The 288,358-nt window shown below is 42.3% G+C and overlaps 5 protein-coding genes across 6 annotated transcripts in view; 2 read left to right on the top strand and 3 right to left on the bottom strand.

Annotated features, from left to right (window-relative positions):
- Nucleotides 1-20,017: 20,017 nt before the first annotated feature.
- On the bottom strand, nucleotides 20,018-36,609 carry axin2 (axin 2 (conductin, axil)). The gene is made up of 11 exons (XM_085784302.1): nucleotides 36,296-36,609; nucleotides 33,880-34,823; nucleotides 31,765-31,896; nucleotides 29,301-29,403; nucleotides 27,217-27,357; nucleotides 26,584-27,116; nucleotides 26,306-26,482; nucleotides 25,957-26,172; nucleotides 25,721-25,855; nucleotides 24,716-24,883; nucleotides 20,018-21,750 (listed from the first exon to the last, which is right to left on the bottom strand). Exons 2-11 carry the CDS (start codon nucleotides 34,686-34,688, stop codon nucleotides 21,624-21,626), a joined length of 2,541 nt encoding a protein of 846 aa, XP_085640428.1. The 5' UTR covers nucleotides 34,689-34,823; nucleotides 36,296-36,609; the 3' UTR covers nucleotides 20,018-21,623.
- Nucleotides 36,610-47,161: 10,552 nt separating this feature from the next.
- cep112 (centrosomal protein 112) lies at nucleotides 47,162-150,425 on the bottom strand. The gene is given in 28 exon segments (XM_085784300.1): nucleotides 47,162-47,256; nucleotides 48,417-48,481; nucleotides 50,118-50,219; nucleotides 58,427-58,516; nucleotides 72,227-72,376; nucleotides 78,265-78,327; nucleotides 90,745-90,975; nucleotides 98,706-98,888; nucleotides 104,057-104,164; nucleotides 106,831-106,966; nucleotides 117,232-117,311; nucleotides 118,474-118,533; nucleotides 118,740-118,832; nucleotides 118,952-119,081; nucleotides 119,293-119,393; nucleotides 119,395-119,448; nucleotides 123,737-123,880; nucleotides 124,336-124,454; nucleotides 124,904-125,003; nucleotides 130,143-130,229; nucleotides 136,455-136,529; nucleotides 136,651-136,698; nucleotides 139,692-139,769; nucleotides 142,174-142,258; nucleotides 149,064-149,224; nucleotides 149,438-149,628; nucleotides 149,743-149,848; nucleotides 150,315-150,425. Coding segments are annotated over 27 exon segments (2,838 nt in total). The 5' UTR covers nucleotides 149,843-149,848; nucleotides 150,315-150,425; the 3' UTR covers nucleotides 47,162-47,252.
- Nucleotides 150,426-152,443: 2,018 nt separating this feature from the next.
- On the top strand, nucleotides 152,444-281,286 carry prkcab (protein kinase C, alpha, b). Of its 2 annotated transcripts, XM_085784297.1 has the most exons (18): nucleotides 152,444-152,799; nucleotides 153,075-153,106; nucleotides 190,351-190,433; nucleotides 243,496-243,607; nucleotides 246,427-246,555; nucleotides 256,672-256,828; nucleotides 257,000-257,134; nucleotides 258,520-258,613; nucleotides 262,189-262,218; nucleotides 265,670-265,810; nucleotides 265,935-266,108; nucleotides 266,775-266,866; nucleotides 267,065-267,127; nucleotides 268,443-268,581; nucleotides 272,721-272,801; nucleotides 274,290-274,397; nucleotides 275,578-275,718; nucleotides 278,839-281,286. In XM_085784297.1, the coding sequence occupies exons 1-18, from the start codon at nucleotides 152,633-152,635 to the stop codon at nucleotides 279,001-279,003; spliced, it is 2,043 nt and encodes a 680-aa protein (XP_085640423.1). In that variant the 5' UTR covers nucleotides 152,444-152,632; the 3' UTR covers nucleotides 279,004-281,286. The 2 variants fall into 2 exon arrangements, with proteins under 2 accessions (XP_085640423.1, XP_085640424.1); XM_085784298.1 differs by lacking the exon at nucleotides 262,189-262,218 and having other exon boundaries at nucleotides 152,453-152,799.
- Nucleotides 153,572-155,426, bottom strand: LOC146982987 (uncharacterized). Its single transcript, XM_085784299.1, has 4 exons — nucleotides 155,286-155,426; nucleotides 155,131-155,189; nucleotides 154,166-154,539; nucleotides 153,572-154,129 (listed from the first exon to the last, which is right to left on the bottom strand). Exons 1-4 carry the CDS (start codon nucleotides 155,306-155,308, stop codon nucleotides 153,572-153,574), a joined length of 1,014 nt encoding a protein of 337 aa, XP_085640425.1. The 5' UTR covers nucleotides 155,309-155,426.
- A 4,913-nt stretch (nucleotides 281,287-286,199) lies between the features above and the next one.
- The window catches only part of cacng5b (calcium channel, voltage-dependent, gamma subunit 5b), a 5,862-nt gene continuing 3,703 nt past the window's right edge, over nucleotides 286,200-288,358 (top strand). The window contains exons 1-2 of the mRNA XM_085785415.1: nucleotides 286,200-286,404; nucleotides 288,289-288,358. The exon at nucleotides 288,289-288,358 is cut by the window's right edge and continues 17 nt beyond it. Of these exons, the coding sequence (XP_085641541.1) occupies nucleotides 286,209-286,404; nucleotides 288,289-288,358 (266 nt within the window). The 5' untranslated portion in view covers nucleotides 286,200-286,208. The remainder of the gene's footprint in view (nucleotides 286,405-288,288) is intronic.

The raw sequence follows: 288,358 nt of genomic DNA, 5'->3' as shown, positions 1-288,358 counted from the left end.
GTTTCAGCCACCAGGAATGGGCAAAGGTGAGACAAGAGGTAGATTCACTACAAAGAAAGACAGAGAGAAAGGGTGTGTGTGTGTGGATGCTCACAAGCATTTGTGTGTGTGTTCAGTTTGTAATCCAACCCTGCCAGATAGCTCCAGGGAGAAGGACATTCTCTGTTGTTTCCCCTTTCCTGCATTCCTGCCTCCCCTTGACGTGTGGCACCAGAAAAGGTAGAGGTGGAGGTGGAGGAGGAGGAGGAGGAGGAGGAGGAGGAGGAGGAGGAGGAGGAGGAGGAGGAGGAGGAGGAGGAGGAGGAGGAAGAGGAGGAGGTGGAGGAGGAGGAAGAGGAGGGGGGAGGAAGGGATGTAACAGGTTGTTTAATGCCAAACTGATCGCCTCCGTGCTCCCTCCCAGAAACTAATCACATTCTTTCCAGCAGGCACCTGCTCTCATCAAGGTTGAACACACACACACACACACACACACACACACACACACACACACACACACACACACACACACACACACACACACACACACACACACACAGTCTCCTTTGAGCCACCTTCCAACCACACTGCTCTGCTGTCAGGACTCAGAGCAAACAAGAGTCTGCCCTGCTCTGAGGTGAGAGCAACACTCTATTTTTGAGTACAGTGGATGATGATGAGGCCACACAGAAGCTTTGTGCCAAGCGCTCAGGGCTGGGGAAGCCAAGAATATACAAAATAAAAGCAGAGCGTGACAGCAGGAAAAGAAGGTATGCTCAGGTATTGTTTGGAGTCGAGCCTGCTGTGTGTGTGCGGCGGATTCAGAAGTTTGTTCCAAAGAGCAAAGTAACTCTGCTCCTGGGGGAGGCTCGACATCAGCCTGCCTGCACTGTCTCATATCAGCCACTTAAAGTATGTAAATACACTACAATAAAACTGTGGAAATAATATTCTAACTATGTGCTGTACACAGATGTGCAGATATCATATAACTGATGTGAGCTGACATGCGAATTTGTGTTCACAGTATCTCCACATACAGCTAGAAGCAACAGACTTTAGAGAATTTAAAGTCTATTTTATGGTTGGATTTGGATTGATTGTGTCACTGTTTCAATGTATCTGCCGCTTGATCCAAAGAGAGATTTGAATTCATTTTCATACTTTTTCCAAGGCTGAATCTGTTGCAAAAAACGCAGAAGATGACCTGCAAATACAGAAACGTGCTACAAAACCTCACAACATTAGAAAATACACAAATGCGCAGCAAAAATTGACAACAGAAGTGTTTGTGGGGGACACAAAAATGATACAGACCTGGCTAAAGAGTAGCTAATGCTAAGCTAACAGTATGTTAACAAAAATATCTGAATCATGTCATATTGATGTTATAATATTGTTTTCAACACTAACACACCACCCAAACTTCTCAAGTCAAGAGGCATTTAACAAAAGTACACTCTTTTTTGTGTCCTGAGAGACAGTTCTGTTTTTAAGTTGCAGTGTCTTCATAGTGACACAATTAGCAATTAACACACAAAAAAAAAACATGGAAAAGACGTAGCCTAAGTCTTAAATGTAATATTATATTGCAAAAGCCTGTAACACAAATGTTTTTTCTTCTGTCTTATCATCTTAATCATCACGTGACCTCTTACGTTTGTATTGCGATGTCTTGTTCGCTTTAACAAGACAGAAACTGTGGGTGTGAAGGTCAAAGAGGTGAACAGGCACACATCCAATCTTAACATAGTGGACTCAGTCCAACAGTGTCTCTCTTTGTTCCATCCCTAATGTCACAACTGTTTCTTAATCACAACAATTAAAGAAAAGAGGCAGATTTAAAAAAAAAACTAAAAAAAACTGGCAGAGGACATTTAAAATCATTGTGCAACATTTTCTCCATCTGTCTGCAGATTTACACAAGACGTGTTTCCAGGGGACAGTAACAAGTGATGAACCTGGCTGTCCAAGAGAGAGAGAGAGGGGGAAGTCAGGGAGGGGGAAGATAGGAGCACAGGTTGGACTCAAACCTGAGGGGCTGCACACACACACACACACACACACACACACACACACACACACACACACACACACACACACACACACACACGCAGCCTGTGTATGTCTTTTGTGTTTTAACGTAAATTCACTAGTGCGTTGTTTATTTGCTTGTGTTGTAATCTTTTGCAGCACATGTGTTGCCAAATGTGTTTGCAGTGCATTGAGCTCTCAGGCCCACTGTAATATGTCCCACACACACACACACACACACACACACACACACACACACACACACACCATTGCAGCTCTTGCCCAGCCTTCCATCTAGGGATTAGGCAAGCTTTGTTAACATGATGTAAAGCGAACTTCAAAACAACCCCCATCTCAGTCCTCTGGTCTTGTCCACCCCCCTCCACACACACACACACACACACACACACACACACACACACACACACACACACACAAACACACTCCTTCTTGCTCTCTTTTCATCTGTCTTGCTCTCTCTCTCTTGCTTTTAAGCACCACTGCTTTTCTGTCAGGATAAAAAAAAAGTGAGAAAGACTTTTTGCTCTCTCACATATGCACACACACACATCTATCTATCTGAATATTAACAGACACACTAATCATTTAGGTGACAGTACATGTAATTAAGTCACACAGATTAGACAGCTTGAGAGATCCACAGCCCGATGACCATCTGAAGCTAATCAAGTAGAGGTGGATGTGATATGTGAACCTTTATAGATGTGTGTATGTGCGTGGGAGATGAATACATCTCCTACATAAGCTAATTAAGGCAGAGCATGTTGCAGGGGGTCAGCAGACCTGTGTGACGCGTCCATGACATGATTGATTGTGACTGTCAGGGCTCTCAGCTGGGTGTCTCCCTGCGTCGGGCCCCGAATAAAGGATTACACAGGCCCTTGGTAACCTTGGCTGGCTTTGTGCGCCTGGGTCTCTCATCAAAGACCCGGCAGGAGACATTAGCATTTTTAATCAGCGGGCCGGGCCCCGTGCTGGCAGAGGATGCCTGATCACTTTCATCAGAACGACACAGCGAGGGGAGATGGGAGGGCTCCGCGACGGAGGCCAGCAAAAGGAAGTACATACATGCAGGCAGCCAAAAACACGGACACATAAATTTAAGCATAAACTACGTGTCACACTGCACACTTGTTTAAAAAATTGTGCACCAGCGGTGTATTATTTCCTTCTCATCTCCACTGCACAATCTCCCTCTCCCCTTTTCTCTTCTGAAAGAGATGAGTAAAGACAAAGCTTCACATCTCTCTGTGACTCAGTCCTCTCCACCCCCCCCTTCTCCTCCTTGGAGCCGTGCTATTAAAGCCTCTTCCAGCAGACGTAAAGACAGGATGAGGCCCATTTTGTTTAAGAAAGTGCTCCACGTTCCAATTAAACTGAGACCTCTGAGTGGCCTTCAAAAAAGTTCTGATAAAAAGACCTGATCTGTGTGCACTTAATTCTTTGACCCACTGTTTTGAAGTAGCGGAGCCGCCTAAAACAAATACATGCCTCTCCATTCTCTGGGCACAATAAGCTCGAAACAGGCTGGACTTCTAGAAAAAAGCCCAACAGCAAAGAAAAAAGTGAGACAGCTCTGCAGCGGAGAAGAAAAACACCATGAGGGAGAAGCGTTGCCATATTGCCTTGAGTGGAGGATATATGTTAAAAAAAAAACTGAGCAGCAGACACAAAAACAACCCTGAAAACTTGGTGCCTAACCATATTTGTACATTTGCTGATGACACCAGCACTGGAACCTCTAGGAAATAATGAATAAATGTATGCCTCCTACCTTCTCTCTGGCTCAATGCTGGGAGAACAGCAACAGGGGCAAACATATGTCATTTTGCACCATGTGACAAGCACATTAAATCTTCATCACAGGAATAAAAGGAAAAAAAGCCTCTTCACTGGCAGCTGTAGCTTTAACACGATGCCAACATGTGCCAAAAGACAAAACAATGGAGGAGAAATAGCGAGAAATAAAACATCATCTACAAAAGCGGCGACACTGATAACGCTGGCAGCTACAAGGAAACAGGAAGTAGAATATGAATGAGAGGAAGAGTAGATCAAATTCAAATCCAGCCAGGTAACATCATCTGTCTTTCGGTCTTTGATGTTTCCCTTTTTGCTCTCTGTGGTGCGCTATCATCATAGACTCCTCGCGAGCACACGACGGCTCAGAATAAACCCTGAACCACAGACCAGTTGCTCCAGTGTCTGAGATGCAAATTCATCACAATAGTGAGGATAGTTGCTAAATCTCTTCCCGTGAATAGCCTGGCAAGAGACTTCCAAGACTTAATATCCCTTCAGAAGTCTATTATCTCTCCCTGGCAACTTGCATCTCGACAAAACACACAATCCCGGGCACACAGAGCTTTAAAGTAAACTGCAATCCCTGCATCTGGCACTTTCAAATGACTAAACCTTATCAACAGCTTGGTGGAATAAGACAAAGACGACTGTTTATGTGTGTCTTTATGGGCAGGGCATTTTATTTTATTTTATTGGTGTATCTTCCACGCGCACATACACACACACCTCCCTCAGCTTTTCCTTTGAGGATGACGTTTAGATATGGACATCGTTTGATGTGACTCATCAAAGCGGGGATCGGGGTGTGACAGGAGCGTCTCCCGATGTTTCCCTCGCTCTCCCGCTGTCAGCAGAGCAGACACACAGTCAGGAGCCGGGGAGGAGACCACCGGAAACTTTTTATTTGATCAACTGATAAGCACATACAGGCCCCTTCACCAGCTTAGTTCAAAACAGGAATCAAGGATATGGACATGGCAGGATGCATATGCAGAGAAAGGTTCCCTGATGTGCTCCACTCTCTATGTGGAGTATAAAGGTGCAAGGACATGAAGGTGTGTCAAAGCTAGGGTCTATGTAGTGGTCCTTTCAGCACATCTGCACTGGTCGGAGCTATCTCCTGAGAGAAGGTGGAGAGAGATGAAATGAGAACAAACAAGTGCAGGAGAAGAGAGGCAGCTCTCAGCAGTATCCTGCCTGTTGGACTTTAAAGAGCAGGAAAGAGACTGCTCGGCCTTTCTCGCCTCAGAGCTCTAAGAGATAAGGAGAGTCGCACCAAAAGAAACATGAGGCAGAAAGCGGGAGAAAAATAAACTGACAAGCCTGTGCAAGATGATAACAGCTTAAAAAAACTAAAAGAAAAAAAACTGATCCATTAATCTGTCAAGAATCCATGATGGTAATTACCAGCAATGTTTATGCTCAATCTGAGCAACAAATCAAAGATGCTGCTTTGAGATTTCCTTTACTTTTTATCTTCTTTTTAAGACTTATTTAAGTGTTACTTTCCATATCCTCGAGTACACAAAGGTCAATGCATCTGATTGCATAACCTCCAATTTAGTCACCACACTACAAATACCTGCACCCTGCCAGTTCACACTCATAGAGCAAGGTTCAGTTCATACGGATGAAAATTAACTAGGTCATGTTCATTTTTTCAAAATTTGAATCTGTTCACATTCCAACATCAACTTTAGTTTAATTTCATTTTAGGTCTATAGGATGCAACTCTTTTTTAATAGAAACCTCCACCATCCATCACCAGCCCCAAATGCATACTGCAACTCCCAAACTAAATGAATTATTGTGCTACTAAAGGATCACAGACGCATTCACATCCGAGTGTTAGGAGGAACATTTTTTCCAAAATGTATTTTACCATTTAAACAATGTGTTATATTCTACAGGCGACATGCAAGCTGAGAAGTCACCACTGTTATTTATTATGGGGTGGGTATGAATATCTGAACCAAGCTTCATGTTAAGCCATCCAATAGCTGCTACTGATCATTGAAAAAAACACTAGTGTCAGCTTACAGTTTTTCTCGATTGCTAAGACACATTTCTCGAAAGCTTCTCTCATTTTCTCTAAACTGTGAACACAAACCCCAGTTTTCAAGCTACATTCACAAACCCTCAGACTCTTCTTGCAAAACCAAACTTTCACCTCAAAACAGTTCAATCTGTATGTGCCCAAAACTGAACTATGTTGTCAAATCGTGGCCCGAGTCAATCAAAATTAAAAACATTACTGAGCAGTCACTAAACACTACATAGAAAAATAGAAAACACAATGCTCAGGACATGAAGCTGTAGAAATAAATGTTTATCATTCACTGTAGCTAAATGCATGTTGCAAAACAAAAAACCTGTGCATTTACTGTAGCACTTCTCTCCTTCCCTTTCTTTCACCCTCCTCCCTCCCTCCCCACATCCATTTCATCCCCTTTTACTTCCTTCTTCTTTTTTCTTCCCAGTTCATCCCTCCCTCCCTCATCCTCTCTTCCTTCACCCTGTCGTCTCTCATCTTCTCCTCTTGCAAAACAAAAATCCTGTGCATTTTACACGTAGCAGTTGTACAGTACAAAAACAAACAGAAATCTTGTGCATTTAGTACTTGTATGCAGTAAGCCTACGTAAAAATAAAGTACACAAATATACAAATGAGAAGTGCATACAGTAACTCAGCCACAGCATCATTTCTCTGTACTGGGCCAGGCCACAGGACTTCATCCTCAACTGGTTTATACATGTTCCCTCACATCATTAGCCACAAGTGTTAACAATTTTGAGTTGCTGTGTTCAACCGGTGAAACTTGTGCTTTAGTTGTGTTTGACTTTTGCCACCTGTGCTCAGCATTATGCAACACAGGTGCATCACAATGAAAATGTGTTGGTAAGTTGTGTCTAAACAGGTGAAAAGTGCTGATGGTTTTGCCAAAAGAAGTGACGGATTCAATCAGTGGGTTCAGGCAACTGAGAATTTGGTTCAGACAACAGGGTTTAGTGTTTTAGCAATTGAGAAAAACTGTAATAGTGTGACTAGTTGAATACGAGTCATTGATTCAACAACTGCTAAGATGGGGGAAGAAAAAGGATGCAAAAACAAACATCGGACACAGGAGGGCGAATAAACAAAAAAACTACTTTAATAACTTACAACAAAAGCAACACAAAACAACTGAAAACAGCTGGAGTCCAAAGTACAACGAGTATAGACGAAGCAGGAAGAAACACAGCTAACCACACAAATGAGCGACAAAAAGACAAAGGGTAGGAAACACAGTGGCTAAATACAGCAGGGAGAAACACAGGTGACACAGGTGAGGAAATCACACACAGGTGAGACGCATCAGGTCATCACAGGAGGAAACAACAGGAAACCATTGGGCATTTCAAAATAAAACAGGAAGCAATGAACACAAACATGGGGAACTCAAACACAGGGAAAAAAAGAAAGAAAACTGTGACACTAAGGGGCCGTTTACACGAAGACGCTTGCGAGTAAAGACGATAAAATATTTTATCGGAAGTGCCTTTCGTTTATATGGTGACAGCGTTTTTGGGGCTTGAAGACGCAAAAATCTCAAACCACCCCTGAAAGTGGAAAAGTTGAATACGCTCCAGCGCAGCGTCTCCGCCTAAACAGGCCAAGACGCAAAACTGGCTCAGATCTGCTGTTCTGCTCACGTCAAGTCGGCGTGTTGACGTCAAGTCGGCGTGTTGACGTCAAGTCGGCGTGTTGTTGTTGTTAGCTGTAGCCATGTTTTCCTTTTCTGATTTCCCGGCACAGTGACGAAAAGAAGGAAGGTTCTACGCATGCGCGTACGCATCGCGGCGTTTGTGACAGCACCACCTAGTGGTCTGGCGTGCATTAGCAATGGATTTGTACACACTTTTGCGTCTCCGTATGCACACAGATTTCCTCCCGAGAACGCTCGTGTAGACGTGAAATAAAAAGTGAAGACGCGACGCCACTTTTGCGTCTTCTGTTCACACCGTCTTCGTGTAAACCTAGTCTAAAACGTTTCACTGCGATACCATCAGATTGCAACATCTGGGGAATATGAATGTCCAATCCATGTCAGTCTGGAGCAACGTTTTAGGATGACTGACTGACAGATGAGCAGTGCAGGTTTAAATGAATATACCTTTCTGTCATTTAATCTGGTGGTTGTTTAGTACTTGGCAGACATTAGATCAACTGTCTGTCTCTCTGAGGGGAAAAAAGTTGAACAGAGCGACATCATGTTCAGACCAGTTGTGTATTTTGCCACATCAAAGGCAAATCCCTGACTTTCTAAACGGTGCCGCGCGCCTTCACCCGCTGCTATGCAGTTAATGTGGCAGCGGTGATGGTTTGTAATGGCAGCAGTGATAGTACGGCAGGCAGGCAGCGCAAGGGCAATTTTAGCTAGTTGAGCTAAAGTGGTGAAATGACTGCAGAGTCTACAGCTGCAGTACAAAGCCTATCAGCGTTTGAATCTTAACAAGAAGGAAAAAAAGACCCCTGTGCATAGCGAGAGAGGGCAGAGCCTGGCTTAGATCTTCAACCTCTGTGCACACACACACACACGCACATGCACGCACATCCAAAAGTCACAGCTCAGGCAAACACATACACTGACATCAAAACACAAACATTAAAGGGCACACAGACAATCACATCAAGACACACAGCAAGAGCCACAAGAGTGCTGACACACAAACATACAAAAAGAAAACAAGCGCACACGCACACATCAAGAAATCACACACACATGCACACGCATGCACACACACACACGGCATGAGTCCTATGTCCCTGGTTGGCCAGCTGTGGGAGGTCACACAGACATGACAGTTCTGCTATCAGGCCAGCATTAAGGCCTGCCGCTTTAAACACAGCCTTTTGAAGTCACACCAAAGTCAGACACTAGGATCTCTCATCTCCCATCTCCCTTTTAACACTGCAGTGCCGACATTTCATTCTGCCTCCCCTTTTCATGCTCCCAGCTTTGAATCCTGCCTTTTAAAAGGCTAATTTTAACTTCTTCAAGGCTGGAAAAACAGGCAAAGGCGTGTCGTTAAGATTCTTCCGCCTGACGTGCTTCTTTTTCAGCCAAGTAACGAGTGTTCAAAGGTAGCCAGGGTCCACCAAAGTAACGCCGCCATCTCTGATGTTCAATGTCAGCTGGGCTGATAAACGGAGCATTGTGCCTTTGACAGATTTCGCACATCAGCTATTATCTTGAGGGTATCACATGTTTAAATTATTTTCAGAATCACTGTGGTGCCAAAGCATCATGAGAAATTGTCCACACAGAACATTCAATTAAAGCAGATATCAGTGGAATGTTTTTGTTAATATAAGTCCTAAATAGTCCTATTTTCCGTCAGCAATCACTTACATGAAGTATTTCAGCCTAAACACGAGTCTCTCCGTCACTCTGCTCTGCTGTAACCCGAGGAGAAAATTTTCCTTGTGGGATACAAGTGTTATCCAATGAGGGGAGAGAACGGCATGAAGGGCTGTGTGTGCAGCCAAGGGATGCGCGTGAATGTGGTGACGTAGCACGAGGACCAATTGATGCCTGACAAGGGCGGGGGCTGCTAACTCATGGTGCGTTCAAGGAAACTCGTACTTTGTGTTTTTCCTTCCTGTGAAGTCATACCAGTTCGATCTGGTACGAGTTCACGGGTCGGAAGTTACGAGTGGCCGTTATAGGGAACTTTCACAGACAACAGGACGGTAAAAACACGAGCTACGGGTTACCTGGAACGCTACCAAGTCGTAGTTGTGACTTGAAGCTGTAACTTACGGTTTCAAAAGCCTGCCTTGAACACAGCATTAGCCGAAACGGCCGTGCCGCTGTTATCTGCTTTAATGTAAAAAATGTTTACTCCATTGAGAGATCATTTCGTTTCACCCTTTGCTTCATCATTATGACATGAGGTTACACTCATAAAAACCTTCTTCAAGAAAACCACACTGGTTAAATTCAACCTGGTGACTCCAGGTTGAAAAAAAGGCCCAGCATCACCTGCACGCTCATGAGCAACTAGGAAATACAAATGGTTAGTGACTGAGTTAATTCACACCTCATGTTGTTGCCATGTCACCCAGATCGGTAATGCTTAAAACCTTAATGAAACAACAAACGTCATGTTCATGATGCTTAACAAACAACGTTGCCAGTTGGAAATGAGACTGTGTCAATAGATGAGATGCCAATGTGTCAAAATGCTGGGCAATGCAGGCTAGTTGGGAAAAAGTATTGATGTCCTTTTTCAGATGAGATTGCAGTCCAGTAAAAAATGAGCCCATAGATCATTTGTTCAGCAGCTTATTATGATAGTATGTGTTAATGATTAGATATATGTTTTGTTAATTGCCATAGTAATTATGACAGGAGCAGAGAAAGAAGTGTGAAAGTCCATGTCGGGAGATCAGACCCAGGACTGACCGACCTAAACCCTTAACCCTGACTAACGTTAACCCGAACCCAACATTAAAGGAGACATATTATGCCCCCTTTCCACAAATTAAAATAGTTCCCAGGTGTCTTAAAGACATGTCTGTGACATGCTTTGGTCAAAATACCCCAAGGATCAAACATCACAGCTCCTTTCACACTCTCAAAACAGCCCTGTTCAGAACGGCTGGTTCCAGTGCCTGTCCCTTTAAAAGCCAATGAAACACTGCTTGCCCCGCCCCTTCTACCGGTCCCAGGTAGGGGTGGTATTACGCAAATTCGAATCCTAGTTACATCATTGGCAGACAACTGAGGGAACAGCTCGTAAAACCATGTGGATTTCCATCTAGGGAGCCTGCACATTACAGATTTCTTAGTCAATTCTCACATTTTGGAGGGCGGAAGTAAAGACAAACACCCAAATATATGTTAATGAGCCTTCAAAAAGTGATATTTCCATAATATGTCCCCTTTAACCCAACTCTAACCCTGTTACCTGAGAACATGACCTCCACACACCTTGTTAGTTGCTGCAACACGTGGGCCAGTTTTGGAAATGTATCAAATCCGTTGCACGCAGGATCTCTAGTTCACAACTGGAAAATTAGCCTTTCATCTACAGCGTAACCTCTGTTGATGTAGAAATATACGCTTGGACAGTCACAGGGTAGAAGAAGCCTATATCATTTATTTACAGGAACCAGCTTGAGTCATTCCCCCTGGTAGAATAACATCCTTCTTTAATTCAAAAGCCCACTTTGCTGGAAGGCGCCATGTTTCGTCGAAACTCAAAATAAGTGATGACAGGCTCAGTTCGGGGTGCTGAAAAGTGGTCATCACAGACGATGCTGAGAACCCCCTTCTGTTTGCTTTCTGGTTGGAATGGCTAACTCATTTTGGTGTGTATCTACCCACCCCATGCACAGCACACACACACACACACATACAGCCTTCCTCTGTAGCTGACCCAGGCTAATTTTTCTGTTTACCCCACTCAGTGTTTCGCAGTTGAACAGATCAAACGCGCTGCTAAGCTGTGGGTTTGTTTACTCCGGCTCTGACCCACGCCCAGCCAGGGACGAGCAAGCACCGCAGCTCTTTTTCCACATTTGGCATTTTTTGCTTTTCATCTGGATCACAGCCTTCTCCTCCCTCCCTCCCCCTGCCTCATTCCAACTTCTGATGACTCCCCCCTGCCCTCTTTGCCCCTGAAAACTTTTGTGCACCAGACACCCAAGGTTTTTTTTTGTTTTTTTTTGCCCGTCTCAGTTTTCTGTACACATCCTAATTTAATCGATTACCCGCTTTTTTTGCTTCTCCTATTCTGCACCTGGAGCCTTCATCCTCAATCACAACTCCTCATGACTTCTTTCATCACAAAATTTTTTTCTGACTCACAGCCTCTCCTTGATTTTTTCCCCCCTGCCTTCTCACACGTTCCCTGTTATCCTTTCTAATTCTCTGCTTTGAAACGATTTCTCCTCTCTTTGTGCACTCTCCCAGTCACGCACAAGAGTACTCGCTCCCTCGCAAGCAAATGCACTCACATGCGTGCTCACACGTATGCTGATGCAGGATGTGTGTGATGTGAAGCCAGGTCCGCTCCTTTCCCAGGCAGACCAGCAGGAGCGAGGACCCCGACTCGCACTTCGCCTCCCTCTCCCTTCTCTCTCCTTCCTCCTTTTCTTCTTTCCTAATCTGACAAGGTGAAGGTTGAGGACGGAGAGATGACCTCATCAGTAGGAGCCCGGGAGGACACTTGACTAACACCATGAAAGCCAAATAACCTGCAATGGTAATTGCGTAAGGCCATATGGTAATCAAAGTAATGATTTTAACCACAGTGTTTATTCTCCTCTGTCTTTTTAAGGTTTATACCGTCTGCTGTAGTCTAATCCTTGGGTTGGAGGATTAAGACAAGTTTGTTCTTCTGGTTTCTACAGATCAAGACGTTCGTCAAGGTTCATGAGGAAACTGGAGTTGTACCTCTGCAGTCTTACTCTTAGTCAGGTTCACTGTGTACTTTTGTGGGAATTTTTGGGGGATTTGTTGACCTATACATTTTTGGAATCTGCAGACCCTGGGGAATCCAAAAACCAATGTTGCCACTTGCACGGACCCTTTTATGGTGGCCATTTTGGAATTTCAAAACGGGCGCCATAAAATACAGTATACAATACATAAAATTTCAGCTACCTTGGCCTCTAAACAACCCAAAAACTCAATTAAACATGCCAGTCCTATGTTTTCTTGGTCAAGGAATCCAATGGTGACCTCAGAATTGTGCTCAGAATCGTGGTGAAAATGTATAGGTCAACAAATCCCAAAAAACTTCCCACTAAAGTACTTTTTTGTACACAGTGAACCTGACTATCTGTGTTTCATATCAGGAATACAGATTCTTTAACACCTCTCCTTGAATTAAAGCCAGACTATTTCACTTTAAAATGAGAGATCCAAAGTCATGTTTCATCGACTTGTAACAGGAGTGCACTGTCACACGACTTTGTTGTTGTAGAAATCTTATCTAAAGGTCCTCTTACTCATTTTTTCCTGACGACAGCAGGTGGTGGGACAACTGAGCAGAGTGTACCGCTACGAACGATTACAGACTGTGATGTGTGGTTAAAAGCTGTGGAAATACATAATTCTTCCTCCTTCACGTCACCACCATCACCTCCTTGAATCTCTCTTGAGTCATTGCCTGGGAAGTTACCGTAATAGTAATAAAAGAGTGAAAAAAAACACATCAATAAACATCCTAAATGTGGAGCAAAAACACATCCTAATAATTTCAGCTGCTGTCAAAGACGATCTATTTGATGAAAAATGTAGCAGAGAGGAACAGGGTCACAGTGGATATCACTGTAACCCATAGCAACAGCCGGTAAATGCTTTGTTTTACGTGTCTGTAATTCCCGCATAATTTCCCAACAAGGTTTGTGGAAGGAATAATCTGCTTCTAATTATGGGATGAACTTTTCAGTAACTACTGGAAATGTCACATTTCTGCATTTTCTGTGAAGTTGACCTGCCAAGAAAACATTCCCTATACTCCCACCCTAGGTATTGATTAGTAAATGGAGAAGGTGTAGTAGTAAATTTCCCTATAATCGGAATGATGAAATTCTTTCCAGCTAACTTCCTGGGAAATTATTGAGAAATGATGAACCCATAAAATAGAATTAGTACTAACTGGCAAATTCCTGTCCTGATAAAATGGTTTCGGGTTTTTTTTTTTTTGTTCTATTACATCAAATCGTTTCCCTCACATTGTGGCCTCTTAGACTTTTGGGGGGGGGTGTGCACTTGTAAAACAGCTCATTACCCAGAGGGCTTTGGAGTTATGTGGGTGTTGCTTGTATCTAACAGACTGAAGGCGGGCTGTGGTTTTTTGGTGCTCACGTGGTTCACAGTCTAACTTTACTACATAGTGTAGAGAATTCACAGAGCCCAAAGGCATCACACTAATGTGCTCCCACACAGTTATAACCAACAAGAAACCCGATCTCGGACATCTGAGAGACAGGGGATTACAAAGAAAAGTTATTTGACAGGTTTGTCTGATGAGGATGTGTGTCCCCGAGTTCTGTCCTGATGGGAAAACGCTCGACTTTTCGTTCTGATTTGAAAAAAAGAAGAGAAATGTGCGTCTGATTTGTTGTGATCCTGCTGTGTTTATCTGTTTCTGGTTCACATTGAGGGGGCATGAGAGCATCCATATTGTTTAATAATCAGTGGGATGTTTAGATTGTAGATGCAGGTTGGAGCAAAGAGAAGCCAGACCCCACCATCTCTGCATGCAGCACCCCAAACAAGAACCACATGTCCGAGTCCTGGTTCTTTAATTCTCTCCTTCGACTTCCCTCTCTCCGCCCCATCTCTCCCCCATGCTCCAGATTCTCCCCAGCCCCTCACCCTGGGAAAAAACGTGGAAGCTCAAAGATTCAAGAACACATGTGGTTAGCCATAAAACTTCACATGCACTCTGTGTACCCTAACCCTCCTCCAACCCCACGCTCCCATCCCCTCCAACCACCACGGAGCACTAACCAACACACACACATACATACAGCGACCTACAAGGAGGAGAAAAGTCATACATGAGAGGAGACTAGAAACAATGGGACGAGAGGAAGCAACATCGGGCAACAATCTGAGCTGTCTGTGGTGGAGAGCAAAAACAAAGAGGTTCGGGGGGTTGGTGGCGGGACAATAGCGACAGTCAGAGAGAAGGTGACTGCAGGCTACCATTCCTGCACGGGCCCAGAACAATGCCTATCCTGTGGCTCGGTCGGGGCTGTGCCGTGCACTAGGTGAAATTTAAGACAAACATAAACACCAAAGGAGGACAATGGCGCTTACTCTCTTTACAAAAGATGCTTTTCCTTCAGCTGCAGGGAGGATGCACACTGAATCCCCCCGGCGCGGTGCGGCCAGCTATCATACCTCACGTCCTCAGTGCCCTTTTAGCAGCTCAGCATCTGATACGGCCGCGCTGCACCGGTGGCAGATTGGGTTTCTGGCCCTCAACGTCAAAACTCCTGTCTTCTTCATTTCCCAAAGCATTTGTGAGATATATAATCTCTTCAGATTCTTGCCATGTGATTAGGGAGGGAAATATAATGCCTTTTTTTCTGTCAGTACTGTTGGAAAAAAGCTTACTTTGGAAGATTTGTTTCAGCCTTCAAATGTTTTGGTTACACATGTTGGTCATTACGATACCAGGCGCTCGTCTCTGAAGAACAGGAGTGATCTTTTGTATTGTTCCAGGGTAATCTTTTCTAATGGTATTCTGTATTACCTCACTCAGCTATGATGCAAATCTATGATGCCCATATTCCACTCTTTCATTAAAAGTGAACAGTCTATAAGCTACAATAAGAGCCCTGTTAATTTCTTTTTGATGGCTAGTTTCTGACTCTCCTTGGCCAAGCAGCTGTCGTCTAAACATGTCAGCAAATTTGACATTGGTAGAGACGAAAGGCGTGGGAGCTCGTCATTGGTTAGCGTGGAGCATCAGGCAGCATAAAGTCACATGATTGGTCACATGGTAAGGGGATCAGCTACCGCAGTGGCGCCTGGCCAGCATCCAGACGAGGCCCCCTGGTTGACCACAGTCCCATGGCTGTCTGGGTCGATGCCTGCGTGGAACAACTCGCATGGCTGATCCAGGTTCCAAATGAAGGGGTTCAGGACCCAAAATTGGGGGTCTCACCCTCTCGTATCCGTCTATGGTGGAATGATTTGAGTGTATTTAAATGAGGCTGAGGTTCGTGGTCACGATAACTGTGAGCAGAGGTTTTTCTCCCAGGGCCTCCACACTCAGACATGCTTTGGTTTGATGTTTTAGTCTCTACATTCACCTTTATTGTGTTTTAATCCAGTGGTTCTCAACTGGTGGGTCGGGATCCAAAAGTGGGTCGCGGACCCGTTCTGGATGGGTCGCGGACAGCTGGTCAAAAAAGTAAATAATATTTAATGCACATCTGATGTTGGACATGTCTTTTATTTTGAAAAATAACTTATATTGAAAGGCACACGAGACACGTGAACACATGCAGTTGTACTGCTCCTCCTCAGTTTCTTCTTATTTGCTCCATTTGCTCTGAATGCAAAGATATCAGTTTCTTATTAATGTGGTCTGAATGCAGTGAAAATACCTTGTTTTGTTTTGTGGGTCTTTATTTTGTGCAATTTGATATTTATTCACTTTTGTGAACATGCTCTGAATGCAGAGATGCATTAGAAGTCAAATATATTGTTATGTTGGTCTCCATTTTGTGCAGTTTGATATTTTTTAATTCACTTCCGTATATGCAGTTGTCATGGTAACTCCTCAGTTTCATTCATGCTCTGAAATGCACTTTGCTCAATAAAGAGCTAAATGAGTTTTTAAAGGCTTAAAAAAAAAAATCTTGGTTTGAATTCTATAAAAGTGGGTCGCGACTTAATGACCATGGGATGTGTGTGGGTCCCAGAGTGAGACTAGTTGAGAACCCCTGTTTTAATCCATGTCTTCTATGTATGTTTGTGATAGGATCCTTATCAATATTTCAGACTGTTTGAACCTACCAGAATAAAAAAAAAAAAGGCATCGGCATTGCTTTGTAATTTTCTTTGAAGCGGGTCAAGGTCGGTGTCTTTTGTACCATAACAACCCATTTTGGAAAATGACTGCACATGGACGTCAAAGCTAAACCTCCACCAATCAGAGCACATCTGTGTGATCCTGGTTCCACTTCCTGTTTGGGTTCCTGTGTGCCGTTGTTCACAGTCGGAGCCTTTGATCTCACCTCATGTGGGCGGGACAGGTAGCAGGGCTTTGGATATCACCGCGGGAAACAATAGCAGGCAGAGATGTGGACTCGGGGGAGGGTGAGGTAGCAGATTGGCACAAAGTTGTGTAATGGATTGGCACGACCCGGTGCCAAGCCATTACACAACTTTGTCAAACTTTGTCAAAAAAAAAACACAATCTAAAGACGTTGTACCTCCCAGAATATACAGATGTGACATAAAGCTACAGTACAAACGCTGTGTGCTGACTCAGCCTGAAAACCAAGCTGTCAATTTTTGTCTGTGGCAAATTTTTTTGGGGAGGTTTTCGATGATTTTGGTTGTGTTTTGATGTTGTGTCTTTTTTATCAGCAAATGGAGCTCAAGTTTCATCCCATCTGCCATAAACTCCCTACAACCACAGCAGAAGGTAGCAACCAGTGTGAATGTTAGTGTTGTGCTTTAATATGTCAATAGTATAGTATGTTGTATATTCCACATGTATGTTAAAGGGATAGTATCATTTTTTTTTTAAAGTGGGGTTGTATGATCTCCAAATAGCCCCTAAGTACTTTAATTGCAGTAGAAGACTCTCTGCACTCCTCCCGTTAGCAACGCCAGCCCATAATAGCCCTGCCCAGAGATTTACAATATACAGTGTTGTGAATGGACCCAAAGAAACAGCCTATTTTCGTGGCCTAAAAGAGGTTTTTACCTGAAAAACACTGTTCCATTGTTCGCTATAATATAATTTTTTCCAGCCCCTCAAAGTGCAGGAAAAACACTGTTTTTATTTGGAGCTAACCAACTGCTGATCGGCGGGCGCTAACCCTGGGCGGAGGGATACGTTGGTTACAGTAGGTTGGTTAGGTCCAAAATGATACTATCCCTTTAAAATGCCTGTTTTAATGTTGTACAGACGGACTGTGAAAACAAATTTCCCTGCAGGACAATAAAGAATGAATCCGACTCAATTCCAGTGAGCGATGTGAGAAACTGCTGCATGGCCCCAGACCTCCATCAGCCTCAAACGCCCCCAGGTTTACTGTGTGTGTGTCGATCAGTAATTTGATTACATGCAGATTTGTTGAGAATTAGCACCTCCACAATACCACATGATGCATTTTGTTTTTCAGCGTAACAGTGCTGGTTGGTTTGAGGATCTCTGTGCAAGATACTGGGGCTAAATATCTTTTTTTTTTACTCCATGGCCCCCAAAACAGCTTAATCTGCCCACGCATCATGTGATGGACTAAGCGCTTAACATCAGTCATATGATAACAGGTGGCTGAGAGAACTGATAAAGATGGAGAGATGTCGTCAAAGCTCTGGAAAAGACTTGCATGTTGATCTTGAGCTAAGCAGCTTTTTTTGTTCGACTAATTTTTGCCGACAACAATATTTTGGGTGATGATTCAGAGGTCTGGAAGCAGGCCAGCACTGACTGGATGTTTCTCCCAAACATATACTGCTCCTCCTGCTCAGTGTTAGCAGAGTCAGTGATGATCTCACAGTAAACACTGAGGCTTAAAAACATGAATACAGAAGCAGCTAATTTCTGTAATCTTATCAAGAAAATCATACAAAATATTCAGGTACACTCCTCTTTGTCAAAGCACCTTCGAGCAACCTTCAAATGCCTCTAATTCTTCACACCCAGCAATGTTTAGAAAAGCGCCTACATGTTTGAATAGCGGTCCAGAGTCCACCGAAACCCAGAGCACTCTTCAAAAAGATGACCCCATCTAAAATAGCCCTCTATACAAAGATGGGTTCACAAGGCTTTCTGACAGTGGAGCGCCGCTGAGTGGGAGCCTCTTAGTTCTAAAGAGTCCAAAGGATGGCCTTCAAGTGTATGCACTGACCTTTGCTGATGAAAGGCCTGAAAATGGTATTTTAACAATATCATGATGCCCTTTCAATATGAAAGGCAGCATTAGAAACACTCTTAGCCAATGAAACTTAAAAGGAGAGCAGGTGGCAGAGGTGCTCGGCTGTGCAAAAATGTGTGTACAGATATCAGCAGTCATGTGTGTGAAGCTATAAGCTATTACATATTTAAATTAAATTATGTAGGGTGACTATGATCCCAGGTAGCTCGCTTTACATCTTTACGCAACCCCAGGTCTCAGATGATACAGCGCTGAGGAAAAACTCCACCAGAACTCATTTTTTACAAGTGTTGTCTGTCTCTGTAGCCAAACGTGATAGCTAGAGCTTATTCTTCTGTGCTATTGTTAAAAACGTCAAATGCGTGCTGATCCGCAGCTGAAAATAGTCCGCACCCAATGCACTGTTTGCTCCTGATAGTGTAACATCTGCTTCAATCTACACTGTCCAGATGTTATGAAATGTTACTGAGCATTTTGTAACAAATAAACAATGTATCCGCGACCTATTTTAAGAGATTTTACACTCTCAGTTTGGGGCTGAGAGTTGGAAAGTATCGTGAGATAGATGAAAGCACTGCTGATTTTAGCTTTCTTGTGGATTTTGTTGTAAATAAAAAGTCTAGAAAGGCCAGACCCCTGTCTTTGAGAGGGGAGCTGGTTGATTCTCTGTCCCAGACAGCCCCTCATCTAGAAATGACTGCATGTTTTGGTAGCTCGTTGCCTCGGGTCTGTAACTCTGGAAGATGCCCATTTGATTCCTCCAACTTGAACTTGAAGCCTTTAATTAACTTTAACTCTTGTGTGTGCAGAGACAGGGGGGCTGTGGATCGTCTCCCCCATCACTGACACTGAAAGCACATCACGACCGTTTTTTTTTATTTGACCAGTGTCAACAGGGGAAATATGATCACAGCAACATCTACCTTCCCCATACTCTACTTCCAGGGACACAGGACTCTTGGTTTCAGAAGCTCTTGATAAATCGTGAATCCGCCCTTTAAAGAATTGAAGTGAATCTTCAAGCATTTTACTCCTTGTGGCTCCCTGATGGTTTATACCTGTAACTTTCATTCACGCAGTAGTCTGTTATTATCCATTCAGTGGTACTATAATTGGATCTGAGCAGAAGACAACATAACACTCACACACAGATCATAAATTGCCACAGGAGGCCAAACGGTTTAGCATGTAAATAGCTGGGTGAAATGTACTTATGGCACGTTATTTGCCAAATGTCTCATTAACACATGCTTGGATACTCTCCCTCTCTCCTCCTTACACTAAAACACAGAGGCTCCGGTGGCCAAATTAATGCTGCATGTTTTAATTTACTCCCTGTTGGAAATTAAGAGCTGATAATGGATGCAAATCTGGCAGAGATTTCTCACTGGATCCACTGAGTTGCACTCTCCACAGCGGGGGTGTGTAGTAGTGAAGTTTGTTACACGCACACACGCACGCACGCAACCACTACAACATTGGCAATTAGGGCTCAGGAAAACCCATAGAACAACCAATCACAAACCACACATAAGAAAACAAGGGAAACCATTTGCTAATTTGAAAAATAGAACATTTTAATAAAGGCTACATCTCTTCATAATTACAATAATTAAAGTACCGAGGCATCTTTTTCAACTGAGCTCTATAGAACGCATAATTTACAGTTTACAAGTGGAGCCAAGGAAGCCATGAAAAATATTATAAAACATAAACATGATGAAACGGATACTAAAAGGCATAAAAATATCTTTTCAACATAAGGCCCCTTGAAAAACCAAGGGAGTAATACGACCCTGAAAACTGGGTAAAACACGGCAAGAATCCATGTAGGCACAGCTTCTGTACTCAATTAAAACACTATGGACATAGTGTAAATCACCACCATCGTTATCACCTGCAGCTCATAGTGCAGGCTTTAAATACACACCAAGTAATCCAAATCAAAAGCATCTCAGTCACACATACACATTAAGTAAGCACGTTGGGGAGCACATCATAGAGCTTTTTGTTGGTAAATATTACTATTGGTGTAAACACATTTTGGGGACTGGAGGACCTGTCGAGGGCAGTTTTCCTCTTAGTAAATACGTAGGCTATTTGTGCGATGCCTGCGCCACTGAAACAAAGGCACTAAGACGTGACAGATCAAGGCTAGCTGGGCACACGCCCAGAGTTGGGAATTAAAACATTAATAGCATTTTCATAGTACTCTCAGGGCCCTTCAGAGTGGACAGCGAGGGAGGGGAGGGGACACAGCCACAAATAGCACTGTAGTAGTATATATATATATATATATTATCAAACTTTAAGTGACAGAGAACCATTCTCAAAGCTTCAGCAGTAAGCTCTCCAGCCAAGAGATCAGAGATGTCCCACTCAATCTCCAGGAACAGGAGTGGGGTTTTTGAAGAGGTATTTTTGAAGTTTACAGTTCAATATAAGGGGCCGAAAATGAATAAAACCCATTTCCTTTGCTTGAGAACTAAAGCTCGAAAGGGAAGGAGGAAGAACAAAATAAAAATAAAATCACGGTTGTGGAAATCGAAGAAGTTTCTCCAACTCCAAGCAGCTTGTCCATGGAAGAAATAATAAAAAAAAATAGGTGGGGCAGGGATATCTCCAATAAATAGCAATAGAAATCTTTACACAACAATACGAGCATCACAATACAATGCAATGTACATGTATATCTGTGTATACATATGAGCGATGTGCTAGCCCGTGGGCGGAGGCTGGCACAGGCGAGGGGTCAGGTAGGTTGTCAGTCTCAATTCATACCCACTGCCCCGTTTCTTTGACAAGTGGTCATTCACCTAGAGTCTCTAGAGCTTTTCTCTTCTGGAAACATGGAGATTTTTCAGTCCAGCGACACAGTCCATTTGTTTTCTTCACTTCAAGAGGTTCAACGTGATAGTCCTGCATCGGCGTTACTTGTCCTCCTTCCTTTTTTCTTCCTCTCCATATTTCACCCAGTTCCTTTTTTTGCCCAGACCTCGACGAGCATCCCATCAGCAACATCTCCAAGTCCTGCAGTCTTAGCTTAAAGGACACACACACTCTTGGTGTGTTTGTGTGTGAGCACATGAAGGAGGAGGAGTACATCCACAGAGGTGAGAAGTGTTCAGAGAGAGAGTTTTAATTCCACACCGCGGTCTCACTCCATCCGCTCCACCTTGCCCAGGATCTTTCCCTCGTACGTGGGCAGCAGGGAGCCGTCGTCCGACACTTCTTCGAACACCGCGCCGCACTCAAATTCATCGCTGGCTTTCTTGAAATAGTACCTGGAACAGGAGAGACGAGACAGAGTTAATTAACGCTGGCAGCCTGAGGTTTTCATACACAAGCGTGATCCTGGTGACCTTTTAACATCAAGCTCAGTAGAAAATCAACCAGGCCTCTCAGGGCAGAGGGAACCTGCAGCTCCTAAAATCTGAGGTTCGCTCTCTTCATCCCTTCCTCTGCTCTTCTTCTCTTTTACTTCACCCTTTTTTCCCCTTTTGCCCTCCATCCTGTTGTTGTTGAGTTTTGCTCTGGCTAACCCTGGGGGCCAATTAGGGCCTGCGGCGCAAATGAAGGGGTCCTTTGACAAAGACTGAAATTTTGGGTGCCTGCAAGTCTGCCTATCATTACCCCCCCCCCCCCAAAAAAAAAAACTCCTACACACCCGCACATGTGTAGAAGACACATATACACACGCTTTCACTCGCCCCTCATCTCTGTTTCCTTATTACAGGGACAAAGGAAAGAACAGAGGCAACGTAAAGGAGGAGGAGGAGAGAACATTATGTCCTTCCTCACCCTGTTGATAGCACGGGGGTCTTGCTGAGAGCTATAGGAAGGGCAGCAGCCCACTGACAACTTTCTGTGTGTGTACGTGTGTGTGTGTGTTGAAGAAGAAACAGAAAAGAATCTAAAGGAGGGGCTTCTCGTCAGCCATGACTTCACTGGGCCATTAATGATGCAACCCCACCTCCCCTCAACCCCCCCATCCTCATTTTAAAGGAAGAGAAACCAGCAGGGGTGGGTTTGTTAGGGGGGTCTCAGAATCCACTCATTAACTATGTAATGGAAAAATGCCTCGATTTGCTCCATGTGTGGGGTGACTGGAATGTTTGTGTGTGTTTGTGTGTGTGAGCATTTTAGTTTACTTTTAACGAGACGGGTAGCTGACAAAGCCGAACATGCAATACTTATAAAACCAGAGCTGTAGTCTTAAAAACATCATCGCAAAAAGGTGCCTGTGACTGCGTGTGCTCCAGTCAGCACGGGGGTGGTCACTAATAAAAAGCAGCTCCATTTGAAATACAGGAAGGCTTCAACTAGAACGAAATACAAGAGGTCTCTCTCTGTGGAAAATAAATAGAGTAAATAAGACTAAGTAGATAAATAAGACGACATGAAAGAGCACAAGACACGCCTGATAATTGTATCCTCCTTTCCAATCTGGAGGAGGAAGAGAAAAAAAAATGTTGAGCCGTCCTACTCTTAAAAAAAATAAAAAAAAATCTTCAAAGAGCCATGATCTTTTTTTGCTGAGAGAGACAGACAGAGACAGAGAGAGCCTGAATTTCCACTGGAACATGTTTTATGTGGCTAGATCTGTTTTTCCCCCCTTTCTCCCCTTCTCTCTCTCCGTTTGCACTGACATCTGGCACCAATATCGTCTGGCAGGACCCAGCAGTACTGTTCTTTGTTGAACCGCTGCCATGTTGAAATGACCCAACTCCACACATTCTCTGGCTGCTATTAAAGCGCCGCACAGCTCTCTTTCCAAAAAATGTGGATGGTATGACACAGGAACTGAGACAGCGAGCCAGAGAGAAAAGAAGAGGGGTGGAGGGGTGTAAAGAGGTGGAGGGGGGGCCCAAACAGACAGATGTGAGGAGCTCGCAGAGCTAAGTACTCGTCACATTTGTTGATCCAAAAGTACTGCACACATCTGGACAGGAAGAAGTTTCTACGGGTTCCTTTGCCTTTTTTTTCACCTAGAAATCATAGTTTGATACCTGTAATTATTAACACAATACTCAACCCGTGCTTATCCTGGAGACCGTGGCAGTCTAAACAATAACTGTTTGATCTGTTCCCTTTAATGCCCACTGGAAAGGAGCAATCAAAAGTAAAATCTCTCTCTGCAAACACACACACACACACACACACACACACACACACACTGAAGCGGTGCGGCCTCAGTCAAGGCCCTGTAGTACGGCAAACAAGCGGATCTGGCATTTAACAATCTGCCTTTCAAAAATATCCATAAAATGATTACAACATGTGTAAACACTGTGCGCGTACGACGCTAGCACATTCATGCGTGCACATGTGTATACACACACACGCGTGCGCACACACGGAGCAGAAAAAAGAGCCCCTGATAGCATCAGTGAAGAATTTGCACGCTGGCCATTTGTGTGAGTCTTTGTTGGTTGAAATGAAAGGGGCCGGGGCTTCAAAGCCATGTGTATTAAGTGTGCCTTAGCATGGAAATCAATACCAGATGGGACCCAAATCGCTGCAGTTCAAACTCTCCCACTAACCCCCTGCACCACCCACCCTCCCCTCCCCTCCCCTCCCTCTTGTCCTTTCCTTTTCGTTGCACCCCCCTCAACACAGACACACACCAAAAAAAAAACCCATAGAGGCCTGAAACTGTCTGCACACACACACACATACACACTGAAACAAACACTGATAACGGCACTCTGCACAGACATGTATGAAGCACAATCAAAGAGAAGATAAAATATAATATTTAAGGTCTTCAAGGTCACGCTCAGCAGAATTCAAAGATCTAAACTTATCACTTAGACGCTGCAGCCTGACGCCTTCAGCAAACCAGGTAGCAAACATCAGACACTGTTGCTTCAGGCTGTACTTTTCTTCGGTCTTTTGCGATTGCTCCGAGTGTTTTAAAAAATGTCACCACGTTACGCTGAGGTGACGCTAATGATCACAGATTGCAGTCAGCCACTCCGCTGAAGATACTGGGAATTCACTCCTCTACCAGTTTCCCCTCAACTTCCTTCCTTGTGTTATCTGCCATTGTGGGAAAACAAAAGCGCATTATAAAGCTAGGCCCTTTCTAATCCTTCGGCTTCAGACTGTCACATGTACCCAGGCTCTAAGTCAAACCTCAACACATTCGTTCTTCAAGGCCAATGAGCTGGTATCACTTCATCTGAAATCGCTTGTGTATAAAACTTCCAATCAAAGAGATTTAGATTCAAATGTCCCTCCACACACCTGTAGTTGCCCTTCTTGCGGAGCTGCTCCTTGAAGTGGCCCAGGGTGAGGCTGTGGCTCTTCATCGTCCTCCGGTAGGGGATCTCCTCGCCGCAGAAGAAATACGTCACCACCGTTTCTCCGCTGCACGCGCCGTGGCTCCCTGAACCCTTCTTACACTCCTTCATGCTGAAAAGTAGAAAAGACAAAGGGCAGGTTAGAGAAGGAGTGTACTGTACACCCTCATGACACTTAACAAGATAGCGATAGAATGAGAAATGAGAAACAAGAGCGAAGCCTCTAAAGAAAAGGGACGGCTCGCAGCTACGCGGTGTACGAGACGGTACTCGACTAGAAGCACAGTAACAGCAGCCTGAATGAAGAATAACACTGGTGAGTGAGCGAGTGAGTGACCCAGTGCCATCAGCAAGTGTGTGCTTGTGTGCGCGTTGGAGAAGGGGGCACAGTATTAACAATTCCCCTTCAGCTATGTCCAAGGCTTTGTAGGCCCACTTCAGAGGAGATCTCTCTCTCTGCTAGGCTCTGCTCGCCCCAGCTGACTGCCAGCTCACTGAAGGACAGCCAATAAAAATGATACATATATATGAAAGGGATGTCTCAGTCAGGTGGTGCAGTTGACTACACACCCCCCCCACACACAGCACAAATACACAAGAAGATTCATGCAAACACAGAGGCAGAGCCGGGGCCTGTGTGTACAAAGCTTAAAATAAGCTTTTGCAAAGACAGAGGGAAACAGAGAAGGAGGAGGGAGGAGGGAGGAGGGAGGGGAGGAGGGGGTCACCTTCTCTTTGACTATGACTATGTGGGCGTGTGCACGTGTTACGCGTGGGTTTGCGCACGACTTTTTGGTCTGTCTCCCTACGTGAGCGGTGAGCGGCGCAGGTGACAAGAAGGAAGAGTTAAAAGAGTAGAAGTACACTGCAAGGTGGAGGCTATGGCTGAGAGGAGGAGGAGGAGGAGGAGGAGGAGCGGAGAGGAGGGGAGGAGAGGGAGGCATCGTACTCTTCTGATTGGAGACCGGGGCTGGCGGTGAGGAGGCCGGCGGGGCTGGGGTTGGCTAGAGAAAGGGGGACGGACCCTCCGCCCTGGACAGGCACTAGGTGGCTCTTCTCCCGCTGGAGACCGGACGTCGGATGCCTGGGAAGAGACATGACAGAAGCGTTAACGCCACGGGAACATGATGGGATAGATAGTTAGAAATCACGAGCAAACGAGAGAGCAGGCTTCTCCTTCTGTACCTCTGCTTGGTGGTCTTGGTGGAGACCTCCTCCAGCCGACGGCAGGCCTCCTCCAGCTGGGCCAGAGTGTTGGGAGGGGGCAGGGGGGGCATGGCGGGGTCTTGGATGAAGGGCTGGGCCGGCTGGTGGCTGCGCAGGTGGCCGCAGCTTCCTCCGCCGCCCCATGTGTGCGTCTGTGTGGAGGAGCCTCCGAAGGATTTCTTGGTGCTCTGGGTGCTGAGGGTTCGAGAGGACATAATAAATAACATTATTATTATTATGTGTATTAACAAGGTGTAAAATTGGGACATAAGGTAAAAATAAAACTCATGCAAACACCGAAGCTCTTTGGGGTCTGGCCACTACTCACCTGTGAGACTTGTGCCTGCCCCGCTGTTTACTCTCCAGGATCCACTGCAGCACATTCTGGGTGGGGTCTGTTGTGTCGCTGGGCAGCTGCATCGACCCACACTCCTCCATACACCTGTCTGCTACGCCATCCTCCGCCCCGGAGCGACACACACGCCTGGACAGAGAGCTGGAACGCCTGGGCGGAAGGAAGGAAGGGGAAACATTTAGCATCGTTTACATCCTGTTTATTTTGCACGTTTCCTCACGTCGACTGTATAAGAAGTGCTCGGTACTGACCCCAAGCTGTTGTCTGTTGAAATCGCGCCGCACGTCTCTCGACCCAGGCTGCGGCTGCGCTGGTAAGGCTGGCAGGGCGGGCAGTCGGCGCCGCTGGAGCACAGGCTGTGCACCCTGAGGGCCGCCTCCCTTTCGATCTGCTCTTTAGTCTTAGGACTGGCGTGGTGGTGGATGTAGTGGTGGTGGATGTGTTTGGTGCTCTGCCTGCTGACGAGGGTCCTGCTGGGGCCCAGGGCCAAAGCGAACGCCCCCTGGTCAGGACTAGAGACGGAGGAGGTGGAAGGCCCGGGCCGCACCAGGCTCTTGATTCCAAAACCTGCGCGGGCGAAGGGCCGGTGCTCCGGGGAGCTGGAGCGAGGCGAGTGCCGGACGACGGCGGGGGACTGACAGCCGGGCGTCTTCAGGACACGAGAGAGGTGTTCGTCCAGGATGGCCTGAGGGTCCTCGTCGGAGGAGCCAGAGAGGAGGGTCAAAGGGTGGGGGGAGAGCTGGGGAGCACTTCCCATGATCTCTGTGTCTTCTCTTTCCTCCTCCTGGTAAAAACAAATAAAAAGGTAGACAAAGTTAACATCTGAAAAACAAACAAATAAACAAAAACCCCCACAACCGGTAAAAATCAAATCTCCAACAAACCTCCTGAATCTGCTGCAGCCTCTCCTCCAGAGAGTTGATGGTGTCCTGCTCTCTCTTCAGGCTCTCCAGCCGGGAGATGAGCTGGGCTGCAAATTTTGCCGGCTCCATTGGGACCATCTCCTTGGGTGGACAACGAGTTCGCTTTGGGGAGAAAAAAAAACATACATTAGCTGTTGTGTGTTCCCCGTCATCCTCCGTGTCAAAGCCCCAGCCCTCCCAAGCTTCTACAAAGACTCCTCTTGCCTCGTCTATCTACAATTTACACATTGTTTTCCGCCAGCGGCTGCCCCGCCAGTGGTGGTAGCGATCAGGCCGGTATCAGAGGCACCCAGGGCTGTGGGGTTGTTTAAAGGGGCGGCGGGCCCGGTGTACGGTCACGCTGGGCCAGGCCTCGGCTGGTTCCCTCTGTCATCGTCAGCAGGCCTCTTTAAAGTCAGCTCACTTCAAAGACTTCCTCGTCAAATATCAAACACTCAGTGGGGGGAGAATAGGGTGGCGGAGGGAGGGATGGAGGGATAGATAGATGGGAAGCAGTGGCTTTACATCTAGGAATAAAAGCCACATATCGACAGGGGGTGGAAGAGAACTACAGGGAGGAGAGGATGAGGGATTAAAAAAAATGGGAGAAGTTGAGATGCAGAGATGTGTGCTCACAGGAGGGGAGAGAAAGAGAAAATGAAGAGAGGGAAGGATTGGAGGAGAGAGATAAAGGTGCCAAAAGGATGTGAGATCAGAAAGGTTGAGGTAATTTATTCCCCCCTTTGTCGCACACTGGGCACCTTTGAGGTACAGTATAGTGACAGTATGAGAATGTGTGTATGTGTGTGTGCTCACATCTTAAATTATTTGCATTTTTTGCACCAGGGCTTTCTTGATTTTTCTTCCTCTTTTTTTTTTGTTTCTCTCGTCCCTTTGTAGTGGGGATGAAGGGGGAGAAAAGACTGAGAAAAAGAGGAGCCGTCTGATGGAGCCTGAGGCTGGTGCACCATGGGAATGGCAGCCATCGCCAAAAATCAGACGGGAAACAAAAACAAGAATAAAAGCGAAAATAAAGCAAAAAGGGGACAGCGGGGGGAAAAAAGTGTCGAAAACCAATCTGTGAATCTTTTCCTAAAACAAGTTAGACTTGCTGCATGTCTTATAATGTTTGGGGAAAAAAAGGGGGGTTACATCAAGTTTATTTTGACAAGCTACTTCTGCTACTAATACTTAATAGTTAGTAACATGTCTCTGTTCTAGACCTTTTACCATCCGTCTCTCAACCTGAACTTACATCTTAAAGCGTCTGTTAAGCCTTAAGCTACCAACTCCCCTCCGACCCACTGAGACCTCACATGACACGCTCAACTCTTCCCTCAGATCCCTCACTTTTTGGGGAGGGGGCTGCCTCACTGTGTGTGTGTGTCTGTGTGCGTGTGTTTGCGCCTGTGATTGTGTGTGTGCATGTATATGTAGAGGAGAAAGAGGGGGGGGGGGTGTGTGCTGTGGAAATAAAAAGGGGGCCAGCTCTGTTGGAAGTTGTCACTTCCCTGTGCGTTTGCTCCATTCATCCTCGGATCAAAGCGCTGCGTGTGCGCATATGTGCGTGTGAATGTGTCTGAGTATCTTTGTGTTTTTGTTGGGGGAACTTGGCTGATTTCAGAGCCCTCGGGATAAAGCGGCAGAGATCTTCCTCATCTCTCCCCTATTCTCCATATTTACAGCATCAGTAGGGGAGAAAAAACCCTGGTGTGTTCCGAGCGCTGTGGCGATAAACAGCTTAGAGACCTCCCCGTTTCCCGCAGACTTCAAGGAACCCTAATGGGGTTGTAGGTGACACCAAAGGTAGCGAGGGGGCTCGCGTTTGGATGTGTGTGTGTGTGTGTGTGTGTGTGCATGTGGGAGGCTGGGTCTTTGACGTTACTCTTCAGATCTTTGCTGGTGTTGTTGAATTGAGAATGCCGAATACAGTTTGTGCGGGAACTATTCATAGAACCAAGAGAGACCCGGAACAGAGGGTGGTATGGAAATTAGACTGTGGGACCCAGGTTCAAAAAGACTTGTGAGCGTTGTGTGGCGATGTGTGCGCGTGTTTGTGTACTTACAGGGAAAGCAGGCAGAGACACTTGGCTGTTCATCCTCATGTTGCGTTGCATCTCTCTCTGTAGCTGCTTCTTGGAGCCCAGTTTGTACGGAGGGATGCCATCTCTGGGGGTGTACAGACAGATCACAAAAGGTCAATTACCTAATCAAATGCATCATTAAAGACCAAACAGTCATTCAGGAAGAAGCTTGTTAGCCAACTGGGTAGATCAAACACAGTTCAAGCAAGAAGAAATCTAATTTATTAATTCTCTTATCCATTTTGTTTTTCATCTCTCAGGCTTAATCTGAGAACAAAGCAGATACTCAGAGGTAAATCATGCCAGCATTTCCGGCCCTCGTATGTGTGTCAGAGCAGATCGGGTTACATGGTTCTGAGTGAGGTGGTAGGAGGTTGTGTTTGCCCTAGAAATGACACTCATTTTCAGCTCTGGCTCCAGCACAGCACTGGGCACCCTGCTGGCCAGTTCCTACACACACACACACACACACACACACACACACACACACACACTGAAATCACAGTGCGCTCTGCTCTACCGGCCACAAGTAGTGTCAGCATTAGCATTCCCCTACCGACTGAGGACACTGTTAGCATTAGCTACTCATTATACTTATTCAAAGAGTTAGTGCAGGACAGGACCCAGGGGTGCAGCTAACCTGGTTAAATCTATCTGAGGGGGCTGAATGGCTGACTGGCTGAAAAAATGAAAATGAAAAACAAGAAACGGCCGAGCTTCAGCTTCAAACTGAAGCACTTGACAGTGTAAAACAGTGTCTTTTCTCCCGTGCTAAACAGCAGTTTCCTGGTGACCTAGCCTAACTGAGGAGCACTTTTCCACTTTTGCTTTGAAATGCCACAGTCATGCGCATAAGCAACACCCCCCCCCTCCCCTCCTCCTCCCACCCCGCCCCTCCACCCCCTCCAATCTTCATTTGGCAAGCGCTGCCGCAGCCAGCCTCTGATCTCCGCACATCAAAAGGCTGGTTTGTAAGATAAGGTAATGTTTGAAGTCTGCGCAGCTGCATTCCCCAGCGTCCAAGCAAATCCATAAATAAGATATAAGCAAAAAAAATCCCCCCTCCACCACTGTCTTTCTCTTCCCACCCAACTGCCTCCTCCCCCGTTGCTTTTTTTTCTTCTTCTTTCCCTTTTCTATTCTTTTCTTTATCTGAGTGTTGTGTGTGTGTGTGTGTGTGTGTGTGTGTGTGTGTGCATCTGTAAATGAGATTCAAATGTTTATGGGTCCGTTTAACTGACCTAAAGAGAGGCAGATATTGTGATCAAGGCCGGAGCAGGCAGGAAATGAGGTGTGGGGGTCGCGGCGGCGGTGGGTTGTGTCTCTGCGGCCAGGGCTTTGTCATTGCACAGGGTCAAAGTACAGCAGAATAGGACTATATTGGCCTCGGCTACTTTGAAGCCGGGCTTTCCAGACAGAGATATGCCAGAGTAGAGGGCTGCATGTTGTAAAATAAAAATAAATCTTTATAGCTGCCATATTCAGGTGTAGCCCGGCCCACTGGTTGCATTAAACATCAGTATCTCCGTCTTTAAGTGTCTCCGGCTGCTCATCTTTAGCTTGCCCTGCCAATGACATCATCTATACGGGCCTTGACACCTCCCATGTGAGATGAGGTAAAGAAGAACTTGTACCAAGATTTATCTGTTTTTGTCAAAAGCAGCTGAGCTGAGCGCTCCTGGCCTTGAACTGTGCACCGCGCGATGACTTCATACAACCTTGTCACTCCAGAGACACGCGATTAGCCAAGTTGTCCTTTAGAGGAACGAGGACCCAGGCATGTACACACATATGTGCAAACTACAGATGGAAAGTGGCTTTCAGCACTTTAAGGTTTGTGTTGAAGCAGTTTGTCAACACATAGGCATTTAATTGACAATAGTTTGTATAACTACTCAATCAATAGATAGATGAATAGATGCGTTATAACCACAACAAAATGAATAAAGACAGACCCTCATCATTTAGCAAACAAAACACTCAGCATTTGCACTTCTGCATTTCTCTGCTCTGCTGTAAACTGAATATCTTTGAGTTTTAGATTGTTGCATGGCAAAAAGTACTTTTTGAATCGTCTTTTCTGTTCATTGTTATGAATCGGGTACTCAAACAAAGTAACAAGCAGGGCACTGAAGAGAGCACAGACCTCTGACAAGGCCAGTGTCAAAACACATACACCCAACTTCAGAGAAAAAAACCCTCAAAGTCATGGTAAACCACCTTGGCCTGTCCCAAAATGACACAGGCTCTTCCCTGACCCACTCCCCACCCCTCCACCAAGTTCACTACAAACTACTTTTTGATTAACCTTGATGATAAATAAGACCGGATTGAAAGCAGAACCTCCTTGGTGGAGGTGGTAATGTGGCAAACACTACATACTTAATCAGGAAACCTTCATTAGCATGAATCAACTCATAAAGTCTCTCTCTCAATATCCACTTACACACTGCTGTCAGTCACGGACATGGCGTCGTCAGTCAAAGCATCACTAGACACCTCGCTGTCATTGGTGCTGCTGACGGGGGCAAAGGAGCCCATATGGCAGGGGTTGAGCGAGTCTCCTCTCTTGTATGATCTGGGGGAGGCAACACAAGCACAGATTAGATTAATACTAATGCAGCACCATGAAACAGCCACCAACAGGTGGGTGACAGTCAGTTATTAATTTGTAATTCCTGAGGAGTGAGTAGAGTGTGTTTCAGTCAGGTTGAGCTTTGTACAGTGACAGTGTGCATGAATGTACGAGACCAGCAACATCTACGCCCTGAATGTATACGACTGGCCAACCCGGGGTCGGGAAACTTCCTCCACACTGGGAAAACTTTGTTTTTCTCCTTATGCCCCATTTATGTCCTCTTAAATAGCCCACAATTTCTCTCTTTCCATTTCTCTCATTCACACTCACTCTTTCCTCAGCATACATCTCCCGCTGTGTATGCATTCTTGCCATGGTACAGGAGGGGGAGAAAAGGGGGGAGTGAGCAAAAGAGAGAGAAAAAAGTAGAGAGCGGAAGCATGAGAGTGTGTCAGAGAAGGAAGAAAAGAGAGGAAAAGAAGGGGGGGGGTCTTCATCAGGAGGGAGAGACCCAGCATGACTAAAGCAGTAGGCCCCCAGCTCTAGGCTGACCTTCAGAGGGGCTTGCAAAGAGTCAGGTATTTAACACAGCTGGCCTTGCATTCTTCCCTCCCTGCCTCTCTCTCACCCCTCATTTATACTTTCTCCTCCCTCCCTTTCTTTCATGAGATGACCCCCCCTCCCTACCACCACCATCACCACCCCACCATCCTTCCTTTCCGCTCTCTTTCCCCTCACTTTCGCTCCAAAAGCATGCCTCGTAGTCCCCATCCCTGAGTTTTCAAAAGGAAGAAAGATAAAAGTGGAGAAGGCGGGGGAAAGCAGCAAAGGAGGGAATCAGAGGAGAATTGACGCAAACAAGAAAAGAGGGAAGAAGAGAGTGAGAGGGTTGGGGTGGGGAGGAGGTTTGGGGGGGGGGGTGTTGATTTTGTACTGTAGCTGCTGCCATTCAGGGTTTTTTTTTTTCTTTCTTAAGAGAACCTGAGATGAGAAGAAGTGAGGAGAGGGAAGCGGAAAGGGGAGAAATGAGTTCCACATGTTTTAAATCTGTAGGGTGACAATGGGAGGGGAGAGAGGGAGAGAGGGAGGGAGAGAGAGAGAGAGAGAGATCCATGTCAAAAGCAGCCTCTTCTACCACTTTGGCCAACGGGCATCACACCACTATCCCTACCAACACACACACACACACACTGAATCCATGATGTTGTACAAAGAAGGCAGCTGTCAGTTGTCTTGGCCTGCCATGCCCATTATAAAAGTTCAGATCTTAGTGCAGCTTGTGCTTTAGTGCTGCATTAGCAACAGTACATAACCTGTGAAATGCCACCTCCATCATAATTTAACTGTATATTCATGACTACTTCTGTTGTATAGCTGTATACCCTCCAAGACAACTTGTTTGAGATGCATTTTCAATCTGAACTTTGATTTTCTTTGAGTGAACATGCATGGATGGAAAGCTATAGAAACATCTCTAGTCCAACCCCCCCCCCCCCTCCTATAGATGCAGCCTACATCTCTGCCAAAGGCTTGAGGACAGTGCGGTGGTACAGGAGGAGGCATAACATAGCAATGTCATCATCTATTATTTGCTGGCGGGGGCCAGAGCCAGCAGTGCTCTGTGAACTTTTCCCGTGGAAGACGATCCCTCATTCTGCGGAACTATTTCAAAGCCCCGGAAATCCAGGCCAGCGCCAGCAGAGGGCTAGAGCTGCTGCTGCTGCTGCTGCTGCTGCTGCTGCTGCTGCTGCTGCTGCTGCTGCTGGAGGAGGAGATGCTGACAGGAGCCAGGGACAGCGAAGGAGCGAAACACAGAGAGAGTTTTCTCCAAACTTAATAGAAACCTTGGACTTAAGTGAATGAAATGTGTTTTTTTTTCCCGCTTTTACGCATGGGTGGTTTTATGGTGTAGATTGTGCACAGTTTGAATCGTGGTTGTAAAGACAATAAAAGCGACTTAAAGGGCGCCGCATCCATCCATACCTGTATCGACTCTCTATCACCTCCACCGCCCTCATGGACACGGGGGCCCTGTTCGCCTTCGCCGCCAGTCCAACCAGCGCTTTGGCTTTGAAATCACAACTCCACTCCTCCTCTTCGTTGAGGGTGGGCAGGTATCCACATACAACTTTGAGGTCGCCCAGCCCGTTCGCGTTGACGTGGTTGGGGTTTTCTCCCCCAGTCCTCACGTACTCCAGGTAAATGTCAGAGGTCAGAAACATCTGGTACGCGTTCTCCTCCATGTTGGTTTGGATCTCGGTCTGCGCCTGGTCGAACATCGCAGAGTCTATGTGTTGCTTCTTGATATTATCCCGTATGAAGGTTTTAGTCGCGGGCTTGAGCTGTTTGGCGACAATGCTGTTGTTCTCAATGTAGCGCTTGTAAATTGCTTTGGCGACTCTCTGCGTTTTGGTATCCTTGAGGTCCATCTGCCTGAAGCCATTACAGGCGAACCAGAAGTCTAAAGTGTCCACACATTTCTCTCGCTCCAGGAATGTCCTAAAAAGAAGAGCACCGTCCTGGTCCCCGAGGAGAGAGTGCAAAGACTTTGTCCACCGGGAGAGCGGTGAATCCGGGGAGGCACTCCCCTCTGGCTCCCCAAGACCATCCTCGTTCCTCCTCGCCGAGGAGCCCGCAGAGCCGAGCAGAACCGATCTGGGGGGTTCCGAGGGTTTCATCATTGCGAGTTTGCCGGGGTAGCAGGGCGCCTCGCCCTCCTCCCCGGGCACCGGGGGTCGAGGAGCATCTTCTCGGAAACTACTGGCGATGTGGTCCATAAGCGCCCGGCTCATGGCTCTGAAGGCAGCAGGAGAGGAGAGGAGAGGAGAGGAGAGCCGTGTGTTGTTCGCCTCCTCTGAGCTTCTACTGTAATCTCCTCACTCTCTTCTGTCAGCGGGGGAGCTTCTCTCTGGCTGCCCGTCTTCTCTCTGAAACACAAAGTATTGATCTAATCAAAACCAGATCCGCCCCAACTTCAAAGAGGCTGAGACGCAGTGAGAGTCTTTCAGTCCCTCTCTGACTTTTACAGAAAAACACAGGCTAGTTCAACAGGAGAAAAAAAAGAAGAAGAATGTGAGAAAACGCTGCAGCAGCATTACATAAACAGCAGTCCTTCACATCTCAACCTGGAATGTGATTTCTATACCGTGGCGCTATTGGCTGGGACGCAAATTAACAAGAATTTAACAGTGATTTCGCACATGCACAAGCCGAGCAGAGAAGCACCTGAACGATGCCTTCAGCTGGGATTGGACACAGTCTCCTTTATTCGCGATAACACGAGAAGTAGTAATCACATGTACGGCCGAGCGGGTTAGTGAACTCAACACCATTAATAAGTCATTTCTCCTTCAGAATGCCGGAGCATTACGCACGGACACGGCTTTATTAACGCTTCCGGATCCATCACGGCTGATGTCAGGGTTAGAGAGCCTGGCTCGCCTGCTGCAGAATGCAAACACATGTCTTTCCCCCTCTTTTTTTTCACTCCCTCCCCTCCTCATGTCCGAGCACTCACTTCTAGGTCTCTACATCTCATCACAAGCCAACTACAAACCCCAAACCTGTACCTGTAGGACACCGATGTGGGACAAACTCAAAGAGATCGAAAAACGTGACCAAAATAGTTAATGGAGTGAAGTGCCTGCTGCTGCTGCTGCTGCTGGGTTAGGTGTATATATACTACACAAGAGGGGGCTCAAATGTTTCAAACATCCAGTTTATCCGCTGCTCCATTATCGCAGAGATTACGAGCAGTTTGTTTGTTGCAGATGCAAAGAAGCAGCAACGTTATAATGTATCAGCGGCAAGATGTCACTTCGTATCAATGACACTCGGTTACACTGCAACACAGTTAGGCTAAACTAAAAACACAGCAACAGCTTTCAAATCTGCCTTAAACTACCCACTTATGAGGAAAAGTAACTATTCTGAATTACATTTCACGACAGCGTGTAGCCTACAATAAATTATGTCATTTATGTTAATACCGTCACAGTCTGTGAAAGTTTCTTAAACGTTACATTTACGGCGAAAAACAAAAAAAACACACGCACACACACACAACAACCCATCTTTAACGTCCAATCCCATGTACACACCAAAGTCTTAGATCTTGTGGGGGAGGAATTCCTCAAAAAAAAAAAAAAAGAAAAAAGAGAGAAAAAAAGAAACCAACACTTCTTCAAAAACTTCTCATTTTAAGTATAAAATCAAGCGACGTGGAAAAGGATAGTGAAGTGAAGGAGACAGAAAAGATTCGACGCGTTTTTCGGGTCTTTAAACGCAACAAAAACGTTTCATTTCCCCCAGAACATTACTTCAAAGGCGAGTCAACAGCACATCAAAGGGAACTCCAATGGGGGCCAGTTTGAGGAGGCAACACACTCTTGTAACTTACCATCGATCCACGAGTTCTTCTCTCCTCAAATTAAAACTCCTGTTGTTGCGTTTTCTCTCTCTTTTTTTGGTTTTATCCACAAAGAAAAACGCGTATAATCCACAGTAAACTCGTCTCCACACGGCGCGTCCACATACAGTACAGTCCCGTTCAGGTTTGAGTCGGTTTACGGAGAGAAAAATGCACTCGAGAGAGGAAAAAAAAAAATAGCGCTTTTCTCTCCCTCCTCCCTTTCTCCTCCCTATGGTTTCAGGCTGCCATGCCGCACGGTACGGTAGGTCTCTCCTGTAGGCGACTCCAACACCAACTGAACTGAGAGGCTGGAGCAGCGCACTTCAAAGTGAGGAACCGACTGCCGGGTCCCGACAGCTGCATAAAAAACAATTGCAGCCTGGCGCCTCCGATAAAAAAAGAAAAAAAAACAAGAAAAGAAAAAACAAGTGACGGAGATTCCCGGATAGTCTGCAGTCACTCCGGATGACACATATTTCTAAACGGTTGTTCTCTTTATTTCTTGACGGTGCCACGTATTAACCAAATATTTTCCCAGCTCGCGAAGTTGCAGCCACATCGTGCAGGACCTTATCAAAGACAAGCAATCTTGAGCCAACTCCCCGAGGCTTTGGAGCGTCAGAAGTAACTGATCTGCCGCCCTAATAGCATTATCGCTACAATCCCTCTGTTGCTACATAAACTTTAAAGACGCAGGGATCTTTTCTTTTTCAAGACCCGCATAGTTTTTCAGATTAACCCACCGGAGTCCCCGGGATGCACAATGCATGCACCGGCGTGTATCAAATAGCATGTTTATATATACTCTATATGCCCCCCCCCCCCACAAAAACAACACAATAAAACGAAACAATGATTTTAATCTCATAAGTGCACTATGTGGTAAGGATAAATCCACATAAGTGTCCCTACTGCAGGCCAGCTGCTCAAGGATAAGAAAAAAAAGTTTTCTACATCTGACTAAAAACATATGTTTCTTTGTAAATTAATATTCTGTAATCCATCATCAGTTCTCATTTATACTATATACACCATGTTGCAATAACAAACCAAGTGGTGTTATCACTCCACAGCTCCTACCAGTGGCAAAAAGGGCACATGCATACACCAGATTAAAATGCTCGCTCAGGATAAATACCATGAAGGATGTGATCATATCATTCAAGGGACAGAAGAATCACTCCCCTAGTACAGCTCTGTGCTCTTTGAATAGTCCTTAACTGCAGCTTGAGATAACACGAAAAGGAGTGAAAAGCCCCATAGACAGCTCCGATGCTCAATATTCATCCATTCACTGGTCTGGACTGAGAGGAGCTGTTTGGACACAGACACCAGTGGATGCTTTAGACACTGCATTTGACTTCATGCTGGACCGGCTACAGTCAGAGATGCTACTATAGTGTTTATAGAACAGAGTTGATAGTGTTTTGGATGGGTCTTTAGTGTTCAAATGAGCCACCACAGGGGACTCTTTGTACAAGATGACTGGCTATATTCTTGAAAGAGAGACAGTGGGTGTCTGTGTGTCCTTGTTGTCTCAGTGGACATCAATTCAAAAAGTACAGTACAAAGACGGCAAACACTTTGATCAGCCTGTTTGCTAAAGGTGCTGTGAAACTTTCTCCCTTGATGTCTCTCTTCCCATCAATGTTAATAAAAGAGGAAATTGCACTTGAGGAGGCCATGATGACTAAGGGATTACACATCACTCAAAGGGCCACTTTATCGCCTTCATATCCTGCCCAAAAAACAGCCCTGATGTGTCCTCATCTAATTTGTCTGTCCCAGCAAAAGATGAGCTGCGCTGATTCCCAGTCAGGGTCAGCCGGAGCCCACGAGAGACTGTGAAGTAGCGCAACTAAACTAGAAACACAGAAACTAGGATTTGAATAACAAATAAATATCCTCTTAGTGAACTGACTGCAAATATAGTAAATTTATGAAAACAAGAAAGTAAAGTTAAAGCAGAAGTAAGCGATCCGGTCGTTTTGGCTAATGCTGCGTTCCAGGCAGGCTTTTGAAACCGTAAATTACAGCTTCAAGTCAGAACTTACGACTTTGTAGTGTTCCAGGCAACCCACTCGTGTTTTTCCGACCTGTTTTACCGGTGAAAGTCACTATAACGGCCACTCGTAACTTCTGACCCGTGAACTCGTACCAGATCGAACTGGTACGACTTCACAGGTCGGAAAAACACGAGTTACGGGTTGCCCTGAACGCACCATAACGTCTTGTCAGCCGATGGAGTTCGCAGCCCCCGCCCTCGTCATGGATCTATTGGTCCTCGTCCCTACGTCACCACATTCAGGCGCATCCCTTGGCTGCACACACAGAGAGGACCACCCCTTTATGCCGTTCTCTCTCCTCATTGGATAAAAATTGTAGGATACAAGAAAAGTTTTCTCCTCGGCTCAGAGCAGAGCAGAGTGACTGAGAGACCCGTGTTTCGGTCCAAACACTCTATGTAAGTGATTGCTGTGGGAAGATATAACTATTTAAGACTTATATTAACACAAAAATATCGCTTACTTCTGCTTTAAGGCAGTCAGCTAAAAGTAATAGAGAACTGAAACAATCAGTGTCAGTGAAGGAGACCTACGTACACTGGGCTGTGTGGGCATGTCTGACCAAAAAAAAGGCATTGGGAGGCATTGATGTACAGTGTATCTGACATCTGGAGCCATGCCAGATGTGAGACACTAATGACTCAGAAGTTAAAACAAGTCTGCGTGAACCCAATTTCTTATCTCATAAAAGCTCATCTACACAGTCTGGGTCTGTCAGTAGGCACACAGGTCATCTGGATAATATACTGAGAAGCTGCCCAGACAATGTCCGCCTTTGTTAACTCTGGAGGGCCCGGCCTGAACTCTGACAGTAAACACACCAGGGTGGAAGCCATCACCATGGCGATGGTGCGGACCCCCTGCCAGTACCGGAGGCCAGTTGGGTCGTCACGTCCTGCCTTGTCAACCCCCCCCCACCCCGACTCTCTACGGGCTCATGGGAGGTCCACATAAGTCGGGGTCTTCCCTGCTGACCCCAGGTCTGTGACTGGCCTGAGACTGGGGATGTCCTTGGCTCCTGCAGGCCCTATAAAAAGACGCTTGAAAGGGGGCTTCAGGGGGAGGGGGGGGGTTATGGGATGTAACTATCTCTCTGTTTGGGAAGATATTATTACAGGGACAGGTCAAATTCAGTCTGACTACAAAGAGCGCTATAAATAGTGAAGGAACGACACACATAAATCACCTGTGGATCAATCACTTCTCTAATGTTGACTTTCACTTATTGTGGATGTGCAACAAACTATTTATTTGGATCATATCTAAAGTCAGATTTGATATTTGATGGAAACACCTCAGATTTAAAATGGTAAGAGGACTGGAGTTTTTTTTGTTGTTTTTTTAACAACTTGGTTATATGGTCTCCTGAGCAACCTTGGCCTGTCGTAAAGGCAGCTGGCCACCTCAGTTGCGGTCATAAACACTCACAGTGTGTGTGTGTGTGTGTGTGTGTGTGTGTGTGTGTGTGTGTGTGTGTGTGTGTCTACCGGTGCTGTCCTCTCCATGCTGCAGCTCTGTGATCACTAACTGCTCTCAATTACAGTATTGTGTGCTGTTCCTTTCGGCTTGGGGTTAAACTCTTTGCAGACCCCTTTGAAGTGCTCATCCCTTTATCTCAAGCCAGAGCCAAGAATTTGGGGGAGGACAATGGAAAATGAAACCAAGAGGGAAGCTTATGGCAATTATCAACCAGGGCCATGAGGAGGAAGTCAGCTCACACAGACACACACAGACAGACAGAGAGAGAGAGGGTGCAGATAAAGAGCACAGGAGACAGCCGATGTAGGACAGGGGGTTACTGTTTCAAGTTTGTTTGGTGTGTACACACCCCGGGCAACAAGCCACTGCCAAGAGAGGAAATGGAGGCTACCTCTTCAAAGTAGGTGACAACAGGGGGACAATGGCCTCTGAAGGGAGCAAGGAGCTGATGAGAGGAGCTGTGTACGCTGGTTGGTGGTGTGTGGGGGCGCAACACAACACAACACAACACAACACAACACAAGCGAAGGACCAAAGAGTGGAAGAAGAAGGGGATGGAAGAGGAGGAGGAGGAGGATGGAGGATGGAGGAGAAGTGCTGTTGTCAGCAGAATCAAATGGCACGCAGAGAGCTGGGGAAGATACAATTAAAGTGTGGAGTTAAGACAGGCTTTGAAGTTGGACATGGTGCATAATACCCTTAAAAGTTAAGGAAGGGCAACAATTTGCCAGTTTGTTATGGGGCTGTTTTGAAAAAGGAAGGGGAGAGAGAGAGAGAGAGAAAAAAGAGTGCGAGTGGTGGGGGGTTTGTTTTTGAAAGGGTTCAGTTTGAGGGGAATGAAGTTGGATTTCAAGCGCCAATTGGCCCCAGAAGGATGGATCGTTTTTTTCCCCCCTCTCTCTCTCTCTCACTCTTTTTTTTTGCAAAACAGAGAATGTAAAGTGCGAGTGGGAGTCGGCGCCTACCTGTGCATTTTGATGATGGGGATGAGTGTGTGAAAGATGGAAGGAGGGAAAGAGAGATGCGTCAGAGAACAGCGGAACAGGGGGCGAGACAGGTGAACGAGAAGAGAGCGCGAAGAAAGAATAAGACATGAAATAGAAAGGGAATTGGTAGCGAAGGAAGGAAGGCAGGGAAGAAATAAAAGAGAGGCAAAAAGAGAGAGGGAAGGGAGGTTGTTGAAGGTTATTTATTGGGGTTTTTTTTCCCTCGTTTTAATCCCATTTTGCGCTTGACTTTTAAGTCTACCAATGTATAGAAACAATGTCGGATGCACTGTCTAATCCCGTTTGGGCCATGAAGCTCACTCCACACTGACAGTAATGACTTTCATTTCCTCTGCCGCTCGCACCGAAGCACCATGCAGACACTTCACAGGCCGGACGGACGCCACTGTTGTGCCATGCTTGACAGGACAGCTATCCCTCTCTGAGTCAGTGTTAACCTGAACCCTATAGTAGCCCCGCTCACTCATCCTTAATCCATCCCTTTAACCCCATTTTCCTCCTTCCTGACTCAGGAGCGCAGGGTTCCCAGCAAAGTGATTAACTTACTGGTCCCTTCAACAGTTGACAGATTTTTATCTCTCTCCCAGTTTCCTGTTCCTCCATCAGAGGGGGTGTGACGTAGCACTGAGCCGAGCAGCCTGGCAGCAGGAGGCATGCAGCAGCTCAGACTCTGTCTCGCTTGAGGAGAAGATTTCACCACATCCACACATGGCACTCCACTTTTAAAATATCAAGGTTGGATCATGTGCCAGTTTCAGCCAACAGCTTTACACCATCTGTAGTGTTGTTTGTTTTTACTGACAAACAAATAAAGATGCTCCTGACCATTAGGATCATGTGACAGGAGACACATGGTTCAGGTAAATGTGGGGGTTTAGTGACCTGTGGAGTTTACACTCAACAGACACGAATTACACATGTTAGGATTTGAGGTTGATTCTAATATTATTTCAGGGTGTGGGTCTTAACATTTTTACAATCTAAGGCAGAAAAAAGTATTAAGATGCTTTAATGTTTACCACCACATTGTGCATGGAACAATGTGGAGGAGGTTATGAAATAGCATTTACATGATTATATTAAATATGTAAAAAAAAAAAAAATAATTGAAAGAGAAAAAAGCTGTTTCCAAAGTGAATTTTAGAATTTAAATAAACTTAATAAATAGCCAAACCAAAGCAGTGAGGGGACGTCAATAGATGCAAATTTGCTCTGTGTGGTGCAAGATCAACATAGTATACAGTAGTTCAATAATAAAGCGAGGAAAGGTGCACAATCAAAAACACTTCAATTCATGAATCCGAAGAGAGAAAGCTGCGCAAAAAGCACACGGAAAATTAGCTTCAGGTTAAAATTAATCGCATCAGAACTCTTTCCGAAGAAATACATTTTCTGACTGAAATCTACTGATCGGAGGCCACTGAGGATTTTCAACCATGCATTAGTACAGATGTGGCCATTCTCTGCTCACCCATTACCACTTTAGGTGCAAGGATATGTGTAAAATAAGGAAAAGGCTGGGAGAGATAAAAAGAAAGTGCGAGACAGCGATACCAGATACCCAGACAGAGACATAGGGCAACCTCCCACACTGTCTTGACTGCATGGTGTTCTGTCCCTCTTCTCAACCCACACTATCAGCCCAGACGGCAGATTCATGCCACGATCACACAAACACAACCTGCTGTGCCTTCTTCACTCAGGCTGTATAGCCTCTAACCTACTTGCTCTCAAATCACACAGCTGCATATCCTTTTTCATAGCTCTTGTTGCGTTTGAGTGACAGGTCCGGGGGAAAAAAAAAAAGGAGAAATCATTGCCATAAATATCGTATCAACAAAGAGAGAATGATACAAGCGCAGAGAGAGAGACAAAGACAGAGGAGGCAGAAAACATGATGGAAGACAGAATAAATAGCCTAAGTGAAATGCGTTGAGTGTGTTGTGCGTCTGTGTGTGTGAGAAGTGTTGGCGATAAACAGGTTTATTTATGCAAGCAGCGTACAGCAGCCAAACACAGGCCTCCTAGGGTCTGACTCAGAATACAGCTCTATAAAAAGAACCTGTGACACGCGGCTCCCGCACAAGCAAACACACATGTACAATGACTGTGTCAATCACATGCTGATGTACAGTCAATCCCAGAGGCCTATCATGAAAGTGCTCAGACTGAGGCGCATGCACACACACAGACACTAGGCGTGAATCTCGTAAAAGGCGAAGAAGAGAGGCAGCGAAGGACCTCGAGTCCCCCCATTGTGCAGTTCATGACTCCCGGTGTTTGAATTCATGTCCTCAAAGTCTGTCGCTGAGGCTCCACGGGAATAAAACACTCAAACTGAAACACTGGTTCTGCAGTGATTTGAAAAGAAAAAGAAAAACCCAGTTTCCAGCTGCTGCACAATTCAGATTCAGAGTCATCAGGCAGCAGTTTTTACGTTTTGTGCACTGGACTTTACATGGACTTAAAGCAGAAGTAAGCGATCCGGTGGTTTTGGCTAACTCCTTGTCAGCCGATGGAGTTAGCAGTCCCCGCCCTCGTCCCTACGTCACCACATCCACGTGCATCCCTTGGCTGCACACACAGAGAGGACCGCCCCTTTATGCGGTTCTCTCTCCTCATTGGATAAAGGTTGTAGGATACAAGGAAAGTTTTCTCCTCGGCTTACAGCAGAGCAGAGTGACTGACAGACCCGTGTTTCAGACCAAACACTCTATAGAAGTGATTGCTGTCGGTAGATAGAACTATTTAAGACTTATATTTACACAAATATTCCGGCTTTAAGTTATAAAAACTACCCATAGAGCAATGAAACAACAAAAATTCAGAAGCAAAGATATGAAAATCACTCCAGTTTCACATGGACAACTGTCACACACACACACACACACACACACAGCCTGAAGCACACAAGTGCTAAGTAAGAATATGGTGGATGAGTGGAAACCTTGGGAGCTGCCCTTTACTGTTGTCACACAAGAGTCCACTGTCTGATGTGGAGATAACTGAGAGGAAGCGAAGGCTTTGATCCTTAATGGGGCCATGTCGGCCGTGTGGAAATGACATTCATGGCTTGTATTTACACAAGCACAATTATGGAGGTTATTTTGGTAGCAGACAATCAATTAGAGTGAAACTATGTCAGAGTAAAAACACAGATTAAAGGAAAAGTTATGGCTGGAGCCTGCTTTGAATAAGTAAGACGCAGACCAGAACAAAGTGTCGGATTATCTAACGGTGTCTGAAACCTCATTCCTGGCAGTGGGTGGGGGGGGGGGGAGGGGGGGGCATCCCACAACCTCTGTGAAGGTGGTATGTGTGAAACCGGCTACTTTATAAGATGTGTCGAGAGACCCTGAAGGTTTATGCGTTCCTAGCTTGGCCGTCGAGGGCGGGATGCCAAGCAGAGCGTATTAAGAGGACTGTCTTTGGAGGTATCACAGTGTTGCACTGGTTTGTTACATACGACATCTGTCGGCAGTAATTATGTGAAGAATGAGAGAACTGAGAAAGAAGGGTTAAGTGCGTAATCTTTCAGAAAGTTACAAAAATTGTCAGATGTAGCCGACGTGGCCTCATTTTCGTGAGTAGGTGGCAAGTGCTTAATGGATCATCAACCATCATCATCTGAACCCTTTTCAAAATAAGACAATCTAACTACACTGCAAAAACTGAAAATCTTTCCAAGAATATTTGTCTTATTTCTAGTCAAAATGTAATTTCTAGTCAAAACAAATCTCATTCTACTTAAAATAAGACTCATCACATACAAACTTAACTTGTTTTTAGACACTTTTTACTTCTTTCAAGCAGATTTTCACTTGAAATAAGTAGAAAAATCTGATAGTGGATCAAGTTTTTCTTTCTTATTACAAGCACAAAAAACTTGCTTTCACTGGCAGATTTTTCTACTTATTTCAAGTGAAAATTAGTTTGAAACAAGTGAAAATTATCTAAAAACAAGTTCAATTTTAGGTGATGAGTCTTATAGAGTTTAGTTTTGACTAGAAATTAGACATTTTTACAAGAAATAAGACAAATATTCTTGGAAAGATTTTGAGTTTTTGCAGTGTAACCTTATGCAGCGACTGTCCGGTGTGGAGGTGGGCAAGGTATAAACTACTTAACCTACTTTAAGCTCTGCCTTTTCATACTGAACACACATACTTCAGTTTGTGTGTAAACAGCCGAGTGCAACACAATGGAAACCCTCAAGGACAGAAGAGAAGCATCAACATTAAGCTAAAGGTCCTGTAGCTTCTCAAGAGCAGGTAGAGGAGTCAGGAAACAAGAGCTGATCAATGCTCACAACTCTAAGATACAATATCAACAAATATCATGATCCAAAGTTTGGCAATTAAACACAGCTTACCTCCAGACATAACGTTGTGTTGTTTCCTGACATGTCTACCTGCTCCTGTTTGTTGATTTAAATAGAACCGAATGCTTGAAAGAGTAAAAATACCAGTTTTTTTTCAAACACTACTCTTAACTTCATTTGTACAATTCAGTGGTTGAAGTCAAAGACACAGCTGTTGGAGACCAATCAGGGAGGTGGTGGGACGCAGTTAGGAGGAAGCTATGATGGCTTTTTTTGCCCCACTTTTGAGTGTGAGCACACTGAGGCCATTGATGACACATGAATCCAATCACATATACAGTACATGCAAAAAAAAAAAAAAAAGCAGGCATGATGCTATGTTGCAAGTGTTATGAATCTCCTGTGCACTTCTGCCAGAAACAACAGACTTTACAAAGGCTTTGTGCTGAAAGACTAAATTCCTGTTTCTCAGATGTCGGTCTGACAGTCCTCTCTCCTTTCGTCTCTCTCTTTTTTTTTCTCTTCTCTCTCTCTCTCTCTCTCTCTCTCTCTCTCTCTCTATGCCTGTGCAGCAGAATCAGCACATCAAATAAATACAGAGAGGGGTATAGTGTTTCGTTTGGAGACAGCAAAACAGGTCACGGACAATGGGAACACATGGAAGTGCATGAACTGTGGGTGTAAAAAAGCAATTCCAGTGCAAATAAGTGTGGGGACGTCTTTGAAATCAAATCTGATTTTGGAATTTAATAACAGCCCCAAACTGTTTTCTAGGAAGAAAAAAAAACTGGAGTCTTTTGAAATGATCAGTATTCAAGCCCATGCATTCCTCACCTACCAGAGACACACAAATACCAGTGGATGGGGGCTCATTATGAAGCCCATTCTTGGTCCACCAAATGTTATTATCATCATAAAAACCTCCACAGACTGGAGACATTGGGGGAACCTCAGCGATACGCTTCGGTTTATTAATGGTACCTTGTTTAAACTTATGTAGTCTTATAAATCAGCAGTGCAGCACATTGTCATTCAGGAGTATTTTCCAGTGTTTCAGTTTTCGTTTAAACATCGTTGATTCAACTGTATCATCATTTCAGAGGCTGCAGTGTGTGGTGAAGTGTGTCTTCTGTTTAACCCTACCCTCACTGGTTTGAATGGGGGTGGACAAAATATTAGGAACACCTGGAAACATTAACACATTTAACATTTAACACAAGTTAAAAATAAAACAACACAGAACATTATTTCCCTCATGAATGGAGAATTAACTCTTGTATTAGGCTTTCCTAAGGTGTTCCTAATAAAGTGACACCTGAGGGTGCAGTGGCCATTTCATGAACTCCAGCGTCTGATTGATTCAGTTTGGGTTTGAGTGGAGCCGTTGGTAAAACACAAAGTGGTGGCAGAGGCAGAAACAGCAGGCCCAAGGACTGTAGCGTTTGGCCGGAGGTTCAAACAAACGACTCGCAGCGCTCTTTATCTGAACCAACCACAAACCCCCAACTACTATTTACAGTTCAAATAGGGGCTTGAGCAGAAAGGCGATGCTAAATAGTGATGGGGGAGAGGGGAATTCAAGGTCTTTGACTTTAGTGTTGCGTTACACAGCTAATCTTGGTTAACATACATGTTGTGGTCATATCAAAACAAAGGCAACAGCATGACTTCTGCTAATTAAGGGATTAATTAAGATGAAAACATGCTCAAAATGATGGGGGGAAAAAAATAGCATGACAACAGAAAATGATGCAAAGTGTTTTATTAAAATGAGGCATTTAGTGTGTGTATGGCAACTGTTATTAAATGTCTATCAAATATCGATAAGAACATCAAGTAATGATATCATAAAGTATAAAACTGACCGACATAAGCAGCTCAGAACATTCAAATATTACATTTTTCAAGAAGACATGGCAAAACAAAAAAATTGACAATGAATAAATAGTTCATATGTTAGGCAACAGGCACATACATGCCTACATACATGTAACAGTCAATAATGCTCACATCTGATTGGACGTCTTCTCCCTCATGTCCCGGCCGCGGGTCCAGCCGAGGTGTTCCCATGGTTACCTGTGTGGACAAAGTTCAGGTTCATCCAGCGTCAAACCATTAAACCGACATAATAATAACTGTGCAGTAGAGTACACTCATCTCACCAGACGAGACGAGACACGAGATTGGGTTCACGAGATCGAGACGAGACGAGATTTTAAGAAAACTACAATGACAAAATATATGACTGGACCAACAGACTTTTATTTAACCGAGTTGCACATGCATTTTGAAATCTTTTATTGTAACTATTTCCATGCATGATGTAAGCATGAGCTTTTAATACATTTCTTCTTCCACAAATTGAAACTAAAACTTAAAATTATTATTTTAAAAGTTAAAATAAATTAAATAAAATTAAATATTTATTGATTTTTTTCAAGTGCAAACAATATTATGTGTGCTTCCTCTAGGATTTTTTTAAGAAGTGCCAAGTCGAGTAGAGTTATAACTGTGTGTAAAGGGGTGCAAAGTAATGGTAACTAGTAGTGGAAACCCTGCTTTACATTTTTTAACATTAAAAAAATAAAATAAAATCTCGCGAGACAGATTTTTAACGCAACGAGAAATATCGTCGAGTTTAATCTCGCGAGATCTCGCGGGACGAGATCTCGTCACACCCCTACTGTGCAGCGATTCTGGAGGAAATCGTGATGAAACCACGACTTAAATTTAAAGCAACTCTCTCTGACTGACTGGCCCCTTTGAGATCATCGGCATCTCTGTCACTTTCAGTTGTGAGGCAGAGTAACAGTGGAGTAACTGGTTATTTACTGTGATGCGTGTGACTGGCAGTCCTGAGAGATGTTTGCAGAGATGTGAGCGGCAGCGTCGTTTGAATGAGCCTCTCATCACTGCGTTATGTATGGATGCTTCTCATGAAGACATAAATGGCTCTTACAGCGTGATGGATGGGAGGCAAATCAAAGGCGTCAGGACTGGAAGCTGTCACAGTCAGACTTCATCGATGCATCTGCACCAGAAAAAGTGCTTAACACACAGAGCACACTGTAAGCTGTTAGTAATGCTGGCTGTTCAGACTCATGCCTTTGCACTGTCAGAGTTACGCTGACATGACATTGAGGCTTTCACATACACGCAATGTACAGAAGTACATGCTTCCACATGGATTATATACACACACATGTTTTTTATACAATCTAAACAATCATTCTAACCTCCTGCTGCGACAGGCATCCAGGTCTTCCTGCAGCAAAGACGCTCTCTTCTGAAGGAAGTTAACCTGCAACGGAGGCACACAATGAACATTTCAGCACAGAATACTTGTATGATCAATTTAAGGGATCTAAGAAACTAGTGAATCAGAACCAGGAGTTGGAGAAGGAACGGATGGCTTTAGGTCGATTGTGCTTTTGGGTAGAGAGGTTAGCTAAGTAGAGGAAAGTGGAAGAAAGGCTCGGTTGTTGGGTCCAGGGGTCGGGACAACAAGGGTCGGGGGTCAGGAGATTAGGGCAGAGGGGTTAAGGCGCATAAGGGACAGAGGGGAGATTATGAGCCAGGTTAGTTGAGGTTAGGACGCAGCGAGAGGAGGGCGCACCATTCTTTTGTTTGGCTACAAAGCGCCAGTTTATTTATGAAGTGTCTTTGGCCGAAGTGAAAATAAACCCCATCTACATTTACACGGCATCTAGAGCCTGGCAGAATAATCACGGCTCCGAAAGAATCCGTATTGTTCTGGGACTACCGTACTGGAGCCGAGGGTACATTCCTTTCTGTGGGGGAGACCTCAGGAAAGGTCTAGCATTTCATTTGGCACTTCACAGTGGTGAAGTATATGCAGAACCCCACCGAAATGTGGTCGGGTGCCTCCAGAGACACAAAAAAACTCTCCCACCTTTTTTGCCCTGTGTAAAAATAATGCATTTCAATGTGCAAAAAACCCGAGACATTGTCAATGAGAGGAGAGATCGCTCTGGTCACGAATCATGTCTTATAAACATATTCAATCACAGAGCTGTGGTCTCGGCGCTGAAACGGGATCTCGGTAGACCTATTTGAACAAGGCAGGGGTTTGAGATGAGCCTGTTTTGCAAAATCTTGAATTTCTAGATCTTATTGTCGGTCAGATTCGCTCTGTTGTTGGATATGAAAAACCTTGAGAAAATAAAAAACCCTTCATTTCGATTCAGTGTCAAATGAAGTCAGACCCGCGCGTCTCCTGGGAACTAAATTCAACGCGGAAATGTTTCTTCTTTATTCCGTATCGTCACCTGTTCTGTATAAGAGGTGCAAATGTGAAATGAATCACATCGCTGACTCTTGAATGCCAGTGTGCCATCTAAAAAATCACACACGATGACAGAAATATGTCGTGCTCATTGGGTGAAGTGTAAAATGAGTAAAGGCAGCAGAATGTTGGGTCTTATTTATGGCTGTATAGCAGCATGTCTTAAAATGGGCTAAGGAGAGATTAAGGTTTGAAAAGAGGATTGGCAGGGAAAGTGAACACAATGTCTGTGATCAAGTGCTTCGCCAAAAACAATAACCAAGATGTCTTCAGTTTCATCCAGTGAAAGACAGTGAAAGACCGTTTTAACAGGGAGTGAAGATATCAGAATAACAACACTGGAACTAATCCTCATGCTTGACATAGCCACAAACTCCAACTCTGACAATCTGTTTGATCTACACTATCCAGAGCTATGGGCTCTGATGATTACGTGTTTGTTTTAGATCCATGTTCAGTCTTTGGGTCAGAGTCCAGGGCTTGTTACAAAGCGGCCGTTGAAAAGTCAGGACAGAGGTTCAGTGTCTGGCTCATCAGCACTTCTGTGGAACAGGTGCAACGCGTCACAGCGCTCGAACCCGCTCGTCTGTGTGTGATGTTTGTACGGCAAGCACGGAGGGTCAGTCCTCACCTGAGCCTTCAGAGAGGTGATGGTGTCCTCCAGTTCCTGTCGCAGCTCGGCCGGCATCAAACCTTTGATCTTCCCCTCGTACTCCTGACGCACCACGGTCACCTGAGGACACAGAGGGAGGACAGTTCAGATTATAATACAAATGTATACACTATTATAATATACGACCAGGGCCGTTGTATAGGGGAGAAAGGTGATGATAATTCTAGGGGCCCAGCGCCCAGTGGGGCCCATAAAAAACCCCAGTAGTCTAATCTTTGTATGACTGATTTATTCTGCGTAAGACCCTGACTAATACTCATAGTACACTGTAAAAACTCAACATCTTTCCAAGAATATTTGTCTTATTTCTTGTCCAAATGTCTCATTTCTAGTCAAAACTAATCTCTTTCCACTTAAAATAAGACTCATTACCTAAAAATTAACTTGTTTTTAGATCATTTTCACTTAAATTCACTAAAAATCTGCCAGTGAAAGTAAGTTTTTTGTGCTTGTAATAAGGAAGAAAAACTTGCTCCACTATCAGAGTTTTTCTACTTATTCCAAGTGAAAATATGCTTGAAAGAAGTAAAAAGTGTCTAAAAACAAGCTACTTTTAATATGATGTGTCTTATTTTAAGTATAATTAGATTTGTTTTGACTAGAAATGACATTTTGACTAGAAATAAGACAAATATTCTTGCTCAGATACTTGAGTTTTTGCAGTGTAATGCTGCATTAGCATCAAAACAAAGAAGGCTAAATAAAAAACGATAATACATACGTAGTCTAAGAAAAAAAAAGGAAAAGTTAGGGGGAGGGGCCCACTTTAGTATTCTTTAAGGGGGCCCAGAATTCCTAGCAACGGCCCTGTATACGACGTGTGCAAACGCAGGCACAGACAGTGAAGTCTCATCAACTCATCATTGTTGTTATAATATAAATCTGTTTAAATCATTGCAAAGTACATGTTTCTGCTGTTCAAATGCACACTTGCATGTATACACTTCCAGACATGATGACAAAATGAACAGCTGCGTTGGAGGAGGCACACACACACTCACACACACACACACACACACACACGGACTGTGGGTATCCCCTCTTTATTCATGGCTCGGAGTATTCCCTCGCTCTTCACAGCTCCTTCACATCTCCACAGGGGGTCCACAGTCCAAGTGCGACTCGCTCCGCACAACACCCCCTACTGGCTGCAAACGACTACAGCCAGATCTGACACAATGCATTTTACGCGCTGGTCACAGCTGGGTTTAGAAGAGGACAGGGCCGTGGTGGTGGTGTAAGGGCAGCACACATCAAACAGCAGCGGCGGCTCAATAGCGAGCTAACTTGCTAGCTCCACTGGGGAGGACTGGAGGAAGTCTGTCTGGAGCTAAATTACACTTCACTAAACCAGAGTCTGATTATAGAAGTTGAAAAGGGTTTGGTTAGCGCAGTCGTCCCCCCTCCCCCCTCCCCTTCACCCACAAACACACATAAATGGATGCACACACATATACAGAAAGGGGACACACACACACATGCACAAACACAGAGCTTTTACAGTATTGTAAAAGCATTTACAGCATTTTGAAAAGAGTTGCTGAATCAATTAATTCGGGGCTTGATGAATAGTTTAACAGACCTTGAGGAATCAACGGGGGCTGTGAAAAGCAACAGTTATTCACCCACATATTTCAAGGTGTAACCAGGGGAGAGTCTGGGCATTTGGACCGACCATAATGTCTTTGACAGAGCCAAAGTCCGACTAACATTAAAGACCGTCCCCACGCTCCCCCACCTCTCATCAGTCCGGTCTTTCAAGTGAAGGGACCGTGAATGGAGCGAGGAGGGGGGGTGGAGGGAAAAAGATAGGTTTTCCTAAAATAATTTTCCTGTTGTGGATTTAACTGATTGTTCTGGCTTTGGCTAATTAATCTTCCCGGGCACAATGAAAGGGATTGGGAAGCACTTCAAAGCAACCCCCAGTATAAATGATCCCAACATGAAGCAGCTCACTTTGTCTCGGCACAGTGTGCAGTAGATTAGTCTGCCACAACTTTGCCAATTTTTCAGGCTCCTTCTGCCCCACTCGTTTTAAAGTGTCAGGCCAATAACAACTGGGCCGAGAGTCCATCAGTTTACAGAAATATGTATTTTCTCGCAGACTGAGAATGAAGTCGAGGAAAATTTGAGGGCGACTTTTTCAAACAAGTGGCAAAAAAAAAGGAAAAAAAAAAAAAGCGTTTTCAGAAGCTTTAATTTGAATGTCCAGGAGTTTAAAAAATGAGCTGAAGCTATGGGCCTGCAGATTTTCGAAATGTCTATCTCTATCTATAGCCGTTTCTGTAGTCATAACAAAATGGCTAGCCAAGACAAAACACACTCCACTACCTCAGACCAAAGCAATAAACAATGGTTGAATAAACACATCCCTTACCAACCACTCTGAATATAAGTCTTAGATTCTTCAAAAGCCAAGCTCCTTAGTTTTGCATTCTTGGTTCATGTATGGTGCAGTCACCGCAGCAATGAGAGATCCGCTCTGTCTAAATTACAAGCTCCTTTGTGGCGATGCTGTCTCCATTTTCCTTCCCATACATTAGAATGGGCAAGGCTACGTCGGCGAACTCACCGGGGCTCAAGGAGAGAAACAGGGACGAGTGGATACTGCACACGCTATCGTAAAACTGACCAAACTGGACAAGCCGTGCCAGTTTACTTCAATAACAATGGCTGAGGAAAGCCTGAACTAGAAACAATGATATGTAATAGAATAAACTGGTGTATCGGTATCTTACATCTGTCAAAACACCTTTATCGACAACTGCCCTGAATGACCCGTCTGACTGCTGCTCTAAGACTGACTAGACAGGGAAGTATAGAAATTGTTCTCAACATAAAATCAGCATTGTTTTTGTATTATTGTATCATTTACACACATGCTGCATGCACATAAAGCATAAAAATACACAGAATTGTTGCGTTAACTCGGTGCAGATTGTGCTCCTGCTGCACAGTAGAAGACCAAAGCGTTTGCAATCACATCTTTCCACAGCATGTCTAACTAAAGCTTAGCCGTAGTTTACTATGCACTGTGTGTGGGTGGAAGCAGCAGCCTTTCTTTGTAACAACACCTCTGTTGTGGAGACGCATCCTAGCCTAACAGATGCAGAAAAAAAAGCAGACAAGGACAGGTAAAGTACCAATTCAAATTTCTGACTTCACTCTTTCTCTCAGTGGTGTTAAAATTCAAAACAGGAGCAACTCTCAAACTCCCAGAAGATGTCTGACTCGTTCCCTGAGAGACATTGTTCCTTCAGCTTTGCATCCTCTCGCCGCTTCCAAGGTCCCTCCTCTCACATCTCTATTTTTCTCCATGCAAATACACATTTTTCTTTACTTTCAACATCTTTTTACAGCAAAGGCATGTTTGTTTTTCTGACAGGTGGCAGGAGGCATGTGATGGAAACTGAGAGAAAAAGAAAAGAAAAAGAAAAGCCTGCTCACTATTAGCACAGATGTTTGGTGCCTTTGAACATACCATTGATCAAACCTTGCATGAGGTTTTGGTCATTGACGGACTCCAGATGAGAATGAGCAGGAAAAAGAAAAGAGAGAGGAGGGGAAACACAGGGAAGAAAAGTGTGCCACTATTTCCCAAAGCAATGAAAAGGGACTTTGACTTTCTGGAGAAAAATCAGGCTTCATCTCTACAGCTCTTTTTAAAATGAGATTTTGTTTGTTCCTGATGAAGCGTGATTCTCTAGTTTTGAAGACTGCGAGCAGCGGCAGTCGTTTTCCCCTCCCAGTCATCTTAAAATGACAACATTTCATCTATATATAGTCTTTAGATTGTGGTTTTGACTTTCCCTTGCGTTTGGTACTGTCACATGGCGTGGTTTTTGACAGCTGCCAGCAGAAAGGAACAAGCCCTCAACACTTTCAACGTTCAAATGAAGTTTGTCACATCGTTGGGAAGCTTGATGTATGCTAATGAAGTTGGGGTGTGTGTGTGTACAGGCTTGCGTGGGACGGGTTGTGGGGTTGGGGGATGAGTTAGCTGCTGGAAAGACATTTTTGATATACCCCCTTGTTCCAAAGTGACAAAAACCTTGTCAGGAACAAGGGGGTACATCAAAAATGACGCCACTCACAAAGTTTGCACCTCCACATCCACTGACTTGGCACTCAGAGAGTTCACCAAGGAGCAATTTGAATTCAAAAATGCTTTGCTGCGAGAGGGAAAAAAGAAACCGCTTCAAAAAAAGGAAAGAAAAAAAGGGCAGGAGGAGATTAGAAGTGGCTACAGATCTTAGTGGAGTTGTTAGAACTATGGGATGGATTGGAAGCTGCTGATGTAATGTGCCTCAACAAAAACAGCGCATAGGAAAAATGACTGAGCCTACAGAACTGAAGTTCAGCTCCTCTGCATTTCTATGTCTGCACCGATACTGAAAACGGCAACAGAGATGATTTATTTTTTATTTTACCAAACTCTCGTGTTACAGGAGGATACAGCTTTGAAACGTGTACAGTTCACCCTGCCCTACTGTATCATTATGTATTTATACAAAGAAATGCTGCACTCTTCAACATTCGGCTCCTCTCTTCAAGGAGAGCTGAACCACACACACACGCACCGAGCTGCTGATCCGCCATTTTAGAGTGGGGGAGCCTGCGAGGGCCCTGCAAGTGTGAGGCCAGCAACATCTGTGAAGTCTGGGCAGAAAGACTGTTTTAGCATGTGAGGGATCGGATTACAAAGACACGTCTTGGCAGATAGACTTGGGCAGTATCAGTGTGAGGAGACTGAGGGTGGAGGCCCCAGAAGTTTATTATCATAAACAAGAAACAATGCACACATGCTGTGTGTGTGTGTGTGTGCAATGCAGATGTACAGAACATGTGATGTAGGCCGACAGTAATGCAAAGAGTCACACACACAATCTAATCAGAAACAGACAGAAAGAGGAGGCTGACTTGACTTCCCATGGATACCACCGCGCTCATGACCTTGTCCAGGTGTGCGTTTGTTGAGTGTGCAGGCTACAAAGCAGCCAGAGTGTATATATATATATATATATGTATATATATATGATTCAGACGCTGTGTATCCTCACAGGGAGAAGAACTGAAAACCATTCACACACAGATTCAGCTCTGAGGAGAACACTGTTAATCATCTGGTCTCATTTAAGGAGCAGTGACAATATGAAGGGGAGCAATAACAGGAGGACGACTATGTTGGGGAAACTGAAACTGTCCAACAGCTTAAAGGTGTAACAGAAACGGCCGTTTTCCTGTTTGTCGCGCCGAGTTGTCACGAGCTGAAACACTAGTTTACCCAAGTAAGGAAAACAAATTTGATTGGTCGTTATCGAGCAGGCGGGATATTCAGTGTTTGGGGCGAGACCGAGCTCAGTGTGTGTGTGTGTGCGTGTCTCAGACGTTTGAATGATGGATTACGGATCCAATATCAGTGGCTGGTGAATCGTGTACAGGCTGACGTAGAATCCGTGCGCCTGCATTATCCAATGCGAAAAAAAAAAACACACTTTCATCCCGGATTTACTCAAAAATAGAAATTTGCACAAAGTTTGGCCTACATCGTCTGAAAGATGAGTTATTACACTAATTTTATGACCCAGAGTGGGCTTAAATTCTATTTTCTTTTCTGTACACCTTTAAAAACATTGAAAGATTAAAAAAAAAAAAAAAGATTATGTTGAGATACTACAGAGACAACATGCAAATATCACTAATGGCAGCCTTTCTGGTAGCCAATAAGAAGAGCATCAATGGGACCTCATTACACTGAGCTCTTATGCACCACTGAGCAAAGGTGCTGATGGTTTATGTTGACTCAAGAGGATAAGGAAGTATATTTCCTGTTTTCTAGCTATCTTGTCTCTGTTTTTGTTATTTTCTAGTAAGTTTGATTGTAACCATTATGTTTTTTTATACTTATTTGTATAGAAATGAGTAAAGGCAAAGTAACCAGGCCTCTTCTCACTCTGATGGAGTTGTGCTCTATGTTGAAACGCTGCTGCACCGAATTAAAAAGCTCTTACTTTAACCATATGTTCAGAGCCCGTCACTCCTGATCCCGTCTTGGTTGTCGTGTCTGTCGAGGCTCTGGTTTGAGCTTCGAGTTGGCTGATAATTCTTATTCCACTATGGCTCACTTCCTGCCCGTGTCTTCACTGCCAGCTTTGTCACAGCAAAAACAATCTGTGATAAATTAGCGAAATGTGTTTGTGTCAGAGAATCCAGAACTACCTAAAATTGGCACCAAATGTTTTCTCGGATTCTTCAGTCTTATTTACTCATTCTTTGCTTCGACATATTGCCTGGTTTAAATCATGATGTTGCTGATTTTTTTTTTTTTTTTTAAACCACAAAGCTGTCTCTGGCATCTGTACATAAATTAATGTTTCATATAAAAGTGGGAAAAAAACGAACTTCTACACACCACGAGTCCTGGTGGGTTCTGAGCTGCTGTTATGTGCTTAATAAAAGCATCAAAAATAAATGGAAATACCAAACACTTGAACTTCAACATCATCTCTTGGCAAGTATACCTCATGGCTTCATCGTCTTACTTTGTGTCGCCGCCGTATGAGGTAATAACATATGAAAACAATCTGCCATAGTAGTTGTTAAGGAACTTTGACTTTTAGACAAGTGGGGACAAATAGATTTCCTCATCACCTTGAGGATGAAATACTAGCGAGCAGACACATTTCTCTCAACACCCCTTGCGTTTCCAGCTCCCCACGCTGTTCTGCAGAAGTGTTTATCAAATCAACAGATTTGCCAATCTTTGGAAAACCGTTTCAGCAGTAAATCAATTCATTATGCCTTCAACAGAGTGAACAGCTGAAATAAATGCAAAGCTTAGAAATACTTGATTTGGATCCCCGTCCAGACGAAATGCTCTGACGTTATAGCAGTCAGGGTTCAGGGGTCAGCTCTTCCCAAGTCACAGGAAACAGTATGCAGTGCCTCTGGGACTGGGTCAGCAACCGACAGCTCCTAAAAAACCACTGACCCCCCCCCCTCTACAGATTTATGACGGCCAGACACCGAGGTGTGTGACGAGTGTGTGAAGTGTGTACAAGGGTCAGTGGGCGGATCAGAGGGGGACACAAGAGAATGAATGCCTTTGGTGTACATACCAGTGTACAAAGAAGAGCCTCCTGTGTGAGTGTAGTCATTAGTGCTTTCTTCTCTGTGTGTGTCAAGGTCAAAACAGAGGCTGATTACAGGGCATTCTGGAGAGCCACGGGGAGTGTGTGTGTGTGTGTGCATACAGAGGCTTCCCTCTGAACACAGGCGGTGGTGGCATTCCTGGCCCTAGGCGCTGGCTCTTGAAGCCAAATCTCAAGGAATTTGGGAAATGTGCAAGGGGGCATATCTCTGGCTCTGAACAGGAGAATGAGAGATGGAAGAGTGATGAGGGGAGGGCCGTCAAAGGAGAGGAAGAATCTATTTTGTTTGTCGTCTGTGGCCCCCTGCAGGGTCTGGTAAGGATGGCAACGGAGGGGTGAGGGGTTGGTGACACCAGGTCATGGGGGAGTGGAGGTGGGGTGGCGTAATTACATATGCTATAATCATATAAAGCTGGTATTCTTGGTCTTCATATCGAGGCAGGCAGATATGTCGGCACAGCAGAAGATGAATGAATTTGTAACTTATGTGACATCCAAGAGGTGGAGAATGAAATGCATTTTGTGTTCTACTGTCCTTTCTATGACTCTATAAGACAAAAATTGTTTAGTAAAGTAGATCCAAATAACGAATTTGTGTGGTTGGACGATGCTGAGAAGCTAAAACTTCTTTTTTATTTGAATATTTTTGCATTTTCTTTATTTCTTGAAAAGGCCTGGGCAATGAGACGAAGAGCGATATATAGTTGAGTACTGAAAGTCATCTGAAATTGTTTATTTATGTCACACCTGTGTGGCAGCAGGTAACACCAACAGGAAGGACTGTCTAGTTTTTGTTTTTTGTATTTGTTATTGTGTCTTGTAATCCCATATGGGATGGGCCACAGTGGTGGCATGACACGAAAATAAAACATTCATTCATTCATTCATTCATATAAATGTTAGGTGCTGGCAAGAAGGGAAAAGAAATGTGATGAAAAGACTGAGGGCAGTGGGTTGAAAAAAATTTCATGTTGGGCCGCGCGCGTGATGTAATGCTAATGGTGAGGAGCAAATGAGTTTGAGTGAGAGACAGCCTGCCTCTCTTGTACATGCCTGACGAGCATGAAAAAGAGATAGCGAGAGAAGGAGGGGGAAAATAAGAGAGCGACATATTACCTTCTCCTCGGTCTGGAGCTCTTTGCTAAGCAGCTTCTTCTCTGAGCAGTGCAGCTGCCTCTGTAGACTTTCCACCTTTTCCTGCAGGGCCTGGGGGGGAGGGAGGGAGGGAGGGAGGGAGGGAGGGAGAGACAGTGAGTGTTGTCAGCTGACTGACGGGGAAAAAAAAAAAGAAAAAGCATCAAGATCTGTGCGGTGTAATGTGTAACTGACGCAAAGTGTTATACGGTAATCTATAGTTTCATTTGTGCCGGGTTGGCACGGGCTGACTCTGAATGAGAGACTGAGAGACAAAGAGAAAACAAAGATGAGAAAATATTCAAGACAAAGACGGGAGAGGACAGAGGGAAAGTGAGAAGAGATGCAGCATGAGATTTGTTTTCACAAGTTAAAAGGCAAATAATAAAGTCACGACAGTAATTACTGGAAAGCCTCTTTCATTAAACCCCGGCTCATTTTTGGACAAGGACACAAAAAAAAGAGTTGTGACTTCAGGGAATTGGCAAAATTTATATCCTTTTGTAAAGCTGCATTCCTTTAAAGGCTCATTATTTCTTTGATGGCAATAGTGGAGATATACCATATCACTTAGTGGATAAGGACCCCTCTCATGTGGCGCACTACCTGAGTTGATCAAATTTCCCCCCTAGGGTGCCAATAAAGAATTTAATCTGTTTTGCTTTCTTAGATTTAGGCGAGAAAAAAGGCAAGAAAAGATTGTAAGAAGAAGAGGGAAAGAAAGGAAATATACTGTACGTGTGTGTAGGGAAGTTTCTCCCCTCAGTCTGCAAGTGATAGCAGTGGAAAGAAAGGCGCAGATCCTGCATGTGACACAGAACCAGATGTTTTGCGTGCACATGTGGACGCTTCGTTTTTGATTAGTCTGCATGAAAAGCAGAGTGATATGTGCACACGTGCTTGCACGCACACACACAACTTATCATAAAAGCACAGACAGGCTTTTACACTTCCACACACACACACACACACACACACACACACACACACACACACACACACACACACACACACACACACACACACACACACACACACACACACACACACACACACACACACACACACACACACACACACACACACACACACACAGAGCCTCTAATAACAAGTGTGAGGGGCACTGGTTAACATCAATCTCCTCAGTGTCTCTCCCCGGTGGAGTTGACTGAGCAGGCCAGGTGTTGCCTTGTCAATTGTCAGAGCTGAGGGAAACTCAGTCAAGGCGATAGGCATGGCCACCTGATCTATCCCACTCCACTGACAACACACACACACACACACACACACACACACACACAGACTGTGTTAGGCTTCAGGGCCAGGATGAACTTCAGGGGAGCAACTCAGAGAGTTTCAGACTAAAAAGGAAGGAAAAGGCAGCACACAGAAGAAAAAAAAAAACAGTTGAAATCTTTGTTGTCGGTGAGATTGTTAGAAACAGCAGATACAGTAGATCTCACAGCGGCTGGAATGAATGGGAAACTCACATCACGTTTTTTCTCTGTTCTCTTTTGACATGTAGTCGTTTTCTTTAAATAATTTCAAACATCTTAGATTGCATCACGGTTATGAACCTCCACACACAGACACACACACACACACACACACACAGCGTGCTCCAGGTAAACTCACTTTTCCGTTGCAGCGGATCATTCAGTTGCTTCTCACTGATGGATTTCTCAATCAACTCACATTACTGGACTCATGATTTTGAAGCATGGTGAGGTCAGAGCCGGCTCTGCTGCATGAAAGGAAGCCGGTCTCCAGTGTGCTGATCCTATTAATCAGGCTATTTCTTAGGCAGTCACGATCCCATTACGGTCCACATCTCAATCCAGTGAAACCTCTTGCCTTCGATTTCATCATTTCATTTTGTTTATTGGTGAATCAAAGGCTCAACGACACTAGAAAAGCACTTTTAGGAGAGCTGACACCATTTTCAGATTGTATTGGTCAAGGCGCGCCCTATGAATAAAAACAACTTGGTGGTGGATTTTAGAAATCACAAACATTATAGTACTAAACAACAAAGTGTATTTCCTGTTGTACACCAGTGGATTATCTAGTAGGTATTTCTATACTCACTGCACTGCAAAAACTCAAAATCTTTCCAACAATATTTGTCTTATTTCTTGTCAAAATGTCTCATTTCTTGTCAAAACTAATCTCTTTTCACTTAAAATAAGACTCATCACCTAAAAATGAACTTGTTTTGAAAAAAATTACATTTATTTCAAACAAATTTTCACTTGAAATAAGTAGAAAAATCTGCCAATGAAAGCAGGTTTTTTGTGCTTGTAATAAGGAAGAAAAACTTGCTCCACTGTCAGATTTTTCTACTTATTTCAAGTGAAAATATGCTTGAAAGAAGTAAAAAGTGTCTAAAAACAAGCTGCTTTTTATGTGATAAGTCTTATTTTAGTTATAATGAGATTTGTTTTGACTACAAATTACATTTTGACTAGAAATAAGACTAATATTCTTGGTAAGATTTTGAGTTTTTGCAGTGTGCTAGCCTATCCTCACCTACATCCATCCTTTTAGGCAGCAGCACAGCTAATGAAAAAAGATGTGAGACCCTGACAAACCAAGTCTGACTTGCCAAAGCCACTTCTGATTCACTGCACCGTGACACAGCATTTCTGGACCAGGTCTTCTGGGAAGTTAGGCTGACTAGCAGGCCTCACTGGTGACGTGTTCCCTCTCTTTCATGTGGTTTCAGTATCTGATGTGCTCAAAACAACTCTGAGGGCAAAAGTTCAACACTTGTCACTTCATTAATAGAAATCTATGGGATGATTCTGCAGATGAATAAAAAGCTCTTTGTGAGTCAGAAAGAACCACGGAAATATTTAGTCATTATCTCTGTCCGACATGGTGGTCATATTATACGGTATTCAGGGCCTCAGCACACAGCAGTTGATATAGCGCAAACTCTAATGGACACTGATATGAATAAGAAGAATATAAAAAAAGAAGCTTTAAATAAATAATTTAGTGGAAAATGCAGACACCTGTTTACACCTGCGCAGCCCTGATGCAATAGGAATACCAGTATCAGACTTTGACTTTAATCCAGTGCTAGCCTGAGGGCAAACATCTCAAATGTTGATGCCTAGTTTGCACATTCAAATGGCTAATAATAACAGTCCTTTTTTAATTTATCGGTACATATAAGTGAGGACAATTGCACAAGCAAGTCAACAAAAAACTATGAAGAGGACTTGTCACTTCCAAGTGTTGCAGCTGTGATCCTTCATTTTCCAAGTCAAGAACACAAAATGCTGGTTGTTTCTATAGTTCTGAGTGTGTGAAGGTGTGTGAATGCCTGTGTATAGAGGATCCAGCTAAAGTGTCTCCAGATGCTCGGGGCGATATGGTCTTTATCAGCCATGCAGACTGGGATCATTGTGAACGAGCCAGGAAGAAGGGGAAATCGGGTTTCCTTAGGGACAGATGGAGGGAGGGGATGTGGAAGGAGGGAGAGGGTGGAGGATGAAAGAGAAAGGTGCAAAAAAAAAAAAAAAAAAAGTAAATAAAATGCAAAGCCCAAGGCCTGGGAAGATAAGACAGAAATGTGACAATATCAGGAACAGAGAAATGAAGAAGAGGAAAGCTCAGAGAGGTGAGAATAAGTAACGGTGAGATACTGAGGAGGAGGAGGAGGAGAGGGACATTAAGAAGAAAACATGTGGCCGGAGTGGAGAGATAGTCAGAGCAGCGCTGCACCTCTGCTGCCTGCACCAATACCACATTTGGGAGCTTCGACGCCTCTCTCACCTCTCCATCAGCGACGTGCCCCTGCCTTTCATTCCAAAGTTTGGCTCAAAGGATTAGCGAGGCACACGCGCACGCAAGCACCAACAAACACAGCGCTCAGAGCAATCCATGCAGGTATAGGCATGCATTAATATTAACAGCAAAACTTCTAAAAAAAATGTGAGCGCTACACTCGGTGAAACGAGTGCGCGATTCCAGCATTGTATGCAGACAAACATATACACACACACACACACACACACACACACACACACACACACACACACACACACACACACAGAGGCACACACAGACACACCGATGCCTGAGTCATCTTTCCTGGGTGGTCCTCCTGTTCAGATAAGGCAAGCATGTTTCCCTAGGGTGAAGTAAAAGCAACAGAGGGCAGGAAAAAAAGCAAAGAAGAAAGAAGGGAGGGAATAGTGGGAGGAGGAAAAAAGGCCAGGGGCCTCTTTAAACTTGGTGTTTTGTTAGGAGCCGAGCTGCTCTTCATGTGCGGCGGGGCCTTCTATTTGCAGCGTGCTGTCAGAAGTTTCTCCCAAAGTTTGGATTAAAGAGATCCTCTAATGACACTGAGGCTGGACGACTTCAGACAGCAGCAAAAACCTCACACTGCACCGCCTCCAGCCAAGGACACACACACACACACACACACACACAGACAGACACACACATACACACAGACAGACACACACATACACGCACACTGACAAGAAAAAGGGTAAGAACAGATACATACACAAGGGGCACGAAGCACACAGACATACATAAGCAAAGACACAGTATGCGGACTGCGCCCACACACACACACACACCAGCTTTAGTAGAACAAGGCGTTGTGTGTATGTACGTCTACTGATCTAATAGTAAATAATAAAGGAGGTGCTAACCTCAAGGAGAGATGGATGGCCACAGAGATGAGCACAGACTCTCTTTTATCTGCACTTTTATCAAAAGATTGTGGGAAAGGTAAAGAAGTGAGTGCAAGAGAAGCTGGAGGAGGAGGAGGTGGAGGAGGGGGATGAGGAGGGGGAGGAGAGGGAGGAGGAGAGGTCTCCCTCCTGAGGTGTTAGAGAAGAGAAACTTTTGCTTTTGCTTTGCTGTCTGTCTGTCTGTCTGTGTGTAGGAATAAAGAGACATGCTTTAGCAAGTCGACCAGGACAGCCCCTCTGAAAGATATCACTGATATTGGTATGAACTGACTTGCTTTCGGTGCTTTGATGCTTTTCAGCGCTTTTCCCAGAGTTTATTCTGAACTGAAATGGGGAAGATGCTGTGATGGCAGCAGCAGTGTACCTCTTCTGAATGGCAAACAGAGCGGTTATCTCGTCTATTGCAACGCGCGCACATACTATGACGGCGGAGTTATGGAGGCAACCTTTCCTAGCACTGATGAAAATAGTAAGACAATTGCCGCGGTAATGAAGACATGTTGCAACCGAGCTATGCCCACAGGGGGAACACACTGTTCTCTATCTTTCCGTCTCTGTCTCTTTCAGCTGCTGTGAGCTACAGTAGAAAGAGAATAGGAAACAACTCCGTAATATGCACCATATGCCTAGCGCGTGTGTTTGTGTGGGGGGGGCTTACATACATATATTCTGTTTATCAAATACTATATCGTTTAATTGATGTTAAGTTTAGCAAAAGTTACAAACACATTTTGCGGTGTCAAAAAAGTCTTGACAAAGTGTTCTGAAACACAGATCACTCTTCTCGCTCAGGATCGAATGTTCAGAACGAGAGAGAAGCTACCAACAATGTGTCTATCTATACACATTTAACTCAGATTATTTTACAGAATTAGCTGAAGTCAGTTGTCCATCCTGTTGACATCTGACCAGGGCCGTTGTATAGGGGAGAAAGGTGATGATAATTCTAGGGGCCCAGCGCCCAGTAGGGCCCACAAAAACCCCAGTAGTCTAATCTTTGTATGACTGAATTATTCTGCATAAGACCCTGACTAATACTCATAGTAATGCTGCATTAGCATCAAAACAAAGTAGGCTAAATAAAAAATGATAATACATATGTAGTCTAAGAAAAAAAGTGGAAAAGTCAGGGGCCCACTTTAGTTTTCTTTCAGGGGCCCCAGAATTCCTAGCAACGGCCCTGCATATGACCACTGCATTACAATGTAATCTAACAAACAGAATATTGACATTGACACTTATCACTGTGTGACTGTGGAAGAGCAGCAGCTACACATGAACTACACGGTTGAGTCACTGCTCTTGTTAATTCCCAGTATAACAAAACATAGGGAAAAAGGGTTGAGGTTGTTTGTGTGGCACTCGTTACAAGACATTATGATTTCTTTAGAAGTTGGTATTGGAGATGTGGTTTAATGAGTAATTTCCGCTTGTTGTCCTTCAGTAGAGTCTGTCCTCTATGAGCTGTTCTACTTCCCACGTTCCCTCGTAGCATCCTGGAATGTTATCTCTCTCCTACTTCCACCTCCTCTGATATGTGGATCAAACACTGCTGGGAATCTGCCCACAGCCGGAAAAGTCATCAATCAGCCAACACAATGCGCGCACACACACACACACACACACACACACACGCAGACACACACACACGCAGATGCACACGCACTCAAACATTTACGTGGACATGAAGGCATATGGGTGCTTATGCAGATACATAAAGAGCATGAGAGAGTGAAAGTGAGGGAGTTGGATCCATGCCTTCACACATACCTTCTAAAGATCTAAAAAGTCACATTTCCAGTTGGCACCATTGCTAATATACAGCAGAAAACATGTCTGAACTTGAAGTTATGGTGAAGCCTCACTGACAGAACTATCTCCTCCTCAGTTCTTTTAAGATTCAACAGCACAGTTGCCAAACAAGGGACAGGACAAGGAATGTACAAATATGAATCATGACCTATTAAAGTGCATTATTCAGTCAATCTCTGAGTTAAAAACTGCATATTAACTATCTTTGACTTGTGATAGATCTGTTCGATGTCTTCACTGGTTAGTTTTTACTTTGCGTCATTGCCACTTCATACTAGAGAGAATAAAATGCAGTCCTAACAATACTTCTGACTGAATAGTGGGCCCATAACAGTGCCTTTGCATTATAACATATGCAAAGACACTGGTTTAGTTTACTGGGCAGGTAAACCAATGATTTGTCTAAAGGCATTAAAAGGTCTGCATAGAGCTACAGACTGAGTGAGACTGGCAGTAACACACATATGGAGCTGTTTAATTCAGTGTTAATAGTGGAAAACAAAAATCCTAATACTCCTTTTGAGGAAAAAACGAAAATTGTGCTTCGCAAACTTCAGTAAACAATGTGTTCTTCAAGGTTGACATGAAGAACATAGGCATGTGGTTGAAGGATGTGGACGGACACACAAACAAGAAGACAAACACACACACACACACACACACACACACAAGCGATTGAAGCAGCTCTGCAACACAGAGTATCCAGCACACCTGTTCTTGATCCAGTGCTGCCATTCCTTCCCACAGGCAAAGTCATCCTTTCAACCCCCTCAGAAACTAATGCATATATAACTACAGAACTACAGACAAACTGCAGCTGCTACAACTAGCCTCAACCAATGTGTGTGTGTGTGTGTGTGTGTTTGTGTGGCTGTGGCCGTGCGTGTGCGAGCGAGCAGGAAACTTGTCCCTCGTTACTGGTATGCATGCATAAAAAGCAAAGCTCCGGGATCACATGGACTCCATTTAAATTTGACAAAGAATCATACAACCCCACATTGTCTGGTGCACAAAGAAGAGTGCACCTCATGTATTCACTCTCATCCTCAAACAGAAGTGAGACAATGGTCACTGTTGCATTATGTAATGTGTCTGCTGTCACTTCACCCGCAGGGCACCACAACAGACCTACTGCTCTTATGGATAGGACCGGAGGTTACTGCAGGATGGACCTGGATCAAAGGTGTTACACCTCTGCCTGTGTCTGTGTCTGTGTGCATGTGTATATGAAAACACAGGATATATGTGGGTGTGTGTCAGAGAAAGGAACACTATTATAAGATGCAGAAACAAGGGCAACTAACTCAAAGCTGTGTGTTGTGTTTGTGAGTTTGAGGGACAGAAAGACACAGATAAATACTTAGTGAGGAGAAAATAAGCGTGAGAGATAGTGTAGGCCCATGTGTAAGAATGTGACATGAACAATATGTTAAAGGTGCGCGTATGTGTGTGTGTGTGTGCGCGTGTGCGTTGCGTGCGCACGTGTGTACGCGCGTGGCAACATTCGGCAGGCAGAAAGACAGGAAGCACTGCTGTGGGGAGCAGGAACAGCGGTGCTGATCAAAGCCCAGGCGGGTGACACTATGGGCGGAGTGCCATTGTTTATTCACCAGCCACCTCTCCCTTTTGGCAGGGCGAGGTGAGCATGTGTGTGTGTGTGTGTGTGTGTGTGTGTGTGGAGACAGAGTTTGAGACAGAAAGAGTTCGAAGATACAGAGTTGGAGAGAGAGGGTGTGAGAGACGGAGAAGACACAGTGTGTGTGTGTGTGTGTGTGTCTTTGTACCTTTCTCTTGGCAGACTAATGTGGGCTTGAGGTCTGTCAGATTTGGCAGCTGCACATTGCAGGCAAGTGCACACTCACACTCACTCATGTGGCCCCGCACACACACACACAAACGGGACACACTGTGCACATGGCCACATAAACACATCCTGCACTCAACTAATCCCAACACCCTCACTATTAAACTTCACATTCACCTCAAACCCCCTGTGTCTCATCATCATAAGATAAAAAAATAAAAAAAATCCATCCACAAACACGGACACTTCTCTTGGATACCACACGTAGGGAAACAGATGACATCAGGAAGTAGATACTCCTCTAACCCAAACACTGGCCATGTCCCAATGTGCTAGGCTGGCTTCCTCTTCATTGCCCCCCCCCCCCCCCAGTACCTGATATGAATAGACTGGACAGATGAAAGCAAATGTGACACTTTCATCTTGCTTTCACCTTCCACAGTCCTTTGACACTGGGCCGGTTCCAGTGCATTAAAACTGCCCACTCCTGCCTTGCCTACTGTTATGAGATAATTAGTAACCTAAATATAACTGGATCGGAAATAGTGGCCCACGAACTACTCTGACCGCAGCGCCATATGAGAGATCGATCACGGGAAACAGCGGCAGGAGGTCAGGTGAAGGGTTTTACCAAACCTCAGCTTCTTTTACATTTATTCTCCGATATAGCAAAGCAACGAGCCAAAAGTGGCTAAAAAGCTAAAAGAAGAGTTGAATTTCAGCAGTATTAGCAGCACACTCATATTACATGCAGTAATTTGTTTCAGTGCGAATATGAAAAAAATCCCTGATGGAGCTTTAAGTTCATATCAAAAGGTCAAAACAACAAGGCTGCTTGGTTTCCCACTACTGCTCATTAATCTGTATCAGCGTTTTGCTGTAACCAGCCTGTGCACTTTTCTGCAACAGTTTGCAGCAAACGCTTTCATATTCAGTCTATTTGCTATAATACAAACTGAGCAGAGCAGTGCCAATGCAAAGCCAGTGTCCCTGTCTATGGCAACACATGCCAAGCACACACTCAGACACTCATGCCTCCACACACACACACACACACACACACACACACACACACACACACACACACACACACACACCATGCTCCCACGCACACACCACAAAAAATACTCCTCCACCTAAACGTCACTTATACCAAAAACCCCAGATAATGAGCATACTTAACTGTACTGCCGTTGTTCTAAAAAAAGGGGTTTACGAGATACAAAGGCCTCTGCAGTTAACACCGACATTTAAGAAGTCACAAGTACAGTAGAGCCACAGAGGGAGCTAAATTCAGGCTAGAAACGGCAGAACAAGGCTGGCAAGGAAAAAAAAGGGACATCTGATCTGGTGCAGCATGCATTCAGAACAACTGTTTTGGGATTATCCCAATTCAAATGCGCGGCTAACTTTGATGTTATTTTCTTCCCCTCCCATTGTCTGAAGCCCCTCGCTCTCTTCATAATCCGAGCCCTTTGAAGTGAGCAGCATGGAAACAATGTCAGCAGGCGACACACTCCCTCTGATGGCCCACTGACAGCTCTCCGCCATTTCTTTCGGCCTTTTTTTTTCTCTCTCTCTCCCGCTTTCTTCCCTTGTCCGTCTGTTTGCTGTCTCAATCCTCACACTTCCTCCAACCTTTCTTTGCCTCTCCCTTTCTTCCCCTCCATTGTTTACCATCTCACCCGCCTCCCTATCCCCTTTTCTTTCAAGTTTACACCAACTCCATTTTTATTCATTTATTTTTTATGTCTCTTTATTTGCCGTTTGACCAATCTTACCTTCTTCTCCCCCACTGATTCTCCTCTTCCCATCATGTCTGTCCTTTAATAAGCAATTCAACCATTAATTGGAGTCTCATTAGCGGGTGGGTAATACAGCGGGGATCATAATAATGAGGACACATGATAATGGAAACAGAAAGCTTTTGTCCGCTCGCAACACATATGCCAAGGCCTGTGTCTTAACACAGTCTACAACAGGGGAGACCGTGTGTGTGTGTGTGCGTGTCTGTCATGATACAGCTGCATTACAAGAAACAAAGCTATATGCACAAATGTAGCCAGCAACAGTGTCACAGAATCTCCCTTAAAGTGACAATCAAGAACTACACTAAGCACGATGACACAGTGACAGACATTTAACTCTTTGACTGCCAGCCATTCTCACAGCAGCTTCCTCCAGCTTGCCAGGCATTTTCCAGCTTTTTGACTGATTTCCGTAGACCCACCATATATTATGTACTGTTACTACATACACATTCAACCCATCAAAGGAAAGATGAGGGTCTCTAGTTTCCAGAAAAAAAAACTGTTTGTTTCTATCTTGTTCCAGTCTTGTGAAATTGGCGGTTGAATATAGGTTAGTTTAGCCCAAAATGCCATTTTGGCACCAAAATCTTGAGAAAAAGAGGTTTTTGTGTCGACTGTCATTTTCAGGTGAACCAGTACAATTGGCTCCTTTATATTTTGCTTTAGTGATGCCTCAACATCTGTACAGTTGTTCTCTTGTAAACAACAACTAAATCAACACTGACAAATGACTTTTGATGACAAAAGACAAAATATTTAGCTACTGACACACACTACTGCAGCCTTTTTTCCTTCTTTTCTTTGAGTTACAACTTTTTATTTTCTTTTTTTTAGTGTGTGTGCGTACGTGACATGTGCGTGTGTGTGTGCGTGCGTGTGTGTGTCTGTGTGTGTGTGTGTGTGTGTGTGTGTGTGTGTGTGTGTGTGTGTGTGTGTGTGTGTGTGTGTGTGTGCGCGCGCGCGCGCGCGCGCGCGCGGATCAGTTCGACAGGTTTTTGTAGCCGAAACACGGCGCTTTAGATCAGATCCAGCTTCCTCTGGTCAGCAGGCAGCGGTCTCACTCACTCTCTCTGTCTCACACACATCTACACACACACAGCCTACAGCTCTGGCTGACGTCACGTGCCCCCTGTTATATCTATCGCTCTGCTCACAGCCACAGACATGTACCTACGCTCACAACAGACAGACACCATAGCTCTCCTCGTCATGTTCGCCGGCGCCGTCCGTTCCTCATCCACACTAGATCGGGGATTTTCAAGCTGCAATCTGAGTGATTTCTCGCAAAATCTGGCGACTTTCCAAACGCTCTTGACGACTAACGACGAGCGATCAACGGGGTTGTTGTTACTGACGTTTGTGCTTTGTATCACGGAGCTGCACGGAGCTTCGACGAGCTGCCGAGCCGCCATGAGCCCCGCCGCCGCCCCCTAAGCTCTCACCGGCGGCCAGAGTGTCACGGAGCGGCGCCGCTGCAGTCAGACACCCGCACCGCTCCGTAAGGGGGGAAAAACACGCTATAGTTTTTATATCTCTCAATCCAAATGTGTTTTTCTGCACTTTATTTTGATGATACAAGTCTGATCTTCACAGAGGAGTAGGGCAAGACATTCAACATGGCGTTGCCATTAAAAAAACGCTAAGACGAGTTATCTCGTCTTTGGCAGACTACGCTTGGATTCGCTAAGACGAGATAACTCGTCTTTGGCAGTCAAAGAGTTAATGGAATTTTTAATAAAGGAAGAATTATAGTGTAATTTGTACAGTAGTGTGTAAAACTGCATCATCATCAATGATGTTAAAGTTGTTTTTGTCCCACATTTACGTCAAAGGACTGAATGTGAACAGGTAGCTACTCTCTTTAATGAAACAGGAATAAAATATAATTTGAATAAATCCCTCATGACTGAATATCAGTTATTTCTTGTTGACCATTGTGTCACATAAGCATAAAAAGTCAGCTCCTCCTCTGTGATGCTTTTTGTATGTGGTTTTGTGAGTTTATGAATTGCTAAGACAGCGATTCTGAAGAGATCTGTAGTTCTCTATAAACTCTGCTGTGAAGGGTCCGGGCAGATTTGGACCACAGAGCCATCTGCCCTTTACTTCCCATCATGTATTGGTAGCAGTAGCAGTAGAGGGTAGGGTATTTCAGACATTATGTGTGTGTGGAAGGGCTCTGAATAGCCATTTCAGAGCAAACTGCACACTTTTAGGAAAAAACTCCGGTCTGAGTGAAGGGGGTGGGGGGCTACTGGGCCTGGAAGGAGAGGAGATCTAAAGTGAGGCTGAAAGACCTGCCTCCTTACTATATGAGGCAGCTGCAACCACAACCATACAAGGTTGAGTTTGGAAACATGTGCTGATCCCAGACACAACAACTCTTTATTTAGTGAGCCACGCCCAATCAACTGCCATTGTGTCCCAGTGTGGTTGCTAGGGCAGGAGGCAGATTAAAAGATCCTGTTATTCCAAAAGGAGAAATGTGCATAAAGGAGGATGAAGATCACGATAGAGACTGGGGAATAGACGATTGACCACTTTTTTCGAGCGTCTCAATGATGAAACAATGGCACAAGTCAAGTGTGGAAATCTTTCACCACAAGAGAGATTTTTCACATCTAATCTTCAAACTACATTAACTTAAGTAAAACCACTCTATAGATGTTAAAAGAAACAAACAGAAGTGAAAATTAAAGTTTGAAAAGCTAAAAGCTAAAAAAAGGAGCCCAATTGTAAATTCTATCTGTAAAGGGGAATGACAGTAATGATATAGAGAGGCTATGGAGTGGGGTGCAGCAGACAGATTTATAAGGTTCAGCCAGACAAAGAGCACACAAGACACTTAAAGACACTATAGAGTTTGCAACTGGCCATTAAATGACAGAGCGCATGCTCAATATAAACTGTGTCCACGAGTTGACAAAAGAAAAGCGACCCGTGTCTTCTCTATAAAAGCCGGTTCCAGACAAGGCTTTCTGAGGACATAGTTAACTGACCCCCCTCGCCTCCCCAATGAACACCACAGAGACCAATGATAAAAGACAGGAAGTATATAAGACTGCTAGGAGATAAGGAGGACAGGAAGATAAGAAAAGCCGATAAAAAAAAAGTTGCCACCTTGAAGACTGACCAAAGAGCAGCACAGATGCTGCTACAGGTTCAGGTTTTAATCCTCTGTCGGTATATTTACATGCACTACTAGTAAGTCAAAACAGAAACTAAGAAAGTTTATTTATTGTGAAAAATGTCTTTATCAAACAACTGAATAGACCAAGCCACAGTATTACAAGATGTCATTTGTTGTATTTTGTGTAGTTGTTTGTAGGAACAACAACTTTCTTTCTTCCAGATGGTTAATATCTAATTTTAATGCAACTTCGACTAGGTACAGACCGAACTGGGTCACACACTTCTCCAACATTTGATCTAATATGAAAAAAAAGAAACACGTTCTTTCTCACAAGATTGAGCCATTTGGATTTAAAGCTTTTCCCAAACAAACACTGACAATGCAGTAGTAATATTGCTCTTGAACAAAATGGAAAGAGCACAGCAAAGTCATTTAGTTTCTATGTTACTTGATGCATTGTGTGCAGTTGTGATGAAGTGACTGATGTCTTAAGTGTCTGACACTGACCTGAGCGGCCTGATTGGCATGGTGAGTCATTGTCCTCCTCTCCTCATCCCATCGAGTGTTGGCCTCCTCCAGCTGCCTCTTCATCGCCTGCTGCAGACGCACAGCCTCCTCCTTTGAGTCACACGCAGACGTCTGAAGCTCCGCGATTAGCTACGGGTGAGAAGAAAGTGAATGGTTGATTTTAATTTCTAATTTTACCTAATGTACCTACTAGGCCTCATGTGGGCAAAGGAGTGACAGATAATCAGCACAAGTGGCTGATGGACAATTGACCTCTCAGTGTTATATCAACTGAGTTAATCAGCTCTGCTCTGAAGAACTCTTTTCCCCACTGCATGTGTAACCTTTATGTACTCCTTCTTCTGAGCTTATGTATGAAACAAATGATGCGGTAAAACAATCAAAGTGGAGAGAAAACCTGCTGCCAGACGCAAAATGCTAAACAAGTTCGCTAAACAAAGCTCATTTGCTTCATTTCACTGGTCTCACTTGCAAGTGCATTTCATATTTGTCATGGATTTGGGTGGCAGTAACAACCTCTTTAAAACACTGCTTTTCCCAGAGTCTCATGTCTTTTTTGAGACGAGACAGAAAACAGAGAAAGAGAAGAGAGAGGGGTAAAAAAAAAAAATAGACAGGAAGGAAAAAACAACTTCCTTTTTGAAGAGCAGAGTGACTTTGTGTTGGTGAACTTGCGGTGCACACCAAGATGAAAAGGAGCTGCCTCAGCTTTGAAATCCTCCAGTCAAAATTAACATTCTATTTAAGCCACTGTCAGGGAAAGGCTGAGGAAAGATGAGAGACAGTGAAAGAGAGAGGGAGAGGAAGGGAGAGATGGGGAAATAGAAAGAGACAGAGGGGAGGAGGGGGGGGGGGATAATGCTGCTGCTATAGCTTTGGGCTAGACAGATAATTGTTTACCGTGTTCGAACTCTGGAGGACTAGCCCTGCTGGAATCCACAGCACATTGTGTGGGAGTATGGGAGTTAGGGTGGTGCGGGTCGACCACAGAGAGAGAGAGAGGGAGAGAGAGAGAGAGGGAGGGAGAGACAGAGAGGGAGGGAGAGAGAGTGAGATGAGAGGGAGATTAGGCTTATTTTGTCAGTGGGAAAGCCACATGAAAGCAACAAATGGCACGGTATTATGGGAACATCATATCTGGGTGTAATAATTATTTTGCAATATGGATTCCCTGCATCTGCTGGTCCTCAGCCACGGGGCGGTGGCAGCACTCTAAACTACTCAACTCAGCTGTCTGTCTTGTTATTCCTCTACATATACACACACACCACAGCACCTTTTTCTCTGATAGCCAGCCATGCCTTTTTAAGTCTGTAATTGGTCTGGTGAGACTTGTCTATTTTTCCCAGCCTGCGAGCATCTCTGTTCGGGCTAAAGGCAGGCTTACCTCTCCATGAACCTGAGGTAAAAGAAGGGGGAGAAATGAGCAGGTCTGCTGTGTTTATTCCCCCGTTTGTAAACCAAAAAGGTGAATAACTATGGACACAAAAGTAAACAAGTTTTCACACTTGTGGGTGTGAAAACTTGTCAAAACAGTGAGTCCTGGTTCAAGACACTGAACGATTTACTCACACTTTTATGCACACTTTTTTCCAGTGAGGGGAAAATAACATGCATACCATGTACAAGAGCCACAGATTAACTGATGAATTAATAACTAGTATCAGCTTTACCAAAGAAAAATCACTAAATAAAGTACTATGTGATTTTCTGATAGTGATGAGCAACTTCATACAGTAGCTGATGTAAATATGCGTTTACTCGCACAAACTTTGATTGAATGCACTGATGAATTTTTGGCCACTTGGAGGCAGCACAGCAAGATGTTAACATGCTGACGTATTATCACCTTATTAAGTTGTTAAGTGTTGGCAAACAGTTGCCTGTTTACACATGTTTTGCAGCTAAATGGTGAGCTATGTTCACCAGCTAGTTGCTAACTTTGTTTCTGGGGCTGTGAAGGTACTGTGGTGAGCAGTGGATTTATAGACCTGTATTGCTTAACCCTCCTGTTGTCCTTCTGGGTCAAATTGACCCAATCTACTGTATTTCCTTCCTCCATCCTTCCTTCTTTCCACAATCCTTTTTCCCTTCCTTCCTTCCTTCCTTCCTTCCTTCCATCCTTCCTCTTTACTTCTTCTTCCTCTCCTCCAATTGACCTGATCTGTTCCCTATGTACCTCCATCTTTATTTCCTTCCCTTTTCCCTTCCTTCTTACCTCCCTTCTTCTTCCTTCCTTGAATGAATCTGTTCCCTCCCTCCATCTTTCTTTCCTTCCTTTTTCCCTTTCTTCTTTCCACAATCCTTTTTCCCTCCCTTCCTTCCTTCCCTTCGTCCTTACTTCTTCTTCTTGACTCAATTGACCCAATCTATTCCTTCCCTCCTTCTATTTTTCCTTCATTTTTCCCTTCCTTCTGTCCTCTCATCTTTCCCTTTGTCCTTCCTTCCTTCTTTCCCTTCGTCCTTCCTTCCTTGACCCAGGAGGACAACAGGAGGGTTAAGCAGTTCAAAATGATTTGTCTGGAAACACCGGTGAAATTGCTGAGACCCGACAGTGAATTAAAAAAATAAAAATGCTTTAAAAATATATATATTAAAATGAGACTACGGAGTCAAATGATCATCTGTGACTTTATCACCATTTGACCCCGTTCCATATTTATGGATATCATATATATGTGGTCATATATGTGACCTTTCATTCGCTGTCAATATAAATATATAGATTATAGCTGTTTTAACAGTAAATTAAATAGCCTGAAGTATAAACAGTAAGTGGGATACACTAATATTTTCAAGTATTTTTTAACACAGGACTTTATCAAAAGGAACAAATATTGTAACAGATCGTATTGGTTAATACAGGTCTAAAGGGTCACATGGAAGCCGTGTTTGTGGAAGTTAACAACCAGTATTGCGCTGAAATAAATGAGATATATTTGCATATGGAGTGAACTTTAACCTTTTTTTTTTAAAAGAACATGGTACTTCTCATGCACTGTGCCTCCCATGGTAAATTCCCTCCACCTCCTACCCACTCCCACGGTGGACGGTCAGGGATAAAGTAATGATCTCCCACCAGTACCACAGCTACCACCCACTGTAGCCTGATCATTAAGTGGGGGAAGAGAGCAGCCCCGTTCAGTTCACAGGTCACCCAGGAGGACCACTCGCAGCTAGACGCTTAACACACAGGATTATATTGGAGAGACACTAATTAGGAGAGCCTCTGTATGTGTGTGTGGCAGTGAAAGAGAGACAAAAGCATAGAGGTAATGTGAAAAACTGAGGGGATGCGTGTGCATAAACATATACCCTTATGTGGTGCGTCTCCAGTCCCGCAGGATAATGTATGGCGTGGTATGTTTTTAATTGGGCTATTAGCCATGCAGCTGAGCTCAAGAGCGATGCCCCCTGTCAGACACTGAGGGGTTAACAACTGGGGTTAGCCTTTGAGGTTCAAAGGCCTCTTGTTTACATTTGCCTGAGTTGCCCCAAGGGGTAGGTAACATAAACCCCTCCGTTCCACCTTTACCTTTTAAAACAAAGCTGCCCAAGCCCACGACAAATAGCCTGCATTAATCATCACGCATATTAATATATTTGCAAAGATGCCCACACCATCAGCATAATCTTCTATACACTTCAACAAAAGGTGTTGAATTTGGCGCACAGAGATAGATGTGTCTTTAATGTCAGAGAGTGTTGTTTGTTGAACCCGTGCCAGCTCTGTGTCCCTAAAAACAGGATGAGAAGGATTAATCACTTGTTGCTGTATGTGTATGTGGTGGCGTACCGCACTGCCAAAGCGGGCAAACATAGCTGAACTTTCGCACAGCATCCGACTTCTTTTGAAGTTGAGCATTGTGTAACCTAATAAGCTACCGTTTTCTCACAACATCTGCTTGTCAACCCCGCTTTCAACTCTGTGCCTCTGCCAGCCGGCCCAAAATGGGGGGATTTAAAGAGGAGAAGAAAGAAAGAAAAACAACAAAAACCCCTTCTTTGAATCTCCTCTTTGGGTAACGAGGTGCAATTACGGCCAAATGAGTGTGATATTTTAGCCTGCTACATAATCAAGAAGACAACTCTTTTCTCTATAATGTAAACACTACTTAGGGTGTTTTGGGTCTTTTAAACTGACGAGGTAAAAGACATTTTTGCTGGATGACAGTGTGTCCTAAAAAGTTATATTCCTGGTTAGAGAGTGGATATATATTTTAAAAGAGCTAGGTCTGAGACAAGCAGTAATGTTAAACATATGGCCATCAATTAGAAAGATTTTAAGAGTGTGGCCAAATAACACTATGACAGGAAGTAGTATTAAAGGAGAACTATGCAAAGTCTGGTCACTTTTCTGCTGTTTTGCTAACCCTCCTCCTGGCCATGTGCATTTGTTTACAACGAAGCCGGCCAGAAATAACTCAATAGAGCCGTATATAACATTATATATCATATGCAATGTTACGTGTATATTTGTGTAGTCTTATCTGTCATAAACAAGAGATTACAAGTTACAGGGTGCGTTTGTGTCGTGGTGCCGCAGAGACGAGAGCTGGGACACCGGGGCGGCGGCGCTGATCGTGCAAGGTTGTTTTTTGGCCAAGAGATGCTAAGTGGAAGGCAGAGAGCCTCCGTTCTCCCTGTAACAAGTTACAAGTCATTTATTAAACCATCACAATTACTCCAAAGTTATTTAATTAAGGTAAAAATGTAGCATAGGTAAGCTAAAAATCCTGCTTAGTTCCTCTTTAAAAACGGGTGAGGCAAGAGAGTGTGACGGAGAGGAGAATACTCCTGACAAAAATGTGACGTAAAAAGTGTGAGAAATATAATTAGATTTATTTTAAGGTCAATTTACACTTCAAGATGCTACAGAGGCTACTTGAGCAGGCTCAGTAGCTCCCATCAAAGAACTACAGAGCACATCAGGGCAATGGGGACTACAGCGATCACACAGAGAGCTGGGCTGCTCGCGGTCTCTACATGTTCTCTATGATGCATGGAGTGGGCTAACGCAGAGCTCCGTTAACTCTTCCTTTTGAGAAACTGGGCAAATTTTCATTTTGTAGTGTATCTTATCTTTTTCCCCTTGCACACCTCCACATCACAGTTTTGTGTCACTGATATTAGTTGCAGGGTTACAACATATTAGTACTAGTTTGCAATGATGCTATGACATTTTAGTGGTCTTAATTCTGTAAGTGAATGATAAATCACCTCCAACAAAGAGGATATTGATGTAAATAATGGAACAACTCAGTGCAAGAATGCAGCATTAATCTGGGTGCATCCTCTTTAATATACAGCACAAAGCATTCCAAGTGCAAGCTATTGCAGTACAAGTTGGCACTACAGAGTACCTCAAGCAGTGAGTGGATTTTAAAGCAGCAATAATTGATTTTTGGCCACTTGGGGGCAGCTGAACAAGCTGTAAACACAACACTGATATAATAACTTAACGCTAGCAAATTGTTGCCTATCAACACATTTAGAGACACTTTACATAATCTGTAGTCATGTCTTTAGCCACCTTATGAATGTAAGTAAGTGTAATATTATCTTCCTTCCAGCTCACTATGGGCAATCTCTTCAAGGGCAAATAGCTAATAAACTGTCCCGACTTCACACGATTCTGTTCAAGCTGAACGGTAAAGTTTTTGAAGCAGTCATCTATGGACAGAGATAATAAGAAACGTACAAGAGTAAAGCCAGACAAGATGTGCTTACTGTAATACAAGCTCCTCTGTTTTATGTGTGGATTTATGTGTCTGAACTTTGCGCAAACCTCATGCCAGATATGGGATGTGTACGTGCACCTTGTTGTGCGCTTCTGCATATCTGCTTAAGGGGTAAAGGGCAGGGAGGCTTGCTAGGCGTTCAAGAGTGTGTGAGTGAGTGTGTGTGTGTGTATTTTCATGCGTTTCCTCACCTCTCCCAGTACATTTGTCCAAGTGTTTGGTGGAATATGAAATGAAAGAGAGGGAAAAAAAGAGGTAGAAGAGAAAACTGATTACCTGGGCAGACTTGGTGAGCTTCTGACTGTACTCCTTCTCAATCTGCTTCAACCTGCTGCTGGTCTGCAACGAGAAAGGAGAGGAGAGTGTGGGAGAGAGATATGCGGACGGACGGATAGAGACACGCCACGAGAGAGTTGTGAAGTTCTCTGTTAGGGAAATGCACAGGGACACACCACCCACCCAACTTCACTATGCTTACACACACACAGACAGACACACACACGTTGACCTCTTGCCTCTTGGCAGTGTGTCCCCGCGGTGCAGGCCTGTGGCCCCTTGGCACAGCGCCAGTCCCCGCGCTCATGTGTGCCAGCAGGTAGTGACGGGCATGGTGCACAGTGGGCACCGCTTCTCTTTGATCCCCTGCCAACAATTCATCACTTAACAAGAAGGGGGGCAGGGGGGGGGAATTAAAACTTTGCTGCCAATTAGCTATTGAAGAGAGAGAGAAAAAAAGAGAGGTGATCGGGAGAAGCTGCAGAGACACAACACGGCGGAGACAGAATGGGAGTGAATGGAGATTGTTGTTTAGAGTTTATTGAGCGCCGCTTGTCTCTTTGTTTTCCGTTGTTTCTCTATGGGAAGCTAGCCAGCTGGAAGCAAAGACCGCCAGTGTCTAACACAAGATCCGTCTCCTTTCAGCGAGCTCTGTTGTGATGCCAGAGTTACAATGAGAGGCTGAACGGTGGAGTGAGATAATTAGGTGTGAAGTGCTGGAATTCGATGGGGATGTCAATGACTGCCTGTACGCATAGTGGCGAGGTCTATACGAGGGCTGTAGAAAGACTGGGGCTCAAATTAATAGGGGATATACGGCAGGTCATTATCTGAAAGGCAGTCAAGTCTTTTCGGTGGATGTGCATCAAGTTCAGTTCTACGTTTGGAGTACACTGTGAAGCTGATTATTATTCAGATTTAAATGATAACCTAATCAATTTCCCCACAGGTGTTACAAAAGTTGTATCTCATCCTATCTCTGTAAAACTCTGAAAACTGAAGTGATAAGCAATTAAGTGTTGCATGGGAAATGATGCAAATATTAAAGCAGAAGTAAGCGATATTTTTGTGTTAATATAAGTCTTAAATAGTTATATCTTCCGACAGCAATCACTTACATAGAGTGTTTGGACCGAAACACGGGTCTGTCAGTCACTCTGCTCTGCTCTGAGCCGAGGAGAAAACTTTTCTTGTATCCTACAAGTTTTATCCAATGAGGAGAGAGAACGGCATGCAGGGCTGTGTGTGCAGCCAAGGGATGCGCCTGAATGTGGTGACGTAGGGACGAGGACCAATAGATCCATGACGAGGGCGGGGGCTGCTAACACAAGACGTTATGGTGCGTTCAAGGCAGCCCGTAACTCGTGTTTTTCCGACCTGTGAAGTCGTACCAGTTCGATCTGGTACGAGTTCACGGGTCGGAAGTTACGAGTGGCCGTTATAGTGACTTTCACAGGTAAAACAGGTCGGAAAAACACGAGTGGGTTGCCTGGAACGCTACAAAGTCGTAAGTTGTGACTTGAAGCTGTAATTTACGGTTTCAAAAGCCTGCCTGGAACGCAGCATTAGCCAAAACGACCGGATCGCTTACTTCTGCTTTAATATAAACCACCAGTTATAAAGAAATGAAGATGCAGTAAATGTGACTCATACATAAAAGCCCACATACATAGACACATGAGACACACACACACACACACACACACACACACAGACACACACACACAGACACGTCTCTCTGGTCATGACAGCTACTGACAGACTGACAACTCATGAACAAACACTGTTTCAATGGATGTACCCCTCGCAGCCATCAACACCTGAGCTTCGTTTGGACTCTGCGCCCCGTCCAAACACTTCCTGACAAACACCGCCGTCCGCTCTGAGCGGACACACCTGTCACCACGGAAACACAGAGCCATCACCAAGGATACGGGCCTTCCTGCAGCCAGGACTCTTTTGAGTGGCGGCCCGCTTGTCCCTAGGGGCTCTATAGCAGCTGATGAGAGAGGGGGAGACAAAGAAGGGTGTAGAAAAGGCAAGAGAAAGAACTGTGTGTGGGAGAGGGGCACAAACGGAGGCCTTCCATGTTTTTTCTGTACAGCTGACACATTTGTTGTCTCCCCTTACTGCTGCAGGAGCGCTCCATCTTGGCTACAGCTTAAGTGATACAGAGATAATTGAAGTTTGGCTGTCTTCTTTTTCTTTCTTTTTTTCAGATATATCTCTGCCTCTTATCTATTGATAATTTGTCAGCAGGCTAATTTTCTTAAAAAAACATGTTGCTTTCAAAAGCACCGCACGTCTTTGATTTGATGTCATTATCTCTGCAATGCATGTTTCAATATAAAAGGGATGTGGCTCTCTGTTGAAAATGAAAAATGAAATATCAGCATCATCTCTGCTATTGACTACGGGTAATGAAATGTGTTTGACTGTACATGATGCTGAGTTCACAATCACATGTGAGTGTATTCATGGCAACATATGGTCGTATTGACATGCAAACATGCTCAGATGTTTCATAAAAACATAAAGAGCTTGCTACTAGCCTATTCCTTTTTACCAACAGTCACTCAGGGGAATTTAGCGGGAAACATTATACAACATCATACATTATAGAGCCCAACCATCTAAACACACATTAAATATGGCTGGAAATAGATGAAGATGTGGATAGTACATGCGGAAAAAAAACAGCCCAACAGGACTGACAAATACAAAGGGAAAATTAGAGATAAATTAAAAGCCCAGCCATACGTGTGTGTCTGTGTGTATGTGTGTCTAAGCACTTTCAAAGAGACTACCTGTACTCTGCCAAAGGCATTTTCGTGCTGAAGGCACTTTGAGGCTGTATCAGGCTCTTCAATCGCCTCTTAATCCTAGCGGTGTGGAGTGCAGCTGCTTTGAAGTGTGTGTGTGTGTGTGTGTGTGTGTGTGTACGGGTATGTGTACGTGTGTATGTATGTGTGTGTGCGTGTTAAAGAGAGTGGAAGTGGATCTGAAGGCAAGGCATGCACCGCTTACCAGAACTTAATTAATAATCTGCAGTGGGAATCAGGCCAAGCACGCACGCACACACACACACGCACGCACGCATACACACAAACACGCGCACACACACACAAGCTGCCAGGAGTAAAGATATGCACACAAGTCACACTTACTCAAACACAGATAATGGACAAACAGGGCACACGAAGGCCAACACACATCCAAGCGTTTGATCTATAGCTGTTTGGAAGTGAGATTTGCTCAAGGTGTGCAGTCCCATTGTTTTGAATGAACCATTGTATTGCTGCCAAAGGAGGAAGAAACCAAAATAACCATTTCTCAGTCGAGAAATGCTGATAACGGATGATATCTTCTCTGTTTGTTATAGTTTGTGTGTCTGTTTCCAGAAGTATTTAAAAAAAAAAAGTATTTTCAAACCTGTTCAGAGAAGTATACAATCCTGGCCATGATATTGCCTCCATATGGCATTTCTCCTGTACTGTATGTTTCCAATCCATCTCACATTGCTAAAGAGCAGTTATCTCAGCATTACGCACAAAGGATGTCACTAAGGGCATAATTTGACCACCAGTTGACAGGTAATTAGATATAGGGCAGGAATATATTGACACTTAACTGCATGGATGAATTTCCATCTGTCTGTATTTTGATTTTCTTCGTAACTCTACTCATTTCACCAACTTGAAACTGAAGTTGTTCGGGTGAGCGGTTCTAAATGAAGCTTCAATCTTTGCTTTTCCACACCTTACGTGATGTGGGGGTGGGACTACGCTACGAGGGCAGCGTTGACAATTTCCTCCGCAAAATCAATTTACCAGGGTGTTAACTTAGTAGTAAGAGGCCATCACCCAGAACTATTGGGGCCGAGCAAACAACTCCAGCGGTAACAACCGAGACCGACTTGACCACACACGCTGCAGAGTTTATTGCTTAGGACCCAAGGAAGCGCAATGTTGAGTGTGGAGTTGTTTGGATGATGCTCTCGAGATGGTTAAAAGATGGATTAACACAGGCCAAGCAATCAGCCCTGAACAACAGGCACATTTTGAACGGGCACTACAATATATATATATTTTTTTTAATGGTGTTTGGTACTTTCACCCTGCACACAACATGTTGTATATTGCACTCAGGGGAGCTGATTTGTGGGGTTCATTTCTCAAAAACAAAACCAAAAAAAAAAAAAAACTGATTTCAAAGAGAAGCTTTTCCCCATTGCTGCACCAAAGCCTTCAGTTTTAGTGGCAGCAGTATTTGTAAGCATTCAAAATGATTCTCTGTTCACCACGCATGTCTCTCATAACAATTTGAGTTCAATCTGCCAGCAAGGGAGAGCGGGGAGATGTTATTTGCTCGTTTGTCTGTAATCATTGCTGTCTTGCTGCGCTCGCCTGTGTATCTGTGTGCGCAAGAGCGAGTTGGTTGCTGTAATGACAAGAGGCTTTATTTCCATTTCACAGTTTGCCATCACTGCCTGTCAGTAGTGATTCTCTTCATCCGCACTGCTCACTGTCAGTGCTGCATCACACATAGTACAGAAATAATGTATCATGGGCACACGCAGACAGGCATACACAGATAAACATACATCAAACACGCAGACACACGCGCACACACACACAACATACCAAATGCTCAGAGATTACACACTCAAGCAGCCAGTTCTTGGTATCAGAAAACCAATTACATCCATTACCATCAGTGTGAGTAGGTTTAACATTTAACCCACATCATAAAATCTAGGAAAAAAGTTTCTTTGAGGCTCTGAATGCTCAACGGACGGATTTCTTGTAGAATCACAGCGTTAACAATTACATTAATATTATCCAGGTGGACCGACTTTAAAAACCCGCAGAAAAAGAGTCTCAGTCATGCTTTGTGTGCCCAGATTTCTATGAACTGGTTTACAGGCAGAGGTCTTAACTGAAGATGACTGTGACGGCAGTAATTTCAGTAAGAGAGATGTAACTTTTTTTCTCTCCAATTGGTCATTGGATTAATCTGGAACAAAAATCTGTCTTTCTAGTTTTCAGTCTAGGCATCACTCCACTTCCTGTCTATTTATGCCTCCATCCCTCCTTTGATCAATAAGTCTGCCTGATGTTCAGATGTGGGATGTTTTCAAGTTGAATTAGGACCTTAACCCCAAAAACAGAGCTCAGTATCGCGGTGTCCCACTTAAAACTCAGAACCAAAGTGTAATCTATAGCGTGCAACAAGATGGGAGCTGCCTGACGCCATGTTCTAATGCGATTGAGAAAGTGTGTCGCTTCCCTCCCTCCTCTTGGATGACTTCAAAAAGTGAGCAAGGGAGCCGTGTGATGTTTTTTTGGGACGGCAGATCTTTTACTTTGACTCTTTCATGTGCTGGGTGACTCACTCTCTCTCTCTCTCTCTCTCTCTCTGCCGCCGGGCCCGATGGTGCACTGAGGAAACGGGGAGCTCACATAGGTCTGGGCATGCGCACACGCACGCAAACACAAACAGCCAACATATGTTCATACACAAACACAAAAACACAATCCCTATCACTTAAAAAAAAAAATGCTTTAATGTGTGTTTGTGCTGCTGCAGTGACGTAAACGTTCAGTAACACAACTCAAATCAGACTCGATTCCAAATTCAGACACAACAGAGATCCAATAATCTACATGCCCTGCTTTGAATATCCTAAACTTTACCTCTTTCTCCCCTTAAATCAGATTCTTTGCTCTGCCTCCCCCATCTCTTTGTCTCCCAGTTAGTCTGTCAGTGTGAGGTGAATGCGGGCCCTCTTTGATCATCCCTCAGCTTGTGTTTTTCTCCTCCTCGTCTAATCCATGACCGACTGAATAATGTGATTTGGTGTATCTCCAAATGGCAGAGGACCAACCTAATAAGTCAGCAGTGACAGGGGGCAAGGGAGAAGAACAAGATGTGGCTATGACAACAACAATGACAACAACCTCGTACCACCATCTTCTGGCTGAGAGAGAGAACAGTATGCTCACTGAGGCTGAAAGTATATGCCTCAGCAAGTCAGATTTAAAGCTAATGGGAATAGATAGACATGGAATTTAATTATTGAATAAAGCAGTGAATCAACGCACTAGGAGAAAAAAAAAAAATATCTACAGCCAGATTTCTCTAGTTTAGCCTTCTCTAGTCCAAATTTCCAGTATTCTAATATTAAGGTTTTGCTGTGGTTTTTTACTCTTTATCTAATTTATTAACAGTTGTATTGACTTTTTTACATGCCTCAACATTTTTCACTAAAACAAGGTAAAACAAGTGGACATGGGTAAAGAGATCCACACAAACTTCAGAACAAGTTAGAGGCACAAACAGTTAACATTGGTACTGTGTCGGAGTTGTAACTTCTGTGAAAATGTTAACATTTTTTGCACTTGAACACCTTGGGTGGTCTCTGTTCACAAGTGTGCAACCCTAAATATGGATGTGAATAAAACAAGAATTCATTGAACCAAATTCAGATCCAATCAGTCAAACCACATTTAAGCATGGCCACACATAGGTAATAGAGTCAAAAAAGACGCCTCTCCAGCCACATAAAAAGACTGCACTGTCAGCTTCGTGTATGGCACTACAAATAAAACTTATACACAGAGGATTTTCTTGTGCCAAACAACTTAGATGCGTTTTTTTATTGTATTTTTAAGTATATTTTTGGGGGCTTTTTGCCTTTAATAGACAGGACGGTTGAGAGAGACAGGAAATGGGGAGGCAGAGAGAGGGGGAATGACATGCAGCAAAGGGCCACCCAGATTCGGGATTCGAACTGGGGCCGGCTGCAGCGAGGACTGTAGCCTCTGCATATGGGGAGTCTGCTCAACCTACTGAGCTATATGGTGCCCCACAACTTAGATGAGTTTTAAAGTCTGTATCCAAGCTGAAGGACCAGACAGCAGCTGACATCATCCTCCCCTGCTGCATTGATGAGCACTGTTTCTTTTCTCTTTTTTAAAAAATCTTTAAGCGCCTTGTGATGGTTGCTTTAAAAGAAAATAACTGTTTGTTTTTTTTACAGATAAAAATCAAGACAAAATCCTATGAATGAACTTCAAATCAGCTTGACTGAATCAAGATGCAAAGGGGAATATCTGGATTCAAAATGTTAGATTTTCAAAAGGCCCCAATAAGCTAATCTTATCCATACACACATTTGATCAGATGCAATGACAGGGAACTAGTCAATTTGAAGTCATGACCAACTCCATTAGATGTTGCTTTTAATTTGCTAAGTGCTTGGACACTTTGCACTTTATGCTTCATGCTGTTTATTTATTGATACATTACTTTTTAATCATATTTGTTCACTACTATAAGGTTCTTGTAATCTATGACGTGCTATCTGCTGTTGTCCATCTGTGTATTCTACAGTGGGTTTGAATGTCTCTGCGTGTGCATCTTCCTGGCTGTAAACCCATTTCCCTGCTTTCCCCTTTCTTTAAAAGAAACAGTTTTCAAGCAAGGAGGCAAAAAAAAAACATCACCACCTACAGACCTATGTCGGTCATTGTTATCTAAAGGCCCCTCACAGCTACAGTGTCATGTCATAACGAGTGGAGACACACAAAAGAAGGCTCCAGCTCCAGCTAGGGGACATAATCTTATACACTGTGTGTGCCGACCTAACGTTTGGAAGAAAACCTCTCAGTTATACGGACTACCTTGAAGCAAAAAAAGAAATACCTGTAGAAAAAAAAGAGGAAAAGTACAAGACAGAGGCCTTCAGACCTCAGCTCTCCAACACTCTGCAAGTGTGTGCGAGCGTGTCAGAGAAAGAGTGAGCACTGTCGTGGCTTTCATGTCTAGGTAGTCATATGGGGCATGGCTGGGGGGACACTGGGGCTGTGGCACAGGGAGCAGTCATTGGTTACTGCGTGCCAAAATACTGATTTCTTATTGGCTGATGTTTGCCTCCAGGTGGTCGTGTCACACTTGGTTAGTGTTTGATGAAATGTCCTGTCCCTTTGATCAGAAGTAAAGCTCTACACACACACACACACATACACACACACACATACCAAGCAGGCACACACGCATGTGCGCGCACATACACTCACCAGTAAGTGTAAGCCTAACCCTGTCCTCTGTCACTTTGTGCTTTTTGTGAATATGCACTTTTTCTGCACAAACATGGTGCTGTTTACACCAGCAACCATAAGAATGAGGCTACTTAGAATTATTAGTGGATGCAGTGCATGTCCTATGCAAACATACCAAGTAAGCACACATGCACTCTCTCGCTCTCTCGTGCACAAACACCCAGGACCACACCAACATATCAGACTAAATTTGCACATCTAATCACCTCCAACAGTTCAAAGAGCCTTGCTCTCCAGACTAAGAGTAAATATGAGTTCAAGGTTCCAGACGCTATTCAGACCTCCTGATCTTTTGTTGCACATGAGCTCAGATCTCCAGTATTGACCGGCAGGGAGGGAGTAAGATACATCGGTGTGAGGTGAAGAGGTCCAACACAAAGGCCTTTTCTCCACTAACCAAACTTTAAGTTCATATAACTGGAGCCCATGACCTGTGCTCAGTATGCTAGTGAGCATACATACACAAGTATGTGTGTGTGTATGTGTGTGAATAAACAGTGTTCCTACACTTGCTCAAAGTCTAGCCCTGATTTCTGGCGAGGCCAACTCTTTATAGAAAGCCCCAACGTTCTGGGCTTTGCCACGACTTGAAGGTAGAGGGGGAAAGACAGATGGACGGTGGGGGGAGTGGAGGAGAATAAGAAAGTCCGATAAGGAGGTGGTGTGGGTGAGAGGCAAGCTGTACTGTGGCCCAGAGATGAGGTGTCTTTATCAGACACAGAGGCAGCTTCACAGGCCCCTCAGTGGAGCACAGAGATTGGGAGGTCTGGGGTTGTGTGTGTCCATTCTTACCTATGAACACACCCACACGCGTGCACACACACACACACACATGCACGCACTTACAAAGACAAACTTCAATTGCAACTAGACTAACCCCCCCTCCCCACACACACACACCTTCTCAGCCTACCTCCATCACTTCTCCTTCTCTCCTCCCTCCTTTTTGGTGAAGCTCAAATGTATGGAACTATCTTAACGTCTGATCTTATCTCCTCTGATATTCTGTTTCTCATTATTTCATTCCAACAGCTCTGACTGTCTACTCCCAAAAACATCCTCCCATCCCCCTGTATCCCTCTCTGTCTCTCCCTTAAACGCATGCGTCTTTGATGAGAATCCATTCATGGATTTAATGGATTTCTCTGGCCTTTTTTCCAGGATCTGGGAGATGTGTTCAAAAAAAAAAAGAAAAGGAAAAGCTGGCTTGCCCGGGCTCTGCTTCCAAGAGTATGGTGGACTGCAGAGGACAGCATTTCTGTCTGCATCAAAAGAATGAGAATTTTTCAGCTTACAAAACAGGGCGAATGAGTCAATATGGATCTGAGGCCTGGCTGACTTCAATCCCATGTGGAAAAAAAAAGAAAAAAACTGAGCGCAATGAAGTAGTGAAACTTTTCCCTACCCACTACGAAGTCAAACTTGGAGTCAGATTTGAAAGTAGAAAAAAGGAGAAAAGTAAGACGTCCAACCTTTGGTGAGTTTTTTTTTAGAAGCATGCACTTTCAGCTGACTAAAAAGGACGGAGAAATCATTTATCTCTTTCATGAAAAAGTGAAACTAGCACATTGCTGATAGTCTTATCAGTCTAAGTTCAACATTCAGCCTCACTGCTTTGAATCCACTCCAGATTCCCTGACAACTGTGGGTCATTTTTTTTTACTATGTACAAAAAAGAGAGAAGAGAGAGAGAGAGAGAGGAACTAAAGTGTGCCAAAAAGATAAAATAACTTTTAGCTGCAAAATAGCCTTCACATCCAAAAAGGGACAGATAGGAAATGGCGTGATTTCTTCAAATGAGGATTACCCTGTAATAAGCGCACTCTTTTCCTCGGATCTCGCTCCCCTCAGTACCCCTGGTTCTGTCTGCCATATGGAGCCAAAATGGCCGCCTGGGTGCTTTGGAGGTCCCCGCATTCCGGGGCTAATGCTGCGCAGCTGGCGCGGGATGGTGTCTAATGAAAAATGCTCTCTTTGATGGGCCCTGCCGAGGGATTAGGTTCTGATCAACACCACCTTAGGTCAGCTTCCTGCTAGACCAGCACAAGATTATGGGTGATTTCCCAGCTGTGGGTCCAGTTTCCGTAGTGGCAAGGGGAGCAAATATGACACAAAAAGAGAGGAAGAAGGAAAGATAGAAAGAAAAAGCAAAGCAGGGACCTCAGAAGTTCTAATTGAAGTACTTCCTGGTTCACCAAGATAGCAAAAAGAAAAGGTGGATAAAGGCTCTACTGAAATTTTGTCGGTTCTACTCCATGACTGAGCCTAAAGGCCAGTCCCCTAACTAGTATGTATTTCAAAACAATAAAAGCGATGATGCTTCACCTTATTCAACTTTCTTTCAACTTTTCTGTTGTGTTGAAATATGCTTTAAAAGCAACATACAAGGTTCTGTTTGATGAGTAGTACATATCATTAGGGATTATTACGGCTTTCTGATCTGTACTGGCACGACATAGCAGCACACATGTACTACACCGGTGAACCGAGGCGGGCCTTCCTCCCCTGGGGGCAGCTGTGGCTCAGTAGGTAGAGCAGGTCATCCTCTAATCGCAGGTGGCGGTTTGATCCTGGGCTCCTCCCGTCCACATGTCTGAGTATCCTTTAGTATGACACTAAACTCCATTTGCTCCTGATGATCTGGCCGGTGCCTTGCGAGGAAGCTAGCTGCCATCGGTGTGGGAGCGTATGTGTCCGTGTGTGTGTGTGTGTGTGTGAGAATATGTGAATGTGAGGCAAATTATAAGGTTGAAAGGTTTTGGATAAAAGCATTATATAACTAGTCCCCACCCCACACACGCAGACACAAGAACACAATGTTTTCACTGTCAACACAGATAAAAAGAAACAAAACAAAAACAAAAACCAGAGCTTGATACAGAAAACATTTTTCAAAAACTTCTTTGACGCATCTGTATGTGAGATGGAAACAGAAGAAGACAGAACAACAGCAAAGAGGAAAGCGATACGCACAAAAACTTGATTGTGGAAACAACAATGTTGCTTCGGTGACATAAGAAAACAAGGACGTCTCTCTTAACACGCTGCTAATAAAAATAACCTGACTAACATACGTAGCTACTTCTTTCCCTCCCCAGTTTCTCCTCTACACAGGAGTTAAAGGACAATTCCAGGCAAATTCAACTCGGGGGTGTATTTTCCTATCATTTTAGGTCTAAAAGAAGGAATCTGAAGATTTTCAGTTTAATTGCTCCTGTTTTGCGGTAGTTGTGTCTGTCCCCGCATCGCCACGGCAGCAATGAATGGGAGTGGATGTAAGTTCTGCTGTTTAGGCTGTTTACATCCCTCAAAGCCACATTTTTTTTTCCCACAGACAGCGTCAGATGGAGACTCAAACATGCACCCAGAAGTTTATTTACTTCAAGCAAGCCGACATGTTTGTAAAACTAGATCTAATTCAAAGTCTCCCGGAGTCTCGCGCGAGACCCAGTTGCCGTGCTCGGTGTGTTCAGGTGCAGTGGGAAAAGCTACCGTTTGTGTCATAAACACAGGAATATCAACTCCTGACTTGCTTCAAGTAAAATAAACTTCTCGGTGCATGTTTGAGTCGCCACCTGACGCTGTCTGTGGAAAAAAATTGTGGCTTTGAGGGCTGGAAACAGCCTAAACAGCGGAACTTACATCCACTCCCATTCATTGCTGCCGTGGCGATGCGGGGACAGACGCAACTACCGCAAAACAGGAGCGATTAAACTGAAAATCTTCAAATTCCTTCTTTTAGACCTAAAATGATAGGAAAATACACCCCCGAGTTGAATTCGCCTGGAATTGTCCTTTAACACGCTGCTAATAAAAATAACCTGACTAACATACGTAGCTACTTCTTTCCCTCCCCAGTTTCTCCTCTACACAGGAGTTAAAACACTCCTCCACCATGACCTTTCTCTTCCTGCTTAATTCAGTTTTTACAGCCTATTTTTGGCATGAATGCACCTCCTCTTTTCTCTGCCAGTGAATAATTTTTTCAAAGTAATTATTGTTAATTAAAATAAAGTAATTTTGGGGGCTTTTTGCCTTTAATTGACAGGACAATACAAATAAACAGGAAATGGGGAGGCAGAGAGAGGGGGAATGACATGCAGCAAAGGGCACACCGGGGGATTCGAACCGGGGCCGGCTGCAGCGAGGACTATAGCCTCTGAATATGGGGCGCCTGCTCAACCCAGTGAGCTATCAGTGCCCTATGTCACTTTATCCTACTCATCCATTCCACACAGGGAATAGACAGTGATGTATTGCAGTTTATACAGGCAGCATCCTATTGGAAACTGCCCATATGTCACCCCCCAACCCACACACACACTCCCCTCCTCCCATCCTACTGTCTGTCACCCACCTTTTCCTGAGCAGCGTCCTTCTCCTGCTGGTGGCTCCTCTCAAGGTCGCTGCGGATGCGCTCCACGTCGGAGCGGAGGCGGTCCAGCGATGCCTCCTTGTCCAGGAATGCCCTCTGCTTCTCTTCCTCCCGAAGCAACGCCATCTCTGCCAGCTGCTGCTTGTGCTGGGTGTGGGCCCTCTGGAGGTCCTCACGTAGACTCGACAACTCAACCTCCAAATCTGAAATTGCCTGGGGAGAGAGAGAGATGGAGATGTTTAGAGGATTCAGGTAAGTGCTTTTAACTAACGCCCTTCCTTGCTTTATCTCGTGGCTCCGGGATGCGAGTTAAGATTTGATGACTTCCCACAGACAGACCAGAAACAAGTGAAAGGAACCTGTCTTTTATGGGAAATTGATTAACGTTATACTAAAGATGTATATAGATATTGTAGGGTCTGATGGTCAAATCTATGTGATCTGAGTGATGATTTTAAGTAGTAAACAGTGTACTTTATTGCGTTGGTTAGTGTCATTTTAAAGAATATACGTTTCTTATTTAAACATCTTGGCACAAAGTTTTTGAGCAGTATTTAAGATCTATTGTTGTTTCCCATGTGTCGCTCCAGATGGCTCTGAGAAATACGGGAGAGACAAAGAGAAGATTCTCTGCATCTCCACGTACTATCCTCACTTGCCATGAACCACACCACAATTAGAGATGTTATGAAATGAAAATAAAAATACACTGCACTTATAGGTGCATCTTTGTGGGCGTTCGGGGGCTGCGGTGACGTTCCGACTCCTTTCTTTTGACCTCTCTCTTTTTGAACTACTCAGCCTTGAACTTGCCCAGGGCTGAGCCCTTTAATAGCACTGCCAGGGTAAGTCAACATTATATAGCAGGAACGATAATAAGTACAAACCCATGGCCTCTGAGACACCACAAGTAAGAATAGCCTGACACGTGCAGTGAAGTTGCATCTCAAGAGGAGCCATCCGTGTCGCTATGGGACATCACAAGTTCACTGTTCTTAAAATAGCCTATTTGTAGTACATAAAAGGCCCTAAGTGCATTGCATTTATCAGTACAATATGATAATTCCCTGCTGTTTTACAAGTGGAAATGGCTTTGAAAGATGGATTGCAGTTGCGGTGTTTCACACTTTCCTACCTACATTGCACGTATTCCCCAGCTATTGCACATCCGCATCACTCTCCTCGGTTTACTTTCTTTCTCTCTTTGGTTTGCACTGTGACTGTGTGCTCTGCCTCCTCCCCTCCCTCTCCTAGAAAGCCTGGGCATCCCAGGACAACGCCACGTTAAGGCAATCAGACAGAAAGTGTCTAAAGTCTTTTTTAGAGGGCACTGGGGAGAATCAAAGAGACTTCAAAGGAGTGTCACAAAAACAGGCAGATGCTGTGGCTCTGTGTTACCCCCCCCACACCCCCCACCCCCCCCTACACTGGCACGCACACAGACAGATCTGCTTGTGCACACGCTTTCATACGCGGAGAAACAGCCACACATGGACGAAGCTGTCACACACATACAATGGCATGTAGGACTTCTCGGAGCGAAAGAGGTAACAAACAAACACACGCAATCCTCTATGTCTACGTCCCTTTCCCCTGTCTCTCAACATTAACAGTCTCACCGCTCCACTGGTGCCTTCAAGGGCAAACAGATATTAGATCTGAGCCCTCAAGAGTCTTTAATGTATAATTCTCTCTTTAACACGTGTGGATGATCTGTCGTCCAAAAAAAAAATCTTTTAATAAGTTAGGGCATAATCTTCCAGAACAAAGCCACTGGCAATGATACTTCAGAAGCTAAAGAGGCCAAAAGAGCATGTTTCATTTGGAAATAAGTGAGCGCAGGCATTTCAACGGACCACATGTTAGCATGCTGATGTGGAGCTTTGTGAAGAAGCAGCTCTTGGTGACAATAGGAGAGTGTCAAATGAAATATATTGGGTCACACTGTGTCAGCTAAGAAGACAAAAGACTGGCAGAACAGAAGAACAGACGAGTGGAGGAGGATGGGACACTGGCTAATGGACCGTATACGTTCAGTCAAGAGAAAATGTCACTGAGTCAAGTGCAGATGTAAAGAACGACACTGCATTTACACTTTAGATATTCTTATCAAGACATTTTAAAATATTGTATGACACAGCTCTTTCCTCAGTAACTCAAAGGTGCTTTATGATTTTTCCTGATAACATTTGAACCCATGTTTTTACTTCCGTTGCATTTCTTTCTGGACTGAACAACCAGGAAGTGCTGGTAATAAAAGTGGAGGTGTTTAATTAATTACAACCACTGCACTGATGTCACCTCTGCACTCATCTGATATGCAAGCTGTCTTTGAATGAAGACCATAAATTACATTTGATTTGATGCTGTTCACATAATTGATAACAGAGGAGCATTTGTTTTAGAGCATGTCTGTTGTCTTATTTCGACTAATTTGATTCAACAACAATACAAGGTCTAACTAATAGCATTCATAATGGTTCTATTACACCTACGAATGCCAGTAAATTAATTCTGGTCCACAGGCTCTGTTATGGAACAAAGCCATCTTTTAAATTTTAACAGAGACACCAACAGGGACAGGGAGAACAATTTTACCTCACTTCAACTTTGCCTGACACCTGACTTTTGTCTGGACTTTTTCCACTTTGTTTTTAATTTCAAAGACACAGAATGATTGGGTAAGTGATACTCCTTTTTATGGATTAAACAACTTTGATCAACTGTATGTCTATGCACTAATAACTGACCCAGAAGCAGGAGGTGTTTAGCTTAGCTTACCTTGAACACTGAAAGCATGTTGAATGACTTAGATTAGTTGAAAGTGCATGGACATGTAAGTGGCATCTGTATCTTAAATGAACTCTTGACAAGAAAGCAAATTAGCATATTTCTGAAATGGAGAGACTATTATCTGCACACTGATCATTGCCTAAAACTGCAGTGTTTAACACTACAGGCTACATGTATATCTAGCTCCCTGATAACTCTAACCATACGTCCCTTACTTGCAGAACCTTAGAAACAAAGTGTTATGGGGGAATAAGCAGCCAGGCAGCATTATGTACACAGTATTTTATGTGTACAATGTACTGATATTGTGTTAAGAACAAACTCACAGCTTCTACCTCGAAAGAATAATTCGTTTTTCGTACCTAATATTGAATGATATTTGATTGAACTACGCAAAATGAACTTAAGAGAGCCATAATGAATGTTTCACTGTTGTCGGCCAGATAAAAATTCATCTGGCTGAAATCCACGATGTGATATATGCACATACTAAATGCCGTCACGAACGGTTTGAAAGAGAGTGTACTGTAACACTCAACACATCACAGAGCATCAGTCACTGATGACTTCGCTCATGATCAATCGCTCTGAGTGAAAAAAAAACACAGAAAAAACATAAATAAATAACATCAGCTGAGTCCTAACATTAATACTCAGATGTGTATGGGACAATGTGATGAAGTCATTTAACGAATCACAGTGACATGCCAGCTCAGTGGGATACTCATCTACTGGAGATCACTGAGCAACAAGACAAAACTCAACTTGACAAAACCAGATCTCAGGGACCAATCATTTGGTAAATGACAATACACACATGCGCAGAGACAATCAATGTCCACACGAGTCTAGCTACGTGCTTTGATCTCTTCATCAGGCATCCTCTTAGCTTTGACTTATCCTGTCATCACACTCATCTTCGTCACGTACTGTATTTAGGATTGAAACGCTTTGAAAAATTGACAGCATCGTTATTTAGTCCATCAAGGCCCAGAAGAAAGACCTCACAAGACTCTCACTCTCGCCCATGCTGTTTGAAGTCCAGATGGTCTGTACGTTCCTTTAGAAAAAAAAAGACATAATTATTCTGGAAAATAACACCCATAAAAATGAGTTTTGACGAGGAGTTAGTGGGGAAAAAATATGAATGATGGGTTTTTAGCAGAACAAACAAAAAGGGGGAAAAAAGACAAGGCTTCAAATTAATTTATAATGCTGGCCCTAGTTTCTTAAGTGAAAATCTTATTACTGTTTAATAATTTGAAAAGCCTCGTAGATACAAAAAGGAGTACATTCAGAACAATAGCAACAATGAAATCTATTTAATTGTTTTCTCATTTGTTTTTGTTATTTTTTACATTATGCAAAAATGCTTTCTTACAGTAGGTGATAAGAAGATTCATTTTGGATAGAACATGAACTAATAGGTATAGGTGTATGAACTAAGTGCTACTAAAGTTTCTAAGCTGATGTGAAAACTTTCTTGTCCAACGTGACTTGAATGAAATAGAGTTTTCCATGTATAACATATTTCTCGTAGCATATGGGTGGATGTGCACACACTGTGCTTTTTTTCTTCACAATATTTCTAGAGGAGAGCTATAAAAAGAGAGGCCCCCACACCAGGATCCGTCACCAGCTATCCTGGTGATGGATCTCCAAAAGAGTCCATGAAACTCCTGTGTCCTCTGGGGGGCATTGATCAGCTAACAGAACAACACACAAATGGCTGCGGGCAAACAGGCTTCACCGGCAAGACATTTCTTCATCCTGGACAGACAGCCAACTGAAAGCTTCCTTTCACGCCCTGGTATTTTTAAAAACAGTAGTATGGTTGTTTGTTCTTTTAGGAGAACAGTAAGCTTTAGGTCCATCAGGCTGGGAATTGTAAGTTAATCCCCTGAGTCAGTGGGAAGCCAACTACTATATATACCAGGCCTTGAACCCAGCAGGTTAATTTAATTCATCAGAGATTTCATAATGTGTGACACATTAAGATCAATCAGCAGAGGGAAGGAAGGATATCTTAAAGTAGGGACATAATCATCCTGGAAACAAAGGAAGTTATAGATCACATAGCCTTTATAATGGACATAAGCTACACAGTGGGTGAAGCCGAGGTTTCTTAGATAACAAAGTTTAGTGGGATGAGGACAATGTGTCCTTATGTACATTCATTCATTTTCTATACTGCTTATCCTGCACTAGGGTCACGGGTGAGCTGGAGCCTATCTCAGCTGACTTGGGGCGAGAGGCGTGGTACACCCTGGACAGGTCGCCAGTCTATCGCAGGGCTAACACATATATAGACAGACAACCATTCACACTCTCATTCACACCTATGGGCAATTTAGAGTCGCCAGTTAACCTAACCGGCATGTCTTCAGACTGTGGGAGGAAGCCGGAGTACCCGGAGAGAACCCACGCATGCACGGGGAGAACATGCAAACTCACACACAGAAAGCCAATTTCCATATACATATTTTTTTTATTTCTTTTAAACTCTTCCCTACAGTCGCTCCAACACATTGGCTCTCTTTCCCAACCATAACGTAGGAGTCAGGAATGCCAGTCATTACTGTCCAACCACATCAAGGGATGAGTTGGGATTACTCATCCCGTGAGTGTGTGACTGACATTTGCTGTTCCTTTAGCCAACTTCCTAGCTGTAACTGTCCCTCCGCTGATTCCAGTAAGACTGAGTGTGCAAAGGAAAGATGGTGAAATAACGAGGACTGGGCTTAGTCACCGAAGCTGCCATCAGCTGCCATGTTATTGACATGGCATTTGATACTATCGTCCATCTGACCTGTGTGGCGGGACGGGAGTGTGTCGTTTGATGGGCCAGAACAAGACCCGAGATTCCCAGAAACACAAAAGAAATGACAGACAAGAAACTGCAGCATGTGCTGGAGAAGGAGTGGCCTGTGTTTGCTGTGTGCATCATCAAAATACTGCTTTTTTCAAAATTCAATTAATATTTTCTCCACTTTCACAGCACAGTTTTATGTGTTTAAAAAGATCCCAGTGAAGGGCCACATTAGCTGTGGGTTAGTATGAGTTTGACAGATACAGAGCTCTCAAGGGGTAAACAACCTTGGTAATGCAAAAGTGTTTAATAATAAGTGGCTTCGCTCAATGTAAAAAAAAAAAAGCTCATCTTTAATACATATCTGCTGGTGGTGTGTCAGCTTCTTGTCATTTTAACAGAACATCCATGGAACAGTGCTCCGCACAGGAAGTCAAACCGGCTCACATCCCCAACAGTTTCAGAAACCTCACAATCCTTCCTCCATCTTTCCAAGGCCTGAGTGAAAATCTTGACTTCTGTTGCTTTAACATCTGACATTAGGCAGGCGTCTGATCGCTGCTCAAAATGCTGCGCGAGCAAACAGGAATTGAGAATACGAGATGAGTACTGGGGAAGTTTGTTTTCTGTCGCCTCCTGAGATCCTGAGATTTGTCAAACTACACTTCACTTTGACAAGACTAGGACGGCATGTTATCAGCAGAAATGTCCCGTTGTGACGGCATCTCCAGAAAACCAAATAACACACTGGCTGGTGCCATCAGTGCTGTGAAAGACATTTCACAAAAATATTAGAAAAGGGAACATTAGAGAGGGAATGAAAGGGGGAAAAACAGCATTTTTCCCTCGTGTCATACAGTTGGTAGCATTTTAAAAAACTGTTTTTGCTTCTGCAATGGATGAAAACTTGTACGGTAGTACACTGGTGGCAAAATGGTAACCCATAAAATAATGTCTTCAAATATCGGAATGTTTTGACATTTGTACTGACGCGAGGTGGTCATTTTGAATGTAACAATGCACCATCCATGTAGTTTTCCTGATAACTAAAATGTAAACATCAACAATGCGTTAACCACCGAGTCAAAATGATAACGACCTGAAAAAATTCTTCAGTGTTGTAACATTTCTCAATGAAAATAAGCTTTTGCCTTCAATACAGAGTAAGTGTGAACCTTTTGAAAATAAAACAAAAGAAACATTGTTGTTATTAATGATTATTATTATTTATCTCTCAAATGCCAGATGAAATTGATTGTGCTGGGTGATGATAAAATTGAATATAAAATAGTTATAATATGGTCGATGTAGTTTGTAATAGTTGGATTTCTTCGCCATTCATTTGTTGTTTGGAACCATCCTCGCCCACATTTGGAGCGAGCACATTTTGTAAACAAGTATTACATATCTCTGTCTGAACCCCTATCTCTAATAAACAACATTTTTTGCATGCTGACAATGTCCGTTTAATCAGAAAGCCTGAAGTCAATCCATCCCAGTTGGGGGCTGGTTTGTCAAATGGTTTCCCACAGGGCTCCAAGCTAGCCCAGGCTGGAGAGAAGCGAAAACAGAGTGAGGGCTATGAGATGAAGACCTGCTGCTGATTTGGCTAAATGGAAACAGAATTCTCAGTGTCAGGGATGTCCATTAATATAGACCCAAATGTCAAGCGCTCATTGTGGCCGTCTATGCTGTAATAAGAGAATAACCACTGTTTTCCGGAGGGAGATGGATACCTGCGGTGAGAGGAGAATGCCATGCAGAGATACACTTCGGTGGGAGCGCAGAGCGCCTGACGCTTGGTCCAGAACCGTACAGCGGAAAATAAAAGAGAAATTCTACCCAAGGTTTTGGAATAAAAGCTTGGCGCTTAACGGAACAAATTTCTTCTCCTTCATTGGGCTACCTGGGGTTTATCAAGTCTTTACACTTCTATCACGAAACTCTGCTGCGATAAAAAAAAAATTATCATCCAAAAAAAAAGAAAAGAAGGAAAGGCAGGGGAAAGAAAAAAATACACTAAAAGTTGTTTTGTTTATCAATTTTTTCCAACTTTTTCTAAAGTGCACCATTGTTATTACCCAAACAAAAATGATTTTTAATCCAAGAGCAACAACTAAATTCTTCTGAAAGCTTTTGCCAAATAAACAGCAAACTGGAAAATGATTTGTATCCTAAATCAATATCTATCTAGCGTCAAGTAGGAAAGTGTCTTAGCCCGCTGTGCTTTTGAAACACCAGGGAAACGTCAATGGGCAAAATACAAAATGGTTGTCCACGGGAGAGCGGTGGGTCAGCATGTGTGTGTGCGCGCAAACGTGGATCAGTGGAGACCCCCTACCTGGGCATCGCGCTTCCTCCACTCCTGGGTGTGCTGTTGGTGCTGTTGCAGGGCGGCCCTGGCCTGCCTCTCCAGGCTGCTCACCTCCCGCTGGTGCTCCTGGACCAGGCTGTCCTTTTCCGTGCTGTGCTGCTGCTGTAGCCGCGTCCTCTCTTGCTCGTGCTGCTTGCGCTGCTCAGCCATCTGATTGGACAAGCAGGCAAAGGGAGACTTCATCAGCCAACACACACTCGGCGCAACCCTGTCGTCATGACAACTTGTCCATCCACCTATCCATCCATCCTTTCTTCGTCCTGTTCCTTCTACACCCCTTCCCTCCACCCGGAATACTCAAGTGCCCAAACACTTGGTGAAACTGGTTGGAAGGTGGAGGGAAAAAAGCGAGAAAACTTTTTCCGCTTCCTCACAGAGTGACAGACATGATGTGATATGTTTACATCTGGCTTGCTCCCCCGCCCTCCCGCCTCTCCTGCCAATTGTACAGACTGGCCCCTAATGTCCCACTCCTCTCTCTTTTTAAATCTGTCCCCCTCGCCCTATTCTGCGATCGGCATATAAAAGAGCAGCTAGTTTGGGCTATGCATGCAAGCTGGCAGGGGTTAGCCATCTGGCTGCAGTAACTATCCAATGCCCCATGCTATGCGCCTGACAGCATGCGAAAATCGGCTTAGGCGATGGCTATGATGATCATTATAAACCCAAATTCAGGAAAAAAAAAACTTGAGAGGGAGGTGAGGACAGCAGAAACTTTGAGACGAACAAGGAAGTTGCCAAGAGATTCTTGGTACTCCTTTTCCTGTGATTATACTCTCAGTTTCCGATACATTCATTCCATTCATCAATCAATATCAGTTCCCATGTTTTCACAGTTAATGGGATTATACTCAAGCAGGAGTCGCCAGGCTACTATTATTGAAGTTTATGCTGCTGATGAAGACTACGTGAAGTCAGAATATCGCAAGGACCTGAACGCGCAAATCAATGGGAAGGGTTGGCTATCGTATAAACATACAGAAGGCTTCAGTCTGACTGGAGTTACAACCAACGACACACAATACAGTAGGTGAAGATAAAACGCTTCAAATAAGACGTAAAGCGCCGATTTATCAGGGCTTAATCATCGCATCAGCTGAAGCAAGTCTGCATCCCTGTCACCTGCTGGGAGGTGAGCCATGCCAGCGAAGCTCCCAGCCCCAAGCCCCCAAGCCTTTCCCAGACTCTGTTCTGTTCCCACTCCCCCATGGCGGGGGGACCAGTGACCCCCACACCATCCCGCCGTGCAGCCCCAGCCGGAGCCATGAGAGGACAGCAGGGGCCTGGGGCCCATTCGCTTCCCTGCTTTGAAGCTAATCCCCTGCACATTGTGCTTGACGGCACCCTACCTGGCCTGCCAGAGAAGTGGAGATCCACAGCCTCTATGCCTGGTGCCTGTTCTATCCACGGCCCTATCTTCAGACGTTGTGTGCTATTCAGAGCAGGTGATGAATGAGGGGCTATCTACAGGAAGCCAGATTCCAACCCCAGCACTGAGAGGAAGGCCACAATAGACACTTCATTTTGGCATCCAAGAATTTACCCTTCAGCTTTTGGGAGAGCTTCGCTAAATGCCCATTAAAGAGAGCAATAGGAGGATTCATTGGTGGCAAAAAAAAAGTATTTTATCACTGTGGGTCAGTTAGTGCCATGGCAGACACACATGCTGAACCCTCTAGATACCTCGCACATGCCATTTTCCAAGCACATAAAAGACCAAAAAGCTCCATTAGACGAATACTATGCAGAATGTGGGCAACATCGTCCACATGTCGCAACCGGCAATGCTGATATTCTCTACGGTATAATCCAGACAGACAAATCTGAACTGCCTTCATTCAAGGACACAAATCAGATCCACAGCCAGAATATGTTGTCCCACGGGGATAGTCGGATTCATACAGTCAGATTGAGTCGCAAAAGTTACAGCTGATAGATAACCGGGCAAATGCTTCAAGTGCTCCCCAGCAGGACAGCAGGGCATGCCGCAACAGAAACAAGAGTGAAAGGAGATCCTGGTTTACTGTTGGCTGCTGTTTAGAGTCTTGGGCCAAGGGGATTTTGAAGGAAAGAGGGGATCTGAGGCGCAACGAGAATGGAGAGATGGAAAAGTAGATCCGTTGTTAGAAAAAACAGTGTAACGAAAAGACGGAGAGAAGATGACAGAGAGCAAACCCAGCAAGGAGCGTGGTTGCGACGTCACGTAGCGACAGCGTGCAGAGGAGGATGCTGGGTGCTCCGATTCTTAAAGGGACCGGTGTGGCACTGGCATGAAGGAAGACTGAGTCGGTTATAGCACAGCTGGGTGCCACAGATACAGAGTGGGTCGGGTGTTACAGCACAGCACGACTCCTGTCAGCCCAGGCTGACATGGTTGTGCGTGTGTGCATTGAGACAGGACAGTGAGGTAATGGGCTTCTTTCAGCCCCAGGGGGGAAATGTTTGGGAAGGAGGAGGAAAGAGGAGGGAGTAGAGGAGAGTAGAACAGAAGCCCTGTCTGGTCCCAGCAGGGGAGGCTGGAGTGAATTTGAGAGGGGAGGGCGAGTGGAAGAGAGACAAACCTTTTTTTTCCCTCACCGTTGGGTTTGAACTCAGCGGCGCTGACTGTGGATATGAGAGCGCGTTTGTGTACGGTGTGTACACTTGCAAATCTATCTTCTCAACTTTGTGATTATTTATCGCCCCATCCTCACATCTGAAGAGTGAGGCTGTTGAACATTTTTTTCTTAACTCTCAAGGTCATGACTCCAGACAAGGCCATTTGACCCCACTACATCACTCCAACGTCAAAAAGTAGAGTTCTGTCAGGTCACAATGACGTCTGGCTGCCGAGAGGGTCAGCTGGAAAACAACTCCCTCATACATAGCTCCCTTTTTAAAGTCTCATTGAAGATGCCCTTGTGAGAATGTTCTTTTGTCAGCATCTGAATGGACAAACTTGACCCCTGCAATCTTGTGACACCAGTCATTGTGGAGTGGAAGCATAATACACACATACATGGGATAACGGGTCCACACATACCACACTCCCAGCCAGGGGAAAAACTGGTTCAAGGGCAGCACCAATACTTTCCTGCTAATGTCAGGGGGCTGCGGCTGACGAGATTATCATATTCAACAAGGGATGAGATCATCATAATTTAAATCAACATCTAAATGTTTGAATTCCAATGTAGGGTGCAAAACTGTAGTCCACCAAGTGCTGCTGGGAAAGCAGAAATGAGTACAATGATGTTATGACCTGGATCCACGGTGGCTCTCTAGAAGAAAAAGGAACCAGCTCTAAACGGCACAAGCACCCGTCTGGAACCTCAGTTCATGTTGGTGAAAATTACAAAATGCTTATGATGCTAGTGTGCGTGTGTGCAGAAACACAGTATATAGCATGCCAGTATAATCATAATATAAAACAACTGTTCTCACAGCAGCATATGGAAAATCTTTAAGTGTATAAAGAGACACATTTACTCTTCCTTTTTCCTTCTAACTGTGTAACTAATGTCACCAGCACTCATATCAGCACCATCACAAAGACAGGCTCTTCATCTTTATATGTTTTTTATCTTTAAGACAAAAGCTTCCAGATGTTCTGCTAACCCTGTGTAGTTGTCTTCAACTGTCAGCTGCACCCCCACTCCATGTAGCAGCGGATGATAAATCGTCGCTTGAATATTTCCTGCAAGGCTTTGATTGCCTACATGTTTTTCACATGACAGAAAAACGTGAGAGTCCTCAGGACAACTTAGTGTTGTTGGCACATAAAACAATGACAGTTGCTGGACCATTACATAGGGATGGAAGAAAAAAAATCGAATTGGATATAAATGTAATGTGTCTAACCAACATTATCTGATTTCTACAACAAAATCCTCTTCTGGCCATAAGTGTAATTATGTATTTCCCACTTTTCTCGCATTTATTTTTGGATATTTTTTATAAAGAATAAAAAACAGAACTCAATATAATACATTACACATCCAATTTGAGTAATTTTGAAATCTCTTTTTTTTTTACCCATAAATGCAGTAATTAGAAACAGCTGCTCAATCATGAAGCATATCAGTAACAGATAACCTTTTCTCCAGTATTTCATGGAAACATGGAAGCCTTATAGCCTCCACTTAAACAATTTAGAATGAATTACACGCAGTGTAAACTCCATCTGGCCTGGAAAGGAGTGTTAGCATGCTTATTAACAGACAGACTGAGTGCTAGTTTACTGCCTGGAAATCAATCATGCTGTGGATACAGATGGGAAATAGAGATGATACACCACTTACACCCGTATACATGGTGCCACATGGTTACACTGCATCATCTGGAGAGATGCAACTTATTTTTTATGTAAAAAAAAAGAACTCAAGGGTTTTGTAGAGTTTTGCATTTCATAGCAACCCATTATCTGCTGTACAGACCTGATTAGTTCTACCTCAATGTCACTGTTAGTTTTGCTTAGTGTTGTACTCACATTTCTAACTTTTAAAACTTGGTGGGGCCATTCTTAATTTCATGTTGTATCTTATACCTGACCAACACATGGATTTGGGGAATAAGTAGTGAATAAATCATTTTTGGAATATAAATCAGTTATAGTTGCACAAAGAAACATAAAAAGAACAGAGAAGATAACACACAGGGAAACCAATGTCATTGTCTTAGGACAAGATTAGAGTTAATTAAATGACTCACCCTTTGTGGCTAAATCATTGAATCAGACTATTACAGTACATACAGTGTAAGATAAAATCCTACTGGCAGGCCAATGAGGTGAAAGTGAAATAGACGATGCTCTGTGGCTCCTTCAGTGACACTGCCTGCGTCTGATAATATCCATTTCTGAGGTTTAATTGAATCCGATGGTCTTCCTATCAGCAAGCTAGATTTCAATGAGTTGTGAAAATGGTTTCTAGACTCCTAATCGAACAAGAGTGACAGAGATGGGATGATAAGGCGACTACGTCTGCTATGCAGATTGCATTAGTTTTCAATTGGCAATGTTTAAGATATTTATTGAGCCACAATCTAAGCTTAATCTAAACCGTGTCCCTTATCATCAGAAATTAATCAGGCAGAACAGATGGGGAGGAATAACAAGACTATTCCAAATGGATGTCAGTCCCCTCGGCTCCAACGGGCCAAGTGTTCACTGATAATAATGTGATGATGGTGGTGGTGGTGATGATGATGGTAGCAAGAGGAGAATTTTCGCCCCTGGATACATCAGCAGTGCAGAAGCGAGAAAACTCTTCAAATACGCAGATGCAGGTGGGTAAGCATGATGTAAACAGATGGACATGAAGCTACAGACACATACAGACCTGTTGTTCATATTTCTGTCTGAGTGCGTCAAGTTGCTGGGAGAACTCTTTGGCCTGGTTATCCCTGAGGGTCTTGGAGCGGATCAGGTCCTCCTCTACCTTCTCCATCTGAAGCCATGAAAGAAAACATTTGAGTATACAGTGTAAAAGGTTTGTGTAAAACATTTAGGATGGATTCACAACCTGTATTACAGTTACAGTATGTTGCTCAAACTAATTGTAGAAACTGACTTAAAATCTCATACTTCAATATTAGTTTTGGTTAATAGATGTTTATTCAGTATAGTAGATGTAATGCATGCAGAACCTGCTGCTCTAAGCTGAAATTCATAAACCGCTACTAAAGAGAAATGCAGACAACACATTATGTGTGATCTTACTGTAATGATATTATAGTAGCAGCACATTAACATATTCACCCTATACGTCAAAGTTTAATAATACATTCAACATTAAATATGTAATAGCAGCAGTTTACCATTCACATATTCACAGTTGCAAGAAAATAACTGCTAGTACAAGAGACAGAGTTAAAAATAAGAAAGTCATAAGAGTCTGGATCTTGGTGGATGTGTTGTTTTTCTAGAAAAAAGGGGATTAGACAGTATTCCTGCTATTTAACTCAACTTCTTTCACACCCTACTACTTTCATATTTTCTGTTCAGGTGATGATAATCAACAACAATTGAAAATGTAATTTACTGAAACGCCTCTGTATCTGGGCTATGCTGTGTGTAATGCTCAGGCAATGCTAAATGTGTTTTGATTAATCCATTTAAAATGCTGAAGCCTCCTTTGAACTATGCATGCAACAGAGATTTGATTCCGTATGGTGCTTGCTTTTTTTTCCTTCCTAACCAAAATAGGGCAGACTCTTTCCTTTAACAGCGGTCTAAAAGTGGGATGCTGATTTTAAAAATGAGAGAAAGATAGACAGAGGAAGGGAGTGATACAGATAATCCATTTAGATATAACACCATCTGTAGACAGAGGAAGGAGAAAATTATGAGAAGAAAGATAGAAGGATGAAAAAATAGAGTAAAAGCTTCTTTTGAAGTACTTTCTGGAACATTAAAGCCTTAGCAGGAGAATGTGATGGAGTGATGCACAAGTGGGGTGGAGAGAAGTAGGGGAGAGAGGATGACAGGGATGCAGAAGAGACTGCTCCCTTCTCCAGTGGCTTTGATGTGGGCTGAGGATAAAGTCAGATTGGAGATTGGGATGCCAGGGGCTCAATGGGGAAAGAGGGAGTGAGCAAGAGGATGGAAGGATGAGATCAGGAGAAAAAGAGTAAGAAGAAGAAAAGAAAAAATATAGCAATAAAGCTATTTTCCAAGCACTGAAAAAAAGAAAATATCACTTGCTGCCCAAGTTTTTTTTTAAAAAAGGTAGCCCTGCATTCAAGCAGTGAAAAAAGTAAACTGAGATTATCTGCTAGTATAGAAATTAAAATGTGTTCATTGTAGTAGCTCTTTAACCTTGAATACACAACTGCAAGCATTTCAAAAATCAGTCTGGGGCTATTACGGATGCTTTGTGTGCCCACGAACATCCAAGCATAAATTCGACTCCCACACAAATTCTCGCTACATGTGCCCACAACAGACTGATTAGCTGAAAAACTTCCCTAATCAGTGACTAAAACTTGTTAATCTCCCCTGTAAAACATTCAGGACCACACTCAGCGCTGCCTTGTCAATACAGCCCAACACACACCCAAGTATAGCCATAAAATGCTTAACAAAAAATGCCTATAGCCAAACTGACTCGTATAAGACATCATCAGAAGTTTACAGCTGAGTGCGTATTGATTGGCAAACTCTCCCAATAAGCAGCAGCCCACGCGGTGTGGAGGGCTGATCCTGAGGCTGGCCTGATGTACTAATTAGCCTGGCTGCTTAATGCGTGTGACCTGTTCTCCATTGAAACCTAACCAGCCCACACCGTGCCCACTGAAAGGAAGTGAGGTCAATGTGTGACAGCGGAGGAATGAATGCACCTGCTTAAAGAGCCGGATTACAAATCATTTTATTCATTTGGAATGACTAAATGAGTGTAAATGGCCTTGGGATGATTGTGTTCTTGGCTCTTACATATAGATTTCTCAGTTTCTGAGAGCAGTTGAAAGGTGCCAGAGAAGAGAGACAGACCCATGGTGGGATGTAGGATGGCCTAATGGTGCAAATAATTAGACAGAAGGAGCGAGGAAGAGGGAGCATAACAGAGAGAGAAAGAAATACAGAGGAATTCAAGCATAGCCAGCGTGGCGCCTGGTTGCATCTGTGGTCAAGCTGCGTCTCTGCAACTACGTAATATGTGGGCGTGCACGTGCATGTTTGGGTCTGCATTGTCTGGGTTACTGTCTGTCAAACGGCTCACTTTTTGTATGGAAGGGGGTTAGAGTTAAACTGTGTACGTGTAAATGCATCTTCACAAAAAACTAACTGCACCAGACTCAACTCATCTCATAATGTTAACTTGGAATGTATTTTAAGTATGTGGTGCTTTTTATGCTTTGATTTGATTTTCTTATTTCGTACATGTAAAACACCATGAGAGTCAAATTCCTTGTATGCAACATATTTGGCCAATAAATTTGATTATGATTCTGATTAAAAAAAGACAGCAAAACCAATCAACAAAAACAAAACAGAGAAGAAAGGAAAACAGATAATTCCCTCTATTAACATTCTTTACATGCAGGAAAAGGAGTAGGAGGAAGTATAAACTTTGCTTTTGTGCATGTACAGTGTGAGTGTATTGTGTCATCAGACCTGAAGTTTCATATCAGCATAGGCCTTCTCAGAGCTGAGCTCCACCTGTTTCTTGAACTGCTCCAGCGCCGTATCAGCCTGCTGGATCTGCTGCCTTTGGCTCTCCCTGGCTCTGTCCAACTGGCTCTCCATCTCCCTTCAAACCAAACACACACAAATGAATATATGGGGCCATAGAGAAGCAATTGCAGGCCAGGAGGCCAGAAATACTTTGTTAAGAAAGTAAGGAAGTGAACATTATTTTTATAGAGCCTTTCAAAATAGTAGTTAGAGTGATTTCCGAGGAGGAAGGAAGGAGAAAATAGAAGATGGATGTAGAAGTGTATGTCGAAAAGCACCCGCCTGTTCCTTCAGCACACAGTATGAAGATCTGGTGCTGACATCAACCAGAAAAATCTACCACACACAGAAAAAATCATACCTCTTTATATGATAAATGGCATCTTATACGACTGTTAATTATTACCGTGATTATTTTATTTATAATGTAGGGAAGTCATTTTTTGCATCCAGTTCTACAGTATCTGCTCATTTCACACACTATCAACATTTGTGTGAGTGTGTGCATCTTCCATGCAGGTATGCTGCCGCGACTGCTGGCAAATGTCAGGTCACGGAGTTGTAAGCGGAGTGGATCGACAGGCATACTAAGAGGGACAGCCTCATGCTGAGAGCTGTCAGAGCTCGACTACGAGGGCCCAGCCACAACATCACTCACAGCAATACCAAGCAGCAGTCAAGCCCAACCCACACAGGGTGCTGTGGGGACAGGAGCGCATGTCACAGGGTGAATGGATGGAGTGTACAGTAGAAAGCCTGAAGGAACTACAAGTAGTAGTATACAGTAATAAGGCAATATTTTTGTAAATCACCTGAGCGATGTGAAGTAAGACAGTGACTTTTCATTTAGTGTTGATTTTGGCGGCCCCTGTGGACGAAAGCAGTGGTGTTTTGCCGGAATGAAGACTGCATTTCCCGCTGTCGTGAACACGTTTGTCTGGCCGGCGCGTGTGTAGATTTGTTTTGGAAACGTCGGAAAGAAGACAGGACTTGCTTTGAAAACGTTTTTGTTTTTTTTTAGCAGCTATCTGCAGCGTGCATATGGATGAGGTAATGTATCTATTCGTATCGTTTCGTCAGTGGTCCAACTCCGTACCGGGGCTTTAACTGAACTGCCTTAACATGATTTCAAGATATTGAATAAACAAGTGTTAGACAGATTATATCACAGATGACCTTGTAATGACGACCTCTAAGATAAACTAATCACGCATGAATAGTTTCTGACTTGGACACAGAGTTGACTATGAGCAATCTTGTCAACACATGCTCCCAATTTCAGCTCCAAGTGTTCATCATATGTTATTCATATTGAATTTGGAGCGTTAAAGTTAAAAGAGAAGTCTTGAAGTGAGAACTTGTAGCTGAAATACAAACTGAATTGAAATACAACATTTACTGGACAGCATTCAGTCATGTCTTACATCACATCACTTCTGTCAACAGAGAGAGCCTCAACATATAATATATTTTCATTAAACTACTGACTGGCTCTGATATTTATTGTAGGAATCCACATAGTTATGTCAGTTCCCTTGTTCTAAAGCAGATATCACATTGCCACATTATATGAATAAACATTTTTAAGCTTTCTCCATATAGAATGAATTACTTTAATTTAACCCCTAACACAAATGAATGTCAATAACTCAAAAACAATACAGGTCTTATGATAAATATGGTAAAATGTTTTGTTTTTTTTTAAATATTAAAAATGCCTCACCAGCAGCTACACTTAAGTTCAACAAAATTGTTGGATCGGAGATTGTTGGATGAAAAAAGCAAACTAAGTACAACAAAGCAGACCATCTTCTACATTATTATACAAAAACCCATTAAAATAAGATGAATAATATGAACTTTGACACCCCTGTCCCTCCTACTCGTGTATAATACACTGCAATAATGTTAGGGATGCACCTCACTGAAAACAGGAGAGCATGCATTGATGAAATGTTCATCAAAGGTCAAACTGAATGTGCAACTGTTCAACTTTTTCAACGTTTTTTTTTTTTTTACAGTCGGCAAAGACACAACTTTTGTTGCTACAGTACATGTTCACTACTGCAGCAACTGAAATCCCAAACCATTCTCCTGATTGATGAACAAAGATGATAATGTTGGGGAGGGAGAGAATATGACTGGCTGTGCTTGTATATCTTCAGACATTGCGTGGTATGTACAGTATTGTGTATATGTGTGACTGTGTGTCAGTGCGCTTTTCGCCTGCTCCCAAGTAAATAAAACTCTAACAGTGTATGGACAATTATTCCCTGTGGACAGACAAGCAGGAGGATGAAGAAGTTTTTTGGCCAGTGGGTGAGACTTTAAACCAATTACTGTAGAGGTACAACTACTCATAATTTACAGCGGGGACACAACAGGCAGTGTGGGAGGACTAAGATGCTATTCTCCATATATTTATCTGTATTTGCTACCAGGTGGCACTATGACATGCAACTGTGCGCATACGCCTGCATTTGGTAGGAAAGGAAACAACAACAACAACAAAAAAGTCAGTGCTGCAAACACACACATTCACAAAGTTCACATTTTTGCTGAATGATTAATCACTTCCCATAGTCAAAGCAGCAACTTTAAGTGTTTATGAGGATAGAACAGAAAGACAGAGGAGATAAAAACAGCAAAAGGAGGCATTAAAAAAGGCAAAGAACAGAAGCTGAGGACTGAAAAAGGAATGTGCAAGCTTTCTCTCCTCTTTATAGTGTTCTGTCTCTTTGTAATTTTGGTCTCTCTCATGTCGGACATCAAACGACAAAGAAATTGTTTTTTTTTCCCTCTCCCAATTTTGTGTACTCTGTAATTATTAATCAGTCTGGTTGCATGACTGCCTTCCGGGCTCAGACAGACACAAAGGATATGTGCAGAGGCTAAGATGGAAAAAGACAGAAAGAGGAAAGAGAGAGAAAGATGGAAAAGAGGATGTCACAGAAATAGCAAGTTTTTTAAACTTCCAAGGCAGAGCAGAAATGAATTGGGTGTGTGTCTCGCTTGAGAGACGGCGGAAGGCGCGTGTGTACGGGCGCACACACGTGTGTGAGTATATGTGAGCCTTTGTTCATGAGCCACAGTCCCAAACTGTGTGTGACTGACAACTCTACTCAAGAAATGCACTACGACTGTTGCAGCTGGCTGCTGGGCCTTTCCCTCCAAGGATACACTAAAAAGATTCACTGCTGCTGAATTTCTAATATGTGGCAGATTGAAACATACTATGCTGTAAAGCTCAGGAGAGCAGGTAAACACATGGCAGCTCCAGTGACTCCTGGGAGAATAACTGTGTGTGTGTTTCTGACTGCGTGTGGTCACTAGAGCGGTAGACAGCGTGTCACCATCAATAACAGAGCGATGAGGGTGAGATGAGAGGACAGAGAAAAAGAGTCAGGGAGGCCTGGCAAGGAGAAACAGAGAGGGAAAGGAAGGAGAGGGGTGCCAGCGCCAGGGCGGCCGGTTAGCTTTAAATGGATCTCTGGTCAGAAAAGTGGAAGGAGAGGAGGCTCAAATTAAAGATGTGCCTTCTCTAAAGAGGAAGTCCTCTCATCCCTCAACGGCTGTTTAAAGGGGAGGAAGAGAGAGGCAAGGAGAGAGGAGTGTGTGTGCTGGAGAGGGTGAAGGAGCTTCCGCCATCCCGCCGCCTGGCAGACAGGAGGGCTGCAGGGATACCGGCGTTTTCCGGACAACCCTGACCACACAATGCCACGTGCCGCCTGTGTGTGTATGAGTGTGCACCACATGCTGGATATACACAAGGCAAGTAACTTTAAACTATAAAGAACTATATAATATAAACCTTCACATACAGTTAATGCAACACACTTAAAAGTCTAATTGTTTTATGCAAATATTCTCATCATGTAAGCAGAGTATTTAAGAATTGTATGGGCAGTGATGTGGGTGGAGCAGGCATGGAAAAGACTGACAAAACAGACTAGAATGCACGCTCGCATGCGGATGCCTCTGGTCTCTCGTATAAAAAGACAGAGGGAGAGCGTGTGCGCACGCGGCGTGTGTGCGCAAGTGCATGCTAGTGCCCGCGCATCTGCGTCTGTGAGCTCATCCAAACGGAATGATAACGAATCCACAGACACATCAAAGGGGCCTGGAAAAAAGAGAGAGCACATAAAAAGAGAGAAAATGCAAAACTGAAATATTCAGAGCCCTCTGAAGAAAAAATAAAACAGGCTTGGTTTTCATCCGCATCCCCAGAGAAAGAGAAAGGGAGAGAAAAAAGACAGAGACACAGAATAAGAGACAGACCACAAATAAGTGAACACAAAAGAGAGACAGCACAAGGGCAAGAAAATATTAAAGACCGAGAGAAAGAGTTGAAAAGAGAAGAGTAGAAAACAGAGAATTATTGAGCTTGATGGCTTTAAAACTGCCTACAAATATGGTCTGTTTATAAACAGTATTTCACAACAGGATAAGAAACAAAATGGCCACATATACACATAAAGAACCAGTCTGTATTATTAGTATCCTTCACAGAAATGTGCAACAATGCACAACAGTCATTCAGCTTCTACCAGGGAACAGTTTCTTCTTCAACTAGCATTGCTATCCACTTCTTTAAAAAGAAGTTAGCATCTCACAACTGTGAATGCTTTAGTCAAGCCTGAGCTTTACAATCATACAGTACACCTCCCTATGCTTTGTTAGTATTTACCTGCCCTAAACATTTTCAGTGAAAGTTCAAATATGGTGTTAGCCAGAGATCAGTGGACACTGCAGAGGGAAGAAGGGCTTAGTGCCTTGCTCAGCCATGGCAGACATGACAGATGACATTTTAATTAATCTTTACCAACAGCAACCAATGAAGCTTATGCATTCCCAGCAACACTGGGGACAAAGCCAGTGACTTCCCCTCACACTAGCTGGTGCGTCTTACCTCAAAGCCAACCAATCACCCAAAGGAGAGTGAGGGATAAAAAAGAATCTGGTGTAGCCCAGGCTGACAGTAGAGAGAGAATAAACATGTGGGTGGGACAGAAGAAAAAGACACATGTCTGTGTCATACTTCAAAATGGCTCTGGAGTTCAGTTAGTTTCACCCAGGAAAGAAATTAAAGAGGTATTTAATATTTCTACTCAACTCTTTGTTGCTTTGGTATAGTTCTGACATGATGAAATAGGGATGTTATCTTCTTTGTGTAAATACATGACAAACTAAAGCTTTAATATTGGGGCAACAATATGGGTTTAGTTCAATTTGGAGGAGAGGAGAGGAGAGGAGAGGAGAGAACTCATGACATGGTTTCAAACTGGTTTTTTGCCTTTGCTGTGCATTTAGATGCTATTTGGCTTCATGAATTATGCACACAACAGCATAATATGCTAAATCAACTAGGCACAAGTCCCTAAAGTAAACATACTGTATTTACATATCGCCAACATTATACAATGGAAAATGAAGCTGGAAGGTTTTTAATGAAACAGTGAAAGCCCTGAAGACAATCCATCCAGATTGAGCTGTTTTAAGAACAAGAGCTAACTACGCCTGCTTTGGTATAAATTCATACTGTCAGTGAATATTTGTTAGTAAGCTAGCTTAGTGTGAAAATGTCAAATTTGGTTATGTGTGACAATCATGTAGGCATGGCAAGATATTTACACACCATTACAGCATGATATGAATATGACAGAATATCAATCAGGGGAAAATATTAGTGTTACGAGTTACTGTCGTGATCAGATATGACAAATTACATCAGAATAACTAAATGCCAGAATCATTATTATTTTTTCACAGAGCAGACACTCGTTATCTGCTTCATTATCTTTCCATTTAATTTAATATTCAAAAAGACAAAAGAAGCCTTCACTGTACACTGTTAGATGTTGCAATGTTACAAGCTGGTAAACACGGCATTACACTCCTGAGATCATTGAACCCCAAAAAATGTTTTGCTTTGTTTTTATAAGCTAATGTTTAACTCTTCTTATGCCAGAAAAACAGTGTTTAATCCACTGATGATGACAATGAAGCAAGACTATCTGAGATTGTAATTGTCATTTAACTGGTACAACCCTGACTATCAGACCCAGTTAAAGAGCTCTTTACAATTATCCTTTTGTCAAGTCTGTGGTATTGAACTGGCGCTTAACCCGTCTCCTTCCTCCCCTTTCAATGCAGTTGCCATGGGAGTAAATATTGAGCCCTGCTGAAGCTTTTCAATATTCAGGATCCATACCTCCACCTGCTCCTGCACCTCAATACTAAATGGGGTTGCAGGCTGTGTAGCCTCTGCTCAGCTACCTCTGGTCCCTCTCTGGACCACCACCCCTGTTTCCCTCCATCCTCTCTGTCATGGGAGAGGAGAGGAATGCTGAGAAAGATAAGACCACTTCAAAGACACACACAGATATAGGGTATGCATGAAGTAACATGAAAGAACATATTGGATGCATCCTACACCTTTAAGAGGGGTTCTATCTCATGCAAGCATGTGGGCAAGCATGCGCAAACACCAAGAGACACACAATGACACAGACACAAAGAAACACAGTTAATTTTCTTTGAATAAAGAAAATCAAGGTCTTAAAAACAAACAAACACACACACACAAAATAACACAACAAAACAAGAGTGCAGCAAGAAACTTCAAGTTAACTGAGAGAGCGCAAGAGTTGGTGTAAATTCTACACACCATGACACATCCCATCCATGACAGCGTGAGTGTGCTTACTGGTTTTTGGACAGGCACTCACACAGCCGGTGTGCAGCCACTCATAAAGGCGAGCACTCTTTCCCTCCAGCTGCCTGCAGCAGACGCCACTTCTGCCACCCCAGACTGTAAACGATCAAACTGAGAAGAAGTTACGGCTGAGAGACACAGTCAGAGTTTCTACAACCCTGCTCCACACCTAAGCAGCCACATGGTTTTGATAAAGCCAGCTGGGTGCCAAGCAGCAGGACGGAGGGGAATGGAATGGTATGGAGGGACAGCGTGGAAATACAATACATGACAGCCTCTTCATGTTGAGAGAAAACACAGTAATCTAGAGATGGACTGCCTGTTTTGCTTTTTCACTACTTTAACCATTCAGGTGGTTTTTGTGATGTTTTTTTTTTGAATTGTGATTTTGGAGGTCATTGTTGCAAAAGCAAGCAAGCTGTTCCCCAGATGAGCTCCCTCTGTCTTTTTTTCCCCCCTCCCTCTGTAGTGCATCTCTCAATCTCTATGCTAATACCCTGTAATGATCTGAGGCACGATGGGATGAAAGTAGAAGACAGAAACTTGTTCTCTGCACAGCTTTGTAGTGCTTTCTGTTGTTGTTGCTATAGTAACACAGACCTGGAACTGAAATTGACGCAGCAATGCTTATTTGCATGGTAGGACGGGGTGATTTTTTTTTTTATACTGGGAAAAAAAGAGTGGGCGTGTAAACCATGGAAAGAAAATGGGTGTGGATAACCGATGTATGCTCTATATGACCAACGATAATCAGAACTGTACACATTCATCATCAGTTGTTATCCTGCTCTTACACAGAGAAAACTAAATATACCATTAAAACAGTTATTATTAGGTCCATGTTGATAAACTGCTAAATGCATGCATCCAACCACACACACAAAATACATACCACACATTATCTAGCACATGGGAGACATGATGAGCAGTTCTACTTGTTTAATTTTATCACCTATCCTCTCATCTTTAGACGCACACACATACACACACACACACACACCCCTGCGTGCAGTCTTCCTTTGACTTTGAAGTTCTCCTGGATCGCCTTTAAAGGCCGTCAATGTTGCCACGGCAGCAGGCAGGTAGCAGACATCAGACTGCTTAGTGTGTGTGTGTGTGTGTGTGTGTGTGTCAGTGTGCAAAGCCTGAGCACTTAATTAGCTAAGAGCCCGATGGGCCACTTGCTGTTTCTCAGTGTTTAACACTAAAAGACTGGCTCGTTACTGATACTAACAACAAGGATAATTTATGCACAAATGGATCTGTCTGCTGTGTTTAAGCTTGTCCTCTGCTGCCGGGCTGACAATGACGAGCACAAACAATAAGCAGCCACAACCATCAATGTCCCTCTGCGATCTTGAATACTAAACGCCACCAAACTGCTAAATTTGTTTTCATGTTGTTTCACATTGAGAGAAATACAAATGGCACAGTAATGGTGATCATGTTCTACAGCTACACACAAAAAGATTTATCCCTGTTTTCACAGGCCACTGAAGATACAAAGTGCCTTGGGTAATATTCATGAGGACACACACAAAAAAAAGCTAATACAGCCATGCTCAATTCTTTTCAATCCACAGCATTTGCTATTATACTGTGACAAACAGTTGCAAATCTCTCAGGGGGAGGGTGATGGCACTCTGACTGGCCTCGGCGATGTATGGCTGGAACTGGAGATGAGGTTGTAGAATGCGTTCGATTGCACTGAGCACTTTCTACTTTGACCAAGGAAACTAATCTGCTTGTGACCAAGTAATGCAGTTCTGCATGGGATTAATTACCCAGTGGAATGCACTGACTGGCTGACTGGTTGGTTGGCTGACTGACTGGCTGAAGTCACAGCAGAGAGTGTTTGTATAGTACTGGAGGAAGGCAGTGATAGGGCTAAAGGGTGAGAGCACTAATAATTATCCAAACTGCAAAAGATGATTTCAAGTCTAACAAGCAGACAGAATTATTATTATCTGAATTATTACTTTGTTAATCATTTTATGTCCCCATATAATGTTCCAGTTATAATCCAGTTGGAGCTTAAAAAGCATTTAGTGGCATTAAACAGATCTTTTTCATGGCTTACAATTTGACATGTAAAGGTGTTATTAGTAATGTGATAAATGTTTTCCATTGAAATTAACCAATAGCTTACTGAAGCGAGCAACATCACTGTCATTAGATAGGGTTGAAAAATTACCTTAAAGTAGAAAGTGTTGTTTTCTGGACAGCCTACCACACCATTGCTTATTTAGAGACCAAGAGGACACGAAGCAATATAAAAAGATGTGTCGGGCTGAGGGAGACTGCTGAGTTGGGTTATAACTAATAGGAGCAATCTCTCCCATTACACAATCATTTGAAAAGTTGTACGTATGAAATATAAAGTACAGCTTTTTAAATCATCTTGCTTATTTTGCAACATCAAAATAATTCTACGGTTCTGTTACAACTCTCAATAATGTCTCACATTAAGAGTAACACAATGTCCTACTAGTAGTATTTTTAGTATGTGATTCTTGGTTCTTTATTGTAGGGACTGTTAGATTGATACAGTAGGATTAGGTTTGGTAGTTTTCTTCAAGACAACGCAAATGCCTGTTACATGCGAAGCTCTGATCTGTAAGACTTCTCATCACAGTTTCCAGGCTCTCAACTCTAACAGTACTACTCAGAGTTATAAAAAAAGATCAAAGAGAGTGTGCAAGGGTTGGCTTGTTAAAGCCAAACTCCACCTTAAATCAGAATTCATACACACTGCTCTTATGATCAAAGACTTAAGTCAGTAGACATAAACAACTCTCTAATACAGTTTGAAGCCACCAAGTCAAGGCTAAAATGTGTGATACTAATAATTGTAAAATAAATATCATGCTTCACTAATATTATGTATGTTGGAAATTTCATGACCAAAGGGGGTAAATTTCACTAATAAAGTAGAAAATGTGTCCACATACCTGTCAAACAACCCCAGGCTCTATCACTGTTTGTGTTTTGATGACATTATTAGATAAAGATCGAGTGTGTGCACACTTCTGCGCATCTTTCTCTCTGCCTGTTCTTCTACTCCGTTCTACCAGGAGGATTCACTGGTCTAACTTGCTATGTCAAGTGCAAACATCTATCACACACACATGCTGACAGGCTGAGAAGCTGACGGTGTGCCTTGTATCATTTTATTATGTTCAACACTCACACAGAGGGAAGGACCACACACACACGGATACACACACACACAAACGCAAACACTCAGATCAGAAACAAACGTTGTTTTGAGCTCATTAATTTGATTATTGTGTAAATTCTAAGATAACGGAGAATATTTATGGGTGAAGTTATTTGTATCCAGACTTCAGCTATGAACTGTAACTCTGGGTGGTGTTAAGCCATCAGAAAGATGTTCATGAAAGCAAATAAAAAAAGATTAAATGCATCATACCAAAGATAATATCAAGGAGGGGATGCTAACAGATGTCTTACTGAAACATTACACCTTCAGTTTAAGTCTCCAAATACAGTCTAAAACTGTAATGTAATTTATAATGTATGGGGTAATAACTCAAAGATATTACGATCGTACAGATTCAGCATAAACAATTTCTAAAACTTTTACAAAGGCTTTCTCACTGTACCTGAGTGCATCCTCTAGTTTGGTTATCTTCCTCTTAGCCTCTGACTTCTCTTTCTCTGCCTCACTGTGGATTGCTAAAACCTGAGAAAGAGAAATAGAGTGAGAGAGAGTATAGGAGGGAGAAAGAGCAAGAGAAGTGTAAGTGAGTGCAAGAGCAGACACCATCAAACATCACTCCACAAAACTCTCCTGTCTGTGACCCTGTGCATCTGGTCTCGTCTCTTCTCTCCATCACCCCATCAAAAGTACCATCCGAGCCTCTCTGCCTGACACAGAGGGCCTCTCACTCTTTTGGGCCCTTCTCATGACCAGATACCATACCCTGGCCTCCTTCATGCATCTTATTTAACACTCCTGTGCAGTGAAAGAGGAATCTTTCCAGAGGAAACACAAAGGAAAATGAACAACTGACTCGCATTGTTTTCATCTCATGTCACCTTGTAGAGAGTAAAAGAAGAAAAAAGTAAAAGGTGGAAAAATATGCAGGTTGATTACAAGGACAGAGTGAAAAACGGACTACGTTTGAGGGGAAATACAGACATCAAAACCAAACTTTCTTCTGGAGAAGTTCAATTTAAATTCTCCCTGACCCTGAAATAAAGAGCGCATAGGCCTGTTAAGCTCTTGCAGGTGTATCAGACAGAGGGGCCCGTCTCTGGGTATGCCAGCCTGCCACCAACACACACATGGTAATTGTGGCACTTTGAAGATGACCCAGGTGCAGTACGGTCTTTAAATCTGATCTTCACCCAAGAAGTCTGGCCTGGTCTGGTCCAGCTCAGATCATTAACAATGGTCTCTGTAGTCTATGGTTTATGGCTATGCAGTACGGCTTTGAAGAGGGTGCAATTAAGAGTAGACCTGGGTACACTGACAGTGCATGCTTCAGACAGAAAAATGTCCCCTTTACATTTCTTTTGCAGAAGGACTCTGCAAGTTTATGTATATTTACTTACAACTCCCATTATCTACTTACTTCTCTTGATAACACTCACCACTAAATCTTAAAATTTCCATCCTCCTTCATTTCTTTGTCCAGCCTTACATCTACCCATTAATCCTGAGTCTGATTTTACGAGACCAGACATAAATTCTAAAAGTAAGGGGAACCAAAAGGAACATGTGACTCCATGCTTTGATCTCTACTTGACCGTAATCACTTTGTCCAGGGCTGCTTTAATGCAATGACAGAAGCTATGGAACTCGGTGGATCGTTTTCTTGAAAGAGCGAGTTACACACTACCTTTTTCTCGCAGTTGATCTGCAGTTCATCTTTTTCTTGCTGAAACCTTATCTCTTGATCCTGAAAGGAAGAACGACAGCAGAACAAGCGAAACTGTGACACATTTGCACAAAGACAAGCCCATTCTAATCCTAAGCGTCATCACAGATGGCATTACTACAGTCACAACAGAAAAGATGCATGCTGTTTGTGCAGTTATAAATAAATACACACACACACACAAACACATTAAATATGCTCACACACCCCCACCATACAAAGCATACCCTGAGTTGTTGGTGTCTTCGATGTTCACAGTCCTGTAGCTGCTGCTTGAGCTGGGCTACAGTTTTCCCCAAGTCTTCTATTAGCTCGGAGGCCTGGACAAGGAGACCAGAGGAAAAACTTGTTGAAAAAAATGCTGTATTTGGCAAAGGGTTTTGTACTTTGCATCAATCAGGGAGGGAGAGTCACATGGAGGTGTCGTGGTTATGTGGACCTTAGTAGCAGACAGGGTATGCTCCTGATGTAAGTGGCTCAAGTCGGTCTCATGTTTGGCTTGGAGCCTCTGCACGGTCTGCTCATACTGCTCACTCTGCTGCCCCTTCTCCTTCTGCAGGTTCACCATCCTGTGACAGTTAAGAGCTTGATTCAGACTGTGTGATAATAAGATAGTGAATGCTGCACACATCGACCTACTTCAGTGCTCCAACTTCACAGTTAAATAATTAGAATCTTAACAACGTACTAATGAGGTGTTGGCAAATTAGCTTAAATCAGCCTTCCAAACTAACAATACAGGTTTAGAATCTCCATTTCACATGTCAAACAGCTCCTGACCGTCTGTTGGCCTCCTGAAGTTCGGCACTGATAGATGCGATGTGGATCTCCAACTGGGCCTTCTCCTGTGTCACCTTCTGACGCAGCGTGTTGCCCTTTTTTCACCTCCACTGACTGCTGTTTCACCCGCAACTCCAGCTCACCAACAGTTTTCTCCTGTATCACACAGACACACAGAAAAAGCAATAAACCATACAGGTTGAATCACTCAGGGTGCAAACCTTAGAAAAGGTTGGTCTTAGGACCACATGCTCCCTTTGTGAAGTCAGGCACGGACACCTGGTTGCTAATGCGCTACGATGAGATTTAATTTTGTCAAGTTGTTAAGTTAACTTTGTTAAGTTTTGTATTTGTAAACTACCTTATGTTTCTATAGGTTTATTGTTAGAATTGAAATAATGGCACCTACAGTACAGAGACAGTACTTATGGTACCCAAGGTACAGTAGGCAGGATTGAGGCAATAACAACACAAAATGGTTTCCAAAAAGATCGACTATTCAAATATTTTGAGGTAGAAAATACTGCCGGTTTCATTCAAGAGGGAAAATGTCTTTATAGTTGAAGTAGGAGGATAACAGAAAATCACGCTGCAAAGGCTCCTAGCTGGACTCAAACCAGGTACATTACATTACATGGATGGTCGATGACATGCAAGACAACTCCATTAAATACTTGGAATTGATTAATGTTCCAATACAAACACCTGACTGTTAAGGCTGAAATTAAATGACCCAACCATACATGTATAATTGTCATTACTGCCAGGCTTGGTGGAGACTCACTCACATTGCAGTATTGTTTCTGAATAACAAATGTCAAAAGCCCAGTTAGGTGGTTACTGCTTTTCAGTAAAGAAAATGATCAAAGTCCATCTGATGTAGACAGCTTCTTCCGGCACGGTGTTGATGTAATGTCCCCTCTCTGCATATTGTCCTCTGGTATATGCATGTCTGTCTGTATGTGTGTGTGTGTGTGTGTATGTAAGTGATTGTGAGTGTGTGTGTGTGTGCATATGACAACATGGAATGCAGTGTGGGCAGGCTGATAAAGGCGATGACGGGGCGCTGATTAAAGATGGAGCGTGCTAGTAGATCTACATGATGACAGAGTCTGGCGATGACAGAAGGTAGAGTGATGGGAGAGGAGGGAGCGGTGTGTTTGAAAAAATATGAGAGCAGCGCCCTGCAAAGCTGGTGAGAGAACTTTTTGTCTTTGTGTTAGCAGTGTAGGGTGTTGAGAAAAAGGAACAAGGGGTCTGTGTTGGGCCGGGACGCGTGCTGACACTTAGCCTTCTGGCAGGAGATGAGAAGAAGCACCTCCTCATGCTGAAGCTGGACTGGGTACACCTGGACACACTCAGCGGGCGCAAATTATGTACCATAATTAGGTATATTGGAGGGAGAATTACTAGGTGTGAAGACTGCATATGCCACGGTAAGAGCCTTGTTCCCCATCAGAGATTTAGAAGTGATAATGTCTTAAAACAAACAATTTATGACTATATATAATTATATACAGTATATACAGCATATATATATATATATATATATATATATATACTATATACATACACACACATATATAATATATATACTTTGTGTATATATATATATATATATATATAGTGTGAATGATGACATTTTAGAATTTAAGTGTCAGAACTAGGGCCAGAATCTAAAGGACAGCTTGCATCATTCATCTCCTGAGGCCTGTGTGTGTGTTTGTGTGTGTGCGCATGCATGTTGTGTTTCAGACACTAGTGTTAGAGGAATATGAGTAGAAGGGGAAAAAAAAGTTTGGCGTAAGCTACATGAAATCTTAAAAGGATAGACTTTAGGAAAAGGTTGAGGAAAACAGTTTCTCCGTGACCATTACAGAGGATATACGGATACTTTTCTAAAGCTGCAAAGCACTGTATTATTGTGTATGTGTCAGACAGAGCAGTACAGAACAGCATAATACAAACTCCTGTCCTGGCTCTTTGGAAGAGAAAATGACAGTAGATAACAGTAGCTAAACCATCAGCCAAATAACAGCAGAACAAATCAAAGAGATGCTGTTACCTGTACGTCTTAATCACAACACTAAATTAATAACATCTCCATTATCAGTCATTCGGAAATGGACATGCAAGGACAACAGTCAAGAGGTTTGACTGGTGCGAGATATCGACTTGTATTTATTTTTAAGCACCCATTCAGTCACTCGATCTGCTCTGCCCTTTGCATAGGTAACATCCAAGAATAACATTGTCTGACATCTGTAGGCCCCTTGTGAGATCTTTGATCTGTGCTTTATAGAAATCCAACCAGGTAGCGATGGGAAGGTGGACATTCTTCATTTCACTGTTCTTAAACCAGATCCAAGTGCTGTTTAAGAACGAGCATGAATCATCTATCTGAGTTTATCTTGGCTTGCATGCATTACATGTGAACTGACTGAACTTTTCACATTGCGTCCTGGGTATGAACTTTTATTAGCATCTACACCTCCCACTCACCCCATACAGAGCAGAGAAGGAGTAGAAGCCTAAAACAGATAAGCAGCACAGTGTCATTTACTGTACAAACCACACACTCAAGGCTCTTTGGTCAAAACCATGTAGGACTGAATATTCTACAAGCACACAGTGCATGCACATTGGATACGCTCAGTCTTTTTGACTGATATCTTGACAGTTTGAAAACTATACTATAACACTACTATAAATAACGAGTCAACAGCAAGACACAAAGACACATGACAACCTTGACTTTAAAGGATTAAGCGTGGAGACAGCAACCACGCAACGAGAGTGCTAAAATAACCCACCTGAGATAAAGTCCACTTTGAACATCCTATCCTAGGTGTGTGTGTGTGTGTGTGTGTGTGCATAGGTCAACCCAAACTCATGGCACGACAGCAGCTAATTTAAAACGACAGAGGGCTCTTTTCATTCTCTTGGGCCTTGTCTGTTTTTAATTATTAAAAGAGGGGTCTTACCAACGGGCCTGCACTGTCCAGTGTTTGATGCCTTTTAAATGTGGGCCTGCTGACAGATTAAGGCCAGGAGCAATATGTGTGTATGGGGGATGCATATGACAGCCCATGAATGCTGATCCTGATAACAATACTATTTATGAAGCATTCAACTTGCCTCTGGTGTTGATGATTCTCCACTAACAAAATGTGCAATTTAAAACAAAACCCTTTCATATGACATCAAAGAAACATAAAAAAAAAAGTGGCTTTGTGAGGTGTGTAAATGTATGTGAGCACATACATCTCCAAGCACAAGCACTGCCATGAGTAAGACTTAATACACACTTGGATCAAAGACCTTTGTAAAGATGACAGATATAAGATATGAGAGCCATTCTCGCCCAGAGGTTACAGGATGTCTCCTTTCATTTGAGCCCTGAAGTGGCGTGGGTCACTATTTTATAATTACAGATGTGACACATGTATATGTTTAGAGCTCAACATAGCAGGAGTTTTATGCAAAAAAAATACACTCATCTTGTCTGTCACCCAGAATCCTGTTTGTTCCAGTGAAAGTCTGGTTTTGGGTACAGAAAATAATCTGCCCACATGAAGTGTCTGAACACTTGAGCTGCACTCCCTTTAGTACAAAGTGTGGAGCACAGATTAAAAAAACATGAGCATAACAAACCAAAGTCAAATCATGTCACATTAAGTCTGAGTAAAGTAAAAATTAAAAAAATATCACAATTTGATGCTGTCTCACGCTCGAAAAAGCCGACGTATGTACACACAGCATGTTAAAGTACTGTGATTTGATGACAAAATTAAAGGTTAACTCGCCAAGATCAGTATCTAAACTACACCCGAAAAATTTGAACAGTTGTGTATTCATTACTACCATGAAACAGTCTGAAAGACTTTAGAGGGTGAATCCCCTTTTCTGAAACATGACATGTTGCCCCAAGTAGATACTGGTTTCTTATAAGGGGTCACAAGTCTCAAATTGGAAACCACTGATTTGATGTTGCATATTGTGTTTTATGAAGTGATATGCAAGATATTAATTTAAAAAAGAAGCTAGCAGGGCATCATTTAGCTCAGTGAGTAGAGCAGACACCCCATATGCAGATGCTATAATCCACGACGCAGTGTCCCTGGTTTGATTCCACCGGTGGCCCTTTGCTGCATGTCATTCCCCCTCTCTCTGTCTCCCCATTTTCTGTCTCTCTACAGCTGTCCTATCAATTAAAGGCCTAAAAGCCCCAAAATGTACTTAAAAAAACAATTGTAGGTGTCAGATAAATGTAGTGGATTTAGAAAGTTAACAAGTAAAGCAGTAGAGGTATAAAGAAGTATGAAATGGGAGATGAAATACTTCAAAACTTACACTTAGAACAAGAGCAAGAGTAAGTGTTCCAAGTAAAAGTTTCATCTCTGAACCCAAACACACACACACACACATCTGTTCCTGTACTCACAGTCGCCTGTGACCGAGCATTATACTCGGCCTCCATCTTTGCCAGTCGAAGGTTGGTGTCCTCCAGCAGCTCCTGGATATTCTCGGTGTGTTTCTTCTGTAACTCAAACTTCTCCTGCTCCATCTCTGTGACAGCAGCATGCAGCTGAAAGGATGGAGGATAACTCCATATCAGTCTCAGAACTTACCAACGACTACTTTGTTACTTTTGTCTTTTCTTAAAATCTGTTTATTTATCTTTATCTGTTCCCTATTCAAGGGGAATAAATGCAATTTTTATTATTACTGTACTTGTCAGAAAAAAAAGCATTCCACAAGGTTGCTCGTCACATGTTGAGTGACCCTGGAGATACAAGTGGAAATTTCATTTGGACCTTATTGAACCTCGACAGCTCAATAAGCTAAAGCTATCTGGAATGAAAACACAATTTACCCAGGACAGAGGGCATTAATTTTTAAGCACACAAAACCCCACACTAACTGAAACACGGGCCTGGCTGCTGGCAGTGCAGTCTGCTACTGTAGTCTCATGCTATCAAACAGTCTTCCTCTGGCTCAAGGCTGCAGAATATCCAAGACCTTCAACTTTTTTCCTCATACCCTCTTCTCCCACTCGTTTTTCAGGGAGTCGGTACTCTGATCCGACATCTTCTTCAGCTCCGCAATTTGCTTCTCTTTGCTTTCACAGATGACCTGGGATTCCCGCAGCACACTTTGAACTGTGGGAGTGTAGACACACACACACACAGACACATAGCAGTCAGGCCCTGCCTCAGGGTATGTACACAGGTATGCACACAGACAGACGTATACTCATGCTCATTGTTGTGCTGTCAGTAAATCGGTGTCAACAAAGATACAGTATTACTTCTATCACATGGCCAGTAACACTTCTCTTTGCCAAGTTTATATGTTTCTCATAACATGCATTTTGAACCAGGTGAGTTCAGAAAGAAGAGTGGGAGACGAAATTAAGCATGAAGATAAAGCAACACATTATGCGAATAAACTTTGGACTGAGCGCTACAGCTGGAGAACGTCAGTCTACACCAGCGCAATCTCTTGTGGAATTGCATCTTTTTGGGCTTTTTACTCTGAGTGTTCAGAGACATCAGTATAAACATCCTCCCAGTTCCCAGTCACCCTGCATTTTTTTTTGACCTTTCACCTTTCTTCTCCAGCTTACGGATCATCTCCTCCGATTCCTTCTGCTTGGCCCTGTACGTGCTCTTCATCTCCTCAATTTCACCATTCTTCCGGTCCAGAATCTATGGAGGAAGGGAGATTTTACATACACACACACACAACATTAGGGTTTTTATGCCAGAGAAAGTGGCTTGTTGCATACACTATGAAAGTTCTCATTAAAATGTCTTTTTTAAAGCTTTTTTTTTTACTTTCACCTCTATGCACCTAAGCTATACACTAAAAAGCTATAAATTAAAGTTTTACCACTTGCAGCTACGTACCAGAAAGTCAGAAGAAGCAATTTATAGCAAGTAAACATGGATGTTAAGAATTTACAGTTTTGAGAAACATGATCTGGGAAAATGTTTTCACAAGGAAAAAAATAGATGCAACGTGTTTGGCTCAGGGATACTTCATGTGTTTTGGTGAGAAATACTGAAGGTAAATGGAATGTAAACATTTGTTTACAAGAAAACTCATCTGGACAGCTTTTAGTTGAGTGTTTGATTTAGAGGTTGCTAGTTGTACTATTTGTGCCTCTATTTTAAGCTGTTTTTTCTAATGATGTTAAAGGTTTGTTTACATCAGTCATGTCTGTGGACTCACAATTATTATGGTCTGATAAACACAAAGTGCAGATTGTTTTTCTTTCTATCTATCTTTAAAATGAGCCCCTTTAAAATGCTAGTTTACCTGAACAAATATAATCAAAATCTAAAGGTTGGGTGATTCATATGGACATGGAACATTTTGTATGCATAATTCACTGTATGGCCTGACAAAACTTCCTATTTCCTCATGCAAATCTAATCCTAAAGAGACAGCGGGCTAACTGAGTGAAATGATGACTGAGTGAACCACCTGTGCTGAGGTGTGATGAGGCAACTGCATCTGCTTCCTGCTGCCATCTGTGTGTAATTAGTTAAATTAGACCATGGAGAGTTGAAGCTCCAGTAGGAAAAGACAGTCTAAGCACTCTTCATGTTGCAGAAGAGGGTGCACTGCCTTGGCTCAAATGCATAATGTATATGTATGTTTCTAAATTAGTTTAAGGGCGTGTCTACTGCCCATTGTGCCAGAAAACACATGTTTCAGATTCTAAACAAATTCATGGCGCAGTCTCCATTAAACTGACACTATATGATCCAGGATTTCGTGCAGTATTCAGGTACAGCAGTTGGACGTCTGAGTTGAATTCTGTCTGAAATCTACTCACAGTGGAATTGAATCATCTACCTAAAATGAATGTTAATCTAAGCCTGTTTTTAAGAACAACTAACAATGGTATTGATACAGTATTTCTCATTCCACTGACTAGACAGAACCGAGCAACAACTTCAGTAACAGATGATGCTAGTATTTTCTGACTGAAATGGCGCAAAGTAAGAGTGGCTTTTTTTTCCTGTCAAGAACTGTCCCAAAGCCTGTGAGACTTTATCTCTCTAGTATTTTGTTCTACCAAAGTGCACTTAGCTGCCAAGCCTGTCACCCCCTTTGTGAACGGAATGGGGGGAGATGAAAGGAGGACGGGGCAAAGTTCAGAGAACATTTAGGGATACCCAATTTTTTCCATTTCACCACCCAAGGGAGGTTGTTGTCTTTTTAGGGTCCACCAAGCGAGGCAATGACACAATATCAGGCCCATGGATAGTGCACTAGACGGTGGGAAATGGCAGCTTTTAGAGTGCACATTTTAGGCTTTTATAAGCTATCCTAATGCAGGAGGAATCCAGCCTGGCCGTTCACAGCTTTAACCAATACCATCAGTAAATAGAATAAAGAAAACTGGAAAAAAAAACATACAAACAAAACAATATCTTTAGCTTGAACAGGAGTATATTTTTTGTACATGCAGAAAAAAGGTAAATGTCATTTACAAAAATACAAAATTACAAAATACGGTAAGGAAGTGACCTAATGTTTTCTCCTATCAACTGGTAATGTGAGCATTTGCATGTTGAAAAAAACTAACATTAAAAGTGATTCTCCTGACTGTCCACTTCCTGTCTGTTCTGTGGGTGTGCTGGGAAAAAAATGGTGTTCATACTGTACACAGCCCTGGCTTTATAAACTGTATAAAGTGGCCCTGGACCAAGACACAACACTATTCCAGCTGAAGAACAATAAGGGATCAGATTGTGTACAGGACGAGGAAAAGAACAGAGGTGGGCAGAAATGTGGGAAAGGGGACAGTATACAACACACAGGGCCGTTGCTAGGAATTCTGGGCACCCTTAAAGAATACTAAAGTGGGCCCCTCCCCCTAACTTTTCCTCTTTTTTTTTTCTTATACTACGTATGTATTATTGTTTTTTATTTAGCCTTCTTTGTTTTGATGCTAATGCAGCATTACACTGCAAAAACTCAAGTATCTGAGCAAGAATATTTGTCTTATTTCTAGTCAAAATGTCATTTCTAGTCAAAACAAATCTCATTATACTTAAAATAAGACACATCATATCAAAAGTACCCTGTTTTTAGACACTTTTTACTTCTTTCAAGCAGATTTTCACTTGGAATAAGTAGAAAAAATCTGATAGTGGAGCAAGTTTTTCTTCCTTATTACAAGCACAAAAAACTTACTTTCACTGGCAGAATTTTCTATCTATTGTGAATTCAAGTGAAAATGATCTAAAAACAAGTTAATTTTTTAGGTAATGAGTCTTATTTTAAGTGGAAAGAGATTTGTTTTGACTAGAAATGAGACATTTGGACAAGAAATAAGACAAATATTCTTGGAAAGATGTTGAGTTTTTACAGTGTACTATGAGTATTAGTCAGGGTCTTACGCAGAATAAATCAGTCATACAAAGATTAGACTACTGGGGTTTTTTATGGGCCCTACTGGGCGCTGGGCCCCTAGAATTATCATCACCTTTCTCCCCTATACAACAGCCCTGACAAGTGACAACACAACATTATCACATTGTCCAGAAGAAGTGACAAAACAAGAGTTGAGAAGAAGTGCTATGGTCAGCTGAGGGCAAATAGCCGTGGTGACTTCAGGGAAGTTTTCCAGCGATGGAGACAGTATGGTCAGAGGGGGGAAGAAATTCAGCCCTGGACTTACTCCCAATACAAGGACAGACGTGACTTGCACCCTGGATGATGGGCCTACATGTGCACTGTAGAGGGCCAGGAAAGAAACTGAGGCCAGTGAAAACTTTCTGGGTGTTTTGACGGCCCACAGGTATGAAGACGGATGGGAATATTACTCAGTGTCTGTTTGACAGGTGGGTGACATGTAGAAGCAGGTACCAGTGTCACAACTGTGTATCTGGTTACATTAAATCATTTTCCCCAGAGACATTTGGTTTACTTGTTTGCCAAGATATGTTGTTGGCAACAGAACTGAAGCTGTAGCTACAGTTTGCCGTATTGTTTCTTCCACATGATTAAATCTGTCTGTACGAATGAAGGGATGGTATATAGGCACAAAGATATAAAAAAATAAAATTCATTAGATGCATTAAATTCCACCATTGGGTCGTTGCCTTGGCAATGCATATCTATAAACATGGCGGGTGGAGCTTCTGGGAGAAAACTGAAGTGAAGGGTGTATTTGTTTGGCTGTCAAGTTAAAATAACAGGAACACTTTTTCTCCAGAATGGCATATTCTACTTTTAAGATGTGCTTTTTCACCTGAGATTATTCAGTTTTTCACAACTACACACACACACACACTGCCGATCCACAACCATTAGCATACAACACTCCAGCCTGTTCTCTCATTACCCTCTCCATTTCAAGCATGGGGACAATGACCAGTAGCCTCTCAGCAGCATTTACATTATTCATAAGGAGACTAATTACAACGAAATCTTAGCTTGCCCACCTCCATCAGGCTCGTTAGAGTGCACCCCTGAATCACTCGCCTTTGAAACCATTAGAGGGAATACTGGGTAAAATTCTGAGGAAATTAAATTGGACATAACTTGGGATCTGTATGTAATTAAAGAGAGAGAGGGAGAGAGAGAGCAAGCTGTCATCCTGTCTCTTGTCAAACACAAAGAAGCCATGGGCATCTTAAAGTGGAAATAAAATTGGAGTGTTTTTTTCACCCCCCCTTTTTTATTAAAAGCCTCGGTGGCAGCAAAGAGAAGTCATGCGGAGGACATGACAGATCCCAGGTGCTTGATCTGCAGCCTAACTGATGGGCACCTAGTGTGAAATAAACCAGCTTTACTGCTATTTTCACCAGCTGACAAAAGAGCTTTGAAGAGATGATTATTTGCTGGATGAGGCGATGAGAAGGAGACAGACTCGTTCCTTTCCTTTTCATTAGCCACCAAATGAAACCAAGAGTCAATTATAGGCATTGTAACACAGGTTAACTAGTTTTCATGAACATTCAAGTTAACAGGTCTGTCTGTCCAGGTGTCCCAGAAGGAATTCTTATTTTGACACTTCTTTGGAATGTGAAAGTCTTAATTATCAGCCCACAAACTATAAAGATTAATTTTGAGTTACTGTATGTAGTGGACATCACACCAGCCTACTTACTGGTTCACTTGAAATTATGGTTGCTGAAGTGACTGAAAAGAAATGTAAAATTTCATGCTAAATGAAAATGCAATCCAGTGGTGGTCCAGAGTGGGATTTCGGCCATGGTTATGCTGCGTTCGAGACAATTCGGAACTCGGATATTTCTGACTTGAAAAAGTGCAATCGAACGCCACCTCAAGTCGGAGAAAAAAATCTACCCTGACTTCGCCGAGAATCGGTTGTCTGATGTCACACAACAATCTGCACCCGTGCGGAGGCACACCGCCAACGGTAAAACATCATTTAAAATGCCAAAATACAATTTTTTATTATTTTTGTGTCCTTTGTAATGTTTTTATGCCTTACATGAAGCACTTTAAATGCAACGTTTGTCCCGGTCCACCACGTTTTTGGTTATGGGTAAAGTTTTCAACTGGGAAAGGTCTGAGTTCCTACTTTTCTCGAACGCAGCACTAGATCATGCCTTCCCCTTGCAGAATCTGACCAGACAACCTCATCCAGTGTCAAACTATGGCCAGTGATGTTCAGCACTTTCCGATTTCAGCTGCTAAAGTTAATTGTCATTTGGTTTATGATGTTAATTTAGTCAGTGTCGTGTCACGGACCTGCTACAGTATCACCAACACATTTCACATAATGGTGGTGAAACATCCATCTACACTGGTAGCTGGTGCTGGCAGAATATCCATCACCTTTCTGTGTGGATTCTTACTTTTTCAACATCTGCATCGTGTCTCTGCTGCATCTTCAGTTTCTCCTCCTGGTGCTTGGACTCCAGCACTTTGATCTTCATCTCAATCTAGAAACATACAGAAATCCAAATGTTGTAAAGGGAATTAAATAATATTTACTACAAGGCAATACAAGCAACAAATATTATTCTAGTAAGTTAAACACTGGGATTTGTGAACTTTTTATGCTTTGGAAAACACATCAACACGTATAGAGTGACAGGGTAACGATAATGTAAAGCTAGATGAAAGGAGATACACCATGAGCTGTCTCACACAGCTGATGATGAAATGAACCACATTAACATTTAAAAGCATTTATCCGTGCACAGAGCTTCAAAAACCTGTGTGAAGCTGAGAGGTACCCAACTCTGTTTGTGTGTGTGTGTGTGTGTGTGTGTGTGTGTGTTAAAATATTCTCTATAAGGAACACGTGTTTGTGTGTGCATACTGGTACTTGTGCATACACAGTGTAGTGGAGTGGCTGTTTTGATTTCAGCACAGTATTTTCAGGCGATCAAAAATGTCAGTGTTGTGTACATGTTGGAACAGATCTCTTTGAGCTGGAGGGCTTTCTGGTCTTAGTCAAATAAACCATTAATGACCTATTCTTCAACTTCTGTAATTGGCCAAGAAAAATACTATCCACTTTCCATAATCTTTCTACAAAACACCAAGAAGCCATTACTCATTTGTTATTTTTGCAAAAATAATCATCACATTGCTACTGTAGCATCACAATATTACCCACAAATATGGCCGAGTGAGTTTCTATTGGTTTTTATTTAACACACTCACCAATTTTAATAAAGCACATTTAAAATTCACTTTAAATATCTGTGACAATTTTGCTGTTAAATTTTGTAAAACTATAACCATTTATGTTGTCGTTATTGTCCATTCTTTAACTGTTTTCATTAAAAAATCATAACTTGCCTCTTAATATTTTCCTCATCTTCTAGCTTTTCTGTCTAGTTAGTTTGCTACCAATTACACCCAAGATATATCCGCTCACAAACACACAACACATGGAAACACAAAGAGAGCCTTTGACAAAAAAAGATGACTGGCCATTTGCTTTGATGTCACTACTCATGTTTAGTCACTGTCTGTTCTGGTGCATTAATCAACCCTGGAGCACGGTGACAATGTTCTTCCTTTGAAAGTGTGGTTGTGTGTGTGAACATGTGGTTAACAATGTCCCGAGGCTAGCTCTTGTTTGTTCTAGTCATCAAAACAATTAAGTAGAAAATTCCCACTTTACTTGGCACAGTCGACCCTCATTTGACCTTGTCTTGGTATAGATCAAAAAGAGGCTGATGATAGCAAAAATAAAAAAATAGGGCTTAATTACAGTGTGGTTGGAGTGTATAAATATTGATTCAATAGAATAAAAACTTCAACATACTGAATGCTAGAGGGAAAAATGTCTATTTACACTTTGGGATTGAAATATTGGAATCTTCGAAGCTCCAAACTCAGATTTTATGTTTTTCTTAACTTAAACACTTAAATTGCCTTCTAGATGCCTCTCCTCATTACTGCACTTGAGCTACATTTATACACTATATCCTTGACAAAGCTCTGTTAAGTATTCTGTGTCTTTATTCTTTGGCTTTTTTCTTGATTTACTGTCATTTCTTGTGCAATCGAGGGGACCACAGGAGACCTGTCAGAGTAAAGAAGAAAAAGCTAAAGAAAGTGTGAGAAAGAGAGATGGCAGTGATTGAAAAGCAGATAAGTATAAGTGGAGACCTGATTCTGCTGGCACCTAAAAAAAAATAATAAAAAAAAATGTGGGGGTGTCATTTTCTCATCCTCTCTTCAAATGTTCTTTGGAGAAAGTTTGTCAAACTAGATCAGGGGCGTTTGAAACTTGTTTATAAAGGCGTCAGTGAAGAAAGGAGGAGGAAGAATGTCGTACACCTAAGGCTTCTGAAATGTCTTCAATCAGCCCGACTGGGTGGTACAGCTTTTTTCCCTCTTCTCTTCTTCAGAGTTGTAGCGAGCGCTGTAAGATGCCATGTTTTTTGACACTTCGCTCTTGAAAGGATGAGAGGGTGGGAGGGAGGGAAGGGGAAGGTAGTGGTGGGGAGTGGGGTGGGTATGAGAGAAGGGAATGCAAGGAGAAGGCGGAAACAGTTTTTTTTTTTCTGCTCTCAAAACAGGCACAGGGTCAAGGCCTTTTTCCCCAGGGGGATGTGTTCACAAATCGTCTGCTAACTGTTTGGGCTCCACAAAGCAAGGTTGCATTTGTGCATCTCCCTCGTCTTGCCTGAGATGTACGATGTCTCGGTGCGGCTTTCATCCACAGTAAACACAGATGCTCTTGGAGAGCTGATACGCAGCGTTCTGCTATCTACTGAGAAGCAGCAAGATGCCTTTTCACCACTCTGACAACAAGTTAATTTACTGTGGTCTGTCCAGATATTAAGGCATAAAATGTTTTTTTTCCCCCCAAATCTCTGACACGTGAAGTCATAGTTTCGGACAAGGGTAGTTCTAAACACAGAGTAAGTAAAAGGTTATTACTTGAAATTGCTAATACATATGAATATATCAAGTATATAAGAATCAAGGGCACAAGATAGAAATGCTTGGAATAGTAACTTTATCATTATGGAACACTGTTGGTCCCTTGTGTCTCCCAGCCTGAAGCACCATCTTGAAAGCCAAACTACAGAACTGGTCCCCTTTAAACTACTAAGGCTCACTCGCTTGCTCTTTTTTAGCTTTGAAAAGCGATCAGATAAGACAGGCTATGGCCCTCTAAATCACAGGCTGAGAGCTCAAGCTCCATCCCAAAGGATCCACAAATTAGAGAGACTGCATCATTATGGCATCAGAAAGCAAAGGGTCTGATCCCCAGTCAGGGGCTTGTGGCCATTAGAGTGTGACTGCTTGACACTAACACATTCATCTACCATGCTGTTCATGCTGCCAACAATCCCTCAGGTCAGGTACCAACGGGGTACTCCGAGCTCACACACACAAACTCTAAAAGAAAGATGGGAGTGCTTTAATCAGCCTGTCACTATCTTCTACAATCACATGACTCAGGCCTATGGCTAAACCTGACTCATCAGTCTCTCTCCATTTAATTGAATTTCCAAATAAAGACCCAGCCCTCATATTGCTGAGCATTGCTAGGGTATACGAAAGGATTAGCAGGACTTTGCTGCTCCTTGGAGACATTTTCCACCACTCACCCATAACCAAACGCACTGTATAAACTAAGTGACTCAAAGCATTGGAAGCTTGCGGTGAAGTTTCTCAGCTGCCAGTCATTGTTCCATAGGAAAAGAGCAGTCAGCATTCTTATCAATGTAGTCGGTAGCTTAGCGTGAGGATGAGCCTGGTGTGAAAGCTGAGACATTCGTTAAGCCGCCGCCAGCTTAATGACATGTGGCGTGTAGAACGCTTTAAACCTGAGTAAATTTTAACTGGTTTTTGGAGGATTAAAGGGGAAGTGATGTCACTGTGATTTCCTAGACTGGGCCTAGACAGCCACGCAATAGCAGGGTTGGACAGGGCTTCCATTGCTCTATAGGAAAGCTCAACGTGGCTGCTGTGGATGATATACTTAAGGTGGGATTGGTGACTTTGGGCACCTCTACAGGGAGTCACAGCTGTATCTCGTGTGCTCAGAGGTCCTGGAATCCCTCTCGTACTCCTTAAATTGCTAATGGTGATACAACACATATGATGAGTGAGCAAATCTTAAATGATGGAAGCTCAAAAGAAAAATAGGCATTTTCAATATCATGACCTAGTATTGTTCTCCTTTTATAGGGCAGAGGGGAGTCAAGAGGGAGCTCCCAGAACATTACAATGGGAATAAGAGATGCATTGGGACAATGAAGTTCAGTTCAAAACACGATTCTGCATAACAAGGAAGAAAAACATGCCGAAAAGACCCAAAGCTTCATGCTAAATAGCATAAACAAGACCAAATAAGAGTCTGCAGCCTCGTGAGCAGCTCTGTGAGGCACAGGGGTGCTTTGAATGCTAACACTGGAATGCTAACATGAATGTGAAAACAGTGCTAACAAGCAAGTATCTTGTTCACTGTGTTTACCATATTAGTTAAGCATGTTAGCACAAAATTACAGGAAATACAAATTACAGCTGAGCTGAATATATTGATGTTATATATTATATATATATTATATATTATATATTATAAAAAACTCTGCACAATTTCCTCTCATTTCCCAGTGTGTCTCTTTCAAGTGTTTCTGTGACTTTCCTGAACTGGTTTCCATTTCCAAGAACGTTGTGGCCTTGGTGGAAATGACAGAGGCCAGCACGGTTCTTTACCTCCTTAAAATGTATAGGCGCGTTTCCATTGCAGGAACTTCGGGGTAATTTTACGGGGCCAGCCCCGTTGGTGCGTGTTTCCACTGCAGGAACCTCCCCCACAGGAACTTTTACGGGGGCCAACGGAGTACCTACTCCAGGGTAGGTACTCCGTTCGGCCCTGAAAAGCTCCTGGGTGGGGCTCGAGGTTAACCCGGCACTGATTGGCTAAAGCTAGAGCAGGCTCTGACGCTACCAGAAAGCACCAAAACAACCGGCATTTTTAAAAGGGGGAGCAGAAGGGGAGCATTAGCCTAGCAGACACCGCTGTAAACAACAAGAAAACAGCAGGAAGATGTACGACAAATGGACCGACGATGAGGTGCAGACATTGATTGCAGTCTACGTCACCGAGGAGATTCAGAGGGGGTTTGAGTCATCGCGGCGATATGAAAATATCAGCGCACCTCGACACACTGGGGATCCATCACGCCGCAAAACAATGCCGTGAAAAGTAAAAAATAAAAAATAAAAAAAAAACTCCTTCCATCCTTCTTCGTTGTTGTTATGATTTTTGTGCATGTGCTTGTGACCTGCCTGGGTGACGTCACGGTCGAAACTATCGCACAGCGATTAAGCGGCGATGGAAACTCATGACGTCACCGCGGGGTCGTACTCTGCAGTGGAGACACGACCACTGAGAGGGCCGAGTGAGAGGACGGTTCCTGTAGAAGTTCCTACCCCCTCCCCTTACCAGGAACTCCTGCAGTGGAAACACGGCTTATGCTCTGGTTCAAGGCCACCTACAGTACGCTACATACACATCAAATACACTCTCACTCTCAGTGTCAGACTTTGTTGAGTTGAACTCACCTAACATACTAGGTACATATGAGAAACATGGACAACATACAGTAGTAGCATTACCCATAATGTAGTCAAATCCACTACAGCCTCATTGACCATATAATTGACTCAGCAGCCCTCTAATTTTGTGGTGTATAGGTTAATATTGTACAGGTGTACCCTAATAAACTGGTAATTGTGTATATCAAAGTAAAGTTGGAGTAGTGGGTAAAATGTAGTCCTCCTGATAGGTGATAAATTTATATTCCCACCACACACAGCTGTATGGAGTCAGTCAGATAGTCTGAGGCAGGATCAAACAGCATCGGGACGTTGCTTTAATGTTTTCGTATTGGTATCGCAACATTCAATATCAGTCGACAGGTAGACCGCTCCACTACATGGACGTGTGTACAGAGAGCGTGTGTTCACGCATGCGAATCCTCTGTCAGCAGTCACAAACTGAGCTTTGTTATGACAGGTCAATAAGCAAGACCATTCTTGTCCATCATGTCCGTACGTCTCTGCCTTTCTCTTTCCTTTTTGTCCTTTCTACCTCCATTCTCTGTCCTCTCCCGGCGAAGCTGATCCGACGGACTGGGGCTTTTTTTTTTGGAGCAGACATGAAAAGCCATGACTATTACAGCCAAGTCATGCTCAGTTTTATATTTAACAGCGCGAGTAAAGGCGGATGGTGGAGGGGGAGTGAGTGGTGGTTCTGGAGAGGGAGGGGAGGGGCAGAGGGGACTTCAAAGCATGCTTTCAGAATGGGATTTTCAGCTTAAATCCACATAAGGAAAAAACTGTCATCACTGAGAGCTGGCATTATTTTTGTCTTTTATGAGGAACACTGGCCTCGGTCATCTCAACAATACAAACTACGGGCAAGGATGTACTGTATGTACATGGCTGTTAGGTTGTCTAAAGTCATATTAAACCTCTGTACAGTATGTGTTGCTTCTAAAGAAGTGAGTAGCATAGATCTGGGTTTAGGGGAATGGATATAAAGGCAGTCTCTTAAATATCATGTGGTCCCTTTGGATACACGAAGAGATGCCATCAGAGTTATAGAAGAATTCTGATATTTATCACACAAAGAAGCTTTCAGGTACAGTTATAGGGTTTGCTAAGAGCTCTGTGGTGCATACCTCTTTGCTCTGTGCAAGCTGTGGGCCGTGATCATCAGCCAAGGTGCTGTTCCTCCCAAAGCTTGACTTGAAAATCTACAGAGATAAAGGAGAAAGAGATTAGGTTACAGGGTGACTGTAAAGTTCAAAGACAACACTGTTGTCTACGTAACAATACATTAACCACAAGGGACCTCCCCCGCCCCCGACAACTTACCGGAGACAAGGGAATGGGCTTCTCTCGCAAATACCTGGGGTTTTCAATCTGAAAGAGTCAACAGAAAAACCTTAGACCTATCTTTGTCTTCTTCCTTTCCTAACAAAGCCTTTTAACTCCCAGGATTTAACCTCCATCCACAGTTTGTCATAAACAATGTGGGGAGCACATCAAAAGGCCGGTGCTGTGGCTTGATTCTCTTCCGACAACTCTTGCCTGTTTAGAAAGACAGAGTGTGTCAGGCTACTTCAAGGCATTGTGTGTGTGTGGCCGGCTCTGTTTCCGATCTCAGCCACTCTTCTCTGTCCTGACACGGCCCTTTTGTCAACACTCGGGACCACTAATCTGTAAGCTATCATCGGTCCGTTTACTGTCAGACAGAGACAAATGTGTACACATCCTTGCCAAACACTGACTTGGCATGTTCTTTGATTATAATATGAAACACAAAAGACGGAAAAAAGAGCAAGTTGCTAAACCACCTGAAAGTAAAAGGGTCATGTTCCAAGTGACTCTAAAGCATTACATCAATACAGCTCACTTACTGTGACCAAACTGCAAAAAAATCTGTGTCGACAACCTGCTATTTTCCTTCCACTATTTGACGTTTGTTTATGACCCCATTACTTTCTTGTGAAGTAAGTATCACACAGTGTTTCTCTCTCATGTACTGGGGCTGTCTGTAGGGGCTGCCAACTAGCACCAAGATCACGGCCTTTCAAAGCAGCAGAGCTGCCTTTGGAGATGACAGCAATGACGCCCAGTAAACAGTTCTGCTGCTAATATCTTCAACATGGGGATGAAGGAGGAGAAAAAAAGGAGGAAGAGGAGAAGGACTACGAGGAAGATGTGATAGGCAAGAGTAGTTGTAAGAGTCATTCAGTGGTTGAAAAAAGGATTTAGTGTTGTGAGGTGGCAGGAATCACACGAGGGTAATCCACAATGAATGGGAGACGAGAAATAGAATGCAAAAGAACCTCAGAGCTTGGGACTAAAAATAGTTTGCAGTCACGATCTGTTGCTTCAGGGTTGAGCCAGTGACAGATGAAAGAGGGTCTGCCTCCAAACTACAGTATGTCTGTATGTGATGCAGGTAAAAACATGTCAGACATTTTATTAGCTGACATAATGTAAGCCCTCAACAAAAGGAGACATCCTAGTTTGACTACAACCAGATTTATTATCAACATGCACACACAGAAAGACACACACACAGTGGTGAGTACTATGAGGTGTGATGAACTAATACTTACATTTGGCACTGGCAAAAAACAAAATCCATATTTACCAAGTGATGAATCAGTCAATATTCTTCTAAACTAGCGCCCAGTCTGAAAACAAGACTGGGATTTCTTTTTATACTCCCAGACAGCCAGTTATCAGATTTGATTGAGTACAGCCCACAGGCCGAGGAAGACATGTAGACTAAATGCTGTGGTGTAATGCTGGCAGTGTGACACTTCACTTGGGCTTGCTGCACACGTGTATGCCCATGCCCTTCTATGTGCGTTCGTTCATTTGCTGCATGCCCACACACACACACACACTCTTGTGAGCGAATGTTTGTACAGCCTCACAGCTGGCACAGCATCCTGTGTCATTGGAACCTGACGTGGATGGATGGATGTACGCAGAAGAGGAACAACACCCCACATCACAAGACCAGGCTTTCCAGCCAAACAAACATACTGTGATTGATGGCTTCCTAGTTTTGGACTAGTGTTGAGCAAGCCGTAAGCACACCCATCTAACCGCAGACAATGGACGGCCAAGTGGAAGAAACTACTCTAAAATTGTATATTGTATGAAGAAAATAGGTCAAGTTTTTACGCAATTTTTCTTCCCCCCTTTTACAGGCAGGTCAGCGTGTCGTGTACTGCATGTAACGTACGTTACTGCAGTGAATGATGATGATGAGACAAATGGTAGACCAGCTGGCTTTGGCTGGACTGCTATGTGTGTGTCTGAAAGAAACTCCTCACTTTGTTGTTTACTGTCCAGTGCGGCAACTAAACGGACCACTTTATTGCATTAAAGGTGAAGTGAACAAACCAGTATGGACAGTTTCAGAACATTTAAACTTTAAAAAAAAAAAAAAGCTAAAGATGTGCTAGATAAGAGTGACACTTGGTTCTGCAGAAATTTCATAGGAGCTGGGCACTTTGAAGCGGTGCATCTATGAAACTTCTGTAAACTTGAAGGGGGTTTGTGTGTGAGCGTGTGTGTGTGTGTGTGTGTGTGTGTGTGTGTGTGTGTGTCTGAAGGAACATCTGTTGATTTGAAAGATGCAGGCTTGGGGGAGCGTTGCCAAGCAATGCATCTTATCAGCGTCTCAACACAGAGGAGTGCAGAGTGGAGCGGTGCACGGCTTCACGTCTGCTGATAGATACCTCAGATTACCCCTAGTACTGAAAGAGAGAGGGAGCGAAAAAGGAGGGAGTCGGGGGGAACGCTGGATGGAAATAGAGAGAGCGAGAGACAGAATGGCAGAACAGAGAGAGAAACAGAAAGAGAGAAAAGGGAAAACGAAGAGAGAGGAGCTCTTCTGTGACATACACCCACGTGTAAGTAAGTAATGTGGTAGAAATGACGGAGGTGACGAGCAAACGCAAAAGAAAAAGAGACCTCGGGGTCATGCAGGTGAGGAGATAGGGAATAAATAAGGGAATAAAAGACATGAGGGCAGAGTGCTTATCAAGCCCTGGCTTGGCGCACTCCAGACAGAGGAGATAAGAGAGGTACACATCTTCAAATGTTCAGTTTACACAACCCTTCTCCCACTCCTCATTCTACCCTCACGTCCCACAATAGCCCCTGAGGTGCATAAAGGAAGTGGTTTCAAGAGGACATACTGTAGGTGAAAGGGATTTCTTTACCCATTTGTGTGAGCAATATAGCCACCTCAGCATCATTGCACTATTGATTTGGATTTACTCGTGAGCTAAAGGCATTCAGAATCACCGCCACTGCAGGTGAGGTGAGCCGCGGCATGTTGACAGCTGTACGTTACCGAGAAGCTCAAGGCATGCCCCTGGACTCACCCCCAGGTTCCAGCTGTTGAGACGAGCCTCCAGGTCACTGTCATCGGGAGACATATCCGTTTTCAGCCCCCCAACAACCTGAGGAGGAAAAAAAAGGGAGAAGGGGGGGAAGAATGCGTAAATGGAAAAACAAAATGAGGGTTTAAGGAGGGGGTGATATAAATTAGAGGAGGAAATTTGAAGGATTTCTGACAGCGCTTTGATTGGCAGTTTGGCCCGAGGGAGAGCAGGAAGCAGTGGAGGTTGTTATTTCGACACAATATAATTCCTCTCAGCACAACAAGGTAGTTTAAAAGCTTACAGATTCACAGTACACCCACATGTGTTTTCCTTCCATACAAACAGCATTCTACTACCTGGTTATCTCCATATCTCCACCTTTTGCTCCCTCTACTCTCCTCTCTCTCTCTCTCACATACAGCACTCCAGATGTTTGGCAGTTCCACATCATTTCCGTCACGCAGTAAATTCCACAAGAGGGGCATATGCAGTTACACCACATGTCATTCTTGTTTTTCCCGGCCTTTTGTTACATCGGGCCTCCGGATTTGTTTTATACAGTATAATTCGAATACTTCCAGGGGTTCTGTTGATACAAGATCAGTTTACCCAAGCCGAGGTTGGGCAGCATTGTTGAAATAGGGGAAATATCTAATAAAGTTGAGAGAGCAATAAGGAAAGGAGAGATGTTGTTGAATTTGATTAGGATCTGGTGGAGTGTGGAACTTGGGTGTACCTCAGTGGAACTGCAGTGACACAGAGAAATGGCTGAATGAAATAGCTGAGGATTAAATACCCCCACTGATTAAAAAGGCATTAAGGTCCCAGAGCCTAACCCTCAAATAAACAGAGTAAACGTTTCATTTCAATATCTAGAAACGCTAAGTATGCGGGTCACTGGCTGTTCAAAGCTGTGTGTCACAGTCTCTGTATCGCTCCAGGAATTCAATGCATTTTTGTTGAACGCTGATAAGTATGAATAGCCTAAAATGATTTTGGTCACACATTTACCAGCAACTGTGCCAACTGCACAGTGGCTAGTACCATGAGAATTAATACCCAGTGACTTCTTTATTAGGTAGCCCTATGCAACTGAATGCAGCCTTGAAAAATAGCCTGTCTGTAGTATTGCTCCGCTTTTGATATGACAATGTGGGAAATAAATTTAATTATATGTTTACTGCTGAGGACATGTGCATCATTTTGAAAGGTATTCATAGGTCAGAATATTAGGAAGACCTCTGAATATGATGAAGTCACAATCATATTTCTCCACTGGCTTCTTACTATGGGAGATGTGATGTCGTCTACTTTGGACTTCTGTCTTTCTCACCATGACTGTAATAAAGGCAAAAGCCTGAAAAGATGATCTGTCTCTGAGTGTTTATACATAAATATCCACTGGCAGATTTGGAGGCTGAAAAATAAAGCCAACATGGAAGTAACAAAAACTGCACTTCTGCGGAGAGGCCACCAAAAGCTAGTCAAGAGGTCAATCACAGACTCCCATGTTAAAATTCCCAATTTTGCAGCAGAAATTGACGTGTTTACAGGCAAATTTTACCCATCATGACAACTGTGCGGGGTGCTTTGTTGAATTTGTTGTTGCAAAGTTCAGCATCATTGAGGACATGCTGCTTTGAGTGACTTGTCATAATAAGCCAGCATGCACCGAGGTCTAGGTTCCACATGAGCCCCTCCTCTTTGTCCAATTTTGGATTGGGTGATGTCACAGGGGTAACTTCCAACTTTATTCACTGTCTATGATAAATACAGCTGAAATCACAGCTCAGTCTTAGTCTTTCTTCTATGTGTTTGGCCACTTGAAAGCTGATGTGGCAATTATAAAATCAGGATTAGACCATAGGCAGTTCAGCCACATACGTTTTTTTTTTGTTTTTTTTTTTACCTAGTATTGTTTTGGCATTCTTCTCGCTGATTTAAAGTAAGCGGGGTTGCACCAGTAAAAAAAAAAATCAAACCAAAAAAAAAATTGTATTTGACATTTCCAATTGTGATAAGTGAAAATGAGTAGTTGCTATTTTTATAATTTCAGAAAGATGTTTATGGTCAACTTCATGGTCATACAAACAAGTGCTCTTATATCTCACTGCATCAATTTCAGCTCAGTGTATATAAAAAAAAACACCAGAGTGAGTGTATGTTACAGTTCAAAGAATCGTTATTACAACCATTAGCTACATTTTTGTTGTTCCTTGAACCAGCATCTTAAGACTTCTGGGAATTTCCTGGACCAGGAATTTCCAGATAGGTATGCATTAAAGCAGAAAGCAAAACACTGTGGCTACTATTTTTATTGGCACCAGCAACTTCGCTCTTTATATTTCAATGTGTCATCACATCTACCTTGCAGCATTCTTGAAATCCAAAAAAAAAATCCCACTTGTTAAATCTTAGGGCAAGTATGCCAGGGAAGTCCAGAGGTGTGGTTGACAGTTTGAAAATACAGTGATGAACTAACCCTTCTGGCGTCATGTCTGGGTGACTGTTTGACTGGACTGGAGGCTGTGGGTTGTGACGGGGTCCTCTCCTCATACAGCCTTTTCCTGGCAGAGTTTAAGTGAGACAGAAACAGGAAGAAAAGTGTAAGAGGTTAACATACAGTATGTATGTGTGTGTGTGCACAAGTCTCTGGAGTATGCTCTTGTCTCTGTGTTTGCATATGAATGTGCTTGCGTCAGCAGAGCGCCTTGCTATTTACACAGATCAACATCTGGCATTGGTTGCATGGTTTGTGGTCTGCATTTCATCCCATCTGAACAATAAACGTCTCTGCTATACATCAGTCTGTTTCCATGCACAGCCCACATGGCACCAGTATATGGCTTGTTCAATCTTTTTATAATCATACACTTCAATCATTGTCCCTCATCATGTCCATCGTGGTTTAAACAAGCAGCTTAACAGGGAAACTGCTTATATTCATTGGCATACATGCAAACACACCCCCGTGCACACACACAGGCATTAAGGCGTAACTGAGCTCACACCCTCATTAAAAGCCGGCACATGAAGCACTAATGGCCTAATGCTAATTAAATGAAGATGTACGGGAGATGAATAAGGGAAGATATAGGACAACAAGAAGAAGAAAAAAATCACTGTCATCTAATAAAGACTTCACATTACGTTCTAGAAGGCGCTGTTTTACATTTTCAATTTGGAGCCTATGGGCTTTCTTTTCTTCCCATGTAATTTTTTTAGCATTTCTGGTATTGAAATTTTTGAACCTCATTTGTCACAGGCAGTATTATCTCATCACTGAGGAAAGAACTACCGCTGTGAGGTTTCTTGGAAGACCGCTTGGTGTAAAACTGGAGGATATCTGTATGCTGTGGTGTATGTCATAGTCCTGCCCCTCTTTAACCTCAGTTTATGTCTGGAGATGGTCCCTGTGTTGGGGTAGACATCCTGCTGGGTTCCTGCACCAAAGAAGATCCATCCCATTGCCACCAGTGACCACAGGCCAAAAGAACTGACCTACAACACAATGAAAATTATGGTCCTGGATTTCCTTCAGCTATTGGTCAAGCCTTCATTCGGACCACTCCACTTCACCTTGCAAGCAAATGTCAGTGTGGACAATGCCCCTTTCTAACTGCGCCACTGTGCCTACATCCACTTGGACAGGGCAGGTACTTCTGTCAAAATCCTGATCTTTGATCTCTCCAGCTTCTTCACCACCATTCAACCTTCCCTGCAGGCCAAGAAAATGATTACTAAGCAGGTTGATGCCTATCTCATGTCCTGGATCATGGACTCCCGTTAGCAGTCATCCTGAGTTGTACAGGTGTGAGCAGTGCTGGAGCTCCACTGTCGATTGTCCTGTTCCCTTCTCTCTTTACCCCGTGTGCCTAATACTTCAGGCATGAAACATTGAGCTGCCACCGATAGACATACTCTGCAGTTGTTTGATGCATTGAAGGTAGGATCTGTCAGAGCACCAGAGGGTGGTGGACAGTTGTGTGGACTGGTGTGAGGTGAAACACCTGCAGCTCAACATCAGCAAAACAAAGGAGCTGGTAGTGAACTTCAGGAGGTCCAGGACTCCCGCTTCTCCTCTTTCCATTAAGGGAGAGATGGTGGAGATAGTGCAGGAATACAAATACCTAGGTATCCACTTGGACAGCAAACTGGACCAAGAACTCTGTGGCTCTTTGCAGAAAAGGCCAGATTCTGCACTTTTTCATGTGGAGACTCTGGTCCTGTATTGTCTGTGGAACCCTTCTACATGTTGTCTCTTCTCCATCATTGACATAGTGTTTTGTTTAACCAGAGGAACACATTTGACTCAGGACGGTGTATTTATTATCATTACTACTATTTAATAGTAGTTTTTTGCTGAACATATTTTCTTCAATTGTGACAAAAGAATTTTAATTGCAAGGATCAGTTAAGTTTTCCTGATCTACAGTATATGCCACATACATGCAAGAATAGCTATATATATGTCTTTTACCTCAAATCCCAAAACTTAGGGAACACAGAGACATCACCAAGGCAACATTAGCTTGCATCGCTTGTTGAAGGTGGGAATACAATTTCAACAACTGATTATTGAAAGATTGTTGGCTGCAGTGGCTCTGGGTGCTATTTAAGACAGTGACATGGATATGGTTTTATTCATTTGCTTTAATATAATGTTTTTTATGAAAGACTTGCCAATGGGGAACTGCATGTGGTGTCATCTTGTACTAGCTGCAAAGATCGGTATAGAAATGACATTCAGCTTTGGTTTGTATATTATTCAATATTTTGCCTCTGAGAGGTAAAAGTCCAAGTTCTTGCTGGCATTTTCATATGAATCTATTTTAATTAACATGTATGTGCTGACTGATTTTAAGAATGACTATGTTTAAACAGTCAATCATCTTTCTAAGACGGGATAGTTACATGCGACATAAAATATTACATGGGTATTAATAACACTATTTTATCTTAATGAGCAGCAGAGTTTTAGATACTTAGAGGGAGAACCTCACTGATAGTCAGGCTCTTATTAAGCTCAATTTGTTGGTTGGTTTGGTCATGTTTAATTCATTAAGAGGATACAGTGCTTACAATATCCACTCTAAAAGCTGAGGCATAGATACAGTGACTCTGTGAGACAGTTATCCTTATACAACTAAATTCAAAAAAGGAAAACTGACTAAAACATTAAAATTCAATTTCATTAATGTATAATTACTATTAGTTAATTAAAAGTTTCAAATTAAACCCTATAGACTTTGGCTTACGTGTACTCACTCATTCCTTTCGCGTACTGGTTGGTCTACACATGCAGACACAGACACACACACACCTGCATGCACATGCACAAACACATGCAGCTGTGAAACTTGGATAGGGGGGCCAAGCTTTGCAATCTTGGGCCTCTAAGTCAACAGGTGGATGAGGATAATTGAATCAGATGTGTCTGGAGTCTGAGGCCCAGAGATCAAAGCAGTGGCAAGTCCGGCCAGAGCTACACACACGCGCACACACACACACAGAAGAAAATGAGAACACCATGTAGAGCCTCAGAAGCTGCAGCTTGGCTGATTAAAGCAGCCTGACATCCATACCCAAGCCTGACCTCCAGGTGCATAGCCAGAGGGCCCAGGTCTCAGCCTCAGGCACTCTCAGGAAAGCAGTCTGACCTTGGGACACAAACAACCCTGTGCCCCTGCACACCCTCCAACATAACCCAACAGCACCTGGAGGCTGGATGATCAGTGGAAACATGCTGGCCTATAAGGGACAGACGAGAGGTGTTTACACCAACATCAATGGCCAACTCCTGCAACTGCAAGGACAATGTTATTGTCCCACTTACTCAGAGAAAAAAAGGGGGAAGGAGAGTGGAAAGGGGGGTTAAAAGTTTTCATATGTGGGTGAAAAGAAGACAGATGGAAGGCAGAAGTCTGAGAGAGACAAGAGGAAAACAAGAACAGAAAAAAAAGAAAAAAGAGGCCTTAAAAAGGGCTTTTGTAGGCAGAAAGTAGAGCCACATACAAAAAGATAAAGCCAAAACTACATGTTCTCCAACTAAACTATAGCAGTGAACCTGACCCCAGAGCTGATTACCAAGTTAACATGTCAAAACCAAACCACACATGCCATTTTTACTCTCACGTCTTTATCACCAAGTGGACATAAGAAGATAAAGTGGACATGCCGACTAATCACCAAAGCTGTTTTGTGTGATCCTTTGACCCCACCGCCTGCATTTGCTTTCCCAAAGCATTGCTGTGCCTCAAAACAATGTTATTGAAAAAGCAGTGCCTCCATCTTGTGGCTAAATAAGGAATAGCATGGTAGTGGTGGAATGTGTGCCATAATGTAATCTGGGCATTTGGGGATAATGAGGTTGGGTAATGTGTCCTTTAACACACACAAACATATTACAACTCCAACACCAACAGCGCCTTTGGATGTTGAAACTTGAATGGGATCTAACGGTTTCACAAGCGACAAGAAGCCCTGCCCATCACCTGACTAATGGTGAGTGAGACAGAGATCAAACGTTGCCACATCATAGGGAGGGAGTCAGATGAGTTCCTTCCATTTAATCTTATCTAAATGAGAGAGACACATAAAAGGACTCTTGGCCTGAATAATTTTCTCCATCAGGATGTTAGCCTGTGATCTGAGCGTCTTTCATGGTCTTATCCCAATCAGACATTATGGTACTCAGCAGTCTGCGCTCCCCCCCAAAAAAACTCTCACACTCCCTGTAGCAGTGAGAAGGAAGATTTGTGCCTTATAGAAAGTGGACACACTGTCCTGAATCACTTGTAATGTAAACTACAGTATAGAATATATTATGCAAACAAAACAAAAACCTCACCGGTAGAAATGAACGTCTTTTGGGAAAAACAGCCTTCGTCAAAATTAATCAGCTGATTAAAACATGTATCCTTTTGAAATAAGAATCATTATCTAACACTGTGTCACTGCTACTACTATGCATGGACACTGTTTCAATATTTAAAGAGCAGGCAATGAAGTATGTGCTGACATTTTAAATGCATTTAATTTTATGTGCACTCAAGACACAGAATTAAAATATCTTCTACTGGCAGGCCATGAACGAGATAATGCAGGTTTAAATGTGACAAATATTTTAAAGACAAGTTGTAATGAACAATTTTACAGAACTGAATATTCTACAACCCCTGACAGTAAAAGTTGAACTAAATATGGCAGAAGAGGGCCTGTAGCTTTTCTTACCCAGTGCCCTGTTGGATATTAAGCTGTCTTTACTACACTTACAGTGCTCTCTTTTTATTATGATAATGAGCATATCAAGCCATTGGGCTCTAATTTGCCTTTGGAATAAAAGAAAACCCTAGGCCATTACTGGCATCACTTTGTCAAGTCCCTGAACTGCCTGATGACAAAGGAAATCTCCCCAAGCAATCTAAGCTGACTGATGATTTAGTGAGGCATGCCGAAAGAACCCTCGTGTGTGTATGTGTGTTTGTGTGTGTACAGTATAAATCCAGACATATGTAGCTTATGTGAAGACCCAAGTAGTACATTAGATTTTAGCCAAACTGATTTAATTACTGTAGGTAGAAAGGCTCTAAATCAAAAATACACATTTAAATTTTAGGCATTTTACTGGTGTTCATACAAGAAAAGGGACCAAGAAATTTAAGAAATGGAACGCAAGCTACTAAGCTACCTAACTTTATTCCCTGCGTTCCTCTCTCCTCAGTGGGGGTTAGACCTCACGTTCAACAACTGGAAAAGTGTTCAGAGAAGAGGAACAGAAAGATGGATAGAGAATACGAGAGGTTCCCTCATACTTTCGTGCTGTTTTGAAGTATTCCTCTATGAAAAGTCAGAATGGACGGCATCATGAGGACTGATGCAAGAACTTGGCAATGTCATCAGCTTTTCAGATAGCACTGCTGAGCAAATACGATGGGGCGATCAGTCAAAGCTGTGTGTATCCAGCTTCACAACCAAGATCAGTGTTTTCAGTCTGATAAAAGAGCTTTTAAACAGAATGCTTAGATAAATATCTCATGCGTTATATGCAGCATCTTCTCTATCTGGCCAAAATGTATTATTTATCCAGTCTCGGAAGTTAAGTCACCAGCTAGAACAAGGAAAGCTCTCTTTCCAGTAATCTCCAGTTCTGCTGGCACATAAGACCACGATAGAATGGCCACATCTGACTTTAAATGTAAATACATGTTACTGTGTTATAAACCCACATATTATTACAATGTTTAAGTACAGAAATACAAAGACACTCTTTTTAACAGAGTTAAATGTGGAGAGGACTGAAATCTCCCTCCTGTGTACATGTGTTCTGAGAATGTAAAAAATGTAAAATACAGTATAACAGCGCAAAAACAGGATGTATGAGTACAGGAGTCTAAGGCACATGTTTAAGATGCCTGCTATGTGAATAATAAAAGAAGAACAATGAGTCTTAACCAAGAGAAAGTTAGGCAAGAATGTCTTGACATTTTCAATAAGAGCATGTGCATCCTGTGTTAGCTATAATTGGAGTGAGTTGCATTAAAGTACTGTAAGAAGTGAGGATCTGGGATGTGGGGATATTGTTGTATTTGGGCTCCTTCATAAAGCAGCAATATTGTTTCTGACCTTGTGCGTCCCTTTGTGGCTGTCATTTATTTTCTAATGTCTACTAATATTGACCATTGTAACAAAGCAAAAGTCCCTTAAACTCCTAAAAATGGTTTCTTAAACATGACAGTGTACCTGATGAGTATACTTTTCTTGAATTCATAGTCGAAATTATTGGGACACTTACTCAACAAGCTGTGGTGGCAGTAAGTTATGTAATTAATATTGAATACATGGTATGAACAAACTTGTATGTCGAGGTAGGAGGTCAGTGCAGGAAAAACTGCATGTGGATATGGATTTCTACATCAGTGCACAACAGTTAAGTGCAATAGAGAGTGCTTGCTACAAGAAGCAACCACAAAAAGGTATTCAAGCTACACTGGGCTTACAAGCAGCAAATCTCACCAAAATAACAATGAAAAAAAAGTATTTGCAACAAACAGTGAGCGAGATCAAAGGTTAAGAGCTGTTAGAATATGAGAAACGATATACCTCTGTACAATAATGTAGATAACATTTTTGACCAACAAATGGTACACAACTGTTAAATATGGCTATTATGCAGTCTTGCTCATACCTAACATACATTATCATGCATCACTGCATACTAATTATCAAATCTATGAAACTGGGATCCTTAGAAATTTCCATTGCCACATGCTAGTGGCTTAAATTATAGACAGTACTATTTCAAATAATTTCTAACCATTTCAACCTATACCTGTGTGTATTTGACCGATATGCTGTACAGTGGAAAAGTACCTGTGATGGGCAATAGGTGTGGAACTCGTTCTGTCCTTAAGCAGGCCGACAGTCAAACTGTCATCAGTATAGCCACCCAGCTCTCCTGTCACCCAGTCAGGCAGACCTGCATTGCTGTCCTGCACAGATTGACGACTCAGTGGCTCATCAAAGTAGATGGACTAGAAATTAAAAATTAAAATAGATTAGTTTATGTTACATGCGTGAGGCTACTTATCAGTACATGTAATCCATATTTGTAACTATGCTATTGGATATGTTGCATACAAAGAGTCCTCAAATAACTGTGACAGCATTTATGAAGTGACCGAAAAGTGTTTTGAGACTAGATGGCATCCCATAGATATATTTATGATATAATGAATCATTCTTACCATGTAGGTAGGGAGCATCTTGAGGCTGCCAGGCTCTGGTTTGCTAGTAAAGGGCCCTTCCAGGACTCCTCTCTTGAGCATGTGAAGGAGCAAACGTGCATACATATTGCGGTTCTTGCGTCCCATCAGACCTGACCCACATGTCGCTGGGTCACACAGCTTCTTTATCCATATAGCACACCGCTGGCGCTCTGGAAATGACGTTACAAACCATTAAACATATCACGATAGTTTCACATGTTCTTGAGACAGTGGAGCAGCTCAGGAGATAGAGCAAGAATGGCAAGAATCACATGAAATATCACCTGTCTTATTGGAGTGTTTCAGGACATATGGCTTCAAGTCCAGCAGATAATGGTCAAACTCAGTGTCCAGCCTCTCCCACGAGTCCTCGCGTTTGCTCATGGTGTCCTGGGGGAATTACTAAATTGTTATCACTGCTAATAAGAAATGAATTAGCCGCTCTGTTGACATTAGCCACGTTCGCTAGCTGCAACGAGCTCGTTCACGCTGCATGCGTAATCAAAACAAAGAAGACGCATTGTTACATGAAACATGGCAGCATCCTGACAACGGAATGCAACCATAAAGATAAGATGACACGATAAGAGAGCTACTCTAATCAAATGACTACAAGTGGCAGTAGCACCATATGCAGTAATAAGCTATCTAGATACTTTTCTTTTAAAGGACCGATGCTGATACTAGCGCAAACATTAGCAAACGTTGCAACTAACGCTAGCCGCGCTAAAGTACGACAGTCTAATGCTCGAGGTCCATTATTGTCTCTTATGAGCTTTCACCAGTAAACTATTGGCGTGTTTAAAGTGGCAAAGTGTTGTTGAAAGTGTAATAAATGGACTTAAAAGCAACAAACCTTCAGTAGTGATTTCGCCGCTCAAAACGGTTCAAAAACTTCGGCGTCCTCGCTCTCTACGCCACATCCGCTTTCCGTGGCAACGCAGCGTCTCTCTGTTGTCATAGAAACTTCATGATAGAAACTTCTGCCTCATGCAGTGGCTTCGCTTCAGAGCCATCACTTTTTAAACACTTTGTGCTGTGGATGTAATTTTAACTCGATAAGATTGATAATTCTACGAACATGCACTTGAGTAAAAAGCTAACAAAAAATATATATATATATATATAGTGAACGGGTTTGAAATATTTCTGAATTTATCTTATGTTGACTTGAAGCTGATCTGTGTGCCGTTCAGTTGTTCATGTTGAGCCATCTTGACAGTACCAGCAAGGTATTTCATTAGACATGGTTTTAAAATATTGATTTCTTCTTAAACATGATTTTCTCCTGCTTTAACTAAAATAAAATAGACCTCCAAATCCCCAACTCCAACATAATCAAATGTAGAAAATATAATGGAGAAATATCTGAGATAGATGAGGGTGAATGTGATTTAGAGGATATTTGCTGTATTTTGGGTCCCCCTGATACCAGTGCACGGTTCTCGGCTTCAAAATCAAAACAAGGAGTATAGTTTAAGTCCACTGGGTGGCGTACAACACCAGTGGCCGCTTGTTGAGGGCCATGTCGCCTTCAAGTACTCCTCGTTTGTTTTTCTTTTCCCAGTGTTACCGTTTACTTGGTAGGCTAATGTAAAAAAAAAATAATAAAAAAAACAAGTTCAGTGACATTACATTTTATAATTATTCATTAGTAGAATGAAAAAAAAATCCACATGGTCAAACTAATAAACACTTTGGCAGTCCTGTCGCGTTAAAACCAATTCAAACGTTAACTACTAAGTTTGATAAATTGCCAAATAGCCTACCGTGTAAGTCACTGCAATTAGAATCACTGATAATGTCAATAAATGCTTATATCCCAGAAAGCAAGATTTGGAATCACATTTCTTTCTTACATCTGGCAGGCCATTATAGTTAAAATGTTTGTCTTGTTTGTAACAGTGTTTGCATTGTTTTGAATCATGCAACATGCGTATTCTATAGAAATATATTGTCTTTGTCTCTTCCTGGCCCCCAATTGGTTGCATAATACTGTAGATAGGCTACATCCCTAAAGTGGTGGTGGGGCCTCTACTTCACCTTACAATGTTAAAACAATGTTTCCATGGAGTCGGCTGGCTGTCTGTAGGCTAGTCTATCAACAATATACTACACTAACCCAATACACGTGCACAGGGCCGTTGCTAGGAATTCTGGGCCCCCTTAAAGAATACTAAAGTGGGCCCCCCCCCCCTAACTTTTCCTTTTTTTTTTCCTTAGACTACGTATGTATTATCGTTTTTTATTTAGCCTTCTTTGTTTTGATGCTAATGCAGCATTACACTGCAAAAACTCAAGTATCTTAGCAAGAATATTTGTCTTATTTCTAGTCAAAATGTCATTTCTAGTCAAAACAAATGTTTTTTCATTCTACTTAAAATAAGACACATCATATTAAAAGCAGCTTGTTTTTAGACACTTTTTACTTCTTTCAAGCATATTTTCACTTGGAATAAGTAGAAAAAATCTGATAGTGGAGCAAGTTTTTCTTCCTTATTACAAGCACAAAAAACTTACTTTCACTGGCAGATTTTTCTATTTATTGTGAATTTAAGTGAAAATGATCTAAAAACAAGTCAATTTTTAGGTTATGAGTCTTATTTTAAGTGGAAAGAGATTAGTTTTGACTAGAAATGAGACATTTGGACAAGAAATAAGACAAATATTCTTGGAAAGATGTTGAGTTTTTACAGTGTACTATGAGTATTAGTCAGGGTCTTACGCAGAATAAATCAGTCATACAAAGATTAGACTACTGGGGTTTTTTATGGGCCCCACTGGGCGCTGGGCCCCTAGAATTATCATCACCTTTCTCCCCTATACAACGGCCCTGCACGTACAGAACCAGGCAATATGCTTGTCTGTGTGCTTAAGTATTCAAAAGTCACCTCTGACAAACTATTGTGACTGTACATGCGCGATTGAAATTGAATTGAAATATTCCCACAGCGCCTGAACGCAGCCTCCGCCGACGTCACAGTGAATGAAAAAGAAGCGCTCAGCTGTGGACCAGGTAGAGGGGCGGCGTGCGGACTGTCAAGAGCGCTGCAGCACAGACAGCACCACTTGTCAAGAGCTGTGAAGAGACAGGAACCTCACAGGAATCGTTTGGGACAACACCAATTCGTGGCTGTGTAGTTTTTTTGTTTGTTTGTTTTTTTTGTCCACATTATGGCTGACCATCTTTTACATTATAATGACTCAGCTGGGGTCGGGAACCGATTTGCCCGCAAAGGAGCTTTGCGTCAGAAAAATGTGCATGAAGTGAAAAACCACAAATTTATTGCGAGGTTTTTCAGACAGCCGACGTTCTGCAGTCATTGTACAGACTTCATATGGTAAGCGTCCATCATGCACACCTGTTCAGACGGTCTCACTCACTTTCAGGGTTTGATTGGCACAGTATTTTCATTTAGCCGCTGTGGTTGTGCTCAGTCTAGGCGAATGTTTACATGGATATGCAAGAAGTGATCGAGTTTACAGATCATATATAGTTCAAACTTATAGTTTTAAATAGACGATGAGAGAGAAAGAGACTCAGACGAAGCGTCAAGACTTCTTAAAGTCTTCAAACAAAGCAACTCCACTAACATTTGTACCCTCTCTTTTGTAGGGGATTCGGAAAGCAAGGATTTCAATGCCAAGGTAAATATACAGTTGTGGCACAGTCAAAACTCATGTTGTCCGACATCATTTGTTTGACCTGATGAGCTTCGTACAGTAGCTGCCTGAAAACAGAAGATGCATTATATTATCTTTAGTTTAGTTAGTTTTTTTCTTGTTCATGCATTGTTTTCTAGTTTTCATATATAAGCATTTACAATCAAGTTTCAAGTGACTCCATGTGCAGATTTTGAATCAGGATGCAAATTTAATACAGATGGAAGAGCAGACACAGCACTGTGTATTCTTCAGAGAGCACATTATGCTGCAACAAAGGAAAGCAGAGGTTAATAGAAAAGATTACTTTGAAACATGAAGCTTAAATATGTTAGCATTTGTCTGTTACTTGGGCACATTAATATCCATGTTGATTGCCATTTGGTTTTGGGAGAATTAATGTTTAGGCTCATATTTGGGTAATTTAAGGCTGAAGTTGTTGCCATACCTTTACTGGTTCTTTACACCCTTGGGGGCAGCTGGGTAACTTATAGGCCTTTTGACACCCAGCGACCTCACAGGCGTTGGCGGGGGAAATTCTGGCGAGTAGCTGGATTTAGTGTGGAGATAGCCCAGTCGCTGGAAGCCATCTCTGGTTTGGGTGATGTAGCTTGAAGGGGGTGGTGGTGGTGGTGGAGGAGGGGGGATTGGTTCACTCACTCTTTGAGAAACCGCTTCTTGAGAAATGGCTGGTTTGTGTGGAAGCTGTGGGAAGGCCTTCATCACGTTTTTTGGCTGGTAAGCAGAGGATGAGCCTCTCTTTCCCGATGCAGCAACAGGCTGAGCTCCTACATTAGGTCGGTAAGACCCCTCATTGGTGTGATGAGCTTGGCTGTACCCTCCTACACTGGAGATGTCAGCATGACTTGGAACAGACGCCTGCGACTGCGTATTTTCAGAGGGATATTGGAAGACGTCCTCGTAGACAAGATGGGGCATGTTACTGGAGTCACTTCCAAAGTCAGTTCCACCATGGCCACTGCCAACTGGTCCGAAGTCAAAACTAGGAGACTTTACTGGCTGGGAGGTGTGCGATGGGGCAGGGTCATAGTATGCAGATGAACTAGCATAATTAGTAGCACCATCAGTGCTTGGAAAAGCATGCATACTGTTTCCTGGATAACTTGGCTGGTAGTTAGGTCTTACAGGGAAGATCAGTGGTTTGTGGTGGTTTTCAAGGCCCCAGTCTTTTGGCACACCATTAACAAGTTTATCTACTACATGAATACTAGGTGCATTAAGCCGTTTTTGATGAGCTGGGACTGAAACAGTGTTTCGCATAACCAGAGGCTTGTTGTGGCTTGTGTATACACCGTAGTTTAAAGCTGGTCCGTGACTCTCAGTGTTTGAAGTGGTGAACACATCGTCTTCCTCATCACCGATGTTACGCATGTCGGCCATGTGTGGATATCCATATCCTGCAGAATTCACAGTTAACATCAAACAACAGACCAGAGCGGCTTTTTTATGCAAATGAGAATGACTGATGCATCCTGGGTAATTTAGGGGCAGCACCCGGCATTTTTACATTGCACTCAGTGGCTTTTTGTGTTTTGATGGAGCGTAGACTAACTAACAATCAATTTGAATGTTTAATTTTTTGTTTCTTTTGTAGCACTATGTCTCATAATTATTTTGACACCCTCTTTGAAACCCACCGTTCACGCTATCTTGACAAATTACAATTAATTAATCTAGCGGTATGCTCCTTTAGCCTCCCACAATGATCAATGACTCCACACAGTGGCCAGAAATGTCTGACCCAGACATCTACACGTATTTGGTGGAATCACCGGGGAGGTTTTGGCTCAGTGTTGTCTGTAAATAGCCTGTTGATAGCCAACTTTTTGTTAGTTAGTTTGTCAAGACAGTTAGGCTGAACTTTTCAATGGAGGGATGCCGGGCGCTGCCCCTAAATTACCCAGAATGCATCAGTCATTCTCATTTGCATAAAAAAGCCACTCTGGTCTATAGATAGGTCTAATGGCATAATATGAGAAAGTCATTACCTTTTATCGATGGTAAACCAGTACTGGCATCAAACAGCAAACCACAAATCCAGGAAACACTGCAAGAGAGGCCAGTACAACAAACATTTGAATGTCTTTCTTAAAATGCAATTGAATTCAAGTGCTCAGAAACTCACAACCTCAATAAAACTTACCATAAAAGGCGTCCAAGAGCCATGGCTGTTAGCTGAGAAGCTGCACCCAGTAGCTATGGTTTGAGACAAGCAGATTAGCGAGAATGGCTGGTCTTGAGGCTAACCTCTGGCCTTATTATATCCCTTTGTGTTTCCTTCATATCAGCACTCCAGGTCTGACTTAATGAAGACCATTACAGCAGCTGTTCACTGAGCAATTAGTGGCCAAATCGTTAGCAGGTGTGGCAGCTGGACACCTCCGCCCATTGTTTCATTGTTTCAGTGCAAAACATGCTCAGTGTTTTTATATTGAAAGACACTGAACACTTTTTATTTGACGAAGCATTTTGCACATTGCATACCTGAAGAATCAAAAGATTATAGCACACTTTCCCTTAACAGTAATCTAAATGTGGAGTCGGCATGCACATATTGTATGCCATGAAATCAACACCTACCGTCCTTGCTAGTGTAAAATTTCTCTCTAGACATCTGATACAGTGTTGGCTGAAGGGGGAGAATGGCAAAGAAAAGAGTGAGGAGAGAAGGAGACAAAAATGTAAACAGTACAAAGAGTTCTAATTGAGTGTAGTTTAAAAAAAAAAGAAGTTAAATCACCAATAAGACATGTGTACACAAAACAGAAACAAAAACACAATATGAAATACTCACTGGAGCCTCCCCATGCATTTAGAGAGTGGCAGGCAGCCATCAGCTTGTACAATGCACTCTCTAGAAATGTCATACCGAGGCAACTTCATGAATTTGTGGGATGCACCTGGTGGCTGTAATAATGAAGTTGTGTGTTTTCAGTAAACATGGAAACATCTGCTGGAAAATATTTTTTATCTTATCAGTCTGTGGACCAGCACAGCATTTAAAAAAAAAAAAATCTGCGTTTAGTTTTCACTCTCCTCTCTCGGTATCTTTACCAGTATCAGTGTCCTCTCATGTCAACAAGTGTCATTCATGGAGAGTGACACCACAGTGAGAAGATCTGTGGCCTTAATTAAATGTCTGCTTAAATGTCTACCCTATGTCCTATACCCACGTGGGCCTGTTTGATACCCAAAGCTTTATTTTCAGATGTAGAAAGTCACAGTTCTCTCCGGAAAGGGAAATATGACTAGACATGTTGTGCTTATTCTGGCAGTATGATGTACATGTGCATGCATTTACACATATTAATTTGCATGTGTGTAAATGCATGTGGTTACACTGATTAGAAAAGAAATTCCATGTACCTGCTTTCTAAATGGCAATACATTTAAAATTCCCCGTTTTAAGACCAGGTGTGTGTGCAGCAGCTGAACTGTCTAATTACAGTGGAGTTTGAATACACCATAGATGTGGGCTGAGAGTGTGTTCTTGTAGACAGGGCTTCTTCTTATAGAGTGTGCATAAGGAATGTATTGCTTTTTTGAGAACCATATAGTAGGATAATCTCCAGAGGCCACAGTGTAGAGCCCTCTCTTTTCTTCATGGGATGCATATATAAAAGCTTTTGTTAATAGAACTGTTAATACAAGGACTGTGAGGTGTACTGGGCAGAGAAATAGTTAGCCTCAAAGTCAAAACAGATTTCTTTCTGTGACTGCACATCTAACTTGTTATTCAAACATAAAGCTGAGGAACGGAATGTCTTAAGAACTGCTTCACTGAGACAGGATAGTGAAGTCACACACTCACACAGCATCAGTGATGATAAACACAGTGATATGCACAGTATTTATCCTGTTTAAGGTGACAACATTTGATGTGAGGTACAGCTCAGCAGCGGAACAGTTTGCTTCTAAGAGTTATTAAAAAGGTGATAAAGCGTGACTCCTGTAATCATTCATCTTTATCAATTCCCTGCATGGGTGATATCAGTTTATGGTTTGGTAAGTGTGGGCAGATTAAGGGCTGCCTAGAGCTTCTTACTGTGCAACGAAGTGCTAGATAGCTGTTTTTTTTTCTTTCTTCTTATTCTTCTGTTATCACCCACCTCTACTGCACAACGGCAAGCGGTGGAATGCTGCCCAAAGAAGTGCCATGACAGAGGAAATGTCTTTATTACTGAAGTCTCTGTGTGTGGGTGGAGGACTGCAGTTCCCAGGGTGTTGCCTGCTTTACCTTTTTTTTTTATTGTCAAGCCTAAAGTCAGGTTCCCTCGGGTAAGGGATGTAGGATGCATTACGTGTACTGCCGACCGTTTTGTTGCATTACCAGGAATTGTTGTATATTCACTGTAACCTACTTATTCTGGTCACCATAGGAACTCTACAAGATATGACTCACTCCAACATAATTTAAAAAATCTTGTTATTCGACCTGACGATTCATGGTTCGGTGTAGTGGTTTCTGTATTTAATGTGCATTTTAGAGATGTTCTTGGTCCTCTTGTTGGCTGGGACATGGTCCACTGTGGAGAGTCTGCAACACTGATACATCCTGTCATATGGACATGCTGAGTTACATGCTATAAGTGTTGCCATTATGCACTAAACATGGACATCACTCCTTCCCTCCCTCCCTCTCCTGCTGTGCATCTTGTTTTTTTTTTTATATTCCCACTCACTATTATTGTGACTTGTTTTTTTGTGACTCATGAATATACTGTGACAAAAACAACAACACTTGTGGCAAAATATAAAATCAAGGTCTGTGGTGCAGAGTTAAACCGTAAATTCTGAATTATATGTTAAATCTACAATACACAAGTCTTATAAAATTAAAAGATACTATTAGTTTGGTAGGAGATTTTCTTATTCTTAAAATAAAAAGGCTTACTTATTTTGTTGGTCACCTGTTTAAACATTAGAAAATAAAATAGCATCAACGCTGATGACGCCTCTATATCACCTAAATACTCTAAATAATCTGCCTATGCAATTATCACCTCTCGTCCTCAGATACCTGGTTCTGCTTTGGGATGAGGAAACAAACGGTTTTCACGTTGTTGAAGAGTGTCTTTCCCACGTGCTTCTCGAAAAAACGGCGAGTTTTTCTGCCGTTTCATTCGTGAGTACGAAGTAGAAGAAGAGAGCTGGGTTTCTCCAAAAACGGAGCTCCCGCTCTAGTTTCAGAGAAAAATGCACTTTTGTGTCAAGTGGCAATCGGCTCATTTTACCGGTACTCTGCAGTGTGGCGTCTCCCAAATCATTTCTACGGCTAAATAAGTATTTTTGTAGGCAAATCTGGGGGGTGTGGCAGCGTGGAGTGCAGCGGTGCAGCGGTGCGGGTCTCTGGCTGCAGCGGAGCAGCTCAGTGACACTGCTGTGTGACTGGCCGGCGATGAGTGCTCTGGGGCGGGGGCGGCCGGTCACAGCCCCCGCTGCAGAGCGCCCGCTGCACGGTGAAAACAGCTGAGATAACGGGCTTTCAGATCCGAGTCTCCAAACCAGAAACGTTTGTAACAGCACTGGAAAAAGTCAGATTTGTCGCCAGTCACTTTTGTCAAAAAAAAAGTCACCAAGAGGGTTTGGAAAGTCGCCAGATTTAGCGAGAAAGTCGCAACACTGTAGCCGACAGCCGCACAGCGCTGCACGCTGTCCCCACAGCAGCATTCAAGGAGAACGACTACTCAAACAAAACCCAGATCACACAGTTTATAAAAAACATTATGTTTTGATTGTAGTTTAAAACAGTTTTGTAAGTTCTGTAAAAAAAAAAAAAACGTTTTGATGAGTTTACTCGTCGATGGTCGTGAACGTTCGGCAGGCTGTGACGAGTTAACTCGTCAATGGTCGCGAAAGAGTTAAAGGGATATTTCAAAATTTTGGCAAATTTGTCTATTGCCATAATCCCTATAGTTTTAGAAGTGGCTTCATTACCTTTAATTGTTGGTGCAAGCTGTTTTTAGATCGGCGGGGGAAAGACGCGAGCTGCACGGTATTTCCATGTTTCCCTCTCCCTCATCAAACTAAATACACAATCCAATTTTGTAACACTATCTCACATGAAGCAAATGCTCAGAACTACTTGCTTTTGAAATCACTCCACCCAGCAGCCGTGTCTGAAATTTGGGTTACGTATTTGCCTCGAAAACAACTCCGTCTCGTAACGTTCCATTATTATTTCATAGCATGGTGAATGTGCAGGTCACAACTTGTCCACGAGAGTGTTTTGGAGTTGTTGGACCGTGCGCCTCTGTCTCTCCCCTGCCGATCTCAAAACAACATGCACCAACAATTAAAGGTAATGAACCTACTGCTATGACTGTAGGGGTTATGGCAATAGGCGAATTTGCCAAAATGTTGAATGAAATATCCCTTTAACCATTATGACTGTCTGTACTCACTGGAATCAAATGATGCAGAAATGCATAATAGGTTGTTATGTTCCATTAGACACAGTACAGTCGACAGATGGATAGGCATTCAACAGTTGGAGGGACAGTAATACAGTAAGTAAGTTCAGATTTACTACAGTTAACTCATGAATAATTGTTGAATCATATAAAAATATGGCATGGGATAATATTTTTCTTATTCAAATTCAGGTCTGATCTATTGGTTATTAATATCCGCAGCAATATTGTTAATGCTGAAACGTCATAGCGTTAACCAGTGCTGCCAGCTCTCTGAGCTTTTCTCCAAATGTCAGATCATCTTATTAGAAACAGTGGTGTGAGAGTGTGTGTGTGTGTTTCATTGCTGAATCACCCGCCACTGTGGTGGATGCCCTGCTCTCCCCTCCTTGCCCCCCACCCCCCACCCCCAAGCGCCCCTCCACCCCCCAAGCCTTTGAAGCTGAGCGTCTGTGGAAATAACTGTGCCATCTGGAGAGTTGAGAAGCTGACGGTGGGAAGAGAGCACTACGTCTGGGCACAAGAAAGAAAGGTGAGAGAGAGGCAGCTGGAAGCAGATGACGAAGAAAAGAAAGAAGATGCAACAATCTAGAGAGGCTGGAAAGAGGTAGTGAAGAAGGGCATAGGCGAACACATGACTGAGTAAACACGGGAGGATTTTGCAGTTGCATGGGTGGAAGTGTTAGGGTGAGAGAGAGGATGAAGTCAATGAAGCCTGTCACACAGTCTGCTTTCTTGCTCCAGAGTTTTGGCAAAGATAAAGCAAACAGCGTGACTACTCGCAGCTGAAGAAAGACAGCAGAGTGAAAACAGTGGTGGATATTATGTCTGCTTGAAGACCGATTATAAACTCTGGCCAAGTTACATCTGAGCAATCATGTCTCTATAGTCTGGTGTTTGGAAGTTGGATTATAACTGCTTATGGATCACGTTGACGTAAACCTGCAAAAACCTTTTTATTTCCTTTTTTTTGGCCACTTGGGAGCAGTGGAAACAAGCTGTTGTCCTCACCTTTTAAGTTGATATGTAAGTGCTCTCGCTAGATGAGGTGATAGTTATCTGCCCTCGTGATAAATCTATTTCCTTGTGTCTTTTCAGCCCTGATATGGTATATATAGTAAATAGACAAATACATTTTAAGTTAAAGGTGTAGAACATCATCTCCTGATTTTGTAGAGGTCAGTGTTTTATTTGAGGACACTTGGGTTGCTTGGGTTAGGGTAAAGTTGTTTGTAGTGTTCCAATGTCTTCCTTGCGGACATCTCCATAACTGTAACCATCCAGGTCCCTTTTGTTTAAAAATACATTTGCATGTGAAATACAGTCATTTGTCCTCTCTCGTTCCCAACTCTCATGGAGTGATAATGATCTTTTACATGTGCACAGATGCAGGCGATGGGTGTAGGCTGCTCCGCCACTCTCAGGGACATTTGTTTCCCCTCTGGGTGACATCATGTATGTGTCAGTTAGCATGACGAGGGCTGACACATGCCTCTGACGAGGCCGATACTGAGACCTAGTGGCAGTGTAGGGATGGGGCCAATCACTCCCACCTCTCAGGGTGGAGCAATGGACCTCATTAACCAATCAAGGAGCAGAAGTGAGGGGGTATTGAAACATGAGAGCGGGACTTATATATAGTATGTATATGGATAGATAGATAGATAGATCTCTCTCACTTTCTCTATCTACAAACACACATATTCTATGTGGGTGTTGCTCCTCTGTACTTGACTATTCACTCTGGCACATTTGTGGGAAATACCATGAGTTAGAGAAACTATTCATGTAAAAGCGTAGGTCTTTCTTTTTACTTTTAATGAATCACTTAAATGTGCCAGAAAGTGAAGCTTGTTTATTAAAAGCTTTACTCTCCCACTACTGAAAAACTCATCAGTGGAAGAAAAGAGACACACTAACACAACTGACTCTCAGTTACATACTGTACTTAAATAACATTTTACATCCACCACCTGGAAGAACAACAGAGTTGAATCATCCATCCTCCAAGTAATCACATGTCTGATAAAAGTAGTTCCTGGGTGAAAATATTGTACGTAATTTTCAGCTCGACTGCCATCAAAAATCCCTCAGGAGGCCCTCCATTTTCACTTTTAAGTTATTTCCAGTATCTCTTGAAAATTGTTGAGCATAATACTGAGTGTAAGAAGTGTCGGCTTGGTACTCATTAAAGGACAGTGTTGTTAAATGTGAAGGAATCACTGAAACAATCCTTAATATATTTTAAGCCCTCTCCCAGCTGAATGGCATTTAATTACACCAAGAGTGGAGGCTTAGCTAGCTGGAATAATTATGTGTAATTCTGTTGATGCTTGTCTCTGCTCCACATTCAAAATGCTCCTTTTTACTATTGAGTGTTGGGTCTCTCTGATGCCATACTCCCCCTTTTTACCCCTCTCTGTCTTTCTCACCACTCTTCACTACTGTAGCAACAAGGGAGGCCATTTCCATTTTGTTATCATGGTTACGGCTCTTCTGGGCCGTGCTGATGTGATCAGATCACTTACACTGATTGATTGCAGCCCTTAAGTCCTACCCTGTTCATCATGCCATTGCATTAGTTATTCTATATTTGTGCAGTCAAATTAGTGTAAAATAAAGTACACATGGCTCTATTTTACTCTATATAAGTGTGTCTGATATCTTTCAAGTGCACCGAGGGCATGTCCATGTCTCTTTTGCTACTTGGAAAGACAGAAAAAACAGTCACTGGTTCAAAAGGGTTGGGCTTAACCACTTAGTTATTAATGGGAATGTTTTAGGCTTAACATCCAGTAATCTAATCACAGTGCCATCTTCCATTCTCTTCAAAAGCTGGCCACTGCAGCTCCTTGGCATATTGCTGTTATAATGGCGCAGTGTTTCGGTTACATTTTATTTGCTGGACAAAGACGGGCTGAGTGAATCAATGTGCTGCCCACAGCTCTACAGTGAAGGGTGAATAAATCTTCAGTTCATTTTGAAGCTATGCCCATCGAATAACAGTGCAATATTGCATCTATGACTTGAGATCAAGGTTTTCTTGGTCAATCCTGGCCTGCTGCCTATTATCTTATATAATAACAATGTATAGGAGCTGGATGGGAAAATGACAGCGGCATTGGTCTGAAGCTAGCAAAGACACTTGCATTGACTTGTGTAAGGAAGGGTCCGCAAAGTGCAGTGCTCACCACCACTCACGAGGGCCAATATGAATAGTAGTTTAGATTAAAGCAGAAGTAAGCGATATTTTTGTGTTAATATACGTCTTAAATAGTTCTATCTTCCCACAGCAATCACTTACATAGAGTGTTTGGACCGAAACACGGGTCTGTCAGTCACTCTGCTCTGCTGTAAGCCGAGGAGAAAACTTTTCTGGTATCCTACAAGTTTTATCCAATGAGGAGAGAGAACGGCATGAAGGGCTGTGTTGGCAGCCAAGGGATGCGCCTGAATGTGGTGACGTAGGGACGAGGACCAATAGATCCATGACGAGGGCGGGGGCTGCTAACTCCATCTGCTGACAAGAAGTTATGGTGCGTTCAAGGCAACCCGTAACTCGTGTTTTTCCGACCTGTGAAGTCGTACCAGTTCGATCTGGTACGAGTTCACGGGTCGGAAGTTACGAGTGGCCGTTATAGTGACTTTCACAGGTAAAACAGGTCGGAAAAACACGAGTGGGTTGCCTGGAACGCTACAAAGTCGTAAGTCGTGACTTGAAGCTGTAATTTACGGTTTCCAAAGCCTGCCTGGAACGCAGCATTAGCCAAAACGACCGGATCGCTTACTTCTGCTTTAAAACTGGGTCTACGATCAATTTTGAGTAATTTCTCAGGCCTGCCTCTCTGGTTCATAGGCCGCCAAAGTCACACTCTGTCAAGACATGTTGGCTCTCGTTATTCTTTGTCTGCATTGGGGGCTTGTCAAATTGAATTGTGGAACCCTTACAGCCTGTGCCTAAAAGGCGCTTGGATCTCTGTGCCAGTTAGCATCCCTAAAGACAGAACGACATAAGACCTTCTTATGTGTCACCATAAGGGGATTGCTACAGTCTGGGTGCTAGACAAAGGGCTCTCATTTATAACTCCTTACTGTGAAGAGAGGATGATGAGGAGGAGGAGAGAGGATTGGGACCAGTGGTGGAGCCAGGGGGTGGCCCGGGGGCCAGGGGGCTGTGACCACCCCTGGCTGCAGTCTGGCTACACAGTGGAAGGAAAGAGAAGTGTGTTAGATGAAAGCAAGAACAGAAAGGGCCCATACTCGCAAGGAGCAGAGATCCAGGGACAAAAATACTAAAAATCATGTGTTGCAATGCCTCACAAACATCATTTATAGACATCATTTCTTACGAGAAGCTGGGTGGTAAATTCTGCTAAAAAAAGCACTGTGCAATAAATCTATGAACCTTTTGTACAAACCTTAGCTGCCTTGTGTCTTCCATTGGAGAGAGTCACCAGGTTTGCATTGTGCTGACTGCATGATAACTGCTGTGAATGAGTAATCATTTTACAAATAAATACAGCAGCAATCACAGTACAGTCATTGTTTTTTAATTTACTGTGGTGTAACGTGTGTGGTGAGCTCGTGTATGTGAGGTATCTGTCCCACACCAAACCTGCGCTCCGTCATCTGTTTAAATGTCATAAAAACCACTTGGGCATAAGTTGCCTGTATATTTTAACTCATCTTCAATAGATACTGTGAACTCTTGCCAGATATGCCAGCATGGTGTGCCAAGGTTACCATGGTAACAGTACTTGGCCCTCGCTTTGCCTATGATGTGCCAAATCTCTGCCAACTATTATACCCCAGGCAAGCACTTCCCTGTAACAAAAAAACAAAAACACAAACACCCCTTGTTTCCAAATAATCCTTAAATGATGATTCAACACGGGCACTTGGCATCACCTCCTCAGCTTCCATTTACACAAATAAAATGGGCCTCAGTAGCTGTGACCATGCACTTGTCAGCCCGTCAGGGTGGAACATTTATGATCTTATAAGACAGTATAAATCAAGATGTGAATGGAGTGCTGAAATCCCACACCAACAGCACTTGGTGATGGGACCCTCGAGCACAGAAACAAGGAGGAGACCATTTCATATCCAATTCACGACAGACTCTGCCCCCATTTCCAGTGCAGCAGTGACCGCCACAAGTGCAATATTTTCATTTTAACAGACTGTCTCAGCAGATCATGTCAGAATGTTTTGCTTGCATAACACAATGTCATCTGGTGACATTAAAAAGGGGTCTTTTCGGAGGCTCTGCGGCATTACTCAGCTCAGAGTGGGGAGTTAATTGTCAGGGAGCTGCCTGTGTGTTTTTGCTGAGACACAATGTAGCGGAATAAGATGACACATGCTATTCCCTCATAATCTCTCTTTTAACAAACAAAGGCAAAAGAGGGCTTGGAGGCAGAAATCTTAGAGGAGAGAAAATGATGAAGACATTAGAAAGATTTACGTGATAATATCCTCAAGAAAAAAAAAATATGGCTGCATTTGTTCTAACTGTGTGCAAAAACAACAATAGAGCGTGACAGGAGCAGTCACAGCACTGTGATCTAATCACTGTGGTTTCCAAAAATGGCACCAAAAGGGGAGACAGAAGAGACTCCTGACAAGATGCAATAAACAGCTGACTCTGAGTGTTGCTACAAATATGCTGATAACTTTCAATGTTAGAGCATGTGTTATACAACGACTCACCGTGTCAGCATGTTTTTGCATATTTTATTTTTTGGAGAGATTCACGCTCATGCCCCAACAATCTGCCTTTCATATTGGATTATTTGACCCAGTGCAAGCTTGTAATGGAACCTGTGCAACGAGTGTGTTTTTAGGCCGGTGTAGCCTTTGCTTTATCCCAGCAGAAGACGGCAGTATGTCGAACCTTAATCCATAATAGATGGCACACCAGTGACTTATATAAAGACAACACCATCAGTGCAGAGCAGAAGATGTCCATTCAAGCATCAGCCTTTAACCCCACCACTATCTATACCTCGTATATGAACCATCTGTTTCCATGGCGACATACAATCTGTTGTGTCACACAGGGCTTTAATTTCGTAAACCGGGCGCAGGGGGTGTGTCCAGGCGCATTTTGCAAATCAAATTTCGTGCCCGGTGCAAGTAGCCTGCTCCTCATTCCCACCTTCGTCCCTCCTATACTGGGCAAGTGGCAAAGATGGAGAGAAGATGCCGAATATACTGTATACTCACTATCTGATGCCGAGGCTGTTTGTGGTTGGCTGAGAGAGATGATTTTTTTGTTTTAGTTTTTCGTCAGGTTGATACAAACGCATTTGATCTGACATCAGATGTGACGGGACAATCGATATAGATATAAATGTACGTGCTGATTCAGATAGTTACATTAAATAGTGGTTGTTGTGATTATTTATTGCATTGAAATGTGCCTGGAACTGTGGAAACCTGCCTGTGAGGTTTTGGTGATGTGTGTGCGCACTGTGCGCCGGTCAGCCAAATGACACTGCGCCGGGTGCGCCGAGAGTAGACCAGGTTGGAGCTGGCAAGCTTTCAGCGCACCCTCGGCGCAGCCTTTTGGTATGAAATTGTCACTGTGCCAACTAAGCTGAATCTGTGGACCCCCCCCCCACCTCAGTCTACCAAATTGCCAAATTCGCTGCGCACAGTGTTGGGCCGGACGGAATTAGAGCCCACAGTCTCAAAATCAAGGTGAATGGATTAACAAAGTAAGTGTGTATCGGTGTGTGGAGTGTGTAATGCTAAGCTGTCTATTTTGGATGGAAAGACTCTTCTCTGGGGAATTTAGAGTGGGAGTGCTCACCTTTATGTGTCTCACCACTCCAGCTGTGCTTAATGAATTCAGTGGTGATTACACCCATGGCTATTTTGGGAATGGTTTAAGTCAGAGATATCAGTCTTGACCCACATAAGGTGAGCACAATGTGCACTCGGGAGGATTTCAAGCTCACTGGGTCTATGTCTTGTACTCTGTGTGTGTGAGACTGACAGGTCCTATGTAAGATACTTAAGGGTTCAAGAGCAAAAAGCCAACAATGAGCTGGAATATAGTTTTTATTTGTTGCTCCCCTGTGTGAGCTCATATGCATGCTCACCTTTTTACAAAAGGTCACAATAATCTGTCCACCATGGAAAAGGTCATTGTGGTTTGATGACAACCAATAAGCATAGAACATTGTCATCATGCATTGCATAATATTCTTGAGTACTAAGCAGACTTAATTTGAGCAAGACCCATTGTACATTTATCCAGTATTACAGACGTGGAAAGCCAAACAGCATCATGAATTTTGATAAGCAAACCTCTAGAAATCAGAAGTTGTCGACAGTTGTCTTCTTTGTTAATGATGCTGTTATTGTCTTGCTTCCATTGATTATTGACTGCTTTTTACCTTCTCAATTTTGTTTATAAAATGCAGGAAAATCAGTTTACACTTGGCAAAGAAAGGCAGGACAAGCTCACATGTCAGATGCTGGAATTGGGGACAGTGGTGTGTAAAATGGACAAAAGCTGATTCATATTTTTTGTTGATCACCAAACAGATTAATCAGTTATTTTTTCACTATGATCATAATAGGTAAAAGTGTCAGCTGAATATTTAATCTTGTATATAATTAGAATATTCTGAGAAAAAGCAGCTGAGAAAAGTGCAGGTAATATGTAACTAAAAGACGTGTAATAGAGGAAAAGCAGTGAGCGTGTGGCTAAGATGGACACATGGGACTTTCCCGGCCTCAGTAATATTTTTGCTATTTCTGTGCAAGGACAAAGATGCGGGGAGACAGGGAGAGTGAGAGGGAGGCAGGGTTAGAAAATGTGTGTGCCAGTTTTCCATAGCGTGTGCTCCCTCTTCCTGCTCCTGTGGTGCTGTAAGTGCGTGTCCATGTGTGTGCTTCTACGTGTGTACTGTATGTCTGTGTGTTTGTGTGTGTGTGTCTGTGCACGCGTGTGTATGTTGTGCAGTTTCAGGGTCACCCAGTAAGAGACTGCAGCACGGCTCTTAGTCATCCTCACACCTTGCTCCCTTTTTACTTGACTGTCCATCTGTCTCCATATTTACCACCAGAAACAGATTTCTGTGCTGTAAACAAATAAAAATATGCAAATGTGCAACTATATGTAAGGTTACAGTAATCACTGGGCAGAGGGTAGTGGTCAAACAGTGGACTTGTAGAAATAGAACCAGGCTTGGAGTAAGAATCCATATTATTTATCACAGCACAATGGGATTTTGTCCTTGAACCCAATCTATAGAGAAAACACATCTAAATTAAGAACGAGTATAGTCAGACCCCAAACTGGGAGTGTTCGGTGCACCGCCACCAAAGGTATTTTCATCACCATGGGGGACAATTATTCTAGCGTTTTCAGCACACCTACCAAGCGCCCCTTTCAACACCACGGACGCCATTCACGTGGCATTTTAATCTTCACGTACCCTACGAAAGAAAGAGTGGGCCTGAGCTATTTAGAAAAGAATGACTACGTCTTCAGCATAACAGCTAACTGTTACCAATCTGACAGGTTATGTCAGATAGAGTCGACTGCGTCACAGTTATGACGCTTACCTTGACTCATTGACTAGCAACAATGTTAGAGCTACAGTATATCAAGTTAGTAATTAGTGAGAAATAACATAATAAATGTCTGTAACTGTCCTGAACTAGGAGAATTTAAAGGTGTAAGCAAAGGGGGTAGCAAAACAGTGATTAATCTCTATTTAAATCAAACAGCGAGGTGTCTGTCAGCTCGCCAATTAACTTTTCACAGGACTTGTTTATCCAGTGTTTTTTCTCCTTGTCTCTTCACTTATGATGTGAGTATCAAAATTAATTTGACAACTCATGGAGAAAAAAGTGGCTAATTTAGCTTTGGCTAAGGCTGTCTCACTGCTGAGCCTGGAGTAAAATCACTGTACATGTAGTTTCGTTTTTGCCTGTTTTTCCAAATTTGTAATGCTGTTTTTTTCCCTAAAAAATCACAAAAACCTTAACATCCCTGGTGCCTAATTCAAAGCAGTGTCAGGTAGAACAGAACGTATTGAACATCTTTCTGTAGCATCCTCTTCATGGGCTTCATCTCTTCTCATCTGTATGAAATGATATCTTCTTGTTCTTATATGCAGGCCTATAATCGCTCCTCTGCTTATGCTGAGCCAGATGACTTTTACTTTTTCTCTGTAGTTCTGAAAACTGATGCAATGTGGTCTCAGACATTGTGGTGCACAGAAAAGTTGTTGTTACCTTACCCCTTAATGCTCACTTTCTCAAAATTTGCAGGGGATTACCTTACATGTATAGCATTTCGACCTAAAAAATTATGATTGTCATGATTACCAGTGGATACCTGCTAAAGAATTACTTAACGACCATCATAAAAGGAAAATAAAGAATATGAAAAAAGAACTATTGACAGACAATCATGAAAGGAGCTAACCCTAACGTTACTGTCACAAGATAGCCAGAAATGTAGCTGTTAGAATGAATCGCAAATATATTTTCATCAGATCTGATCCAACTTCACTATACTGTTTCCAAACAGGGAGCGGAAGGAAGGGGTAAAAAATATGTGAAGTGAAAATAATATGTGGCAAAGTGCTTAGCCGTTCCTCCTCACATATCCTTCTTCACATTCTGGGCTTAGTTGTTAGGGTGGACATAAGGATAGGGGCTAAGCCTTAGTGTAGGGTTCGGGTTGTCTTGTTTTTCCTTATTAAAATTTGTCTCAGCAGCTTTGAGCATAGGATTTAGTTACAAACTTGTAGTATGACATAGGGGTTTGTGCTTTGTAAAAATGAGATTCCTATCTTACCTCAGTTTTTGTGTACAAAAATAGATGCAATACATGTTATTTGCGTTTTTGGTTTTGTGGACTGTGCTTTGCAGGTAAATCCACTCATTGTGCAAGATATAGGCTAGACTTGAATGGGCTATAACTGGGTGACCATCTCTTCAGCAATTTTAATATTCATGGAAAGTTAGCAAGTTGTTTACATGTACAGTATAATCCATCACAAATGCTTATGTCATGGAAAACCGATGAAAAATACTACAAAAACCTTCTTCACACATAAATGCATGTGATAGATATGTATTATATGCAGCTATATTTTGAATGGCTATCAATGTGCCAGAAGTTATTTTAGAGGTGAACGGCTGATGAGTATAACCTCTTTTTCACATGACAGCTTGCCTCATACCCTTTTCTGAACACATCAGCACATACAAACCTCTCTTGTGACTAATGTTTATCTCTCTTACGTATTCTCATGCACATTCACAGGGACTGTTTTCCCTTTGTGCACTTTTCTGAGAGCCAAGAGTGGAGCAGGGGGACACGAGACGGAAGCTGTCAGGTCCGAATCCCTAATTGAAGGTGTCACGGCTGTGTCTCCTCCTCGTCTTTCCCAGCCTCCCTGCTCCGCTCAGGGCAAATATAGCAACAGGCACCACAGGAGAGAATCAGCGCTTTGCTACCATGTTGTTTTTGGCATCTATGTGTTAGCATGGGAGGAATTTCCTTTTGATCTGCGTTTATCGTCCAGAGAGTGCCACTCGTGAAATTACAAGGCAGAGTATTTCTTAGATTCTGTGTCCTCTGTTGTTGGTGTGTGTGAGAGTGTGAGAACTCCTATGTCTTTTATGTACAACAGTCTCTTCAAATGATCGTACACCATCAGAAGAGAAACGGCTTGATTCGACTGACACGCAGCCATAACTCTATCAATTAGGCTTATTTATAACTAAATGAATTCAAAGATTTAATTATGAACTGTTATCTTCGCTGCTCTTAAGTAAGAAGAATATGTGTGGGTTTGAGGGGGCTGCATAGTTTCTTACCAACTGTTATGTTTCAGAGGCAGTATTGTGGCGACAGTGTGAATTTTAATTACTTTATTACAGGAATATGTCCAGCAAAACTTGGCTACCAGTTGAATTAAAGCATGGGGATAACTAATGATTTAAAAAAGCCAACATGAACTTCTAATATATCTAGGTTTTCCTCAGAAATTAGCGTAATAGATCACTTTTTCCCAGTCACAAATGACTGTACCATATTTTTAACTAGGAAATATAAACATGATGAATTTGCAAATTGGTATAGGGGCTGCCAAAGAAATCTCCCTGCTAGTTCAGTATTCAAGCCAGAGGGAGGAAATGCTAATGCTGAGGGAAGAGCACTTAGTTATTATCTGTCGTTAGGATTGTGAGGACTATTGCTGGCATGCGTCCCAAAAGAGAAGGTGAATCTCAGTTTAGTGCAAGAGGCTGTGTTGTTGTATTGTTGATATTAATCTCTTCTTTACATTAATTTAACACTGACCATTGGCTCTCTCTCCATCTTTTCTAACACAAACCTCACTGTCGTACTAGTCTTGCTATTTACCTTCTCTCCTCTCTGTCTTTTATTGCTTTGTTTTGTTACACAGCACTTTGTCACTTTTGTTACATGCATTAAATTATTATTATTAATATGCGCAGGGTAGATTTTCAGTAGAAAAGCAAGGTTTCAAAGCATAGTTAGATACATCTGCCATCCAAATAATGCTCTTCCTTGCTACGAAATAGAGTTTAAAACATAATCTATGAAGATATGTGTTTGTTTTTGACTGAGACACTTAGAACATTCACCTCCAGAATGGATAGGAAAATACGATCTTATTAGAATAACTTTAAAAAAAAATAGTCTGAGAGAGATAGCAACTGTATAATGATAATTAGTGAGATACTTACGGTACATCTGACAAATCAAAAACAAAAGAAAAGAAAAACACATCAGACTCATTAATAAGTTGCAAGATAAATAAAGTGTCCTCAGTTTAAAGAACCATTGAACTGAATAATTAAAACCAAAATAATTTGATTTGAAACAAGGAAAAACACATAAACACTCATAAGAACTCCAGCAGCCACAGGAGGACGAGGCTCTTCACAGTCTCAGCTGTCTGCTGCAGAGGAACATGGCTGCATCAACATATTAAGTTGTATTGGCAGGTTATATTGTTACAGATGAACCAACCGTCTCTCACAGCTCCATCCAAACCGGTGCCAACTGCGCTATTGTGGAGGATGAAGTGTGTGTCCACCGAGTGTGTGTACACAACAACACACACTTTGAATTGCATATCAGCTGCAATATTATGGAATGAAAGTTTCTCCGGTTGATATCATATATCAAGTTATTATCATCATTCGATGGAGCCTTGATGCGTACATGCATGTCAAATCCTTAAAACCTGTCTCTCTAAATATTATTTTGAATCGTTTTTCATTCAATTTAAATTACGTGTTTCAAAGGCATCGGCGTATTGTCCTACGTAACAAACAGCAATGCAAATGAAAATTGTAATTTCCAACAGTGACAAGAAGTATTAATGTGCATTCCTACATTTCCACAGGTGCTACATGCAGTCAGGAGCAGGTGTAGATTTTGTGAGTAGTTAAAAGATTGGAGCTACAGTACTAAAAGATTGATGAATGCACAAACCCACGTAAATGTCCCACTGCACGCAGTTTACACACAGTTTATGTTGGTCATGTTCCATGAATGAGACCCAATGTATGTGCATGTGTTTTGTGTATTAATATCTTCTGCAGCAATTGCTGGTGGAAAAAGGACCAACGCCATCCCTGCAGAGCAGGAATAGTAAGCCATACATCAACCACACCCCACATGGCAACAGACAGCAGGGCTGCTCACACCTACTCACATACTGTACACACACACACACACTCATTAGTGAAAGGCTGCTATGTCTTTCACACGCTGCAGTCTGTTTCCATCTAGCAGATATTACAAAAGCACATTATCACTGCGGCACCCTTGCAGGCTCTGTAATGCAAACTGAACGTCAGACAGACACGGTAGCCTTGACAAGTCAGTTCAGACTATGTCAACGGCTCTTTGATCCCGGCCGGCTGCATGGACAGAACAGATCCCGCCGGAACAGTGTGGCGGTGGAAGCTGTTGAGTGAAAAATTAGGCCTCCATCTGTGTAAGAGCAGCTCTTCACGTGGAGCCACAGAGAGCTGGTAAGAAACACAGAGGCAGACAGTGGAAAGAGAGAGAGGTGGGCGTAATTGTATCTGAAAGTGAGGTTAACCACACACATATCCAATGGGCCAGCTTAAATCGCCCTAGAGCTTTTAAAATAAAGAGAAGGGTGCAAGGCTCGAAACCACTTCGACTACAAGCTCTAAGGGGTTTCATTGTCATTTTTTTTTTTTTTTTTTTGGTCCTAGTCCAAGCTTTGGTCCTGTCATTTTTGTAATTTATTGGCTGGGAGTAGAACCAACTGAAAGTGCCGACTTCTCTGACCTCGCTTGGAGTGACATATACGCACTGATGAGGTCCTTGAAGCCTGCAACCTTGACCTAAAACTTCTGCTGATACAATTATGTAAATCTTTGGCACTGAGGCTAAAAGTGGTTTTCTACTTTTTAAACGTAGTGTGAAATATTATATTTACTAGGCCCTAATGCATTCAGAAAAGTAGTGTATAACTGATGGTCACTTATCAAGCAAATTGTGTCCAAAAGTGTTTTTCGACCTTCCAGATGAGTTCCCATACACGCTCATAGGCCAGCCTAGACAGTGAAAAAGGAGTTATGAATGAGTTATTGATTAAGGACACAACCAATGTCAGTCTGCTGTCACTTATTACCCATGTTGTTTGAGACCAGCTATTTAATGTATTGTCATTACATTACATTTTGTTCAGCTACTCATGGCTCCCATGGCTGTTAGGCTTATATTTTAGGATACTAATATTGGAACTGAGACTTGCTTTGTAATGGCAGTCTTTATTGTCAGTCTTTCCCATGTTTAGTATGAGACAATGTATGAGCTGATAAATGTGGCCAGTTATATACACATGCTGTAAAGAGTCGCAGCTCACAATACATCATGATCAGTTTTTCAGGGAACAAGATCGCTGTCGGTTTAATTCTGGTTTAAATGCCAACTTCATGCATTTTCAGCTCCACTTTAGTCTTTTCTGCTCAGTAAAAAGGTCATGTGTTATTTTGTAACAGAGAGCAAGAATGCTGACCAGATAGAAGGTATAGGTTTCCCTACTCTATCTCTATTAGTTTCCATCAATCACTGATGTAGAGGTTTTGTGGATGTCATAGATCATTTGTTGTTAGGACCTGTGGTTACATTTTGTTACGTGACATCTAGTGGCCATAGCAATTATGAAAGAAGCAGTGGGACAGGTGATATAGTCTGTGTTAGGAGGATGGATGGGTGAATATGATACAGGACCTTAGGAGAGTGGTGTCTTATTCCCATATGAAACTAGCAGTTGTTTTTCTATCCAGGGGCCTTCAACAAAGTTAACCACATCCTTATTATAGTATCCATGACAACAAAGATCATCGGAAGTTGAGGAAGTACTCATTTTAACCAAAATTATGATCTTTTCCGAAACATAACCAAGTAGTTTCTGTGCCTAACCCTTATCGAAATATATTTTTGTTGAGATATTATTGTAGTAACCATGGCAACAGTTGTTTTACTGTGGTAACAATGACAACTGAGGTCTGGTATACATGACACTCGTATTTGAGTGTTGACAAAACAATCTATGTTGTTTGTTAAAGCAGAAGTAAGCGATCCGGTCGTTTTGGCTAATGCTGCGTTCCAGGCAGGCTTTTGAAACCGTAAATTACAGCTTCAAGTCACAACTTACGACTTTGTAGCGTTCCAGGCAACCCACTCGTGTTTTTCCGACCTGTTTTACCTGTGAAAGTCACTATAACGGCCACTCGTAACTTCTGACCCGTGAACTCGTACCAGATCGAACTGGTACGACTTCACAGGTCGGAAAAACACGAGTTACGAGTTGCCTTGAACGCACCATAACGTCTTGTCAGCCGATGGAGTTAGCAGCCCCCGTCCTCGTCATGGATCTATTGGTCCTCGTCCCTACGTCGCCACATTCACGGCATCCCTTGGTTGCACACACACAGCCCTTTATGCCGTTCTCTCTCCTCATTGGATAAAACTTGTAGGATACGAGAAAAGTTTTCTCCTCGGCTCAGAGCAGAGCAGAGTGACTGACAGACCCGTGTTTCAGTCCAAACACTCTATGTAAGTGATTGCTGTCGGAAGATAGAACTATTTAAGACTTATATTAACACAAAAATATCGCTTACATCTGCTTTAACTTGGCATGCGCCAACATTAAAAGTGACTAGTGGCCTCTCTCACAGCAGTAAAGTGAGACTGGCCTGGCTGACACCGCTGTCCTCAGAGCCCTCATCAGCAGAGCTGAAAACGCCAGATCATCGTTGCTGAAACGGAACAGAAAAACAAAGATAAAAGAATAAGAAAGAATGGGTGGCGTGGGAGGCAGCAGGTGCTAATTGAAACCATCTTGCAGAAAGTACAGAATGCCTTTTAGCCACAGCTGCTGCCTTTCACTTTTCTCTCCCTTCGTCGTTTCCAAATGGTACGTGCCATGCACTCGACAGGCTGACTAATCGCGCCACGCAGGCTTGAATGCAGACGCCTGGATTAACTAGGCCAATTAGCCAAGCACAGAGATGCCTAGTGATGAGAAGAGTCATGCTCCCTTTCTCCGACGAGTATCATTAATCAGCAATAAAGGTGCTGAAGCAACACTACAGTTTACTGACTGCCTCGCTCCTTACAATGGCCAGGTTTTCTTGCTCAAGCCTCTTGACCTCAATACAGGATGACTGTGTTTCTCTAGGGCTCTGCAGTTTTCGTGCAACAAAAATACATTTCTGGACGACTTAAGAAGGGGACAGGGAATGAGAGGTTGTGCCAGTTTGTGTGTGTGTGTGTGTGTGTGAGAGAGAGAGGCAGGCTGTTTTTAGGACTCTGTATCTTTGAGGAGCAAGTGTCTGCATGTCCATCTGCACATTGCATCTGGATGTGGGCATGTGTTTGCGTGCGGATCAGTGTATTTACAGTATGTGAGTGTGCTTGTCTGTGTCTGTGGCACAGAGCAGGCCTCATGGTGAGAGCTGTCCTGTCTGCTCTTGTATACTTGGCTGCTGTGCTGTGCAGTAGACTGGCCCCAGCTGACCCAGGATCAGCTCATCAGCTCAGCAGAATGAGGGGATGGAACCATCCAACTACTCTGCACTATGCTCTAGTCTGTACACACTGACTCACAGTCAGATGATACAATCTCAGAGCCAATTAGACAAAATGTATTTCCCTGTATTTCCCCTCAGACTTTACTGGATTTCGTCTTTTCGTACAATTTATTTCCTTCCTTTACTCGTTTGACCCCCTTCCTCTGTTTATATTGCTGCTCTCCTCCTTGGTGCATTATCACCAGACAGCTGTCTTAACCATACTATATTATACTATAATACTATAATATACTGCACTGTACCACGCCATCCCGTACCGTACTATACTATACACTACCCTACCCTACACTACACCATACTATACTAAACGATACAACACCCCATACACCAAATAGTCTCTTTGATCTTTCCCCGTTAGCTACAATATATGTGTGTGTATATTCGTTAATGATAATGGCTTTGCTCTTATTTTCCATTCACTACCTGGTGTTTCATGCTTCCAAAAAGGCTGCGATGACTCATTTTATTTTAGACATTGTGCTTGTCCATCTGACTCGAGTTAGACACGTAAGTCTCCCATAACAAGGGTAGAAAATATGATTCATACATAAATTCACTCTGATTCATGCAACTAAACCAAAGCACCGCTGGAAAAATTAGAGAGATGTAGTTGTTAGTAGAGTCTCTGAAGTCTTGGACCATTTTGCTGCTTTGGCTTCATGTTTGTATATGTGACACATGTGCACCCGCTCTATGCGCTCTACTTTTTGAGCAGCAGAGGATATTTGATATCTTTAGTAAAACAAGATAACAGTTGTAATATTCCTGTTGAAGTTCAGAACGACATGAAGGCTTCAGCCTGATCAAAACAGTATGACACACACAACAACACAACAGAATAATAATTATGAGAGTGAACTAAAGTAACCCCTGAGTCTAAATTTTGCACTTTGATGCCAGCTGTCTTATTCTGAAGTGCTGCCAGTGTTTGGGGCTACCCATGTTGTCAGAAACTTTAAAGGCCCCAAAACCTATTTTCAGCTATGAGCGACGGGATGCAAAATGAAGACACACTTTTCAGCCAAATTTTGAAATGTTTTTTTTTTTTTTTTTCATGAGATAAAGTTCTGTCTGTGCTGTGGGCTATTGGCTGTGGTTTTGAAGTGAGCAGAGTAGAAAAGGTAACTCAACCTTTTTCCAGCAGCATGAACAATGGTGCTTTAGCAACGAATGAGACGGCAGGCTGCTCAACCAAGCTTGAACACTGGAAAAGCCCAATACTACAGCACATACCAGCTAGTCAACTGCTTCAGCTATGTGTTTTGTGCGTTGCAGAATATTTTTGAACAATGCAGAAGATGCTAGCTATTGTGTTGTTTCATCAAAGTTAGAGTAAGCTTCAGGTTATTTATTTTCTAGTGCTTTATTACATACATACATACATACATAACCTGTAAACTGTTTTCTTGTCTGTAACAACATCTATTGCACGTCTGTCCGTCCTGGGTGAGGGATCCCTCCTCTGTTGCTCACCCTGAGGTTTCTCCGATTTTTCCCTGTTAAAAGGGTTTTTCCTCAGTCGATATGAGGGTCTTTGAAAGCCCTTTGAGACAACTGTTTGTAAAAACGGGCTATACAAATAAAATTGCCTTGCCTTGCCTTGCCTTTATTACATTTATTTGAAAAAGAGAGAATATGTTATACATATGTTGTCTTTTGCAAGTTATATAATGTTGCTTAAATATATTAGAGAAACATTTTTGGATTTTGAAGTTTACAGGAGCTTGTAAGATCTAATCAAAGATTCACAAAAACAAAAGCATGTCTGTTGCAAAGCAAAGTCACAGAAGTTTGGATAACATGGTGTTTGCACACTGATGTATAAAAAGTGTCTCCACTCGTTGCTTTGATGTAAAGATATTACCAGAAAGTGCACAAAGCAGGACAAAGGTCAAGAGGAAACATCAAGTACTAAGTGTACCATCCCAGTCGGCTGCCATATTATATCAGTTGTACGTATTGTATATCAGCTGTTGACATTACAGCCTGTCAGTCGTATGTCAGCCTGTAGCTTCACATCTTTATCGAGAACTGAACTCTGATGTTTGATCTTATATAAACCATAGTATTGCATAACATTTTTAATAGTGTTTACAGTGTGCCTTGGGCTACACTGCACCATGACTGTGTTGATTAAGTCACATTGATACTTCCATATCATATAACTTTTGATCAAGGCCACATGTCTTTTTGGCTTCTCCGTCTTTCTGTATTTGAGAGAGAGAGAGAGAATGAAAGTCAAGAGACAGAGAAGAAAAGAAGAAAAGCAAGACCTGTGAGAGTATTTATGGAAAGTAACTGAAATGAGGAAGGAGGGAGAAAAAAAAATAAAAGCGTGTTATTTATGTTTCAAAATGTCCTGAGACAAATTTAGCCTTGACTTCACTGGTCCCTAACAAATTAGTCGAGGACATGCAGTGCCGCAGGAGAGGAAGATGCTCTGATGTTGATGTGTGGTATCAGCCTGTCCCCAGGCATTAGACTTGGACTTGGCCGTGACCTTTGCCTTTTGCCTGACCGCCAGCTCTGTGTGTGTGTGTGTGTGTGTGTGTGTGTGTGTGTTTGTGTAATCTGTGTACAAAGAAACCATCTCTCTTCTGGCGACTGTGTTTTGAGCGTGTATGGAAGTTGATAGCCGGTCTATTGTACAGTATAATTTGGCCCTGCCTGTGTGCAGCCAGCCAGCTCCAGTATGGACCACAGCTAGCCAGACTCATTACATTACTACCAGTGTGACACCTGATACACAGACACTGGGGGCACTGAGCCAGACCACTGCAGGTGATACATCACTGACTGGACTTGTGTGTGTGTGTGTGTGCGCTAATGTGTGTGTCTGGGTGAGTAACTGAGAAGATGAGGAGACAAGACAAGCAGACATAGCAAGGGCACACAATACTCGCTGGTGTGTGTGTGTGTGTGTTGAGACAAATCAAAAGCAGTGAGTGTCTTTAAGATGCAAGTCTGTGTTAAAATCAACATTTTATGTGCATATAGTATGTACACATACAACAGGACTGCACCCTTAAAAGCATACTGTATGTGTATATCTACCTATTGCATATGTGCATGCTTAAACCTGTGTATTTGTGTGTCTGTCTGCAACTGTGTTCAGACTAGAGTCATATTTAATTCATGAAGCAGTATCACTATTTCCCCTGTGTGACTCAGAGATGTCTGGCAGCCAAACACTCCCACCTGTAGTTTGGAATAATTGATCCAGTCCCCCTGTGGCCATTTCTTAATACAAACACTATTAGCAGTGCAAGGAGTGTGTGCGCATTTGTATGAGTGCAGGCTGAGTGTGTGTTTTGTGTGTTGCATCAAACCTGTCAATGATTGACATGCCTGATTGATATGCACAACGCTCATTATTCTGCATATTTAATATCAGAAATGAAAGGCAGCTAAAAAAAAAAACCCAATAAGCTGAAAGTATGAAAAGCAGTGACTTACTATATGAGCATGACTGTGCAGGTACTTGGTCATAAAGATGGGTTCAATACTCTTATTGAACCTGATGATGGAGCTTTATAGAAAATCTCATGGCAAAAGTTCATGGCAATCAATTTAACAGCTGCTGAGATATTTCATTCCTGAACGAGAGTGATTCATACTGAAATATCAAACCCACATGGTCATTCATTCATTCATTGAGCCACACTCTTAGCGTATGTTGCACAACTGTGAGTGACATGCTTTGTGTTCTGCGTTGAAGTCAGAGACACGTAGGGCGAGGGCGGGGTACACCCTGGACTGGTCGCCAGTCTATCACAGGGCCAACATTCATACGAAGAGTAGACACGGTCGCGCACATCCAGTTCAAAAGGTGCTGGCCTCAAAATTGTAGACAGGAAAGGCAAGAAAAGGAGACCGCACACATCAGCTCCCGTATGTGCAGATTTATTAGCACATCAATAGTAACGTTTCGAGCTCATTGCTCTTCATCAGACTAACTCATACACATCAGACGCCCCGTTTTTAAACCTGCCTCTGAGGGTCACATGATGAGTCACATGGTAAAAGGGAATGTATAGATCAGAACACATCTTGTGCAAAACAAAAACATACAAAAATCAGTCAAGAACTCCATCATAATTAAATAGATCATAATTAAATAGAATCCTATTTTTGTGTGATATATGTGGTTCCTGAGATGTCCTGCGTATGATCATTGTAGTAGTTACTTCTCATGTTATACTTATCATGAGGGAGTCCTACTGTTGGATTATATGCTTGTTTGATCTTCTATATATTGTTAACTTTTCCATTTTTTGTGGTTGGATTGGTCCTTCATCTAGCTCAAGGTTATAGGTAATTGAACTTTAAAATGTGTTAAATCTTTAAACAAGATTAAAATATATAAAATGTAAAAAATGTGATAACCTTGTTTTAGACTTTGAAAATTAGCCATCCTATTACTAGAGGCGCCTCTAATTTATTAGATCTGTATGACGGCCAGTCGGCCTGATGGGTGTTGATCTATTTAATTATGATGGAGTTCTTGACTGATTTTTGTATGTTTGTGTTTTGCACAAGATGGGTTCTGATTTATAGCCTGACTCTCGCCAGACCCTTGTAGTTCCGCAAAGCTACGCTGAGCTCCACACAAGGGTCTGGGACTGCTCCATAGGCGATTCATTTCAGAAGGCGGGGCCTTGTAAAAAAATCTTGTATGTGATTGGATAAACCACTTGTCCATTATCTTGAATGACGTGCTACTTCAGCCACTCACTGCGAGCCGCCATTGTTGTTTGACTCAAACAGTCGCTTCAGCGCTACGTCACACCTCAGAAAGTCCCGCCCGGCGATCCTGATTGGTTCATTATTTTTTGCTCCGGGGAAGAAGTTTGCATTGGCCTCGAGTCCAGACCCTTGTGCGAAGCTGAGCGTAGCGCCTCTGGTGGAGCTTTGCGGAACTACAAGGGGCTGGCGAGAGCCAGGCTATCTGATTTATACATTCCCTTTACCATGTGACTCATCATGTGACCCTCAGAGGCAGGTTTAAAAACGGGGCGTCTGATGTGTATGAGTTAGTCTGATGAAGAGCAATGAGCTCGAAACGTTACTATTGATGTGCTAATAAATCTGCACATAAGGGAGCTGATGTGTGCGGTCTCCTTTTCTTGCCTTCTCCAACATTCATACGAACAATTCAGAGTCTCCAGTCAACCTGGTGTGCATGTTTTTGGACTGTGGGAGGAAGCCAGACAGAGAAAACCCATGCAGTACATGCACAGAGAGAACATGCAGAGTAGACCCGGGAATCAAAACCCAGTCTTTCTGAGAGGCGACAGTGCTAACCACTGCAATTTCACTGAGCTCAAAAAAGATTTTATCGTGCACCCTCAGGAATATGGTGAAAACCGCCATCACCCGCTGACCTGCCGACCTGCCGACCTGTCGCAGTGGGCGGGTGGAAGGATGAGGTGGTGAGGTAATATAAACACTGTGATGCAATCGGACACTGCCAGATTCTCCGTGATCTCTACCTTCTCTCAACCAATCATGTGTTCTGCTTTGTAACTGTATATTATGAACACACAGTATAGTTAAGTAGACTAAAGTTTATCATGATTGTTTTGTTTTGCTCGGCTAAAAACTGAGCAGCGTTCCCCACCGTGTTGAATCTCCCCCGAGGTTTTTCCCTCTGTGTTCTCTGCTTCCATGCAGAAATTGCATAATTCCTTACGTATGCACATATATAAACAATCAAATGCACACACACTCATGCATATTCACACAGTGGGATATTGTGATGATGGAGATAATTGTTAGACACAAACAGAATTCTTAGGAAGTTTTCCGATACTATGTGCCGCCCTGAAGGAGACACAAGGAGGAAGATGCTGTTTTCTATTCTCATCATTGTATCTCGTCTTCTCTTTGCTCTATTCTTTCTGCCTCTCTGTTCCTTCGTTTTTTCATGTAATTTAGTGGCGCTTTTGTATAGCTTTGTTGTAGCATTCAAGGTCGTATATTCACTGTAAATTCTGTTTGCACTCTGTGGCTATGTCCTTTATGTGCCTATAGCATGCATAATTGAATGTATGTGCTGAAATTGAGTTTCCATGCCTTTGTTGTAGCTGCAGCCTTGTTCCTTTTCCCTTTTGCAGGCAAACACATCTTGCCGGTATATATCACACAACATCTCCCTAGGGTGGTGGAAGAAGGACAGAGACAGATATTGTGATGTACTGAGGCAATTTAATCTGCTACACTTTGTAACAGTCAACCGATCTGCTGTTACTTTGACAGGGATTTTCCTGCATAGGGAATTTGAAGGTGACCGGGCTCGCTTGAAAACTCTGTGCTGCTTTTACCAAAATCTGAGAAAATATTTCAAAAGCAGCACAGTGCAAAGTGGAAACAATGGATGATATACTATCTGATTGGCACTGATTAGATGTAGGCAGCCCATCTTTATGAACAAGATGGGGTTAAGCTGTCTGTTCAGATTTAGTATTCAGAAGACGACCGATATATTTTTTTCAGGGTCGAAACCGATAACAATTATTAAGAAACTGAAAACCGATACTTAGAACTGATATTCATTTGCAGTAAAACATTTAGAATAACACACCTGGAATTAGACTGAATACAGTATACTGTTTGGTTTTTGTACATTGTCACAAACTTGTGATAAAAAGACCTTTTGATTTCTGTAGAATAACACAAACTCCAGTAAAGATCTGTGTGATTATATAAACTAATTAAATATGCAAGAAGAATAAAGTATATGTACACATTAATGATGCACAGTGTTTTATTTATCACATGATCCATACACAGCCTTAGATTATACACTGTGAACTGAATTCAGAAATTATTTGAAGGCCAAAATGACCAGATGGAACAGTGTGTTTTCTGAAAAATAAATGTTTGGAAAACTGCTTGATATTAAATAAATGCAGTAGAAGGAAACCACAAAGTTTAGTAACTATCATCCCCCATATGCAGGGTGTGTTCTGTAGAAAGGCCACTGCTGGGTCTCTCTGAGTCTTCATTGTCAGCACGTCTGTCCATCTGTGGTCACTGGCCATCCATCTCCACCTGTCTCAAGAGAGAGCTGGTGGTTATGGGTCAGGAGACCTGGGGCTGTAGAAATCTCAGATGTGTCACTCACTGCAGTGGTGAGAGGTCAGAGGTCACACACCACGGAGGTCAGAGACTTCTGGAAAAGTTATAAAACATGTATGATGTATTGTTTATACTTCTGTGGCGATACTGAAACACATGATGTGGACTGATGCATTTTAAAGGACAATTCCAGGTGAATTCAACTCGGGGGTGTATTTTCCTATCATTTTAGGTCTAAAAGAAGGAATCTGAAGATTTTCAGTTTAATCGCTCCTGTTTTGCGGTAGTTGCGTCTGTCCCTGCATCGCCACGGCAGCAATGAATGGGAGTGGATGTAAGTTCTGCTGTTTAGGCTGTTTACATCCCTCAAAGCCGCAATTTTTTTCCACAGACAGCGTCAGATGGAGACTCAAACATGCACCGAGAAGTTTATTTACTTCAAGCAAGCCGACATGTTTGTAAAACTAGATCTAATTCAAAGTCTCCCGGAGTCTCGCGCGAGACCCAGTTGCCGTGCTCGGTGTGTTCAGGTGCAGTGGGAAAAGCTACCGTTTGTGTCATAAACACAGGAATATCAACTCTTTACTTGCTTCAAGTAAAAAAAACTTCTCGGCGCATGTTTGAGTAGCCACCTGACGCTGTCTGTGGAAAAAAATGTACACTTAAAGCAAGTAAAGAGTTGATATTCCTGTGTTTATGACACAAGCGGTAGCTCCCACTGCACCTGAACACACCAGCACTGCAACTTCGGGCTTGCGCGAGACTCCGGGAGACTTTGAATTAGATCTAGTTTTACAAACATGTCGGCTTGCTTGAAGTAAATAAACTTCTCGGTGCATGTTTGAGTCGCCATCTGACGCTGTCTGTGGAAAAAAATTGCGGCTTTGAGGGATGTAAACAGCCTAAACAGCAGAACTTACATCCACTCCCATTCATTGCTGCCGTGGCGATGCGGGGACAGACACAACTACCGCAAAACAGGAGCAATTAAACTGAAAATCTTCAGATTCCTTCTTTTAGACCTAAAATGATAGGAAAATACACCCCCGAGTTGAATTCGCCTGGAATTGTCCTTTAATGCACGTAAATAGGAGGATAGGTGCTGAACATGAAATTGAGTGTTTTCTGTTTGTGAAGCATTAGATCAGCATTAGATGTGGAGTGGTGCCTGGTCCAACTTGCTGTTTTGCATCCAGATTAAACTGTTCATGCGGTGGGCCGGTGAAAATGATCTGGATGGAACACAACAGATGGATATAGTTTCTCTTTGACCTTTGAACTCTATCAAATTTTGACGAGAACTTGACACAGGCCAGGAGGGCGCCTCGCTGCTGTATGTATGTATGCTATATAGCGATCCCCATTGGCCCTGTTGAGTCTCTATGCTTATTTTCCAGCGTTTTCCACCTCTCTCATTCAGCACCTCACACCGCCTCGGGACGGGAATAGCTTTTCATTCATCATTCAACTCTCACATGCACGCTACTGGCCTGTGATATGTCAGCGTGTTTGCAAATGGACATGTGTATCAGCGCACCGCCGCCCGTGTATTTATAGTGTCCATTGGCCACCAGGTGTAGAGGAAATGTCTTCCCCTTTCTTCTCCACCACGGTGAGGTTCAGTACACACTGTTCCAGCCCTGGCCAGAATCAAGCCTAAAAATAACCAAGAGAGGACAATAGTCTCCTCTCCTCTCCTCTCCTCTCCTCTCCTCTCCTCTCCTCTCCTCTCCTCTCCTCTCCTCTCCTCTCCTCTCCTCTCCTCTCCTCTCCTCTCCTCTCCTCTCCTCTCCCCTCCATCATTTTTCTTCCCTGAAATGATAATTTACAGAAAGACCACAGAGCAATAACAAGGGGGGACATTTTACGCGATCAGCAGCCAGGTTGGCAGGAAGCTTATCTTTGTGTTTATATAATGACGGGAGGAGAAGTGCAATGAATAATTTGCACATCATTTCCAGACAATTTGTGTCATCCTGTCATTTCCCTTCAAACAAAGCTGTCACCTTAACATCAACCTCAACAATATTTTGCCACTAAAAATCATCATGTAGATGTATAAGCACAATCATTTGAGCGGATAAAGACATTTCTGACTCCCATCAGAACCCCTGTGGATGCGCTCCCTCCCTCTCTGCCTATTCGTCTGTTCCCTCGCGCACTTGCCTCTTTTCCTCCTGTGGATCCCAGATCAAAGCCTCGGTTCCCTTTGTGTTCAGATGCACTCCGGGGGCCCGGATCAATTGAATGTGTCTGGAGGGTATTGAGTTGGTCCGGCGCTACAGGTGTCCTGCCCCCCTCTCCCTTATCTCCACTGCAAGCCTTTTCTTCTGGCCAACAACACAGCATAATTCTATTAACAGTGGACTCGATAGACACCCAATTTCACCAGATTAGCCAGGGCTAAATCCACACTTTAAAGGATCAGTAGTGGTGGTAGGGGGATAGCGATGTGGGATGTGGAAGAGGAGAGGTGCAGAAATACCAACGGTACCAAACAGTATGTGTGAAAACACGCTACAAAATTGCCCACCTATAGAGACGAACCCTGAAATCATGCATACAAATATTTCGCGCCTTCCACCTTCCGCACACGCGAGAAAGCGTTTGTGTTGTGTAAGCTGCTTTGTAATGCCAAAGCCTCTTATCTATGTGCTTATGCAATTAAGCTGGTGAAACAAAGCCCATAGTAATTAATCATAATATCCCTGACGATACAGTATGTCACTGTGTCACCTCTGCTCCTGCGGCTTCACACAGCTCTCTCCCTGAGAGGACTAAACCATCCAGAGACACTTCTTAAAACTGAAATTCACAGTCAGATCCCTGTACCTATAGGTCATACTAAAGATTTATTACTGTATAGTGGCATTAAAATCACACAAAAACACTCTTAATGAACTACTCTTCCAGGTTGTTTGCATTTCTTTCTCTTTTTTCTCCCTCTCATCACAAGAGAGAGTAAAGAAACTCATATTTTTGTTGATTCAGCCGATGCTGGGCAGGTGTAGATTGGAGGTGTCTTCAGAGCTTCCCTCCTGATTGGTGGGGTGCATGTAAAGCCTCATAAGCTCCCAGAGTGCCTCTGTGTTTCAGCCACAGAGGCATATTGGCTCCTACTTCTTGCAGCTTTTAGATTAATGTGCGTATCAGTGTGTGCGTGTGCATGCGCATGAAAGTCAACGCCGAGGATTATAGTCACAGAAAAACACTCTTTCTGTCTTGTGTAAGTCTGGGTAAGCTTGCCTGAAACACACACACACACACACACACACACACACACACACACACACACACGCTCCAAAGCTAGATTTATCCCTTCCACTATACATAGATTAATGGCCCTTTTTCACCTCTGAACTGAGATCAGTGTCAAGTCAGTCCCGCTCACCTCCTCACTGCAACACCAACAGAAACTTCAACTGCTCTGAGATCAGCACCAAACAGGGGACAAGTGGGTGTGTGGCCGAGGGTGTGAGGAGCACGGATGGAAAGAACGTAGTACGATCGTCATTGAACCAGTGATTCACATATTGCAAGTAGGCTGTGGAGCGAGGCCAAGAGAAACCTGCTGGTTGCACTCAGTGTTAATCCTGCTGAGTAAATGTGTGTGTTACAGAGTTGCAGTAGTAATGATGAAAATTCTTCTGCTTTGCGTGTAAGAAAATATTTAGATTTCATTGACAGCAGAGGGGGCAGTATGTGGGGAGGCTCCTGTCCTGACATCAGAGTTCAATAGCAACATAATGAAATCCAAATGTTGAATCCATCATTTATTAAATCTACAAAGTTTTATTTTACAGCATCTGCAAGTCATAAGTCTGTGATCCTTTTGTTAGCTGCTGACATTTGACACAGTAGCTCTGATCTAAGAAGAGAATAGAGATGAGAAGAAGAGGATGAAGCACTGATGAAATGTCTGACATTTAGATTACAGCTGTGGCTGCCTGACTTGGACAACTTGGTTATAACAAACTATGTGGTCCAGATACTGTCTGCATCCACTATAAATGTATCATGTAGATTCAACTTATGAAACTGGTTATTTTTTATTAGCTGACCACCTGAATCATGTTACGTTACATTACGTTGCGCTACGTTATGTTACGTTACGTTATGTTATGTTGCGTTATGTTACATTTTGTTACGTTATGTTATGTTACGTACGTTATTGTTGCATTAGGGCTATGTGGTCTATTTGAGTCTCTGTCAGTGTGTGGGTCTTGCTCCTTTGTTGGAGTGTTTGGTTTGGAGGTTGTTTGTTGCATTTAAATTTGTCAATAGCACAAGGTGACGATTGACTGAGGAGATACGGTACAGTACAGTACTTGGATGTGTCAAAGTGTGTTGGGTGGGGGGGGTGGGGCTCAGAGGGCCACACATATCTGCATTAAAAGTCATTTAAATATCTCAACATCTGTTTCACCGCTTTCCATCTGGACCAAAGAGGTGGTTGACAACTCCCCACTGACATGGGTCCTAGAAATTCCCACCAGCTGCCTTCACACCTGTGCAGAGAAGGACCCTGTTTTTGCAGTGGACTGTACATTATGAAAATAACAAATGGCACAGATGACAACGTCAGAGCAGGGATAAATCACTGTGGGCTGTGATTTTGCTGAGCTTTTTATCCGTTTCCTCTGTCTCTCTGCCTCGTTTCCTCTTTATTACTCAAAGAGATGAATTTGTACTGTATGCTGCCTCAGCACCACACCAGCAGGCGAGGGAATATCCAACTCTGACACACATACACACACAGAGAAGCATGCTGTATTAGTATTAAGGCTGGGTTTGGATTATGATGGATCTCTATATCAATCTATATACAATCTATCTAGCTATCTGTGTAGATCTGTGAATATCTATACACAGTTGCCCATGAAGTTGGAAAAATGTTGTTTTCAGGCACATTCCTCTTTTTATTCCCATCATAAAGGTCAATTGTGGTTTAATTTTCACAGTGATGATGTGAGAAAGAGATTGGTCAATGAAGTTTTGAGAAGATATCAAGAATAAAGCACATTATCACAATCATTTCATGAGAAGAGGTAAAAAAAAAAATAATAGTAATTCCAACTTTGTGGGCAACCATGTATATGCATACATAATCCATCTGTCTCCTTTTCTCTCCATCTCTCTCTCTGAGTGGACAGTTGAAACCCCTGCTGTTCCTTGGACTTCTCTATAACTCATTTCTCTTGTTTAACCAGTGCCCGTCATATTTTCTGGCAACTGCAACTTGGCTGGCCGATCTAGAGAGAAACAAACACACGAATTTGGTGGCGGGAGAGCACAAAAGTGCACATGAACAAGCAGGCAGCTTGACAATGAGCAAAGCAGACAGATTGTGTGAGAATGAGAAAGAAGAAAGAATGAGAAATTTCAAATAATGGCAGGAAAAAAAACGTGGAGCGAGAGTCAGAAAGAAACAGTCAGCTTGTGTTCTGACTGTCACAGATGTCCACGCTTTGGTTTTTTCCCTCCAAATCTGCGACAGTATCCAACTGTAAATGCCACTGTCGCTGACGTAAGAGCAGCATCAGGTGTCATATCAGCCCGAGTAGTCACGCCACAGACAATGTGGTAGAGGCGGATCCCTGTTCTGTAGGAGACAGTGATGCAGTAACAGACATTTTCTGTGTGGGTGTAAGTGTGGGTGCACAGTACACATGCATGTCGGTCCGTTTGTCTGTATGCATTTGATTGTGTGTGATTGTGCAGGAGAGGCTTGTATAACTCACTTTTAGATTTGATTGATGAGAATTTAACACTGATTTGTACAAAAACATGAATAAGCCACTCAACAGAAGAAGGATACAATTCTCTGTGTGCCTGTCTGTCTTGTAGGGATGTCACGATAATAGATTTTCTCGGTGTGATCATTGTCAGAGAAATAATCACGGTATTACGATTATCACGATTATTATGCATTAATTAATTTCACAACACTATTAATGCGTAAAATCAAATATAGTTAAAATATACATTACTAATTATAAAATATTTTAAATAACTATTCAAATATGACCAATTATTAATCCACCAGGGGAAGTGTTTGAAATATTAAAGTCATTAATTGTCTTCAATACCAAATAGTTCATAAAAGTTCATTTTAATCTTTTTTTATTAATGACAAATGACACTCTAGCACAGGGGTATTCAATTAAAATTCATTGAGGTCCAGTTACTAAACTTTCATCCAAGTGAAAGGTCCGAACCTTATAAAGTCCAAATGGTGTCTTATATATAAGCTATAGCCTACCCCAACGAAGTGCATTTTCATATCTATTGTCAATTTTCAACACAGGAAACATTTAACATAGTGCACTTTTATAGTAAACAACTAGCTTTTTTTAAAAAAAATTTTTTTTACCATGAATAAAAGTAGCTCCCAGGCAAATTAATTTAAGGCCTGTATTTCAATTAAAGAGAACAAGACCGAATAAATAAGGGGGTTTCCCTGTTTGTTTGTTTGTTTGTTTGTTTGGTGCTTTTTTCTTTCTTCCTTTCTTTTTTTGAGGCCAAGGTGTCAAAAGCATCTTGATAGCTGCACTGTCATTGTATTGTCCCCCTCCATTAAATATGGAGGAAGGCTGAAAATCACAGGATATGTCTGTTCTGTTCTGGTGATACAAGTCAGTAGTCCTGAAATAGGTGTTTCTCTAACACACATTCTACACCTCTGAAGCGACGTCTTCCCGCATACGAGCTTCCTGCTCCTTCCAAACGGGGCAGAGCTCCGCGTGAAGAAGTTTACAGACCGAGGGAGAACCGGGGGTCAACACAACACCGGCGGAGAAGCAGGAAACAAGCACGTCGCACCGCTACGGCGTTGTGAGCGCACATTAAAGTAATGGGCTTGTGCGCGCAAGAGACCCTTCTGAACGGCCCCCACACGCGCACACACGCTTAAACAAGGCGGCGGCGGCGGCCACAAACGCCCAGCGGCTCGCCTTTGACTTCAGCATCAACTTTTTTTTATTTTGGAGCAAGGCTGTCATCACTCCGTCTCCTTTCTCTTTCCCTCTCAGACGCACTGGCCGCACCGGGTAAACAAACGATCTGATTGGCTCAATTGAGTGAAGCTGCCGTATTGACCTATAGCTGAGCCCGCTGTCCCGTCGGGAAAAAATGTTATTATTAGAGATTGGTCTCGGGTCCGGATCGAACCATCAGTCGGTCCGGGTCCGGACCGAGGTCCGCCATTTGGTGATGCCTGCTCTAGCATTTAAATTCCTACCAATTCAATGCTACGTTAGGAAAATGGACCAGTATCTGTGCATTTACCTTTACTTTGGTGCTCATCTGCCGACACGGTTCATACAGAATCTTTTTTTAGAAAGTGACGGTATTTAGGAATGTTTGCGACCAATTAATTGTGGCGTTTAATACTGCGATTAATTGTGAAAACAAGTAATTGTGACATCCCTACTGTCTTGTGTTTGTGTTTTTTTCCCCCTTACAATAAGTGGCATATATTTTATCGCTGTATGCGCATTATGTTCATGTGAGAACAAACAGTTCACAATGTGTCATCAACTGTTCTTCTCTTTCTCTTTCTTCTTTCAGTGTGTTGTTTTGTGGTTCACAAACGCTGCCATGAGTTTGTCAGCTTCTCCTGTCCTGGAGCCGACAAGGGCCCTGACACAGACGTAAGTTAATGCTTCATGTATGACCTCTCCATTGAGCACATCCATCAGTACATAAGGACATACAACAACGATGATTTTGTGATGTATGGCTTAGAATAATAGCATACAGGATGCTAATTATAAATACAGTGGAGAAATGTCCTTATTTTGGCAAAATATTTTTTCAGAAAGTGTGAATCAATCTTATATGGCATCAAGTTATTTCAGTTTTATAGACTTTTCGCCAACTGAGAAGAAACAAAGTTGAAAGGTTAATAGGTGCAGTATCTGAGCTGTCATTGCAAACAGCATTGAAATGTCAACCTGACATGAAAAGCTAAAGGAAAAGCTGAGTTAAGAGCAGAAAAGTAGAATTTCAGTGTTGACTGAAGGATACACCTCTGAGTCCTGGGAACTAAATGTGCAAATCACTGTCAATGCAAAACTAAAAAACACTTCTGTCCTCAGTGTGTGTGTAGGTACACTGCTAGAACATCCAGGATGCTAAGTATGAAACAGTCTGCAACTCACCATAGAGGCTAAGTCAGACTACATAAATGTAGATAGATGGTCCTCAAAGTGAGAATTTTCCTTGCCATTAAGAATTTATTTCAACATTAATAATTCAGTGGTGATTAAATTTCACAATTAGGAGTTCAGTGGCATATAAGATTCAGGTCTTATTAGACTTACCTGCTTCCATACAGGTGATGGACACGGTTGGTTGTGTGTCTCTTCTAAGCTTTGTTTCAATCAGTCTGGTCTTGTAGGCTACAGAGTAATTGAGTTTGCTTGTCCCGTAACTGTTTTCAGATGTAGATTTGGCACAAACATTGCACTTAAAAAGATTATAGGTTGTTTCTCATTGGCTTCTCTCCCCTCTCTGCCATCTGTACAGACTTAATGCAGGGGAATCAATTTAGACTGACCATTAACTTCAACTTCAACTTCAAAGAACTTTATTTTTCCGTTAGAAAATTCAGTTGTGAAGAGCATCAGTGCATATTTAAACAGGATAAATAGACAACATATTTTGGCATTGTGTTTTTATCTATGTGTATTTATCCTATGTTGGTACATCCCTGTGCCTGCTTGTAAAAGTCAGCCATTTATCTGCAGTAGGGGAGACCGGGGACAGTAGCAACAGGGGATGGTTGCAACATGTCATTTTTCTCCAATCATGAACAAGCTAGAGTGATGATACTCAAACTGCACGACGTGCTTAATTGGATTCCCCCCCTTGCAGAGAAAAATCAGTTGAATTCAAAAGATGCTTCAGGATTTATTGCAAAAAAAAAAACTGTTTTTGAGGTATGAAAGTATTTTTTTCTTGAACTTTGTTTTTGTTAAAACTGTCGTCACTCTTTTTGTGATTCTGCTCAAACTTATATGGTTTAAAGGAGTGATATGTTAACTTTAAGCTGATATGATTAGCATGTATCAAGAGCACTTTGTTTAGCTAGCACATCATCATGGCTGACCGGACGTGCAATATATGAATATAAAAACAGACCACAAAACAGTATTTTGACTTTTTTTTTTTTTTTTTGAGAGAATAAATGACAATGGCAATATAAAAGTTATTCCCTCACAAATTGTTCCATTCATCCTATGTCACTGAAAGTCTTTTTTTTTTCAATTTGAATATTTGACATCTGCACATACAGTAAGGCCTCCTAATCTAGACAAATCTATACTGTAATTGCCATCTGATCAAAGCTGATGAATAAATAACACTATAGAACTTACATTTTTGATAATAATCCTTTTACTAGACATGAAATATATTGTATTTGTAACATGTTGCAACTGTCCCCGGGCCCGGGGTCAGTTGCAACATCTGACTCCTTACACTCAAATGCAAATTGTGAAGAATGTGGATTCTGTAATCATCTATTAATTGTCTTGACTATTAACAGACAAATGTAAGTTTATTGTATCAAAATTTGGTTTGTCTAATCCAAACCGTCTCTGAGTAAGAGAGCCAAATGCAAAAAGTGTTGCAACTGTCCCCGGTCTCCCCTATTTCACACATGACGTGCTCCTCTGTTACTGTATCAGCAACTGTTTGCATCCACACATCAGGTGTGATAACATTGTCCCTCATTAACCTCCACGCCCATGTGATGCATTCAGGGGCAGGGTGGTGATGTTTTATTAGTGTTGGAGTCAGACCTCTGTTGCCCTGCGGGGTGTAATATCTATGTTTGGGGGGTGAATGTGTTGAACCTCGGTCCCCTCCTCCCTCTGGTCATCATGAGGCCTGTCCTTGGTTAGATAAGAGGTGGAGGTTAAGCACGGCCGCAGCCGTGCAGTGGTGCCCATTTATTCGCGTGCAACAAGCTTCAGCAAAGCACTGGCAAAGTGTTTGTGCACGTGTAGGATAAGTTCTCATACTGTCCCATCAGCACGCCGTATACACTCCCTGCATCTCCACTGTACAACTGCAAACACAAAAAGCCAATTAGACACTGTATCCTCGCACTTCAGCTCCATCAGACTGTAAGAGCTGCTAATGAATATCCCCTCGCTGAGCCAATTAAGATGCAGACGCACACCCACAACATTATTCTCTCATGTTTACACACGCAAGAACATGAAAATCCCTGTTTTTAAAGGACAATTCCAGGTGAATTCAACTCGGGGGTGTATTTTCCTATCATTTTAGGTCTAAAAGAAGGAATCTGAAGATTTTCAGTTTAATCGCTCCTGTTTTGCGGTAGCTGCGTCTGTCCCCGCATCGCCACGGCAACAATGAATGGGAGTGGATGTAAGTTCCGCTGTTTAGCCTGTTTACATCCCTCAATTTTTTTCCACAGACAGCGTCAGATGGCGACTCAAACATGCACCAAGAAGTTTATTTACTTCAAGCAAGCCGACATGTTTGTAAAACTAGATCTAATTCAAAGTCTCCCGGAGTCTCGCGCGAGCCCGAAGTTGCAGTGCTGCTGTGTTCAGGCGCAGTAGGAGCTACCATTTGTGACACAGGAATATCAACTCTTTACTTGCTTCAAGTGTACATTTTTTTCCACAGACAGCGTCAGGTGGAGACTCAAACATGCGCCGAGAAGTTTTTTTTACTTGAAGCAAGTAAAGAGTTGATATTCCTGTGTTTATGACACAAACGGTAGCTTTTCCCACTGCTCCTGAACACACCGCGCACGGCAACTGGGTCTTGGGCGAGACTCCGGGAGACTTTGAATTAGATCTAGTTTTACAAACATGTCGGCTTGCTTGAAGTAAATAAACTTCTCGGTGCATGTTTGAGTCTCCATCTGACGCTGTCTGTGGGAAAAAATTGCGGCTTTGAGGGATGTAAACAGCCTAAACAGCGGAACTTACATCCACTCCCATTCATCGCTGCCGTGGCGATGCGGGGACAGACGCAACTACCGCAAAACAGGAGCAATTAAACTGAAAATCTTCAGATTCATTCTTTTAGACCTAAAATGATATGAAAATACACCCCCGAGTTGAATTCGCCTGGAATTGTCCTTTAATGTTTCCACTGTCTGATGCACTCCATCAGAACTGCGATCAAGATGCCGTGCTCGTTCTGCACGTGTCGTTCTCACTCGCTGTGATTTCTCAGCTTCTGCTCATTAAATATCATCAGAGGTTATTAAGATGTTTTTAAAAAAGATGGGGAGTCAGAGCAGTTTAGTGAAGGGAGTGCACTTTTGTTTACACTGTCTCTTATCAACTTTTATCAAACTTTTTGCTCTGTATTATTTGCTTCTCTTCATCTTGCTGTCTTTATAGGACTCATTAGTTCTTGTCTCTCGATTCCCAAAACCCATTGTTCATTTTCTTTATCACTCCTGGACTACCTTCTTGTTATTCATACATGCTTCTCCTCAGCTCTATCCGTCTATCTTCCTGCCAAACTGTTTCTCTCTGTCCTTCTATTCCTCTCTTTTATCACTCTCCCTTTCCACCTCTCTCTCTCTCTCTCTCGCACACACACACACACACACACACACACACACACACACATGCATTTCTGGCTTCAAGTGCCCATTGTGAATTTTAGTCTGCCTGTTTTTGTGGCCATTATCTACCGACTGGCTTTGGCATCGAGTGAATAGGCAGCCCGTTGGGGATGGACCTCTTTGAATTCCAAATGGTGATATGGGACTAGCTTGTACACCCCCCCCCCCTTTCATCTTGTCAGTTTTCAGCACTTCTCTCAATAGAAACTGTTCAGGTACAGTATAGTTTGCCCAACTTTAAACAAACAGACAAAATGAGCAGATTGTTTTGTTGTTCCTGTGATGCCTTCAGAAACATCCATGTGGATACTTGGGCTTAGGGTTGCAAAGGGGCGGAAAATTTCCAGTAAATTTCCGGTAAATTTCCAGAAACTTTCCATGGGAAGTTAAGCTGGGGAATATTGGAAATATTCCAAATTGGAAACTTTCCATGGGAATTATGGGAATTTATAGGAATTATTGGGAATTTATGGGAATTAACTGGAAATTGGGGGTAATTTAATCCAAACATAAAAGTAATTTTTTTTTCTTGTCATAAGCAGACATCCATGCAAAATAATAAAATTAAAAAAACATGACATTTCAACATTTCTGTTTCTGAGTAGAACTTTATCAAGTTTTAATTCTTTATGAACAATTCTTTTACTGAACAACAAAAACATGAATGTTGACTAAAATAGATCATCTGCGAACCTCCGACTTTCATTCTTGATCAATGAAAACATTCTTGCCAAGTGTTTTCGCTTTTGTCCGTCTTTGCACTGGTCCAAGAATTTCACCGTGCGCGCGGAGGCTCATGGGAAATGTAGTGAAAACACTTCGCTTTCCATAGATATTCAAGTGTACTTGCATTAAATCTGGTTGTTTTAGTATGCTACAATATATTTTTCACAACTATATTTAAGTTTCCTGTTAAGGGCCAACCTTCAATTTTATAAATTTCTGATGTATTCCCATTTATTCCCTTTTATTCCCATATATTCCCATGGAAAGTTTCCAACTTTGAAAATTCCCGGAATTTTACAACCCTACTTGGGCTCAACACTAACTGTAGAGCAAATGCAGCATAACACATTACAGTTATAGAGAACCATTATAGTAGCTGAAAGTTGAGAAACGACAGCTCTAAAGCTTGAAGGACTGCAGTTACTAGTTTTTCTGATTCTCAGTACACACTCATGACTCACCTGAGACTCATAGAAAGAGACAGAATAAACCAGGAGGATGAAAAGAAGTGAATAGGATAACGTACAGTATTAAGCTTTTAGGACTCACTTTCATTAAGGCCCAGTTTGTTTGTGTTGCCACAGTTGTTGTTGCTCATTAATATGTTTCAGTGTTTTGAGCAAAAATGGTTTCAAAATAAAATGAATCAGACTTTGGCCCCAGTTCATCAGTTCATTGTTAGTTTTGTTCAGCCTGTTTACACATGGCTGCAGTGATAAGTCATTTATTCAGACAAAAACACCAAATATTTCATCTTATCAGTGCTGCTTTTGTCTTTTTGTTTAGACTTTTATAGTTTCCAAGCAATTAACTATTACATTTCAAATTTACTTTTTAGGAAATTAGTAGGAAAGATTTTAAGAAGTAAGCTGGAAATAGTGGGACTCTTAGCACAAAATAAAGCATTACTGAGGTAATTATCAGTTGCAGCTATATGGGCACAAAGCATAGGTTTGTTAAAATACGTCCTTAATAATGAAAAACATTCTGTTTTGAACTAAATGCCCGTATCTCTGGGGGCCAATGTTTATTTTTACAAATGTATTTGAGACTCAGCTGCATCTTTGTATCGTCCATGATTTATTAATATGATTTTATGTTTTGAATTTTGGGGCAAACAACCTGCCTGGGACACAGATTATGTAGAGGCCTTTTTCATAAGGCCTCTGCATATCCCTCTATTGCATGAAATATTACTATGGCATCATTGGCATGGTAAAAAAATGTTTTGCATGTTTTTATTACTTAAAATTGTCTAAATAACATAAATATTTTTTAAAAAATCTAAAAAAGAATTGCCATATGGCAACAATATGCATTTGTGGAAAGTCCCATAAAATCAACATTTTTGACCAAAAACTAATTTTATTTAAAGCAACACTCAACAAATCCATCTCATACTCAACCAAAACTAACAAACAAACATTTATACAATAAAAACATTGTATAAATTCAACAGTTATCTAAAATGTCTGAGAACCTGGAACCTGGAACCCGTCTCAATGAAGTACATTGAATCACTCATTTTATTTCATTTCATTCAGTTATCTAGAAGATATAAGTGCAAGTCCATTTAAATAATATGTTACAAAATACCTTTAATCACAAAATATGAAAAAATATAATGTTTTTACCTTTAAAATATAAGAAAAGGTTGTAAACATAGTCTCAGGGTAGGTTCATGCTATGTAAGTCAATGGGACTCCATTGCGTTGAATGCACCAGGAATTTTCCATATTTGCATACTGTTGCCATATGGCAACAAATGTATTTTAGCATATTACAAAAATACTATTACATCAAAACTGAATTAAATGTTAAAAAAATAAAGTTTACTTTCCCCAGATAGTGATTTCAATTTTTTATTTGATGAAAATATTCCAAAATTCTGAATAAAAGACAGTCTTCAGGAGCCCTACACAATGATGTTTACATGGCAAGTGTCCATGAGCAAAAGGGACTGGCAAACAGGATATCCTATGATTTGACCTCATAAATTGTATGTCCTTCAAAGTAAAAGCCCCCTTTTCACACCTAACTGTAAAAACAAAAAAAAATATCATAGCTTTTCAGAAAAATGAAGATAAAGTAATTGTTGCCATATGGCAGCACTATGCAATAGAGGGATATGAGGGAAACTTGTTTCTGTTTTCTGTCCGGCCTCAGATCACAGGGAGTGACTCACCACCACCACCACCACCACCTCCTTCCCTCTCTCCCTCCCTCCCGCTCACCATCACTCCATCTACACTCCTCCATCTCTGCCCCTCAGCTTCTGAATCAGTGTGGTGTCATGACTCTCTGAATCTGGCTTGGGGCTTGGACACACACACACACACACACACACACACATGCACACACCCTCCTGCCCCTTTGCACTGTGGGTTGAGAGTGACCCTTGTGCCAGCATTGGTGCGTGAATGGCGTCATCCGTCCAGCAGATGCTTTGATCCGCTCACAGACCGACATGGAGAAGACAGAGAGAGACGTCCACATTAGCATCTGAGTGAAAAGTGCTCTGTGTCTCTCTCTCTCTCTCCTGCGCTCCTCTCTTTCTGTTTCTCATTCACCACATTGTGAGGCGTAGGAGGTAAATAGTGCTGTATTATCAGTCAAGGATCTCTCTAGAACCAGTGAATGAAGGTGACTCATCCATAGAGAAACACTATGGGTTTCACAAACAAGTTTACATGAGCATAATCCGCCTAGATCTCTGACCAGATCAAGTCCCTTCAAAAACTTTTTTTTTTCTTTTTTTAGTGATATTATTTCATTTCAGCGACAGATTTGGTTTGTGTGACATGGGGAGATTATGCTGTACATGGGAATATTGCTGTTGCTCTCCTTGGCAAATCCTCTTTCCAACCATCTGTCTTTTGCCCTGTTCATTAACAACAGACTGCTGCAGAGCATTTGCATGTGCTCCGTGTATTTTAGATGGCTTTTTTTTTTCTCATCTGGCTGCATGTGTTTGATTTGTCACGTGTCTCTGCTTTATTGGACTCTTGACATATTTGTAGGATTAAAGAAAAATTTGTTTTTGAGACCCAGTTTTGCAAAAAAAGTTTATCTGATCCAACAACATCTGTAAGAGATGAGAGCAGCAACAAATATCCTCAGTAAAAATAATAGATTCTCAACCTCAGTGAATGTAGAAGACATTTTGTAAAAAAAAAGAATACTATTACTTAGAGTTACTTTAATTCACAATTAATCAGCTGATTATTTTCTTGATGAATATATCACATTCAAGGTGCACTGCAAAAACTCAAAATCTTTCCAAGAATATTTGTCTTATTTCTTGTCAAAATGTCTCATTTCTAGTCAAAACTAATCTCTTTTCACTCAAAATAAGACTCATCACCTAAAAATTAACTTGTTTTTAGATCATTTTCACTTGTTTCAAACAAATTTTCACTTGAAATAAGTAGAAAAATCTGCCAGTGAAAGGAAGTTTTTTGTGCTTGTAATAAGAAAGAAAAACTTGCTCCACTGTCATATTTTTCTACTTATTTCAAGTAAAAATTTGCTTGAAAGAAGTAAAAAGTGTCTAAAAACAAGCTACTTTTTAACTTGTCACTCCTATAAATTCTGTAATATTCGCCTATCCAAGGCGTACCCAAAGTAAATTGAATGCTGTTCTTGAACTGTTTGGAGAATATGGATGGGCTTGGTCTCTTTTGAAAGGTATCACTCTGAAGTTTTTCCCCAAACTGAAATAATCACTATAAGTGCTACTATCATTGAGTAATCTAAGTGGGAGCACACTGAATTAGAATGTTTTTATTCTCGCCTGAATTTTTTTGTTGCAATCAGATGCCTGAAGATGAGTGTAGCTGAGAATTTTAGCTGGAAAACACAATGGGACTACAGCATGAAGCCTTACCTGGCCCCAGTTCAAATTTGATAACAATCCTGCTAAAAATGAGTATTTTACACATGTTTTTTTATTCTAAGTGTATATCTAGGCGTTTTTCCTAAAGTTGCCATTGACAAACAATACATGCGCCAAAGTGCAGCTTTTGCAAATTTACGCATGAAAATGGCGGTGCTGCCTTTTCCCAGGACCGAATGCATCACATCGCGTGTAATTTCAGGCTATTGCACAGTTTCTCGTCGTTTCGTAATTTCATTGGCTGATTCAATGAGACCTTGCATACGCTAATTGTCATCGGATTCTGATTTCGATTGAGCTGAATTTCGAAAGCTGTCCAGCGCCATTTTGTAAAGTGAAATAAACGCATGTACACGCCGGACTTATGAGGGATGTTTACCTGGATATACACATGCCGTAATTCGGCTATTGCAGGCGGCCATCGGAGAGAGGGAGCTTGTGATTGGTCGAGTGAGCTGAATTTTCGAAAGGTCAGAGGGCAGCGCCATTTTCTGTTATAAAAGTGAAATAAACATTTGTTTTCATGTAAACCCGTGATCCTTATGAGGTGCCCTGACAAAATCGTGATTATACTCGGCTTTTTTACAATGAGCATGTTCATAGTCTGATTCGAAGTGTTGCTGTGATATCTAGTACAACCCGTGTGTTTTGGACTAAATAGCTTTAACTGGATATTTTACTGACTTTTCTGAATGTACACACACCAAGTTTGTGGGAAACACCTTGATCCCTGACAACCCCCACCACGGCCTTGCCCTGACAATATAAATAAACAAATCGTGAGTTATAATCGCTTTTTTACGAACTTTGATGAGCTTATTTTAGTCTGATTCGAGTGTTGCTGTGATGATTATATTAGGAAATGGTCGGCAATACTTAATCACAAGAGTTTTAGCTTCCAATCGATATGTGGCATGACTATTTCAAGTGTGACATCCTCTGTGAAACCTCCCTGATTAAAACCCCCCGACGGCCCGCTCGCGGCCGTCGGATTAAAATGGACTTGTATAATGTGAGAGTCTTCCATTTAAGTAGAATGAGATTTGTTTTGACTAGAAATGAATTGATTGACTAGAAAATAAGACCAATACTATTAAACTTGGTAACATTTTGAGTTTTTGCATGTGACATCCTAAAAATCATTAGTTTTGTCAAACAACTCCCACACACAAAACCATTTTGGCTTGAAAATGGACTTGTATAATTAATCAATCAATCCATTTCTGATCTAACTTTTACTGTCACTAAACAACTGATTGATTGATGATCTCAACTGTGAGCGAGGTATGCCACCATGGCATATAAACTACAGTCGACCTCTGCCACCATGGTCTGTAGTGGTAGAGAGGACATTGCAGTTCCACACACACATCCCAAAACAAACACTGTGCAAGCCAATGCTGTAAAAAATGAGAACTGAAAAAGTTTTCCAAGCGAACATTGCCAAAAATCATCAAGGATTTGTGCAGTACTAATGGCAAACAGTTTTCACATTCAACTGGATTTACTGACTAATTAAAAATCCCAGCTCTGCACCATTAGAGGTGATAGTCCAGTCTTGTAGGATGTATGCACCATTGGCCACAATTAAACCTCTTTATCTCTGCCACCATTAGGACTTTAGGTGTGTAAAGAGAACATTGAAGCAGTAAAAGCTGCACAAACACAATCCCAAAACAAAATGTGATGTGGAATCTTATCGGTGTCCAGATCGAGCTAAAAAATGAACTGAAAAAGTGTAAATGCAACAGAACGGGATCTGCCAATAGTATCATCAAATTTAAATGTTGTTGTCATTTTTAATAATAATAGGCAAATATTTAACATTCAAAAGTTAGATTTAAAGAACATGAATATATCAAACCAGCTCTTGCTCCTTTATTAAAATTTGTCATACATTAACAGCGAAATAGGGACACAATGAGTAATTTAAATTAGATTTTTGACTATATCGTGGTATTAAAACGCCACAATTAATTAATTGTAAAGATTCCTAGAATAATCGTCACTTCAACAAAAAATTGATGTTGGAATTTATCGGCAGATGTGCCCACACTGAAAGTAAAACTATGCACAAACATTTTCACCCTGTAAATTAAATGTTAGCGTGTCCATTTTTAATTAATAAAAAAAAACAAAGAAAACATAACAAAAAAAAACGATTAAAATATAAGCCCCAACATTTCTTATATAGAGAAAGGATGACAATTTATGACCTGAATATTTCAAACCAATTTCCCCTGGGGATTAAGAATTTGTCCATACATTAATAGATACTGAAGAGGAATTTTGTGTAAACAATGAGTAATGTAATTATATTTTGACTATATTTGATTTTACACATTCATAGTGTTGTGAAATTAATTAATGCAGAATAATCGTGATAATCGTAATACCCAGTAGTCGAGTTGAGGGGGGATGGGGGGGGATGGCATCCCCCCTGAAATAAAAACGATCAAAATCATCCCCCCTGTAAAAATGCCATCCCCCCTCTCCATCCCCTTTTTACATTAAATGTTGGACATAACTATAATTATATTAAGGCTGTCGCCTGGCCTGGGCATTCCCGGCTCTTAGCCCCGAAACATTTCTTAAATAGCCCGGTCCAGGATGTTTTCTCAGACGAGTTAAACAAAGCGCACATTAACTGAGAAGGTAGTTTTGTAATTTCCCGGTCACACATGAATGCAACACAGGCACGACGCCACGACCAAGAAGTGTTTAGTAGAAGCGAGAATCCTCCTCCGTGTTTTATAGGTTAACAGCCAGGTTAACCAAAGGTGACAATCTGAACTCTAGCGTTCCCGAGCGGTTCCGAATCATCAGAATGGGCCTGCGTTGTTAAACGGAAAGGGGGAGAAGTTTCGCAATCGTGGTGACTCGCACCAGCAGGGCAGACCGCCCATCGGGAGTGGGCCGGTGGGTCAGTGGACCGGCCCCCCCGGTCCGGCGTGGTGAAGAAAACAAGTGACCTGCTGACGTTAGTGTGTTTACATTTTTCTCTAACTCTATGAGTGCGAAGGAGTGGTCCGCCCCGCCCCCCCCCCCCCCCCCCCCCCCCCCCTCGCACCAGCCAGCGCGTCCGGTCGGATCGGTCATTGCCGTCCATTTCACTTATTATGAGCCCAAAAGAACAGCCAGGCAGGCGCCCAGTCCAGAGAGCAGGAACAGAGAGAGACAGCACAGCAACAGGTGTGTGTGTGCACACGCGTGTGTGCTACCTGCTAAGGGTAGGCTAATATAGGCTACTCTATCACCATAGTTGGCTGAAGATCCCAGGACAAATGTAAAGCTCATGTGGGAGCCTCCCTTCATATTTAATATCTGATAGAGATGAGAATAGGGCAGATGTGGTGGAAGAAGACAGTGTGGCCTGAAAGAGGTCCATGGTGAAGCAGAGGAAACCAGGACCAGGCCAAGATTTAACAAATGACTTTAGTTTTTGCTCTCCAGCCACAGCTCCACACCAAGGGGGCAGTTGTCGGTCTGAGAAGTGAAGCTCACTTCCGCGTTCAAAAAACTGCAATCCCCTCGAATTCCTCTGGGGGCTGGTGTCAGAAGGGAGCATTCCCCATAGACCCCCATGTTAAAATCGCCGACTTTACATCCTCAAGTAAACTTGTTAAAAGCCTGGGTGTCAGAAACGTTTTTCTCCGTCTCAATCGATAGTTTCTACTACCCCGCACACACTCTGAGTGAATTTTTTTTAACTCTACCGTTTAAACTGTTTATTAGGTTAAAATTCTGGCCAACACAGGCGCGGAAACGTTGAGTTGACAGGTCCGAGCAGCTCCTGGAACAACTGCTTCGAGCAGTGACGGGTTCGAGGTCAAAGCCGCAGCTCCATTAATCGGCTTCCAACAAGGCCTGTTCAGGCCGCCATTTTTATATTTGATCACAAAAACGACTCCCCAAAACCAATGTTGACGTCACGGACGCTACGTCCATCTTTTTACAGTCTATGCTCCACACTAGACCAGTCTGAGTTCACTTTCATACACTTTAGATTCTATTTATTACATTACAATGAAAGGAACAGTCAGTAGGCTACTAAAAGGGCTTTATTTAATTTTTTCTTTTTTTTATCTGAAGCAATGTTGTTTTTCCCTTTATTTTCTCCTCGCGAGTACACCAGAGAATTCTTATTTATGTAGTGTAAAAATCCAAAAAAAATTTTGGGGAGTGCCCCAGACCCCCTTTAAGTAGATTGCTATAGAAAAGATGGCTAAATCAAGTAAAGCCCAGCTGAGTTGGTACTACCCCCCCCCCCCCTCCTTTTTTTTTAAGGTGAAAAAAATTGACCATCCCCCCTGAATTTTTTTTACAACTCGACTACTGGTAATACCGTGATTTCTCTGACAACAACCGTACCAAGAAAGTTTATAATCGTGACATCCCTAGTACAGCGCTATCAGGAAATGAGCTTTAGATGTCTTAACTTGACACTGTGGACTGACACTTCCAGCATCTCGATCTTCTGTATGTATTTCACATTTTCCATGAATTCTACTCCGACATCATGGTTTATCTACATAAACTAGTACAACCACCCTCCACCCGTCTGCTCCTCATTATAACAGTCATCGGCACTCGGGCCTGTTGACTCTGTGACTGCTGAAACCTACACTGTTGGCTTCACTGGTGTGACGAGCAGCAGAGTGAGAGGCATCATTAGCCGCTGACTCCTGTGAAGAATGAGGATATCGCTGAGAAAAGGGAGGAGAGGAGAGGAGAGGAGAGGAGAGGAGAGCAGTGACTTGTGTGAAAAAGAAGATCAGAGAGCGGCGACATTGTTTAGCTCTCGACTGAGAATTCAAAGGTTTATTTCTGAGCCACAGCGCTGATCTACAGTACTGTACATAGCTCCTACAGTACAGCATGTAAGAAGCATCCATTTAATGTCTATACCATTTATCCAGGCAGGATTGTGGAGATGGAGCCAATCCCAGCTGACATAGAGAGAGAGTGGTGTACGATGTCTTGGACAGGTCAACAGCCTATCACAGGGCCGACACATAGAGACGAACAACCTCACACACTCACAATCACACCGACAGGCAATTTAGAGTCTCTAATCACCTCAGTGTGCATGTCTTCACTGCAAAAAAACTCAAAATCTTACCGAGAACATTTGTCTTATTTCTAGTCAAAATGTAATTTCTAGTCAAAACAAATCTCATTCTACTTAAAATATCATCCCAAAAAAAGTACCTTGTTTTTAGACACTTTTTTACTTCTTTCAAGCAGATTTTCACTTGAAATAAGTAGAAAAATCTGACAGTGGGGGCAACGTTTTCTTCCTTATTACAAGCACAAAAATCTTGCTTTCACTGGCAGATTTTTTCTACTTATTTCAAGTGAAAAATATGTTTGAAACACATGAAAATTATCTAAAAACAAGTTCATTTAAGTGAAAAGAGATTAGTTTTAACTAGAAATGAGACATTTTGACAAGAAATAAGACAACTATTCTTGGAAAGATTTTGAGTTTTTGCAGTGTTTGGTTTGTGGAAGGAAGTCAGAGAACAAGGAGGAAAACCCACGCAGACATGAGGGGAATATGCAAACTCCACTCAGAAAGGCTGCATACTGCACCGGGAATTGAACCCACAGCTGACAGTGTTAATTAAAGGGATAGTTCACCCAAAATTCAAATTTCTCAACTCACTATCTACTCACCCTCATGTCGACTAAGGGCTGGGAGAAGTTTCAGAGTCCTCCGTGCCTTCTCCGCGCAGCACTGCATGTCCATATGACGGTTGTTCACTTTTCTTCGTCCAAAAAGACACACCAGTAGCGGAAGCTCCCAGTGTCTCCCAGTGTCTTCCAGTGCAAATCCGGCGGAGCAGTGAACTGAGACACTGGGAGCTTCCGCTACAAACAAGCTTAAAGGACAATTCCAGGCGAATTCAACTCGAGGGTGTATGTTCCTATCATTTTAGGTCTAAAAGAAGGAATATGAAGATTTTCAGTTTAATCGCTCCTGTTTTGCGGTAGTTGCGTCTGTCCCCCCAACCCCACCCCCCCACTCCCTCGCCAGCGGCATCGCACGGCAGCAATGAATGGGAGTGGATGTAAGTTCTCTGCTGTTTAGGCTGTTTTATCCCTCAAAGCCGCAATTTTTTTCCACAGACAGCGTCAGATGGCGACTCAAACATGCACCGAGAAGTTTATTTACTTCAAGCAAGCCGACATGTTTGTAAAACTAGATCTAATTCAAAGTCTCCCGGAGTCTCGCGCAAGACTCAGTTGCCGTGCGCGGTGTGTTCAGGTGCAGTGGGAAAGGCCACCGTTTGTGTCATAAACACAGGAATATCAACTCTTTACTTGCTTCAAGTAAAAAAAACTTCTCGGTGCATGTTTGAGTAGCCATCTGAAAAAAATTGCGGCTTTGAGGGCTGTAAACAGCCTAAACAGCAGAACTTACATCCACTCCCATTCATCGCTGCCGTGGCGATGCGGGGACAGACGCAACTACCGCAAAACAGGAGCAATTAAACTGAAAATCTTCAGATTCCTTCTTTTAGACCTAAAATGATAGGAAAATACACCCCCGAGTTGAATTCGCCTGGAATTGTCCTTTAAAACATAGATTTATTTAATTTTTTTCGGAACAATTTCTCATGTCGGGGCTTCAATACAAGAGGGACATTACAGACGAGCACTATGGAGGTATTTGGATGGTTTTTGGTGTGTCTTTTTGGACAAAGAAAAGTGAGCACTGTTGCGCGGGACCCCCCCCTGTAACTCAGAGAAGGCACGGAGGACTCTGAAACTTCTCCCAACCCTTAGTCGACATGAGGGTGAGTAGATAATGGGTGAAATTTGAATTTTGGGGCGAACTATCCCTTTAACCACTACTCCACCATGCTGCTCCAGTAAAAAAGCATCACGCGGATTAATAATTGTAATCAACACAGATGGCACAGTGTATAAATGAACTAAGCCAAATGTTTCCAGTCCAGTAGTTGACTATCAGCTGTGTGTAAATGAGGTCGTCTGTCGGTGAGATCACCAGAGGCTCAGGTCACATACGAGTAACAGGTTTGACACCGTATCACAAACACCTGAGTGCAATCAATGCAGCGCCGGAGTTCTGCAAACCGGTGCAACAGTGGCACAGATTTTAGGTTTATCTCGTGTTTGGGTCCATTTGCCAGACACAAAAGAACAGACTGCTTCATACTGCAGCTGAAGGTGTGTGTGTGCGGGTCAGTCGTGGACAGGTTAAAGATTAAACACGACTGGAATCAGGAATGTGGACATCGGCCGTGTGAACCGGAGCAGAAGTTTAACACCAACAACAAGAAAACCGTGATGTGTTGTTAATGACGAAAAGCTTTTATTCTGAAAACTACTTATCCACATTTGAATTGAAGCATTAAAGGGATAGTAGCATTTTTTTTAAAGTGGGGTTGTATGATCTACAAATAGCCCCTAAGTACTTTAATTGCAGTAGAAGACTCTCTGCACTCCTCCCGTTAGCAACGCCAGCCCATAGCCCTGCCCAGAGATTTACAACATACATTGTTGTGAATGGACCCAAAGAAACGGCCTATTTTCACGGCCTAAAAGAGGTTTTACCTGAAAAAAAATACACAGTTCCATTGTTCACTATAATATAATTTTTTCAAGCCCCTCAAAGTGCAGGAAAAACACAGTTTTTATTTGGACCTAACCAACTCGCGTATCCCTCCGCCCAGGGTTAGCGCCCACTGATCAGCAGTTGGTTAGGTCCAAATAAAAACTGTGTTTTTCCTGCACCTTGAGGGGCTGGAAAAAATTTTATTACAGTGAACAATGGAACTGTGTATTTTTTTTCAGGTAAAACCTCTTTTAGGCCGTGAAAATAGGCCGTTTCTTTGGGTCCATTCACAACAATGTATGTTGTAAATCTCTGGGCAGGGCTATGGGCTGGTGTTGCTAACGGGAGGAGTGCAGAGAGTCTTCTACTGCAATTAAAGTACTTAGGGGCTATTTGTAGATCATACAACCCCACTTTAAAAAATGCTACTATCCCTTTAACTCTTATCATTTTGCAAAAGTGTAAAAGACAAACTCTTCCTGTTATTGTACAACAGAACAGTGTTTCACATTTTTTCCCTGTCTCCTCACTCCTTGGGTGGCCCGGAAACATTTCCACTAGCCCGCCATCGTGGAGCACACCTCAGCTCCCCTGTGACTGATCAGAGGAGCGAGGAGAGAGGAAGCTGCCTGGAGGAGGCTCGTCTGTTTCTGGGTCAACAGATCCTTTTATCAGATATCTGCTCGTCCTCATGCTTCTGAATCCCCATTTAGTTAAAATGACTGTATCCTCGTGTGATTAATATACAGGACAGGAGGTCTTATTCCTTGTCATAGTGTATTTCTTGTCCCTTTTGGTCGCTGGATAATCTCACAGTGGCAGGGAGGAAGAGACTGTCTTTAAGCTGTGAAAACATTTTAATGAAATATCAGTTTCTCCCAGGGTGACAGTCCCTGTGCGTTTACAGATATTTACATAATTTCTCACCACAACCTGGATAATTATATAATGAATATACAAACAGTCAGAACATCACTACATACACAGATAAATAAAGCCTTTTGGCTAATGTGCTTTCAGTGTCCGAGCAGACGCTTTACCAGCTGTGGTCTGATAGATCAGCTCACAATATAAATACAAAATGCAGGTTTTCTCGACGAGAGAACTACACCGCTGCACTAAGCTGGCAGTGGCTATTATTATGTGGGCGCAGTTTATTATACATAACATCTATGCAGATTCAAATTCCTCTACAAACCTCTCTCAACTAAGTCTTATCCATAAATCTAATATAGTTGTCATATTGTAGTCTCTGCCACTGTTGGCTAAGCCATTTCATTCTGACTAATTCAGCCTAATATTTCCCCACACCTTTACACAAAATATATTAAATGATTATGTGCCCACAAACACTCGCAGCCTGTCTGAATCCCCACAGGAGCGCATTGTTGATGTTCCACTTACTTGTGCAGAAAAACAAGGTGGCTGGTTTATTACCTGTCATCTGTCATCTGCCAACTGTCAACTTGTAGAGAAAGACGGAGTCAGAGCTTCACAATGAGTCAGATGAAAAGAGTTTGAGTTTCTGCATCACTTTGACACAATAACATCTGCCGAGCCGAAACATGGCAAATCTTCTTGTTCCTTTCCGCCTTGTCATCCTGCTGTTGGCAGCTGTGACAGCTGAATGCCTCTTTGTTTTTTTTACCCTCAAAGGTTGCAGCCTCTGCCACAATGCAGTAACTCAGCATCAGTGCAGAGGGGATGTTTTCTATTCTTTGTTTGATTAGAAAACTTTCAAACTACCTTAGATATCCTCCTGCACAAGTGTCAGGGGTTGAGCAAGGGGTCTTAGCCTCACTTGGTTTGCATGGTCCACATTTAAGTGGCACTTTGCACCATTAGCCTGCCAGTCTGGGGCCATCACACTCCCAGCAGCTCAGCTCTAACCTGCAGCAACAGCTGGGAGAGCTAGCGCGGTAACGCGGCTGCTGCAGCAGCTTACACAATGTCAAATCTCTCCACATGTTAATGCTGAAGTGCACAGAGAGCAGATTACAGCTTAGAGAGTCAAGCCGCACTCAGCACGTCAACACCGAGTGCAAACGAAGAGCAGCCAGAGACGATGAAGTAACTATACAATATGGAAGTCAGAGTGGTCCGCTTAGAAGACAAACACCTGTCTGTGTGTCATTAACCCCCAGGACCAGATTGGCTCTTAAGATTACAGACGCTATGCTTATGTAAGGCCCACCACACCGAGGGGCTGCGCACATGACACGAGGCCGCTCTTCAGTCAGAAATCACAATCTGTCTGACTGTTAAGTAGTAAGCAACATTACTTCAGGCCGACCAGATGTCCCAGCCTCTGGTGATTTCACACAGATTGCTCTCAGTGAGAAGTGCATATACTTTTTTTTATACTTTACCACTATTGGATTTACAGCTGCATGGGAGTCAGAGGATATTTTCTTTAGTCACTAAGCATCTCTGTCAGGCTCAGAGCAGATTTACTTCCACTTTCTTTTTCAGTGTTTTAGCGTTTGAATTTTCTACAATGCAAAATCCAATGCCAGTGGAGTTTACAAATGTTCCATTGTTACTACATCTTTTGCTATATATCAGGAGAAGGAAGCAAATTCTCAATGGCTGCTCTGGACACTACTCTGGACAAAAGCAGACAAATTAATACATATAGATAATAGAAAATAAAACTAAACAAGACTAAGTCTCATTATTTTCAAGATAAACAATAAACTTTTAAACCTATGACAAAATACCTGCTGGAGTGCCTGCTCATCAATGCACTCAAAATGCACTTATAATATCTAAGAAGAGTTCATTTGGATATTACCAGTAATCTTAATCATTTGCTAAACATATTTAATATATTATATGAACTCTGCTCAAAGTCATTCAATATTTACACATCTATGTTTGAATTCTTCCTTTCACTGACTGAAGAAAGACAAGCACTGAAACATAATTACAACGTTTCCTCATGATTACAGTGTCATAGACATGTTCTGCACCAAACTAAAGCACTTTAATCACCAAGAACGACTATTAGTGGTTTTTGTAACTGAAAAGAAAAATGCTGTTTTACAGGATTGTAGCTACATGATTTATTATTTTTTATGACTTCATGTGTCCCTGGCGCATGAAAATCCACAGTTTAATTATCAGAAATCAATAAGCTTGAGAGTCTCAGATGTCTGAACAGCTGGAAAACACGAGCGATTACTAAGCTGCTGATTTAATTACAGATATCAAATTGCAATCTGCAGTTATTGGTCCCATGCCTGGTTACATAAGCCACTGTGTTAGTTACTTCATAAATTTTGAGGGCTTGTTGGGCACACATGCTGTCAGGCTGCATACCTGCACCACCCAAGGCAGGAAACAACAGACTAAAGACTTTGTGATTTAGTGATTTCAGGAGATTGCTTCTGTATGCCATGTTGCACATACTGTATAATGACACAGAACATGTTTAACTCATCCCCGTTACTATGTACATCTTGTTATTGTTAATCTCTCTGTCATGTTTACACCTCTTTCCTGTGCTCAAGTGTGAGCATGCAGAGATATAATACACTTGGTGTCAGACGATCTCTTTTTAGTGCCGTTGATCGGGTGTGCAAATGAAAACATCACACGTTGCCTAAATGCAGCACGTCTAAATACTGGAGTGTGAAGAAGACTGTTTGCATGGCTGTCCCCAGGCTGTGCTGCAGAGAAAGGGAAAACACTGTGATGGTGTTCGCTCACAGTGTGTTTCTCCTCTCCCCCGCTCTCTCTCTGCCCTGATTATCCATCATCCAGTCTGAAAATGGCCACCTTACCAAAACACGCTCAGTGGGGCATCTGCACTGTAGCATAGCCACCAGCAGACTTCTTTAAAAAAAAAAAACACCTCAGTTACGACAGCACCAGTCCTGCACAGCAGTGGGTGGGGCACCATTTGAAAGGTCTGAGCCGGTGGGCCAATAAACCAGCAATTTGCTCCTCACAGATGGCATTTTGCTGTTGACTTGGCTTATATTACTCACCTCAGACTTGGTTTGCTGGAAGCAATTTTTGTCATTATCTGCTGCTGCCAATTTATTTTGGATTAATCAGTTAATCAGTGAGTCAAAAAAAAATGGTCATAATTAGCTAGAGCCAAATGACTCGTTTTGTCTGACTGAAAACATTTTCCATGATGAAAGAAGTTATCAGTTTCCAGTTTAGAATATCCCGTCAAAAAGAAAAGACACAATCTGTGTGTTTACATGGACTTGACTTGTGTTTATGAACATCATATCCTGAATTTAGAAACTTTTTTGCTACCTAGTTTTGCTACCTGGAGAACTCTGAGAGAAAACGGGATACTGTTGCATATACTATATGCCTTGTCCCAGTTTCTGATAGCTATCTATGCAGGCGTGGGCTATAAAAGAACACACATATCATTATATGTGTCATATAAGTAAGATGCACTACTCATCCAAAAGTTTTCCCTCCACTCTGAATATGTAAACCCCATTATCACGATCCTGTACCACCATTCACCGCTGCATGTTTTCATCCATCTCTCCCTCGTCCACCTTAGAAGCTGGGCATGTAGCGTTTCACAGCGCCTAACTGGCAAGAAACCACAGTGATCTCATTTTTACACATTTCAAAACTGCCACGGTTTGTGTTGTGAAAAATAAACATCACTGGCAAACTGGCAACACAGGGCAGGGATGAAGCAGCTTAAATACACAAGAGGGCAGGGAGGTTAATTACCAAAGGTGGGAAAAGAACAAACTGTCATGCTCATTGAGTATTGACGTGTTCTATTTTATTTTGTTAACCTCTGTTTCATCCTTGTTTCACTTCCACTTCCTGTTAAGTTTCCGACCAGTTCTCAGCATAGATATGTATATAAGAAGACTAGATGACTCACCCACCGCTGCTGCCCAATGACAAAGCGTAGCGTTTTCAAAACGGTTTGATTTTTATTATGAACGTCTATGCAGTTATGATGCAGCATACTTAAAACCATGGATAATTTTAATCATGTACTTTTTTTTGTAAAAGAGTTATGAATGTTTTTTTTAGTGAAGATGACTGGATCACCTAGGTATCTACTGCACTGTAACTGCAGCCAGAGTCAGAGCAATTTGCCCGTTCAAATATGGCCGACTGTGAGCTACGCCTGCGTGTAGTCCGATCTACCCCCTTGATTCTCAGCCACACCTGTTTGCCGTCACTAAGATTGTCAAGGTTCCTCGGTTCCAAGCTCTCTCGTGTTCTTCAAGTGTACAGTATGTATACCCGTGTTTGACCTCTTGTCTGTATTTTTGACCCTGCTCTTGTTTGGTAAGTTTGCCTTTGGTTTTTGGATTTTTTGGACTGTTTTTACTCTGCCGTTGCTTAGCCCCTACCTGTAGCTACTTTAGCCCCGTGGACTGCCTTTCTGTTGTTTTTTAACTCACTGTACCTTTGAGTGTATTTTAAATGCAGTATTTCCCCACACTTACTCATCTGCACATGAGATGAGTTTACTCACCGAAGTCATGCTGTTACTTCAAAACAAACTTTTGTCTTCTCCGTTTCTCTTTAGTTCAGCCAGATAAAACAGGAAATGTGGTCGTACCAGCTGCATAAAACAACACCAGCTGTCTCCACTTCACCCTCCTCTGTGTGTGCTTCTGAAGAAAGCATGTTTAATAGAGAGATTATGTAATGCCATTGTGCGTGTGATTTTTGTTTGTGAGGATGTATGTATATTCGTGTGTGCTCCGCAGCATGTGTGATGAGTGAGTGGATCTTATTAGCTGCGCGGCTCATTAAAATCCACTCTGAGGCCGACGGTGACAGAACCCTGGTGCCTGAACAAACCCCACAGACCTGGAGAGGAGAGGGAGCACGGGAGGAAGAAATGAGCATGAAGCAATTAAGAAGATGGAGAAGAGTTATCAAAGAGTTACAGAATAACAGTTGGGTCAGACTGCTCCAGCGGTAATAAAGTTAAGGAATTATGAAAAAAATATGAGCGAGGCAGAAAACAATATAATACCAATGGACGTCACTTCACCATGATGAAAGCCACAGGCTCATTTTGAGCCCACACAGCTGGTGTGCCACACGAGACGCTCGGTATTAAACCTTGTTTTGGTCTGACAATAAGAGAACTAGAGAAGGAAAAAGTTCCTCAGCACAGATTTTACTTTTATTAGCATCACAGTTTTTCAAACATAGTGTGAGCAACACATTGTTTTATGGAGGGTAATTAAAGGGATAGTAGCATTTTTTTAAAGTGGGGTTGTATGATCTACAAATAGCCCCTAAGTACTTTAATTGCAGTAGCAGACTCTCTGCACTCCTCCCGTTAGCAACGCCAGCCCATAATAGCCCTGCCCAGAGATTTACAACATACATTGTTGTGAATGAACCCAAAGAAACGGCCTATTTTTGCGGCCTAAAAGAGGTTTTACCTGAAAAAAAATACAGTTCCATTGTTTGCTATAATATAATTTTTTCCAGCCCTTCAAAGTGCAGGAAAAACACCGTTTTTATTTAGACCGAACCAACTCACGTATCCCTCCGCCCAGGGTTAGCACCCGCCGATCAGCAGTTGGTTATGTCCAAATAAAAACTGCGTTTTTCCTGCACTTTGAAGGGCTGGAAAAAATTATATTATAGTGAACAATGGAACTGTGTATTTTTTTTCAGGTAAAACCTCTTTTAGGCCACGAAAATAGGCCGTTTCTTTGGGTCCATTCACAACAATGTATGTTGTAAATCTCTGGGCAGGGCTATGGGCTGGTGTTGCTAACGGGAGGAGTGCAGAGAGTCTTCTACTGCAATTAAAGTACTTAGGGGCTATTTGTAGATCATACAACCCCACTTTAAAAAAAATGCTACTATCCCTTTAACGCCTGATCATTTTAAGATTAGCAGATACTTTTTCAGCATAGATAGAGTTACTCATCATGCTTGTCGGCATGCTTCGTATGCCAATTATGTCCAACTTATTTGTGAAATGTCAATTAATGGGAGTAGGTCATGTGTGAATGAGAATTCATTTTCTCTTCTTAATAAGGGGAAATCGAAGTGTGCTGAAACAAGCTTATTCAGACATTTTGAGAGGGGAAATGAGACTGGATACAGGAGAAAGCCTTGTGGAGTACGAGAGGAATTGATGTGTGGAAACGAGACGTGAGCAAGTATAGAGAGTGGGAAGGAGTGAAATTGAGACATCGAGCCAAGAGCCAGGTAGGGAATATGAGGTGTGGGCCTTGAGCTCCCTTCAAAGTTTGATTAAATTAAGAGGAGTTTAGTGAATCCTCTCTAAGGGAACGGAAGAAAGAGCGGCTGCACATGAGGCCCTGGTCTTTAAAAGAAGCACAAAAAGTAGTGGATAATGAGGATGGTAAAGAAGGGAGAGGGTGGTTAAAGGAAAACATTTTCATCAACTGGTAGATGAGTGAGGGGAAACAACATTGTCACTTCTCCTCGCATGAACCCGAAGGAAGGAAAAGTACAGTATAGCAAAGGGAGAAGTGTGCATGGGAGCTGGAGGGCATTCTGCCTGCAGGGGAGATGGAGGAGGGGAGATGCATCAGATGCAGAAAGGAGAGTGTGGTTTGTATTGTGTGTGTGTGTGTGTGCATGTCAAAAGGTAGTCAGAGCAAAATGGAGTAGCAATTACGATCTCAGTCACTTCACGTTTCTCTCAGACTGAGTAGCCTCTGAGTGGAGTGAAAGCCTGTACACACAGACGTGCACCCACATGCACAGACCTCCTGGTTACTGTAAAGACAATATGATGATGAGGTATCAATACAGTCCATGATCACACTTGTGTCCATGTACACGTGTGAGCTTTGCCGAGGCTGCCAGTGTTGGCGGCATGTCCTGCAAGTCCTGCATGTGTATTTACCTCCTGCTGGGCCGTATGGTGTGTGTGTGCGCGTGTGTGTGCATGTGTGCGTGTGTGCACATGGAGGCGGCCTGTTCTTCTCCTCTCATTTTGAGGAGCATTTGGACCTTTGGTATGTTGTTATGTGCTTGTTTTCTTCTTCTCATGGTGCAGAATCAGAAAAAACAAAGACACGTGTAGTGCCACAGACTGTATGGTAGCTGCCTGACATCTACTGTATGTCAGTCATTTGTGTTTACCCATGTTTTGATACAAAGATGTTGTTTGATTATTAGGTATTAAAGCAGAAGTAAGCGATCCGGTCGTTTTGGCTAATGCTGCGTTCCAGCCAGGCTTTTGAAACCGTAAATTACAACTTCAAGTCACGACTTACGACTTTGTAGCGTTCCAGGCAACCCATTCGTGTTTTTCCGACCTGTATTACCTGTGAAAGTCACTATAACGGCCACTCGTAACTTCCGACCCGTGAACTCGTACCAGATCGAACTGGTACCACTTCACAGGTCGGAAAAACACGAGTTACGGGCTGCCTTGAACGCACCATAACAGTCCTCGTCCCTACGTCACCGCATTCACGGCGTCCCTTGGCTGCACACACAGCCCTTCATGCCGTTCTCTCTCCTCATTGGATAAAACTTGTAGGATACGAGAAAAGTTTTCTCCTCGGCTCAGAGCAGAGCAGAGTGACTGACAGACCCGTGTTTCAGACCAAACACTCTATGTAAGTGATTGCTGTCGGAAGATAGAACTATTTAAGACTTATATTAACACAAAAATATCGCTTACTTCTGCTTTAAGGTTAGATTTGTAAGGTTGTCCATTGTAACCAATCCCCACAGCAAGGAAGTGGGTTGTCTGACCACAACATTATCTGCTGATATGATGCTGTGTCGATTTAATCCCTCTCTTTCAAAACACTGCAGATCTATAAACCCCCGTCAGTCACTTTTATGTGTATTTGCTGCGGCACTAAAGTTGACTGACTGTATCAGATTGTAATAGTGACAGTGATGATGAACCTGTGTTGAATCTGGTTCCCTGCTCCTGTTCCCCTGCTCCCTAAATGGAGCAGGAAAACTGACAGGCAGATGGGCATCCAATTTAGTGTTAGATCACGGTGCCAACCCTCACCCAGGGAACGGGCCTTGAGCTCAGAAGGAGTCAGCTGAGGTGGTTTGGGAGTCTTTTCATCACGATGATGATGATAATCCCTGTGAAAGTATTTCTGGGCATGTCTAAACAGGAGAAGACCCTTTTGGGAAACACCCGACCCAGGATCCCTCTGACTCAGGGAGAAAATGTGGGTTGATAAGGTGATGGATGGATGGATGGATGGATGGATGTATTTCTTGTTTGTCAGCATTATCACAATGCATACTATGGGGAAAAGTGCTTGCAGATATTCTGATTACTTTGTTATAAAATCCTGTATCGCTAATGTACGTATTTTAGTCTTGAGGAACAACTCTCAGTCAGGTACATACACTCACATCCACCCACCCACACACACACACACACACACACACACACACACACACACACACACGTAGATAGCTGCCCCAGAAACGTCAGTCTGAACCAGCGCTTGTTGCTGCGGTGTTACTGAAGAGCGGTGCTGCTCAGGAAGTGGACGCTCGAGGAGTTTAGCCTCCCTGACGTGTTTACAGTACAGTACCTTGCCCGGGCCGACCCATTACTCTCCTCACACTAAACTAGTCTGATATCTTTTTAAGTTGAATTTCTTGTTTAACCTCCACAGCTTGGCCTTTTTTTTTGTTTTTTTGTTTTTGTTTTCTCTTCAGATTTCACTTTTGGGAAACTTTGTGAGTGACTCATACAAGTTGGAACTTTCGACTTTCTTAATGAATAATTGATTATTTTTACTTCATGTGCAGCGATACAATACAGCCACTGTGTCATTATCACATGCAGGAACCTGCACCATGTCCAAGACGTTGATTTTGTCTGTAATTATTCCAGACACACAGGCACTCATTGCTGGGTGTAATTGCTGAATGAATGTAAGCTCATTTAGTGCAGACAGACTAATGACGGTGCTAGATCCTGCTTCCCACTGAGGTGAAGTGTAGCAGATGAATAGTCATAAAACTTGCACTCTCAGCGGGTGAAAGACTCGGAGAGGCCTGTTGGGAAGTGTTTGCGATGAGGAAGTGAACTGCAGAGCCTAACCTGATTTATAACTTAATGGCTGCTCATGAACAACACCTCACTGCTGAGCATAATTTCATAAAGCTCAAATTAGGTTTCCTCGTTGATGATTAATGTGCATAACAATCCCTTGGAGTGCATGGAGATTATGGATAACAGAGGTGGATTTAGTGTTATCATCTGTTTACTTCTCATTTAAATGCGTAAAAGACTGTGTCTCTTGCTCTTTGGTATTTAACAAATCCAAATTTAATATCAAGTTTAATTTTGTTGCCCCACTCCATAATAAATGAGAAGATTAAGGCTGGATTGTGGTTTTATTTACTAATGATGAATACAGGCAAAGCTCATACCAGGGTAGGTCAAGGTATCTGTAATTTTGTAGAATCTGCAGAACGATAGCACTGGAGTTATGATGATCATTAGTCCCTCCCTCCTCCCCTTCCCTTTGCCCTCATTCTTCACATTTTCCTCAAGTTCATCACTTCTTTCCCGCAACTCCTGCAGTTTGCTTTCACCGTCTTTCAGTCATCACAAGACTGACCAGGGACGTACTGTAAGACCTGCTTTGCTGTCATAAACGCAGTTCGCAGCACTCTGTATGAAAGACGCACACACACACACACACACACACACACACACACACACACACACACACACAAAGGTGTATCCTGTCTTAGTGTGTGTGTGTGTGGTCAGCAGGACCAAACAAGACTCTAGAAATAGAAGTGTTTGCACTCTCTCACAGTCCATGCTGAGCTCTTCTCTTTTCAACAAACATGTCTGTCCAGCATGAGAACTACAATACTAACCTACAAAGAGACACATAGTCCAGTTGGTGCAACAGATTGATGTGTTTAAAGGCTCGTAAAAAGGTACAAGGCTGTGCAGAGGTTTACAGTGTTAGCAGTGGAAACATAGCATCTGACTGCATTTCAAAGTAATCCATCAGGATTTCCATGTGTCAACCCAAAGTTCTCTTGTGTTTATATGCCATAGTAAAAGAACGATATACCGTATGACATGACAGATAAAGGCTGAATCCGAAATACCTTTTAAGGCCAATAAAAGCTAGCCTCAGGCCAAATGTACTGTTATTTACCACTTCAGGATAATCAAGTCTTGCAATTGAATTTCTTAGATGAGAGTTTTATGATGTGCATATACAGTACAGTGGCAAGAAAAAGTATGTGAACCCTTTTGGAATTTCCTTGTTCTCTGCATTTGCAAAGCTTTGCTTTCCATTGCAGGCCTGGAGAAGACACACCACAACACTGATGGGAAAATGTTTTGTGGACTTATGAAACTAATTTTATTTAATTATTTATTTATTTTTTTGTAATTTTGCACGTGCAGTATGGTATGACAATGCCACTGCATACCAGCATGTAAACATCATCTCAAAGGTGAAGTACGGTGGAGGGGGCATCCTGGTTTGGGGCTGCTTTGCTACTTCAGGGCCATCATCGAGGGCAAAATGACTTCCAGAGTTTATCAAGGCTTCCTACAGGATAATGTCAAGGTGGCTGTCAACCAGCTGAAACTTAGTAGAAGTTGCGTGATGCAGCAGGACAATGACCCTAAACAATGAAGTAAATCTGCTAGATAATCTAGAGTAGCTTCGAAAAAAGAAAATCCACCTTTGGGATTGGCCCAGTCAGAGCCAGACCTGAGTCCAATAGGGATGCTGTGGAATGAGCCGTTCACACCAGACATCCTATAATAACATGGCTGAGCTGAAGCAGTTCTGTGAGGACGAATGGTCCAAAATTCATCCTGACTGTTGTGCAGTTCTGATCTGCAACAACAACCAGTTATTAAATCCAAGGGTTCACTTACTTTTTCTACCTGCACTGAGAATGTTTTATGGATATGTTCGATAAAGACATGAAATATTACAATTGTGTTTGTGTGGTATTAGGTTGAGCACATTGTGTTTGTTTGTGACTTAGATGTAGATCGGATCACATTAAATGTCCAATTAATAAAGAAAACTATAGCTGCAAAGGGTTCACAGACTTTTTCTTGCCACTGTGTGTGTATGTGTGTATGTATGAGACCTGCATTAGACAGGCAGGTAAACAGTGTGTGTTTGCAGCCAGGGAGCTGACCTATTCCTCAGACTGGAGGCAGCGGCAGCTAAGTGTTTAATGTCACCATCGGGGGAGGGACCACAGGAGAGTTGGAGGAGGTGAGGGTGTGTGTGTGTGTGTGTGTGTGTGTGTGTGTGTGTGTGTGTGTGTGTGTGTAGCAGGTTTGCGCTGCATCATCTGACTCCAAAAATACACGTTCCTTTCCCATGTGAATGATGATATTCAAAACTGGCTAAGAGGTGTCACGTACCAGCTCTGCTCCTGTGAAGTTGAGTCACAACCTGTTGACTTGTTTTGCTGTAGAAGCGTTTAGTCACTGACGCATGATTCACCTGGACCATCTCCTCGCGGTGTGGCCACAAACATTATGATTGATGCTGTAAATGTAAACAGACGGCCAAGTCAACGCTTTCTTTTTCGTTTTTCCAGTGTGGGTTAGGGTTAAAATCTCACCGTATAGGACCAACAACAAACCGAGGCAGCCAGCAGTGTCTCGGGTAAATCTGCAGCCACAACAGTGCGATCAGTTGTCTTCACGAGGCGCCGGGGGTGCGATGCCGTGCTGAGGTCTCTGTCTCTCTAACAAAGCCACCTCAGTTAGTGCTGCTCCACCGGTCATGGCACCTCACAGGTCTCTCCTCCCCTCCTGTCACCCCTCCCTCCCCTCCCCTCCGCCCACACCCCCCTGTCCTCACTCACTGGTTCATGAAGCACTTGAAGATGACGTAATGCTCTACTTCAGTCCCAAGCCCTGTGGCTGAGTCCCGACTCCCTTGGGTGTGTTTTGGTAGTTAGTGGTACTTGTGTGTGTGTGTCTATGTGTGTTGGAGGGGGGTGTTTTTGCTCTCCTGTGAGTGCACCTTCAGTATTTTGCCAGGGGATATTTGGGGGTGGGGTGGGGAGGTAGGGGAGGGGGGAGTTATGACTCAAGACTGTCTCCCCTGAGAGCAGCCACACTCAGCGTCCTACTTTGTAGTCTCAGGTAGAGCACAGTGACACATCTCCCCCCGTGCACACTCACTGACTCGCACCATTTTAGAGAAAGTAATAACTTAGTCGACCACATTTACATGACCCGTGCTGCTCCTTTTGCCTCCGCTGAAAATTAGTGGCTGTTCAGCATCTGCAGCAGCTGCTGTGCCATAAAATGTGCGAACACTTGAAGAAGATGGTACAGGTCCAGGCACATCTCTTTCTCTCTTTCTCTCTTTAATTTTTAACAGCCAGTGACTCCCCTGGTCAAATATTACTCTAGTATGAGTGAAAGATTTTTCCCTCGAGTTAAAGCAGATAACAGCGGCACGGCCGTTTCGGCTAATGCTGTGTTCAAGGCAGGCTTTTGAAACCGTAAGTTACAGCTTCAAGTCACAACTACGACTTGGTAGCGTTCCAGGTAACCCGTAGCTCGTGTTTTTACCGTCCTGTTGTCTGTGAAAGTTCCCTATAACGGCCACTCGTAACTTCCGACCCGTGAACTCGTACCAGATCAAACTGGTATGACTTCACAGGAAGGAAAAACACAAAGTACGAGTTTCCTTGAACGCACCATGAGTTAGCAGCCCCCGCCCTTGTCAGGCATCAATTGGTCCTCGTGCTACGTCACCACATTCACGCGCATCCCTTGGCTGCACACACAGCCCTTCATGCTGTTCTCTCCCCTCATTGGATAACACTTGTATCCCACAAGGAAAATTTTCTCCTCGGGTTACAGCAGAGCAGAGTGACGGAGAGACTCGTGTTTAGGCTGAAATACTTCATGTAAGTGATTGCTGACGGAAAATAGGACTATTTAGTAGGGGTGTGTATTGGCAAGGACCTCACGATACGATACGTATCACGATACTTGGGTCACGATACGATATATTGCGATATATTGCGATATCCAAATTTTGTGATATATTGCGATATTACATAGTTCGCTGAAAACTAACAATGTATCATGCATCTTTAAATCCGAGTTGTAAGCCGATATTAACATCAAATGATAGTAATTCATCACCTAGCCTAATGAAAACTTTGTTAACATCTGTGTTTTCTAATAAGATAAACTTCTCAGTCTGTTTACCTCACTTCAATCATTGATGCAAAATGGGCAAATATATGCATCTGACAAACTGAACTGTTTCCATAGCCTACTAGTTCAAATTAATGAAATACAAACATGTAGACTGCTGCACTACTAGGCTACAAGTAAAAATAAATTAAATATGTAGTTTTACATTTAAATAAAAATGTTAAATTGAAAATGAAATATAACCATAGTATCTGAGACTGACAACCTGTAGCCTATATTTAATGAAATTTAAAGCTTCAGTTGGTAACAATTATTCAGTCATATTTGCTGGAACTGACACTATATTCTGATGGTCAGACATTAAATGAGTAATTTAGGACAAAATCCAACTCCTCTGGCTCCACCTACAGCCTGTAATCGTATTTGCCAAAATCCACCGCGCCCGACGATTCTCCACCAATCAGGTAGAGGGAGCAGGAGGAGCAGCCAATCGCCGTTCCTACACGTCGTAGTAAACTGACGAAAGTGAAAGTAAAGTCTGTGACTTGGTCGGAAATTTTAAGACAATACACCGTCAGCTCCCTCTTTTCACCTCTGTCATACCCCCCCCCCCTCCACACACGCAGACACACACAAGAAGAGTGTGTTTCATGGTGAGAGAGATGTGAGATCGTTTTGGAGTCTCCGGTTGCTATGGATACGGTACGTCTTTTGTGGGTGCGTTTATGGCTACTTTGTGTGCGTGCGCCTACACGTGTGTGTGCCTGTGTGTGTGTGGGGTTTCTTGGCAGAGGTTCATAAAGAGACCTGACGAAGTATTGTCTTGAAATTTCTGACCAAGTTGCGGAATTTACTTTCACTTTCATCAACTTACCAACTGGAGCTTTAATGAAAAAACATCTGATACAGGATACAGATCCTCTACATCAGACTCAAAATAATTACAACATACAGAAATTAAACACAAATATACCAACCCATACATAGAACAGAATAATCCAATATTATTCTTTACACTCTGGTGCTACCACGTCCTGTCTGGCAATAAAGGCTGCAGTCACACAGACTGCAGTCACACACAGACACTGGCAGTGAGAGACACTCGTCCGTCACACAAACACAACAAACAGCTGTGGATTTCCCCGTGTGCTGAGCAGTGAGCGGAACCTACCACGGCGTCTCGCACCACAACAACACCAGCTCCCGTTAGCTTAGCGGCTAGCGGAGCCTGTCGGCTCTACAGTCTATGGTCAGCTCTGTAGCATTAGCTCCTCCAGCTGGGCTGCAGCGCTCGCGGTGCTCCGGTTCTACCTGGTTTCCGTGACAATGTGAACACAGCGGCTCCTCCGCTACGCTGAGAAGCTGTGAACAGTCTGCAGTAATCCGTGTTGTTGACGAGGGAGCGGACGTTTGGTGGCATGAGTTCAGGCGCTGTTAGCGTGTGTGAATTAGCATGTAGCCCGGCACAGACGCCGCCTGGCTTGCCCCGTCTAGGTGATCTGACAAGCCGCCTGAGGTGACGCCTCAGCGGGGTTGCACCAGGTGCAGCCCCGGTCTCTCCTGGTCCTTCACGGCGTAGAAAGCCGAGCTCGTCTAGCACACTTCACCGGTGTTTGTTGTGACGGGAAGCTTTGCTACGGATGAGTAACTGTCGGTGTCGGTCGCACTGTGGCACATTCTACGCTTTATAAAACATGTGCATTATGTTTGATTTAAACAATGATGGGGCTTTCCTGATCTCTTCCTCTGATGCCTCCAACAACGCCATCTACTGGGCTGAACAAGCAACTACAACTATAGTACCAAAACATTAAATTCACATTTTTTTTTCACCTCAATTTATATAATAAAAGATCGATACTTGGCGTCCGTGTATCGATACAGTATCGCCGTTCAAAATATCGCGATATTGTGCTGTATCGATATTTTCTTACACCCCTACTATTTAGGACTTATATTAACAAAAACATTCCACTGATATCTGCTTTAAATACAACACTTTTTTAAAACAAAAAAACTGTTCTTAAGAACATTTCTTATGTCAACACATTGTTGTAATTGTTCCACATTCACCAGTTGACTCTGAAACAAGCTGCTCGCCTCTATCGCCACTATTGGACCTGTAGAATAATAAGGTTCCAAGATATTATATAAATCCCCAAGAAATGGAAAACACAATTCAATTAACAACTGGTAAATACAGCAAACATTGAATTGAATAAATTCTTTATTTTTAAATAAAGGCAGCAGATCAGCCCACAGTATCTTTTGAATGTTCTGCTTTATCCTTATTGAATGTAGCATCGACTGGACATTAACAGGTTAAAAAATGCAGCAGCTCAACATGACTGACGGTGTCGAAGTTGAATGTGAGTGTTTTTTCTCCTGAGGACTTATTACAGCATTCGGGTTATGACATTTTCAAAATAAGAGAAAATTAATTCTGCTGACTAAAAGCTCTGTTTCACAGAAGGTTCATAGAATTGTAGTGGAGTAAAAGTAAAATATTTGTCTTTAAAAAAAAAACATATTCAAGAGGAATAAAATTAATGTACCCGCTTTAGTTTGGAAGTCCATTAGAGGAAAAAGCTTGTTGTCTTCATTTTTTATGAACTAGCAAAGATCAAAGTTGGCGATATGTGTTTGTTTGAGGATGTCATTGAGGACATAGAGCATTCATTTGTTGTTCATCTTGATTGTATAGCCATGTTCTTTGCTCTTTATTTCTTATTTGAATCCCCATTATCCTCTACTAAGAAGTGGATGCGAAACATATGAAAAAGAAAATAGCAATTTTAAATTGCATTTTTACTGAAATAATAAAAGGTATTGAGTGATTTTTACCTCTGCGACACTTTCTTCGAGAGAAGAAATCCTGATTTCACTGTTAGAAAAAAAAACACTCTTTCTGTCTTTAAATCATGGTCCCTCTTGTTCCGTTAGTTGCCAACTTCACCTGACTGTCTCTTGGTGTGAACATGCTGATGCAGGCCTAACTGCCTCGCGCCCCGTAGCGCTCCCTTCTCCAGCAGCGACGACAGGAGGGACGGCCCTTCCTAACAGTTACTGCGGGTGACTCATCTCACACCAACACAGGAAGAGGAGGTGGAGGATAAATAGGAGGCAAAGAAAACTCCCGCTTGAGTTGTCACTTTTTGATAATTAAACGCACCGAGCGGTTGGGGACGCTCCACGAGTGCGCACACACACACACACACACACACACACATGCTCAGACACACTTATACACAGTAAATCTCAGGCGTGTCAGGAGTGGGAGGACATCAGTGGGACACCTTACACCATCCATTAATTTTAACTGCATGCTCCTTACGCTCACATTTGTCTCTCTGTTTTTTGTTACTTCCTTCGCTGTGCTTTGTCTCGTTTCCTCTACACTCCTCTGACTGTTTGTCTGATTTCTTTCTTTTCTGCTCGTTTTTGCTTTCCTTCCTCCTCTCTGTGTCTCCAACCACCCCACACCACCCCACACCACACCACCCTCCTCCTTGTCCCTCTATCTCTGTAAGCACAGAAGCCCTGTGGCCTCATTAAGCTGTCACTGATCCCTCCTGCTGCGGCCAAGTCCGTCAGATCATTAGTCAGCCCTGTCTGAGACGCCCAGCCTGACAAGAATAGATCAGCCCAAACCCCCAAACCTCTAATATTCTCTAAACGTCTTGGACGCACCACGGCCACCGCCGCTGCTTCATCAAATGATCGATCAGTTCAGCCACGGCATATTAAAACTGGTGTGTGAGGTAATCATATATTAACACAGGGACTGCGCCCGTGAACATCTTGTGTCATGACTGGGTTGATTATGGGTTATGTGTCTCATGAAAGGATATGCATTTATATCACATTCCTATGTCCTCATTATTATTCATCATCTAAATGTCACGACAGGTTATCACCACATGTATTTAATTCCAGGCTGGCCCGTCCATATCATTAATGAGAATTTTCACTGTGATGTGACATGGGAAGAGCATTTATACTGGATTGCAGTCTTTATACAATTAGTTTAATATACATTAAGCCTGTTGGGGATAAAAGATCAGGGCAGAATAGGGCATCAGCATCATGGTAAAATAGCATGACTACAGCATAGATTATACTGTGATTATAATTTGTTGATAACATTTTATTGTCATTGCAAAAACGATTTTACCAGCACTCACAACATCTGAATCATGTTATACTCCCTCTTCATCAAAAATACTATGCAAGTCTGGTCACTTTTCCGCTGTTTTGCTGTTACATAATGTTATATATCATATATGATGTTACGACGTGTATATTTGTGAAGTCTTACCTGTCATAAACAAGAAATTATGGGTTACGGGGTGCGTTTGTGTCGTTGTGTGCAGAGACGAGAGCTGGGACACCGGGTTGGTGACACTGATCTTGCAAAGTTGGTTTTCAGCCAAGAGACGCTACAGAAAGCCTCTATTCTCCCTCGTAACAATTAACCCACCATTATTAAACCATCACAATTATTCCAAAGCTGTTAAATTAAGGTAAAAATGTATCATAATTAGTATTGCATAGTTCCTCTTTAATCTACAGTCAAGATTTCCCATGCATATTTCAAATTAAAAGCCCATTTTGAGAGAGGAGGATTAGGCTATATGAGTTACCGATGATGTGAATGATAAGGTTGCCGTTTAGTACAGTATGACTAATAGTATGAGTAATATAATCTGAGAAGTCTGATATGAGTTATCATATTAGATTTATTATCACAGTATAATGAAATCTAGTGCTTTGATCTTGAAATAATATATTATTTTGAAAAGTATTTTCAGTGTGTAGAATGGTTTTCTTGTCATGGCACATTTTCACAGTGACATGTTTACTGCACAGTGTTTCACAAACTTTTGTGTTTGCACATCTTCTGTCTTCATACCGTTGTAAATATAACATACAAAAGGCGAATAAATAAATATTGTCAGTAGATTTGCTTTGGTTTAGAACCCAGTAGAGATATTGTAAATGATCAGATCATCAAATCGTTTCCTTCACCACAGGAATTTCTCCTCCTACATTTCTTTGCCTGTCCTACATATATGCACATTGCATATTTAGTACATTAATGGCTGTGACCAGTCACATGTTACATGCTACATTAACAGACAAAGGAGGATTAAAACAACAATTACAACTTTGGCACTGCCACACTGACGCAATACACGTTTATCTCCAATGAATTCTACAGCCATAGGTCAGGGGTTCATCTCGTCTAAGACCCACACACCACATCTCCTCATCAGTGATATTTCTCTCTGTCTAATCATCAGAGTACAGTACGTATGGATTAACCATATGAGGATGTTCCCATATCACTAACACCTTGCGGATTAGCGGCCCACTGACGGGTCAGATGTTGATCTTTTAGCTTCATCCTAATGCTGTTGCTGTTTTTCTCATAGATGGACCAAACAGCTTTCAGTCAACAAGTAGCACAGCGCAGCAGAGGGGCTTGTGGTTGGATAGGGGTGAGGTGAGGGGGGGGGCAGCATGAATTTGCAAACTGGGCGTATCTTGGGGCAGTGGCAGGAGGAAAGCTGTGTATTCAGCACTTGTACTTAGGAAAGACAGAGACAGAGAGCAGCTGTGTTGCTTATGTAATTGCCGAGACGTAAATAGTAGGGGACACACGTTTGCATTCACACACACACACACACACACACACACACACACACACACACACACACACACACACACACACACACACACACACACACACACACAAACAATCAAGTGGCGCAGCGGTAATCGTCTGCTGTTTGGATGCTGGACAGAAACATCAGGGGCCAAAGTGGTTTCTCTGCCAGCTACAGGGCATTTCACATAATCCACACACACACACACACACACACACATACATGCACGTTAATACACACAAGATGTACACAAACACACACACACATACACAGTTGAATGTCAGAAGGTTTAGGACACATGACAGCAGAACACACACAGAGGCATCCAGCAGAAGGACAGAGGACACCAGAACATCTGTTTACATATTTAGACCAGACACACCTTAAAGTCAAAGTCAAATTTAGATTCTGCTCACTTAAAGCAGAAGTAAGCGATCCGGTTGTTTTGGCTAATGCTGCGTTCCAGGCAGGCTTTTGAAACCGTAAATTACAGCTTCAAGTCACGACTTACGACTTTGTAGCGTTCCAGGCAACCCACTCGTGTTTTTCCGACCTGTTTTACCTGTGAAAGTCACTATAACGGCCACTCGTAACTTCTGACCCGTGAAGTCGTACCAGATCGAACTGGTACCACTTCACAGGTCGGAAAAACACAAGTTGCCTTGAACGCACCATAATAGTCCTCGTCCCTACGTCACCACATTCAGGCGCATCCCTTGGCTGCACACACAGCCCTGCATGCCGTTGTCTCTCCTCATTGGATAAAACTTGTAGGATACGAGAAAAGTTTTCTCCTCGGCTCAGAGCAGAGCAGAGGGACTGACAGACCCGTGTTTCAGTCCAAACACTCTATGTAAGTGATTGCTGTCGGAAGATATAACTATTTAAGATTTGTATTAACACAAAAATATCGCTTACTTCTGCTTTAACGCCTGAGGAAATGTGAAGCACGATGATACTACAGCTACTGTAAGCTTTCCACGTACAACTATCCAGTATTGTCACTACAGTAATAACAGATTTTGGACAGACTTGTGGAAACAGACTAAACGATTCATTCACAGCTTTGAGGGGGTTTCCATAGAAGCGGTTGATTGACGTTCAAAGGCTGGTGCTGCAGTGTTGCGCTGCTGACTGGAGCACATCACAGTTCTGTATAATCTGCTAATGCTGATTCACCATTTTCAACAACAGGGGTGAATAAGATTGGTTTTTGGGAACTCTAATAGCAGTTCTGATTTTTCTGTTCTCAGTCTTGTACTAACAACTACACAGAAGACAGCAAGGACCGTCTTTTTCCTTTGATTTATAAGCAGTTTTATGTGTTTATACACAATGGACATCTGAGTTAATGATGATCAATATCACACACTGTATCTATTATGCAGCATTTTTGGAGAGATTTTGGCACACAGTTGCAGCTTGGGGTTTTAGAGTAGCCTACATTCATGGCCACTGCTGATTCTAAAGCTGTTGGCCATGTTAATGATATATAGCCTTAACTTTTCATGGGTGGAAAAAGCTTTAGTGAAAGAGTAGCCCAGACTATAAACCAGTTTTTATCCGCCCAGTTGAAGAAAAGGTGGTGCAACTGGGCGGAAAACTGCCCATCCTGTGACACTGACTGTTAGTCCATATGTGTGAACAGCCTGTTAGCAGTGTGCTCTTCCCACTGTATTAGAATTAGACACCCTGAAATCCTCAAACTTCCTACGTTGCCTTGTGATTTGAATCACCACATGTGAAGTCAAGTGTGACACAGTGAATCCTTAAATAAAAGATGAGTCCAGACAGAAATTTCACCAAACTAAAGTGCTGACCTGAATGAAATGAAATGAACTGTACAGTATATGTCTTCCTTCTTCTTGGTAATAACAATTTTGACTACAGTAAGTCACAATAGACAGTATTTCTATTTACAGCTTCTCTCTTGCTGTCACAAGTAAACCATTTGTCTCTCACTCCACATCACTACTCTTCCTCAGCACAAACACATCGATGCTGACATTCTGCAGTAATAACATGTCATATGTTGGCATTGTAAGTGTAGTGAGGATACTTATTGCTGTGTTCAAGGCGAAAATGGTCACACAAAATGTCATCGGTCAAACAACGTGCACTATAAAAACACCATTATATCATCCAATAGGCTCCATCTTCCAAACACATTATTGTCACAGATGGCCACTGAGGATTACCATGTGTGTAATTATGTCCCATGCTGCTGTGGGCTTTAGCCATCCATCGCTCTTATGTTCTCCATAGGGCGAATGTGCATTCTGCAGTATCCTGGGTATGTTTGCTTGTTGACGTCACACGGCTAAAGCAGTTGTTCACAGCGTCAGTCCTGATGTTCATCAATACACAAGATGAGTGAGGGATTTACCGAAGGAATTATTATTATCAGATCCTGTGGGTGCTGAAGATAATTTGAAGGATGTGTTAAGCGTCAGGGACTTGATGATGTTTTCATGATGTAAGCGTGTCACAAGTAGCTATAGGTTCAATTTCTGTGTGTCTGTGTGCCGAACGGCAATACTTTAAATGAGCTGTAGCAGCTACAGTCAGGGCTGTTGCTAGGAATTCTGGGCCCCCTGAAAGAATACTAAAGTGGGCCCCTCCCCCTAACTTTTCCTTTTTTTTCTTAGACTACGTATGTATTATCGTTTTTTATTTAGCCTTCTTTGTTTTGATGCTAATGCAGCATTACACTGCAAAAACTCAAGTGTCTTAGCAAGAATATTTGTCTTATTTCTAGTCAAAATGTAATTTCTAGTCAAAACAAATCTCATTATACTTAAAGGGACAACGAGGAGTTTCTATTCGGTTATAAAAAAGTCTCACGTTAATGTGGATGAATCTCTGCTACCCACACTTGTTAATGGGCCCATTTTCGATAAATATATCGTTCTGTCTCTATCGTTATTTTGTTATTATTAGTGGTGGCGGAAACGCTGGTCGAGCCGACCAGCGTTTCCTTAATGAGAATAACGCCGTGGAATCGCCGTTTATGGTCGGAACTACGACGGTAACTGAACCTCTTTGAACCTCTGACTTTAATTCTTGATGAATGAAAACATGAGTCCGTCTTTGCGCTGGTCAAAGAATTCTACGGTGCACGCGGAGGCTCATAAATGTAGTGTGAAAACGCTTCGCTTTTCCAAAACTCCTCGTTGTCCCTTTAAAATAAGACACATCATATTAAAAGTAGCTTGTTTTTAGACACTTTTTACTTCTTTCAAGCATATTTTCACTTGGAATAAGTAAAAAAAATCTGATAGTGGAGCAACTTTTTCTTCCTTATTACAAGCACAAAAAACTTACTTTCACTGGCAGATTTTTCTACTTATTGTGAATTTAAGTGAATTATCTAAAAACAAGTTAATTTTTAGATAATGAGTCTTATTTTAAGTGGAAAGAGATTAGTTTTGACTAGAAATGAGACATTTGGACAAGAAATAAGACAAATATTCTTGGAAAGATGTTGAGTTTTTACAGTGTACTATGAGTATTAGTCAGGGTCTTACGCAGAATAAATCAGTCATACAAAGATTAGACTACTGGGGTTTTTTATGGGCCCCACTGGGCGCTGGGCCCCTAGAGTTATCATCACCTTTCTCCCCTATACTACGGCCCTGGCTACAGTATATCATCCTTAACATCTATTTACCTACCACTCTAGAAGAAACCTGAAGAGATCAACATCAAACAGCATTACTTTACGTGCCAACAGCTGTCTCCAGCTTTGGGAAACAACCCTTTTTGCTTGGCTTCTATTCCTGTCACTTCTTTTCCTCCACTGAATTCACCATGCTAACCAGCTAACCCCACTGGAGCATCCAGGCTGCTTTGAAGACGTAGCACTGCTCAGAGGGTCTATCATAACCTCTTGTATTGTAAATACTACGATGGGTGAAGCTCTCAGTGAGACTTTTTTCTTTTCAAATAAAGCATTTTATGTTACGATGCATTTCTCAAAAGCTCTCCGTTGTTTCGCGACAGTGTTCCCCCAGGATTTTTTTTAAGCAGGCCCATATTCATGTGAGTCACTATGCTGAAAATTAAATTAGTTTAGAATTGTTATAGATAGGATCACTCAGGTTTGTCTTTTGCATCTTCATTTACAGCTTTAGACATTTATCTGTAGAAATTGATGTCTCATTTAATTTCATGTATTAGTTAATTTGAAATAGGACTTATACGTATATTCATGAACATACAAAAACAATTATTTGATGTGCCAGATTTAGCCAGAGAGTTAATTTCCATCTGTAGTCCATCCGTAGTTACCCTCTTCTTTTCTCTTCTTAGCCAACTAGTTTAATAGACTAATTGAACTATAATTTGACTATCCAACATGTATGTGCTTAACAGAGGATACACAGGTAGGAATGACAAGCAGGAAAATCTGAAATTTAATTGACTACCCCTGGATGATCGTCATGAATGTCCACCTCCTTGGTTGTGTGTGTGTGAGTGAGTACAGTGTGTGTGTGTGTGTGTGTGTGTGGGGAGAGAGGGAGAGAAATGGCCACCTGGGGCCTGTCCTCCTTGGTTTCCGTGGCGATGTCGCAGTGATTAACGTGCAAGTGTAACAGCCAGTTGTCTGGTTCTCCTGCAAGTCAAAGCTTTAATAATCACACCGGGAGAACTGGGGGGGAAATGGGAACTGCTGCAAAGCACTTTGGGAAGGCAGGTGATATATGACCTGAAAACTTTACTCTGTTTTCCCCCTTTGCTTAAACTTTTATGACAGTATGGTAATAGTTTGCTTGCGTCCTTGTAAAACTACCCCATGTAAAAAAAAAAAAAATCCAGAGCAGTAAACCAGCATGAATAATTTTTCACCGTTGAACAGAGATGGACGCAATCAGGAAAAGAGAGAGAGAGAGAGACCACTTTATGGATGTTTTTAGCCAGCAATTATTCTGTGCATGTCTACTTCTTCCCGCATTATTTTTAGCTCTACCTGCTTGCTAAAGGTCTTCTTGTTTTTGTCCCCTTTTTTGCATAATGTGGTGTTTTTATATTTAGTTAATTCCTGACCGTGATGTTTCCTTAATTGGACATGTTTGTAGCCTCCGATTAGAAAGAAAAAGTGAGCATGACACTGATGCTTTGTTGGACTGCTGAGCCATACGGTCTTACATCCTCTCTAACTCTGTATTTTAGATGGGTTTTACCTTGATGTATGCAGAGGAATTTCACCTCTCTGGGGGTTAAGGGGTTTAAGGCCTGGCACCATATGAGCCTGCTCTACATTCCTTATCCATATTTATTCTGCCAGTCCAGGGATTGAACTACAACCCTGTGGACTCAAGTTCAAAAGCACAGCTATTATATATCTCATATGACAAAGTATTGATGACTGGTATTTTTCAAATTAGAGTTTTTATTTGATGAATGTGGATTCTACCATTATTGGAAATGAATCATAGTACAGTACAGAAGTGTCCCAAAAATGTATGGCAAGTCCTTTTTACTCACACTGGGGTTCCAAAGCTGTTAGGAAATGATTTTGGACTATTGATATTGATATAAGACTGGTTATTTTGACCGCGTTGAGTCATAGAGAGGTTAATTTAAAGGTGGTTTTCCTTCATCTTTATGCATATGTCAGAGAGAAAGGCCAAGATCCACTTAAGTAAGTTCAAGTATAGTTGCATAGCAGTGATATGAGAAGCCACACAACCAGATTAGAAAAAAAAGTAGTAGTTAGATTAGAAGTAAAAGTTTTTAATACTAATACTACATAGAACACATTTTTTTGCATGAGCATTAACCTACTTCCAGTCAAATTGTCAAATAAGTAGGATAATACAAGTGCCACCTGCTCTGTTTTTCTAATGCTGCAACTTTCACCATCCTGTTCTGATACAAGAAGAAGTCACACTTTTTATGCACTAATGTTTGTGCAGCTGTGTAGGTGTGTTATAGGGAGTACCAAGCCTGGATCCCTGTTACTCAGAGTTGGATTCTCCCTCACCTCCCCACAGTCAACTTAACTCTCCTCTGAACAGCTCAGTCTTTCTCACAACCATTTAGCTTAATTACCACCGAGCAGAGATGGAGCTATCACCACAGGTGTCTCCTAATGGTGCCCGACAACTGGAGCCACGGAGGCCTCCAATCAGACGAAGGCGAAGCACCCAGGAAGTGATGATACTGTACCCTCGCAGGCTGAAAAAGCCCCCCCAGCTTGGCCCCTGTGCGAACACAACAAAGGTGTATAGCTGCAGCTCATGTCACCGAGGGGCCCACACACATCCACCTCCCCATGCATATAAAAGCAAGCCTCATATCCTAGTCAGTCTAATTAAACGCTGTGTTTGATGATGAAAGTTGGGTTGCGATGAAAGGGTGTGTGGTGCTCAGAGGTGCTCTGTGAATGCATCTGAACACTGCATCTCTCTCCTGTACTATTAATTAAAGCGCAGCAGGGTAGGATTAAGGGCCCAGACAGCTGTGTCTCCTTAGTTTGATTTCACTGAGTCTGTCAGTTGTGGAAAGTAACTAAATACATGGCAAAGTAAATACAACAGGTTACCTACAGTATTACATTACTATGCCAAGTGAGAGTTACAGGCTTGAATGGCTGGTCCATCACAATTTATGCACTGAACTTATTCAATTTTGATTTTCTTTTCTTTCTTTTTTCTTTAATTTAGAGTAGGCTACAGGAGGCCAACTTGTACTCATATTTGTTGAATGAATGTCTCTATTCAGCACCCGAATGTTTGTGTTCTCTTGTATGAGTCAGGAGGGCATTTTTCCTCCCCTCATGTAAAATACTGAAAATTAGCTCCGCCCTAACCAGCATCAAAATTTAAAATTTACGGATGCATTCATCAGTATTCACACCCTAATGTCATGAATAAAATATCTCACACTAAACCGAGGTGAAATCCTAGTATTTTTATTGTATTCTTGGTGTTGTATTGTGCAGTATAACAATAATAAGTATCTGAGTACATCACCACTGGTGTACAGTACTGTATGCCCTCTCTCAGTGATAGCCAGGGCCGTTGCTAGGAATTCTGGGCCCCCTTAAAGAATACTAAAGTGGGCCCCTCCCCCTAACTTTTCCTTTTTTTTCTTAGACTACGTATGTATTATCGTTTTTTATTTAGCCTTCTTTGTTTTGATGCTGATGCAGCATTACACTGCAAAAACTCAAGTATCTTAGCAAGAATATTTGTCTTATTTCTAGTCAAAATGTCATTTCTAGTCAAAACAAATCTCATTCTACTTAAAATAAGCACATCATATTAAAAGCAGCTTGTTTTTAGACACTTTTTTTTTTACTTCTTTCAAGCATATTTTCACTTGGAATAAGTAGAAAAAATCTGATAGTGGAGCAAGTTTTTCTTCCTTATTACAAGCACAAAAAACTTACTTTCACTGGCAGATTTTTCTATTTATTGTGAATTTAAGTGAAAATGATCTAAAAACAAGTTAATTTTTAGGTAATGAGTCTTATTTTAAGTGGAAAGAGATTAGTTTTGACTAGAAATGAGACATTTGGACAAGAAATAAGACAAATATTCTTGGAAAGATGTTGAGTTTTTACAGTGTACTATGAGTATTAGTCAGGGTCTTACGCAGAATAAATCAGTCATACAAAGATTAGACTACTGGGGTTTTTTATGGGCCCCACTGGGCGCTGGGCCCCTAGAATTATCATCACCTTTCTCCCTTATACTACGACCCTGGTGATAGCTCTGTTTGTTTGCAGCTGTTGCATAATATTATGTATTCCAACCCATATCGCTCTCTAAAATACCCAGGAGAGGTATTTCCTCTCATAACTTAACTGATACATAGAGAGCAGCATGGTCTCCATAACCGACTGCACATCTCATCATCCAGTATCAGTGCGTCTATTACGTAATCCAATGAGCTCGCATGGAGATTGCTGACATTGCTCTCTGTACCATTTCTCACTAATGAGCTGTGTGTGTATGTGTGTATGTGTGTATGTGTGTGTGTGTCCGTCCGTCCGTGCATGTTGGCATGTTTGAGCGTGTTGTTTTTGATATCCTAATGCCTTTTGATGTTTAATCCACTGACAAGAGTAGAGAGATGTACAATTAGAGGAGGCACCCAACAAATGACAGATATATAAGGCATATATACTGCCAAGTAAAGAGAAGAACAGGCAGGCCAGAGGCAGACCAACACACACACACACACACACACACACAAACACCACACATACCATCACTTCGTATAACGTCAGTCAAGGCTAACACAACCTCTCCTTTGAGATCAGTGTTTAAAGTTCCCTGTTTGCATTTGCTGGCTGATTTAAAGACTATGAATCTGTCTTGTGCATAAATGAGGTTACAGTGGGACTGTCTGGAGGCGACGGCCCATTAACCACTGACAGGCTGCAGGTGGAGGGAGAGAGAGAGAGAGGGACAGACGTCAGCTCACTAATTAAATCAGTGATGGATAGTCAATACAGGTGGCAGCTTCTCCCTGTACAGCCGTTGTGTGAAGATGCAGATCACCTTAAGACAAACAAACACACCTGTGGCTGTCATCTCTGCTGTGTGGAAAATCAGCTGAGAGTTGATAGATGAGATGATTTATTATATTAGCAGCTTGTGCAATTTTTTAAAATCAGTAATAATTCCCAGCTTTCTGCTTGTATCTGCTTTTTTTCCCCCCTTCTCTGTAAAGTCTCGCCCTTATTCTTCACACTTCATTGTGTCTGGTGCTGTTTTCTGTTGTTGATACAGTATATCTCATGTCAGATCCTTCCAACCTCTGTCCTCCCTCTTCTTTTCTTTTCTTACTGAGTCACTGCTTCATGGTTGGTTTTTTATCAGTGTCAGAGGACAGATTAGTTCCCATTGATCGCATGAAGCCAATCTCCGCCCGGGTGGTTGTCAGGGTCTGTGTTTGAACGGCTCAGTGAGTGTTTGTTTGTGTCTGCATGAGTGTGTGTTAGAGAGGTTGTAGACGAGTTACGATTTATCTGTTCGAAATCAGTGGACTGGAGCTAATATTCTTTTGAAGACTACAAAAAAATATAGTTTTAAAATATGGTGAAGCAGCACTTCATCATAATCTCACACAGTTTGAATGAACCTCTGGAGCTTCTCGTTTGTAGCTGGGACCCGGCTTCTTTTCTGACACTTGTAATATTGTGGCTGCAGGTGTGACAAGTGGCAGGTACACAGTGGCTGCAACACCTGCACTGGAGAAAACACACCCCACCCGCCCCCTCTGCTGGGTTGGCCTTAGTGTTTCCCCTGGTTTACCACAATAAACTGTATACATAATGCATAAGAGCAGTGCATTCATTTGAGAACTGATAGAAATGTTACTTTGTGAAACAATATGTTCTTGCCAGAGAAGCTCACATTTCTGAAACATGAAACTCTCTCAAATGAAAAAGATTATTAAAAGACTGACATAAAATGATTTTTCTATTGATTTAATTACTTTCTTAGTGACTGTATTTTACCCCTCCAATGTCTGTAAAGCTGGAGAGGGAAGATTAGGGGTTTGCTGTAGCTAATATACACAGAAAATACAGAGGTGAGGTGATCAACATTAAATGAATCATGATCAAGGACTTAAAGCAGAAGTAAGCAATCCTGTCGTTTTGGCTAACTTCTTGTCAGCCGATGGAGTTAGCAGTCCCCGCCCTCGTCCCTACGTCACCACATTCACGCGCATCCCTTGGCTGCACACACAGAGAGGACTGCCCCTTTATGCCATTCTCTCTCCTCATTGGATAAAGGTTGTAGGATACAAGGAAAGTTTTCTCCTCGGCTTACAGCAGAGCAGAGTGACTGACAGACCCGTGTTTCAGACCAAACACTCTATATAAGTGATTGCTGTCGGAAGATAGAACTATTTAAGACTTAGATTAACACAAACATTCTGCTTACTTCTGCTTTAATGCATTTCTTTTTCAAATATGAGAGTTGATTGAATATGTTACAATTTTGGTCTGTTTCTGGACTGTAATATTGGAAATTTATCACCTTTTCCCATAACTTTTTTTTTTTTATAAAATTCTACTAATAAAGAAGAAAACCAGCTAGTCAGTAGTAAAATATTAGTTTCACCTGTAGATGAATAAATAATATATGAATACCTTGTAAATGAAATGAAATATCTTGAAGTTCTTACATATTAAGACAATATACCCCAGTGTTTTTTCAGCATTCAGTACACAGTGATGCCAGCAGGTTTGGCAGGTGAAGCTGTTTGTCCTCCCTTTGTGTAACTGTGGAAGTGACAGAGCTTGTCTCCACGTCGTGGCCACGTGCCTGCAGCTCGCTGAGGCCCACGGTCAGTGGCTGGCGGATTGTGCAAAGTGTCAACTCTTGGCCTTGAGATCTGGTGTTACTTCGATGCCGCCCACCCGCACACCCACGGACACGCACACGCTGCTGAGCCTCGTCTCTGACATCCACGTCCTCTTCTGTCCGTGTGACACTGTTGCATCTTCTCTTCATTTTTCTCTTCACTTGTGACAGTCAGCGCTGAGGGATGTCTCTTTGTTTTTCACACTTGCTCTGCTTTCTTCAGTTTTTTTTTCTTTAAGACAGTCATTCTTGTCCTTGTAAACGCTATACAAACACACATATAGACCCACTCTCTTGCAGCGTGTGCCCTTCACCACTATAGGTCAGACTGCTGCCTGCTCAGTCAAGGCTGTGGGCAGTGTGTGTTTTTTTACCAGCCTGACAACACTAGTTGTTTTGGGGGCACACTACTAGGAGAAGAATAACTGTGAACGCTGTCGGCAAAACAAATCTCCCTGCGTGGTCTGCTCTGTTTCAGCCGAGCAGCTGAGCTTCAGCCTTGAGGAGAGTGAACATTTCATCATTTGTCGGGTTTTGCTCCGAGATCCTCGTCTGGTTGCCGTTGTCTTTCATGCACATGCCTGCAGAAACGTGCACACTCATTCTCACTCTTAATCAAGCCACAGTGATTTACTCTCTACTTGTTTTCCGCCTTCGCTGTTTGCTTTCTCTCTGCAAACTCTCCATCTATCACTGAATTTTCTCTAACCCATTATCACCATAGCAACTGTACAGTTGTTCACTTTGTTCCCCCATGCTCCCTCATCCCAGCACACTGCCACACATACACGTGCATGCACATACACTCGCTGTGAGATTCATGGTCTTGTAATTGAATAGTAGTTTTTCCGCTGTGTTTTGTGTTTGCTGATGTTTTTGAAAGATTTAATTCCTCACAGTGATGTCTAGGGACCATTTTGCTATTACTCAGCTTGTGCTTGTGTAGTGCATAAATAGCTCCGCTGACTGTTTGGTAAAACAACAAACAGAAAAATCCCTCATGGAGCTTCACTGCATCAAATCACTTAAGCCATCCAAACTGTTTGTGTTTTGATTCTGAATCGCCACAGTGAGGACAGAAGCAGCGCTACAACTGCGCTGAGTGTTGAGATCAGTCCTGAATAGAAAAAAGTGGCAGGGTAAGGTCAAGTATTTCTCAGCTGAACTTTTACAACCAGTTCAGATGCTCTAAAGTGTCTCTTACACACACTACGGATGCATCTCCTATCAGCCTGTTTACAACACTTCTCTTGAATTCTTTCTTTTGGCTTTAAAAAAAAACATATCACACTATACAGCAGCTTCCTGTACGTACTGTATTGTGTGTCGGATCATATTAGAAGAACATTAAAGCAGAAGTAAGCGATCTGGTCGTTTTGGCTAATGCTGCGTTCCAGGCAGACTTTTGAAACCGTAAATTACAGCTTCAAGTCACAACTTACGACTTTGTAGCGTTCCAGGCAACCCACTCGTGTTTTTCCGACCTGTTTTACCTGTGAAAGTCACTATAACGGCCACTCGTAACTTCTGACCCGTGAACTCGCACCAGATCGAACTGGTACGACTTCACAGGTCGGAAAAACACGAGTTACGAGTTGCCTTGAACGCACCATAACGTCTTGTCAGCCGATGGAGTTAGCAGCCCCCGCCCTCGTCATGGATCTATTGGTCCTCGTCCCTACGTCACCACATTCAGGCGCATCCCTTGGCTGCACACACAGAGAGGACCGCCCCTTTATGCCGTTCTCTCTCCTCATTGGATAAAACTTGTAGGATACAAGAAAAGTTTTCTCCTGGGCTCAGAGCAGAGCAGAGTGACTGACAGACCCGTGTTTCAGACCAAACACTCTATGTAAGTGATTGCTGTCAGAAGATAGAACTATTTAAGACTTATATTAACACAAAAATATTGCTTACTTCTGCTTTAAGTTGACGTTTTTTTATGCTGCACAATGACACTAAATAGAGGAATCTTTTTTGGCTTCAGCCAGACGCAGACGTGGCTCAGGTGTTGACAGTTTAATCGCCCGTGTTCAAAGTGATCTGGAGCAAGACACAATTCATCAGAGTGGTTAAAATGTCTTCCTTTGCAGCCTCTGGTTGTTGTAGTCTCAAGGCCCAAATGTTCAGGACATCACACACCACTTTGTTTACCTCGGAAAGAGACGGTTTTACAGCGTTTACAATGTTGTGTCTGTCGTCTCCCTCTCTGATCCACCATGTGGTATTATACTGTCATGTCTGGGATTATAAATTAAAGGTACTCTGTAGAGCTTTCGAGTGTTTATGTGAATCAGTCCCTATTTTGAGTAATGGGATGGCTGCACAGCCCCCTGGACATGCTGACAGTTGGCGGTGACTGCACATACAGTACTTATGCATTGCGATGAATGCGCCATTAGAAACTGTGAAGAAGTAGACTACTGTAGAAACTTGCAAACATGGATGTAAAGAAAAGCACGTTCAAGAACAAAAAGCATTCACGGTGTTTGCTCAGTATTTTGTAAACATGTCTGTTTACAAGAGAACAGTGTGAACGTGAGGAGATGTTGTGTGATTCCATATTAAAGTGACATTTCACTGAACCCTGAAGGCAAATGTTCCTCCCGGTTTTTATTTTTTTCCTGCGACCCTGGAGAGATGCAGTGTGGAGCTTTGGGACACTTCAGTGGGCGGGAGGCCTCTCATCATAATCATATCAAATCAAACATGGATGAAGATCACAGACTAAAAAAAATGCCTTTGCTTATGAAACATCATAAGGGGAAATTAAACTACACATTACACTTTGTAGCCATCAAACCAATTTGCATGAAGCAGATACGAAGGGTTGCCTGTTAACCAAGTAACCCTGGACACGAATCACATCAGCCTCTTCGCTTCCCCCCTCTCTTTTTATGCAGATAATATCCAATTAGTAATTAGATATTGTTACCTCCAGTGGCAATGTGCCTGTCAATGCTCGACTATAATTAGCAAGACCCGTGTTTGACTCATTGTCACTCTGCTCCCATCATCGACTTCTTCCTCTTCTTCTGCCTGATGTGGCTCTCGTTCCGCTCCGAGGGATTCTGCAGCGGTATCATCTCGCCTCACTGCAAACAACTTCCCTCCTGGTTTCGCCTCAGCAGCTCTGTCTGTTTGTGTCGACAGTTTGTCTGCCAGCATCTTTGCCCGGCGCTGCATGATGCCCAATATTTAAATGGCTGAGAGGACGTTTGGTAGATACAGAATGAAATGTTGACTTATCAAGCTGATTGTAAATTCAATTTTTTTTATGTTTTGATATCTGTCACATTTTATGGTATGAAATGTGTTTTTGCAATAGCATTTACAATACTTTAGGGTTAGGGTTAATGCAGTACAATGTATTTGTCAGCTAAATGACAAACCTCATCTCATCATGTTTGATTGTGAGTCAGGTATTCATGCTGTCACAAAATATATTTCTATACAGTATATGTAATAAACCAGTCACCTGAGATAAACCTGAAGCTCTGCAGCGTTTTTGTGTGCACGCATGTGTGCATGTGCATCTGAGTGAACTGGGAAGACAAAAGCGAGGGTGATTATCCTTCGCTGTTCTCTCAGCTGCCTCTCCTTTCACCCATGGATGGATCACTGAACACTTACACCGGGCCCAGGGGTCCGAAGGGCCCATGGGCCGTGGCCCCAGTGTGAAGAGACTTACACGAACAATTAGTTTGTGTGAAAGGCCCTTGGTCATTCATAATAACATTTCATGCAAAAAAAAACACCAACAGCCTCAAATAGTGTGTTTGTTTCTAAAGGACATGCAGGTCTTGTGCAGTGAGAGCCCTTTGACTCAGCTGGACCAAATCAGAAACATCTACGGAGGTGTGTTCACTTGATCAAACATTGTAACGTGGCGGCGTGGGCCACGGTGAACGCTGCCAAGTGTTCTGCCTCTTCAAGTGTTATGCATATTATTATGTTGTTTGATGCATAATGGACTCAAAGAGAGGCAAGGGCTCTATACTCATCTTTACAGCGAGCTTTGAAATCACTCAGCGTCCAGAGCCATTTGTCCCTAAGCTCATAAATAATTGTAATAATAGCTAATGATAAATAATAATAATACTGATAATAGCACCTACAATCCTGTTGCTGCTGGTGTTAACAACAAGCCGACATATCATGAGTTATAACAGATATTGTGTTTGGTCAGTACAGTAGTAGTTTGTCAGTGTTACTGTATTTACCACTGTTACTAATCACTGTTATTAATAATAATAATACAACGCAAGAATCCTGCAGTTGGTCCTGTCGTATTCACATTTTCGAGGATGTGCTGTGGTGCTGTTGTTTTGGTGAACTCTTGATTGTTTGAGAACACCGGGAGAGACAGATCATTGTGGGTCAAAGGAGGTGAGAGGGAGAGACAAAGGACTTGTTTGTGTGAGTCTGAGCGATTGCTCAGTTTTGGTTGTGATGTGCATCTGCGCTTTTCCGGGTTTCTGCACCAACGCAGGGCTCTAAGACGGCCCAAAGGGTGGAATTAATGCATGCACGCAATCGCCCGCACACACACACACATGCAGAAGTGGAGTGAGATGAGCAGATTATGTCTTCACACCCTGCTTCTTCCTTCCAAGGGGCTGCACTGAGAATGACTGCGAGTGGAAACCATTCCCCGTGGCTCCCATGAGCACAGGGAGAGTACAGACACAGAGATGATGGCATGGGGGAAAAGATGGGAAAACATACTGTATAAAGGAAAGGAAGATGAGAAAGAGAGAGAGTAGAAAGCTTTGCTCAAAAGTGGGGAACATCCGGGTCTTCCTGTCCAGAGACTTGATAGAGAGGAAGAGGGTTGATAAAGTCAAGGAAAGAGAAAGAAATGGAGAGTGAGGAGATGAAATCTCCTCTGTTACAGTTTCTGTCCCTGGTGGCCTCTTTTCAGATAAATTCAGACATGTTTTCACAAGTAAACAGTTGGGTTATGGGTTTCAGGAGGAGACCCAGGAGAGAAGTCTGGACACAAGGGGCATGACCACTACACCATCTTTGTTTGTTTTTTTGTTTTTTAAGAGGAGCTTCCAGGAAAGGCTGAAAGAAAGGAGCAAAAATAGGCGAGCTTCCTAAAAGGAGAGCATACTGTACTGTACTAATTAGACTTTTCCAGGACCCTCACGCCACTGACTGCTTCCCCTGCCAGTCACACCTCCTCTTTCAGACGCAGACTTTCCCTCCATATCTCTCTGTCGGCATCTCGTTCACACTCACCATCTTTCATCATGTCGCTTGCTTGATTTAGCGTTTGTGTTTGTGGAAACAGGGCACTTTTCAATGATGTGGGCCCACTTACTCAGTCAGTGGCCTGTATAATTACACATGTAGCCTTTCTGACACATTTCAGCATGATGGAGGCGACGCTGGTGGGGGTTTATCCACACTCATTTGCGGGGCTTTAATTACAGCTATATGTTTGTTTTGTGGTGATTGTAGAAATTAGCTAACCTCGGTTATCACAGTACTGACTGGAAAATATATATACGAATCGATTTCCAACAAGCGGCCAATGCAGAGTAACAGATCCCACTAGAAATGCTCCAAGCACACACACACTTTATCTTCGGATAAAATCACCCAGTTATACTGTCCGGCTTCTTTTCTTGGAAACCTCTCAAAGCATCAATCCCTCAATTGCTCATTAGCTCAGTTTTTACTCAGCTTCGGTGCCAGATGTTCTGGCCAAGATAAACAGTTGCTCCGTTACGCTAGCTCCTGGCACTGTGGGATCACTAGCGTACAGTGTGTATTTATGCCTTAACAACATTTGAAGGCTCAAACAGGGAGGATGCTGCTGGGAAGACGTCCAGGATGACAAGATGGAGAGAGCTGACACCAAGCACTTGAACCTTACACATTCCCACTCGCTGATTATGACCTGACATATCCTTTCCATCTGGGTCTTTCTTTCTTTCTTTCTTTCTTTCTTTCTTTCTTTCTTTCTTTCTTTCTTTCTTTCTTTCTTTCTTTCTTTCTTTCTTTCTTTCTTTCTTTCTTTCTTTCTTTCTTTCTTTTTGTACTAATCCATAAAATACAGTACAGTTAAGATTAGTTCAAGAATATGATACACAATTCAATACGTTTCTCCATAGCGTGAAGCTGTGTTTATGTGTGTATATGTATGTCTATATTAATGTATATTTTGAATGAATGAATGAATGAATGAATGAATTTATTTATTTCGGTATATCAAGCTTATATAACCGAAAGGGTGTAGGTTGAAGCCAAAGCTTATATACCCCTACCCCTTTTACCTTAAAAAATGTAAATTAAATAAAATAATATATATATATACATTAATACAATAGGATCAGATCACAGACATTTGAAATTAATCAGTACACTTAAATTTCTGATCACAACAAAATAAAGAATTGTACACAGCGCATAACCCAAAATAGTACAAAATGAATTTTCCATACTGTAACGAGAAATTATGTTGTTCTTATAAAGTTTTTTAAAGCTGACTAGAGTACAGCATAGTTTAATATTTTCAGGACAATTATTCCAGATGTTAACCCCTCTAACAGAAAGACAGTGATTTTTTACAGTAGTTCGAGTCTTTGGTTTCTCAAATAATAGTGGTCTTCTCAGGTTAGAACTGGAATCCTTCATTTTAAACAGATTCTGGATATCTTGAGGAAGAAGTTTTTATGTTATATTGTATGTTTTTATATAATAATATATAATAATATAATTCTTCCTGTCTCCCTCTGTTGCCCAGGACCCCAGAAGCAAGCACAAGTTCAAGATCCACACATATGGCAGTCCCACCTTCTGCGACCACTGCGGTTCGCTGTTGTACGGGCTCATCCACCAAGGGATGAAATGTGACAGTGAGTGCACACCCTATCTGCGTGAATATGCACGTGTGTGTGTGTGTGTGTGTGTGTGTGTGTGTGTGTGTTTGTATGTGTGTGCACCTGTGTCAAATGTGCTGCGCTGGTTTCTGTCCCGTTCCCTCCCTAACCCTAATGAGAACAGATGGGAATAGACTGGTACTGTACTACACTCAGCCACATCTGAGGCACAGGCAGAATCCGCTGTCCCGACCTGCTGAGTCCTCTCTTTGCTCCCATTCTTTCCACCCACTCTGCTCTGTCATCTCTTCCCTTCTGTCTTTACATATATATGACCCCATCTTGCACTGCGTTCCCCTCATTTTCATTCTCCTCCCTCCCTTTCCCTCTTTACTACACCCAGTATTTTCTCTTTACTCTCACACTTCCTTGTCTTTGCCTTTCTCCTCTACATCATCTTTTTTTTAATTTCCCTTTACATTTTTTCTCCCATGTCCCTCCTCCTCCTCCTCCTCCGTTTTGTCCCTCACTGTCCCTCCTCTGTCCTCTCTCCCCGTCCTCTCCATCCATCACCCTCCCTCCCTCTCTCCTCCTCTAACTCCGTCTATCCATCTGCGAGTCTCTGGTGGCGGCCTCATCACAGATGGTAATGGGAGCACACCAGAACAAATTGATGCGAGGAGGCCATCGTTATTACGAGCTGCTTCCCCATCTCTCGTCTCTCCTTGTCTCCTCCCAGCACGTCAGCCTGACAAGCCTGCCGAGTGGGGGGAGGAGGGAGGTGGGGAGGGGGGGTTGGGAGGAGATGGATGAGAGAGGACAGAAAATACAGAGGGGAAAAAGGGGAGAGAGGAGGTTAGAGAGAAAGTTGGAGGGCATTAAGGGACAATGGGGGAAACGAGGGGGAAGAGGAGAACAAATGTTCACTCTCCCCTCTGGTCCCCTCATCTGTTTGGTTTTACTAAAGTGTGTGTATGTGTATGTGTGTGAGACGAGCAAAGTAAATCAAATAAATAAAAATTAAAGGCTTTTTTTTCATAATTCTAGTAATGTTAATGGAGACTACATTCCCAAGAGAAATCTAGAAATTACTCTAACATTAAAGGGATAGTAGCATTTTTTTTAAAGTGGGGTTGTATGATCTACAAATAGCCCCTAAGTACTTTAATTGCAGTAGAAGACTCTCTGCACTCCTCCCGTTAGCAACGCCAGCCCATAGCCCTGCCCAGAGATTTACAACATACATTGTTGTGAATGGACCCAAAGAAACTGCCTATTTTCGTGGCCTAAAAGAGGTTTTACCTGAAAAAAAAATACACAGTTCCATTGTTTGCTATAATATAATTTTTTCCAGCCCTTCAAAGTGCAGGAAAAACGCAGTTTTTATTTGGACCTAACCAACTCACGTATCCCAGGGTTAGCGCCCGCCGATCAGCAGTTGGTTCGGTCCAAATAAAAACTGCGTTTTTCCTGCACTTTGAAGGGCTGGAAAAAATTATATTATAGCAAACAATGGAACTGTGTATTTTTTTCCCCGTAAAACCTCTTTTAGGCCGTGAAAATAGGCCGTTTTATGTTGTAAATCTCTGGGCAGGGCTATTATGGGCTGGCGTTGCTAATGGGAGGAGTGCAGAGAGTCTTCTACTGCAATTAAAGTACTTAGGGGCTATTTGTAGATCATACAACCCCACTTTAAAAAAAATGCTACTATCCCTTTAATAATTTCACTGCTTCCTCTAACATCCATGTTGTGTGGCTCCACGTGTGCTGCAAGAAAAACACTTTGCCTCTTTTTTTGTAACAGCTCAGTTTCTACACCACCACTATCCATCCCAGTGGGACACGGTGGAGGCTGCTCGTCCTCTGGATGCTGATCTAATCTGCTTACACTGATTATAGCATCTCTAAGTTAATGCGCTGATTACTTATTCATGTTTTACTGCTCCACACAGCACCTTCCAATGACAGCTTTAACCCTCCTAAAATAGACTCTGTACAGAATCAGAATATTTTCTATAAACCAAATCTTCTGCTTCATTGGGTCGCTATCCCAGCATGCATCTGTTTTGGGTTCAAAAAGGAAAAACATCACTGAGCCCAGAAAGCTGATTCCCATTCATCCTGATGTGTGTCAGGATGTATGTGCCAAATTTCAGCGCAGTCCTTCCAGTAGTTGTTCAGACTCTATTCTGAAAATGACGAAGTGAAGTTGTGGAAAAGTCAGAGGGAGTTACAGTATGAACATGACTGTCTGCACAGAAGTTCATGGTATTCTCAGTAGTTGTTGAGATGGTACAGTACAGTCTGAGTGGTGAACGGTTACTGGTGTGGAGCCCGGCTACAAATGGAAACTGCAGTTATCCCCATAGAAAAAAAAAAAAATCTCCTCCAGATTTATACAGATGCAAACGGTCCTCTCTCTTCTTTGATGTTATGAAAGAGTCTCTCTAAGAATCTGCTCTCTATTATAATTCATCTTTTATACGTCCTTTTGTCAACTATAAGCACAGCTCCCTGCTTTATCTTTTTATTCACTCTCTCCGTCTCTAAGAACTGTTGGTTTAAATTTCTCCACACACACACACACACACACACATATATAACCATCTCTTTGTGTAGATTTTGTTCACAGGCAGAAACTTTTTTGTGCATAAATCATACACACATACAGTATCCTTCACCTGTCCTCTCTTTATATGCATGATTCCCCCTCAAGTGGATAAGGACAGAGGGGCATTTCACTGTTAACGTGTCATGTGTGTCTCCAAGCCAAAAAAAAAAATGCAAGTGAAAGAATCCTCTTCAGATAAACTCACCGCTCTGTACGCCCTCCTCTGTTTTCTGTCTCTCTCTAGCCTGTGACATGAACGTACACAAGCAGTGTGTGGTCAACGTGCCAAGTCTGTGTGGGACGGACCACACGGAGCGTCGGGGTCGTCTCTTCCTCAAGATCGAGGTCAGCGTGGACCGGCTACATGTCACAGGTTGGTTTTTAAACTGAATCAGCGTGCGTCTCTGTGCTCAGTGTGCGCCTGTGTTGCACTTGAGGCTGTTCGGCATTTGAGTGATGTGAGTAAGTGGTTCCCTGATGAGACGTTGAGCAGTTAATTTTCAGAGCATTAAAATAGATCTCTGGTTTTATTCTGCTTTGTAATTTGGGGCTATGAATGGCTTTGAATTGTGTAATGAACTATTCAGAGAAAAGATGTTTATTCTGCCTGCAGCCAGACACTTGTCACATGGGCTCACTCACTTTTTCACTCAGGAAGAATGAAAATGTGTATTTTCTTGGGCGGGAGGGGGACATTTCTGTATCAGTACAGGGTTTAGAGTTGAAGGTCAGCTCATTTTAATGACTTTATTTATTGCAAGGTAATGTTCTCTGTCAAGTGTATTTTATTTTTACCAGGCAGATTGCTTGAGATAAAAAAAATAAAAAAAACTATTTTCCAAGCAAGGCCTTTATAGGGCCATCAAGGGTTTAGTATTTAAAATCTGAGATTAATCTGAGATGTGACAAGTAACAAGTGAAGTGTGTGCAGTGTGCAGTGAATGTCTGTGGGGTACAAGTGAATCAAAGTTGCGCAAGTACAGCTGTCTGAGAGTCGGAGATTATAGGATGATATTTGATATTTATTCTCTCACTTCTCTTATTCTTACTTCTCTTTCTCCTACTTACATAATACATATACAGTTCATTCTACCATAATTGATAAACCCCTCTTCCAAGGAAGCACATTTCTGCATTTAACCAGACTGTGATCTTTTCTGAACCTTTACCAGGTGCCGTGAATGTCTAAACATATCCATTAAGAGTTTAATAAAGCTGTAGATGCTTCAAGTAGTGTTCGATGTGATCAGAAAACAATGTATGTAAATTAACAACACATTAATAGAGTTACACAATACAGTAACTGCAACACAATCACAAATGAATTGCCCTAAAGATGTATTTGCTGTTGAATTTCAGACACATAGAAACTGAATTTGTCAGTGTCGGAGTTGAATTAGGCATTGCAATTTCAGAGTAGGTTGTTGTAAAGGTGCATAGTTGCATACAATAATATTACTTTGTTTTTTTTTATCAGTGATTATGGGTGGATTTCAGGGTAGATGAGACGATTGAGATGGCTGGCTGCTCTGCTTTTACCTGAAGCTCAGGAAAATCAAACCTCTGAAAACCAAATTAATATTTAAAACACACTGGGCCACTTCACAGAAATCTGATTTTTTTTTTATGATATATTTCTGTGTCAGCATAGAAATTAAGTCATGACTGCCTTTATGACCTTGTGTGTGTGTGTGTGTGTGTGTGTGTGTGTGTGTGTGTGAGAGAGAGAGAGAGAGAGAGAGTGTGTGTGTGTATTTTCAACACCTCCAAATTATCCTGTCAGTCAAGAGCAGCACCTGGAGAGGAGAACTCTCTGGTGTTAAAACCCCTCTGGCAGGTAGAGAAATGGCTGCTGGGTCACTTCCACAACCTCTCTCTCTGTCACGCACACCTACACACACACACACACACACACACACACACACGCATGCAGGAGCAGGGCGAGACAGTGCTGGTCAGGAAATATGATTGCTGTGGCCAATAAAGTGTTTCTAACTCAGTGGGGATCACCCAGGAATAACCTGCAGCTACAGCCGGGGAGGCGGGTGTGATTGACTTGGAAATATATTGCTTTCATAAGAATGTGTGTTTGTTTATTTGTTTTGGGTCCTCTTGGTGGAAGTGAGGTCTGTTCACAGTAGACCCTAAATCATTTGTTTGCTCTGCTTGCATTGCTTTCCATTTTATTATCTGCTGTACATACTGTTACTGTAGCATCAGGCATCTTTTGGTTTGTTTTACAGCTGAGCAAGGTGTGAAACACCCACACTTATGTACGTGTTGCGTTCACTGTCCTTGTTTACGTCCATCTATGCATTTGAGTGCGTGCGTGATGGTGGCGACTGCCGTCATGAAGCGTTGATGATGACAGCGGTGAGTGACAGCGGCGGTCTTGTCGACATGGTTACCTCAGTCGGGCAGAGCTGAAATTGAGCTGGCTCAGAGAGAGTGGGAGAGACGGCTGTTGCCATGTTAAATTGATGTGTATCCCTCCCCATCCCCCCACCCCCATGTTGTCCTTGATTTTGATGCGTACACACACACACACACACACACACACACACACACCAGAACACCCACCAGTGTTCCAGTGTTTACGAAAGTGTCGCTGCCGCTTCACACTGTGTCAGCTTCAAGGAACGCACGACAGTATGCTCTGTCTGCAGCACCTGTTACTGCATATGTGATGCCTGATAGGAGAAATACAAACTCTGGACTCTGGACTTCTGTCTCTATATTTTTGCCTTCATCATGCGGCTGTTATCAGAGCTGCAACAGGTGATTACTGATTGATCATTAAAGCAGAAGTAAGCAATATTTTTGTGTTAATATAAGTCTTAAATAGTTATATCTTCCGACAGCAATCACTTACATAGAGTGTTTGGACCGAAACACGGGTCTGTCAGTCACTCTGCTCTGCTCTGAGCCGAGGAGAAAACTTTTCTCGTATCCTACAAGTTTTATCCAATGAGGAGAGAGAACGGCATGAAGGGCTGTGTGTGCAGCCAAGGGATGCGCCTGAATGTGGTGACGTAGGGACGAGGACCAATAGATCCATGACGAGGGCGGGGGCTGCTAACTCCATCGGCTGACAAGACGTTATGGTGCGTTCAAGGCAACCGGTAACTCGTGTTTTTACGACCTGTGAAGTCGTACCAGTTCGATCTGGTACGACTTCACGGGTCGGAAGTTACGAGTGGCCGTTATAGTGACTTTCACAGGTAAAACACGTCGGAAAAACACGAGTGGGTTGCCTGGAACGCTACAAAGTCGTAAGTCGTGACTTGAAGCTGTAATTTACGGTTTCAAAAGCCTGCCTGGAACGCAGCATTAGCCAAAACGACCGGATCGCTTACTTCTGCTTTAATTCAGTTGGTTCAAATGGTTGCATTTATGTCGTCCTGACCACCGGGAGCACTCTGCTGGCTCAGTGTCCCTACCAAGGGGGCAGTTGTCGGTCTGAGAAGTGAAGCTCACTTCCGCGTCCAAAAAACTGCAATCCCCTCGGATTCCTCTGGGGGCTGGTGTCAGAAAGCAGCATTCTCCATAGACCCCCATGTTAAAATCGCCGACTTTACATCCTCAGCCTGGTGTCAGAACGTTTTTTCGTCTCAATCGATAGTTTCTACCCCCGCACACACTCTGAGGGGAGTGAATTTATTTTTAACTCTACCGTTTTACTGTTATTAGGTTAAAACTCTGGCCAATTAGGGCGCGGAAACGTTGAGTGACAGGTCCGAGCAGCTCCGTGGACAGGCTGCTTCGAGGCCAGTGGGCGGGTTCTCGGCCGGCCAATCCAACATGGCGCTGTTCAGGCCGCCATATTTGAGTCACAAAAACGACTCCCCAAAACCAATGGGGGACGTCACGGACGCTACGTCCATTCTTTTTACAGTCTATGGTCCCTACTCAAGGACGGCTCAGCATGATGAGCTGGGGCTCGAACTGCCGACTCGACTTCCACCCACTCCCTCACTCACTCGTTAAAGACAAACTCAACATTACTTTTTTTTTCTTTTTTTTTTTGCATTGTAAATCTAATCATATTGATTCTTGTGAGCAAATTATGTTAGCACAGGTCATTTTTTTTCAACAGTACAAAATTCTTCAATATAAAGTGTTGGCTGTTACAAAGTAGCTCATGTGAAGGTTTGTTCTTTCACACCTGCAGCTGTGGCAGCGGTAGCAGTAACCGTGGGTGACCCATGCTAATGCTAATGACATAGCTAAGCCTCCTGCACCTTCCCTCAGCACTGACTGTGGTACGCAAGATTTTGCTGGTGGCTATGCTGAAAGTAGCTGATGATGGATGGTGTGCTTATTATATTAAGTTAATGTTCAGTTGTATGTTTACAAGTCTAAGTCAACACCAGCAGTCATTTTGACTCCGGCCACCTGACAAATAAGGTCATCTTCTACTACTCCAGCGTTCACCCGCTCACGCAAACTCTGCCTGACTGAGCGGTTAGTGCACTGTTGATTTATCTGCTGAAAACAGTGACAATGTTGGCCCCAAAACCAAAACAATAGGCCAACAGACTGTAAAGTAAAACCCTCTGTAGAGCTGAGGGGAAACTGCAGAGATTGTGATAATTATCTGCTGGTTCATCACCTTCATTACACACAGTAATTTGAGCCATTGTTAAGTATGAAGTCTTTATTATAAGTGCAAAGAAATACAGAAAGTGAGTGTACCATGTAATTCTGTCTTTCTTTATTCTTTCTTGCTTGTTAGAAAAAATGTGAAATATGGATAATTGTTCATTAAATTGTAAGAACCCAGATAAAATTGAAAATTAAAAAAAAAAGGGGGAAGAAAAGAAAAAGAAAAAAGGGCAAATGATAGCAGCCTGGACTATGATTGTGAATGACAGAGGAGAGAAGACACAGATCAATACTGAGAACAATACACGGGGGAGAAGAAGGCAGAGGAAGTGTATGTTCTTTTGTGGTTTGTTTTGGGTTTTTTTTTTTTTTCTTCCTCCTCTCTAATGGCAGCGGTCTGAACAGTGAAGCTTCAGCTTGTTCACCGACTCCCCTCTGGCTCCCACAGACAAGTGGCGGGCCTTTGTGGTTCACCGCACCGATGTGAACTTGATTAAATCTTTCCAGCCAAGAAAACAGACACATCTCCCAGGCTCTCTCCCTCTCTCTCTCTCTCTCTGTCTCTCTCCTCCTCTGCTCCAGCCCTTCTTCCAATATTGACATTTCCTGTAATCTTCTCCTACCTGTCTCTCTGCCCATTTCCCATCATTCATTTTCTCTCTTTACCTGCTGAGCCGCCCTCCACTATCTCATGTCCTTTTTGTATTCTATTTTATTTTATTCCTCAATGAGATCTGTCCTTTTTTCCCCCTTCATCTTCTCTTTTTCAACCAGCTGAAATCGTTGCTCAGTTGAGTGACTTGTCCTTTTCTCTCCCTTCTGGCTCTAATGTCTCATTCCCCTCTTTTTCTTCTTAGCCTCTCTTTTCCTCCCCTTCTCCCTTGTTTGGATTGTTTATCTTGGTCTCTCTTTTCCTCCATTTTATCCTATGCTTTCGTTCTTTTTTCCCCTCTGATTACCTCCTTCATCCGTGTCTCACTCCTCTTCCCCGAGCAAAAGTGACATAAACAACCCGTGGGCATGAGCAGACGTTTATTGTGGAGTTTTAAGGCAAGGCAAACATGCAAATGTCCCTCCATGACCGGTCTACACGCACACACACACACACACACACACACACACACACACACACACACACACACACACACAGGGTAATTAAGGATTGGGCCAAAGTGAGCACACAGTGGTGAGATTTCCTACTGCTGACATGCTTACCTCAGGTTTGAAGCTGAAGCACAGTACAAACAGAAACCCAATATCTGATCTGATTAGCCATTTCATACAAAGAGGCATATACAGTATATAGCGATACCATAATAAGCTGTATCTGTATCGATTGGACCATGTGTTTGTGTGTCTTTTTCTGTCATGTGCATCAGTTATGAGATAAAATAAACAGAATTGTAGCGATTGTGTTGTGTAATATGTTTAGCAAAATCCACACTTATTGATAACTGTAACCTAGTTTGACTGAATGTGTGGTTTGTTGGTGTAGACAATGTAAAATGTAATTTTCCTAATTTAGCCAATTCTAAGAACAAATCCAATGGTTTGCTCAGGTGGCCTATAGCAACTCCTGATGATTCAGCACAGTACCTTAACTTCCCCAGAGATGCATGGGGGTGTTTTCTTAGGTGAGGTGGCTTTAATGATGAAACAATGTTGTTTGTCTAATGTTGTTTCACCAGGATGGCATGTCCTTAGTATTTACCCAGCTTCAGTGGCTGTTTTGGCCTTTTATTACAAGACACCCTGAGCCAAGGTCGGCCCAGCACAGGCTTATGATACTCATTACACTACTGAACACATGAAGATTTAAAGCAGAAGTAAGCGATCCGGTCGTTTTGGCTAATGCTGCGTTCCAGGCAGGCTTTTGAAAGCGTAAATTACAGCTTCAAGTCACGACTTACGACTTTGTAGCGTTCCAGGCAACCCACTCGTGTTTTTCCGACCTGTTTTACCTGTGAAAGTCACTATAACGGCCACTCGTAACTTCTGACCGGTGAACTCGTACTCGTACTCGAACTGGTACGACTTCACAGGTCGGAAAAACACGAGTTACGGGTTGCCTTGAACGCACCATAACTTCTTGTCAGCCGATGGAGTTAGCAGCCCCCGCCCTCGTCATGGATCTATTGGTCCTCGTCCCTACGTCACCACATTCAGGCGCATCCCTTGGCTGCACACACAGCCCTTCATGCCGTTCTCTCTCCTCATTGGATAAAACTTGTAGGATACAAGAAAGACCTGTGTTTCGGTCCAAACACTCTATGTAAGTGATTGCTGTCGGAAGATATAACTATTTAAGACTTATATTAACACAAAAATATCGCTTACTTCTGCCTTAAACCCTTACAAAAAACCCAAAACACCACCATGTTCTTTCCAAAAAAACTGGCTCTTGCTCAATTTCCCTAATTACACTTTCTCTAAATGACCCACAACCAGAAATATAAATCTTACTGTAGGTCTGTTTTGGTTCTCCCGCTCCCTCCATTGTGTGTGTGACGTCTGCATCCTAGATCCCTGACACCGCGCAGCAGGGATCTCTGCAGCTCCCATTTGGCCGTACAACCCCCCCACCCCACCCCACCCAACCCAACCCCACCACTCCCCTCCCCCTCCTCAGATTATCAGGCATCCATGGGTTGCACATGGCATTGTTATGCAACAAACACATTTGAATTTCAAAGCCTTTTCGAGAGATTACACTGTCGGCCCACCCACCACAGCCCCCGCCCCTGAATCCAAATGATATGTCATTTTTAGCTGTGGCATACTTTTATTAATCATGCGGGAGATGAAGGTAGCGTGGATATTCCTGTGTATTGTTCTTGTCCTGTGTCTGTTTCAAGGTACTTTTGATAATCATAGGAAATTATGAACAGAGTATTTGTTGTAGACTGGAAGTTCAGACCTGCTGGAGAGAGAGAAGCTGTTGATTGATGATGATGTTTTCTGGAAGTGCGGGGAATAACACTTTTAATTTAATTCAATTTAATCTATCTGTGATATGACAACAACACAACTGTTTTGCGGAAGTAATAGCTGGAACTTCGTCATTCATTATCTCTAAACTACAGAAGATCTCGGCTCTAAAAGTGTCTGCTAAGCACCATTTCACATTATTGTGCCGTATTTCTCGATACTTTCTTGAAAAAGCAGAACATTTCACTTCATGTGCCACAGACAGTGGACGCTTGGCCTCTTCATGCAGCCTCTAATCAGCCTCTAACTGAATTAACAGAAACATATTGCGTTGGTTTTACAGAAAACAAGTGACAAAGGCAAAACACACACAAGCAGGAGAAAGAAAAAAACACACTAATTTTATTGGTAACTACCTCATAAGGAGTGAAGAGAGGGGAGGGTACAGAAGGAAGGCAAGCAGCTCTTGTATCTAAGCAACAACAGACAGCAGAGATGGTCCTTGATCACTACTGATGGTGACGGTTCAGTGTGTGTGTGTGTGTGTGTGTGTGTGTGTGAGTGAGAGAGAGAAAGCACATATACATTTACTACTGTATGTTTTGGCTATTAATGGTCATCATCCGTTTTCATACATGTGTTCATCTGCATGTGTGTGTGTGTGTGTGTGTGTGTGTGTATGAGTATGTGTTTGTCACTATAGGGTTGAAGTTGCTGTGGTGTTTATTTGGCGCCAGTGTTGCCATGGCAGTGACTGATGCCTATAACGCCGCCGCAGCCAGAAGAGGGGAGGATTTAGATGAGAACGTGGGACGCTGAGATTTTCCTTCTGCTGCTAATGCTTAATATTGTGTGTAACAGTATCTCTGTGTGTGTGTGTGTGTGTGTGTGTGTGTGTGTGTGTGTGTGTGTGTGGGCTTGTGGGAGAGAGAGAGAAAGAGTGAGACAGAAAGAGAGAGACCAAAAAAGACAGGAGGGGGGATTAGCTGAGTATTTGAATTGGATAAAAAGTGAACTATAAGGCTGAAGCAACACACTGATGAACGAGGTAAAAGCCTATTCACGCTGGATTCTTTGATTTCGTCAGATATAGAAATAATGAATAAGCAGACCCTACATTGCCCTCTACTGCTTGAATCTAGAATGAAACAAAAGTGACGTGTGAAAAGTTGAAACCCTATGTATGGTTGTAACAGATTCAACATACACTAGGTCTATCTTACATAATGTTATGGTTATAATAAATGGGTGTTTTGCTTCTTAAAAGTTTGTATTTAGTTGAATTACATTTGAATCCAAGCTCCAATATCCCTTATTTGTTTTGCTTGTACATTCCCTCTTATTGTTGATTTTTTCCGTACGCAGTCACAAAGAGAAAGATTAGGGGCCCTTCAGAAAAGAAAACATTTGTTCTGTTTTTTTCAATGGACACAGAAAAAAAACGCTGATTGATCAGGCAACTAATGATTGTTAAGTAATTGATCAATTTTGAAAATATATAAATAATATAAAATCCAAATTCATGTATTAAAACTCAAATTGAAATTGATTGATGTGTCTGATCAGCAGTCCAAAAGCACATAATAATCATTTTAATATCATGAGAGACTCAGAAAACTACCACAAAGTGGCTTGTCGTCATATTTTGCATCAAAACAGACTAATTTTGACTATTGACTCAGGTATGATTTCATCTTTATTTTGAGTATTTTCCTAATACGTAACTCTGAACTGCCTTACAAACCTCACAGTCTCAGGCAGCGATGGAAACAACTGCATGTCAAAATACATCCAATTAAATCTCACAAAGACGGAGAGATGGAGACTAAAATGAGCTGCAGTGACTCTGCATGACATTTCTCTGATGTTTGTGCAGGCTTTGTATTCAGCCCTGGAATATTTATGCTTAAGATCTAAAATACATTACCTCTGTTTTAATGAAGAATCTCAGCAAACGTGTCCTTGTGTGAAAGTTCACACTGACTCTCTGAAACATTCAGTTGTGCAGCTTTTCCCTCTTGCACTGTGGCTGATTACATTTAAATATGCAGAGAGAGGAAGCTGTAGCTGCTAAACACAGTTTTAGAGGATCCTCTTCCTGCTCTCCGTCTGTGTTAGTTTTGTTGTTTATTAGCTTCTTTCTTTCTTTCTTTCTTTCTTTCTTTCTTAGCCATTATGTGTGGTTCCATTCATTCATATTGTCCTTTAGCTGCCATTTGTTTAGGTTCACGTCATGTTGCTAAGTGGGGCAGTGGTGGAGTCGGCCCATTTGGCCATTTACAGTAGATGTTGTCGCCATGGTGAAGGTTGCGTGCTCATGCCGCCCCGTCCCCCTACTCCCGTTGCTATGTTACCTTTTTTTTTTTTTCTTTTTTTTTTTTTTCATTTGTCAGTTGCAAGAAAATGTCACACCTCCCTCCCATTATCTGCTCACCTACTGCCTGACCACAGGAGACTCACTCTACTACTGTACAAGAGATCCCTCACACATTATCACCTGTCTTGTTTAAGTGATGTACAGCAGACTGGGGAAGACACTTTCAGGCCAGTTATTCTTTTCAGGTTTTCTGGTTTTTGTTGTTTTTTTGCGTGTGTGCCTGCGCCCTAACACCCACCAGTGTTACAATCCTGTTAGTGTTGTTTCACACTGTCAACTTCAAGTGAATTTTGACAGCATGTTTTGCTTCACAGCACCTGTTAGCAGCATATGTTTCTGCTGATCTGTTGAGCCATGAGCTGAGGAACTGAGAACAAAACACCATGTCAAGAGAGGAAACTTTGGTGAAGCTGAAGCTAAGAGCATCTCGGTTTGCTCCGTTGGCCTTGGGCTGATTTACTATGACTCAGCGCTCTGTTTTTAATCCCTGAGTCATTGTGGAGTCACAAAGTCTCTGAATCCAGTTGAGGACTCAAACACACATATGTTGACAGTTTCTGCCTTCTCCCCTTCTTCCAGTGGGTGAAGCCAGGAACCTGATTCCTATGGATCCAAATGGTTTATCGGACCCGTATGTTAAACTCAAGCTCATCCCAGACCCAAAGAATGAGACCAAACAGAAGACCAGGACCATCCGTTCATCTCTCAACCCCTGCTGGAACGAGTCCTTCACCTTGTGAGTCAGGTCAAGCCTGTGTGTCTGTGTCTGCTGATTACGTGGGGAGACATAACTATTTAAGACTTATATTAACACAAAAATATCGCTTACTTCTGCTTTAACACACAGCAGAGGGAATACAGTAAAACTTTTGTTCCTGTTTGTGTTTGTGTGTGTGTGTGTTCTCAGCAAGCTGAAAGCATCAGATAAGGACCGTCGTCTGTCCATTGAGGTGTGGGACTGGGACCGGACCACCAGGAATGACTTCATGGGCTCCATGTCTTTTGGAGTGTCCGAGCTCATCAAAGCTACCAACTGTGGATGGTCAGTCAATTCTCCGTCCCGTCCATGTCCACTCATTTCAACAGTTTAGGTCTTGTTAAAGTTGGCATCTCCATCCACCCACATTCACCCTGTTGAGAAATCAGAATTACATTACAACCCTGTAGTTTGCCAAGTATTTTACCACTGTCATGACCAGTGTTGATACTGAAGAACAAGTTTTCTTTTCACATTGCTTGTAACTTTTAATTCTCATCACCTTTATTTAAAGTAATCAGGTCGAGTTGAGATTGAGAACTTTGATTTAAAGACGATTAAAAGACGTGAAAATATAATACAGGGTACTGAATATGAGGATACTGAACAACAAAGTACCACAGACACAGAGTGTGTGACTGATAACTCAAAAAAACATGCTACAAAGGAAAAGATGGGACAAAATGATCATTAAAATAACTTCTGTTGATTACTGTGCTGGAAATCGTTCCACTGTTGCTCTGAGAGCACTCAATACTCAAATTAAAAGCAGTAATTACAAATTCAGATCAGATCCAGGGAACATGCAGTAGAAACACGTCTTATGATATCAGAAACACCGCTCTGTGAAGGTGTCTCTTCATATTTCTGTAAAGGTTTGAAGGTCAGGTTCTTTCAACAAGTTCTTTGAACTTGAAGGAATGCAAGTATAAGTGATGCGTTTACAGCAAGTAAATGATTTGATAGAGGGAAGGAATGTGATACTGCAGCTTTATTGTAGACAGTTTTATTCCATATACTTTCTCAGTGCTGCTCAGTCTGACAACTTGTTTAGTCGATACTTCAGTGTGACCATCAGCCGCCGCTGCAGACCGAGGGCAGCTCCATTCACTCTGACACACAGCACCTGCTGCCGTCACTTCCTCGTCTCACTGTCTCTGCGTCCCTGCTTTGTCTCGTCCTGACAAACACAAACTCACAGAGATGTCACAGTCGCTGTCTCGTGGTGGACCATGTTAGCATTCCTGCCCCCGGTCTGGCCTAAACCGAGCCTGATGGACCGCCGCTGTGTGTACAGCTGGAGGCTCCAGGAAATACCTGCGTGTAAAAGCGCCTGGCACAGGGCGGCTCGGAAAACCACCACAATGCGTCTATGTGCCTGTTGATCTGCGTATTGTACTGTATTCTCTGGGTCATTAGACAAGTTGCCAGAGGATGTGTGCAATAGAGAGGAAGCAGAGTCAAGCTGGCACTGCTGACAGAGCAGAGCTTGCAAATACTCAGAGAAGGGGAATCAGCAGCTACTTGTGACTGAAGTGGTGCAGAAAAACAAAGATTTACTATATATGGCTGCGTGGGTGGACAGAGGGAGAAGTGCATGGATGGATGATGGATAGATAGTAAATATGTGAAATACTGTACGTTTATTTGTTTTTATTCATCTCTTTCAGGTACAAGTTGCTGAACCAGGAGGAGGGAGAGTACTACAACGTTCCCATCCCCGAGGTAGACGACGTCAACCTGGAGCTCCGACAGAAGTTTGAGGTGAGGAACGGTCACAGGGGTTGAATCAGATTATTATGAGTTTGTAACGCTGAATGAAAGCATAAGTAGATTTTCTTTTTCTTTTTTTTCCCCACATATCGCAGTCATATTACTAACAAAATGTGTTCCCTTTTGCCTGTCACCATGGTAACCCCGTCCTGTTCCCGCTTGTGCTATACACCCTGAGCGGCAGAGAGGGAGAGGACTTTCTCCTGGCATTAAGAGTGGATGTTCTCGATTTTGAAGGAATATTTCATGTTTTGGCACAAAGTCTGTGTTGATGGAATAAAAAAAGCGACGAAAACAAAAACAAACTGAACACATTTTCTTTTTTTTTTTAAATGTAGGTCCCTGAAATGGTTTCTCATTACTGTACTTTTACACGTTTTTAACAGAATAAAACAATCCTTCAAATAAACAGAAAGTAAATCATGATAATGTTAATAATACAGGCAGCACAAACAACAACAAAAAAACAATTTCCAGCAATCCATATGTAAGAAGAGCAAGTATAGTGACACATAATAATAATTCATAACACTTAACCTGTTATTGTAGAAGGTGCAGACATGAGCACTCAGCTCAGTTATCAGCGTTATAAAGATAAACATCAAAGTGTATATCTGTGGTTGTTATTGCAGAGTGACAAGTAGACGAAGATGACCCACCATCAAAAGTTGTGTGTCACTGTTTAGACTGGGCTGTACTCAGCTAACACATCTGAGAAGTGACACAGAGGGGGAATAATGCCAGTGACTGTCTAAACGAAGCCCAGCAGGGGGTTTTATGGATGTCAAAAGAACAGCTTTAAGGCTCTTACTGTAATTCCTTGGCCTCATTGGACTCCAGTGTAAGCTATTTCCAGCACAGCACGTGTCTGCAATTGCTACATTGACAATGCGAGCTGGCAAAGTTTCCTCCATTTCTTATTGTCATTACTAACACATACACTGAAAAAGTCTACATTCAAAGTGAAAGTGAAGTGAACTTGTTGTCAATGTAGTCAAAGTAGTGTGATGATGGTGATTGCCCTATTATTAGTAGGGAGGGTAAGCCCAAAAAAAAGGCATTTTAAAAACAAGTGAGATCACACTTTGTATCCGAAATAAACATGTTTTTAAAATGCCTTTTTTTAATTGAGAAAACGCATGTTAAAAGCACATTGCATTTAGAATGTCCATATAAACTCAGGCAGATCACCTGATGCCTTCAGCTCCTGGATGTTATCTACAGCTTCTGAGACAACATGCAGCTGCTTGTATGACAGGATATTGGGTTTTATTAATGTAAAAACATTAATAAAACTGTACTGATACTGATTTGTTGAACATCAGACGGAGTGCAACAGATATAGCCTACAAGTAGTTAAATAATAAGATGTAATTCATACCACAGTAGTGTCAGGAAAGACCAAATAGCCAAATATTGTGTTGGTCAAAATATAGGCCTACCTAGAACTACCGTAGTTACTGCTTGTGTATGTTGATTTTAAAAAGGTGAATTTACATGTATGACCCATTCTGGGTCATATTAGAAGTCAACTTAAAGTCAAAGGAAAAATGTTTTTACTGTTCTCAAATATAAAAATGGATCACATTGGACCCTCTACGTTATTTAAAGCTTATATAACCTGATACTGAATACATTTTACATTGTGCTCCTAAAGTAAACTGACAATTTTTAGTGTAGAACGCCCTTAGTAAGCAATGTTCAGCTTTTATATACATATAGGGAAGTTTAGGTTCGCAGCTCTCACATAAAGCATATGATTAGGACTGACTTATTTCACCTGTACCGTATCGCTGGCTAAGATCCTCTCTCAGAGTAATGCTGAGAAACTGGTAAGCTTCATTATTTTGGTAGATTTTTACTTTTGTGAATACTTGTTAATGCTCATCTTATCAATCTCATGATGTTACAATATCTGTATTTCTTATTTCAAATTAGCCATAATGGAATGTCTTGACTGGACTTTATGCTTCCTATGTCAGTCCACCCTACAGATTGAAAGGCATTAGATCCCTGTTCATCATTCAAATTGAGAAACAATCCTGACATATTGCAATCATGTCACAAATAAGCTGTAGATCACATCCAGGAGCTGAAAACATTGAGGTTTATATGGACTTTCTAAATGGAATGTGCTTTTAACATGCGTTTTCTCAATTAAAAAAAGGCATTTTAAAAATGTGTTTATTTCGGATACAAAGTGTGATCTCACTTGTGTCTTAGGATAGATTTATTTGTATGACCCTAAGGTACTTCCATGCCAAAGGGGACCTTTGCATCATGACTTGAAGTCAAAAGTCGCTTAACCTCCCGACTAATTATATGCCACAGACCTCCATTGTTGTCCAAGAGCTATTAAAACATCTACACAGTAGCACTGGTTGACCTGTCTCTGAAGGTCTGGGGGGACAGACTCACGCCGACCCATGAGAATTTGTTGACATTAAAAAGGTAAAAGAAAAATATATGATATACAGATAATAGACATATGATAGACAGAGAATAGCCGACTTTGTTTTCTAATCCAACCCAAGGAGAACCACGTTATGGAGCTCTAACGTAAAATACTTTTTTTCTTCTTAATTTCATTTTTCATCAGCAGCATCTTTTGATTTCTTCCCGGTGACATTGTTTCAGTCGGTTTAATCCAGTTTACTACAAGTCATCACCATCATCCCTGGCAACTGCTTAATCCAGTACAGAGAAACTCAGTGGGAATCGAACACATTCATAGGGACAACATAAGGAAATGCGGCCATACTTGAGTGCTGATTTGAAGTCTGTGATGTGCTTGAGAAATGTCTAGTTTGAATTTTACCACACTATATAATCTAATTTAATATTAAATATTTGTGATGGAGTCCATCTGCAGTTCGTTTTGAATGACAGCATGTTATTTATTTGTAGTAGGACAATAAATGAAAAAACCAAACACAGGTATGGTCCTTTAATCATGACCAAAGAAACATTTTTTTGCAACTAACGCTCACTCTCTAGTGGCCGGTCTGTTTACTGCAGCTGTCTGTCTAGATGGTTTCTATTTCTGCACCACAAGAGAGCATAAATAGAGCTCACATCATCACCCCCACCCCACTATTAATAACACACAGGTAAAAGGTAAAAATGCTGTATGGAAGCGAAGGGAAGGAAACAGGAATGAGGGCAGTTTTATTAAAGCCCGGCTCAGGTGTTTTAATATGAAAATGTCATCTGCTCACAGCAAGACACTGAGCCTTGTTGTTTCAAATTTTCTGCTTGTCGTCATACTGTATAACATTGACCTTGACTTTCCTCTGAGGCTGCCGTCTTCACACAACTGTGTGGTTGCCGTGGAAACTAGTGCAAGATACAGAGATGCAGCCAGATGTGACAGAAAAGGAATTAATCAGCGTTCTACAGTAGTCATCATCATGCTTGTTGTTGATTCATTGTATTTTTCTAAACCATGTTTTAGTTTCAGGATTTCTCCATGTGTTATGTTTTGTTTTGTTTTTTACAGCCAGACTCGCACGCACACACCAACTGCTAAGCTTTTGACTAATAAGTGAGTTTCTTCTTTCTTCTAGGCCTGCCAGTTAAATATCCACTATCTCAAGGTAGCTCTCCTGCCTGCTCCGTCTCCACTTTCTTCACTCCCAGCTTGCATCACACTCACTTTACTTACTTTATTAGGATTGTTTGTGGATCTCTCAAGAGCTTCCACAAATCAATCTGATTTACTAACAAAGGCTCAACACAGCAGCACATAGTTGAACCAGTGCACACTAAATTACAGTAATGTTTCATCGCTGTATTGCTCTAACTGCTTGCATTAACTTTTTCCTGCTCTGTCTCAGTTTTTTAATCACACACATATTAAAGGGATAGTAGCATTTTTTTAAAGTGGGGTTGTATGATCTACAAATAGCCCGTAAGTACTTTAATTGCAGTAGAAGATTCTCTGCACTCCTCCCGTTAGCAGCGCCAGCCCATAGCCCTGCCCAGAGATTTACAACATACAGTGTTGTGAATGGACCCAAAGAAACGGCCTATTTTTGCGGCCTAAAAGAGGTTTTACCTGAAAAAAATACACAGTTCCTTTGTTTGCTATAATATATTTTTCTCCAGGCCTTCAAAGTGCAGGAAAAATGCAGTTTTTATTTGGACCTAACCAACTCACGTATCCCTCCGGCCCAGGGTTAGCGCCCGCCGATCAGCAGTTGGTTAGCTCCAAATAAAAACTGTGTTTTTCCTGCACTTTGAAGGGCTATAATATATTATAGCGAACAATGGAACTGTGTATTTTTTTTTCAGGTAAAACCTCTTTTAGGCCACGAAAATAGGCCGTTTCTTTGGGTCCATTCACAACAATGTATGTTGTAAATCTCTGGGCAGGGCTATGGGCTGGCGTTGCTAACGGGAGGAGTGCAGAGAGTCTTCTACTGCAATTAAAGTACTTAGAGGCTATTTGTAGATCATACAACCCCACTTTAAAAAAAATGCTACTATCCCTTTAATTTAAGAGATATTGAGGACACATATAGCATCTGCTGCCAATGGTTAAAATGGCAAAACCAGACAAAGTTTCACCATAATTACGAATATACAATTTGAATAAAAGAGCTGCTGTATAAACTTTCTATCCGACACACAAACACTAAACAGCATCGTTGTTAGTAAATTTGTGAACCACCGCCTCTGGTGGTGTCTCCTACAGTGTGGTCCGCAGCCCGCCTTCTACTAGTCCGATCTGGACTATAGAAGGCTGTTAGGACATGAAGCATGGACTCACTTCTTCTCAGTAACTGTTTGAATGAATAGACACACAGGGTCTTGGTGTGCATGCTAAATCTGTCCACATGGTGGCAGTGTTATATTTACTATGACACTGATGCGTGGCTGTATGATACGTATGTGTTTGAATCCAACTCTTGTGTGGTTACTGACATAAATATCCCAACTTTTGATTGATTGTGTTGAAGCAGGTACTGTACATGTGGTTTTGTGGACTGCTTGTATATAATGTGAAGTTTTCTCATTTTCATATATGTTAGATATGCAACGTTTGTTTGTAAAGTGCGTTCTGGACATGTCTCTGTGGTGCACAGGTGATGATGTGAGCACAGGATCAACATATTGTTCAAATGTCAGAAGAAATGACAGAAGAAATTTGATTTTTTTATTTTTATTTTTTTCATTTCTGTGTTTTCTGTCTTTTGAAGAATTAAAGGTGAAAATCTTGTATTTTCCAAGTTTAAAAAAAAAGAGAAAAGACAAGAAAACAATCAGATAAACATTTTTGGTAACACTTTACAATAAGGGTCCCTTAATTAACGTTAGTTAGTACATTATTAAGCATTATTATATAAACTAATGTGTTAATTAATGCTGAGTAATGCATACATAATGATAACTAATTACATTATTCAACTTTTAAATGTATTAACTAACTTTTAGTAGTGAACATTAATTAACTGTTTACTAATAGGCTACATTAATTAATGTGTTTCCTAATCCTAAGTAATACATAATAATGATTGTTAATATTTCTGTTAACAGTTAATTAATGCTTAATAATGTACTAACTAATGTTAATTAAGGGACCCTTATTGTAAAGTGTTTTTTTTTTTACTTTTCATCGTTTTGGGTCCTCTCAGACTTGCTGTTGGCTGGGTGAGGAACCACAGGTTTTGCCACATGCATCCTAGGGTAATAACTGAAGGATGTGAAATTGATAACTGATGATACAAAACCTTAATTATGCTTTTAAAAACACACATGTTAAACTGTAGGCATATGCATCCTTTATTTTTCTTCTATTTGCAACCTTGTTGTTGTTTGACATCTGTGTGTTTGAAACCTGCTCATTTTCTATCCAGCTGTCTCCTCTTGGACTCATCACCCCTGAAAGTAATTAACTCTAATTGACTAGTGTATTTGGTAGCGTATTATAGAGCCAATGATATTCCCTCTCTAACTAGTTAATGTGATTGTCAGTCTGCTGTTGATGTGTGTAGACGTACTGGCACTTACTCCTAGTCAAATATGTGTCACAGATAATAATGCAGAGTGTATTGTCAGTCAGAGGTAGAGAAACGGTTGGCCTGGCAACAGCCAACAGTCTATACCCCACCGGTCGCCTGTTTTCTCCGCTCTGGCTGGCATGAATAGAGAACCGCTGGGGCCGTGGAGGGAAGCTGGCAGGGTCCTAATTGCCCTTTTTGTTCAAAGACACTTGGCAGGCCAGTCATTGTAACAACAGGGAACCTCGCAACACTGGCACCCCCCTGCTGACCGCCCCCCCCTCCTCGCAATTCCCCCACATCGCACCAGCGAAGTGAGACCCTGCTGAATGTCTGCGAGGATGTCGGGATGTAACAAGTGGCACGTCAGTGAAAAAAAACTAGATTATTGTGTTTTCTCTGCAAAGAACAGAGAAGCTCCATGTTGCTTAAGCAGATGTTTGATGGTGAAGAATACTGGTGTCAACCTGGTAGCAAGTGATAATGTAATAACTACTAAATCACAGTGCATATCTTAATGTATTTGAATAAAATAGCCAGCATGCAAAAATAAAAATATCCTAAAGGGAACTGAAAATGCAATAATGCTCATTTAATATATTTTAAAACCACAATAGTTTCATGTTGCACATCATAATCACTGATTCTTTAAATGTTTTATTGCATCATGATTCGTTGACAGGTTCTTGCATTTTCAGTCTATTTAGAGAGATATTTTTATTACATTGTAAAAATGCTTTCGTGGTCATTACATTATCAGCTTCTGACTCCAGCATGCAGACTGGCAAAATGCCCCATTGAAGTCCTATGGGAGGAGGAGGCATCAAACTGTAGAAGCACAAAAGAGGAATGTGCAAATAACTCAAAATTTCCCCTGAGATTTTCTTCATGTTTTTGGATTTGCTTTTCTTTCTTTTCTTTTTTTTTTTTGCTATAATATTGTGTCTGTAAAGTCTCTTGTGAGACACCCACAGGAGACGACACGTTCAAATCTGCAACATGCTCTTCATTTTAATGCCATTTCTATTGCATGTGTGTCGTACAGAAAGCCAAGCTGGGCCACGGTAAGAAAGTGATCACGCCGTCAGATCACCGGCGGTTCAGCCTGCCTTCAGGTAACATGGACCGGGTCCGACTCAGCGACTTCAACTTCCTGGCCTTGCTAGGGAAGGGCAGCTTCGGCAAGGTGAGGCCCCACAAACACGGTGTGACGGGACAGAAATGACTCTAATGCTTCTTCTTTAGTTCTTCGGGGGCCAAGATTTTTTCATTTTGACCTTTGACCTGTGGCGTCTTATGTTCGACTATAGGTGATGTTGGCAGAGATGAAGTCAACGGAGGAGCTGTACGCCATCAAGATCCTGAAGAAAGACGTGGTGATCCAGGATGACGATGTTGAATGTACGATGGTGGAGAAAAGAGTCTTGGCCCAGCGAGACAAACCGCCTTTTCTCACGCAGCTCCACTCCTGCTTCCAGACTGTGGTGTGTAGAAACCTCTCAGGCACACTCACACCTGTTGAAGCACAAACACACAGACTCCATAAAAAAAGTCATTTTGCTTGATTTAAAGGGTGCCATTATGTTCCCTCATTTTTTCATCAGCCATCTATCCATTCCCTGGCATTTTAAAGCAGTGTGTGTGTGTGTTTGTCTGTCCGTTATTACAGTATATGTGTATTTCCCTCTCCTACATTTATTCACACTCGTTTGCCGGCGCCCCTGCAGAGAAAACCGTTACTGAGCTGAGACCACCCTTGAATACGAAGTCTCCAGCATGACGTCAACTGTGTGCGTAGACAGGGTGACTCAAAGAGTCTTTGATAAGAACTACATTTACTGATCAAAGCTTCCTGTCTTATAATACAGGTATACAACCTGACCAATCTATACTGAAAGAATAGGTCATGTTTGGCATGTTAATATATCTGAAAGTGAAAATGTCTTATTGTACAGTAAGATATACTGTACAGCTGTAGACTACGAAACAAGATCATTTCTGAAGATCATATACATCATATTGAACTTTTTCTCCGCCTGGAGATCATTCAGCGTAATGCACTGCTGTCCTTACTTCACCACCACTTGCATTTGTCTTTGTGCAGAATCTCTTGAGTGCTGCTTTTTGGTTAATTTCTTTTTTTCCCCTAGGATCGACTGTATTTTGTGATGGAGTACATTAACGGAGGAGACCTCATGTATCATATCCAGCGTATGGGCAAGTTTAAAGAGCCGCAAGCAGTGTAAGGGCACTACAGTTCATACACACACACACACACACAGTATGTTTTTAGGATCATGAAGATACCCTGCAGGCGGGTTACATAATTGACAGCCACATCTGGTTAGCACTATGACTTATGTAACATCACATATGTTGTGTGTATACATTTATATATTTATACTTTTTAAATTGTTTTTATATTTTCTAATATTTGCAGGTTTTATGCTGCCGAGATCGCTGTCGGTTTATTTTTCCTGCACCGGAAGGGGATCATCTACAGGTGGGTGGCGCAGGTCAAAGCCAGCTTCACAGTATAATTAGGTGTCATATTCACTTCAAATTTTAAAATGCACCTGTACAGATCTGGAGCTTGATCTGGGTATTACGTAAAACACTTCAGTACTGACACCAATGCTGTGACTTTTGACACTTTTGCCAATTTTATCAGTTTATTCACACTCTCAAAAGTGTTTGTGTTACTGTAATAAATAAGCAACTGGGGCGCCGTATAGTTCAGTGGGTTGAGAAGGTGGCCCTTTGCTGCATGTCATTCCCCCTCTCTGCCTCCCCATTTGCTGTCTCTTTCAACTATTCTATCACATAAAGGCAAAAAGCTAAAAAAAAATAGATAAATAACTAGTCACCAGCATTAGTACTGTAGATCCTGCTCCTGCTGCTTGCTTATTGGCTGACTGACACTGATGAGTTTCACTCATTTACTCTTTAGGTATCGAATGACAAGGCACTTTGTGATCCTTGATGATATCAAACCAATTTGGTTGGCCAATAAAAGTACTGGTTTGACACCCATCCTTCAACAGAGCCATAGGAAACTGAAGTGGGACATGACAAGATGATTTATGGGCAGAGTAACGCAGACTAGAACAGGACACGAGAATCAGGAGGTAACAGAAAGACATAAGAAATGACACAAGAAGAGGAGAAGTAGGAAGATCCAAAGGGAGGACATGAGTGAGAGGAAGAGATTTCAAATGGAAGTGTAGGTTTGACCTTGATAGTCTGTCTGTATTCAAACTGCATAGTTTTTTATACACTTGCGAAAATGGCAATAACCCTGATGCAAAAACACAAAAATAGAAGGACAGAAGGAAGTGCTTGACACAGACCAAGGTCACCCTGCCTGTTCCATCGACTCCTCACATCCCACCCGTCTTGTGTTTCCCGACTCCACTTTAAAACAGATCTAACTGACAGAAGTGAGTGGAAGAGTGAGGGGAAGAAAATGAAGAGCTGAGACATGAAACAGGCTGAGACACAGGCTGAATTATAAGAAGAAGGAAAAAAAAAAAAGAACAGAGGAAGCAGAGTGAGGGGGGAAATGATTTAAGGCTAAGAAAGAATGGTTTGTAACAAGTGGATGTGTGTGTGTGTGTGTGTGTGTGTGTGTGTGTGTGTGTGTGTGTGTGTGTGTGCTGTGAGCTGATAAACCGCTCAGACAGGTGGAGGTGGCATACTGGTGGCTGGATTTTCCTGCAAAAACATACAACATTTCAAAACAGTCCTGAATCCAGATGTTGAAAATGTTTACATATATACATACTGTATATGCTCACAACAACTTGTCTCTGGTGCAGGGATCTGAAGTTGGACAATGTGATGCTGGACTCGGAGGGCCACATCAAGATAGCTGACTTCGGCATGTGCAAGGAGAACATGTACGAAGGCATGACCACACGCACCTTCTGTGGCACACCAGACTACATCGCTCCAGAGGTGAGACTATATAACACAAGAAGTAGCCTACGCCTCAACAATATCAAGAATCATTCAGTTCATGTTAGCATCCCAGATAGCAAGACCGCATTGAAACCATGTTCATTTTCCATCTGAATGGTTGAAAGTGAAATCTCAATGCAAAATCAATGTTGAATCACCATTACAGTAGCGATGAAACCCAACATAAGATAACGTTGATAACAGTAACACTGAAACAACATTGATTTATAGTTCTGCTTACATGTAGCCTATTATTGATTGACCATCGATTCCTAATACTGATGTTGAATAGTCATTGATTTAGAGTTGACTGGGAAATTACGTGTTCTTGAAAAGCCAGCAATTTATAGTTGACCAGGAAAGATGATCGAAAAGTCATCGAATTATAGGCTAGTTGACCAGGAGACCAATGTCTGGTGAAGCAGTTAGTAGTGGCAGAGAGTAGTAATGTTAAATTAACAACTAGCCTGTGATAGACAACCAAACAAATTTATAATGATAGTAGATGGTTTTGAAATCATCACTATAGTAGACATAGACAAAAAACCTTTTGCCTGTTTAGCATCTAATGAGCAAAGATGCTAAGTATTAGCCTGGGACTAAAGATTAGAGTTAGTTTCAACACTGAAATACACATTATTTTCAATAGTCTGTTTATCCCAGGTCAGCCATGAGGAATCATGGACAATGGATACAATTTTACAAATTGTATGCTTCATCCACACCCACTTCTACACCACCACCCACGCTTAGCTCTGAAGGCAACTCACACACACAGGTTAATTGCCAAGTACTTCATGACAAATAAATAATACATTCCTCCTCCTCTCCTACATTTCTCTTCATTAGCTGCTATTCCTACCTGACCCTCTCCGTTCGCTTGAGTTGCCACTGCACTGAGAGACGGCTGGAAATATATACAAAACAAATTAATTGGACATCTAATCACAGTGGTCCGACCGTTCAGCTTCCCCATGTGTGCTTTCTCGAGTTTCTAGGCACTTTGTTTTCCTAATAATCCTTCCGTCCTCACGACATGTCTTTAAAAATTGTTTTCAATATTCACCTGCAGCGAGGGAGCAAACATTCAGTTTTGGAGTTAGAGGATTAACAACCATATCCGCTAATGCAAGCTGTTCTCTCTCTCTGCAAGGAAAAATCAACAACAATCCTTCCTCCTGTGCAGGATCACATTTTAATTCCACGTGTCCATAGAGCGAAGGAGCTATATGTTTTCCAATATTGTGTGTGTGGGTGAGAAAGAGAGAGGGAGAGACACATTATATCAGATACTGTACATGTCACATATACAGTGGGTACAAGGTTTAGACATTAAAATACACAAATGGGTAGTAAACAAAGGGAGCTGGGGGAAAGCAGGGTGTGGAGACGACAACTTTTAATAAATTTGCAAAAATTTCTACATTTCTGTTTTTTTCTGTCAAGATGGGGTGCTGAGTGTACATTAATGAGAAATAAAATGAACTTTTTTGATTTTAGCAAATAGCTGCAATGAAATAAAGAGTGAAAAATTTAAAGGGGTCTGAATACTTTCCGTATGTCTTTTTATTGCATTTTATCCTTGTTGTAAAGCACTTTGTGATTTTATCTATGAAAAGTGCTATATAAATTAAACTTACTTACTTACTTACTTAACTGGCAAAGTGTTTCAGCCCCATCAATTTTGCAATAACAGCAAGAGGTGAGGTGTAAGATGACAAGTTGTTGAAATGTGTTTTCAACACATATCATATATAGTATACAGTAAATACATATCAACTGATTTGTCATTAATATGCATGCATGAGTACATTGTCTTACTTGATCACATTAAAGGGCCAAACTGAGACCTTTCCCTGACCTCTGTATGGGACTCCCATGTGCCTCAGGCCACCGATATCTGTCCCCCTTAACCGCCACTGAGTGCCGGCCTGCCTTATCAAAACATATGAAGTGAGCCAGACAACATCCACCTGTTGTACAGTAGATTCACAGTTGCCCATAAAGTTCGAATAATTTCATTTTCAGACACCTTCCTCTTTTTATTCCTATTACAAAGGTTAATTGTGGTTTAATTTTCACAGTGATATGTTTGGAAAAGATTGATCAATAAAGTTTCAAGAAGATATACACTTTATCTATCAAGAATGAATCACACTGTCACAATCGTTTCATGAGAAGAGGTTAAAAAAATGTTTTATTCCAACTAGGGATGTCACAATTACTTGTTTTCACAATTAATCGTGGTATTAAACGCCACAATTAATTAATCGTAAAGATTCCTAAATACCGTTCCTTTCCAAAAAAGATTATGTTGGAACCATATGTGCGTGAAAATAAAGGTTAATGCACAGATACTGGTCCATTTACCTAACGTAACATTGAATTGGTAGGAATTTAAATGTTAGCGTGTCATTTGTAATTTAAAGAAAACAAAACAAAACAAAAAACGATTAAAATAAACGTAAACATTTGGTATAGATGACAATTTATGACCTGAATATTTCAAACATTTCCTCTGGGGGATTAATAATTGTTCCTATATTAATAGATACTTGAAATATTTTCTGTAAACATATGAGTAATGTAATTATATTTTGACTATATTTGATTTAATTAATGCATAATAATTGTGATAATCGTAGTACCGCGATTATTTCGCTGACAATAATCGTGTCAAGAAAATGCATAATCGTGACATCCCTAATTCCAACCTCGTGGGCAACCGTGTATATTGGGATGCAGAATGCAGGAAACAACATTATTCTGCATTTCTCAACAAAATACTGAATCCCCCTGCAAATAAATGGCAAATGTTGTTTTGTTAAATAAAACATGTCACACTTTTAATGAAATATATGTAACATACTTTATTTGCCTTCAATGTTTTCAAATGCCTATACACTGAAAGTGTTGTTTGTATTTACATTTTAGAGTACTGACTGATGTTCTTTTCCACAATGACCTTTACACAAAATGACAATCAGCAATGGAGTTAGAGTGAATGTTCAAAAGGGGGAAAAAAATTAATTTAGTAGGAAAATGAACAAGAGATTAAAAACTAATTTACAGTCCTCTTTTATCACTGAGGCTGTTTGTAAATGCATTCATCTGCATATAGAAACTGGGTAGTGTGTGTGTATGCCTTTGCAGCATAAAGACCAGAGATGATTCACCGAGGGTAATGAGAGGTTTTATGTGTTTGTTGATGTGTGAACATGAATTTCTTTGTGTACCTGCCCTGGTGTCTGCGCCGGCTCATGGGTGGGGGGTCTTGTTATCTCACAGGTGGAAGGTGAGGGAAGCCCTCACCCCTGGTTTCTCATTGGGAACTTCATGTAGAAAGCTTGTCCTAAGGACCGCCTGGGGTTTCCATCCTTCATGGCAGAAGTACAGAAATAATCATGACATTTTTTTTCTTTTTAGAGATATTAATGTCTTTGTAATGACCTCATGAGCTATCTCACCGCCTTTCTGACACATCTTATGATCTTCCATTTATGGCATATAAATCTTTACTCCTCATCCAAAGAAGTTGTGTTTCAGAGGATGGAAAATCATAGTGGCGTTTTCTAATTAGATACATACATCATGAACACTTGCAGGTCATATGCTGTTGCAGGTGTTGTTTTTGTTATCCAAGCCAAGCCACAAATTGTAACTTTGTGAACTGTAAAAAAAAAAAAGCTCAATCTCCGTCCATGTTAAGAGCAAGTGCAGCTGTGATTTAGTTCCTTGCTCCACTTGATTATTATTGTGTATGTGTGTGTCAGTGTGTAGACTGTGTGTGTGTGTGGGAGGGAGGTGTAGGATGGCAAATTGGATGGTAGGAGAAAGCGTCTTTGTTATGGCAGCTCAGAATAGCTGACAGTATTTAATGGTGGTTGATTTTGTCAGGGTTTGGATGGGAGAAACGCTACTTTCAATATGACCATGATTTCTTGACTACAGTGCTTTTGCAGCGCTGCATTCATCTTCACCTGCCGGTAATCACACAATATTGACGGGATGGAGACAACAGAAACAAAGCCCTCTTTTATATCGCTGAAGTTGATAGTAATTGTAGAAACTGGTGTTATCACTAGCAGTGTAATCATTTCAAGTGTTCAACCTTTTAACCATTTTCTCTCTTTCAGATTATAGCATATCAACCCTATGGAAAATCAGTGGACTGGTGGGCTTATGGAGTTCTTCTGTATGAGATGCTGGCAGGACAGGTAACACATGGTCTCCATCACCCCATAATTACTGTACAGTGACCGCTGTTTATCCATCAAGCTGTGCTGTAACAATGACAGCTTCAGTGACTTCACTGTAAAGTGAACATCTTCAAGCGGAAGTAAGCGATCCGGTCGTTTTGGCTAATGCTGCGTTCCAGGCAGGCTTTTGAAACCGTAAATTACAGCTTCAAGTCACGACTTACGACTTTGTAGCGTTCCAGGCAACCCACTCGTGTTTCTCCGACCTGTTTTACCTGTGAAAGTCACTATAACGGCCACTCGTAACTTCTGACCCGTGAACTCGTACCAGATCGAACTGGTACCACTTCACAGGTCGGAAAAACACGAGTTACGAGTTGCCTTGAACGCACCATAACGTCTTGTCAGCCGATGGAGTTAGCAGCCCCCGCCCTCGTCATGGATCTATTGGTCCTCGTCCCTACGTCACCACATTCAGGCGCATCCCTTGGCTGCACACACAGCCCTTCATGCCGTTCTCTCTCCTCATTGGATAAAACTTGTAGGATACAAGAAAAGTTTTCTCCTGGGCTCAGAGCAGAGCAGAGGGAATGACAGACCCGTGTTTCAGTCCAAACACTCTATGTAAGTGATTGCTGTCGGAAGATATAACTATTTAAGACTTATATTAACACAAAAATATCGCTTACTTCTGCTTTCAGTTTTAGACTGTTGCTCAGACAAAACAGCTAATTTTTACATGTCACCTTGAACTCTTGGAAACTCTGCGGGAGATTGTTCAGCACTGTCTGACATTGTAAAAAAGCAGAAGTAAGCGATATTTTTGTGTTAGTATAAGTCTTAAATAGTTCTATCTTCCGACAGCAATCACTTACATAGAGTGTTTGGACCGAAACACGGGTCTGTCAGTCACTCTGCTCTGCTCTGAGCCGAGGAGAAAACTTTTCTCGTATCCTACAAGTTTTATCCAATGAGGAGAGAGAACGGCATGCAGGGCTGTGTGTGCAGCCAAGGGATGCGCCTGAATGTGGTGACGTAGGGACGAGGGCGGTTATGGTGCGTTCAAGGCAACCCGTAACTTGTGTTTTTCCGACCTGTGAAGTCGTACCAGTTCGATCTGGTACGAGTTCACGGGTCAGAAGTTACGAGTGGCCGTTATAGTGACTTTCACAGGTAAAACAGGTCGGAAAAACACGAGTGGGTTGCCTGGAACGCTACAAAGTTGTAAGTCGTGACTTGAAGCTGTAATTTACGGTTTCAAAAGCCTGCCTGGAACGCAGCATTAGCCAAAACAACCGGATCGCTTACTTCTGCTTTAAGAGTAGATGAATCCATATTGATAATAAGTGCTAGTTGCAACTCCAGAGCCATTTGATGAGGGAAAAGAGGCATTTACCATTTACCAGCGATGAACTGGTATAAAAATAAAAAAAATAAATAAATGTGATAACAACTACTAAAATATCATCATTCACAATTATGGGATTCTGTGTTCATCCTCTGTAGCCGCCATTTGATGGAGAAGATGAGGATGAGCTCTTCCAGTCCATTATGGAGCACAACGTGTCCTATCCCAAGTCCATGTCGAAAGAAGCTGTATCCATCTGCAAGGGAGTGAGTACATTTAAAGGGACATACAGGGTTTCATCAAACTGCTGTCATTTAAATGCTGGAGTAGATTTCAAATGAATTTACAGAGACTTGAAGCCTCTAGCGATTATTTAGTTATTTTTTGTTTCTGTTGGTTATTTTTGCCTGGTACTGTAATATAACAGAAGGCAGGGTCTGTTCTAAACATTTAAGAGCCATCAAATCCCACGCTGTTAATATTGTTCATCGGAGTTATTAAAACTGGAAACATGTATCTTGTGAAAAGCAAATTTGGCAAATTATTGCAATCAAAAACTGCTGTTTGACAGATTACTTCCACATTTTAATGGTAGATGGTAGATATTCATACTGAACAGGCAATTGAAGCTTATGATTGCCTGAGCTGTTGTAAATTAAAGAGCCACTCCAGTGATTTTGTTTTGTGCCTCAATAAAGTTTAGATTAATGAGAGGGACCAAACAAGTTTTCGATTTCATCGCTCTCCAACAGGAAATAATTTTGTAGTTAGTTTTCCCTCAACACAGTCGGTCCGGTTGAGTCACAGATTTCCACGTTTTTCAGAAATGCCCCTTTACTTAGTGACGATCCGGTCTGCTCACATCACTTTTCTGTCATCATCACACCGAGGCAGCGTCATGGCTGCCACGATCGTGATTATTTACCAACAAGGAAATGAGTTTTTTCAGAGTCAATTTACACGCCAGAGAAGATTCAATTAAGATTCAGGCCGTTCTGATCTAAAGTCTTTTTAATAACATCCACCGCCTTAGAGCCGCTGACAGAGAAGATTGTTCTGACCCCTCCTCATCCTTAGCTCCACATCTCATTTGCAAAAAAATGATTCATGGTTGAAATTAAAAGTGGCTGCTGAATAAAAAAAATAAAAAAAACTTGAGCTAAGGGAAGGCAGCGCAATTTCCTGTGACTATTTTAAAGCTGGTTGAGTGAAAACAATTTGAGTGTCAGTCCGGTCTCTGCATAATGCTGATGTGATAATGTAATATAATATAACACAAGCAAGATGAAAAGATTTCAAAGTGGATCATTTATATACAGTATATATACTAATAATATATTGTGTCATCTTACTGTTTGGCCTCTCGCTGTTTGAACTTTTATGTCCCTCGAGCACCAAACTGCCTCTGTCACATCTTCTAATCCGTCGTCCTCTGCATGTCACCAGCTGATGACCAAACACCCGTCAAAGCGTCTCGGCTGTGGCCCGGAGGGGGAGAGGGACATCAGGGAGCAGGCCTTCTTCCGACGCATCGACTGGGACCGCCTGGCCAACAAAGAGATCCAGCCGCCATTTAAACCCAAAGTGGTGAGTTACTGTATGCTCTGTATGTATGTATGTGTGAGAGAGAGCGAGTATTATACATGTGCTATTATTATTATTATTAGTTTATTTAGGGGACATTGTGCAATGACATTAATCATTTACAGAAAATGAGATGATGGTTGCCCCAGATTTAGCTCACAGCTAATTTCCATCTGCAGTCCCCAACATGTAACATATAACAAACAGACAAGAAACGCAGACAACAAACTACTACACAAGAGTGATACACAAATAGACAGTAGACAGCACATACACAATACAAAAAAGAGAAAAATAAACAGTTTCCACATCTAAAAAGACCAAATCAAATGCAACACACCTGAGAGAGGTGTACCCTATCCTATATGATCAATGGAGAGAAAAGCTAAGTCTTACAAGATACAGAATATAAAACATTTTAGAATCCCATAGTTCATATTCCATAAGGTTTTAAGATAATTTCATGGATTGGGTGCATTGAGAAATACTAAGATACATTTTTTTTAAAAAGACTAACTGAGTAACAAGTGCCCTGCTTTTAAACATGCTGGCAACTTTGGTTCTCCAGTAGCCATTGTTTTAAATGATGAGAGAAATTTAAATAGTTTGATCTGCTTTTCAGGGTTTCAGGCAGCTTGTTCCATTCTTTGATGGCTGTCCATGAAAACACAGATTGTGCAAAGGAGGAGTGTCGCATGGGGATAATGCAGTCACCCCTGGATACTGGTCTTGAGACTCTGATTGCCGACTCAGAGCGGAGCTGTACAAAATTTTTCAGAGGGGGGGGGGCTGCTTTGTGTATTATCTTGTGAACCAGTCGAATATTACAGAATTTGATCACATGATTACATGTGATTGTTTTCAGTCTGTACATGTACAGCTCAGCTCCTACAGTCAAATTCGCTTGTTAGTCATATCATCTATGGACGAGCAGCTGTAAAACTATTTACACATTACATTTCCATACATGAATATCTGTTCCTTGTTAATGCAGCTTATTCAATCAAATGAAATATTAGAACAACACAGTGGTTGAATACAGCCAAAGATGGTAAAGGGAGTAATTTTAACAATCTCTGACGTTTCTGAGCCCGTATCCCTCTTCGTCATACTGACACCTATTGTCATTTGCATTACTTAACAGAATCTATTTTTACATCTTTCCGCTGAGTCTGTTAATTTTCTTTTCAGGTGACAGTGTGCACACACACTTTAAAGTCCTTTCATCCATGACTGCTCTATGAGCTTTTTTGTAGGCAAAATTCAACGACATAAGCCATGTTAATGCCAGTAACAAAGAGATAAACAGACAACACATTATTTACATATCATTATCAATATTTTCCCGAACTTCTCAGTATTAAAACACTCTGTTAACTTGAGCCATGAGTGAAAACTTCCTCTTCTGGTATTTTATACTCATCAGGCTCATTTTGTGCAGTTCATGAAATACATAACACAAGTGAATATTTCCAAGTGCAAGAAAAGACGATGGACACAAATGAATGGAGACAACAGTATTTGAAAATGACCATAAAACATCCAGCAGTGTGTTTCATTCATTTCTCTCACGATACCATTAAGGTTTTTCCTGCCTTCCAGCTTTCAGAATGTGAAGCTAAATATAGAAAACGCAATAAAAAAAAAGCAATTCATGTCACTCTTGAATGAACAGTTGAGATACTTCCTCACAGAGTCTCTAAGTGGGTATACATGGGTGCATATTGTATGTCTGCGTTCCCATTCATCTTTACCCAGTGTACTGTAATGGTCTATATGCACCCAGCAGAGCATGAGGCTGGATCCCAGCTGCAGCCACCCACACTGCTGCCACTGACATCTGCCCCCCCCTCCCCCTCCTCTCCTCCCGACACCTAAACCTCCTCCTGTCACCACACACACACGCTCCTTTTCTGTTTACAGACCCCCGCATCCTCGTCCCCTCGTTGCCCACAGCGCCCGAAGCGTCTCTTTACCACAGAGGAATAAAAATAGCTTTCTAAGAGCAGAGTCCCCTGTACTGCCACACACAAGGGCCACAATAAATGCAGGGTTACTGTACGTAGCGGATGTTTACGTCTCAACTTACGGAGGCATTGACTAAAAATGGATCCATCCATCCATTCAGGGGGGTTTTGTGTTGTGTATTACAGTCTTGAGCTCATATACTGCGTCATTAATTGGTCTGAGGGCTGCTCTCAAACAAAACATCCATCTGAGGCTTTATGGCTCGGCTTCTGTAATGCTACAGAGCGGCTGAAAATGCCTGACGTGCTGATGTTGCCCCTGGGAAAATGTGTCGCAAACAGCAAACAGCAGAGGCTTCGATCCACTTTTGACTACAGATTCGGGTTTTTTTTGTTCACTGCAAAAACTCAAAATCTTTCCAAGAATATTTGTCTTATTTCTAGTCAAAATGTCTAATTTCTAGTCAAAACAATCTCATTATACTTTAAATAAGACTCATCACATTAAAAGTAGCTTGTTTTTAGACACTTTTTACTTCTTTCAAGCAGATTTTCACTTGGAATAAGTAGAAACATCTGATAGTGGAGCAAGTTTTTCTTTCTTATTACAAGCACAAAAAACTTACTTTCACTGGATTTTTCTACTTATTTCAAGTGAAAATTAGTTTGAAACAAGTGAAAATGATCTGAAAACAAGTTAATTTTTAGGTGATGAGTCTTATAGAGTTTAGTTTTGACTAGAAATGAGACATTTTTACAAGAAATAAGACAAATATTCTTGGAAAGATTTTGAGTTTTTGCAGTGTATTACTCACAAGAAATTGTCTCATTCACTTGTAATGGTGTCGGTGCTGGTGTATAGCATTATCCATATAGTGAGCCTTAGACACATGATGACAGCCCCGGGTGAGGCTGCAAACTGATGCTGATGACCTCCACTGTGGATGCTTAGGGTTAGCTTCTAATCTAATTATAACTTCTGCCCGGCTACACACAAGGCTTCGACATTTTCCTGCACCACCTTCCCTCTGGGAAGCTTTCTAATAAAAGACTGGAGAGGAAAAGCCTTTTAATCATCACTTTACAAAACCTCTTAGCGTGAACTGAACCTCTTTTTGTAATCTTTTAAAGCGGAGATAATGATTTTGTCTTTCAGGGCGGCAAAGGAGCAGAAAATTTCGACAAGTTCTTCACGCGTACGCAGCCCGTCCTGACCCCTCCCGACCAGCTGGTCATCGCCAACATCGACCAGAGCGAGTTTGCTGGCTTCTCCTACATCAACCCTCAGTTCAGCCATCCATCCCTGCACAGCGTCGTATGAGGAGGAGGCAGAAAGTGGAAAAAAAAAAAGTTATGGACTGCCACTGAATACAGGACCCTTCCAAACTCTCGAAATACCCCTCTGTCAGTGTCAACAGACTCATATCATCCTCTGAAGTGTCCTGTCTACCAGTTGCCAGTATCTTTATGTACAGAACGGACTGAGGAGAGAGAGAGAGAGAGAGGAGATAAGTGTTACAGTGATAGTGAAAGTACACGGCTCTGATATTTTTCCCAAACATCTCATAATGGGTTCTTAATTCTGAATCTGTATCTGTGTTTCTCCAGACCTGCAGCCTTTTTTCTTGTGTATGAATGTGTCTCAGTATCAGTTATTATCTCATTAGGTATTAAACATGCAAGATCCCTCTCATCCTCCCACTTGTGTTCACCATTTTACTACGCAACAAGCTGCAATGCACGACAGGAACGGAAACGCTTCGTTTTTCCGATCTGTCCCGGCTTTATCTACTTCTGAATTGCTACGTTGGTATATTATATTTATATACTCAAAGAAAGAGGTAGTGTACTGTTACATGAGTGCCAAAGTAGAAGTGGAAGAAAACATTTCTATTGCAGTTCTTGAAGTTCTTGTAATGTTACCCCCCCACCCCCCCTCCCCTCCCCCCTCTGGCCTTCCTAACAAGTGTCAACACAATAAAAGCCCCTATGCAGGGGGCCGTTTCTATCTGTTGTTTTTTGTAGACCGTGGACCTAAACTGTATCCAACCAACATAGAGAAACAAAACAGAAGCACATTCTGCTTACAGTTACAATCTGTGTGGACCTTTTCAATGCAGTGGATTTTTTTGCGTATGGAGGGAGGGTGAATGCCGGATGTGCGGATCAGAGACAGTATTTTGAAGTATAAAGATGTTATTTCCATACGCACAAAGCAGATCTCAGTTTGCATGCTTATTTTCTGACTGTATGAGCAGTAGACTCTAGGATGCAGTACGTGTCTGGTATCATTGTAAAGTTTAGTATTATGATATATACTATGTTGATATATAATTGTTGTACGAGTCTTATTCAGAAGAAGTTTCTAATTGTTCCTGTTTTATGTTCTGCTTATCTCAACTTTTATGTCCTATTGTATGTCCTTTAGTTTTATTTTATTTTGTAAATATGTTTCAAAAAGAGAAGTTACTCGCAGATTTTATACTATGAACTGAATGTGCTTTTATTACCTTAGACGGTTTGAACATTTCTATGTTTAGATTACCCCTAAGAAGAAATATATAATGTTTGGCTGAATCTTTGGTAGCTTTGGTATCAGCAAAACCTTGTTATATGTTATATTTCCACTATTTATCCATTGTTTTCTACTACTCAGTGTCATATAGAGAATATGCAGCACCTACTGTGCGTGAAACAGTTGAATGCCCTTTTGCCTTGGTCGTCTCAGGGCCGACTCCCTCTGTAACAAACTGAATTCACAACCAAGTTAATGGTACGAGGATTTCAGAAACATGTCTTTTCTTTATATATTGTGTGCATGCCTGAGGCGAGGCCTGATCTAAGCATGAGAAAGACCCCTGCATGATACAGAGACCCCCGATGTGGAGCATGGAGTTTTACCTACCTTGTTGCACAGAGTGAGACAAACCAGTCCAACGAGCATCGTTCGCTTCTCTGCTCATCATCTCTTCTCCACTCGCTGTCATGTAGCCCAACCTGTTTGGCTTAAAAAAAAAAGCTGAATTTTCAACAGACAAATATCTGTAAAATATTTATGTTGGCTTTTTGTTTCACGGTGCCAAACTGAGTGTTTTTCTTTCCAGTCAGATGTGTCCAGCAGGTGTGTGTGTGTGTGTGTTTTTTCCTTTGAGAGGCGGCACACAAAGCTACAACAGTGAGATTTTTAAAAACTGCCAAATTTAGAAAGGCTATCTGCTGTACCACCAGCTCGTCACCCCTGAATTAATTATTTACTTATCATAAAGGCTGCAGCTATCACATCTGGACCAAAATGGGATTCATTTTAAAGCTTTTAAAGTAAAGAGAAAACTGAATGTTTACATGTCTCACATTGAGAATCTGTATCAGAGGAGAGATTTAAAAAAACCCAACAAAATAAAATCAGCACCTTCGGACCCACGACAGAGATAATCAAATGTTAGGCCAGTCAGGGTACAGTACCACTACAGGCTACAATTAGAGCCACAGGGATGTTTCTATGTGTTTCTTTTCACTGCCCCTGCTTTTGTTAACCTGATTCTTCTTGTTCCTCTGTTCATTGTGCTATGACAGATACTGTGTATAAAATAAAGTATGGAAAATATTTGTCAGCTCTGTCTTGATTTTGGGGGAAAGTCCAAACGCAAATGACCAGACAACATAACAGATAGATAGATAGACAGATAGACAGATAGACAGATAGATAGATAGATAGATAGATAGATAGATAGATAGATAGATAGATAGATAGATAGATAGATAGATAGATAGATAGATATTCACATACACACAGACACATACAACACATATTTTGTGTGAATCAGGTCTCCCATTGAAGCTACCAAAAGCTTATTGCGGGAGCCTGGATACATATAACACAAAACAATACAGCATATACAAGACTACAATACACATGAAACATTAACAGTATGAATACACACACACACACACACACAACAATAAAGCACGTACAAAACTAACAATACAATACATGAAACATTAACAGACATTAGACAACGTGGACCCCAAGTGTACCAACAGAAGCTTTTCATAACATGTAGATAAAAAAGCAGATGATAATTCAATTTACATTCAATTTACTATGGTTCAGATGTTCAATGGTTGCAGCTTATATATATATATAAACTAAGTAATTTAATTTTTAGCTTTTTCTTGAAAATGGAGATGGACGTCTCCACCTTCAAGCTCTCATGTAGCTCGTTCCAGATCTGCGGCTCCTCTGCATGCAAAAGACAGTCTCGTTCTTTTTAATCTTCTTTTTTTCCCAGTAATAGATAGATAGATAGATAGATAGATAGATAGATAGATAGATAGATAGATAGATAGATAGATAGATAGATAGATAGATAGATAGATAGATAGATAGATAGATAGATAGATAGATAGATAGATAGATTGATTTATGGGGTATAGAATGCAGACAAATGATGAGGGAGAGAGGGCCTTGATGTATCATGGGAGGTCCAATGGGGGGTGAACTGGAGACCATCAATCAGCGTCCAAACCATGGATGTATTATATTATTCTTATAATAGATCCATGGTCCAAACTCAACAACATATTTGTGCACAGACATGCCAGAAACACAAAAGCCTTTCCCTGCTTCAAAGGTGAAAGGGTTTTCGAGACAACACTGAAGTGGACAAGAAAAAAATAAACAGTCTCAAGTGAGCAAGAAAAACGTGAGACAAAGCTGTTTAAATAAAAACTAATTTGGCCTGATTTGACTTGATTGGACTTGCACAGTTTCCAAGAGTGTTTTGTTTTGGCGCGCGACAACGAGTGTCGCTATCCGTGGTACTGATTTATCTTCATCCCACGTGCCTGCAAGAGGAAATAACACAGGGACACGCAAACTGCTGCTCACGCACACAGAGAAGAGCTCTCTCTCTCTCTCTCTCTCTCTCTCTCTCTCTCTCTCTCTCTCTCTGTGTGTGTGTTTGCATGCAGCAGCAGAGCAGCACTAGAGGCACTCTGAGCAGCACCAGGCGTCTGACTCCGTTCCTCCAGTTGGAGAGTTGTTGCACCGACGCGTACAGGTCGACGGAGCTCCACCGAGTAGTTTCTCTGGCAGACGGACACTTTCTCTTTCTCTCCAGGTAACTCAACAGGAGGATCACCGACCGGGCTGCAAGTGCAGGAAACTCAACCAGCTGAGAAGAGACGAATGAAACAGGTGGGGGGAAAGAACACGGAGATGTGATTGAAATGAGCTGCTGTCTTTGTATGATGAATTTGTTTGCATTTGTATTTCATCCTTTTTAGTGTTGGTGGGGGGCACATGATCAGAAAGGTACCGGGGTTCATCAAGTCATTTAAACAACCTGAGGTCTGCACGTGCACGCTATGAGCTTTATATGTAATGTGAAGTCAATATTCAGCTTCTTTTATCTCACATTTGAGACATTTGGTGAAAATAGAACGGCAGAATGACAACATTTGTGCTCAAAAAGCAATCTTACAAAATGTCATTTTAGACTTGTTTTCTACACTTATCTATTACTGTATTCATATCCTATTTCAAGCACCAAAACAGTTCATTCTCATGACTGAAGCTGTGTTTTCACAAGGGATTTGAAATTTTTCAAAAAGCAGACCTCAAATTTCCAGCATTTGGCCTAAATTATTTCTTTATACAGTGTTCTAGGACAAACTGGCCTCAGTGTGCTTACAGCGGAGGTTCTAATATTTAGACATAAAACACTTGAGTATTGTTACATCTGCAAGTATCTTAAAAAGATACATTTAAGAAAATATGTAAAAATCGAGAAAGTGGCCTCAAACCTCAGAGGGCATAAACACGTCTGTATTCAGTTTTAACCAGTGATTTGGTGTTTGCGCTTAGAGTGCAGGGCCACAAACAAAAATCTTGTTTAGGGGGCCACCAAAATCCTAGGGCCAGCCCTGAGTGTTTCACATATTGATCACTATGATGCTGGTTAATACTTGTTTGCAGTTGTTCCAGTACAGTTCAGGCTATACATGTATGATACTGTAGCCTACTATAAACTGCCATACGATAGGACCCGGTCGTTAGGACACACTGTTACTGCTATAATAAGTCTCTATAGGAGTCATTTAGGACAGACACGCGTGCAGTCACAAGTTGCCTTCGGGGAAATAACTGGATGCAATGGATGAAGGCTACTACTACACTCTGTATGAAAAGCTAAGTCATGAATGATTATATTACTATTTGTGGTAGTTTTTCATCTGTAGTGTTATGTAAAACACGTTTCAGATTAATGTCTCAAAACATTTTTTTTTAAATTAAAAATACACCACATAATGACACATACAGTAGCAAGAAATACACCTGGATTTGAAATGGACGTACTGTATGAACCACTTCATAGTCTGTATGAAGTATGTGCTATGTTGTGGGATGTGTGCAATATGTGTTATGTTATGGAATATGTGTTATGTTATGGGATATGTGCAATGCTGTTGGATTAATATGGCTGAGGTGTTTTGTTCTTTTGTTTTTTGTTTTTGTCATTGTGGCCATTAAGGCATTTATGGCGCAGCTACAGTGTCCAAGACAAATTTCCCTGAACGGGACAATAAAGTTTATCGTATCGTATCGTATCGTAGTCAGAGAGATGATCTTCCTGTATTGGGGCAAGCTGATTTTTGTTTTTTCTTTTGTCGACAGTATGTTACTCCCTTAACCTGCTAGAGGTTAAGTTCAAGATGTTGGAAAGCCTCCATGCTGTGTGACAATGTGTTCATTTTAAGGTCAGGGTCAACTCAGAAGAAACAGAACTAGAGGTAACCCTATAGCCTATACTGTATGTTCAGCTCTTGCAAATTGAGCCGATCATCAGGTACAAATGAGCCTTTCCCCGACAGTTCTGCCTCCATCACTTATAGTTCATTCACATGTATCCTGGATGGGATCTAAATCATTACCCTGTCACTGCAGGTGATGTCTTACTATTACATGTGATCTGGCTCAGGAATGGTTTTATGAATATCCAGCCTTTTCCAGGGTTTGCTGGATTCATGCCTGTCAAATGCCAAAACTGGGTCTTGGATTTCTAATACGTAATGTGAGCATTTGTATTCACAGTAGAGCGCTGCAACATGTTTAATGCCCCTCAGTCTGGAGTCTCAAATGGGTTTATTGACTCATTCATTATTGACTCAACTTCGTTTTTCTTTTCATGGCAGGTTGAAGAGATTTTGCCGTACTATAGCTTGAATTGAGCTTTATTGTGACTGTAAAAACCTTCCTTTCAGAGAAGGTGAAGAGAAAAATATTAGAGCAAATGTCCATGGGAAAAACATTCTTTCTGTCTGTGACTGAAAAACAGAAACTGAAAAATAAGACATTAGGATTATTTTGTGATGGAGTCAAATAAAGTTGGATTTAGATTGGATTGAGCTGCCTGCAAGATGATCAAACAAAGACATCATTAATTCCTCCAGTTACTTAGCTTCCCTGCCAATTCATAAGCTGCTCATCACGACGAGTAGACCTGATTTCCTAATTACTCAGAAAACACTGTGATGTCATGTGGACAGGACGAGGAGATGAAGATGACTCCCTCATCATCCCCTCTGCGTGTCATCCTCTCACCCGGCGATTTTACCTCTCCTTCCCCTTTTCCTCCGTCAAACTCGCAAAGCACCTGCACGCACAAACGCAGCTGCAAGGTCCGGAGAGTGGTGAAAAATATTGATGTTTATATAATGATCCAGAGAGCTTCTCTGATCGTTTCAACAGCTGAATATTGCTAATAAAAGGTGTAAAAAGGCAGAAGAGAGGCTGGGAATCTAAAACAGAGCTGTTACATTGTATAATTGTAACTACTGAAGCCCATGTTATTATTCCACAGTGAGCATCTATTAGAAATCCTGTCATAAATCAAACAGGGAGCTAACATCCTCCAAAAAGTCACACTGGTTATGACTTCTTTTTTCCAATACAAAACAGACCTGAGCTACAATCGCAGAGTTTCCTATACATTATAACAAATAAATGATCAAAAGTGTGCAATATTGCTATTAAACTATGAAATAATTAAGGAGTGGTTCAACATTTTGGAAAACATAGTATTTGTCTTCTTGCCAGGAGCTGTATGATTGATGCCACTACTACAGCTATAGCCAGTGGCGGGTTTAGCCTAGCATAAATATTGAAAACAGTGGGAAACAGCTGGCCACAGTCTTTCTTCTAACCTCTCTAAATGATTATATGCTTCACACTCACTAACTGGCTAGTCTTTATTCAAACTGGTTACTAGTTGTATGGATCTTCACATACTGCATTTTAGTGTAGGCTACAGACGTTAAAATGGTAAGGGTAAGGGTTAAGGGTCAACTCATCTAACTTTTGGCAAGAAGCATAAAAATCGTATTTCACATACATTCAGCTCATTATCATGAAATGTTGTTTCCTTCTTGTTTATTTTAATTCTCCCTATCTCCATTTTCTCCTCTAGACTGTTCTTGGGACTTTCCTTTATTTGTGATTGCTGGATTCTCCACCCCACCGTCGCCATGAGCGCGTGCAGCAGGAAGGCACTGACGCTGCTGAGCAGTGTCTTTGCAATCAGCGGCCTGGGGCTGCTGGGAGTGGCCGTCAGCACCGACTACTGGCTGTACCTGGAGGAGGGCGTCATCATGCCTCTGAACCAGAGCACCGACATCAAGACCTCGCTGCACTCGGGCCTCTGGAGAGTCTGCTTCCTGGCCGGTCAGTGACGAGAATGTGGCTTCAATATACAGTACAGTAGTCCGTGACTGGGGATTGATTTGTCTGTGCTCCTGAAATCTGACAGCTGATAAAGTAATCATGTGTAAATCAGGGACAGTGGCATTAATTTTTAAAGTGGAATAGTCCTATTCAAAGATGTTCATTTATACTGTGCAGCATCTAAATCTGGCAGCAGCAGCAGAGAGCTGATGCTATCACACTGACATATCGGTCATACAGAGTGGCATTCACAGTTACTTGTGTAGAGTGAGAGAAAGAGCAACAAAATGACTGACAATGTGTCTGTATTTCGCTCCTGCAGCAGTACAATCAGCCCTGCAATCTAATTCTACACACACTAACACCCACCCACACAAGCTCACACACACACACACACACACACACTAAAACTTGCCTTACCTACAAGTCTTCAGAGACAGATGCTGTGTCGTCGTGTCACAGAGTTAGCTGGTGGATGACGCCAGCTGGTGTCTGTTTGTCACAGTGTGTGTGTCTATGTGTGTGTGTGTTCGCGATGCTGAAGTGATAATAACAACTGTGTAGCTTTATTTGCAGGATGTGATGTAACTCGCACTTTCTGGTAAAAAAGAAACGAGAAAAAAAAAGGTGACGAAATATCAAGTGAGGTGACTAGTCATCATGAAGGAAATCCAGGATGTCTGTGCACATGCTCGGGATGTCTGTCCAGACTCATTTTCAAAGGAAACACATTTTATACACTACTTTTTTCTTTCTTTTTTTAATACTAATTTGAATAAAACAATGATATCAAAAGAACCTCCAAAAGTTTATCAATCAATCAATCAATCAATTTGTTTATTTCGGGCATGTCAATTTAAATCATCATCATCACACTTCATCTTAGTTCAAATAATACAATACACATGGCCGAAAGGGAAAGCGGGAGAAGCAAAAGCTGATCTAGTCCCGCCCCCATTACCCACAGAATAAAAATCTTTATCATAATCTTTTCTTTTCTTTTTGCTTTTTTTTTTACATTTTGATATAACATTCTTTTACTTATGACATTTTGACATAACATGTTACAGCAGTAGGTAGTATACAGATCATATCATAATCTTTTCTTTTCTTTTTGCTTTTTTACATTTTGATATAACATTCTTTTACTTACAGTATGACATTTTGACATAACATGTTAGCAGTAGGTAGTATACAGAGCTGAAACCTCCCAAAGTTAATCCACTTGGTTGACAAAGGATGGAGATATGCTGATATTACTGAATTTCAATCTATTAATTATCAGTGTAAGTATATGGACACTTTACTCAATAGGTTTTTTCTTTTTTTTCTTTTTTTTTCTTTCACCGAATTCACATCCTAATTCCAACAAAATATTTTGACATCTGGAGAAATATACTTTCTCTCTAGCCACATGCCGTGTGTTACATGGTATCAGTGTTTTTCTTCCCATTTTTATTTTTGTCACTCACTTTTATCTCTTGTCCTTCTCCATGTTGCAGTAGACGTCACTATGTTCCCACCTTTTTCTGCTATCTGACCTCCACATCTGCTCCCAGTTCACCTGTTACCTCCTCTGTAAATGTGCCTGGCCTTTAGCCATTGTAACCTGTTGGTTTATCTCTCTGTCTGCTTCTTTGTTCTCTTGTTCCTCTCTGCCTTTTTGGACTCCTCGTGTGCCTATTTTGACCCAAAACAGAAATCTTTTGCTTTTACTTAGTAACTGTTTTGAGTCAAGAACAGAATCTAATTCCTCAGATAATATGGAAGGAGGTATTTTTCCACAGAGATGCAGAGAAAAGCTCTACAACTCTCTTCACATATTACTGTAATCTCTTCGCCTTGTCTCTAAATTTGTCTCCACGTCTCTGACTCCCTCTTCAGGCGATGAGTCTGGTCGGTGCTTTACCATCGAGTACATCATGCCCATGAATGTCCAGCTGACGTCCGAGTC

Source organism: Trachurus japonicus, chromosome 8 (genome assembly GCF_045865225.1).
Source record: "Trachurus japonicus isolate A0001 chromosome 8, Traja_1.0".
Taxonomy (NCBI): Eukaryota; Metazoa; Chordata; class Actinopteri; order Carangiformes; family Carangidae; genus Trachurus; species Trachurus japonicus.
Note: the sequence above shows the minus strand (reverse complement) of the source record. Positions and strands in the feature narration are given on the sequence as shown.

Bases quoted from the DNA above. Each gene is read 5' to 3' on its own strand.
- LOC146982987 (XM_085784299.1), bottom strand. From the start codon at position 155,308: ATGGCTCTTGGACGCCTTTTATG. The intron at 155,190-155,285 runs GTAAGTTTTATT...CCTCTCTTGCAG, and splicing joins GCTCTTGGACGCCTTTTATG to TGTTTCCTGGATTTGTGGTT. The intron at 154,130-154,165 runs CCTGCCCCATCG...CCAGTAAAGTCT, and splicing joins GTTCATCTGCATACTATGAC to CCTAGTTTTGACTTCGGACC.
- prkcab (XM_085784297.1), top strand. From the start codon at position 152,633: ATGGCTGACCATCTTTTACATTATAATGACTCAGCTGGGGTCGGGAAC. The intron at 262,219-265,669 runs GTAGCTCTCCTG...TGTGTCGTACAG, and splicing joins TAAATATCCACTATCTCAAG to AAAGCCAAGCTGGGCCACGG. The intron at 272,802-274,289 runs GTAACACATGGT...CATCCTCTGTAG, and splicing joins ATGAGATGCTGGCAGGACAG to CCGCCATTTGATGGAGAAGA.
- axin2 (XM_085784302.1), bottom strand. From the start codon at position 34,688: ATGAGCCGGGCGCTTATGGACCACATCGCCAGTAGTTTCCGAGAAGAT. The intron at 27,117-27,216 runs GTTTGTTGGAGA...TGTTTTTACCAG, and splicing joins GGCTGCAGCAGATTCAGGAG to GAGGAGGAAAGAGAAGACAC. The intron at 21,751-24,715 runs GTGTGTGGAGGG...CTCCTGTTCCAG, and splicing joins CGCAAGAAGGGCAACTACAG to GTACTATTTCAAGAAAGCCA.